Raw genomic sequence first — 288,358 nt, 5'->3', positions numbered from 1 at the left:
AAAAAGCACAAGCAGGGGGAGCAGCAGGCAGAGGGAGAGGGAGAAGCAGGCTCCCCGCTGAGCAGGGAGCCCCATGCAGGGCTCGAACCCAGGACCCCGGGATCATGATCCGAGCTGGAGGCAGACTAAGCCCCCTAGGCAACCCTAATCTTCTTTTTTTTTTTTTTAAATTAATTTTTATTGGTGTTCAATTTACCAACATACAGAAAAACACCCAGTGCTCATCCCGTCAAGTGTCCACCTCAGTGCCCGTCACCCATTCCCCTCCAACACCCGCCCTCCTCCCCTTCCACCACCCCTAGTTCGTTTCCCCGAGTTAGGAGTCTTTATGTTCTGTCTCCCTTCCTGATATTTCCCAACATTTCTTTTCCCTTCCTTTATATTCCCTTTCACTATTATTTATATTCCCCAAATGAATGAGAACATACACTGTTTGTCCTTCTCTGATTGACTTATTTCACTCAGCATAATACCCTCCAGTTCCATCCACGTTGAAGCACATGGTGGGTATTTGTCGTTTCTAATTGCTGAGTAATATTCCATTGTATACATAGACCACATCTTCTTTATCCATTCATCTTTCGATGGACACCGAGGCTCCTTCCACAGTTTGGCTATTGTGGCCATTGCTGATAGAAACATCGGGGTGCAGGTGTCCCGACGTTTCATTGCATCTGAATCTTTGGGGTAAATCCCCAACAGTGCAATTGCTGGGTCGTAGGGCAGGTCTACTTTTGACTCTTTGAGGAACCTCCACACAGTTTTCCAGAGTGGCTGCACCAGTTCACATTCCCACCAACAGTGCAGAAGGGTTCCCTTTTCTCCGCATCCTCTCCAACATTTGTTGTGTCCTGCCTTGTTAATTTTCCCCATTCTCACTGCTGTGAGGTGGTATCTCATTGTGGTTTTGATTTGTATTTCCCTGATGGCAAGTGATGCAGAGCATTTTCTCATATGCATGTTGGCCATGTCTATGTCTTCCTCTGTGAGATTTCTCTTCACGTCTTTTGCCCATTTCATGATTGGATTGTTTGTTTCTTTGGTGTTGAGTTTAATAAGTTCTTTATAGATTTTGGAAACTAGCCCTTTATCTGATATGTCGTTTGCAAATATCTTCTCCCATTCTGTAGGTTGTCTTTTAGTTTTGTTGACTGTATCCTTTGCTGTGCAAAAGCTTCTTATCTTGGTGAAGTCCCAATAGTTCATTTTTGCTTTTGTTTCTTTTGCCTTCGTGGATGTATCTTGCAAGAAGTTACTGTGGCCGAGCTCAAAAAGGGTGTTGCCTGTGTTCTCTTCTATGATTTTGATGGACTCTTGTCTCACATTTAGATCTCTCATCCATTTTGAGTTTATCTTTGTGTATGATGAAAGAGAGTGGTCCAGTTTCATTCTTCTGCATGTGGATGTCCAATTTTCCCAGCACCATTTATTGAAGAGACTGTCTTTCTTCCAATGGATACTCTTTCCTCCTTTATCGAATATTAGATGACCATACATTTCAGGGTCCACTTCTGGGTTCTCTATTCTGTTCCATTGATCTATGTGTCTGTTTTTGTGCCAGTACCACACTGTCTTGATGACCACAGCTTTGTAGTACAGCCTGAAATCTGGCATTGTGATGCCCCCAGCTATGGTTTTCTTTTTTAAAATTCCCCTGGCTATTTGGGGTCTTTTCTGATTCCACACAAATCTTAAAATAATTGTTCTAACTCTCTGAAGAAAGTCCCTGGTATTTTGATAGGGATTGCATTAAACGTGTAAATTGCCCTGGGTAACATTGACATTTTTACAATATTAATTCTGCCAATCCATGAGCATGGACTATTTTTCCATCTCTTTGTGTCTTCCTCAATTTCTTTCAGAAGTGTTCTATAGTTTTTAGGGTATAGATCTTTTGCCTCTTTGGTTAGGTTTATTCCTAGGTATCTTATGCTTTTGGGTGCAATTGTAAATGGGATTGACTCCTTAATTTCTCTTTTTTCAGTCTCATTGTTAGTGTATAGAAATGCCATTGATTTCTGGGCATTGATTTTGTATCCTGCCACGCTACCAAATTGCTGTATGAGTTCTAGCAATCTTGGGGTGGAGGCTTTTGGGTTTTCTATGTAGAGTATCATGTCATCGGCGAAGAGGGAGAGTTTGACTTCTTCTTTGCCAATTTGAATGCCTTTAATGTCTTTTTGTTGTCTGATTGCTGAGGCGAGGACTTCCAGTACTATGTTGAACAGCAGTGGTGAGAGTGGACATCCCTGTCTTGTTCCTGATCTTAGGGGAAAGGCTCCCAGTGCTTCCCCATTGAGAATGATATTTGCTGTGGGCTTTTCGTAAATGGCTTTTAAGATGTCGAGGAAAGTTCCCTCTATCCCAACACTCTGAAGGGTTTTGATCAGGAATGGATGCTGTATTTTGTCAAATGCTTTCTCTGCATCTAATGAGAGTATCATATGGTTCTTGGTTTTTCTCTTGCTGATATGATGAATCACATTGATGGTTTTACGAGTGTTGAACCAGCCTTGTGTCCCGGGGATAAATCCTACTTGGACATGGTGAATAATTTTCTTAATGTGTTGTTGGATCCTATTGGCTAGTATCTTGTTGAGAATTTTTGCATCCATGTTCATCAGGGATATTGGTCTGTAATTCTCCTTTTTGGTGGGGTCTTTGTCTGGTTTCGGAATTAAGGTGATGCTGGCCTCATAGAACGAATTTGGAAGTACTCCATCTCTTTCTATCTTTCCAAACAGCTTTAGCAGAATAGGTATGATTTCTTCTTTAAACGTTTGATAGAATTCTCCTGGGAAGCCATCTGGCCCTGGACTCTTGTGTTTTGGGAGGTTTTTGATGACTGCTTCAATTTCCTCCCTGGTTATTGGCCTGTTCAGGTTTTCTATTTCTTCCTGCTCCAGTTTTGGTAGTTTGTGGCTTTCCAGGAATGCGTCCATTTCTTCTAGATTTCCTAATTTATTGGTGTAGAGCTGTTCATAATATGTTTTTAAAATCGTTTGTATTTCCTTGGTGTTGGTAGTGATCTCTCCTTTCTCATTCATGATTTTATTAATTTGAGTCTTCTCTCTCTTCTTTTTAATAAGGTTGGCTAATGGTTTATCTATCTTATTAATTCTTTCAAAGAACCAACTCCTGGTTCTGTTGATCTGTTCCACAGTTCTTTTGGTCTCGATATCATTGAGTTCTGCTCGAATTTTAATTAACTGTCTTCTTCTGCTGCGGGTGGGGTCTATTTGTTGCTTTTTCTCTAGTTCCTTTATGTGTAAGGTGAGCTTTTGAATTTGAGATCTTTCCAGTTTTTGAATGGATGCTTGTATTGCGATGTATTTCCCCCTCAGGACTGCTTTTGGTGCATCCCAAAGATTTTGAACGGTTGTATCTTCATTCTCATTAGTTTCCATGAATCTTTTAAATTCTTCCTTAATTTCCTGGTTGACCTTTTCATCTTTTAGCAGGATGGTCCTTAACCTCCACGTGTTTGTGGTCCTTCCAAACTTCTTGTTGTGATTAAGTTCTAATTCTCATGGTCTGAGAATATACAGGGGACTATCCCGATCTTTTGGTATCAGTTCAGACCCGATTTGTGACCCAGTATGTGGTCTATTCTGGAGAAAGTTCCATGTGCACTTGAGAAGAATGTGTATTCAGTTGCGTTTGGATGTAAAGTTCTGTAGATATCTGTGAAATCCATCTGGTCCAGTGTATCATTTAAAGCTCTCGTTTCTTTGGAGATGTTGTGCTTAGAAGACCTATCTAATATAGAGAGAGCTAGATTGAAGTCACCAAGTATAAGTGTATTATTATCAAAGTATTTCTTCAGTTTGGTTATTAATTGGTTTAAATATTTGGCAGCTCCCACATTCGGGGCATATATATTGAGGATTGTTAAGTCCTCTTGTTGGATAGATCCTTTGAGTATGAGATAGTGTCCCTCTTCATCTCTCACTATAGTCTTCGGGGTAAATTTTAATTTATCTGATATAAGGATGGCAACCCCTGCTTTCTTTTGAGGACCATTTGAATGGTAAATGGTTCTCCAACCTTTTATTTTCAGGTTGTAGGTGTCCTTCTGTCTAAAATGAGTCTCTTGTAGACAGCAAATAGATGGGTCCTGCTTTTTTATCCAGTCTGAAACCCTGCGCCTTTTGATGGGGTCATTAAGCCCGTTTACGTTCAGAGTTACTATTGACAGATATGAGTTTAGTGTCATCATATCTATTCAGTCCTTGTTTTTGTGGATTGTTCCACTAAACTTCTTATTAAAGGGGAATTTTAAGAGTCCCCCTTAAAATTTCTTGCAGAGCTGGTTTGGAGGTTACATATTCTTTCAGTTCCTGCCTGTCCTGGAAGCTCTTTTTCTCTCCTTCCATTTTGAATGAAAGCCTTGCTGGATAAAGTATTCTTGGTTGCATGTTCTTCTCATTTAGGACCCTGAATATATCCTGCCAGCCCTTTCTGGCCTGCCAGGTCTCTGTGGAGAGGTCTGCTGTTACCCTAATATTCCTCCCCATAAAAGTCAGGGACTTTTTCCTCTTGCTGTTAAGGATCTTCTCCTTATCTTTGGCATTTGCAAGCTTCACTATTAAATGTCGAGGTGTTTAACGGTTTTTGTTGATTTTAGGGGGGGATCTCTCTATTTCCTGGATCTGAATGCCTGTTTCCCTTCCCAGATTCAGAAAGTTTTCAGCTAGGATTTGTTCAAATACATATTCTGGCCCTCTGTCCCTTTCGGCGCCCTCGGGAACCCCAATTAAACGTAGGTTTTTCTTCCTCAGGCTGTCATTTATTTCCCTTAATCTATCCTCATGGTCTTTTAATTGCCTGTCTCTTTTTTCCTCAGTTTCCCTCTTTGCCATCAACTTGTCTTCTATGTCACTCACTCGTTCTTCCACCTCGTTAAGCCTCGTCGTTAGGACTTCTAGCTTGGATTGCATCTCATTTAATTGATTTTTAATTTCTGCCTGATTGGATCTAAATTCTGCAGTCATGAAGTCTCTTGAGTCCTTTATGGTTTTTTCTAGAGCCACCAGTAGCTGTATAATAGTGCTTCTGAATTGGCTTTCTGACATTGAATTGTAATCGAGATTTTGTAACTCTGTGTGAGAGAGGGCTGTTCCTGATTCTTTTTTTTGAGGTGAGGTTTTCCTTCTAGTCATTTTGCTCAGTGCAGAGTGGCCAAAAACAAGTTGTATTGGGAAAAGGAGAAAAAGAGAGAGAAGGAAAGAAAAGAGATAAAGAAAAAAGAGAAAGAAGAAAAAAAAGGAGAAAAAGAGAAGAAAAAGAAAGAAAGGAGAAAAAAGAGAAAAAAAGGGGGGTGGGGTGGGGGAAGCAATCAGAAATCAAGAAGGCAGAGAGAAAAAAAAAGCACAAAACAAAACAAAACAAAAACAAAAAAACAAAAACAAAAACAAAAAAAAAACCACGGGGGAGTATCTTCCGATTCTGTGTACTTTAAGTCCCTTGACTTCCCTTGGAACTGGTCCGTGTCGCTGGTCTTCTGGGGGAGGGGCCTGCTGTACTGGTTCTCAGGTGTTAGCACTTGGGGGAGCTGCTCTGCCCCTGCCTGGTGCAGGGCTCAGTGGGGGGTGTTTACCTCGTGAGGCCCCGGGAGGAAGCCACAGTGGCGGGGGCAGCTCTGGGACCCTGGAGTCAGCTCCTGCAGTAGCTCCGGGGCTCTCCGTCTGCAGGGCCTGGGGGCTCCGGGGCGGGGCCGCTGATCTGCTCAGCTCCAGGCAGGAGCGTCCTCGCTGTCCTGGGCCCTCCCGGCCTCTGCCTGTCCCGGGGGAGGCCGGATCCTGGGCTGTGTCCCGGCGCCCTGTGCTCCGGAGCCTGCGCTGTTGGATTCGCGCTCCCGCCCCGCAGCCCCCTCCGCGGAGCCGCCGCCCGAGCCCCTCCGAGCTGTTCCCGGAGCCGCGCCGCCCCCTCCGCGCGGAGCTTCTTCCTCCCCCCGAGCCGCCGCCGCTGAGCTGCTCCCGGAGCCGCGCAGCCCCCTCCGCGGAGCCGCCGCCCGAGCCCCTCCGAGCTGCTCCGGGTCCCGCCGAGCGCTGCAGCCCTTAGGGAGCTCGGGGCATCTCCCGGGGCGCAGGTGCCTGTTAGTGTCCCAGGGAGCCCGAGGGCATCCCCGCCTTTCTGGGGATCCTGCTCCAATTCCCCGGGAGGCCTTTCTGCCCGGGAAGGTTGGTGCAGCTCCTGCTTCTCCGGGACGGATCTCTCCTGCCCTGGGGACACTCGCCCCGGCCTCAGCCCGGCTCCTCGCGGGGCCCCTCCCCCTTGGAGGCCTTTTGTGTCTTTATTTCTTTTTCCCCGTCTTCCTACCTTGAGAGAAGCACGAACTCTTCTCACTGTAGCGTTCCAGCTGGTCTCTCTTTAAATCTCAGGCCGAATTCGTAGATTTTCAGGATGATTGGATGGTTTTCTAGGTAATTTGTTGAGGACAGGTGACTTGGGGACCCTGCTCTGCCGCCATCTTGCCCCTCCCCTCTGATCTTCTGTTTTGTTTCTTATATTTCACATATGAGTAAGATCATATGATAATTGTCTTTCTCGATTGACTTATTTCACTCAGCAGAATACCCTCCAATAGCCAAACTACGGAAAAAGTCCAGATGTTCATGGACAGATGAATGGATGAAGATGTGTGTGTGTGTGCGCGTATACACTCTCCCTAAAGTCAGCAATTAGTGACCTTAATTCCATCTGCATGGAAATCGCTTTGCCATGTATGCTAACACGCTAGCAGATTCCAGGGTTAAGGTGTGGGCATCCCTGGAGGGCTGTGACGTGCACGCTCCAACAGGTATTTTCGCTTGGTGCCAGCACTTGGGTCTGACAATTGTTTGAGGGATTGAGCAAGAGGCAGGCATGGAGTGGTTCTGGTGTTCCAGCTTCTATAAAACTTGAGGTGATGGACCCCCTTGCTTCTAACGGAGCAGGCGATAATGGCCACACCTCCATCAGTCCTACAGGAGGCCCGGACATCCTGTTCATTCCCCAGGCACAGAGGTTCTTTCTCTAAGTATCATCAGGGATCCCTGAGGAGCTCAACTTGTTCCAGGGGGTCCTTGGAACATGTTCAAACTCATTCTAAGATATCTTGTATGTGGAGTTGCTTTCCAGTGGCTCTGTGACATGTGGCAGTGTTGTTGCTCTGATGGCTGTTGGAACATGTGCTGGAAATTTTGTTTTCAACACGTTTCAATTTTGATTTTGAATGAAGGAAATATCAATAGACATGAAGCACATGTACACAGGCTTGGGGTTCTTGATAATTTTTAAGTGTAAGGGGTTCCCGGGACATAGAACTTTGGGAACCATGGCCCCAGCCATGGTTACAACTTCAGCCTTCAAGTCTGGAAGGGAAGCAGCAGTTGGAGTGTCACTACTCATAAGCTCTGTTGATGAGGAATCCACTCACGGAAGGTGTCTTGGCCGTCTTTGGGAATGGGGGGCTAGGTCTGCACCCTCAGCCCTGACGTGGGACTGTGCTGGGGGGCTGCAGCAGCCGTAACTGGGAGTCAGCGTCCTGGGCCCTTGTAGAGCGGTGCTGACTCATGGCTTTGCAGCAGGCTTGAGAATCTGTATTTATTTCAAGTGCCCGCCAGGTTTGGGAATGATTTCCTAACTTGCCAGATGTGCCCTTTGTGGAAAATGAGGAGATGGAGGTGGTTTACTGACACCTAAACTCTGAGCAGGTTGGGGTGGGACAAGGTGGAGAGAGAGAAGCTAGAGGGGACCAATTTGGGAGGGAGGGGCTGACAAAGAATTGCCCCGATGGTCTCCTTCACCCAGAAGTCTTGGAAGATCAGACGCTGTCAGGCTGATGAAGGGGAAAATATTCACTTGTGGTTTCCGAAGGAGGGATGGGCAATGGGCTCTGGGTCCGCTGGGTAAGGGAAGCCTCCTTTTGGTAGGGAGGCGGCGGGGGTGCCCCTTGGGGGGGGTTGGCAGGGGGTAGGCCCCTTCTGGGGGGAGGCAGGGGCCCCTTGGGTGGGAGGCCCCTTGGGGAGGGTTGGCAGGGGGAGGCCCCTTCTCGGGGGAGGCAGCGGGGAGGCCCCTTGGGGGGGAGGCCCCTTCTGGGCGGAGGCCCCTTTGGGGGTGGGGGACAAGGCCGGGGGGGGGAGGCCCCTTGGGGGGTGGGGAGGCGGCAGCCTCGTGGAGGAGGGGCCGTGGGAGAGGGCGCCGAGCCCAGGCGTGTCCGCGTCGTGGGGCGGGCCCCGCGGTCCTTGCTGATGGCTCCGGCCCGCTCGCCCAGCCTCGGTTGTGGGGACGCGGGCGCTGTTAGCTGCTCCTGGCACTGCCGACAAGGCCAGTGGAGCTGGGGCTGGGGCCGGGGGCCCGTGTGGGGGGCGTGCGGGGGCCTGTTACTTGATGTAGGGGTCAGGAGTGGCCTCACTGGTAAGGGGCGCTTGAGCAGAGTCCTGAAGGATACCTGGCAAGGTATCCTGGTATGCGCCCCTGGAATAGGAACATCCGTGCAAAGGTCCTGTGGCCTGGGTGTCCCTGTCCTGTTAATGGACCAGCGGCGGGAGGTCGTGTGCCTGGAGAGCAGCTCGCCAAGAGGAGGGGCAGGAGGTGGAGTGAGACGTATGGAGAGGCCACGGGGGCCCTGGTAGGACGAGCACGTCCCGACCTCCACTTGGAGGGGCAGCTGCGGTCGGTGAGGCCACGTTGCGGCGTGTGGCGGCTACTGTCACGCGGTGGGGGGCAGGCAACGCCGGGCGCGGGGCTCGTGCCTGGGGGCCTGCAGGTGGGGGACGCCGCGGCTGGAGCGGAGCTGCTGGGTTCGCCGGCCGGAGGCCCCGCGGGCGGGCACGGGCTGCGCTTGACACCGGCAGGCGGAGGGCAGCGCTGTGGCGGGCGTGAGCGGCGGCGGGAGAGGGCCGCCCCGGGCTCCGGAGCCCGGGGCCGCGAGGGCCTAGGTGAGCAGGCCGACAGCCGCCGCTGCCGACCGAGCCACGGCGCAGAGCGGGAAGGCGCGGCGGGACTTCGGCTGGCCTCGGTGCGGCGGCGGCCACGGAGAGCGGCGGTGGCCACGGGAGAGCGGGGCAGCGTGGTGCGCATGCGCAAGGGGGCGGTGGCGGCGTGGTGCGGTGAGAGCAGGAAGAGGGGGAAGGAGCTCGGGGGTGCCGCACCCCCGCAGCTTGGTGCAGGGGCCGGGATGGCGGGGGCACGGCCGGCGGAGGGCTTCCGGGAGGGAAGCTGCTGGCCGCGCGGGGGCGGCGCCTGCTGCGGGGCGGGCGGGCGGGGCCGCGGGGAGGACGGAGGTGCGGCGCGACGACGTAGGAGGCGGCGGCGGCGGCGGCGGCGGCGGCCGGGGCGGTGACTGCGCTGGGGCGCTGGGACCCTGTGCGGGTCAGGAGGCGCTCCCCTCGGCGCCGTCCGCGGGCCAGCGGCAGGTGCAGCCCGGCCTGAGCCGTCCCGGGATGCCCGGCCACGGGGCTGGCGCGCCTTGCTCGGGAGCTGCTGCTTAATCGTCGACCTTACGTAAGAAACACCTTCGCGGCAACACGCAGATTCGTGTCAGAGCAAACACCTGGCTTCTGTGCCTCGCGAGTCGGCATCCAAAATGCAGTGTCCTCGCGCCGCCAGGAGCCGTGGGTTCCCGGTGCCCAGCACCCCGCGTGTCTGTGCGGGGGTGGGGGGCGCCCTGGGCTCCTAGGGCCGAGCCGCGGCCCCCGGGGAGCCGGTGTCCGGCCTCGGGCCTCGGGCCTCGGCCCAGGCTGCAGCGTGAGGCCTGAACGTTACCTGGGCTCTTGGCCGTGCGGTCATCCCTCCCTGGCTCCCCTGGGGGGTTCTGTGCAGGCTTCTCCATAGGCTGAAATAATGGAAAGAGAAGAAATCCCCCCAAAACCCGTATGTGATTCGGCTCTTTATGAATCACCCTCCTTGAGAAATTGCCCATCTTATCTCAAACGTCCAAATGCCATGTGTGTTTGAGCCCCATTTGGGTTGAGCTGAGCTGGGGACATCCAGGTGGGAGCTGAGGAGACTGTGCAGTTGCCAGTGAGCCCGGGGGCAGGACTCGGGGAGGGATCTAGCCCGAGCTAGGAAAGCGGAACGTGGGCCAGGACAGGGGGAGCTGCGGGAGTCTGCGCGTGAGACACCTGGAGCAGCACTGCAGGGGGAGGGGGGCAGCCGAAGGAAGGCGCTTTGAGAAACGTTCCTATGGGCCATGAGTCGGATGGATCCCCTTTAATGTTCTTGCACATATGCAGGCAGTCAGTAGATTTTTTTCTACTATTGAAATGTAATGGCTTACAATGTTATATTACTGTTAGGTGTACAATCAATAGATTTTTTTTTGAGGCCGCTTTTGCATTGCCCTGATACTTTGTATGTAGGACTCCATAGGGAGACTGAGGCATGTGGATTCTAGCCTCTTTTTTTTTTTTTTTTTAAAGATTTATTTGGGAGACGCAGAGAGAGAGAGAATGAGTGAGGGGAGGGACAGAGGGAGCAAATCTTTCAAGCAGTCTTTGCCAAGTGTAGAGCCCACGGTGGGGCTCGATCCCATGACCCATGAGATTATGACCTGGGATGAAACCAGGAGTTGGACACTCAACAGACTGAGCCACCCAGGCACCCCTGGGTTCCTACTTTTTCAATACATTTAGAAGTATCTACATGACCATGTGTGGTAGAAAAGTAAGAAGGCCTTGCAGTCAGACAAACCATCACATTCTAGCTAGGTGACCAAAGTGAGATGCCTTGTCTTCATTGTCATCATTGTCGCCTCCTTCTCCTAATTCCCCTTTTCCTTCTCCTTCTCCTTCTTCTTCTCCCTCCCCTCCTCCTTCTTCTCTTTTTACAATTTTTAAAAAAGTAATCTGTATACCCAACATGGGGCTCAAACTCAATCCTGAGATCAAGAGTCTCATGCTGTACTGACTGAGCCAGCCAGGTGCCCCCAGCAAGATGCTTTTCAGAGCTGTGGTTTGTATCTTCTCTTAGGGTGGGTCAATCAAGGCCCCCTGTAGGGTCGTTCCTGGGATTCAATCAGATGAGGCAGGCAGAGGCTTTCATGGCACCCAGGGCTTACCCAGCAGTGGTTACCAAACCCTTCCCTCAGTCTTCCCATTTTTTTCTGCTTTGCCCACCGTCTAAACGGACCTGTATAGACTTTCTGCTTCTTCCAAGCTAATGGAAATGTAAAAACCTCTGATTCTTGGCATGGCATTTGCTTCTTTTTTTTTTTTTAATATTTTTTTTCTTTATTTATTTATGATAGTCACACACAGAGAGAGAGAGGCAGAGACACAGGCAGAGGGAGAAGCAGGCTCCACGCACCAGGAGCCCGGCGTGGGACTCGATCCCGGGTCTCCAGGACCACGCCCTGGGCCAAAGGCAGGCGCCAAACCACTGCGCCACCCAGGAATCCCATGGCATTTGCTTCTGAGGGAATCAGGGGGCTCTGGAGGTGCCAGTTACTGGGAACAAGTATGGTAGAGCAGCATGTTTCCCATGCCCTTCAGAGTGGTGTTCCCAGCGAAGTCAGGAGCCGGGGAGATGTGGAAAGCAAACCTGGGCTGGAAGACCATTTCCTGAATGAGCAGAGCCTGAGAAGTTATAGCTCCTCATATACTGCTGGAAATATTTATCCTTTATCTTAATGATTTCTAGAGTTGCTGTTAATGGGCCAGCCTGTCAAGAATGGGAGTGACATGGAGTCACTCATGGACTCATGGGAGTGACACCTCTTAGACATTTCCAAATGCCAACATGTCTCCCTCCTCAGCAACAAAATTGCTTAGAGGTTAGCCCCACCTTGTGGAGAAGCCTAAAAATAATGAAGTGACATATTGCTCCAAGGTAAGGAATTGAGGCAAAATAAATTTGAATTTTAATATTATTTTTCTCAGAAAATACCTTGAAGTTTTATATAATCAGATCATACATTTTTGTGTGAAACTTAAAGTATATATTTTTAAAACATTTATTTTTTAGGGGCTCCTGGGTAGCTCAGTTTGGTCAGTGTCGAACTCTTTTTTTTTTTTTTTTAAGATTTTTATTTATTTATTCATGAGAGACACAGAGAGAGAGAGGCAGAGACACAGGCAGGGGAGAAACAGGCTCCATGCAGGGAGCCCGATGTGGGACTTGATCCTGGGACTCTAGGATCACAACCTGAGCCAAAGGCAGATGCTCAACCACTGAGCTGTCCAGATGTCCCAAGCATCCAACTCTTGATCTCAGCTCAGGTCTTGATCTCCGTGTTGTGAGTTCAAGCCCATGTTGGGTTCCGTCCTGGGTGTGGAGACCACTTTAAAAAAAAAAACAACTTTGTTTTTTAGTAATGTCTACACCCAGTGCAAGGCTCGTACTTGCGATCCTGAGATCAAGACTTGCGTGCTCTTTACCTCTCCACAGAAACCTGGCAGGCCAGAAAGGGCTGGCCTGCTGGATATATTCAGGGTCCTAAATGAGAAGAACATGCAGCCAAGAATACTTTATCCAGCAAGGCTTTCATTCAAAATGGAAGGAGAGAAAAAGAGCTTCCAAGATAGGTAGAAACTGAAAGAATATGTGACCTCCAAACCAGCTCTGCAAGAAATCTTAAAGGGGACCCCGTAAAAGAAGGAGGAAGTCCAAGGAAACAATCCACAAAAACATGGACTGAATAGGTATCATGATGACACTAAACTCATATCTTTCAATAGTAACCTTGAACGTGAGCTGGCTTAATGACCCCATCAAAAGGCGCAGGGTTTCAGACTGGATAAAAAAGCAGGACCCATCTATTTGCTGTCTACAAGAGACTCATTTTCGACCTAAGGACACCTACAGCCTGAAAATAAAAGGTTGGAGAACCATTTACCATTCAAATGGTCCTCAAAAGAAAGCAGGGGTAGCCATCCTTATATCAGATAAACTAAAGTTTATCCCGAAGACTGTAGTGAGAGATGAAGAGGGACACTATATCATACTTAAAGGATCTATCCGACAAGAGGACTTAACAATCTTCAATATATATGCCACAAATGTGGGAGCTGCCAAATATATCAATCAATTAATAACCAAAGTTAAGACGTACTTAGATAATAATACACTCCTACTTGGTGACTTCAATCTAGCGCTTTCTACAATTGATAGGTCTTCTAAGCACAACATCTCCAAAGAAACAAGAGCTCTAAATGATACACTGGACCAGTTGGATTTCACAGATATCTACAGAACTTTACATCCAAACGCAACTGAATACACATTCTTCTCAAGTGCACATGGAACTTTCTCCAGAATAGACCACATACTGGGTCACAAATCAGGTCTTAACCGATACCAAAAGCTTGGGATCATCCCCTGCGTATTTTCTGACCATAATGCTTTGAAACTAGAACTAAATCACAAGAAGAAGTTTGGAAGGACCTCAAACACGTGGAGGTTAAGGACCATCCTGCTAAAAGATGAAAGGGTCAACCAGGAAATTAGAGAAGAATTAAAAAGATTCATGGAAACTAATGAGAATGAAGATACAACCATTCAGAATCTGTGGGATACAGCAAAAGCAGTCCTGAGGGGAAAATACACCGCAATACAAGCAGCCCTCCAAAAACTGGAAAGAACTCAAATACAAAAGCTAACCCTGCACCTAAAGGAGCTAGAGAAAAAGCAGCAAATAGATCCTACACCCAGCAGAAGAGAGTTAATAAAGATTCGAGCAGAACCCAGTGAAATCGAGACCAGAAGAACTGTGGAACAGATCAACAAAACCAGGAGTTGGTTCTTTGAAAGAATTAATAAGATAGATAAACCATTAGCCAACTTTATTAAAAAGAAGAGAGAAAAGACTCAAATTAATAAAATCATGAATGAGAAAGGAGAGATCACTACCAATACCAAGGAAATACAAACGATTTTTAAAAACATTATGAGCAGCTATACACCAATAAATTAGGCAATCTAGAAGAAATGACGCATTTCTGGAAAACCCCAAACTACCAAAACTGGAACAGGAAGGAATAGAAAACTTGAACAGGCCAATAACCAGGGAGGAAATTGAAGCAGCCATCAACAACCTCCCAAGACACAAAAGTCCAGGGCCAGATGGCTTCCCTGGGGAATTCTATCAAATGTTTAAAGAAGAAACCATACCTATTCTACTAAAGCTGTTCGGAAAGATAGAAAGAGATGGAGTACTTCCAAATTCGTTCTATGAGGCCAGCATCACCTTATTTCCAAAACCAGACAAAGACCCCACCAAAAAGGAGATTTATAGAGCAATATCCCTGATGAACATGGATGCAAAAATTCTCAACAAGATACTAGCCAATAGGATCCAATAGTACATTTAGAAAATTATTCATCATGACCAAGTAGGATTTATTCCCCGGACACAAAGCTGGTTCAACACTTGTAAAACAATCAATGTGATTCATCATATCAGCAAGAGAAAGACCAAGAACCATATGATCCTCTCATTAGATGCAGAGAAAGCATTTGACAAAATACAGCATCCATTCCTGATCAAAACTCTTCAACATGTAGGGATAAAGGGAACATTTCCATCTTAAAAGCCATTTATGGAAAGTCCACAGCAAACATCATCTAAATGGGGAAGCACTGGGAGCCTTTCCCCTAAGATCAGGAACAAGACAGGGATGTCCACTCTCACCACTGCTATTCAACATAGTACTGGAGTCCTAGCCTCAGCAATCAGACAACAAAAAGACATTAAAGGCATTCAAATTGGCAAAGAAGAAGTCAAAATCTCCCTCTTTGCAGATGACATGATACTCTACATAGTAAATCCAAGAGACTCCACCTCAAGATTGCTAGAACTCATACAGCAATTTGACAGTGTGGCAGGATACAAAATCAGTGCCCAGAAGTCAGTGGTAGGTGTTTCTATACACTAACAATGAGACTGAAGAAAGAGAAATTAAGGAGTCAATCCCATTTACAATTGCACCCAAAACCATAAGATACTTAGGAATAAACCTCACCAAAGAGGTAAAGGATCTATACCCTAAAAACTATAGAACACTTCTGAAAGAAATTGAGGAAGACACAAAGAGATGGAAAAATAGTCCATGCTCATGGATTGGCAGAATTAATATTGTGAAAATGTCAATGTTACCCAGGGCAATTTACACGTTTAATGCAATCCCTAGCAAAATACCATGGACTTTCTTCAGAGAGTTAGAACAAATTAGTTTAAGCTTTGTGTGGAATCAGAAAAGACCCCGAATAGCCAGGGGGAATTTTAAAAAAGAAAACCATAGCTGGGGGCATCACAAGCCAGATTTCAGGCTGTACTACAAAGCTGTGGTCATCAAGACAGTGTGGTACTGGCACAAAAACAGACACATAGATCAATGGAACAGAATAGAGAATCCAGAAGTGGATCCTCAACTTTATGGTCAACTAATATTCGACAAAGGAGGAAAGGAGGAAAGACTATCCACTGGAAGAAAGACATTCTATTCAGTAAATGGTGCTGGGAAAATTGGACATCCACATGCAGAAGAATGAAACTAGACCACTCTCTTACACCATACACAAAGATAAACTCAAAATGGATGAAAGATCTAAATGCGAGACAAGAGTCCATCAAAATCCTAGAGGAGAACCCAGGCAACACCCTTTTTGAATTCGGCCACAGTAACTTCTTGCAAGATTAGTCCACGAAGGCAAAAGAAACAAAAGCAAAAATGAACTATTGGGACTTCATCAAGATAAGAAGCTTTTGCACAGCAAAGGATACAGTCAACAAAACTAAAAGACAACCTACAGAATGGGAGAAGATATTTGCAAATGACGTATCAGATAAAGGGTTAGTATCCAAGATCTATAAAGAACTTATTAAACTCAACAGCAAAGAAACAGGAATCCAATCATGAAATGGGCAAAAGACATGAACAGAAATCTCACAGAGGAAGACATAGACATGGCCAACAAGCACATGAGAAAATGCTCTGCATCACTTGCCATCAGGGAAATACAAATCAAAACCACAATGAGATACCACCTCACACCAGTGAGAATGGGGAAAATTAACAAGGCAGGAAACCACAAATGTTGGAGAGGATGTGGAGAAAGGGGAACCCTCCTGCACTGTTGGTGGGAATGTGAACTGGTGCAGCCACTCTGGAAAACTGTGTGGAGGTTCCTCAAAGAGCTAAAAATAGACCTGCCCTACACCCAGCAATTGTACTGCTGGGGATTTACCCCAAAGATACAGATGGAGTGAAATGCCGGGACACCTGCACCCCGATGTTGATAGCAACAATGTCCACAATAGCCAAACTGTGGAAAGAGCCTCGGTGTCCATCAAAAGATGAATGGATAAAGAAGATGTGGTTTATGTATACAATGGAATATTCCTCAGCCATTAGAAACGACAAATACCCACCATTTGCTTCGATGTGGATGGAACTGGAGGGTATTATGCTGAGTGAAGTAAGTCAATTGGAGAAAGACAAACATTATATGGTCTCGTTCATTTGGGGAATATAAAAAATAGTGACAGGGAATAAAGGGGAAAGGAGAAAAAATGAGTGGGAAATATCAGAAAGGGAGACAGAACATGAGAGATTCCTAACTGGGAAATGAACTAGGGGTGGTGGAAGGGGAGGGGGGCAGGAGGTGGGGGTGACTGGGTGACGGGCACTGAGTGGGGGCACTTGATGGGATGAGCACTGGGTGTTATTCTATATGTTGGCAAATTGAACACCAATAAAAAATAAATTTACAAAAAAAAAAAAAGTTGCGTGCTCTTTCAACTGAGCCAGGTGGACACCCCTTCTAATTATTTTTATAGGTGATGAAGTCACTTCACTAGCTGATACTGACTCTGTAATTGCAATACTATCTAAAAACACAAAACAAGACACCTTCATTTGGTTTAGCCTTAATTTCTTAAATTTTTTTTTCTATTTTTTCTATTGTTTTATTTTTTCATATAAATGTAATCTTTAATCCCCATCACCTGTTTCTCCACCCTCCTCCTTTCTGGTAATCCTCTGTGTTCTCTATAGTTAATAATCTCTTTCTTGGTTTCTCTTTCTCTCTCTCTTTTTATTATGCTCATTTATTTTGTTTCTTCAGTTCCACATATAAATGAGATTATATGGTACGTGTTTTTCTCTGACTTATTTTGCTTAGCATTATATTCTCTAGCTCTATCCATGCTGTTGCAAATGGGTACTTTTCATACTTCTTTATTAATGTTCATATATATACACACACACACACATCTTTTTTAAAAAAATGATATTTATTTGTTCATGAGTCATAGAGAGGCAGAGACACAGGCAGAGGGAGAAGCAGGCTCCCCCAGGGAGCCTGATGAGGTACTTGATCCCAGGACCCTGAGTTCACACCCTGAGCTGAAGGCAGACGCTCAACCACTGGGCCACCCAGGTGCCCCCACACCACATTTTCATCCCTTCGTCTATTGATGGACACTTGGGCTGCTTCCATATCTTGGCTATTGTAAGTAATGCTGCAATAAACATAGGGATATATGTATCCCTTTGAATTAGTGTTTTTGTATTTTGAGGGTAAATGCCTAGCAGTGCAATTAATTACTGGATTGTAGGGTAGTTCTATTTTCAGTTTTTTGGGGAATGTCCATACTGTCTTCCACAGTGGCTGCACCAGGTGCATTCCCAAAAACAGTGCAAGAGGGCCCCTTTTTCTCTACATCTTCACCAGCACTTGTTTCTTGTGTTTTTGATTTTAGCCATTCTGTCAGGTGTGAGGTGATATCTCATTGTATTTTGATTTGCATTTCCCTGACGATGAGTGATGTTGAGCATCTTTTCATGTATCTGTTGACTATCTCTATGTCTTGTTTGGAAAAATGTCTGTGTCTTCTGCCCATTTTTTTAATTGGATTATTTGGTTTTTTGGTATTGAATTGTATCAGTTCTTTATATATTATGGATACTAACCGTTTATTGGATATGTCATTCACAAATATTCTTCTCCCAATCTGTTGCCTTTTAGTTTTGTTGATTGTTTCCTTCACTGTGCAGAAACTTTTTAATTTAGTTCTAATAATTTATTTTTGCTTTTATTTCCCTTGCCTCAGGAGACATATCTAGAAAAATGTTGCTGTGGCCAATGTCAGAGAAATTACTTCTTGTGTTCTCTTCAGGGATTTTTATGGTTTTCGGCCTCACATTTAGGTCTTTATTTCATTCTGAGTTGTCCAGTTTCATTCTTCTGTATATAGCTGTCTAGTTTTCCCAACCCAATACTATTTGTTGAAGAGATCATCTTTTCCACATTGTATATTCATTCCTCCTTTGTTGAAGGTTAATTGACCATATGATTAATGGTTTATTTCTGGATCTTCTGTTCTATTCTGTTGATCTATATGTCTATTTTTATGCCAGGACTATATTATACTATTTTAATTACTACTGTTTTTAATATAACTTAAAGTCTGGAATTGTGATACCTCCAATTTTGTTTTTCTTTTTCAAGATTGCCTTGGCTCTTTGAGGTATTTTGTGGTTCCATACAAATTTTAGGATTGTGTGTTCTAGTTGTGTGAAAAATGCTGTTGGTATTTGGATAGGGAGTGCATTAAATGTGTAGATTGCTTTGGTAGTAGAGACGTTTTAACAATATTTGTTTTTCCAGGGGCAGCCCGGGTGGCTCAGCAGTTTAGCACTGCCTTCGGCCCAGGGCATGATCCTAGAGACCCCAGATTGAGTCCCATGTTAGGCTCCCTGCATGGAGCCTGCTTCTCCCTCTGCCTGTGTCTCTGCCTCTCTCTCTCTCTCTCTCTCTCTCTCTCTCTGTGTTTCTCATGAATAAATAAAATCTTAAAAAAAAAAAAAAACAAAAATATTTGTTTTTCCAATCCATGAGCATGGAATGTCTTTCCATTTCTTTGTGTTGTCCTGAATTTTTTTTTAATCTGTATCTGCTTTTGTTAGGGTAATGCTGGCCTCATAGAGTGAATTTGAAAGTTTTTGTTCTTCTTCTATTTTTTGGAATAGTTTGAGAAAAATAGGTATTAACACTTTCAATGTTTGGTAGAATTTGCCTGGGAAGCTGTCTGGTCCTGGATTTTCGTTTTTTGGGAGTGTTTTGATTACTGATTCAATTTCATTGCTGGTAATCAGTCTGTCAAATTTTCTATTTCTTCCTGCTTTATTTTTGGTAGGTTATATGTTTCTAGGAATTTATCTTTCTGCTAAGCTATCCAATTTATTGGCATACAGGTTTTCGTAATATTTTGTTGCAGTTGTTTGTATTTCTGTTGGTTGTTATTTCTTCCCTTTCATTAGTGATTTTGTTTATTTGGATCCTCTTTCTTTTTGGGGGGAGTGGTGAGTCTGGCTAGAGGTTTATTAATTTTATTAATTTTTTCAAAGAAGCAGCATCTCCTGGTTTCATTGATCTATTATTATTTTTTTATTTTCTATATCATTTGTTTCTGCTCTTTATTATTTTTTTCCTTTTGCTGGGTTTAAGTTTTGTTTGTTCTTTTTCTAGCCTCTTTATGTGTAAGGTTAGGTTACTTGACATTTTTTTTTTTGCTTTTTGAGGTAGGCCTGTATTGCTCTAAACCTCCCTCTTAGAACTAGTTTTGTTGCATCCCAAGGGTTTTGGAGCAGTGTGTTTTCATTTTTGTTTGTTTCAATGTAATTTTTAATTTTTTTCTTTGATTTCTTTGTTGACCCATTTATTGCTTAGTAGCATATTATTTAACCTCCATGTATTTGTGGTCTTTCCAGATTTTTTTTTTCCAGTTGACTTCTAATTTTATAGTGTTGTGGTCAGAAAAGATGTATGGTATGACTGAATTTTAAAAAATTTTCAGACTTGTTTTGTGACTTAATATGTGATCTGTTCTGGAGAATATTCTATATGGACTTGAAAAGAAGATGTATTCTGTGTTAGGATGGAATGTTCTAAGTATGTCTGTTAAATCCATTTGGTCCAGTGTGTCATTCAAAACCACTGTTTCCTTGTTGATTTTTTGCTTGGGTGAACTCTTCATCTATGTAAATGGGGTGTTAAAGTTTCCTACTATTATTGTATTATTATTGATTATTTCATTTATGTTTGTTATTAATTGTTTTATGTATTTGGGTGCTCCTTTTTTTAAATTTATTTTTTATTGGTGTTCAATTTGCCAACATATAGAATAACACCCAGTGCTCATCCCATCAAGTGCCCCCCTCAGTGCCTGTCACCCAGTCACCCCCACCCCCTGCCAACCTCTTTCTAACACCCCTTGTTTGTTTTCCAGAGTTAGGAGTCTCTCATGTTCTGTCTCCCTTTCTGATATTTCTATTTGGGTGCTCCTATGTTGGGTGCATAAATATTTGCAATTGTTATATCCTCTTGTTGGATTGTCTCCTTTATTATTATATAGTATCCTTCTTTGTCTCTTGTTATAGTCTTTCTTTTATTATTATTATTTTTTATTTTTAAAGATTTATTTATTTATTTAGTCTTTCTTTTAAAGTCTATTTTGTTGGTTGTAAGTATTGCTACCCTGGTTTTCTTTTGACATCTGTTTGCATGATAAATTTTCTCCATTCTCTCACTTTCAATCTGCAGTTGTCTTTTGATCTGAAATGAGTCTCTTATAGATGGGTATTGTTTTTTTCTTCACTCTGTCACCCTGTGTCTTTGGATTGGAGCATTTAGTTCATTTACATTCAAAGTAATTATTGAGAGATGTGTATTTATTACCATTTTCTTACTTGTTTCATGGTTGTTTTTTATAGATTTTCTCTGATCCTTTCTTCTGTTGCTCTCTTTCATGGTTTGTTGACTTTCTGTAGTGCTGTATGTGGATTCTGTTCTTTTTACTCTTTGCATATCTACTACTGGTTTTTGATTTGTGGTTACCATTAGGTTTGTATAGAACATCTTCTGCATATAGCGGTCTAATTGAAGTTGATGGTTGCTTAAGTTTGAACCCATTCTTTCCTTTCCTTCATCAGTTTTAGGTACATGGTGTCATATTTTACATCTCTTTATTTTGTGAATCTCTTGACTGATTTTTACAGGTATACTTGTTTTTCCTGCTTTTGTGTTTTCTACTTTTCTTACTCTTACCTCTAGTCTTTTGTTTACAGTCAAAGAGTATCCTTTAAAGGAGCCTTTCGTGTAGGGCTGGTTTAGTAAACTCCTTTAGATTTTGTTTGTCTGAGAAACTTTTTATCTCTCCTTGAACTCTGAATGATAACCTTTCTGGATAGAGTATTCTCAACTACACAGTCTTCCCTTTCAGCACTTTGAATGTATCATACCATTCCCTTTTGACCTGTAAAGTTTCTGCTGAAAAATCTGCTGATAGCCTTATGGGGTTTCCTTTGTGTGTAATTGTCTTCTTTTCTCTTGCTGCTTTGAAAATTTTTTTATTTATCACTACTTTTTTTGCCATTTTAATTACTATGTGTCTTGATGTGGACTTCTTTGGGTTGAATTTTGGGGAGGATCACTGTGCCTCCTGGGTCTGGATATCTGTTTCCTTTTCCATATTAGGGAGTTTTTCAGCTATTGTTTCTTCAAATAAATTTTCTACCCTCTTTTCTCTCTTTTCTTGTTCTGGAATCTCTGTAATATGGATGTTATTATGTTTCATGAATTATGGACTTACCTTTAATTTCTTGCACAAAGATTTTTTTTTTTTACGATTCTAATGTATTTCCTTTCGCCAGTTTTAAGCAAGTCTAGGACAAAATGTGCTTATGATTACATTGGACTTGAGGAAAAATTTCTATAAGCTCTGAAAGGCTAGGTAAACCATCTAGGGATAGAGACAAGAAGCAGAGCTGAACTGATGGGAGGGTTTTGGGGTTACATAGGTGAAGCTTCCTCTGTCTTTGTAGAAGTTTAACAATGTGAAATGCAACAGATTGAAAAGTTTTCTCTCTCTGGGTATGACAAATGTCAGGGAAGGGGTGAAAGAGGATGCCGTATCACTTCTTACTCAAGAATCTTAGACCAACCAAATATGCGTAAAGACCACTAGTAGGAGCCCCAAATTCTTGTCCTAGCCAGTTACCTACCACTTGTCTTTATCATTTGGGGGAAAGGACTAAACTTCTCTTGGAATGAGTTTCTTAATTTGTCCTGTAAGGAATTTGGAAAAGATGATCTTGTAAGATTCCATTTCTTAAGTTCTAGGAGTTGGGTCAAATCAAAAGCATTGAATGATGCACAGGTGGAGAGGCAAAAGTGACCTGCCCCCCAAGAGGTGCCAGGTGTGACTTGAGAGAGAAGTAATTGTGCACAGGTGTAGGTTCACTGGGAATGTGAGCTTCTTGCTCACAGAATTTACCTGTGCATTCAGGATCTGGTGGATATTCATTATGTTAAGTCTGAATTTATGACCTGAAGGATCAGAAAATACTGGATTCACAATGGGAATTTCAGGTCGTGGATACCCCAGTAGCAAGCCAGGAGCTATTTCAAAAAAGAATTATTTCCAAAGTGGGCCAGAGGCCTCTGTTATGATTTTGTTTTCTGAGCTCCATGCAGCATCCTATCTTCCCCAGAAACTTCAAGCTGGGTCAGAAGATCAGAGAGGCTTACATCAGATGGAGCTGTGTTTTCCTCTGGGCCACTCAAAGGTGGAAATCGTATACATTACTGTATATGTGGCAGGTGGCAGGAACAATATATCCAAATATGGGATAAATTGCCTCCATATCCAAAGAGGATCAACAAGAATTGTGGTTCTTTCTAGTTCAAGAAATACCATTTAGAACAGCAGCTGTAATTAGAATCAATCCCTGATTAAGCTTATTTTACATCATTTCAGTACTTCTGAACTGATGGGCAGTTTTGTTCCTCAGAGGACATTTGGCAATGTTTGGAGACATTGTCACAGTGGGGAGGCTATGCTACTGGCATCTGGTTGCTAGGGGCCAGGGATGCTGCTTAGCTTTCCACAATGTAAGAATTATCTAGCCCAAGTATTGACAGTACTAAGACTAGTACCCGGAGATCTTCAGTCTTGAGATAGGTCCTAGTAGAACAGACAATTTTAAAAGATTTGTGGTCCGGATTGCTGCCTGCATCTGTCATATTTTTGATGGTGGTTTTGCTTTCTGTTTTCATAGAGATTGTTCTGGAAGAATCTGTACCTGAAGAATGGGGATTCTGCCATTAGCCAAGGGTATCCTTGTGACTGTACACTTGGGCGTGTGGACATGACCACGGGAAGGGTTCACCTGTCCACTAAATCACAGAATGAATGTGTGTGCCCCCTGGGTACCAGACATCATTTATCACTAACTCCATGCTCCTGCATTTAACTGGTGGCCCACATTGCATGCTCTCCTGGCCCAGAGCTAGATTCAGTAATTCCCAAAGGTCTGGGGCTCTCTTTACCCTATGCATAGTTACACTGCTTGGTGGCTGCCACCTGCAGACCTGCATTCTTCATGTTCCCCATAATTGGCAATTGCAGGTGACCTTGGAGTTTCTAAGTCCGTGGGGCTTCAATGTCAGCTTCATTTCAGACAATCGAAAATGACAGCTTAAGCAACTGACTTGCCCCCATGGGCCATGACTGTCAGTGTCCCGGTGTCTGAAGGCATTTGGATACAAGCCAAGCTCAAATTCCACGTTCCTTTGGGGAGCTGTTCTCTGAATTTACTTCTGGTACCATTTACTTGGTTGTTGCTCTCAGTTACAGGCATTAGTATCTACTTTAGTTGTTTATTTATTTTTTAAGATTTTATTTATTTATTCATGAGAGACATACAGAGAGAGAGGCAGAGACACAGGCAGAGGGAGAAGCAGGCTCCATGCAAGGAGCCCGACGTGGGACTCGATCCTGGGACTCCAGGACCACGCCCTGAGCTGAAGGCAGGCACCAAACTGCTGAGCCACCCAGGGATCCCTACTTTAGTTTTTTAAAGTGCAAAGGACTCTATTAGGGGTACAGCTATTATACTGAATCATTGGAAGTTTTTTTTTTTTTTTTGGAAGTTTTGAATAAACCCTAGGCTGATCTTCCAAAACCATACTACAGAACTGGGCCACGGTGGGAAATGTGGCTTCTCCTTGACAAGTGAGCTGCTATCCTGGTTGGGCTCCAGGATCTGTCACCTTTGTCATAGTTGGGCTCCAGGATCTGTCACCTTTGTCATAGTTGATGTGGCCACTAGTGAAATGGATGCCACATACCCTACCTTGCCCCAAAGCCTAGTTTAAGTTCTCACACAAGTATGTCTAAATGGAAAACCTATGTTACATATGGGACTCTAGCTACAAGAGAGCTTCAGAGAGGTCTGAGAAATGTAATTTTTAGCATTCAGTTTACTACAATGCAGAAAAGCAAGAAAATGTGGTATATATGCAATGGAATATTATTCAACTTGAGAAAGAAACAAATCCTGCTACTTGCCAAAACATGGATGGACCTTGAGGACATTATATTAAGTCAGAGAAAAATACCATATGATATCACTCATATGTGGGATCTAAAAAAAAAAATTTCAAACTCCTAGAAACAGAGAGAAAATGGTTACTAGGGGATGGAGGCTGGGGGATAGGACAGATGTTATTTAAGAGTACAAACTTAGAACAAGTAGTAAATAAGCCCTAGAGATCTAATGCACACTTATAGCATTATATTAGTGAATATAGACAACAATATTGTACTATAATCATAAAACTAGCTAAAAGACTGAAGTTTTTCCAAACATTAAAAGGAATTGATCATTATTTAATGTGATAGAGGGGCATTTTTTGCTATAACAGCAATCACTACCATAGATACATGAAATGAACATGTTGTATACCTTCAACTAACTCAATGTTATGTGTCAAGTACATTCAATAAAAAGTAAATATAAACGAATAAAAATTCTACATGCAAATACTAGAAGTGGATTGACATGGCTCTTGAATGAGCCAGTCTTTGATATCTGCTACAGTATGCAAAATAGAATTTTATGTAAGGCCGAAATGAGCAAGCACGAGCTGGTACAGCCAAAATAATTATTAGAAGGTTGAGTACCTTCATTTCATATGTAAATAAACCCTGCCTCAGGATCCCCATGGGCCCCATTGTTGCCTTGGCCACTATGTCCCCTTTCTTGGAATCCTTGAACTTTCTCAGTTTGTCAGCAACTTAAGGACAAATGCCTGGCACAGAGCTGTGGGCTACCATCTGCTCTTTGTGTGTGTGTGTGTGTGTGTGTGTGTGTAAGACCCTCAGTGTCCCTACAGTTCTGCTTCTTGGATGCCTGCTATCTACCCCCTCCTGTGGACTCCAGAGGGTTGGTCTACTCCACTCATACTCCCCAGCCCTGGGAAGTCTCCTTACAGCCTGCCATAGGGATCCCCTAGTCCCTACACACCTCCTGCCTGCCTAAACCAGCTTACTGTGGCTTCTTGGGGCATCCATGTGTCTCCTCCTGGCCAAGTGGGCTCAGAAGCAGTCAGTAAACAGTGATGGTGGCACTGGTACCCCAATGGGCAAATGCCCCAATGGGCAAATGCAAATGGGCCCATGAAGTGGTTGTGTGCTCTTGCAGAAACTGTGTTCTCCTGTGGACTTTGGCTATAAGAAAGCGGGGGTAATACATATAGCATTGCTCTGGGTCCACCATGTTCTGAAAGAAGATTTGTTTGGGTACTATAATTAGTGTGCTCCCCTCTCCCACTTGTTCTACAAAGGAGGAAGCTGAAGCATGGGGAGGATGCTTTTTTTTTTTTTTAATTTTTTATTTATTTATTTATGATAGTCACAGAGAGAGAGAGAGAGAGAGAGGCAGAGACACAGGCAGAGGGAGAAGCAGGCTCCATGCACCGGGAGCCCGATGTGGGATTCGATCCCGGCTCTCCAGGATCGCGCCCTGGGCCAAAGGCAGGCACCAAACTGCTGCGCCACCCAGGGATCCCGGGGAGGATGCTTTACACCAAAGCCCCTGCGCTGAATTTTTTTTCTATTACAAATCCACACCAGATCTTTATTAATCCACAAAGTAGGGTAGATGGGAGTATTGTCCACTGCTTGCTCAGGCTCCTGGCCCTCAAGGGCACATCTGCAGAAGCAGATCCCTGCACTGGTCTTAACCGCATGAGTGAAACATCACTCATGGAACCTGAATGGCTGTGTTTGATTTTAAATATGACATGCCAACAAACACCCTTGATGACTTACTTGTGTATTTTCTATTGCTGCTATAATAAATGCACAAACTTGGTGACTTAAAACAACTTTATTTTTACACAGTCTTGCAAGTCAGAAGTCCAAAGTCAGTTTCACTGGGCTAAAATCAGGGTTTTGACAGGCATTCCTTCTGGAGCCTCTACAGGTCAATCCATTTCTTTTCCTGAGGTCACTGGCATTCTTGGCTCATGGTATCTCTTTGCACCACACTAACATTCCTTCTTCCACCACATTTGCTTCTTTCTCACTGACCACCCTGCCCTTTCTGTTTCTGTGTTTAAAAATATTATTTTATTTTTTAAAAGACTTATTTGTTTATTTGAGAGGGCAGAGGAGGGAGAGAGAACCCCAAGCAGACTCTGTGCCTAGCACGGAGCTGGACATGAGGCTTGATCCCACCACCCGGAGACCATGACTGAGCTGAGACCAAGAGTCAGATGCTCAACTGACTGAGCCATGTGGGTACCCCAAGATTTTATTTATTAGAGAGAGAGCTCATGAGTGTATGAATGGGAGAGGGAGGGAGATAATCTCCAGCAGCCTGCACTTTGAGCACAGAGCCTTATTGTAGGACTCAATCCCATGATGCTGAGATCACCACCTGAGCTGAAGCCAAGAATTGGACGCTTAATTGACTGCCACCCAGGTGCAGTTTATATGGGGCCCACTTCATATTCAGAATAATCTCCCCCTCTCCAAGTCCCTAATTTATTCATATTTGCAAAGTTCCCTTTTCTATGTAAGTTAATATATATATATAGGTTTATGGGATTAGGATGTGGTCATTTTTGGGGGCTGAATGATAATGTTGTCACTGGGGATTTTGAATATGTAAAAAATCTCAATATTGTAAGGACCAGAAAAATTTTGAATGAATTTGCTCTTAATTTAGTAGGAACTGGGTGAATGTCCAGCCCCATGACAAATATAGCTGATATTAAAGAGAAATTCTCCAAGACTATGCCATACTATGACTGTGAAATTAACAGAGGAGATTTCTTGGAAGAGCTCTATGTAGTTCTCCATGTCACACAATATCTTAGACCAGCCATGTATTTCAAGCTGACATGTGCTAGAACATAAGATTTTGTTAGTTGTTTTATAATATATGTAGCTTAGCTTATTTAGAGGATAAATGGGATGTAAGAACTGATTTTTACATTCATATATTTTTATTAGTGTATGGGTTATTAAATATTATTAATATCCCCAACAATAAATACTTGAAGGGCTCATTCTAGGAGAGGAGATGAATCATGGGAACATAGTGATTACACTGCATTGTGCCCTATGCGAGGATGGTAGAGGGTAGTGATGGAGAGTTGGGAATGACATTCTGGAAAGCTTTGCTGTGGACATGGGGGAGTCCTAAGAAAGCTGGAAGCAAAGATTAGGAACTTAACAAGTCAACAAGGCGCAGGACATTTTTCACAAAATAGCAAAATTGGAACCCCACAGTGTGTTTTGGACATTGTGGCACTACTAGAGCAGATGGTGTGAAAGGATGTAAAGGGAGGAGGTTTGGGGTTAGGAGTGAGAAGAAAGCCCGGAGCCCCAGAGCAACAAAACAATGTGGTGTCTGTTCAATTCACAGTATTCACACCATGCTGTCACTCCTCTTAGGCCTTATCCTGCTTGTACTGTGTGGAGCTTTAAATGCTATAAACCATTGAAAAATTTTTAGTTTTTTATTATGGAAAATTTCAAGAATATACGAAAGTAGACAATCCTCTAAGGGAACCTCCGTGTTTACCCATCACCTACCTCAACAGTTAAGCACATTCTCTGACAGTTTTGGAGAATTGTTTCATTTATTCATTTCCGTTGATGTTGTAGCTGGAGGGGGAGGGGCAGAGAGAGAGGGGGAGAGAGAATCCCAGACTCTGAGCTGAGTGCAGAATCCACATGGGGCTCAATCTCATGACCCTGAGACCATGACCTGAGCTGAAATCGAGAGCCAGACACCCAACAGACTGAACCACCCAGTGCCCTGTGGCTGGAGAATTTTAAAGCAAATACCAAACATCAGATTGTTTAACCTACAGATACATCAGCACATAGCTCTCTATCTATCATCTATCTATCTATCTACCTATCATCTATCTATCTATCTATCTATCTATCTATCTATCTATCTATCTATCAATCATCTATCTATCTATCTATCTATCTATTTAATTTTTGGTTTCATAATTTCTCAGTTCATTTCAGTAAGAGCATAACATACAAGGCATTGCCATCCCCTTCCCCTCCTGGGGGTGATCCATCGGTCTGGGCTGCTCCAGTGGTTCATAGCTCATTGAGTGATAGATACATGGTCACACAGATTTGTTTGCCTACTACGAAGATTATCTTTCACATTGTCAGCCTCTTGGGAAAAGAATTCAATGAGTTCATCCTCTTCTTCCTCCACAGTGTTCTCACGTGCAAACTTGTGAGTGCACCCAATGTCTGAATCAATTCAGATGGCCTGTAGGTCCAGTTCTTTGGGTTCTCCATTCTGGCCCACTACATACACATAGTCTTGCAGTGGGTGGAAGTGTTAGTCTGTTCTCCATACTCCTTTATTCAGTCATGCACCTCCTCTAGCAGCTCTGTGAGATGAGCCTCTGAGCAAGCCTAGGGACCTTCACTACTGATTGGCTTTCATTTTGGTTGATTTGGAAAGAGCCCATCTAAATGGTCTTCTTGGGATCCACCTGGGTGGTTTCCCACTGTAGGTCATCCACTAGGGCCCTGCAGCCTCCTCAGTGTAGATGCTGGTTCCTCTGAGACTAGGCAGCTCCCAGCAGGGCCCCTAGAAGCAGGGCCAGCCAACCCCAGCCTTTCATCTGTAGCCTAATGGGGTTGTTCCACCACTGCTCCTAGGGTGGCCACCATGGCCCAGAGCTTGAAGATGGCCAGACTCTCGCTTTAGCTCCCAACCCTAGCACCTGGCTGCTGGGCAGTGGAGTATGTAGCTTTAGTAAATAAAGACTTAAAAAACATTTACAGTATTATATCCATCCAATAATAACTTCTCAATATCTTTAGTACTTATTTCTGTCCCCCCCCCATTTTTTTAGAGAGAAAGAGAGGGAGTACAGGCAGATCAGCTGGGGTGGGGGGTGGTGAGGGAGGGGCAGAGGGAGAGGGAGAGAGAGAATCCCAAGTAGACTCCACTCCCAGTGCAACTTGGTGCTCCATCTCACAACCCTGAGATCATGACCTGAGAGAAATCAGTCACTCAATCTACTGAGCCCCCCAGGTGCCCCTCCATGCTGTTCTTGTTTGAACATTAAAAAAAGTAATGTCAAAAAAATTTTAAAAGGTTTTATTTCTTTGAGAAATAGAGCACAAGTGGGGGGAGAGGGACAGAGGAAGGGGGAGAAGCAGGCACCTCACTGAGCAGGGAGCCTGATGTGGGGCTTCATCCCAGGATCCTAGGATCATGGTCTGAGCTGAAGGCAGATGCTTAACTGACTGAGCCACCCTAGGTGTCCCAGTATGAATTTTCTTAAAAACTAATTCCTAAAATGGGAAATACATTGAAAAAGAAGTGGCTCTATCTATGTCTCGAATTAGTCGCTTAACCATATACAGAAGAATTAAGCAATTCAAAATGCAGTAAAGGTTTTGTGCAAATCTAAGATCCATCCTAAACACAAAAAATGAAAGCATATGATTATTGTCCTCTGATTGGCTTACTTCACTCAGCATAATACCCTCCAATTCCATCCACATCGAAGGGAATGGTGGGTATCCGTCCTTTCTGATGGCTGAGGAATATTCCAGTGTATGTATAGACCACATCTTCTTTATCCATCATCTGTCGAAGGACATCAAGGCTCCTTGCACAGTTGGACTATTGTGGACATTGCTGCTGTGAACATTGGGGTGCAGGTGTCCCAGCGTTTCACTGCATCTGTATCTTTGGGGGTAAATCCCCAGCAGTGCAATAGTGAAAGGGATTATAGGGGAAAGGAGAGAAAATGAGTGAGTGGGAAATATCAGAGAGGGTGACAAACCATGAGAGACTCCTAACTCTGGGAAACGAACAAGGGGTAGTGGAAGGGGAGGAGGGTGGGGGGATGGGGTGACTGGGTGATGGGCACTGAGGAGTACTTCATGGGGTGAACACTGGATGTTATGCTATATGTTGGTATGTATGGTATATGTTGGTATATCGAACTCCAATAAAAAATATACAAAAATAATAAAAATAAAGAGTGCTTGGAGGAAAAAAATGGCAAAAAAGTACTAACTTGTTTTCCATAATAATTTGCCATAAGAATTAAACAAGATCTCTCCAGGGGTGCTGGGTGGCTACTCAGTTAAGCATCATGTTAACTCTTGATCTTGGTTTAGGTCTTGATCTCAGGGATGTGACTTCAGGCCCCATGTTGGTCTTAAAAAACATAAAAATAAAACTAGAATTGTTTTCTAAAAACAACTCTTTTATAAACTGATTGTTGTGGAATGCAGTCTGTTCTGGAAAAGCAGGAACAATGATTTTTTTTTTCCTTTATCACTTTTCAAAGTAAGTTGGTGCCATTGCAACCTCCAGAAGTGACCAAAATGTTTTTTTGTTTTTCTTTGAAATCATGAATCTTATATATTTTCAGTTAAAATCTCTTGCAGTCATTTTGTCTTTTATTGCTTACATTTCATTTCCTCTTTGGTCCATGGGAGTCCCTTCAGGTTGGCTCCCGTATACTTTGGTATGACACCCGTTGTCTTTTATAGCAGCTTCTTTGCCTTCTAGTGTGAAGATGTTTCAGGCCATTCTTGTACATTTCCTGCTGTACTTTAAGGAATTAGTTACTTCTTTAAGGAGCACTGGTTCTATTTCATGGGGGATGTATGTATGTATGTATGTATTTATTTTTACATATATTTTTAAAAATTGGAGTTCAGTTTGCCAACATATTGCATAACACCCAGTGCTCATCCCATCAAGTGCCCCCCTCAGTGCCCATCACCCAGTCACCCCCACCCCCCCGCCCACCTCCTTTTCCACCACCCGTTGTTTGTTTCCCAGAGTTAGGAGTCTCTCATGTTCTGTCTCCCTTTCTGATATTTCCCACACATTTCTTCTCCCTTCCCTTATATTCCCTTTCACTATTATTTATATTCCCCAAATGAATGAGAACAAATAATGTTTGTCCTTCTCCGATTGACTTACTTCACTCAGCATAATACCCTCCAGTTCCATCCATGTCGAAGCAAATGGTGGGTATTTGTCGTTTCTAATGGCTGAGGAATATTCCATTGTATACATAGACCACATCTTCTTTATCCATTCATCTTTCGATGGACACCGAGGCTCCTTCCACAGTTTGGCTATTGTGGACATTGTTGCTAGAAACATCGGGGTGCAGGTGTCCCGGCGTTTCATTGCATCTGAATCTTTGGGGTAAATCCCCAACAGTGCAATTGCTGGGTAGTAGGGCAGGTCTATTTTTAGCTCTTTGAGGAACCTCCACACAGTTTTCCAGAGTGGCTGCACCAGTTCACATTCTCACCAACAGTGCAGGAGGGTTCCCCTTTCTCCACATCCTCTCCAACATTTGTGGTTTTCTGCCTTGTTAATTTTCCCCATCCTCACTGGTGTGAGGTGGTATCTCATTGTGGTTTTGATTTGTATTTCCCTGATGGCAACTGATGAGCATTTTCTCATGTTCTTGTTGACCATGTGTACGTCTTCTTTGGTGCAATTTCTGTTCATGTCTTTGGCCCATTTCATGATTGGATTGTTTGTTTCTTTGGTGTTGAGTTTAATAAGTTCTTTATAGACCTTGGATACTAACCCTTTACCTGATATGTCATTTGCAAATATCTTCTCCCATTCTGTAGGTTTTCTTTTAGTTTTGTTGACTGTTTCTTTTGCTGTGCAGAAGCTTTTTATCCTGATTAAGTCCCAATAGTTTTTTTTTTTTTTTTGCTTTTGTTTCCCATGCCTTCCTAGATGTATCTTGCAAGAAGTTGCCATGGCCAAGTTCAAAAAGGGTGTTGCAAAAAAAAAAAAAAAAAAAAAAAAAAGGGTGTTGCCTGGGTTCTCCTCTAGGATTTTGATGGATTCTTTCCTCACATTTAGATCTTCCATCCATTTTGAGTTTATCTTTGTGTCTGGTGTAAGAGAATGGTCTAGTTTCCTTCTTCTGCACGTGGCTGTTCAATTTTCTCAGCACCATTTATTGAAGAGACTGTCCTTTTTCCAGTGGAGAGTCTGTCCGGCTTTGTCAAATATTAGTTGACCATAGAGTTGAGCGCCCATTTCTCTATTCTGTTCCATTGATCGATGTGTCTGTTTTTGTGCCAGTACCACACTGTCTTGATGATCACAGCTTTGTAGTACAACTTGAAATCCGGCATTGTGATGTCCCTGGCTCTGGTTTTCTTTTTCAATATTCCCCTGGCTATTCGGGGTCTTTTCTGATTCCACACAAATCTTAAGATGATTTGTTCCAACTCTCTGAAGAAAGTCCATGGTATTTTGATAGCGATTGCACTGAACATGTAAATTGCCCTGGGTAGCATAGACATTTTCACAATATTAATTCTTCTAATCCATGAGGCATGGGTTGTTTTTCCATCTCTCTGTGTCTTACTCAGTTTCCTTCAGAAGTGCTGTGTAGTTTTTAGGGTATAGATCCTTGACCTCTTTGGTGAGGTTTATTCCTAGGTATCTTATGCTTTTGGGTGCCATTGTAAATGGGATTGACTCCTTAATTTCTCTTTCTTCAGTTTTATCGTTAGTGTATAGAAATACCACTGATTTCTGGGCATTGATTTTGTATCTTGCCACACTGTCGAATTGCTGTATGAGTTCTAGCAATCTTGGGGTGGAGTCTTTTGGGCTTTCCAGGTACACTACCATGTCATCTGTGAAGAGGGAGAGTTTGACTTTTTCTTGGCCAATTTGAATGCCTTTTATTTCTTTTTGTTTTCTGATATCTGAGGCTAGGACTTCTAGTACTATGTTGAATAGCAGTGGTGAGAGTGGACATCCCTGTCTTGTTCCTGATCTTAGGGGAAAGGCTCCCAGTGTTTCCCCTTGAGAATGATGTTTGCTGTGGACTTTTCATAAATGCCTTTTAAGATGGAAATGTTCCCTTTATCCCTACATGTTGAAGAGTTTTGATCAGGAATGGATGCTGTATTTTGTCAAATGCATAGGATTCTTGTTTTTTTCTCTTGTTGATATGATCTATCATGTTGATTGTTTTATGAGTGTTGAACCAACCTTGCATCCTGGGGGTAAATCCTATTTGGTCGTGGTGAATAATTCTCTTAATGTATTGTTGGGTTGTATTGGTAATAGTTTTTTCATCTGTGTTCATCAAAGATATTGGTCTATATTTGTCCTTTTTGGTGAGCTCTTTGGTTTTGGAATTAAGGTGATGCTGGCCTCATAAAATGATTTTGGAAGTATTTCCTCCCTTTCTATCTTTTGAAACAACTTTAATAGAATAGGCATTATTTCTTCTTTAAATGTTTGATAGAGTTCCCCTGAGAAGCGATCGGTCCCTGAACTTTTGTGTCTTAGAGGCTTTTGATGACTGCTTCAATTTCCTCGCTGTTATTGGCCTGTTGAGGTTTTCTATTTCTTCCTGTTCCAGTTTTGGTAGTTTGTGGTTTTCCAGAAATGCAACCATTTCTTCTAGATTGCCTAATTTGTTGGCTTATCTTTTCTGTTTTCTTTTTGATAAGGCTGGCTAATGGTTTACCTATCTTGTTAATTCTTTCAAAGAACCAGCTCCTGGTTTTGTTAATCTGTTCTATAGTTCTTCTGGTCTGTATTTCATGGAGTTCTCCTTGAATCTTTATTATCATCTCTCTTCTTCTGCTTGGTGTAGGCTTTACTTGTTGTTCTTTCTCCAGTTCCTTTAGGTGTGAGGTTAGCTTGTGTCTTTGAGTTTTTTCCAATTTTTTTTGAGGGAGGCTTGTATTGTGATATAGTTTCCTATTAAGATCAATTCTGCTGTATCCAAAAATTTTGAATGGTTGTATCTTCATTTTCATTAGTTTCCATGAATCTTTTTAATTCTTCTCTAATTTCCTGGTTGACCTATTCATCTTTTAGTAGGATGCTCTTTAACCTCTATGTGTTTGAGTTTCTTCCCAATTTCTTCTTGTGATCGAATTCTAGTTTCAAAGCATTGTGGTCTGAAAATATGAAGGGGACAATCACAATCTTTTGGTAGCGATTGGGACCTGATTTGTGACCCAGTAAGTGGTCTACTCTGGAGACAGTTTCATGTGCACTTGAGAAGAATGTAGTCAGTTGTGATCGGATGGAAAGTTCTGTACATATCTGTGAAATCTATTTGGTCCAGTGTGTCATTTAAGGCCCTTATTCCGTTGGTGATGTTGTGCTTAGAAGATCTGTAATTTGCAGAAAGTGCCATGTTGAAGTCTCCTTCTATTAGTGTATTATTATCTAAGTATCTCTTTACTTTGGTTATTATTAGTTTGATATACTTGGTGCCTTCCACATTAGCGGTATAAATATTCATGATTGTTAGTTCTTCTTGTTGTGTAGATCCTTTAAGTATGCTATAGTATCCTTCTTCATCTCTTACTACAGTTGATGGGATAAACTGTAATTTATCTGATATGAGGATTGTTACCCCAGCTTTCTTCTGAGGACCATATGAATGGTAAATGGTTCTCCAACCTTTCATTTTCAGGCTGTAGATGTCCTTAGGTCTAAAATGAGTCTGTCTTGTAGACAGCAGCAAGTAGATGGGTCTCGCTTTTTTATCCAGTCTGAAACCCTGTGTCTTTTGATAGGATCATTTATCCCATTCACGTTCAGAGTTACTACTCAAAGATATGAATTTAGCATCATCATAATACCTATTCAGTTCCTGTTTTTGTGGATTATTTCTTTGGGCTTCCCCTTTTTTTACAGGGTCCCCCTGAATATTTCTTGCAGAGCTGGTTTGGTGGTCACATATTCTTTCAGTTTCTGCCTATCTTGGAAACTCTTTATCTCTCCTTCTATTCTGATGAGAGCCTTGCTGGATAGAGTATTCTTGGCTGCATGTCCTTCTCATTTAGGACCCTGAATATATCCTGCCAGCTCTTTCTGGCTTGCCAGGTCTCTGTGGAGAGGTCTGCTGTTAATCTGATATTTCTCCCCATATAAGTTAGGCATCTCTTGTCTATTGCTGCTTTAAGGATTTTTTCTTTATCTTTGGAATTTGCAAGTTTCACTATTAAATGTCCAGGTGTTGAACAGGTTTTATTGATTTTGGGAGGGTCCTCTCTATCTCCTGGATCTGAATGCCTGTTTCCCTCTCCAAATTAGGGAACTTCTCAGCTATGATTTAAATTTATATCTTCAAATATACTTTGTGGTCCCCTCTCAGCCTCTTCTGGAACCCCAATTATGCGTAGATTTTTCCTTCTGAGGCTATCATTTATTTCCCTTAACCTTTCCTCATGGTCTCTTAATTGTGTTTCTCTCTTTCCTCAGCTTCCTTCCTTACCATCAACTTGTCTTCTATGTCACTCACTCTCTCTTCCACCTCATTAGCTCTAGCTGTTAGGACATTCAGTTTGGATTGTATCTCAGTTAATCTATTTTTAATTTTGACCTGATTGGATCTCAATTCTGTAGTAATGAAGTCTCTAGAGTCCATTATACATTTTTCCAGAGCAACCAGTAGTAGCTTTATAATTGTACTTCTGGATTGAATTTCTGACATCATATTTAAATCCAAATTCTTTAACTCCGTGTCAAAGAGCATTGTTTCTCATTCTTTCTTTTGTGGTGAATTCTTCCTTCTAGTTGCTTTGCTCAGTGCAAAGTGGCTGTATGAATGGGTGGAGTAAAAAATATGAACCATGACCTAGGTAATATACACCCTAGATAATTCCAAAGAGGTCAGAGACCAGAAAACAAACAAACGAAAAGAATAGAACAAAATAAAACAAAAGGACCACTAAAGTGGAAAACAAATTTCAATACAAAGTTGTAAAAATAAAAAGCCAAAAACCAAAAACAAAGAATAAGTTACAGAAAAAAAAAAAAAAAAAGAAAGAAAAGGAAAGAGAGAAAAAAAAATTGGGGGATGGTGGTGGTGAGGAAATGATAGTGGAGGGAGAATGTACTCTACCTGAGGGTCCTAGAGGGTGATCGTCTTGGTTCTGAGTGTATTAAGTTCTGTATGTTAGAAGATTCTCAGTCCCAAATTTATATACACCAGCAATACTTATAGAGAGCCCCAACCCTGACCACCAAAACATAAACGAGATAAAGAGGGGGGCCAGAATGGGAATGAAGGGAGAATATAACCTCATAGAATGAACTAGCACGATGTGCCACTTGGTTCTGGGTGCATGCTGGTCATGTGTTAGAAGGTACTAACTTCCAACATTGTAAAACCAAATGAGGCAGAAAAAAACAAAAAACAAAAACCCATATCTTGTATATCTACCACAATTAAATTGAATACATCGAAGGGAATCCAGAAGTGGAAAATATATTTAAGACATGCATTTGTAGAAATATGAAAGTCAAAAAGGAAGAAACTTAAACATGAAGAGCTGGTAAAGTATTGTAGGTAAGGTGGGAAAAGAGAAAAAATATTGGAAAATTTTAGTCTGATATAAGAATGAGTTGTAATGGAAAAAGGACCAAAAAAAAAAAAATGGGTACCCCCTAGTTCTCTATACTGTAAATCTCTCGACCTGCGCTGGAGCTTTCCAGCACTGCTCGGTCCAGAACTTGCTCTTCCTGTGTCCTTCCAGCTGGTCTCTGGGGGAGGGGTTACTGTGCTGATTTTCAGGTGTGTGCACCTGGGGGAGCTGCTGACCCCGTGAGGCCTCTGCTGTAGGGTAGGATGGATGTGGCACTTCTCTCAGTGAGGCTGGCTGAGCCACCACCAAGACAGTTTTTCATTTGCTTATTCATTTATTTTTTAAAAATTTTATTTATTTATTCATGAGAGACACAGAGAGAGAGGCAGAGACACAGGCACACGTAGAAGCAGGCTCCCTGCAGTCCCCCAGTGTGGGACTTGATCCCAGGACACCAGGATTATGACCTGAGCCAAAGGCAGAAGGTCAATCACTGAGCCACCCAGGTCTGCCTGCTTATTTATCCTTAAGCTCCCATTGCCTGTGACAGGGACTCCCTCCTCGACCAGATGTTGATCAGGCTCCGGAGCCCTCTTGTTGACTTGCCTTGTCCTTGGCCATCAAGCCCAGTTTTTACAAGAATCCTGCTAAGGCACTGTACCTACCCTTGATTTCTCATAAAGTCCTCTTAGTAATTTTCTATCCATTGAGTCCTGCCTATTGGCTGTAATCACCCTTCACCCCCCACGCTTGTCTTATATTTGGAGTTAGGCCCAATTCTATACGGAATTCTCTCTTGAATAGCTTGAATAACATCTGCCTCACCCTTTCCAACAAGTGTCCATTGCAGTTTCTCTTTAACACCTGTGTTTATAAGTGTTTTTCTGTTCTTGGGGTGCGTGTTCTTGGGGAGACACTCTGTCTTCAGGCTCAGTCAGTTGAGCGTCTGACTTTTGGTTTTGGTTCAGGTTGTGAACTTAGGGGCCATGGGGTTGAGCCCTGCATCAGGCTCTGTGCTCAGTGGGGAGTCTGGTTGAAGGTTTTCTCCCTCTACCCCGCTTGTGCATGCTCGCTGTCTCTCGAATAAATAAATAAAAGGTTAAAAAAAAAATAAAGGTTTTCCGTTCTTTGCAATCCAAAAAATAAAAAACCACCTTAAAAAAGTTAAAAAATATTAAAATTTAAACACATTGAATGTTTTATTAGATACATTGTTTTCCAGGAGATTAAAACATGATTTTTCATTATTTCTTCTAGTCACTTTTTTCTGCATAAAACTAAAATTATGACATATAAATGTGAAAATTTGATTTCTGAAACTGAGTTTACACACAATAATTCAGATGCTTATCTTTTACATAAAAGTATCTACACATTGGCACCTACTTTGAATTCAAAACAAATATGTGAACAGATAACAAAATCATATGAACAAATAATAAGAGTTCTGAGGATTAACTTTTATTTACAATACTCAGGGTCAGGAGATAGTGTCAATCAGGGCATCCTTCTTGGAGGAGTTAAGTTGTGAGTCAAGGATTAATAGAATGAGAGAAGCAACTTTAAGAGAGGACTTAAAATGCTGTGTTATGAACGTGGACACTCTATCTTCAGGCTTTGGACAAGTCATTTTACCTTTCTATGATTCTTCACCTGGGCACTTATTTGCTACTCTGAGCCTCAAACTCAAGTGTAGCATGGATTGAGTCCAGATTGGGATTCCTTTCCTGGGAGAGGGCCTTGAAGAATCTTGATGGGACATACCTAGAATTCCAGACAGAGGCCCTAGGAACCAGGTAAGGAATTAAGAAGGGGATCTTCAGTAGCAGTACCACCTTTAGTTCCCATCTGTTTTCTCTGCCCTGGACCCACCTTTGTGCCCCATCCCTTCTCTTAAGCACTTGGGGTGCTACAGGTGCCTTTTTTTTTTTTTTTTTTTTTACAAATACAGGCTGTATTGGAGGAAGGGTGGGGGTGCACAAGGGCCATCAGGGGTCACGTCATTCCTCTTTCAGACTCCCGAACACGGCGGCTGGCACACTCTGCTGCTCCAGCCGCACCTCGTTGGGCTCCAGGGCCATCTCGTCCTCATCCTCATCCTCATCCTCGCCCAGCTCAATCTCCTCGGGGTTGGCCTGTTATGCCAGCTCAGCCAGCTCCTCCTGGGATGCATCGCTCCTCACAAACAGGATCTTGCTCTGGGCCCGTAAGGGCTGATCCCGCTCAGCTTTAGCCGCCAGCTGCCCTGCTCGTTGTTCCAAAAGCTTCATGTCATCCATGCCACTCTGCCCGGGGGCCAGGTCCGACACGGTGTCCGTGGGCTGCCTGACACCTTGAGCATCTGGGAGGCCATGAAATTGACCTGAGTGTTGTCATCTTGGGTGCTGGGCTATTCCTGAAATACTTGCACTCAAAGCCTCCAGGGCCAGAGCCCCTCAAGGGTGATTTGGCTAACTCAGCCTGATTTGGGACACCCCTCTTCCAGCCCTTTCTGCTTGCTGTTCTCAGGACCCTGGGAGTGAATCCACATGTGTCCCTCTCTTTTTCTCTATCAGTCCTCTTGAGTCTTTAGCAGGATTTATTATTATATTGTAGATGGCTTGTATTTGCAATTTGGAGTTCTGCGAGGATCCAGTAGTAATTTTTTTTAAAGATTTTATTTGAGAGAGAGAAAGAGAGCATAAGCAAGGGGAAGGGCAGAGGCAGTGGGAGAAGCAGGCTCCCTCCTCATCGGGGAGCCCAACCTGGAGCTCGATCCCAGGACACTGGGATCATGACCTGAGTTGAAGGCAGATTTTTAACTGACTGAGCCACCCAGGCACCTCTCCAGTAGTAATTTATTTTATTATTTTTAAAAAAGATTTCATTTATTTATTCATTCATTCATTCATGAGAGACACACAGAGAGAGGCAGAGATACAAGCAGAGGGAGAAGCAGGCTCCATGCAGGGATCCCAATGCAGGACTGGATCCCGGGACTCCGGGATCACACCCTGAGCCAAAGGCAAGCGCTCAACTGCTGAGCCACTCAGGCTTCCCTCCAGTAGTAATTTAAAAGAAATTGTTCTAAACTGTGTTTTTAAAAGATTTTTTAATTTTTAAGTAATAGCTACACCCACTGTGGGTCTCAGACTTATAACCCTGAGATTAAGACTTGCATGCTCTACTCACTGAACCAGCCAGGTGCTCCAAAATTCTTTTAAACTTTAAAGCAGTTGAGGCTCATACAGTTCCTTCATGATTAATTTCCAGTATATGACATTATTATAAGAGATTGTGACTTGTTTGATTTTTGTTCTTTGCAGTGTATTAAGGTTTCTTTGGTCCAGTTAGTTTTGTTAGCCATCTGTGGCACTATAAAAGAATAGTATTATTTGGGGACTATAAGTATATATATATATATATATATATATATATATATATATATATATGTATAAGAGTATATAAGTATAAGAGTATATAAGTATAAAGAGTATATAAGTATAAATTTAAAAAAAAATATTGATTTTTCAGAGAGAAAGAGAGCGTGCACAAACGGGGAGTGGCAGGCAGAGGGAGAAGCAGGCTCCCCACTGAGCAAGGACCAACCCACCAATGCAGGACTGGATCCCAGGGCCTTGGGATCATGACCTGAGCCGAAGGCAGCAACCTAACAGCTACCCAGGCATCCCTTGCGGGAGTAGAAGGTTTAATATATGCATTGTTTAGAACATCCTTTTATTTATTAATTATTAATTTTTTTTTTTAAATTTATGAGAGACACAGAGGGAGAGAGAGAGGCAGAGACACAGTCAGAGGGAGAAGCAGGCTCCATGCAGGGAGCCTGAATTGGGACTCGATCCTAGATCTCCATGATCACACCCTAGGCTGAAGGCAGTGCTAAACCCCTGAGTGTTGCCTGTATTTCTAACAGGGTGTCTTTTTATTTATTTTTATTTTTTATTTATTTTATTTTATTTTTTAATTTTTATTTATTTATGATAATCACAGAGAGAGAGAGAGAGAGAGAGAGAGAGGCAGAGACACAGGCAGAGGGAGAAGCAGGCTCCATGCACCGGGAGCCCAACGTGGGATTCGATACCGGGTCTCCAGGATCGCGCCCTGGGCCAAAAGCAGGCGCTAAACCGCTGTGCCACCCAGGGATCCCCAGGGTGTCTTTTTTTAAAAAAAATTTTATTTATTCCTGAGCAACAGAGAGAGAGAGAGAGAGAGAGAGAGGCAGAGACATAGCAGAGGAAGCAGCAGGCTCCATGCAAGGAGCCCAATGCGGGACTCAATCTCGGGACTCCTGGATCACACCCTGAGCTGAAGGCAGACAGACACTTAACCGCTGAGCCACCCAGGCATCCCTCTAATTGGCTTTCTTTATTTTATGTTAGTATTTTTTTTTTTTTTTTTAGCACATAGCTACTATATACTTGTAGTGGATTATAGCTTTTATAAAAATGAAGTGTCTGTCTTGGTCCAAATCTTTAAGGCTTTAGTCTTTAATTCTACTCTGTATAATAGTAAAATTGAAGCAGCTATTCATTTTCTGTATATGGGCTGTATCTTTATCCAGTCTTAGAGCAATTATAAATCAACAGAAAGAAAATCACCAGGAGAAAAATAGGAAATTCACAAACACATACCCTGTCCCCACACCAAATGTCCAATAAATATTTAAAAAATGTTCAGCCTCGTTATTGCTAAATATTTGCAAGTTATATTAGCAGTAGGGTTACAGTGAGTTATCATTTTCCATCTATCACGTAGGCAAAGATGAAATAAATACATTTCTCATGGGAACTAAAGAGTATAATTTTTAGTGAATATTTTTTCTAATAGTTTATTGAAATAAATAAGCAGAGATCTATACCAGGATTTGTATACAGAGATATTCTTTATAGTGCTTATAATAGTGAAAAATGGGGATCCCTGGGTGGCGCAGCGGTTTGGCGCCTGCCTTTGGCCCAGGGCGCGATCCTGAGGACCCGGGATCGAGTCCCACGTCGGGCTCCCGGTGCATGGAGCCTGCTTCTCCCTCTGCCTGTGTCTCTGCCTCTCTCTCTCTCTCTCTCTGTGACTATCATAAATAAATAAAAATTAAAAAAAAATAATAGTGAAAAATGAACCCATCTAAAAGTTAAGAAAGAATTGGCTAAATAAGTCAAGATCTATCTAATTAATATGATATATAACCATTAAATCATATTTTGGGGGATATTGAATAATATGAACATTTTTTATGTTATAAAGAGAGGTATATGTATGTGTGAATACATATGTATATATACATATTTTTTAAATTTATTTTTTTAAGATAATGGGAGATGGGAGAGCCAGGACATTTCTCTTAGAAAGCAGACTTCCAGAATATATGTTAATAGTGCTCAGATTTTGTTGATACTTATTTTTACTTTTTTATATTTTCCACAATAAATGTGCACTATTTTTAAGATAAAGCAGCAAGAACCATTTAATTTTAGTTCATATTAGAATAGGTTAAGGAGTTTAAGTGAGAGAGTGGTGTTACATTTTATATAACAGAAAATTATTAAAATCATTCAAGGTGAATTCACTATGTAACTTTCAATATTGGGATCACTATATGGATATATTACATGCTTTTCTTCTTTAGAGATTGATATAAAAGTTTTTTTTTTTACCTTTCCAATGTGCCATCTTCACACAGCTCTATTTTGTCCTTTATAATTATTTCATTTAGTTTCATTCATATGATATAGGTGGGCAAAGTTTCTGAATTGGAGATTTTTGAAAGGGTAAGAAGTGAAGATAAGTTTCTTATGGCTTAGAGTTACAAAAGAGGAGATTTTGGCTTCTCTGCCATTAAAGAATTCTACAATTTCCCTATCATTCTGGTTTTTTTTTTAAATTGGAGACAGTAAATGTAAATTATTGGTGGCCCTTGTAATCATGAAATATGGGTCCACAGTACATTTTCTTAGCTCTTCTGGCAAGTGAGTTATATTTCCAGCCACTGGATGGCAGCTAACCTCCACTAGTAGTAAGCTGTTTCCAGAATCCTTCTGTAGTGTAGACTGTGCATCATTTAACATACTGTGTTTGAGATGAAAAAAGAAAAGAAGTCAACATGTAGTAAATCTGGATTAATCTCATTTTATTAACCTCCAAACTTAAGATTTTATAGGGCATAAAATTGAAATGCTCTAAGTCTTGTAACTGGAATTCTAAGGATTTCTTTCTAAAAAGAAAAGTAAAAAGCCAGATAAACCTAAGACTGTTGATTGCAGGCACTGTGCTCCTTTCATAAGTCCACAGATCCATTATTAATAGTAGAGTTTACCATTTTGACATTCCACACTACAAATAATATGGCAACAACAGTCCCCTGTAAGGAAATGTTTGTAAACCTTAGCTGATCGCTCAGAGCAATGGTCATAAGTAAGTTTATGCTTGGTATACTGAAATTCATTCACATAAATGATTCAGTTCACAAAATTCCAGTTTGCAATTCTATTCCATTTGATAATCGCTCAGTAAAATGATAACGAAGAGCACCGGCTTATATTCTGATGCAAGAAAAAATGTGAAAGTTGATCATAGTGTATCTCTCATGCTTTAGTGTAGGCTAATAGAGGAGAATGGAAATGCAGAATAAGCCAGTGGACATCCTCTATTCAACTAATGGCACAGACTAGACAAAGTGACACAGGAGTGGCGGGAATTTGCTTTTTATACTCAATGATTCCTTGTACTGCACACCCTAGACACCATGATCACTACCTATATCAACAAATTAAAAATGAGAACAGAAATGGCATGAAAAAGGATATCTTCAAGAGGATTAAAAAATAGAGATAGCAAAATAAATATCATTTTGGTTATTAAAGTAGAAGTGGGGATCCCTGGGTGGCGCAGCGGTTTGGCGCCTGCCTTTGGCCCAGGGCGCGATCCTGGAGACCCGGGATCGAATCCCACGTCAGGCTCCCGGTGCATGGAGCCTGCTTCTCCCTCTGCCTGTATCTCTCCCTCTCTCTCTCTCTCTCTCTCTCTCTCTCTCTGTGACTATCCTAAATAAATAAAAATTAAAAAAAAAATAAAGTAGAAGTGATTTAAAAAATGATCCCTTCCTATATATTTTGTAAATACCTATTATGTGTCAGATACTGTGCTAATTGTCTTATTCAAAAAAGTCCTAGTACAAATTGTATTTCTAAAATGTCATTATTATTCAAGACGAAAATGCTTAGATTCAAGGAATGAGCAATAGAATTTCAGAGAAGGGACTCCTAAGATTCTGGAAGAACATAGCGGAAGGAACATAGGAACAGATTCTTGACATATGCATGGGACTTCAGCCTGCACAGGCGGAGGGGGAGTGTGTTTCAGACAGATTCTGAAGGAAGTCTGGAGTCACACTAATACCCCCATTGGCACCAGTGGATGACCAGTCGAGTCCTCGCTCCATGGGGTGTTTGTAGGGAAGAGGAAGAGGTGGCTTGAGGCTCTTTATTCAATGTTGCACACTATTGGCAAGTTTCTCTCTTCCCCTATATATTAGAATATATATTAGAATGAAATTTTAATATTTAAATAAGAGTTTTGAACTGAGGTTAACAAGATTTAATCTGCACAAGAGTTGGATAGAACTAATTAAGGGAAAAATGAACTCTAAATGCTTACCATTTGGAAGACTTTCTATAGAATAAACTGCTGTGATTTAAAAATGTTTTCCTTTTTTTTCTTTTCCTTTTTTTAAAAAAAATTTATTTATTTATGATAGTCACACATGGGGAGAGAGAGAGAGAGAGAGAGAGAGGCAGAGACACAGGCAGAGGGAGAAGCAGGCTCTATGCAGGGAGCCCGACGTGGGATTCAATCCCGGGTCTCCAGGATCGCGCCCTGGGCCAAAGGCAGGCGCCAAACCGCTGCGCCACCCAGGGATCCCTAAAAATGTTTTCCATTTCGTTAATTTTCTTTAGAGAGAGAGAGAGAGAGAGAGAGAGAAATGCAATTCCCGAATGGGGATAACAGTTTGGAGAAAAATTGCCTTCAACTGTCCTCCTTTAGGTGGTAATTGCCTTAACATTTTCTCTTAGGAGAGTGCTGTTTTCATCTCTGTGTATTTCCTGGAGTAGAAAAGCAATAGATTTTCTTCTATTGCTCTAGATCTCTCAATGAATTAACACCTTAAACTTTGGTTTTTCTCCCACTTTGTTATTATAATGTGATGAGCAATTGGGCACATTGTGTTTCTTCCTTCCCTTCTTTGACAGGGAAACCCACTCACCACGCTGGGCCCCCTCAGTCTGCATTGCCCTCAGGGTTGATGGTTTGGGTCCTAATTTGTTTCAGAATAATGTTATAAATGGTGAGGACACTGGTAATGATGTGGAGGAGAATGTGTGAGATTATTTGGTTGGGAGATGATTTTTCCCTTAAAGGCTTTCCCATAAGGAAGGAGGTAGTCTGAAGCCCATGGGGAGGTTTTGGGAGAATGAGGGAGACCAGGATATAGAAGGTGGAGTGGCCCCCCCCACCCCAGGAAGTAACAGTGATATAGTGCTGTAGGGTGGTGTGCAGGGAGCAGGGAGACACTGTTCTAGAATTTTCCATTGGAGCAGATTCAGATGTTCACCCTTTGCTTTGGGAAAGGGGAAGGAAAAGAGTGAAAAAGCAGAAAAGAAGCATTTTTTCCCCCTGGCCTGCTGTAGCTCACTTTTAGGACCCTTCCTTCAGAAACCTATTTTTCCTTATTTTCTTAAGTTATGGAAGGAAAATAGTACAGTCTTTATTTAGCTTTTTAATTTTTCCCTTCTTTTTGTGTGTGCTATTGCTCCAACCTATTTATTTGAAAGCACCCTTAAAATAAGTTTATTAGATTTGTAAATAGCAAATTGATTCATTTAGTTTAAAAATTTAAGAAAGATTTCTTAATTTAAAAAATTAAGAAAGTTAAAAATTTAAGAAAGATTCATTTAGTTTAAAAATTTAAGAAAGAAAGAATTGCATTTTATGTTAGAAACTAAAGAAAAGCTCTGAGTAGAATTTTCTGTACTCAAAAACTACTCTTGAGGACACCAAAAACCATATATTTAGCTGTGAGAAACTTTCTGGTATTTTCAGCAATTGGCATTCAGATTTTTGTTTTTAATTTGTTTTTATTGAAGTTCAACTTGCCAACATATAGCATAACACCCAGTGCTCATCCCATCAAGTGCCCCCCTCAGTGCCTTGTCACCCAGTCACCCCCACCTCCCTGCCCATCTCCCTTTCCACCACCCGTTGTTCATTTCGCAGAGTTAGGAGTCTCTCATGGTTTGTCTCCCTCTTTAATTTTTCCCACTCAGTTCCCCTCCTTTCCCTTATAATCCCTTTCACTATTTCTTATATTCCCTGTATGAGTGACATCATATGATGATTGTCCTTCTCTGATTCACTTACTTCACCTAGCATAATACTCTCCAGTTCCATCCACTGACCTTTTTAAAAAGTGATTTAAACTAGTTTCAAAACTGAGTTTTATTAAAAGTGTTTTCCTAAGTTTTAAATCTAATTGCAAATTAAAGGTATTTTATATACATTGGCTCATGAGCTTTATAGAGCCACCTGGATTCTACGTACTTTGATAGGTTCTTACAATTTAGTACTTTTATTGTTGACTACTTATAGTTTTATCTCTTTTGCTAGATTGTAAACTTCATATATTTGAATAACATTGTCCTAGGCATATCAGAGAAGCTCAATAAATATAATGGTTGTTGACTTTGGTGAGATTAATGAGCTATACTAAAACATTTCCTTAAAATATATAACACTTCTTAAATCACACATACAATAGGGAATTAACTAACTTCCTTACCACCTAGAAAAGGAATTATACCACCAGATTTGATCCCTAGGGTCTTTCTTTGTTACCTTTGGTTCTTATTGAAATAGGAACCTTCCCACATTTTTGATGGCATAATATTTGAAAGTTAAAACAATCCCAGGGAAGTAATGGTTCAGATTAATTTCATGTCAAGTACTAAATCACCAGGTAAGGGCTACATTTTCAAAAATCTTGCCTTATCCTGGCCCTTGTGTTTTCATACTTAGTATATTTATATCCCCATGATAATGGGATTCACTTCAGTCAATGGAAGTTGATTTATATAATTAACTGTACCAGCTCATTTGGATATTTGAAAGTACCTGAGGGCTATCTTTGAATACAAGTTCCAGTGTTGATAGTTTTTAGTGGAAGAGTTAATAATAGAAAATCAGGAAGCTGGCATTTTCTTACAAAGCAAAAACTAGCTGTTGCATTATGAAGTGTTGTTAAATGTGCTTATGATAGGAACTATTTGTATATGTTAATATTAATTTGGCCCTTTTATCTCTGCTGTCAGGAAAGTTGTGGTGCTGGTTTTGGTAAGAAGTAAGCACTGAAACATCCTTAAAGAAGCTTTGAAAGAACATTTGGTTTGCAGAATGTTTATATAATTTAGTTTTGTTAGCAATAAAAATGATCTTATTCTTTACATACGCAGTAATAGACTTGATGTTTGCTCTCTGAACCAGCATTTTAGCATTTTTACTGTGGAGAGAAACACTGGTATTTGAAATTTTCCTTCTGAAATCTATAGGTAGTAATGGTGTTTATTATAAATTATGTCATGGTCTTTAAGAAAGGCAAAATGTAGAATACAGCAACAGGTGAATACTTTGGGTTATTTTTGTTTTCCATGGCAGTATAAATTTTGCTTTGTTGGTCGCAGAGTAATTCATTTGTAACAGTGGATAGTTTGGGGTTTAAAGACCTACTTAGCTCATGGATGAGGTTAGAAATCAGACTGTTCTTCTTTCACCTGATGAGCAGTGTGAAGACCTGAAATATAGTTATACAAGACAGATCCATCCCTGGTCTTTAGGAGTTTGTAGTGGTGGTCAGGGGTCACCCGAAGCAAAGCATCTGAGGTTCCCCTGGAACTCTTATCTGCCAACTGCTCTCTTTCTGAGGTGGTCAATTCATTCTTAGCTCTGGCAGGACAATTTTTCTTTGATGTCTTCCCAAATTTATCCTTAAGCTTTTCAAAGTGGGGCAAAACATTCTTTCCGGAAGTGACTGCTTGGTTTCAGATGCATGGATTTTCTGCATCTGATCACATTCTTGGAGTCAAAACATTTTGGCCATACCAGCTAGTACATCTCATTTTGCCACTAGGCTCCTTGGTATGGTCATGAGTGCACCACTGGTTAGCATGTTTATGAATATATTGTGGTTATTTTCATGGGTTTATATTTATGATAAAAATCATAGTAAGCAGAGCTTTGCAAAGTCAAACTATCATAAGTTGGGAAATTGCTCTAGCACAGCAGTTAAATTAAAATGCTTTTGATGGGAGGATGTTTGAAGCCTGGGCTGGAGTTATTCTTTGTTGCCTTTAGAAGATGATGCCTCTTGAGTGAATCAACTAATAATTTCTAATATCAGGACTTGATTTTTATACTGAATGATATCTGATTCACTTTTCTCTTTAAATGTTTCTATAGGAAAGGAACAAGATTTTGAGGTTACCACGTTACAATATTTTGACAACAGAGAAGAGCAAAACAGGAACTGAGTGCAGTATTAAGTGAGGAGCTTTTTTTTTTTTTTAATGTTTGTTGATGAACCTAACTCTACTTTCTCTTTCTCTGTTAAACAAAAGTAAGCACAACTATGATAACAGCAGATACCCTCAAAATGATCCCCCAGTGAGATCTGGGCCCCTTAGCCTCATTTCTGCAGCTATAGTCATGAGCTCCTGCAGAACCCTATGTGTCTGCTGGTGGGAGTCAGCAGGAGCAGGTGGATGTGAGGTGAAGAATTTCTCAGTATTATTTATTGCTCCCAGACATCTTTGATGCCAGAGACCAGCTCTTGGTATGGGCAGTGACTTATGTAATGAAATATAGTTTTCTGCTAAATAGATACCTGGTAAACTAAATCAGAACCAAAAAAGAGGGACCATGGGTTGGAGTTTCTGTTGTTTTATATTTGGAAAACTGCCCATGCCTTGGCACCTTAGGATGCCCAGGTGGAACAGTAGCAACTAAAAGGTAACATAACAGCAAATAGCACCCCTACTGCTTTCACAACACAAGAATTATCACATTAGTAAGGGTTCTCTTCCTATCTCTGTAATTAATACTGGTCTTATATTTGCTTGGTCCTTGAATTTCTGAAAGAACAAGTAATTAAGGTATAGGACCATTCCCAAGCTGTTGATTATCATTTAGATTATAACTATAAACAGAGTCTGATTAGAGAAATGTTATTTTTCTCAGTTGTATGTGATGTGATGCTGAAATTTTGGTCCTAAACAAAAACTGACTGGTGTAACTAATCTGGACAATATAGTCTGGAAAGTCTCAATATGAAAAATTATAACATGCTGAGCAGCCAACCCAAAAGCCCAAAGCTAGAAGGACTACCATAAGGAACTCTATGGATATGCACCTAAAGCTTGATTTCCATATATTGACTTAGAGTTCCTGAACCTTGGTGTAGGTTTGGGAGAAGAATCTTGTAAAACACTGCAGCATTTATATACAAGGAACAAGTATCATACTCCAGTGAGCCTCATTTGTTCAAACTTTCGCATCTAGAATGGAAAAAAATTCCTATGGGGAAAACCAATTATTATCAAAGATGTTTTAGCATGGCAGTGTTCAAGTGATCAAACTCATTTCAGAGGACTCCAGCGATATCAGAATTTTTCCAGTGTTTTATATGAGATTATTATAAGATTGTACATGAAGAATTCATAGTAAGATAACATTCTGGTAACTTTACCCATGCTGTATGCATGGGGTCCAAGTGGCAGAGATCACTTACTTAGGCCATGCATTTTCTTTGGAGCTGGATGGTGCCTACAAGATATTCTGGCTACCTGCCTCATGTGGTTTATGGGGAAAAGGTAGCCAGTGTGGCTGGTGGTTTATTAATGTCATCCAACCAACTGATATGTGGGAGTCAGGTCAGAAGTGTGGCTTCCCAATGCCAGGACAACACTACTTCTATGGACCTAAGTGGAAGTGTCACCAAGGAAGAGGCAAAAAATGGCAGAAGGAAGTTCCTGAGATTCTCTTTCCTTTGGCATACCCCTCTTCTGGTGCCAAAAGTTCCTAATTCTTACACTTTCCACTTGAGAGGCACTGTACAGAACAACATCTGGCAGGTGCATTTAGCGCAGAGCATCCCTCCTCTTCCAGGCTCTGCCTGCAGAACTTGGATGCTCTGTATAGTGTATGCTTGACTCTAAATGTATCAGCTTTTTGTATCTTCTGCTCTTTTAGACTCAAAAATCTCCTCTGGGATTTTTCCTGCCTTTCCTCACTTCCTCTTTTTTGAGCTTTGGCAGATGATGAGGCTTTCGGTAAACATCTGCATCTTAGCTTTTGCTGCACAATTTCAACTCAGGGAAGTGGGGACAAAACCACCAGCCCACTTGCAGGGCTTTAACTTCATTTGAAACTTTTAAACTCATTTCTCTCTGAGGGGAGGCAGCTCAAGTGATTATTGAATGAATATATTTTTAGTCCCTTTTTATTACGAGTTTTTTCCTCTGTTATGATTTTTTAAATTATGATAGAATCAAGAAAAAAGTATTGGATGTTTTGGTTTTGCAGATACAGATTTCATGTTTTCAAGATGAAAATATCTGCAGGAAAAGCAAGAATTAGTGCTTTGTTTACATTTCTTTAGTCATGTAGTCTCCAAAATGTCTCTCTAGATTCCTCCATTCCTGTTTGAGTTATTATGATTCTTCACTTTACCTGACTGAGCTTGACAAAATGGAACCCATCTTTGACACCTGAGTCTTCTTTCCTCCATCACCAACTGTCAAGTTCCATCTGTCTGTGTTTTCTCTTCTTCAACAAGGATTTCTATACAGAAATAGGTTAGGGGTAGCAAAGTGAAGCCGGGACAAGAGGACTTGTCTCTTTTTATTTAGCTTGTATGTTTGCTTTTTGAGTAGCTTGGGTGACCCCCTGCTTCTATCCCTCTATCAAATCCTTTATTTCCTCATGCCCCGGATATTAACTTCAATCTTTCTCCATCCTAACCCTTCCTGCATGCAACTCTAGCATAGCTTTCTTAAATAGGACTCTAAACAATATACTTTTCAGTGACTCCTGAATGCCTGCTAGGGTCAGCTACGTTAGACTGACACCTATGGTTCAGCCTACACATACTTTTCAGAGAGAAATCAGTCATACTTCCTCACAACTGTAGCACAAGACAGGCTCTCTTTTGAATTCCAACCTACCTTTTCCAATTTGGATACAAGACATATCACTGTTTCATTCACCAGTAAGATAGGAAAACAGCTGTCAATTCAACTAGGATGTATTGCTTTTCTGGAATTTTATTTTAATTGAAAAAGCTCTTTTAGACTTACTTAAACATAGATTAAACAAATCATATATCACTTTTCTGCATCCATACAAAAATAAGTGCAATGCTAAGAAATTTCTAAAACTTTTTCATATTCAGGGTGTGACTCTTCTGGATTCTTTCCACCCACTGTCACTCATTCTGTGTTGTGATGCTGGTGTTTTCTTGATCTTCCCAGAAGGTGTCAGTGGAAGATTTTCAGAAAACAGCCAGGACATACATTCCTTCCTCAAATGTGTCTCTAGCAGTTTATTAACACCAAAGTGCTGCCGTGGCCCTGTCAAGCTAACTCAGAGTGACAACTGAGTCTGCACAAACTCCTAATGACCACTATGTCGTGATGGTTGCCGGCCAATGGCAATTATAAGACTGCCCGTCAGACGCACCCAATTTCAATAGGGTAAAAAGTGCAATAAAGGTGCAACTCAGGATGGATAAAAATATGGTACTTTCTCATCCCACTGAACTCATTTGCCATTTTTATATGCTGCCTGCTGTATCATTGTTTACAAGGCCGTTAAACTGATTAATGCGATTGATTCTGCTGGCCTCAGTAACACATTCTTAGAGATGGAAATCTGTAAAAAATGTGTAGATGGTAACTGATAAAACTTGGATCCATTCTTTCTTGGGACACATTCAGAAATCAAGACCAAAATTTCCAAGCAGTGATAGACTGGAATTTGTGGACTAAATTCCTTGGGAATTTGTCCCCTACTTGGATATTATCATTAATTGTCACTCTAACATTTTTGCAAAGAAAAAATATAGCTATAGTTTTCATTTATTAAGTGCCTGTGAGGATCCAGGAATTTTATATATAATTAAATCATCACAAGTTTCTTGGGCAAGTGGGTTTATTTCCTGTGTACAACTTAGGAAACGTTTTGATGTTCTCTTGCTTGAAGAGGACAGAGCTGGGATTTAAGTCCTGGCATGTCTAGCCTCAGTGCTTGCACTCTTGTGTATCATCACATGTCATAGGTTGTACACGCCAGGCGCAAGGCCCAAAGTAGGTGACTCTTCATAATTCAGGGATGGAGAGTTCAGGAATGTAAGCATAACATGGTAATAATTCAGAATACAGATCCAGAGGCGGGGCCAGATGGCGTAAGAGTGGGCCCACAACTCACCTGGATAACTTGCAAACCATCCTGACCACCTGTGAACTCGACCTGAGACTTAAAGGGAGGACAGCTGGATGCTACAGAGAGAAGGGTTTTCGCTTCTAACAAGGTGGGAAAAAATAAAAAAGAAATAAATGGGAGAGGGGCCCCGCCAGGAGCCGCGCTAATTTGGGGCGGGGGAGCCTCGGGACAGGGAAGCCTGCCCTGGAGACTCGGGAACTTTAAAAATCCGCACTGAAAAAAAAAAAAAAATCCGCACTGATTCTTCCTGGAAGGAAAAACCTCAGCAGGGAACTTGGGCAGGATCCCAGAAGGGGCAGGGACGCCTCCATTCCCGAGGTCACTAGGACAGGAGGGCCCTCTGGGGTAAGTGCACCCACACTGCGGCCGGTCTCGGTAAAGGGCTGGAGCGTGCTGGAGGGACCTTGGGGAGAAGCTGGTGGGTCAGGAGGGGGCTCCGGGAGGGGGGTGGGGGCGCTGAGCCCTGTTCCTGAGAGTGCAGGTCCAGCGGCACAGGCCTGGGATCCCAGGGCGCCGGGGACACAGCCCCCCATTCTGCGCTCCCCCCGGGACGGGTGGGGCCCAGGACGGTAAGGACGCTCCTGCCGCCGGGCGCCCCGAGCTGTGCACGTCAGCGCCCCCCGCCCTGGGAGCACCTAGGTCAGTGCAGACTGGGAGCTGCGGTGGTTACTGGGGAGCTGACTCCAGGGCTGGGGAGCTGGCCGCAGTCAGTGGTGGTGTGGCCAGCTGGTGGTGGTGGTGTTCCTCTAGGTGTCTCCCTGCGCTTGGGGGGGTTAGGACCCCAGGGGACAGAGGCCTCATGGGGTCAGCAGCTGCCACTGAGCCCGGCACTGGCGGGGTGGGGGGGCTCCCTCAGGTGCATACACCTGGGAGCACAGCAGGCCCCTCCCCCAGAGACCAGCTGGAAGGACAGGGGAAGAGCAAGTTCTGGACCGAGCAGCGCTGGAAAGCTCCAGGGGAATTCGAGGGATTTACACTATAGAGTACCAGAGAGGGACGTGGCGGGGCTCAGCAGTTGAGCCTCTGCCTTTGGCTCAGAGCCTGATCCTGGAGTCCCGGGATTGAGTCCTGCATGAGGCTCCCTGCAGGGAGCCTGTTCTCCCTCTGCCAGTGTCTCTGCCTCTCTGTGTGTCTCTGTGTCTCTTATGAATAAATAAAATCTTAAAAAAAAAAAAACCCTACAGGGTCACCCCCCCCCTTTTTAAATTATTTTTTTTTCCTTTTTCTATTACAACTTGTTTTTATATCAGTCTAAAATTTTCCAATATATTTTCTCTTTTCCCACCTTACTACAATATTTTACCAGCTCTTCATGTTTAAGTTTCTTCCTTTTTGACTTTCATATTTCTACAAATGCATGTCTTAGATATATTTTTCACTTCTGGATTCCCTTCAACACATTCAATTTAATTTTGGTAGATATACAAGATATGGGTTTTTGTTTTTTGTTTTTTTTCTGCCTCATTTGGTTTTACAATGTTGGAAGTTAGTACCTTCTAACACATGACCAGCATGCACCCAGAACCAAGTGGCACATCGTGCTAGTTCATTCTATGAGGTTATATTCTCTCTTCATTCCCATTGTGGCCCCCCTCTTTATCTCGTTTATGTTTTGGTGGTCAGGGTTGGGGCTCTCTACAAGTATTGCTGGTGTATATAAATTTGGGACTGAGCATCTTCTAACATATAGGACTTAATACACTCAGAACCAAGACGATCACCTTCTAGGACCCTCAGGTAGACTACATTCTCCCTACACTACCATTTCCTTACCACCACCATCTCCCAGTCCCCCACCCTTTTTTTCTTCTCTCTCTTTTTCTTTTTTCCTCTTCTTTTTTTTCTTCTTTTTCCTTCTTTTTTGGAATTCTTGGCCTTTTATTTTTTACTACTTTGCTTTAAAGTTTTTCACTTTAGTGGTCCTTTTATTTTGTTCTGATCTTTGTTTTCATTTTCTGGTCTCTGACATTGTCAGAGTCATCTAGGTGAAATTTACTTAGGTTGTGGTTGATATTCTTGACACAGCCTGTTCATACAGCCACTCTGCACTGAGCAAAATGACTAGAAAGAAGAACTTACCACAAAAGAAAGAATCAAAAACAGTACTCTTTGCTACAGAGTTACAGAATTTGGATTAAAATTTGATGTCAGAAAGTGAATTCAGAAGCACAATTATAAAGCTACTGGTGGCTCTGGAAAAAAGCATAAAGGATTCAAGAGACTTCATGACTGCAGAATTTAGATCTAATCAGGTCAAAATTAAAAATGAATTAAATGAGATGTAGTCGAAACTGGAGGTCCTAACAATGAGGGTTAATGAGGTAGAAGAAAGAGTGAGTGACATAGAAGACAAGTTGATGGCAAGGAAGGAAGCTGAGGAAAAAAGAGCAAAACAAAAGACCATGAGGAAAGGTTAAGGGAAATAAATGACAGCCTCAGAAGGAAAAAATTACGTGTAATTGGGGTTCCAGAGGGCGCCAAAAGAGACAGAGGACCAGAAAGCATATTTGAACAAATCATAGCTGTGAGCATCCCTAATTTGGGGAGGGAAACAGGCATTTAGATCCAGGAGATAGAGAGGTCCCCCCTCCAAATCAGTAAAAACCATTCAACACCTTGATTTAATAGTGAAACTTGCAAATTCCAAAGATAAAGAAAAAATCCTTAAAGCAGTGAGAGACAAGAGATTCTTAATTTATATGGGGAGGAATATCAGATTAACAGCAGACCTCTCCACAGAGACCTGGCAGGCCAGAAAGGGCTGGCAGGATATATTCAGGGTCCCAAATGAGAAGAATATGCAGCCAAGCATACTCTATCCAGCAAGGCTCTCATCAGAATAGGAGAGATAAAAAGCTTCCAAGATAGGCAGAAACTGAAAGAATATGTGACCACCAAACCAGCTCTGCAAGAAATATTCAGGGGGACCCTGTAAAAGAAAGAGGAAGCCCAAAGAAATAATCCACAAAAACAGGTACTGAATAGGTATTATGATGACACTAAATTCATATCTTTGAGTAGTAACTCTGAACGTGAATGGGATAAATGATCCCATTAAAAGACACAGGGTTTCAGACTGGATAAAAAAGTGAGACCCATCTACTTGCTGTCTACAAGAGAGACTCATTTTAGACCTAAGGACACCTCCAGACTGAAAATGAAGGGGTGGAGAGCCATTTACCATTCAGATGGTCCTCAAAAGAAAGCTGGGGTAGCAATTCTTATATCAGAGAAATTAAAGTTTATCCCAAAGGCTGTAGTAAGAGATGAAGAGGGACACTATATCATACTTAAAGGATCTACCCAATGAGAAGAACTAACAATCGTGAATATTTATGCCCCTGATGTGGGAGCCGCCAAGTATATCAAACAAATAATAACCAAAGTAAAGAGATACTTAGATATTAATACATTAATAGTAGGAGACATCAACATGGGTATTCTAAGCACAACAAAACCAAAGAAACAAGGGCCTTGGGATGCCTGGGTAGCTCAGCGGTTGGGAATCTGCCTTTGGCCCAGTGCATTATTCTGGGATCCAGGATCAAGTCCCACATCGAGTTCCTTGCAGGGAGCCTCCTTCTCCCTCTCTGCCTCTCTCTCTCTCTGTGTCTCTCATGAGTAAATAAATAAAATATTAAAAAAAAAAAACAAGGGCCTTAAATGACACACTGGACCAGATGGATTTCACAGATATATACAGAACTTTGCATCCAAACACAACTGACTACACATTCTCACATTGAATTTCTCCATAATCGACCACTTAACTGGGTCACAAATCAGATCTCAACTGATACTAAAAGATTGGGTTTGTCCCCTGCATATTTTCAGACTACAGTGCTTTGAAACTAGTACTCTATCACAAGAAGAAATTGGGAAGAAACTCAAACACGTGGAGGTTAAAGAGCACCCTGCTAAAAGATGAAAGGGTCAACCAGGAAAATTGAGAAAAATTAAAAAAGATTTATGGAAACTAATGAAAATGAAGATACAACCGTTCAAAATCTTTGGGATACAGCAAAACTGATCCTAATAGGGAAATAATCGCAATACAAGCCTCCCTAAAAAAATTGGAAAAAACTCACCAATAACCAGTGAGGAAATTGAAGCAATCATCAAAACCACCCCAGGACACAAAAGTCCAGGGCCAGAGGGCTTCCCAGAGGATGACCACCCCAGAGGTATTCTATCAAACATTTAAATAAGAAATAATACCTATTCTTCTAATGCTGTTCCAAAGGATAGAAAGGGATGGAATACTTCTAAACTCATTTTATGAGGCCAGCATTGCCCTGATTCCAAAACTAGACAAAGACCCCACCAAAAAGGAGAATTATTGACTAATATCCCTGAAGAACACAGATGTAAAAATTCTCAACAAGATACTAGCCAATAGGATCCAATAGTACATTAAGAGAATTATTCACCATGACCAAGTGGGATTTACACCCAGGATGCAAGGTTGGTTCAACACTTCTAAGGCAATCAATGTGATAGAGCACATCAACAGGAGAAAAACAAGAATCATATGATCCTCTCAATAGATGCAGAGAAAGCATTTGACAAAACGCAGCATCCATTACTGATCAAAACTCTTCATCATGTAGGGATAGAGGGAACATTACTTAGCATCTTAAAAACCATCTACAAAAAGCCCACAGTGAATATCATTCTCAATGGGGAAGCACTGGGAGCCTTGCCCCTAAGATCACGAACATGACAGGGATGTCCACTCTCACCACTGTTATTCAACATAGTATTGGAAGTCCTAGCCTCAGCAATTAGGCAACAAAAAGAAATAAAAGGCATTCAAATTGGCCAAGAAAAAGTCAAACTCTTCCTCTTCACAGATGACATGATAGTGTACCTGGAAAGCCCAAAAGCCTCCACCCCAAGATTGCTAGAACTCATACAGCAATTTGGTAGCGTGGCAGGATACAAAATCAATGCCCAGAAATCAGTGGTATTTCTATACACTAACAATAAAACTGAAGAAAGAGGAATTAAGGAGTCAATCCCATTTACAATGGCACCCAAAAGCATAAGATACCTAGGAATAAACCTCACCAAAGAGGTCAAGGATCTATACCCTAAAAACTATAGAACACTTCTGAAGGAAACTGATTAAGACACAGAGAGGTGGAAAAACATCCCATGCCTCATGGATTAGAAGAATTAATATTGTGAAAATGTCTATGCTACCCAGGGCAATTTACATGTTCAGTGCAATCGCTATCAAAATACCATGGACTTTCTTCAGAGAGTTGGAACAAATCATCTTAAGATTTGTGTGGAATCAGAAAAGACCCCGAATAGCCAGGGGAATATTGAAAAAGAAAACCAGAGCCGGGGACATCACAATGCCGGATTTCAAGTTGTACTACAAAGCTGTGATCATCAAGACAGTGTGGTACTGGCACAAAAACAGACACATCGATCAATGGAACAGAATAGAGAAATGGGCGCTCAACTCTATGGTCAACTAATATTTGACAAAGCCGGACAGACTCTCCACTGGAAAAAGGACAGTCTCTTCAATAAATGGTGCTGGGAAAATTGGACAGCCACGTGCAGAAGAAGGAAACTAGACCATTCTCTTACACCAGACACAAAGATAAACTCAAAATGGATGGAAGATCTAAATGTGAGGAAAGAATCCATCAAAATCCTAGAGGAGAACCCAGGCAACACCCTTTTTGAACTTGGCCATGGCAACTTCTTGCAAGATACATCTAGGAGGGCAAGGGAAACAAAAGCAAAAAAAAGAAAAAAAAAAACAAAAAACTATTGGGACTTCATCAAGATAGAAGCTTTTGCACAGCCAAAGAAACAGTCAACAAAACTAAAAGACAACCTACAGAATGGGAGAAGATATTTGCAAATGATATATCAGATAAAGGGCTAGTTTCCAAGGTCTATAAAGAACTTATTAAACTCAACTGCAAAGAAACAATCCAATCATGAAATGGGCAAAAGACATGAACAGAAATTGCACCAAAGAAGACGTACACATTGTCAACAAGAACATGAGAAAATGCTCCTCATCACTTGCCATCAGGGAAATACAAATCAAATCCACAATGAGATACCACTTCTCAACAGTTGAAAATGGTGAAAATTAACAAGACAGGAAACCACAAATGTTGGAGAGGATGTGGAGAAAGAGGAACCCTTTTGCACAGTTGGTGGGAATGTGAACTGGGCAGCCACTCTGGAAAACTGTGTGGAGGTTCCTCAATGGGTTAAAAATAGAGCTACCCTACAACCCAGCAATTGCACTGCTGAGGATTTACCCCAAAGATACAGATGCAGTGAATGGCGGGACACCTGCACCCCAATGTTCACAGCAGCAATGTTCACAATAGCCAAACTGTTGAAGGGGCCTCGGTGTCCATCCAGTGATGAATGGAAAATGAAGATGTGGTCTATATATACAGTGGAATATTACTCAGGCATCAGAAAGGAGGAATGCTCACCACATGGATGGAACTGGAGGGTATTATGCTGAGCGAAGTAAGTCAGTCGGAGAAGGACAATCATTATATGGTGTCACTCATATGGGGAATATAAGAAATAGTGAAAGGGATTCTAGGAGAAAGGAGGGGAACCGAGTGGGAAAAATCAGAGGGGGAGGCAAACCATGAGCGACTCCTAACTCCGGGAAATGAAAAAGGGGTGGTGGAAGGGGAGGTGGGTGGGAAGATTGGGTGACTGGGTGATGGGCACTGAGGGGGTCTATTGTTTGGATGAGCACTGGGTGTTATACTATATTTTGGGAAAGCGAACTCCAACAACAACAACAACAACAACAACAACAACAACAACAAACAAGCTAGGGCAGCCCTGGTGGCCCAGCGGTTTAGCGCCACCTTCTGCGGGAGGTGTGATCCTGGAGACCCAGGATCGAGTCCCGCGTCAGGCTCCCTGCATGCAGCCTGCTACTCCCTCTGCCTGTGTCTCTGCCCCACTCTCTCTCTCTCTGTGAGTCTGCCATGAGCAAATGAATAAAAAATCTTTAAAAAAAAATGCACACAAAAAAACCCAACAAGCTAACAACCCCCTCCCCAAAAGAAAAAACAGAATACAGATCCACCTGAAGCTTGTACCTTCTTTGCTTTTTAAGGCATGTTTCACCATTTGTAATTATATATTATTTATAATTATATATTTGTTGTTATGTTATTTAATATCATCCCTCAAGGCAAGAATGATGGTTGTTCACTGATTCTGAGATGTACATTTTCACATCTTAATATCTGTGGATTCAGAATGCATCTTAAAATTGAGGTTGCATTTAAGTTTAATTAGCAGCATTTTATGTTTGAATGTTCCATAAAATAATTACGCATGTCACAATTAATTTTTTTACTGTTTGATTAAGTGTGTTTTAATTAGCTGCTCTATGTTTCACATGTTGTATAGTTGCCTCACCCCATGTAAGGCACTCACAGGTGTTTGTTGAATGAATGAATAAATGAATGAATGAAAGTGGAAATTAATTTATTTTTAAAAGATTTATTTATTTATTCATGAGAGACAGAGAGCAAGAGACAGAGACATAGGCAGAGGGAGAAGCAGGCTCCATTCAAGGAGCCAATGTGGGACTTGATCCCAGGACCCCAGGACCATGACCTGAGCCAAAGGCAGACGCTCAACCAATGAGTTACCCAGGTTTCAAGAAAGTAGAACTTTAAACCTTGCCTTGAAGGTACTTGGATTTCTGGATGAAATCTCCTGCCTCTGTGAGACCAATTGTCCACTCTTCTTTTCTCATTATGTGTGATTTAAGATTTGTTTATGGCCAGTATTCTCAGTCTAGAAGAGTGTGTTGTCTGCCCAGATAGGGCTGGAGAGACCCAGGCCTAAGAGTTCCTGTAGGAAGAGTCTTGTCCACTGTTGCCTGGCAGTAACCACTCCTACAGAAACCCTCTTGAATCTCTCTCCAAGTCATGTTCAATAACTCTCCTCCAGCAACCAGAAATCAATTTTATTTCAGGCCAACAGTGAGGGGGCAGATGGTCAGAAGTAGATTCAGGCTTGTGCTTTGCCTCCTTCATTTGAGGGGATCCCTTAAGATACCTGCCTCTGCCTTGCCCAAAGGGGGTTGAAATTCAGCCATAGAGGTTGGAAGACTTTGCAGTTTACCATGAAACCTCGAGAGAGCCATGGTTAGGCCTGTGAAACACAAAATGAATGCCATCAGCCGTCTGTGGAAATTTTTCTATAAAGGAACTCTCCCCAAAGAGATAATGTAAATGGTTGCTGGAATGAGGACAGTGCCTGACACATCATTAGGGAAGCCCCATGTAATGTAACTAATGAAAGATAAGCAGACTTAGAATGAAGTATAACCTCTGTCCAGAGGTCATGTGTTAGCTGAGGATTCTTGAGACTAATACTAAGATGCTGAACACAGGGGATGAGAAAATACTGCTATTTGTTGGTGACCTTTTAACATCCCACAGAAGAGAATGGCTTGTAGTCTAGATACCATCTTCATTCACAATTAGACCAGGAAATGGCCGCTCACCAATACCCAGAGGTTGATTGAAAATGTCCCATAAACAAACTTTTAACTTGCTATCCTCTAGTTTTTGGCTTACTAAATAATATTCAGGTCGGAGTGTTGTCTTTTGTATTAACCATACACATGGAGGACTCATGCTAGTGTTGGTGTTGACTCGGTGAATCTCCTAAATTCAGATACCAGATTAGCCTCCAGATTAGCAGTAGGTGTTTTAAAAAGCGAATTGGCATCTTTGCTTTCCAGTCAGTCTTCTTTTTTAAAAAAAAGATTTTGTTTATTTATTCATGGGAGACACAGAGGCAGAGACACAGGCAGAGGGAGAAGCAGGGTCCCTGTGGGGAGCCCGATGTGGGACTCCATCCCAGGACCTGGGATCACGATCTGAGCCAAAGGCAGATGCTCAACCACTGAGCCACGCAGGTGCCCCTCTAGTCAGTCTTATGAGATTAATTAGCAGGATGAGTCCCCTATGTCCTGCTTATCTGTGGGATTTGAGTTCCGAAGACTAGATTTAACATCCCCAACCTTAAGTGTCCTGCTTTTTATTCATCTCGCTGAGAAATTTCATACATATTAGATCCCTCAGATCATGCTGGCCATGGTTTCCGATTCATGTCTTCCCAGTAAGGATGATCAAGATGTTTAGTCACATAGAATAAATTACCTCGGTTTATTTGTATGTGCAACTGGGTGAGCAAAAGTAATTTATGGACATCATTTGCTATTTGCATATGAAATAGGCTTCTGTTTTTTATGGGGAGAAAGCAGCTCCTTTGGGTTACAATTAGCCTATCTGACAATTAGTCACGATTAGTCACAATGCTGGCAGTTAATCGTGCACACACAGTTGTTGAGGCAAAGTAATCCTGAATTTCTTGACTTGAGCAATTCACTCAGAGTGGCTTTCTCTGCTTTCTATTTTGATATGGTTTAAAGTTTTTCACTGTTCAAAGAAATTATTCAAATATCTCTATTAACTCCAGGCTTACTGTTGGTCAGCATCTAGAATTAAATGAACATCAGGAGTGTTGTAACCGAGCAGTTCTGATGCTTTGATTGGTTGATAAACATGCCTGAGAGGCCCGATTAAACTCTAAGGATGTAAACAGTATTGCCCTAACAACACAGCCTTTGGAACAGAGCAGAGGCCCAGGGGGAGAGACTCTAGACAGAACTCCTGAATAGTATAGGTTCCCTTGTAATTTTAATTCTGTGCATATGGTGACTAAAACATGCCAAGTAGAAAGTGAGGGTGAACTTCTGGTCCTTCAGAGCAGTTTTTGCTTGAAAGCCTGTTGGATGAGGAGTAGGGAGTTCAGGGAGTCCTCCCTGAGTCAGAGGATCATTCAGGAAGAGCTCTGCATCCACTCAATAGACCTCAGTGATGTTTCGGATCGGTAGGAGACAGCTCTGGAAGCAGAGCATCACCCGCATTTTAACGGTAAGGGGCTGTTGTCTGGAAACTTGCACATGGGTCTTGGATTATGTTTCATGCCTGTGTGGAAAAATACCTACAAACAATTCAAAGTTGTATTCTGATGACTTTGTGAGAAACGTGTTTGATACCAATTTTTGGAGAATTCATAATGCTACATGTTGATATTTCAAATCCAAAAAAAGGGACCGTTATCTTTCAGCTTTTGTGCACACTGTTGCCCCAAAAGTAACTAGTTGTGGGGATACTCGGAGGGGGAGAAAAGCCTTCAGGGTGTTTTAGTGACTTTGCATTCTTTCAGACCTGGAAGCTTTCACTGGTGTTGGGAATTAGTCAAGGCAGACTCTGGGCCACAAGTTTTCTAGGCTCTCTGGAATCCTTCCTCCTATTCTATGGCCTGGAAATGAGGTCACAGATCTGGAGATGCATGAATGTGCCTTTGGAGTCACATTGATGAATAAGCTTCCCCAGCATCTCGGTCAGCTCAGCAGTTTTTCTCATGCAAATGCAGAGAGGGATTTGGAACCTCTTCCCCTACCAGTTGATGTCAGAAGAAAGTAGAGTTTGCTCTGGGACTCTGTTCTCAACATTAACCTGTGCTTCCTCAGGGCTGGGTCTCTGGATCTGCTGTGTATCCCCAACAGCCCAGATGATTCTGTCTGGCCCTGCAACCTGCTGTTTCACCCCAAAACAGCAGGGCTGCTGTCTCTGCAGTGCTCAGCACTCGGCCATCAGCTACCCTCCACTTCCCCAGCACCACAATTCGGATACATCCTGTCCAGCGTCACATTTTCCAGCTGAGCTGTGGAACTTGTTTGCCTGCAAACACTCATTCTTTAAGATCACGTGCCAACAGCACCTCCTCTGAGAAGCCTTCCCAGCACTTTGCTTCTGCATTTGCTAGCATCCTTGTCAGACCACTGCAGGGAAGTGACATTTGTGTACATATCCCCTTCCCTCACTAGGTTGTGAGTTCCCAAAAGACAGGGATGATGGGCTTCCCAGTTCAGCACAGAGCCAGTACGGATAGGCCTGAATTTTATGCTTAGTTAATAAAGTGAACAAATTAAGCTTTTCACATGTCTCAATATTTTTCCTGTACCTTACTACCAAGTCTAAAACATAAGATCAATGATTTTGTGTCTTGGCCATGTATGGTTTAATGAATTATTTCTTCTTTGCCACGAGCTACCATTTGGGAGTAAGGTTTTTGGGGGTTTTGTTTATATATTTTGGGTGCTGGCTCTATTCACTGGAGGAGGAGATTAACAGAATTCAATAAGATTGCAGTGTATCGTGTACATAATTACACATTTTCTGTATAGTATACTGGTATGGGAGTTTATTAAATTATAACTTTGTGACCTAAGATAATGACAAAGATTCCAAAGCTATTTAACATAAAAACTATAAATCTCATGTCTAGAACCTTGGTCTGGAACTATTACCGCAATGATGCTATCTTATAACTAGGTTATTGTGATAAAATAATTGACTTTATCCAGATTATACATATAAATGATAACCAAAAGTACCATAAGCTCCTGGGTTTAGAAAAGTGAAGCCATACATCCTTTCTGTTGTATAATAAACAGAAATGTTTTCCATGAAAAAACCTGAAATAATTCTGTATACATACACTCACTTATTTACAAAAATATGGCTTGGATATGTCTGCCTTTCTGCTCTTTTCTCATGGATGAACCGTGTTTAGTATGAACTTACAAGTGTATAATGGACGAGTTCCAGACTTACGGATTCTGTTTTCTTTTCCTTCTCGAAAATTAAACTGAAATATGTGATTTTGCTGATTGACTTTGTTGACTTTTAGAAGAAAATTTAAAGATGTACGACAGTCCTCTTGACTTGAATTCACCTAATTGCAAAGCTGATTTTAAAATGGAGAATAGTTCTTTCCTAGCTGCAGGATATGCATTGTTCATGTTTTGCCCTGTATACGTTGTTGCTAGGGAATATTGTTCATCGAATTTCAGATTGCTAGGCTTCCCTAAACAGTGATTCTCGGGGGCATAAAGACTGAGGGGGAAGAGAGAGGGCATGCCCTTTGGGGGAGGCACAGTGCCTTCCCCTGCTGAGAAACTCTGCAGGGAGGCCACTGTTGTTCCCTTGGGAGTGCATGGGTAGAAACCAAGACAGAAAAGAACCTTTGCTCTCAAATATCTTTTGAAAGCATAAAGGGTGTGGGTTTTGTTCTCCTCTGACAAAACAGCCAAACAAGTCTCAGTGTCCACTGTTCATCAGGTCCAGGCATGTTTGGTGGGTGAACACATTTCACATACACAATACAATATACAATGTGGAAGTAATTCTCTTGTGGCCTGGGAGAGGCCAATGGCTCTAGGATTTAGCTGGGGAGTCATGAAGTTTAAAGCTGAAACTAGTTCTGTTTGTTTTTGCATAATGCTGGAAGGAAAAGGAAAAGGAGATCTAGAATTGGAGGGATCCCAAATTTATGCCCCTCGACTTTCTCTGTTAAGTTCCCCATGACCAGGTGAGTGCCTGGTCATGCTCATCAATCATGATCAATTCACAGAATAATTTCCTTTGGAGCAGTGTTCTCAGGCCGGGCTGCGTGTTAGAATCGCCAGGGGAGCTCTTGAAAAACACCAGTGCTCAGGCCCCCCTTGGGACAAGAGAAACACCAGCGCTCAGGCCCCCCTTGGGACAAGATAAGGTAGAGTTTTGAGGGAGGGGCATCGGTATTTTAAATTCTTAAAAAAAATATTTTATTTATTTATTTGAGAAAGAGAACACACAAGCAGGGGAGGGGGCAGAGGCAGAGGGAGAAGCAGACTCCCTGCTGAGCAAGAGCCTGATGCGGGGCTCCATCCCAGGATCCTTGGACCACGACCTGAGCTGAAAGGCAGACACTTAACCGACTGAGCCTCCCAGGTATTGGATTTTAAAATTCCCCATGATTCTAATAGCAGCCAGCTATAAGCACTCTGGTCTATTGTGACGAGTACGGGGATTCTTGAATTTCATTCCTATGCCATACGTAGAATGAATGGTGGCATCATATGTATTTTAGCTTGTGGGTGAAATTATATGGCTCCCTGATTTATATGGCCCTGTGGAATTCCACAAGAGAGGCATTCCTGATTTGGGGTAAATCCACTGTGGGGTGGGAGGGAAGACAGAATTTGTGGCCATGTGCAGGTCCACTCAAAGCTTCACTCAGAGCCCAGACTTTGGTGTGCAGAAAACAGACCGGAGGTTAGAAGGTGGATGATGGAATGTTGGGTGCACAGGAGGTTGTGGTGATTGGGAACCTCCATCCAGCAGGTTTGGATTGATTTGGGCGAAAAATCCACATGCAGTAAAAGGTTAAGAGGGGATCTTTTACTAGCTTGGAAAGAATGACACATAGCGGGGTGACTAATGGGGAGATTTGGGAGCCCTGAGAACTTCAGAGAAAATAGACAAATTCCAGAATTTACTTACAGGACAAGAAGATTGATGGGACCTTCTCAGGTCTTAAGTGCTATCTCTTTGCAATGGAGGGGAGCGTAGTTCTTGTTGAATAAAGGAGGGCTTCACCATAGCACCGGCTGTAAGTGGGAATAGCCATCGTGAAGTGTCTTTCCTTTCTAGAAACCACTTTGCTGAAGGGCTCTTCATGTGAGAAGGAGGTGTCGTGCATCCTCTGTGTGGGTGGCCCTTCACCAGGAAGGGGTAAGAAAAGGCATGTGAAAAGTATAGTCAGGAGTGGAGAGTTACTAGGCTTTGGGTCTCCCCCCCACCACAGAGCAGGTTTGGATGCTCTGGGAAGCTCCACAGAGGTCTCTCCCAGAGGATAGGGGGCCCTGTGGGTTAGAGTGAAAATGCTGGAAGACAAAGAGGAAGGCTTTTCTTTTTTGGAAGATATGGAAAGTGGATTGACTGGTATGGAGAGGTCTCTACGTGGAAGTGAGCAGGAGAAGCACTTCCCTCAGTTTTCACAATTCAATTTAAGTAGGATGTATGCTAAGTGAGCTTAGTTATATTTGCTATAAATTGAGGGAGAGTTATCATCCATAGCCAGAAATCCATAGGTAGAATTTTGTGCAGTGGTTTATGCCTAGACACAGCAGCATTGATGGAATTCTGAGCCTTTAATCATGGGCTCAGGCTGCACTAGAATAATGTGTTCCAGCCCTTAATTACTTGAGAGTGACTTGTAAATGATTAATTTGGTTAATTTTTCTACTCATTAGACCATTAAGGCTCTACTATGTGCAAGGTACTGTTCTAGGCACTGGGGATATTGCAAATATTAAAATAGGAAACATCTCTCTCTGTGGAGCTGATACTCTTGAGGGAATGATGAGAGTCAGTTGATATTTATTTTATTTGAACCCTCAAAAAATAAGAATGACCAGGTTATACATGTGGCAGATTACCAATAATGAGGCATTTCAGTTGGGCATATGCTTTGAGTAATTTCTTCTTCCGCTCATGGATTTGCCTTGATTCATCCACAGTTGGGGAAAATGATATAATGTGAGGCTAACTGGCCTGATCAAACCCTGCCTTTGGCCTCTTTGGTACTGTGGTACAAGTGATGAATTATCTGTGGACTTGAGATTGATATTGAGAGCCAAGCAGAATTAGTCTCAGAGTTATTTACTTTGGTGATTCAAGATAAAGAGTTTCACCTGTAATTCATAGACTCACATTATTTACGGTTATCTCCAGTGAGGATTTTAATCTAGATTATACTGTCCTCTACCATGTTTGTTTCATTGCTGTATGCATCTGTATACATAAAAGAACAATACACCCAAATCAAGAAAATAGAAATGCATTCATTCAAAGATATACAACTGCCTCTCATTAAGATAAGATCTCTTTCTCACATTCAGACCTGCAACGAGGCTTATCATGTCACCTGGAAAAACTTTTTTTTTTATTGGAGTTCGATTTGCCAACATATAGCATATGACCCAGTGCTCATCCCATCAAGTGCCCCCCTCAGTGCCCATTACCCAGTCACCCCAACCCCCCGCCCACTTCCCTTTCCACCACCCCTTGTTCGTTTCTCAGAGTTAGGAGTCTCTCATGTTCTGTCATCCTCACTGATATATATATTTTTTTAAACAAAGAAATACTTTTTGGCTGCAGAACCATCCCACACCCATATACTTTGCTGTGGGTGGGATTAGCCATCGTGGAGTGTCTTTCCCTTCTAGAAACCACTTTGCTGAAGTGCTCTTTGCTGTGCAAAGGCATCCTATGAAGACCTGGTGTATACAGTATGACCTAGAGAAAAGTGAGGTTGTTCAGGCAAATGCAGCAACAGTGGGGAAGGCATGGATTCCAGCCTAGTGGGTGCCCAAGCAGGGAGCCCACCTTCTAGGCACTTTTAGGAGTTGAGAATGGGTGGTTACCATTTGCTGAAACACAGGAGTGTGATGAGAGAACTGGACACAGGGCATGTCAGCTGAAAGCCGACTGGACACCAGTCCATACTTGGCACTAAGATGTCTCTGATGTAACTCAGAAAACGGTGCTAATTAACCCTAGTTTCTACCCCCTGTACAGCTCTTTTTATAACCCATGCAGTGTACATGGGGACCCCCACATCAAGAGTGCCCTAGGTAATCCTTTTTTTTTTTTTTAAGATTTTATCCATTTATCGATGAGAGAGAGAGAGAGATAGAGAGAGAAAGAGAGAGAAAGAGGCAGAAACACAGGCAGAGGGAGAAGCAGGCTCCATACAGGAAGCCTGATGTGGAACTCGATCCTGGAACCCCAGGATCACGCCCTGAACCAAAGGCAGATGCTCAACTGCTGAGCTACCCAAGTGCCCCCCGCTTTTCAAAAGATTTTATTTATTTATTCTTGGGAGACACACACACACACAGAGGCAGAGACACAGGTAGAGAGAGTAGCAGGCTCCCTGTTGAAAGGAGCCTGATGTGGGACTTGATCCCGGGACTCTAGGATAATGCCCTGGGCTGAAGGCAGGCGCTCAACCACTGAGCCACCCAGGTATCCCCCTAGGTAATCCTTGAGTGAAAATTTAAAGAAAAAGTGTTTATGGAATATCAGTTTGAATGGCTACAAAGCTCTTAGTTGCCTGGGACAACCATGTCTTGGCCTGAGCCTACAAACACAACAGGGCTTGATTCCCAGCCCTGCCACTTGACTGTGTGCTCTTGGGAAATTGTTAATGGTCCATAGTCTCAGTCTCCTTGTGTGGAGATAGTAATGTCTGCTTTATAGGGCTTTTGAGACAATGAAACCTAGGCATAGTAAGTGAATGATGGCTAGCAGAGCCATAGCTAGCAATGCCATCAGGATAAATAGCAAAATGTTCTCTGACACATTTGAGAGGGTTGGGGAAAAGGATGTTCCTGTTCAGCCACAAAGGGGCTCCTAGACCTGACATTTACTTCTGGCTGTCAGTGTTATCAGTGGGGTAGACCTGGGTCTGAGATAAACCTGCCGACAGGGCTGGGCTTTCTAAGGAGTTTAAACATTTATACAATTAAAAAATTATTATTGAAAAGTTTTATTCCTCCTGAATTTTGATGTCCAGGGTCAATGCTTTGGTCATGCCATTTTAATTTAAGTGCTGGTTGACTTAGTGTTATCTTAAGACTCCTCCAATTTAAGCTTCACAAATACCTTTTAAGTTTGGACTTGTTATCTTCATTTTACAGAGGAGAGTAAGGTCTCATAGAGGTGGGGAATGTCAACCTGCATCCAAAATGGAATGTGTGTGGTCTCATGTATACAAGTATGCAGACTTGTGCTTAACTATAGAGTTAAAGGCAAAAGTTACTATGTTAAAAAAAAATTGGATGGGTAGGTTTGCCATGAGACACTGTCATAGAGCTTTATTAAGAAAGCATATGCATTGGGTCTTTGTTGGGATTCGTAGTTTAAAACCTCAAATCTCTTGTTTGTGTTAACTTTTGAACCAACGAGGAGGAGCTCTGATGATAGAGAAGGAATGGTGCTTGGCGGTCTGTGAGGCTAATGCTTTGAGTCTGGAGTTACAGAAACTGAAGTTGGAGAGACTGGCTGACATGTGCAAGTGGCAGAGCCAAGACTGGAACCTAGGACTCTGACAACCAAGGCTCATTTGTCCACATGAAATTGGTGGCCTTGAAAGCAGCACTTGTTTCTTGTGAGCTAGCATATTAATTACCCTTTTCTTCCATGGTGGCAGCAACATGCCTTGTCAGCAAATTGCAGAAGTGTTTCACTACTTTCTAGAATTCTTTGAACCTTCTTGAATGGTGCCTTCTTTCCTGGTGCCTCCCCATGCCTATCTGTTGGTGCTTGCTCACGCAACACAAAACAATTTTAATATGATTCTTAAAAAAATGTTTCATTGTCCACCTCTCGCTGTTACCATCCGCTACCACCTTCCTTTTCCAAGTGTCCTCCATGTTTCAAAGGCTACCAGGACAGTCACCTCCAGACAGCCAGTCATCTGCCTTGCTGGTTGCTGCCATTCCCTAGCAGCCACAAAGCTGTAGGTTTAAGTTTATGGGCTGACAGTGCTCTAGTCTGGTCACTAAATATTTGTTTGGTGCTATTGACTTCTTGTGGTAGTGAAAAAACCAATTCCCTCATTGTAGCAGGATACCTTAGGGTAAGGCGGTGAGAGTTGAGATTGACAAACATGTGGTCTTTCCTCTATGTGACTACGGCTGTTTGCTTCATATTACTGGTCTTTAGGAGATAGAACAATCAGTTTATGCAAGAACATATTTGTTGCTTAGCATGCTTTTTAGTGTAGCTCTGAAAACATTTACTTTAAAAACACTTTGATAATTCGCTTTGTACACATGACACTAGTTTGAAATTTTTCTTCCTATGTGATACTTAAGTAAAAATAGAATAATTAGCATTCTGTTTTAGAGACCAATCTTTTCTTTCCTTTACTAGAATATATATTTTTCCTTTGGAGTCTTACAAAATCAGGTCATAGAGAATGTGTTGCCATGGTAGAGTCTTATTTCAGTCTCTCTATTCTTTGGAAGCCTTCAGTGGTTTCACATGCAGACTCTTCTGGTTCTCTAGTTCTTTTCTTTCTTTGTCGCCACCCAGCATTGGCCATCTTGTTTTGATGCCTGATTCCTGGCTCCCCTGGTTGCCTACCATGTTCTCAAGCTGCTAAAGCCATTTAGTACAGACCCTGAGAGTTCCCTTTGAAAAACATTTTATTCCTCCCTGCCAAGAAGGAAGAAAACAGTTGAAACAACAGGACATCATCCTTGTTTTAGCCACATTTGAAAAGAGATTTAAATTTACTTCCATATGATGTTTATGGAACATATACTTTGTATCTGGACTCTGTATCTCTTTAGAGAGAAATGGCAAGAAAATAGGTATATTTATTTTTTTTTAACCTTAATTTCTCCCTCCACCCCTAATTCTTTTAAACAGTCCCTTCAAGTCTGGAAAACAAATGTTAATTGAATGGGTCCAGGGATGGCCTTTCAATCCCTCTGAATCCCCAACTTTTTCCTCTTCACTGTTTTTTAAGTTCTTTTTGTGTCTTTAAAAATTCTTTTTCTTTTTTTAGAGAGAGAGCACATGTGAGGAGTGTGGAGGGGGGAGGAGGAACAGAGGCAGAAGGAGGGAAAGAGTCTCCACACCCAGCATGAAGCCCAATGTGGGGCTCCATCTCATGATCCTAAGATTATGATCAGAGCTGAAATCAAGAGTTGAATTCTTAGCCAACTGAGACACCCAGGCACCCCCCAAAATTCTTTCTTGATTGTAAATTTCCCTCTGTCTACTAGTACCATACTTCTTTCCTTTATAGTCAAGTTTCTGGAAAGAATAGTTTATATTCAGTATCTTTGTATTTCTCTTTTCTCGATCATCTTTTTTTCAAGCCTACATCCATTTGCTTTCTGTCCAATCAGTGAAATTATCCTACAAGGATTACTCTGTTATGTATTGCTGCATAACAAACCACACCAGAACATAATGACTCACACCAGCAACCATGATCTATTATTATCTCTCTTGAGTATATAGGTGATTGGGCCTAACTGGTGGTTGTTCTGCTTCATGTGGCATAGGGGTGAGTTTCAGTCATCTGTAGGCTTGACTAGGTTGGAATGTCCAAGATAGCTGACTCACATGGAGGAAAGTTGGTTCTGGGGTTTGACTAGGTTGTCTGGGGCTGTTGACCAGAATGTCTTGGTTTTTCTTCAATGTGGTCTCCCAGTGTGGTTTGAACTTCTCACAGCATGGTGGTTGGGTTCCCAGGGGGCATTCCTAAGTACAAAGGCAGAAACTGAAGATCTCCTAAGGATTAGTCTAGACAGGTTTGTAGTCTTACTTTTCTGCACATTGTTTTGGTGAAAACTGGTCATAGGGCCAGCCATATTCAAGGGGAGGGGAGATCATGGCATGGTTATATACAAAAGAGCTGTGGGATGATGCAGCCCATCTTGCAAACACACAATTAGTTACTAAGGATATCCTAACCTACCAACCACTCCTTTACAGCATTAGTGCTGCTTGGCCCCATGGTTTACTGGTTGTGCTCTGTCCCTTTTTGTCTGTCTGTCCCTTATCCTCCGTTATTTGCTCTTCTTTCCCTCTTTGCTCTTGGCATATTGGTACTCCCCGAGTTTCTTCCCTTTTTGCTTTTCATCCTCCATTTCTTTCTTAGAAGATCACATCTGTACTCATGATTTAAAGTTTCATTTATTCACTTGATAAGTATTTATTGAATAAGTAGAATACACATACCACCTGCTGGATGGAAGGGCTGATAGCATAACTGTGCAGGTTCTGCACTGCACAACCCCCAAAGATACCATTACATTGTAGTTTTTGTCTTGATTGTCTCTGTCAGTGTCATATCAGTGATTCTCAGCAGGAAGTGATTTTGTTGCACTTTGCATTTGGCAATGCCTGGAGACATTTGTCATTCTTATAACTCAGTACAAGGGAGTTACTGACATCTAGAAGGAAGAGACCAATGGTGCTGCTAAATGCTTGACAGTATGCTAACCCTCACAATGAGAAAGATCTGTCCCATAAAATAAATTGTGCTGCATTGAGAACCTGTATCTACATCTGTATCTACAATGCAATTTCCCCTTGAGTTTCAGAGATGCATTCCCAACAATCTGTTCGTCCTGGGCTCTGGGAATGCTGCCATAATCCACTTGACTGGCTTTCCTGCCTCTAGGCTTGCATCACTTTAATCCACATTCTGCACTGCTGACAGAGAGACTAATTTAAAAAAAAAATTTTTTTATTGGAGTGCAATTTGCTAACATTTAGCATACACCCAGTGCTCATCCCGCCAAGTGCCCCCCTCAATGCCCATCACCCCAGTCACCCCAACCCCCCGCCCACCTCCCTTTCCACTACCCTTTGTTCATTTCCCAGAGTTAGGTGGAAAGATTGATTTTTTGATGCAGCATGGACAACTAACATCTCTCCTGATTTGAAACTCATCAGTGATCCTCCATGGACTTCAGATAACATTTAAATTTCCTAATGTGGCCCACAAGGTGTTTTGTAATCAGATTGCTTTCTCATTTCTCATTATGTCTTTCTAGTTCTTTTTAGTTCAGCCATCCTGGCTACCTTGTTTCCACAATGTGCTATTCTTTCCTATGCCTCTTGGCCTTTGCATGTGCAGAAATGGCTCTCTTCAGGGAGTGTGGCCAACTGTCCTTCAACTCTAGGGTCAAGCCACCTCTTCCTGGAACTTTTCCTGTCATTGCTACCTCTACCTCTCCTCAGCCCCAGGCTGGAGTAGGGAATCTCCTTTTTGCAACTACTCTGAAGACCCATAAATGCCCCTGCATTTATCTGATGTTCCTGTGGCAACTGTCGTTACCATCCTGTCATATTTACATTTTCTGTTCATATCCTGCCAAGTAGCTATGAGATTTTTTGAGGTCACTGGGTAGCATTTGCCTCTACAGTCCTGGTACCTATTTGGGGTTTAATAACTCCTCTTCCTGGTGCTGATGGTTGACATTAAAGGTAATGTACTTAATTCAAGAAATGAATTGGAGGCTGAATGTCTACCAATGGCAAATGGTTGAATAAATTATGGTATATCCATATTGTTGAATATTTTATAGCTATCACACAGCTAGGAATCGCTTGGATTAAAGTAGAAAAAGGTCTGTGGTGTATTATTAAGGAAAAATGCATGAAAAATTTTACAGTATAATATAGAGATATGTGTATATGTTTGCATATATTTGTATGAGCATAGTATATATGGAAGGATGTGCTTCATACTGCCCACATTGTTTATATTGAACATATCTTAGTATTATAATTAATAATCAGTTTAAAAGTAAGCAGTGGTATTCAGAAATCAATTTCAAGACCAGATATGAATCTGTAGGCATACAATAAAGGTAGGAGGTAAGGTAGGAGAATGTTACTTTAAAGGTTTAGGGAATGTTTACAAAAGAATGGGGATCTCTTTGTGTGTGTGTCTGTTGAATAGTTTATATATGCATAGAAATAAATCTGTAAAGATATAGAACAAAATAATTGCAGTAATAATTTCTGGATGGCAGATAATTTTTCTTTTTTTCTTTTAGCTTCTCTGTGTTATACAATTTTAAAAACAACGAGCACATCTTATTTTCATGATAGAACAACATTATTTCTAAAAATGGAAGATAGTACAAAAAAACTGGTACCATTAAAATGTCTGTTATTCGAATACTCAAGACTTGATAAAGCAACCATCACATGAAATTATTATAAAATGAATCCATTTGAGAACAGCGGCTGCCACTAACATTTTTATTCCTTTCTTATAGCAAAGACTGAAAGAAGAGAAGGAAGCCAAACGGGCATGTTTGGATGGTAGGCATGACTACTTATTTGCGATTGTAGCTTCCTGCATAGACCTGGACAAAACTGAAGTGGAAGATGCCATTCTTGAGGGGAATCAGGTGAGATACATTTGAGTTCTCACTGACTTATGGAAAGCACAGAGAGTCTATTGACTTTGTTCTATAGCAAGATGTGTGCTGGGCTGTAGAGGAGGATGTATGTTTTAACATGGGCAAGACTCCATTCCAACTGTATAGGTGGTGACAGATTGACTTTAAGGCTCTCCAGATGTTCATGTTGAACATTCAATATCTGCATGTTTCTGAATCCAGTGAAGCTGGGTTCAGGCGCCATCTTAAAACCTGAGTTAGGAGAATAGAATCTTCTCTCAGCTTCTGATTTATCATGTTTTGCATTTATTTTGTCCTAACCTGAGTGATTGAATGGTGCCATAGCTTCCTGGCTTTGACTTTGGTTTGGCAACTGAATATGGTTTCTTTTGTTCTTGAGCTTGACTTCCATTTTCTGTCACGATTTCCCTCCAAAATCTGGGGTATGATTTGAATTTGGAGGGGCAAGATCAAAATATGGGAGGATAGGAGATCCCTGGGTGGCTAAGCGGTTTAGCGCCTGCCTTTGGCCCAGGGCGCGATCCTAGAGTCCCGAGATCGAGTCCCACATCGGGCTCCCGGCATGGAGCCTGCTTCTCCCTCTGCCTGTGACACATTCTGCCTCTCCCTCTCTCTCATTCTTTGTCTATCATAAATAAATAAATAATTCTTAAAAAACAAAAGCAAAAACAAAATATGGGAGGATAGAATTCCTGAGTACCGAGGAAGCATCCTATGATGGTTGCTGAAGGGTTTTGTTTTTGCTGTGTTGTTTTCGTTTGCTTGTTTGTCTTTTTAGGCATAAAAATAGAAAGAGAGGGAGAGGATGAGTCCTTTCTGTTGAGAGGAGTGCACACTATTGGTAATGTTTTTTAGTGGTATAGTGACTATACCATTTTTACATTCTCACCAACAGGGCACAAGGGTTCCAATTTCACCATATTTATTTTTGTTTTGTTTTGTTTTGTTTTGTTTTTGGACATTAGCCATCCTAATGGGCATGTAGATTTTATCCTTTTTCTTCCAATTTGAATTTAAAACTATGTCAATGATTTTAGAAAAAGTGCTTCCATAGTAGGCCAGTTGGCAGACCTCTTGTATAGTGAGGTTTATGGACTAAGTTCTAGACTGCTGTTGGATGGAGTGTGCCGGGAGGAGGGAGGGGCAAGACGGTGGAAGAGTAGGGTCCCCAAATCACCTGTCCCCACCAAATTAGCTAGATAACCTTAAAATCATCCGAAAATCTACGAATTTGGCCTGAGATTTAAAGAGAGACCAGCTGGAATGCTACAGTGAGAAGAGTTCGTGCTTCTATCAGGTAGGAAGACGGGGAAAAAGAAATAAAGAAACAAAAGTCCTCCAAGGGGGAGGGGCCCTGCGAGGAGCCGGGCTGAGGCCGGGGCGAGTGTCCCCAGGACAGGAGAGATCCGTCCCGGAGGAGCAGGAGCTGCACCGACCTTCCCGGGCGGGCGGAAAGGGGCCCGCAGGGAGGTGGAGCAGGACCCAGGAGGGCGGGGATGCCCTCGGGCTCCCGGGGACACTAACAGGCACCTGCGCCCCGGGGACAGGCAGAGGCCGGGAGGGCCCAGGACAGCAAGGACGCTCCCGCCCCGAGCTGAGCAGATCAGCGGCCCCGCCGCGGAGCCTCCAGGCCCTGCAGACGGAGAGCCCCGGAGCTACTGCGGGAGCTGACTCCAGGGCTGCAGAGCTGCCCCCGCCACTGTGGTTGTTCCTCCTGGGGCCTCACGGGGGTGAACAACCCCCACTGAGCCCTGCACCAGGCAGGGGCAGAGCAGCTCCCCCAAGTGCTAACACCTGAGAATCAGCACAGCAGGCCCCTCCCCCAGAAGACCAGCGACACGGACCAGTTCCAGGGGAAGTCAAGGGACTTAAAGTACACAGAATCGGAAGATACTCCCCCGTGGTTTTTTTTTTTTTTTATTTGTTTGCTTCCCCCACCGTTTTTTTTTTTCCTTTCTTTCTTTTTCTTTCTCTTTTTCTCCTCTTTTTTCTCTCTTTTTCTTCCTTTTTTCTTTTTCTCTTTTCTTTCCTTCTTTCTCTCCTCTCTTTTTCTCCTTTTCCCAATACAACTTGTTTTTGGCCACTCTGCACTGAGCAAAATGACTAGAAGGAAAACCTCACCTCAAAAGAAAGAATCAGAAACAGCCCTCTCTCCCACAGTTACAAAATCTGGATTACAATTCAATGTCAGAAAGCCAATTCAGAAGCACTATTATACAGCTACTGGTGGCTCTAGAAAAAACCATAAAGGACTCAAGAGACTTCATGACTGCACAATTTAGATCCAATCAGGCAGAAATTAAAAATCAATCGAATGAGATGCAATCCAAACTAGAAGTCCTAACGACGACGGTTAACGAGGTGGAAGAACAAGTGAGTGACATAGAAGACAAGTTGATGGCAAAGAGGGAAACTGAGGAAAAAAGAGACAGACAATTAAGAGACCAAGAAGACAGATTAAGGGAAATAAACGACAGCCTGAGGAAGAAAAACCTACGTTTAATTGGGGTTCCCGAGGGCGCCAAAAGGGACATAGGGCCAGAATATGTATTTGAACAAATTCTAGCTGAAAACTTTACTAATCTGGGAAGGGAAACAGGCATTCAGATCCAGGAAATAGAGAGATCCCCCCCTAAAATCAATAAAAACCGTTCAACACCTCGACATTTAATAGTGAAGCTTGCAAATTCCAAACGTAAAGAGAAGATCCTTTGTGAGACCCAGGAAATTGAACAAAATCCCCTACCCCTGGACAAGCAGAGCAGGACTGGCTCTATTTTGGGCTGCACCCGCCTTGTGCTGACCTGCTTATTACTTAGGGCACTGCCCCGCCCTAATCAAAGACCAGGACACACCCTAATCAGAAATCTGGCTCAGCGGACCAGCATGACTGTGCAACTTTCTGCATATCCCATGGGCCACTGGCCCCTATAAAGCTGCTACACCTCTTAGTGTCGGGGTCCAAGTCCTTGCTCCGCTGCGTCGGGTGTACTTGGACCCAGGCTCGAGCTTGTAAATAAACCCTCGTGTTGCCTCTTTCTGTGTGTCTCTCATGAATCAATAAATAAAATCCTTAAAAAAAAAAAAACCCTCGTGTGATTGCATTGGTGTTGGCTCCTTGGCGGTTTCTCGGATTCGCCATCTTCGGCACAACACCTCAAAGCAGCAAGAGACAAGAAATCCCTGACCTTTATGGGGAGGAGCATTAGGGTAACAGCAGACCTCTCCACAGAGACCTGGGTCCCAGAGACCTGGAACCTCTGCCAGGCCAGTAAGGGCTGGCAGGATATATTCAGGGTCCTAAATGAGAAGAACATGCAACCAAGAATACTTTATCCAGCAAGGCTCTCATTCAGAATGGAAGAAGAGATAAAGAGCTCCCAAGACAGGCAGGAACTGAAAGAATATGTGGCCTCCAAACCAGCTCTGCAAGAAATTTTAAGGGGGACTCTTAAAATTCCCCTTTAAGAAGAAGTTCAGTGGAACAATCCACAAAAACAAGGACTGAATAGATATGATGACACTAAACTCATATCTGTCAATAGTAACTCTGAACGTGAACGGGCTTAATGACCCCATCAAAAGGCGCAGGGTTTCAGACTGGATAAAAAAGCAGGACCCATCTGTTTGCTGTCTACAAGAGACTCATTTTAGACAGAAGGACACCTACAACCTGAAAATAAAAGGTTGGAGAACCATTTAGCATTCAACTGGTCCTCAAAAGAAAGCAGGGGTAGCCATCCTTATATCAGATAAACTAAAATTTACCCCGAAGACTGTAGTGAGAGATGAAGAGGGACACTATCTCATACTCAAAGGATCTATCCAACAAGAGGACTTAACAATCCTCAATATATATGCCCCGAATGTGGGAGCTGCCAAATATTTATACCAATTAATAACCAAAGTGAAGAAATACTTAGATAATAATACACTTATTCTTGGTGACTTCAATCTAGCTCTTTCTACCCTCGATAGGTCTTCTAAGCACAACATCTCCAAAGAAACGAGAGCTTTAAATGATACACTGGACCAGATGGATTTCACAGATATCTACAGAACTTTACATCCAAACACAACTGAATACACATTCTTCTCAAGTGCACATGGAACCTTTTCCAGAATAGACCACATACTGGGTCACAAATCAAAAAAGATTGGGATCGTCCCCTGCATATTCTCAGACCATAATGCTTTGAAATTAGAACTAAATCACAACAAGAAGTTTGGAAGGACCTCAAACACGTGGAGGTTAAGGACCATCCTGCTAAAAGATGAAAGGGTCAACCAGGAAATTAAGGAAGAATTAAAAAGATTCATGGAAACTAATGAGAATGAAGATACAACAGTTCAAAATCTTTGGGATGCAGCAAAAGCAGTCCTGAGGGGGAAATACATCGTAATACAAGCATCTATTCAAAAACTGGAAAGAACTGGATGGAGTGTGCCATAAATGTGTGTTTTTCTGGCATTTTTCAGTGATGATTACAATTTAATATTATCTCTAGTGCATTAGACTGGGTCTTGAAAGGTATGTTCTCTTTCTGATTGAGTGGAAACAAAACACTCTTCTCTCTTTATCTGCTTTCAACAGCTCAGCACTTTAGGAAATTAGCAAAAATGGAGGGACAGTCTCTTTTCAGATGTGTATAGGTAGCAAATATTTTCATGATTAATTGAATTCCTTCATTGAATTACATTTTTATTATGGTGAAGCATTTACTTTCTCATTGTTTTTTATGTTGAAAAAATAATTATGCCTTTTCTATGGTTTCTATTAGATGAAAAAGAAAGATCAGAGTAAATGCTGATTTAAGTATGGTTTCTAATTCAGCATGAAGTTGCGACCTTACCTTTTCTTTTTCACAGATTGAAAGAATTGATCAGCTTTTTGCTGCTGGAGGTTTCCGACACCTTATATTTTATTATCAGGACGTGGAGGTAGCAGAAACAGGTATCCAATCTTGGTGTGATGTAACCCACAAATGTGTTGCTAGATTCATCTGAGGATGGCATGAAGCATAAGGTCAGTCTTGGAGCTGACGGGGTCTCTTATACTTCCACCTTGGCAGATGGGACAAATGGGCCGAGGTGAGGTGTAGTAGGTGAGGTAGTAGGTGAGGCCCAGGTTCCATTTTCCTCTCAAGGAAAGGGGACAGATAATGATGGGTGTCTAGCCTGGTGATTCTAGCTTTATTTAAGATATTTTGGTTTCTATTTAAGTCTGTGCTGGTAATTGAGGAATAATGAAGTACTTTACATTTTGAGATTTCTTTTTCTTCCATGTAGTTCATTCTATGCAGTTATGTTCTAGAATTTTCTATGGGCATCTGCTTCTTTTCTATATAGACACCATTTATTTTTAACATAGGAATTGTTGCCAATGAGCATAATGAGTTTTCTAGCTAAATACCACATTATGTTTACCTTCTACTGACTATGATTCAAATGAATAATATGGAATGACAAGTTTAGTTATTTTCACTTAAGAAAAACTTGTGAATCTTTGTGTGTATTCAACTGGCATATCCCATTCTACGTTATGTGGATTCATATAATTTTAAAGCCAAACTAGGGGCATAAACAAAAATATTATGATTATATTAAAATATTATGCTCAAAAATATTATGCTCATCCTTTTATGACCTTTTTGAAGAAAGGGAAAATAGTTATTGCTATTGGCATATAGTATGGCTATGCTTTTTCGTTTAAAAGCTGGGAAAAGTATGCATGCGTACTCTAAGTGATTGGCATTTTCCTAGAATTATTCATTTGATATTATGTGGTCAGAAAGTTCATTATACTTTGAGTAAAAAATCGAAATAAAACAGAAGTTTCTAATTCTATCCCAGTTAGCAAAACATAAAGTCAGATGAAATGTTGAGTTCATCTATGAAATGTGCACCAGGTGAAGTATACCTTCGTGTGTAGATCTGACATTGAACAAGAATGGTTCGTGGGATGTAAACATAATGCAAGTTTATTTTTGTTTCACACTCTCCCTCTAAACCTTTTCAGTGGGACTGGCTTTAATCTTTTGACCTTGGGTTAAATTCAGACCATTCCATGACTTTTCTGGATATTCTTAGGTAAGAAAAATTCCTACAGTTTTTTAACATTACAAGTACTATCTCAATTCAGAAAAAAAATCCAGTTGATCAAAATTAATTGATCTAAAGTGAAATCTTCTTCACTCCTCTGACTTCCTTCCACCCAGCAGGGACCTCTGAAGGTCAATATTTGCAGTAGGAGAGAAGCATATGGTCCTCTTCTGCTTCTTTAACTTATCCTTCTGCTTCTGTCTACATTGTGTTAACTACAGTTTCTGGCCGTGTCAGGTTTGAAGTAGGGCAGGGACAAGAGGGAAGAGATGACAGGAAAGCTTTTACTTGACTGACACTGTCTCAAGTTGGCTGACCTTGATCCTCTGGGTCTTTGCTCTAGGTGGATTCTCCAGAGTTGGCCATTCATCTGGTGGCTGCACATCCCATGGTGATGTGTTGACCTCCCGATGAGAGATATCTGCTGGTTATCTTTATTGCACGCATTCACTGTTAAAGCTCCAGTCCAAGTCTCTAGCCCAGCACCATGGGGGGAGAGCCTAGGAGAGGGTTCCTTCAAGAAGTTTTAATCCTAGGATTTTAGGATTCAACTTCCAGTCCACATCCTTCTTCAGGTCCCTCTCTTATCCTCCAATAATCTTGCTTGAGCTACCGATTCATTTGGAGAGTTAAAACTTTTGTGGGAAGAGAAGAGTACAATGGACTAGCTCTGTATATTTAAATGATCCACTCAATGAGTTGTGTGCTTAGATGACCAAAAATTAATTTTCAAATAATAATAACGAGAATGCTTAGTGAGTGACTATTTGTATGTGCTTTTCTAAAGTCTTCACGTGTATTTTTTAAAAGATTTTATTTATTTATTCACAAGAGACACAGAGAGAGGCAGAGACATAGGCAGAGGGAGAAGCAGGCTCCCTTTGGGGAACCCGATGCGGGACTCGATCCCAGGACCCTGGAATCACACCCTGAGCCAAAGGCAGATGCTCAACTACTGAACCATCCAGGTGCTCCAGGTCTTCACGGGTATTAACTCCCTTAATCCTCACAGTAAGTCCAGATGCCAGGATCTAGTATTATTATTATTTGCATTTTTCAGATGAGAAAACTGAGGCATAGAAAGATTAAATAACTTGACCAAGGTCACATGGCCAGGAAGGGCAGCATGAGACTCAAGCCCTGGGAGTCTGGCTCTAGAGCTTACACCATTCATCATGATGCTCTCCTGGTTCTACAGTGTCCTGATTCTAGCACCATACTGAGAACTTTTATAGTCTGACCTGGTTTCTGATCTTGGCTCTGCCACCTGTTAGCTGTGACCCGGGCAAGTCACAGCTGTCTTTAGGGTTGTAGCGACCTTAAAGTCGTGAACAAGTTACCAAACAGGGAACTGACACAGAGCATGTGCAATAGGTATTGTCTCCTCCCTCACCCCTTCTCATTGGCTCTATTGTGGTCTATTGTGAATGGAAATGACTTTTGTGCCCTCAGCAAGAATCTATTTTCGACCAAACTCTTATTCCTGTGCCTCTCATTCCTGTTTTTTTTTTTTTTTTTTTTTCTGGAGCAACAATTTTGAAATGAACCTGTGATCTGGAATGAGTCAGCTCCTTTTAGATCCCTTCAGGGCATCTGCTAGAGATTGTCCAGGCAGTGGACCTTCCAGGGCACATGGATGAGTCAACATGACATATTTTAATAAGGCAACTTCATTCCAAGAGGCAACCATGTGGTCTATAAGGAGTATTTCTGAAACTAAAATTCTTTTGTATTTGTAGGACAGCTTGGCTCTCCAGGGGGAGTAAACCCTCTTTCTGAGAAGATTAAAAAACCTAAAGTGTTCGTGACTGAGGGAAAAGATGTTGCTCTTACTGGAGTATGTGTGTTCTTCATCAGGACTGACCCTTCCAGAGCCATCACCCCTGAGAACATCCATCGGGTAAGAGGCTAGAGCAGTCCTTTACCCCAAATTACCAAAAATCACATAGATTCTACAAAAAAATCCTTCCTTGTAGAGGTAACCACTGTGTTTCTTAGCTATCTAAAACTACTTTCAAAGAAGTATTTCTAAAAGCATTCACAGCAAACAAGAAGATATTTCCTTTAAACTTGCTGGATAAGAGGACTTAATATTCAGTTTATTAACAAAAGTTGGTATCATATGTGTACGTGTGCATGCATGTATGTATGTGTGTGTAAAACAGTGAAGTATTTCCTTTTAAAAATAATTCCTCATACATTATTTATTTGATGGCAAATTGCATGTATTTAAAGTAAGATTTATAATAATTAATGGATATATAATTTTATTTTTGGTACAAAGTAAGGTGTAAATCTCCTCTGTCCTCAGTGAGCGCATTATCTGCTTGGAGCAAATCAACCAGTAATATCTTGTGTTCTGTTTATTTCATGCTTTTAGTTTGATGATTGCGATTTAGAATGGTATAAAGCTTATGTCTTAACAAGGGTACCAAAAAAGTAATTTACTGGACTGAGAGACTGAATATACAAACAGATAAAGGCCAGACCATATATGAAACAGAATTTTGACCTACAGCTGGCAGCAACCTCCCAGAAAACCAATCCCCTTATCTACGAGACAACCCAGGTAGCTGGCCTGCAATGTCAGACTTGCAGGAAGCCAGCAAGGAAGCTAAGCAAGAATTGCTCTAATGATTGGCCAGCATGGCCAGGACTTGGTTTATGACTATTGTCCTCTTTAACTTTGTCTGTACCCCCTGCATACTTCCCTGGGACCAATCAGAGAAAGCCAAGTATACACCCCTTAACCAATCACACAGGATGCCTGCTTCTAATAGCCACCTCCAGCTTCCACTCACCTGAAGCTGTTCCTTTTCTCCACTGGAAAGCTTTCCCACTCCCCTGCCTGCTTTTGAGTGTCTGCAGAAATGCTGGCGATGGTGACCGACTCGCTATAGCAAGCTCAGAGCTTTTGCTTTTCTCATTTGGTTTGTCTTCATTTATTTCTACAGGATATTTGATTGATGAACAACATTCAGAAATGACTTAGTAGCTATGCTGCAATTGTAGATAATTTTTACAGTAGAGGATCTACTCCTGTTTTCCAGGAGGTGAGCTTTAATATGTTAGATACCACAGATGGGGGCCTGCTCAATAGCATGAGGCGTTTGCTGTCAGACATCTTCATTCCTGCTCTCAGGGCCACCAGTCATGGCTGGAGCGAGCTCGAGGGTCTTCAGGAAGCATCCAGTATTCAACAGGAGTTCTTGAGCTCTCTGGAAGGCTTTGTGAGCATCCTGTCCGGTGCACAGGAGAGTTTGAAGGAGAAGGTAAGGGCAGCCCAGGTGGCTCAGCGGTTTCGTGCCGCCTTCAGCCCAGGGCCTGATCCTGGGGTCCTGGGATTGAGTCCCACATCGGACTCCCTGCATAGGGCCTGCTTCTCCCTCTGCCTGTGTCTCTGCCTATGTCTCTCTTTCTGTGTGTCTCATGAATAGATAAATAAAAATTTAAAAAAATGAAGGAGAGGGTAAGAACAGATAAGTTATTCCTTCAAAAATTATCGGATGGTGAACAAATCAACATACAAGTATATTAGTAATGCTTCTCTTAGATGGTCTTAATTCTGCTGCCTGGAAAATCTTGAAAAAATTTTGTGGGCACTTTTATTGCTTCTTCAAGAGGTAGTGGTGACAAGATTTAAATTCTTACAGTTTGGAGTGATTAATGCATTAGGGGTTCCTTGATCATGGGTTGGCCGTGATAGTAGGTTTTATTCAGTCATATCAAATGTTTGACTGCAAACAGAAGTGTATTAAATGATTGTAGCATTGCTCTGCATCCCAGAAGGAAAGGAATTTGGAACCAGAGTGGTGTGTGTGTGTGTGTGTGTGTGTGTGCACATGCGTGTGTGGAGTGGGTGGTGGGTAGGGATGGAGGAAATCCTGAAGACCAGAGAGAAAGGAGAGAGGAGGTGACATATCTGGAGTAGATTGACTGGGTCCTGTGGTTCAGCCTGTGACCAAGGGCCTTTAAGAATAAGTTTGGCAAATGTGCAATTGTGTATGTGATTTAGCTTCCATAAAATTTGTGCGATCTCTAGTAAGCTTGTGTTACTACTGATTCCTTGGGGCAGAGGGTGCTGGATGCAAAACCGTGATGGACGACAGCCCAGATCAGGCATGTATGGGAGACAGAGAGATGTAGCCTATGATACCAGTGACAGTGTATTTTTTAAAAAAGATTTTATTTATTTCTTTGAGAGGGAGAGAATGAGCAGGGGGAAGCACAGAGGGAGAATGTAATGGCTTAGAAATTACCTTCCCTCCAATAAATTTCCCTCAGTCTTCCCCATATTCTTTGGTTTTTGTGAGTTGACTCTTTAATTTCTAAGTTCCTTATTAATTCCCAAATTTTATGATGTTATGATGATTCTCTCCTTTTTTTTTTTTAACCCAAAATCTGCCTCTATCATCTCCATTGGTGTGCTCAATCGTAGGGAGGATTGAGCGTTAGGTTTCGCACTATACCTCTAGGGATCTTTCTTCAGAGAACCAGGTAGTCTAGAGAAAACCTTAAGGTCCTTTTTTGGTAAAGATTTTATTTATTTATTTATTTGAGAGAGAGTGAGAAAGAGCAAGACAGCAGCAGAAGGAGAGGAGGAAGGAGGCTCCCCACTGAGCAGGGAGCCTGATGAGGGACTCCATCCTGGGACTCGGGAATCATGACCTGAGCTGAAGGCAGATGCTTAATGGACTGACCACCGAGGCGTCCCAGAAAACCTTAAGATCCATCTAAGCCTGGGGGTCAACCAGAACTCGTGTGTGTGTGTGTGTGTGTGTGTGTTAAAATTAGCATCATCTTATTATTTTAACTTTCATTTTAATTAGGTGAACCTTCAAAAGTGTGACATATTTGATCTGAAAACCCTGAAGGAACCAATAGACTACTTGACTCTAGCTAATAACCCTGAGACTTTGGAGAAAATAGAAGGTTGTATGAGAATATGGATCAGACAGACAGAACAGGTAATCTCTAGAAATCAGTTTCAGATGCCATGCTACTGAAGTAATCAATGGAAGACAGTATATTGTATGCCATTCCCATTTGCCTGAGTATTTAGCCATAAGCCCCTAAAAATGTGAGAAGTTCAATATGATTTAATTTATAGTCATTAGTTAAGAAGAGAGAGGAAGAATCGGAAGAGATGAGAGGAAATGACAGTAAATACTTACGTAACAAGACTACTTTGCCAGTTTTCTCAAGGTGTATTTTACTTGAGAGAGGACCTCTGTAGAAGCACAAGCAGTTTTCTAATCAGTGTGCCTTCCAGAAAGGAGCTTGAGACTTCACTTAAAAAAATATTCTCAAGAAAAATCCTAAAGTGACCATGTAATCCAAAAGTAAGCACATTGAGAATGAACCAACTTACGGCATGAGGGCTCTCCAAGTTTATATTGCTCCAAGATTATACAGTAAGTGGATAGTCAAGGGAACTTTCTGAGATCAGGTCCTCCAAAAGTTCATTAAAGCTTTTTAAATAAGGAGTTTTTAGTTGGAGCAAGTCAACTAAGTTTTTGTTAAAACTTCAAAAATGGATATAAGTAAAAGGCTGTCATTCAAAGTGTTCAAATGAATAAAAATGCATCATGTTTAAGATAGCATAATTGGTTTCTATTATTATTATTATTATTATTATTATTATTATTATTATTAGCCTATGTTTACCTTTCATACTGCCAGCCTGAGTCAGTGGTTCATGGCTCTGTTGTGCGTTTTCAGGTCCTTGCTGAGAACAACCAGCTGCGTAGGGAAGCAGATGATCTTGGGCCACGAGCAGAGCTGGAGCACTGGAAAAAAAGACTGTCCAAATTTAATTACCTTTTGGATCAATTGAAAAGCCCAGATGTGAAGGCTGTGTTGGCAGTGCTGGCTGCAGCGAGGTCGAAGCTTCTCAAGGTCATCAGCCATTTCTTTTTGCCTAGAGACATGGGAATGCAGATTCTCTGTGTGCATTGTCATGTCATAGAGTAACTGGGCACAGAAAAGTGTTATTATACCTTTATGAACAAACTTTAAGATCGGATAATATGGCCCTTTAATAATCCTGAATACTGTGGAAATAACCTTTGAATCAATAGTATTTGTTGGCTGGTGTACATGCAAGTATATATATTAATAGAGAGCATTGCATGTAATTAAGATGTAACATAAAATCGTGGTTATATATATATTTTGAATTTGGACCAAGTAGGGGTAGTAAAACAAGAAATTACTTTGAATATGCCTTTTTTCAAGCCCTAGAATATTTATATCCCTGCGTAATAAGTTACCCTATAACTTAGCAACTTAAAACTGCAAGCATGTATTATGTCACAGCCTGTGGGTCAGGGGTTTGGGTACAGCTCAGCTGATGGGACTCTGACTCAGCATCTCTCCTGGGGTTGTGGTCAGAGTGTAGGCTCCTCTGAGGCTCACCCCGAGGAGGACATGCCTCCAAGTTACTCGTGGGGTTCAGCTGCTAGCTGGCTATTGGCTGGAGGCTTCCTTCAGTTCTTTACCATAAAAAATATGGGAATGAGGTGCAAAATGGATCTAGGAGCTGGTGGAGGAGAGAAGGTGTGGATTCAAATAGAACTGCTGCCCTCTTGATGCTCTGTTTTAGATACTGAGTAGATTTTATAGGAGAAGGTCTTGAAGAGAGCCTTTTAAAACTTCAGCCAAAAAATTTACATTGCTCTTCAATGTGGCCCTACCCCTCACTCCTGTGGATTCATTTTTATGCCAGATGCATAGAATAAACTAAAAGTCTGACACAAGGGTCTTGTGGCGACTTTTAGCAGCTGTTATATTGGAAATTCTTCTATAATCAGTGCATTAACATTGCATTCCTGTCTTGTGCTTAGACTTGGCGGGAGGTGGATATTCGAGTTACTGATGCGGCTAATGAAGCCAAGGACAATGTCAAATATTTGTACACACTTGAAAAATGCTGTGTCCGCTTGTACAGTACTGACCCTGTGAGTTAAAGATCTCTACTTGCTTCGTCTATGGGTGACCCTTTGGCACTGGCTGACTTGAGTGTGGAGCTTGGTTAATTAATCTTACAGTTTGTTGGAAAAGTCTTTGAAACTTCCTTCTACTCTCAAGAAAATTATATATGTATACAGTTTACCCTTGAGCAACATGGGTTTGGACTGCATAGGTCTGCTTACACGTGGATTTTTTCAATAAGTATAGTACAACGCTGTAAATGTATTTTATCTTTCTTAATCATTTTCTTTTCTCTGGCTTACTTTATTGTAAGAATATAGTATATAATACACATAACATGCAAAATATGTGTTGATCAACTTTTTATCTTATTGGTAAGGTTTCTGGTTGAGACTAGGCTATTAATAGTTAAGTTTTTGGGGAATCAGAAGTTATGCCTGAGTTTTCAACTACATGGGGGTTGGTGCCCCTAACCTCTGCATTGCTCGAGGGTCTACACATGTCTATCTATCTAGATTTGTCTATATCTATCTATCTATCCATCTATCTTTATATCTATTAACTATCTGGATTTGTCTATATCTATCTACATCTGTCTCTATTATCTATCTAGATCTGTCTCTATCCATCTATCATCTATATCTATCTATCTATCTATCTATCTATCTATCTATCTATCTATCCATCCTATTTCAGATGGATATGCGGTATTATATTTTAAAAACCTTTATTGCATATTTCAGTTTCCATTAAGTATTTTAGTTGACATTCTGGATGATACTCAAAGAAGTGTGGGAAGAGTTATCAGCTGGTGTTTTATCTTTTAACTTTAGAAAGTGCCTGCTTTTATTAATTACAAAATTAACCGTTAACCTTATCATTAACAGAAAGTTAATGTTTCTTGCATTGAAACAAAATTTGATTAAGTGCAAATAAATAAATATTACAAATAAAATGGCCTTTAATTACATTTATGTGAAGTGTTAATATTTCAGTAGTAAGTGTTCGTTAGTAGTTCATTAGTAAGTAGTGTTAGTTAATATTTTAAGAATTTAAATAAAAATCTCCTAGCTAATTTTATTCTAATGAAGATTGAATGATAGACTATTAGAATTTTGCTGAATTTGATATTTGTTTCTTTGAAAACTTCATGGTGTCTTCCAGATATCCATGATTGATGCTATTCCTACACTTATAAATGCAATTACAATGATCTATAGTATCTCTCATTACTACAACACCTCTGAGAAGATCACATCTCTGTTTGTAAAGGTAAGTGCATAGTATAGAATCCATGGTTACTTATATATATAGTTTTGGTCACTTATATATTTTTTGCAGTGGTTAATTTTTTAATAAGTTAGAAATTACCCATTGGCATAATTCAGTGTCTGTGTATCCTACTTTTGAAGAAAAAATTTTAATCTCTCAACAGAGATAGAATTAACTGTATTTGTGAGACTGATTCTCACAAATCATAAAACATTATTTTCCGAAGTAATTAAAGTAATAAATATTGTATTATTTATATAATAAAAATTAAAAAAGATTTTCTTTGGAATTTCTTCCCTATGTTATTTAGCACAGTATTTATTACTATTGGATAAATTTCAATTAAGAAAAATTATATTTAACTGACTTTCACCTGTTTTATGTGCCACTTTTCCAAATTTATTCGATGCCACAGTTGTTTACTTGGTGTTATTAGAACAGTAATCATGATAATAAAAGCCACTTGCAATGTTTCAGTAATCCATAAAGCAATTATAATGACTCTGCCAAAGAAACAGTGATATATAAACCTTATGTCCTAACTTGTAACTGTTTATGGTGAGCTCTGTTGCCTTTCCCATTTTGAACAATCTCTAAGAAGTAAATGACTTTCATTGCCAAGGTGAAAATTTTAAGTGTTGTATTACAATAGAGTCATTTTTTGCCTCATCAGGACTTGTGTTGTGGATGCTAACATAGTACGAGGTGTGGCTCTTCCTGGGGGGAGGGCTTCACCCTAGGAGCTGGACTGGAGACCTCCTTTCCTCCACTCTCAGGCGCTTCACGTAGAAAAAGGAGGGGAGTCCACTAGACTTTTGCTCCAATTCTTCCCACGTTATAAGGACATGTTAGGGTCACGAGGGCTATTCCCTGAGTAGGAGACTCAAAAACCAATTTGTGTTATCACTCCAGGCTTCGTGCATATTATCTGCAAAGTTTGTTTTTGAACAAAATTGTGAAACCATCATTTATCTAATTTTGAAAAACCTTTCATTATGGAAATTTTGAGGCAAGTACAAAAGAAAAGAGACTTGTACACCAAACTCCCATGTACCTGCCAGCCAGGTTCTGTCCGTACACCGTCCATCTTGATTCACATCTGCTCCTGAGCTTTGCACTACACGTCCCAGACACCATGTCATTCCATGCATATTGTATAGTCACTGATTTTCCTTTTCATTTATACAAAAATCACAAGAAGATTCTGAAGAGGTGTTTTGTTTCTGTTTTCTTTTCTTTTTCTTTTTTTTTTTTTTTTTTACAGTTTGGAGGGATGGATAAAACATTAGTGGTTACAGATGTCAGCTTGACTCTCTGTTGCTTCTCTTTTTGACATTTTTTTTCTTTTTTTTAAAAAAGATTTCATTTTTATTTATTAGAGTGAGAGAGAGGGTAGGAGCAGGACAAGGGGCAAAGGGAAAAGAGAAGCAGACTCCCTGCTGAGTTGGGAGCCTGATGTGAGGCTTAATCCCAGGACCCTGGGATCATGACCTGACCTGAAAGGCAGACACTTAACCAACTGAGCCCCCAAGTGCCCCTTCAGTAGCTTTTAGATAGGGAGTGAATCCTTTCCTGGTTGGTTAAGTTCATCCTGCATACACAAGGCGGCCTGAACTGTTGATTTGTTGTAGTGCTTCCAACTCTGAATTTATAAATGATTTTGACAGAGATTGGAATCTAAAAAATGTCAAACAAATGGAAGTAGAGAATAGAAGTGTGATTGCCAGGGGTTAGAGAGTATGAGAAATGGGGAAATACTGTCAAAAGCTACAACTTTCTGTTTTAAGATGAATAAATTCTGGGGATCTAATGCACAACATAATGAGTATAGTTAATAATACTGTATTGTGTACTCAAAAGTTGCTAAGAGAACAGATCTAAGTCTTCTCAACACACACGCACAATGGTAACTGTGCAGTAGTAGATGTGTTAACATGTTTGTGGTAATCATTTCACTCTGTATGTGAATATCAAGCATTATGTTGTACATCTTAAGTATATACAATTTTTGTTTGTCAGGCTGAGGCAGAGCAAGGTTAGTGCTTGGTCACAGTTATGATGGGAAAAAAGAAACCTAGTGTCAAGTACGCAGATTGTACACTCTGAGAGGGAGAGGAGTCTAGGGCCCTCTAGTCCAGTTTATGACTGATGGCTGTTTTATGTACCTGAAACCATTTTATTGGGAAACTCCAGGTGACCAATCAGATGATATCTGCGTGTAAAGCCTATATTACCAACAATGGAACTGCTTCCATCTGGAGCCAGCCGCAGGATGTTGTGATGGAGAAAATATTATCTGCAATTAAGCTGAAGCAGGTAATGATCAGCTTAATAACATATTTAGATAACGTTTTATTATTTTTACATTGCTTATGCTGATGCATCTTAAGTCACTTGGCGATGACCACATTATTAGTTGCTCAAAAGTAATTCTTTTCATAAAACAGTAATTCTTTATTGTTAAGAAAATTGAATGTTAATAAATCTGCTCTCAAAATTTATTCACTTATTCTACCATTTGGGAGGCCTGTTATGTTCCGATGCCATCCTCAGTACCAGAGATACAAAGATGCTGTAGTCTCTTTAGGTTCTTATGGGCGAATGGAGAGCTAGACACAGAGTGAGGCTACTGCTGACACAGGGGGACCAAGTGGAAAGGCTGTGCCTTTGAGTTAGAACATGAATAATTGAGAATTTGCTAAATTGGGAGTTGGGAAATGATGACATTCCCAGCTGAAGAATAGGTATGTACTAAAGGGTTTGCCATTCCATCCTGAATTTGTGGCTGCCTCCACTTAAAAGGATAAGGTTGGTACCTGTGTTACATTCCTTTTCTAATATTTTGGTTTTTAATTTTAAGGAATATCAACATTGCTTTCATAAGATGAAACAAAAACTTAAACAAGATCCAAGTGAAAAGCAATTTGAATTTAGTGAGATGTATATTTTTGGAAAATTTGAAACTTTCCACCGACGTCTTGCCAAGATAATAGACATCTTTACAACCTTCAGGACATACTCAGTCCTGCAAGATTCTAAAATTGAAGGACTGGAAGACATGGTCACTAGATACCAGGTTCTGTTCTTTATTTTATATTTATTTATTTAAGAGAGAGAGAAAGAGAATGAAAGAGAGAGAGCATGAGTGGGGGCAGAGCAGAAGGAGAGGGAGAAGTAGACTGCCTGCTGAGCAGGGAGCCAGACATGGGGCTCAACCCCAGGACCCTGAGATCATGACCTGAGTCAAAGACAGATGCTTAACTGACTGAGCCACCCAGGCATCCCTAAAGATTTTAATTTTTTAAAAATAATCTCTACACCTAGTGGGAGACTGATCAAGAGTCGCGTGTTCCACTGACCAGCCACCCAGGTGTCCCGAGGTTCTGTACTTTAAAACTAAATTTGCTACCCTTCTCCATAACTAAAACTGTAATATTTTGCATAAATAATCTATATTTAGAATGATTCAAATAAAAGGTCGGTAATGTTAGATGGAAACTCCATGGTCCTTGAACAATAAAGAAATTAAATCTATTTGAGAATTGTGTAATGGTGCTAATATGTTCTTTTCAGGTATGTGATTATGAGAATGACTTCTCAATAGTCTAAAGTTAATCATCATTAGTAAGAGTATTTTCAATAGTAGCACAAGAAAAATGTTTAAATATAACTTACTACTTCATTTATTCATGCAAGAAATATTTAATGAAGCATATACTATGTGTCAGGCACTAGCTGACACAAAGTTCTAAGCGCATCTGATTGTGGCTGCATTTAAGCATTTTATTTGGATCTATGTTAACAAAATAAAAGGGACGAGATTTTAATTTAGCCCAACCATTCCTCATTATTTTGATTTTTAACTGCTTTATCTTATAAGGGCATATGTATAACTCACCTTAGTTTTTATGTGGGCACAATGATCTAATAATGTTTTAAAGTTTTAAAAAAATTTACAAACAGAATGGGTTTTAGATTCTTCATCTAGATATAGTCAAGTTTCTCTTGTTTGGGGACAGTAATATTAAAAGCTAATTTTTTTTTTGTACTTGAATTTGAGAAGGATCATATAACTTATTGCCTCATGTTGGTTTTTGTACTCTAACAGTTTAGGCTAATATCAGGAATCTTTTTCATTTCCTGAGTAGACCAGATTTTAGGAAAAGAAGAAATATATTTGTTATATAGCAGGAAACATTTTAGGTGGGCTGGGTATTACCTACTGGGTGGATAATCTATATATGAAACCAACAGTTTTTGCAAGACAAAGACATAATATGTTAATTTACTTTTAGTTTGGAATTTATTTATTTTCTATTCTTAATGAAAAAATAACTTTCGACCATATTTCAGAGTTTATTTTTGAAGGAGAAGTTGAACTATACATCTAAATGCAGATAAAGACTGTTTTAACCTGATTGAAATACTGAAAAGAGAAATTGCTTTGAAAATCTAAAGTGAAATAAGGAATAAAACAGATTTATTAGAGGGTAGTGAAATAAAATGTGGATGGTGCATGAAAGCGTCAAGTGAGATTTTTGTGTTAGTACCAATGTTAGAAATTCAAAATGGTGACCGTGGAGATGAAACTCAGGCTCCTGGCTTAGCTATCAAGGTCCTGTCCACCCCTCCCACCTCCTTGCCTGCCTCTCCTGTCTGTCCTTTGATATTCTTCAGGCACAGGTCAGTTCAGTTCAGTCCACCTTAGGGCTTATAGAGCTTTTTTTCCTAGAAAGTTCTGTTTCTGTGTTATCACATGGTTATTCCTTCTTGGCTTCCAGAACTTCATTTAAATGACCCTTTCAGTTAGGTTTTCCTTGACCTCTGTTCCTCTCAACCATTGTATGTCACATTGCTCATTTTATCACAGTGTGAAATTATCCTGTTCATTTATTTGTGCTCTACATAGGTTCTGACCCCTCTCCCCTATTGAGCATGGAAGTTCTCTGAGGGCAGGGACATCTGCTCCATTTCTTTCTGTGTCTTCAGGGTTCACTAGCATATAATGGGTGTGCAATAAATATCTGTCAAGTAAATGATTTACTAGATCAAGTTTGATTAGTTGATTTAATGTCATTATTAATTAGTTTATTAACTTAATATTCTTAAGTGACCTTTGAATCCAATCATAGAGTTGAATTTTCCAAAGGCCCCAAATCTTTTTTTTGCCACATGAAGATGTAGGAATGCAGCTTTTCTGTGCCTCTTTTATAAATTGCACATAACATGATGGGTGGCATTATATGGATACAGTATCTACATAGAACGAATTTTGTAGTTATACAGCACTAAATGTAATTAGTAAACTTGATTCCGGAAGTTATGCAGTTTACACAATTTTGTCTATTGAGAGATTTGAAATGATGTTTAAATGGAAATGACTTTGAAGAAGAGATGATGGAAGGAGGCTCAACTTTCTTCATAAAAATTATATGCCTGTGTCAACAATGTGGGCACCTGAGTTTGAGAATGGCTTAGTACTGGTTAAGAATGATCATAGAGCATGATAACTCATTATTCTGAGCAAACAAAACGTAGGATAATAGTATTCTCAAGGAGACGAATTGCCTGATTTGTACTTTTTAGTTATAAATTGTGGCTTTGCAGGGTGGGAGGAAGCAGTTAATTCTGGAGATTCTTGAAATGGCAGATTGTGGTTTGATGTTTTATTTAAGACATGCAAGGCCTGGAAGATAGTTTTTTATCTCCAGATATTACAACTATTTTCTTCCCAGGCTGTTTGGGTTCTGTTAGTGTTATTTATTTTCTGAGAAGACTCAAACTTTTCAATGAAAAATGTTCTAGTAAATTCTACTCTAGGCTTTTATATATATATATATATATATATATATATATATATACACACACATATATATACATATATATATCTGATGTCATTAGTAAAAAATTCTAGAGAAAATATTCTACTTTTCAGATTTGGTTTTATTTTACATTTTTCTTTAGGAATATGTAAAACCTCATGAAAATGCTTTCTAAATGATTTGTCTGAATGCAGTAGGCAACATTATATTGCCTCTGATAAACATTAAGCAATGTGAATAATTAAATAGGGCTCCTTTTAAGTTGATTTTTGGGGAATGATTATACAGGTTTTACTTTTAAAGATCATATTTAATAAAGTAATGCAAGAATATTTAAATATTGTCTTACATCTTTCATAACATTTTAGAGTATGGTTGCCACCATAAAGAAAAAGGAATATAATTTCTTAGACCAGCGGAAAATGGATTTTGACCAGGATTATGAAGAGTTTTGCAAGCAGACTTGTGACCTTCATGTAAGTCATATAATAAAATGCCTGTTGACAGTTTTGTGTTTATTTTTTCCATTCTGTATAATGCTGCTAATCATTAACCATTCAGAAGGGAGAGGCATCTTCATCACAGAGGTGACCGATCATAACTGCAGCCTGCATTTTGTGATTTCACATAAATAATTGAAGGCTCTTTTTTATGGATTAAAGGGTCATAAATATAGCTTTGGATAATGATCTGTAATCACAGACTTCTGCATGTCTTCCATCTTAGTTCTTAGAAAATTAACTTTCATTTTCTTTTGAAATGTGGGGTTATTAGAATATAGAAATTTGCTCCCATTTGTTTGTTACTTTATTTATTAAAAGATTTTATTTATTTATTCATGAGAGACACAGAGAGAGAGGCAGAGACACAGGCAGAGACATAAGCAGGCTCCACGCAGGGAGCCCAATGTGGGACTCAATCCTAGGATGGACCCTGGGATCATGCCTTGAGCGGAAGGCAGACAGACACTCAACCACTGAGCCACCCAGGTGGCCCATTGTTACTTTATACCAACTGTCTGGCAGATTGCAAAGGCAGGGTTGCAGCTCACCTTAGAAACAGTGGTATCAGGACCCATTCAGCACTCGGGCCCTTCTTGGTCTGTAGGCTCTCTTATCTTTCTGCCCTAGTCCCCCACCCCCACTCACTACAGACCAGACATCTTGACTTCCAGTCCATTGGGCAATGAGTGGCCATTAGCAACTTCTGAGAACGTATATTAGGACTAATTTCAGCTTCAAATCCATAAGGAAAGGGTTGGGTTGGCTAGTTAGTGGAGTGTCTAGCCCTGGGCCTGTGACATGTGGGTTATGTGGTGGGGTTGGGACCTCTGTTGTGGGGATGTTGGGGATGTTTGTCATTAAGAGGAGGAGAATCAGGGAGAGTAAGGGAGAGAATGACCTCATAAGTGTGTACCGTAGTTCATATGCAGACTTTTTCATCCTATGCCCTTCTGATTATAAAAGGAAAATGACCATTTTGTTACTTCTTTTCCAAAATATTTGATTTGAAGTCAATTTCTATACTTTAAGGATAAAGAGCTCTGAGGGAGTGAGTTCAGTGATAAAAGAAATCACAATAAAATTAGCTCATTCTGTATGTTACTATCCTAAGCACTTTATGGGTATTAACCACTTAATAATCACAATCATTTTGTAAAGTGGGTGCTGTTATTGCCCTCTTTTGCAGAGGAAGAAAAAGGCACAGAGAGGTTACATGACTTGCCCAAAGTCACAGGGATAACAATTGGTAGAGTCAGGATTAAATACAGGCAGACTGGCCCTAGGATTCAAGTTTTTAACTATTATGCTAGGAGACATGTTTCAGTTGATGGGAAAGTGTAGTGCCTATGATAATTTATGCAGTGACTTTTTTGGGGGGTGATTCAGACATAAGGATGGTGGATCTTGATCTCTTTTTGGAAACTGATGGGCAGTGGTAGTCCTGATTCTCTGCTCCCTCTGTGTTTCCCAGAAGCTCCAGGTCACATGGTACTTTAGTAGCTTGTGTGTGGGATAGAGGTAGATGGGGAACACCTTTATGCTGAGTGTTATAAATACAGAAATAAATCATCTAGATTTGCCCTCAGAGCTCACAGTCAGAGATAGACATGTGATATGATTAAAATACAAATACATACATGTTAGAATAATGAGTACATCATTTAAAAAAAAGGAAAAGTAGTGGCTAAAATGACCAACTATAACAGTATAATATTCTGATCTTATGCCTGGAAGTGAGGATTCAAAGATAAAGGGACATATTCCAAAGAAGTCCTAAGGAAACTTACAGGGAGGACAGGCCTGTAATACAGGGCATAATTGCAGGAGCCCATGAGGGTACGATGTGAGCCTAGGAGAACAACCCTACCTTCTGCTTGGCTGGGGTTAGCAAAGGCTTCAGAGAGGAGGCTACACCTGTTGCTATAACAACATGTTGTCGAAGTACATGGATGGGGGATGTAAGAGGAATGGGGAGACCTTGTCAAGACTGTGCCCACTTTGGAGGGTGACAGAACATGAGAGACTCCTAACTCTGAGAAACGAACAAGGGATGGTGGAAAGGGAAGTGTGTGGGGGGTTGGGGTGACTGGGTGATGGGCACTGAGGGGGGCACTTGACGGGATGAGCACTGGGTGTTATGTTATATGTTGACAAATTGAACTCCAATAAAAAAAAACTGTGCCCACTTTGTATAATACCAAGAATATAATTTTATAAATGCCCTTCAGTCTGATTTTAAAGCATTAGTTGTAGATACTTACCCTATTTGCACTAATCTTTTTTTTTTTTTCTAATTCAACAGTATTGTTTATCTCGTCTTACACCTCAAACATGGTCTACTTGTCTCTGGTTGGAAGATTGCTTTTTCTTTGACTTCTTTGTCCCTTTCAACATTCTCTCTCTCTCTCTTTAGATTTTATTTATTTATTTATTTATTTATTTATTTATTTATTTATTGAGAGAGAGAGAGAGAGAGAATGTGAAGTGGGGTAGAGGGAGAGGGAGAGAGAGAAGCAGACTGAGCAGGAAGCCAGATGTGCAGCTTAATCCCCAGATCTGGAAATCACGACTTGAGCTGAAGGCAGACACTTACCTGATTGAGCCACCCAGACGCCCCCTCCCTTTTTAAAAAAAGGATTTATTCATTTATTTTAGAGAGAAAGAGTGCACACACAAGTGTTAAGGAGGGGCAGAGGGAAAGGAAGAGAGAGAAGCATACTCCCCATTGAACATGGAGTCCAATGCAGGGCTCAATCTCACGACCCTGAGATCATGCCCTGTGCTGAAATCAAGGGTTGGCTGCTTAACTGACTGAGCCACCTAGGCGCCTTTCTTTTTAAAAATTCTTATTTTTAAGTAATCTCTACATCCAGTGCAGGGCTTGAACTCACAACTCTGAGATCAAAAATCACATACTCTACCGATTGAGCCAGCCAAGCGCCCATCCATTCTCTTTCTTTATCCAGCCCCTTTCTCCTTTAAATTACTTACCTACTCTCATGAATTCAGTCCTTGTTTCTATAAAATCAGGGGGGAAATACTGACCTCTCCACACCTCTTGTTGGAGTTGGGAGTTGGAGTGATGAACCTTGGAGAGAAGGGAGGGCGGGGACCAGTAACTGTGGTGTCTTCAAGATAAGGACTGGAGGGCATGGAGAGATGGTGGTACATGAGTGCCTTGGATCAAGGTTGTGTCCAGTGCTCAGAGCCTGGATCCTATCCAGGGTGAGTTTGTGCTAGTGCTCACTGGTCCAAGAGAGGGAATGCCTTGGAACCAGGGGAGCAGTGGAAGTCTAGAAGCATACTGATTCCAGCATGCAGAGTGAGGCAGTATTTAGTAAAGGACAAGTTGTTGAGATGCCAAGCTGAGATAAGAAAAAATTGAGTAGAACTTGAGAGCCCAGGACTAATAAGAGGACTAGTATGAAGATTCCATGGCCAGACTCTACAAGACTATAACAATGGCCCAAGGAAGGGAAAAGAAGATGAATATAAGTTCTTAGATGTTCATACAGCGTTTAGCACAGGCCTTTGTGCTAAAGGGTAGAAAAGCCACAGGGTAGAAAAGCAAGGAAAACCTCGTACAGGTATTAGGGCTTAGTAAAGTTGCTACTGTTTGAAGTTTGAGGAAGGGAATATAAGCATTGCAAAGCATTGTTGTCTAGTTGTGCATGGTTTATACAAGTTTCTTCTTGTTGTTGTTCACATACTGACAACATTTGAGTGTTTATTTAGGTAGGCCAGCCATACTGTTCTTCAGTGCGGGACAGTTTTTCAATCCTAGCATGTGGTCTTTGCAGAAGAAGTAACATCTGTCTATCTATCTATCTATCTATCTATCTATCTATCTATCTATCTATCGGTCTATGTGACCCATAACAGGGTCTCTGTTTTTAATCTATCTTATAAATTATATATATAGTATATAAAGAGTATTCATATATAGTTGTAGTGGGAATAATGACAAGTATTGAGAACAAGAATACGTTGCCGTAAGTGTAGTGATCCTTCAACTTTGAGGTTTTGCTGAATGGGGCAGAGAGCATTCCTATTTGCCCCCAGGTAGCAGTGTCTCTTCAAGTATTGAGTGTTTCCAGTGTGTCCTGGATATTTCCAACTGGTTGTCTTGTCAAACTACTTGTGTACAATCAAGCTGATCTTGGTATTATTCTTACTGCATGTGCAACTGGCTTCCCAGTTCTATCACAATGTAAGCTAATGACCCCTTTAATTGTAGAGGCTCAAAACTTTGGTCTGGTAAAATTGAGAAAAAAAGGACTGATTGGAACTTTATCTTGAATATAAGACAGAAAATAATGAAACAATTTTTATGTCTTTGATTAACTCAATTTAGATTTTAGTGACAACTGTACCAAATCTCACAGTGAACAAAGAATAAATCACATGCTTTATTTTTTGGTGTAATTTTTTTTGAGGGGGCAGATTTGTACAATAGTGTAAGATATGTAAGGTTTGCAGGAACCATAATGAAGATCATTTTGGAAAGTAGATTTGACAGCTTTATGAAAGATATTTCTTAAAATTTTGATATTTAAGTTATTCCTTTTGAAATTCTCAGGAGTTATTTACTAATTTATTTTTCTGTAGTGGTCTTACAGCCATGGGCTCTGGACATGTTTCTGTAGAGTGGCTTTGCATTCCTCCTGCTGGGACCCCAGTGGTTTTGCCATTCCAGACTAGCTGTTATCTTAATTTCTTAGGTTAGACCCTCTCATCTCATGTGTAGTCTAAACTCAGACCGCTCATGTAGGTGTGGCACAGACATAGGATTTCATTTGCTTTAGGGCAGGGGTCAGCAAACTATGCCCAAAGGCCAAATCCTGCCCTGCCTCTTTGTTTATAGCTTATCTATGGCTGCCTCTGCACATAGTGGTGAATGAGTAGTTGTGAAAGATAGCTGCTCCACAAAGCTGAAAATAGTTGCTGCATGGACCTTTACAGGGGAAGTGTGGGATCACAATTGAGGCAGCCTGTTTCATCCCTTCATGTCTCTAGGCAGGTGGCAAGCCCGACTGCTGCTTTCCCCATCTTGTGGACACAATCACTGCTTGGACTGGGCTGTATTTCAAGGGCAATGGCTCTCTGCAAATACTCTGTTGAGAGTATTAGGACCTCACAGCTTCTCTGCCCACATTGTGATAAAACCCCAGTGCTAACCCCCTGGCCCTTTATCTGACCCAAACCCATGGAGCCTGCTAAGGTGCCAACTCCCGTGACTACTCTGGCTTTCAAGTCCCTCTTTCTTCTGGCTTCTGGGCATTTATATTTCAAGCTTGGGTGAATATTAAATTTTCTGTTATATTTTCTGTTATATTGTATGTGTTCATAGAGAATGGGGGGCTCTTTTGTCTTGCTGCTCAATAGGACTTCTTCCTCAATAATATTATAATAGTTTATGGTGACAGCTGTTGTGACTACACTTATGTGCTGAGCACTGAGTAATGTGTAGTATTGTCAAATCAATGTGTTGTACCTGAAACTAAGTGACATTGTATGTCAATTATACTTTGATAAAAAAAAATGTATACCCTAAAAATTTTTTAAGAATGGGACTTTTCTCAATCTGAATTCATTGTTTACAATTAGACTTCATTCTATTTTAGAATGAGTTGCAGAAGTTCATGGATGTTACATTTGAAAGGATTCAAAACACAAATCAAGCTCTAAGGATGTTAAAGAAATTTGAAAGGTAAAAATTTGAAACAAATTCTGTTCTAGCTTCTAAAACTGGGGTCATATGAACATAGTTTAGCTTATTTTATTATTGTTAATTATTTTTTCATATTCTAATGGAAAGAAAATCCTTTCTTGTAATTCTGCATAACAGGGTCTCTGTTTTTAAGTTTTTCAGATGATTAGGCGTTTGTTTCATTGCCTGTTAGCTTTGAAATACCTTGTGACTACCTATCATAATATTACTTAATGTTTAAGTAATTTGAAAAAATTCATACCAGGTTAATGATTTTGCCTAGATTTTAAGGATTGATACTATTTTTTTTAAAAAATAAGTTCAATGGCCAACATGGGGCTTGAACTCATGACCCTGATATCAAGAGTTGCATACTCTACTGACTGAGCCAGCCAGGCACCACGATACTATTTTTTAAAACCACTTTATTGAGGTACAGTGGATGGATTGATACTATTTTGTTTTTTTAAAAATGCCAAATATCTCATTCTTTCCATTACCATATTTTTAAAAAAGATTTTATTTATTTAAGAGAGAGAGAGAGAGAGAGAGATTGAGAGGTAGGGGAGGAACAGAGGGAGAGGGACAAGCAGACTCCATGCTGAGCATGGAGCCTGATCATGACCTGAGCCAAAACCAAGAGTCAGTCAGATACTTAACCAACCAACTGAGCCACCCAGGCTCCCCTCCATTACTCTATGTTTTAAAATAAATCTTAATAAAGGAGCTTGCTAGGTATCTTCTCATTAATTCAAACCATTCACTTTTTTTAAAAAATCAGATTGAATATACCTAATCTTGGTATCGATGACAAATATCGGCATATTCTTGCAAACTATGGGGCTGACATTGATATGATCTCCAAGCTGTATACAAAGCAGAAATGCGATCCTCCTTTGGCTCGAGATCAGCCTCCCATTGCCGGGAAGATTCTGTGGGCTCGTCAGCTCTTCCACAGGATTCAGCAACCAATGCAGCTTTTCCAGCAGCACCCAACTGTGCTACAGACGGCTGAAGCCAAGCCTGTGATTCGCAGTTACAACAGGGTGGCCAAAGTCCTCCTGGAGTTTGAGGTTCTCTACCACAGGGCGTGGCTTGAACGAGTGAGTCTCTCCATATGTGCTCTTCAAAAATGTCTTCATTGTCAACTCAGTGGGAAACCCTCTGCTAGCATTAGACAGTTTTATTCCTGTAGAAAGTTGGATTTGTGGGTATTTCATAGGACAGGTTTGGTTGAATATAGGTAACCAGTCAAAGAATATAATATATCCATGAAGAAAAATGATTAATTAAAAAAAAATTATAAGCCAGTTAACAGAAACTCATTTTTGTTTAATTTACAGACTCCCAAGGGAGAAAGAAGATCCAGTTTATTGATTCTTTTACCTCATTGATTAGGATTTCTGTCTTTTTTCTATCCATTAAGTTCTGTAATGTGTCAGTAAATACTAGTATGTCTCTGTTAAACAAATTTTCTTTGGTTATACTATGTTCATCAAATTGTACTTCATACCCTACCAATGCTTGTATCTTTTTATAGATTGGCAGGAAGTATTTTGGAGGATAAAATTCAGCCATACAGGGCCTCTAAAATGAAATCTCATTTTCCTGGTTCAGCTTTTGGTGCCTGAGCCAATAACAGAGATGTCTCCATACTGGTATTCATTGTTTTTCTAAATAACTGAAAACTGAGTTTAATAGATTTTATGAAACTTTTATTAGGAAAAATAATGGAGTAGGCATGAAGGTTTTGGAGAGCTAAATGGCTTTTGAGAAGCCACCACTATTGCAGTGTCCCCGTATCTGTCAGGTGTGAGTCACAACTGCATTGCATCACTGCTGAGACCCCGAAGGCCGTTTTCTGAAAATGATCTTAGAAGAAGAGTGTTGTCTTTAATTTGAAAAGCTCAAATCCTCAAATACTTCCTGATTGTCATTCCCAGAAATGACTGAACTAGATACCCTACGGAGGCATTGAATTTTCTACTAGTAAAAATGTTGATCTCTTCACACAGATTGAAGAAATTCACGTAGGACTTGAGGCATCTTTATTGGTGAAGTCTCCATGCATGGGGGAATTGTTTGTAAACTTTGATCCTCAGATATTAACCTTATTTAGAGAAACAGAGTGCATGTCACAGATGGGGCTAGAAGTTTCACCATTTGCAGCTGCCCTGTTCCAGAAACGGGATGTATACAAAAAGAACTTCAGTAATGTGAAGGTATGGTCCTTTAATTTTCCCCTTTTCTGGCTAGCCCCAGTTTGTATTAAAAAAATCTGGTGATATGTCACTGTTGAGGGGTAGCAAGTACCCAGAATGACTGGAGTGGAGATTGAGAAGGAATGAGACTGGAGGGTTGGCAAAGGCTAGGTCATCACTGATCTCGTAAACCTAGGAACAGGTTTGAATGCACCAGGAAGCCACTGTAGGAATTGGAGCAGGAGAAAAAGGCATGATTTTTTAAAAAAGATTTTATTTATTTATTCATGAGAGTCACAAAGAGAAGCAGAGACCTAGGCAGAAGGAGAAGCAAGCCCCTGGCGGGGAACCTAATCTAAGATTTGATCTCAGTACCTTGGGGTCACGACCTGAGCTGAAGGCAGACACTCAGTCATTGAGCTACCCCAGGTGCCCTGGCATGATTTTTTTTTTAATAATAAAAATTGTTCTTGCTGCTGGGTAGAGAATAGATTTTAGGGAGATCAGAGTGTCCGTGTGAAGGCTACGTGCAAGGTGTACTGGTTGAGGTTGGAGATAATGGTGGCTTGAAGTAGGATGGCAGCTAAGTAGTAGATCAGTGGATTAGAGGAGAATGTTAACAGGCAGGTTCTGAGGGAACTCAAGGATGATTTCTTTGTGTTTGATGTGAGTGACTCAAACTGAATTTTGGATTTACTAAAGTAGCACAATTGTGTATCACTCCATAGGTCATTTTCTGTCCACTTGCTCAGTAATATGCAGTGGCCCAGAATGAAAGTTCCATTTACAGACTGGATCTAGTATATTTTGGAGGACAGGATTGAATCAATAATTTCCATCTGAAGTGTAAGGTGACTTTTAGATATCTAAATGAAGGTGTTATCCATGAAAGAGTTAAGTGGAAAAGTCAAAGTGGAAGGCATAGATTTGAGAGTTCTAAAAATATAGTTGGTATTGAGGGGCACTTGGCTGGCTCAGTCAGAAGAATATGCAACTAGTTATTTATTTATTTATTTATTTACAACTATTTTTTAAAAAAATTATTTATTTCTTTGAGAGAGAGAGAGAGAGAGAGAGAGAGAGAGAGAGATCATAAGAAGAGGAAGCTGCTGATGTTGAGAGAAAATCCCATTAAGCACAGGGCTGGATGCAGGACCAGAACCAGGACTCATGAGATCAGCACCTGACTCAAACCAGAAATTGGATGCTCAACTGACTAAGCCACTTAGGTGCCCCATGGTCATGCAATTCTTGATATTGGGATCATGAGTTTGAGCCCCACATTGGGTGTAGAGATTACTAAAACAAACAAAACTGAAACATAGTTGGTATTTAAAGTAATTGTCCTTGGTGAGATCTCCAAGGAAGAGAATAAAGATAGAGTAGAGGGCCTAGGCTAAGCTCTGGGTTGCCCCAATATTAACAGGTCTGATAAAGGGGGACATGTATGCAAGTAAAATTAATGATTGGTCATTGAGGTGGGAGGAAAGCGTAAGGAAATTGTTGTGTGGGAGAGAGTGATCACCAGTGACAAATGCAACTCGAAGGATGTGCAAGATGAGTGCAGAGATGCAGCCATGATATTTGACAACATGGAAACCATTGTTAACAATTTTATAGTGGCTAACTTCACAGGATAAGGCCAATAAAGCCATGCCTTTGCGTAATGCCTTACATTTTAACCATTTTCTTGTTCATTATTCCATGTGATTTTTTTCACAACCGTGTTACGTAATGGGGATAGAATACTATTATATTATCTTATGACAAAACCATTGTTCAGAAAAGTTAAATGACTTAGCCAAGGTTTTATATCTAGTAAGTATCCGAAGTAGGACCTGAGCCCAGACTTGTAGTCTACTGTTTTCCACTCTTTTATGTTATATTAAAAAGCTAATGTTGCCAGTGGATTGACATTCCTCAAATGTAGACCCATCAAATACTGGTCAGCATGTTAGGATTTCTTTTTAGACTTTCTTGCCTATTAGGGAAACCATGTAGTCAATTTACATATTTGCAAAGAAAATAGTATTTTTACTAAGAAATAATATTTATCAGAATATAATTTTGTCCACAGATTTATTATTTATTTATTATTTCAGTTATCTGTTGCATGGTAACAACCAGCCTCAAAATGTAGTGGCTTAGAACAACTATTTCTTATATCTCATGATTTTGTGGGTGTAGAGTTTAAGCAAGCCTTGGCTAGGTGATTCTTCTGTTCCTTGTGGTATTGACTAAAGTCATTTAGATTAGCTTGCAGATGTTGGTTCTGGAAGGTCCAAAGTGATTTCATTCTCTTGTCTGGGTCTTTGATAGGTATAGCCAGAAGTTTCACTCAGGTGGGATTAAAGACTAGAGCATCTATGTGTGGTCTTTCAGTATGGAGGCCTCAGGGTAGTAGAATTTATTATATGGGAATTCAGAGTCTAAGAGGGTACATTACAGTGAACACATAGGAAGTTGCATGACTTTTAGGATAGCTTCATATGTCTTAGCATCACTTCTGTTGTAATCAATTGGTTTCCATAAGTCCACCCAGATTCAAGGAGAGAGGACATAGATCCTACACCATGGAGGAAGGCGGGTCAAAAAATGTTTTAAAACCACTGCAGTTATAAATGACAATTCAAGCAAGTAATTGTCATCTGGTTGACATTTATTATATCTTGGAGGTTGAAAGAGTGAAAAAGGTCCCTACCCAACACGAGTAGCTGGTAACAGCAGATCTTTTGGCAGGTTTGGGGGACCATCTCCGATGTTCCAGAGTTACTGTGCTGAATATTTTTTAAAAAGATTTTATTTATTTATTCATGAGAGACACAGAGAAAGGCAGAGGAAGAAGCAGACTCCTACAGGGAGCCCAATGCAGGACTCGTTCCCAGGACCCTGGAATCACGACCTGAGTGAAAGGCAGATGCTCAACCACTGAGTCACCCAGAAATCCCATGGTGCTGAATATTTAACAGAGCTCTTAGGCTTCCACAGACACACTAAAGTAGCTGAGAGACTGGTTTCTTCATCTTTTCCTTGGAATATAGTTCAAAAAGAAATGAGCCCGCATAGACTAATAGGAGTATAGATTCTATGTCCAATTTTATCTGGATATAAACCATTATCATTGTGCAAATTACTTTACCCTTCTGAGCCTCAGTTTCTTATCTATAAAATGAACAATATCTCATGGGGTTAATGGATTAAGGGGAGAAATAGAAGGCCTGCTGATTTGCTTCCCAGATAGAATAAGTGATGGACATTGAAAAAAGATAAGCTGTGGACAAATGCGTCAGCAAATGTGTAGGTAGCCGCTAATAGAACCACCCCAACATAAGCTTTCCTGAAGTGGCTTTCATGGAAATTGAAAGAATATAGAGAAATTATGGGAAAGTTTTTGTTATATGAAGAAAGGATTATGTGGTCCATTTGGGAAGTGTTGGGTTTAACAAAATTCACAGAAGTCTGTTGGGCTTCTTACTTCCTTCTTGCAGTTTTCTCAGAATCATTAATATTGATTGTGATTGTACAAGAGGGAAGATAGTGTATACAGTGTTTTCCAAACTTATCCGTCCAGGGATCATTTTTCCTATAGAATCTTTTAGGGCAGGGATCCCTTGGTGGCTCAGTGGTTTGGTGCTTGCCTTCGGCCCAGGGTGTGGTCCTGGAGTCCCGGGATCGAGTACCGCGTTGGGCTCCCTGCGTGGAGCCTGCTTCTCCCTCTGCCTGTGTCCCTGCCTCTCTCCCTTTCTGTGTTTCTCATGAATAAATGAACAAAATCTTTAAAAAAAATCTTTTAGGGCTAGTATTTCAGGGAACATTTGGGTAAACATTGATTTAATGACAAAGTAATATCAACATGCACATTACAAATACGGACCTAAAAACAATGGTCTTTGAGAAGCGTGTTAAAGTTACTTTCTTATAATTAATTATTGTTAATACTAACATTACCAAAAAAGGCTGGAAGTGCTTTTAGTCTTATTTAAAATGGTAACATATGAACAAAATACTGACACAGTTCAATATTACACAACAAGTGAATTTCCATATAGGAGCAGAATCTATGAATTTCTAATCACAAATGCTCCTGATAACAACTAATTAATATATTAGGGAAATATTGATTGATCATCTCCTACATACCAGGCACTGTTTCAGATGCATTGAACAAAGCAGACAAAATTCTTGTTTTTATAGAAACTCTTGTCCTTTTATTCTAGTTGGGTAAGACAGCAAATAATGAACATAGTTACATAGTCTATTAGAAAGTGATAGGCATGTGGAAAAAATAGAGCAGAACAAAGAGGATAGAGTGTGTTGGTGGTTTTGGTGACGGTTTATAAATTTAAATAGGCATTCAGAATAGGCCTAATTGAGAAGATGGCATTTGAGTAATTATTTGAAGGGGATGCAAGGGCCCTGAGGCTGGGGGCCAGTAAGGAAGGTAGTAGGGCAGGAGTAGGTAAAAGATGAGAAGAATGATTACAGATAAGATCAGAGAAGTAATGGGGACCAGCCTGGGTAGATCTTTGCGGACACACATAAGAAATTATAGCCCTACATGAGATGGTAATGCATGTGGTCATGTAAGCAGAAGAGTTAAATAATCTGATTTACATTTTGAAATGATCTCCTTTGCTGCTAAATGAACATAGACTGTAGGAGGCACTAGTGGTAGCAGGGAGACAATGGTAGACCATTACAATAATTTAGAGGAAAGTCAGCAATGGTGGGAGCAGTGCATATGGTAAGTAGGTGAGATACAGATCTTTTGAATATGGAGCAAACAAGATATCCTGATGGATTACCTGTGGGTGCGCAAGACAGGAGCCACCACTGGATGGGATAGAGAATGCTGTGCGCAGGGAAGATTTTGGGGAAAAACAAACTTTCAGTTTTGGATATGCTGAATTTGAAATGTCTTTTATATATTCAGTTGGCAATAACTAAATAGACTTTCATCATATATGAATCTAGACTTTAGGAGTGGGATCTGGGCTGAGACGTGAATTTGGTTGTCTTTGGCATATGGGTGGTACCTAAAGCCATGACACTTAACATCAACGCTGGTTCCTGACTCCTTGTATGCTTTGGGTCTTACATCAAAGCTCAGCCTATGATTTCAGCAATAGGTTGAGGCAGACTTCTGGTGACCCCAGTACTTTGGGTGATGAGTATGTTCCACAGAAGGTGCCTGGAGGAGCAGGCTGTGTGCATGGTGCCAGTGTACAAAGTGGAATGAGTGAGCCTCAGGATGTATTGGCTAATGCATTGGTAACTTGGTTTAGAAAAGTCACTTGACCTTAGGATACTTCTCCCCTTTCAAACTGGGTAAAGGGTGAGAAACTCCTACTCTAAGTTTTTTCTTTTCTTTAGCTGTTTTATATTGGATTAGGAATTTATACTTATGGAGATATTTCTCATCTGCTCTATTCTGGTTTTGTTTTGGCCACTTTACCTGCCAGGCTGCTATTGGAGCCCTACAGCTGGACTCTAAATAGAAGTCAAGCTTTTGGATAAAAAAAAGATATTAAAAGTACAATATTAATTGATCATTTAACCTCCATTTCATTGTAGATGATGCTGGCTGAGTATCAGAGAGTGAAGTCAAAAATGCCTCCCACCATTGAGCAGCTGATGGTTCCTCATTTGGCGAAAGTGGATGAAGCTCTCCAACCTGGCCTGGCTGCAATCACTTGGGCTTCACTGAACATTGAAACATACTTAAAAAATGCTTTTGCAAAGATCAGTAAGTCTGTCTGAATGGTTATTATTTCTCATTTTGAAAGGCTGAGTTCTTAATGTCTATTGTATAATTTCTTCTAGATACTGTGATATAAATAATGAAATGGGAGTGTTTTTCATAAGCTGTTCCCTAGGAAATTTTACCAAACTACATGAACTCATTCATTTCCTGGAAACTATACATACTCACTTTTTAATTTTATCCCCAGAGATAACCTACATTTAAAAATTATACTTATTTTTGGACACTAGACTTTATATAAGATGGTCAGGGTAAAGTTGGAAAACTGATCCCAAAATTCTGAGTGAATTCTAATGTGGTAGAGATGCAAGCAGAAAGAGTGAGTTTAGAACCCAGTTCCCTTGCCTCTAAACCAATAGTCTTTCCAAAATACATCTCCCTGGGAACCAGAACAGGAGGAAAGAGGCTAACATTCTAGAAGGAGGTATTTATAAAAGGTATCAAAACTTCATAGTACGAGTTTTCACAACCAAATGAGGTGGCTACTAAGGTAGATTTTAGTACTCTTCTCCCTAGAGAATATTAGGATTGGAATGTTTACATTTGGAAGTTTTATTACTATGCTAGTTGGAGACAGGACCTAATTTCTAAAAAAGCTCTCTTTAGTTCTTTGATTCTCTTTTCTTTTTGTGATTTAAGTGACAGATTTGAGATTGATGTCAAACAATTGATGTCAGATTGAGAAGAGTCCCAAAATGACTCTTAGGGAGTTAAAAATTAAATTATCAGCTGAGATAGTTCCTTGTGGAGGCCTTGGGGGAGAATTCTTTCCGGCAACCAGAGTCCCCATACAATCTTTGGCTCATGGTCACTCTGTCCTCAAAGCCAGCAGCATAGTATTCTTAAATCTCTTTCTCTCTGTTTCTCTGCTTCCATGGGCACATTGTCTTCTGACTTTCCTGCCTCCCTCTTATAAAGACTCCTATGGCTACACTGGCCCCACCTAGTGTAGATAATTCCCACCTAGATAATTTAGGACAGTTACTACAACTCAAGATCCTTAACTTGATCATGCAAAGTCCCCTTTGCCATATCATGTAGCATTCACAGGGGAGTAAGACATGGACATCTTGGGGGGGGGGGTAGATCACAGATGTCCTTCAGAAACTCTAAAGAATTATATTCAGCACGTATACACACTAATGTATTGGCTCTCTTTTAGTAGGAAATAAGGTTACCAGGCAGAACTTTTAGGTATTTTGGTTTTAGCTCAGAAATGATTGAAAACCTTTAGGGCCTTATTCTTTAGAAAGCAAAGGTATGTATTTAAGGGAGTGTATAACATCTTTGATACATCATGAGTATATAGCATGGACTTCTCTGCATTCAATTTTAATTTCATTCCCCAGACAAAAGCAATAGCAGGAAAAAAAAAGAATTCACTTTATCTGTTGAAGCTGTATTATAGCTTAATATAGCTCCTTAGATGGAGCTTTATTAACCGTCATTCCTACTTTTGATGTAAAAGTGTTAATTTCCTCTAGAATTGACCTTTCTGTCTATGGAACTTAGTGTTCAATATTACTTTAGCACAACTTTAAAAAATGTACCTTATGATAGTAACTGTAAAAGAAAACTCGAGGGAATTTCACATCAATAATATCTGTTGGGGTGCCTGGCTGGCTCAGTTGGCAGAGCATGTGACTCTTTATCTCGAGGTTGTTGAGTTTGAGCCCCACATTGGGTATGGAGATTACTTAAAAATAAAATCTTAAAAAAGAATATCTGTTGAAGGGGCACCTGGGTAGCTCCGCTGGTTAGGCGTCTGCCTTCGGCTCAGGTCATGATCTTGGGGTTCTGGGATCGAGCTCTGCATCGGGCTCCCTGCTCAGCTGGAGTCTGCCTCTCCCTCTCCATCTGCCTCTCCCCCAGCTCATGCTCTCTCTTGCACTCTCTCTCTCTCATTCTCAAATAAATGAAAAAAAATCTTAAAAAAAGAATATCTGTTGAATACCTCCTGTGGAATAGGCACAGAGCTGTGTTGAAGAAGCAAGGATGACAAAGAGGAATTCCAGAAGGAGAAAAGACACATGACAAGTAGGCAGTATGGTACATGTGGTGTTGGAAGGGTGCTCGGGGGTCAGTGCCAGTGAAGGAGGAGGAGGCCCCTGGAAATACGTGCAGATTCCCAGTAAGCCTCCTGCAGGAGCTGCATTCAAGCCAGCTCTTTAAGTCTGAGTCAGAGTGAGGCAGGTGGAGAGAGTCAGAGCTGGAAGTCAGTTAGAGGAAGGACAGTGTGTGCAAAAACCTAGTGAGAAATAGCAGTCTGGAGCGACTTTAATCCTGGTTTCACTACTGTAGTTTAGTTGTGTGCATTTTTAAAAAGAGATTTAGTTGAGAGAGAGAGAGAGAGAGAGAGAGAGCATGCATGAGAGCAGGGGGTGGGGAGGGGCAGTGGGGGAGGGAGAGAGAGAATCTCAAGCAGAGCCTGGAGGAGGCTTCAGCTCATGACCCTGAGATCACCACCTGAGCCAAAACCAAGAGTCGGAGGCTTAACCAACTGCCACCCAGGTGCTCCAGTCATGTGCATTAAAAAAAAAAAAACAAAATGCTTAATCTCTTTCATTCACTTTTATTTTTTCCAAAGAGGACTTGGAATTGCTGCTTGACAGAGTCAATGATCTGATGGAGTTCCGCATTGATGCTGTTCTGGAAGAAATGAGCAGCACGCCACTTTGCCAGCTGCCCCAGGAGGAGCCACTTACCTGCGCAGAGTTCCTTCAAATGACAAAGGTTATTAGGAAATGGATGCTTTTATTAATTTTTTTTGAGAGAGAGTGTAAGAGGTGGGGAGGAGCAGAGGGAGAGGGAGGCACCCTCTGCCTAAAATGACCCAAATTCCAGATACCCAGAAGGAAGACAGATATGCAGCTTTAACCGCACTGTTTGTGCAGGCGGTATAGACACAGTGAGCCAGTCTGACCAGCTGGGGAGCCTTGGGAACCTTCCCGACATCCAGGCCCCCAGACACCAGCCAGAGACCAACCTGGCAAGCAGAATAGCAGTCAGCCTGTCATTGTAACTCTTTCCTGCATATGGGGTAATCTTCAGTTTACATTAAATTACTATTAGGTAAACAAAATTAAATGTCTACATTTTAGAAATTCCAGTTTCTTCCTTTTCTCAGATTCATGAACTGTGTCTAGACCCCAATCTCCCCTAGTGCCCCTGCTCATTGGTCATGAGTTTTTTTTCTGGGGGGAGGACATTGGGTCAGGGAGTTGGGTGATTCCATGTGTCATTTGCTTTGTGCTATAGGAATCAAGGTCATTAGCTGAGTATGTGGGAGAGGATGGTGTAAAGATTTGAGGACACAGGATTTGAGGATACAGCTGTTATGGGGCCTGGTAGAGGAACGTGACTATAGTCATGTAGAATAATTCCTGGGTAGCATTAGGGGCCTGACTGAATTTGGGGACCACGGATTCCCAGTACAAGGCACCTGCATTGCCTTGACCTGTGCATGCAAGTGGAGAGGGTTGGTTACCTGGTTCATGTGGGTTGGGCTTCTCCTGGGTGGGGCAGTGGAAGGCTGAGAGAGTGATGGAAGTGAAGATTTTGACAAAAGAATGGTTGAAGTGAGAAGCCATGTTGTTAGGCAATGGTGTGTAGAGTGAGGGGATTTAAGATCCAGACTTTAAAAAATATTAGCGATCTCTTAGAGAACAAAGAGCTGGTTTCTATGGAATGAGATGAGCAAGCTTGGCAAATGTAGATCTTATGATTCTGTGTGATTTGCTGACCAATAATAAAAACAAATACTTTCTGAGTATTTACCAGTCACTATTCTAGTATTTTACATATGTTACCTTATGAAATACTCCCACAACATAGGTAGGTTTTACCATAATCACCACTTTTTAGATTGGGAACCAGAGATTTTCCAGAATCATGCAAAGCTAGGATTTGAACCCAGGGATTTTGGTGTCAGAATCTATACTTGTTACTGGATGGTGCTAACCCTATCCCATCCCTTACCCAGTCTCTGACCTGCCTTTTTTTCATAATTGTCTCAAGGCTAGGGATGGAGGTTGATAGTTAGGTGAAATTCTGAGTTGGGAGTGAAGTTCTTATTTTGTACTTTATTTGATGATAAAGGAGTTTAATAGTTTATTTCAGGACACATCAGAATGTTCCTATGTTAATATTTATCAAAATGCCATGTGCCCTGGAGCAGTGGAGTAGAGGTCAAAATTATTGGTGATGAGGAAGTAAATGAGCCATGAAGCTGATGTTTGGAGTAGATGGTCCATGAGGACATTAGAAGAGTCTAAAAATGAGTAATGGTAGGACTTGGAAAGGAACTGGAGACTGTGACCAACTAACAGAGTCTATTATTGCATGGGCTTATTGTCCAACTAAGTGGTAAATCACTGACTGTCTACATCATCTGTCTCTATCTAAACCTGTCTATCCATTCATCCATCCATCCATCCATCCATCCATCCATCCATCCATCCATTCATCCATTATCTATCTGTCTCTCTGTCTCTACAGAATCAATCACAGTGGCCCAATCATATTAGTTCATGTTTGTTAAATCTCATTCTTGAGAAACATAGAATCTCATGGGAGGGGAGAGGAATCTCTGAAATTAATTAGAGGCTGGATGTGGCTTGTTGCCAAAGGTGAGGAGAGAAGGAAGCCTAGCTAGGGCAGATTGATGTGAAATAAAGGACACTTCATGCAAAGAGAGGCTGCTAATAAACTTTTGGAGGTATTTCCACCACTGTTTGAGAAGTTAAGTGTAATTTTGGTCTACCTGTGGGGTTCCAGTTGGTTTCCTATGTTTGATGCATTCTTTTATGGGATTCCTGCTCTGGGTTTGTGTGACTTGTGGGGCCAAACATCGTTGGAGGCTAAAATCCCATCTAGACACTGAATCTATGGCCTTATTACTGTTACTGATATGGTCTCAAGAGCTAGACATATGACACCCTGGTAATTTTTTTTTTTTTTGGTAGGACCTTTGTGTAAAGGGTGCTCAGATATTAAATTTTAAAAGCTCATTAGTGGAGGAAGCAGTGAATGAGCTAATAAATATGTTGCTGGATGGGGAAGTTCTATCCAAAGAAGAAAGTGACAAAGTATCTGATGCGAATAGGGCTGATTCAAAAACTGAAAGTTCAGGTAAGAGATGGGGTCATGGAAGGGTCTTATTTTTTTTAGGACATTACTGAAAACTAAAATTTCATTTTCTACATAGTGATTAATTTCACACTTCTGTAAACACTCTCCTAGGTTTATAAGGACATTTATAAATTCAAAATTATAATTCTGAGCATATTGCCATTCATCCTATTATTTTTAAAATTTTATTTAAATTCAATTTGCCAACATAGAATATAACACTGAGTGCTCATCACATTACATGCCCTCCTTAGTGCCCATTGCCCAGTCACCCCATTCCCCCACCCACCTTCTCTCCAGCAACCCTTTGTTTCTTTCCCAGAGTCAGGAGTCTCTCATGATTTGTCTTCCTCTCTAATTTTTCCCCACTCAGTTACCCCCCTTCCCTTATGGTCCCTTTTATTAGTTCTTATATACCACATGTGAGTGAAACCAGATGATAATTGTCTTTCTCTAATTGACTTATTTCACTCAGCATAATACCCTCCAGTACTATCCACGTCAAAGCAAATGGTGGGTATTCGTCCTTTCTGATAGCTGAGTGATATTCCATTGTATATATAGACCACATCTTCTTTATCCATTCATCTGTTGAAGGACACCTCAACCCTTTTCACAGTTTGGCCATTGTACATTGCTGCTATGAACATTGGGGTGCAGGTGTCCTGTCATTTCACTACTTCTGTATCTTTGGGGTAAATCCCCAGCAGTGCAATTGCTGGGTTGTAGGGTAGCTCTATTTTTTAACTTCTTCAGGAACCTCCACACAGTTTTCCAGAGTGGCTGCACCAGCTTGTATTCCCACCAGTAGTGCAAGATGGCTCCCCTTTCTTCACATCCTCTCCAACATTTGTTATTTCCTGTCTTGTTAATTTTCACCATTCTCACTGGTGTGAGGTGGTATCTCATTGTATTTCCCTGATGGCAAGTGATGCGGAGCATTTTCTCATGTGCTTGTTGGGCACGTGTATGTCTTCTCTGGTGAAATTTCTTTTCATGTCCTCTGCCCATTTCTTGACTGGATTGTTTGTTTTTTTGGATGTTTAGTTTGATAAGTTCTTTATAGATCTTGGATACTAGTCCTTTATCTGATATTTTATTTGCAAATGTCTTCTCCCATTTTGTATGTTGTCTTTTAGTGTTGTTGACTGTTTCCTTTGCTGCACAGAAGCCTTTTATTTTGATGAAGTCCCAGTAGTTCATTATTGCTTTTGTTTCCCTTGCCTTTATAGATGTGTCTTGCAAGAAGTTGCTGTGGCTGACATCAAAAAGGGTGCTGCCTGTATTTTTCTCTTGGATTTCAATAGATTCCTGTTTCACATTTAGATATTTCATCCATTTTGAGTTTAGCTTTGTGTTTGGTGTAAGACAGTGGTCCAGTTTCATTCTTCTGCATGTGACTGTTCAATTTTCCCAACACCATTTATTGAAGAGAGTTTTTTCCCATTGGATATTCTTTCCTGCTTTGTTAAAGATGAGTTGACCATAGAGTTGAGGGCCCATTTCTGGGTTCTCTATACTGTTCTGATCTATGTGTTTGTTTTTGTGACAGTACCACATTGTCTTGATGATCATAGCTTTGTAATACAGCTTGAAGTCAGGCATTGTGATGACCACAGCTTTGGTTTTTTTTTTTTAACATTCCTTTGGCTACTCAGGGTCTTTTCTTGGGATTATTTGTTCCAACTCTGTGAAGAAAGTCCATGCTATTTTGACAAGGATTGCACTGAATGTATAAATTGCTCTGGGTAACATTGATATTTTCACAATATTTATTCTTCCAATCCTCAAGCATGGAATGTTTTCTCATCCCTTTGTGTCTTCCTTAATTTCTTTCCTAAGTGTTTTGTATTTATTAGAGTACAGATCCTTTACCTCTTTGGTTAGGTATTCCTTCCTAGGTATCTTAATGGTTTTTGGTGTGGCTATAAATGGAATTGACTCCTTAATTTCTTTTTCTTCTGTCTCATTGTTAGTGTGTAGAAATGCAACTGATTTCTGTGCAAATTTTGTATCCTGCCACATTGCTGAATTGCTGTATGAGTTCTAGCAATTTTGGGGACAAGTCTTTTGGGTTCTCTATATACTGTATTATGTCATCTGCAAAGAGGGAAAGTTTGACTTCTTTTTTGCCAATTTGAATACCTTTTATTTCTTTTTGTTGTCTGATTGCTGAGGCTAGGACTTCTAGTACTATGTTGAACAACAGTCATCCCATTATTTTCCTTATCAGTAGAGTAGGATGGATGATGGGTTGGAATTACCATTGGAGTACATCTGTCTATACTAAAGCAAAGCTTTTGTGGGACAGATGAAGACTTAAGAGGCAGAGAAGGAAAGTACTTCTCCCAAGACTTTATGGCTATTGATGGAAGAGAGAACATCAGAACCCAGGTCCCTGAGGTCTGATCTTGCTTTTACAGCCCTAGCTCCTGCCTCTCCTCCTGTTTCCTCACATTGAGGAGGAGAGGCCTCTTTTGGCCCATCTGGTACCCTAGTTTCCTCTTCCTATTCTTTGATGGGCTTGCTTTCTAGGAAATCTGATGTCTGAGTATTATTAAACTTGCATGTAATTATCTTAGTTTTTTTTCTCTTTAATTGCAGTAGATGGTTCTGTTTTTTCCCATCTCTCTCAATTTTCTCATCTCCTAACAGCAAAGAGAGAAGGAGGAAAGTCTGACACCTTGACATCACCCCTGAGAGCCCCAGCAGGCCTCCTGCCTTTGCCGACAATCCTGAGAAAGAAGAAGGAGATGGAAATGTTAGAGGAGGAAGCCTGTGGGTTGCTCTCCCATTTCAACCACCAAAATGTGGATGCACTTCTGAAAGTTACAAGGAATGCACTAGAGGCCATCCGCAGGCGTATTCATTCCTCTAATACAATGAACTTCCTGGGTAATAATTCAATACAGTTTTCCTACTGGCAGGCCAGGCATGGTTGCTGCTTGTATGTGTGTGTGTGTGTATTCCTGTTATTTTAAAATATTTTTAAAAACCACCATTTATTGAGAGCCTCCTTCTAAGATTATACGTTATGAACCTTGATTATTCCAGCAATTCTATGAAGTATATCTGATTAATCCATATTCTCCAAAGCAGAACATTTCTTTACTATTTTTTGTGTCAATTTAGTACTTTCCAGCCAGTTTTTTCATTCCTAATACAATCATCTTCTCCTCTGCACAATTCAGAAATAGGTGTTGTGTTTCCCAGATGAGCCCCTCAAATTCATCAAATCTAGAGACATTCTGAAATTAAATTTTATTTTTTTCAAAGATTTTATTTATTTATTCATGAGACAGACAGAGAGAGAGAAGGGCAGAAACATAGGAGACACAGGAAGAGGGAGAAGCAGGCTCCATGTAGGGAGCCCAATGTGGGACTCGATCCTGAGACTCCAGGATCACGCCCTGAGGCTAAGGCAGACACTTACCCGCTGAGCCACCTAGGTGTCCCTGAAATTAAATTTTAAATTAAAAATTAAAATACATTATTAATCAAAATAGAAAAATAATAGAGTGATAAATCCTTTTTATTTATTTTGAATATTGGTATTCAAAGGAAGCATCTCTATTACTTAATTAAAAGTAGATGAGTAAAAGTGGATACACCGAAGGAATTTTTTGATTGGTAGCATGGCTTACTATCTTTTGTTTCTCTTTGGAATAGAAGAATGTTCTTTTATTTAACATAGGGATGTTATTAGAACTTACCAAGCATTGGTTGATATGCTGAATATTAAATCACATGTCTTTCCCAGCTTTATATATTATAGGTATTTCCAACTGTATAGAGTTATACACACACACACACACACACACACACACACACACACACAATCTACACGTATATCTATGCCTCTACCAATACTTATATGTATATGCAACTTTAAAAGCCACTTGGATATAAATGGTGAGTTGAGTTACACTTTATTTCTTCTCCACTCTAACTGCTCCCAGTTTGGATTAAACACACTGTGGTAGAAAAGGCATATGTTTTATTTGAAATTCCAAACTGGTTATTTGTTCTGACTTTGGCTTTTTCTGACAGCTTTCTTATTCTTCATGCCTCGCTTCCTTACTCTACATTTAACTAATTTGTTGGCATGCTGGTATATGGACAGCATCATTTTCAGTTTTTTAGATAACAGTTTACATAATTAAGCCAGATTCTACATAGTGGGTGGCCTTTTAAGGAGGGTGTATCAGTAGATTGGATCAGCAGAAAATGTGTTGGGTCCCGCTGAACTGCTGTTGTATTGAGCAAAACATATTTCTCCATTACTTTTCATCCATTCCTCAAATATTTGTCTGATTATATACCTATTATGTATTATTCTAAGTACCTTAATTTTTTCCCAGCTTAAAATGAAATAAACTCCATTTTAAGTAAAAAGACAAAAAATAGTAAGGCTTCCCTCTGTTATGTTAATTCAGACAGTAAGAGTACATCCAGAATCAAGCAGAACAGCCTGCCCATTTTCCGGGCGAGCATCACTCTGGCCATTCCCAACATTGCCATGGCCCCTGCCCTGGAAGACATACAGCAGACGCTGAACAAAGCTGTGGAGTGCATAGTCCATGTCACTAAGGGGGTCAGACAATGGAGCAGTGAGCTGTTGTCCAAGGTGGGTATGGATGAAGGAATCATTTCACATGGAAGCTACTTCTTTTATGGATGGATCCGAGCTGAAAAATATCTTTTCACTTTGTAGAAAAAGATGGAGGAAAGGAAAATGACTGCTTTGCAGGATAATGACAGTGATTCTGAGATTGAAATGGAAGAAAATGAACCTCATGGTGAGTGTTCCTTTGGTTCTTTTTAACCAGTCGTTGAAAACCAACACTGAGGGAGTTAAAATGTGTTTTCCCTCCATGCAATTCTTACATCAGTGTTGATTAGAATATTAATCTGCGAGCCAGTTTTAAATGAATATAAATTAAAAATCCATGTATTTTATTATCACTATTATAAATTGTGTATCTATAGTGTATACATCACAGATGTGGCTGCCTCACTGATTTCTGGTCCAGTGTGACGATAGGAATGGGGGTATAATAAGGACTTCAGTCTCACAGTTTAAAGAAAAACTTATCACAATGAATATTTTCTGACATTTAAGAGATATTTTGTATTTTAACCCATACTGTGTCCTGTTATGCTAACATGTTGTGATGTTTGCTGTATATCCTATGGTTTTCACTTATACTCTGTAAAATTAGAGAACATATGCTAAGTTGCTAATGACATTAAATGTTAACCTTGAGTCCTTCAAACTCATTCTAAGGAAAACCTGCAAAAGGCAGATCTCATTCACTTATTGTTCATTACCCCTGTGTGATAAATCAGCTAACCCTGAGGAGAACTGAAGAGGTTCTGCTTTAAAACAGTCTGTTATGGGGCAGCCCCGGTGGCGCAGCAGTTAGTGCTGCCTGCAGCCCATGGTGTGATCCTGGAGACCTAGGATCGAGTCCCACGTCAGGCTCCCTGCATGGAGCCTGCTTCTCCCTCTGCCTGTGTCTCTGCCTCTCTCTCTCACTCTGTATCTCTCATGAGTAAATAAAACAAAATCTTAAAAAAAACCAACAGTCTGTTATGGAGGAGGATAAAGATAGCTCAAAACACTTGGTCCACAACTTACAATATTATTTATTTAAGCCACAAAGGCATATGTTATTATGTTAATTCCAATTTTTTATGTTATTTGGAAACACTGCTTTACATCCTAGACTAGTTTATAATTCAGAATTTTCTAAGCTCAAAATATGTTCAATCATGAATTATATCTGAAATTGAGAAGAAAAAATGTTTGATGAAAAGTTGTATATATAATTTTGTTATGACAAAGTTTTAACAAATTGCCAAAATTTATGAAATGCAGTTAAAACAGCACTTAGAGGGAAATTTGTAACCTTAAACACGGATATTTAAAAAGAGGACATACCTCATAATAATAATTTTGTTTTTCTATCTGAAGAAAATTATCTTCAAGGTTACTGATTTTTTTTCTAGAGACTGAAGTCTGTTGAGCTCCTCTCGTGAATTCTCATTCCATTTATGTTCTCAACCTTAGAATTTGCATTTGACTCTTTTGTATTTCTGTTTCTTTACTAGTATTCTCTATTTTGTGACATGACCCTCACACTTTCCCTTAATTCTTTAGATCCGGTTTTCAGCAGTTCTCTGAACATATTTATAACAGCTGATATAAATTTGGTCTAGTAATTCCAATAGTTGGGTTTTCTCATGTACAGTTTCTATTGACTGCTGTTGGTGTTGTGTGTGGGCACTGGTTTCCTCCTGTACCTTTGCATAACTCATCATTTTAATTTTTGTTGAAAACTTGATATTTATTTATAAAGATTTATAAAGATTTATTTATTTTATTTATTTATGAGAAAGAGAGAGAGAGAGAGAGCGAGAGAGCATGAGCCAGGGGGAGGGGCAGTGGGAGAGGAAGAAGCAATGGGGCTCGATCCCAGGACTCTGAGATCATGACCTGAGCCCAAGTCAGATGCTTCATGTATCAAGCCACCCAGGTGCTCTGAAAACTTGATATTTTAAAGAATATAATGTGGCAACTGAAAATCTGCTTGTCTTCTCCCCAGAGTCTGTTGTTTCTGTTTCATTATTGACTTTATTGACTTTCCTGGACTAATTCCGGAAAATTTGCCTTTCTTGTGGTGTGCACCACTGTAGTTTCTGGTTGGATAGTTTGAAGGTCAGCTAATGATTGCATAGAGATTTCCTTAATCCTTTGAACGGATAAGTCTTACACCCTTTGCCTAGGGATGGTATGTGTGCTGGAGCACTCTGAGAACTCAGGAAATTTTCAGTCCTGCCATAGCTTTTATTCACTTGATTGTTCAAGGCTCAAGTCAAAGATTGGGGCATTTTAGGTCTTTCCTGGGCATATGGATAGCTCTGTACAGATGCATGACTTTCTAGAACTCCAGGGGATAGAATGCCCTCTGTGGATATCTCATTCCCCAGATCTTTAATTTTTTGATCAACCTCTTGTTTGCCTCAAGTAATATCATTGTCTCAGTCATCTGTGAAGTTAATTGTAGTTGATGTTTTTTTTTTTTACAAATGCCTTGGTGATAGGGATTTTATTTTTCTCAGTGAGTTCTGAGTCAGGTGAAGTAACAATAAACTCTGGGGCTTTTCCAGAGAACTTCCTGATGCATCAAGTAGTGACAATTTTCTGAGCCTTCTTGAGGAGCTCTGAATGCACTCTGGCCTCTCTGGTGATGGCTAGGCTGTGGCTGTGTTTCTGAAAGCCACCATGTTGTCAGTGAGGGGGCAGTGGGCCTTTGGAAGTTAAAAACACCTCAAAACTCACTATTGTTACTAAGATTTTAGCATTTTTTTCTTTTAAAGGTTTTTATTTATTTATTCATGAGAGACACACACACACACACAGAGAGAGACAGAGAAAGGCAGAGACCCAGGCTGAGGGAGAAGCAGGCTCCATGCAGGGAGCCCCATGTGGGATGGATCCCGGGACTCCAGGATCAGGCCCTGGGCTGAAGGTGGTGCTAAACTGCTGAGCCACCCAGGCTGCCCTTAGCATTTTTTTCTTGAATAAAGGAGTACTGCTTGGCTTGTTGCAAGCTTTGGTTCATGTCCAGAGTCCTGAAAAAATTGATAGTGACAAATTTTCCCTATTTTCAATTGCTTTTACAAAGAAGCAGACTGTCGGAGGTCCTTACTTTACAGACATGTCTTCCTTACAGAAATCCCCTCATCTTTTTAAAGCATGTTCCCTATGCTGTTGATATAAACTTTTCTCTTTCTCCTTTGTTTTTACTTTTAGATACCTTTGAGATAGCATCTGTAAACTTACCTATTCCTGTACAGATCAGGAACTATTATAAGAATGTGTCTGACAACAAAGAGATTGTAAAATTAGTCTCCGTGCTTAGCACAGTCATCAACTCCACTAAAAAGGTATGCCAAGAGGATTTGTCACGAGGTTTGCCATATTTGCTCCACAATATGTACCTGTGTGAGGATGAATGTCACAAGTTTGTCCTACTCATAGCCTGGGTCTTTCTGTGCCTTCACTGAGGAGCTGTGGATTCTGGAATGTGCTCAGCAAATGTCTAACTAAAGACTTTTCTTCCTAGATTACAAGGTGACAAATAACTGTTATTCCTATGTTTTATATTTTGTTCTAATGCTTTAAACCTATGTATTTACCGATTTAATACAAATAAACCCAATCACTAAAAAAATTGATATGTTTCTTTTTTTAAAAAAGATTTTATTTATTTATTTGACAGAGAGAGAGACAGAAAGAGAGTGAGCACAAGCAGAGGGACCAGCAGAAAAAGAGGGAGGAGCAATCTCCCCACTGAGCAGGAAGCCCAATGCAGGGCTCCATCCCAGGACCTGGGGATCATGACCTGAGCTGAAGGCAGATGCTTAACCGACTGAGCCATCCAGGTGCCCCAGAATTTGATATGTTTCAAAGCACAAGTCAGACTGCTACCAGTGCTGGCTAGTATCATTTCAAAGAGAATAAGATTTATACTCAGTTTTTCATATTTGTATAGTCAGGTAAATCTCATAAAGTATCAGATAAAATTTCTGTGTATTGCCACAAGGAAATAAGGTAATACAAAGGACAGAGCAAATAGTGTAAATTCCAGTTAACTTTTCTTCCAGCCTGTTCTCTCAGCTCTTTTTATTGTTCAGGCAAATCGGTTCTTGTCAGAAGGATTCAAAACCCTGACATTAATTTCTACTTAAAAACAATCTATATTCACATTGTCCCTAAGACCTGTTGACTCTTTAAAAATGTCTCCAAGTGTTGAGGGAATAGTTGTCACTCAGCAAATACATCTTTTCTGTTAGTCAGTTCTGATAGAGTGAGCTTCATTTGTCTGAAAACATTTTGGAAAGCTGCCATTGCTCTAACCATGTGAAGAAATATTAATAAGTTTAATTTTAACGTGTTCCTAAGGGAACTGGAAGCTTTTGCATTTATGCATTTTCAATTTTCCTTTCTTAATATATTGAAGGTCCTATATTTAATTTTATCGTAGGGACAGTGTTCACATAATTCAATATAACAAATATTTATCTAATGCTTAATTTATCAAGCTCCATGTAAATGATAAATGTAAGTATTCAATGAGGATAATAAACATTCAGATATATTTTCAAATGTTGCAGTAATCATGGAAAATACAATAAAATAAATCAATAATGAAGCTCATTACTTTCTCTGAATATAAGTAGCCATAATCATGAAAATCGAAGGGTAAGACATAGTAGTTGAAATTAGCATACTGCTGGCAACACAGTGCTTATCTGTGTTATTTTGTTGCATTTGCTTTTATATCATATGAAGGAAATGTGCAAATCTTAGGCACTTAGAATAACTTGAAGTACTTTTCCTGGATTGACGAGATGGACAGATTGTTTCTGGAAGAATAAATACACACTTAGTCATCATATTAGACATGGCCAGCCCTCCACAGCCCAGGACCCTTCTGAGTGATTCTGCCTCAACCACGGAAAATCCTATGATCCCGTCCTTTCCTTCTTGCCATAGCTGATTGGATCAGAATGTAAGCCTGACCTGCATTTGGCAGATCCACAGGCTAGCCATCAATTTACAACAGTGCCTGCTTGGAAAGATGAGCTGGACTGAACCATCTAAATAACCTTGGCAGTAAAAATGACTTAAGCAGAAGAGTTCTACACATGCAGTTCAGGCAATTCTTCCTTGAAGCTCTAGGCTACCTTCACTTAAAAAATACCCAATTTAATAAAGAGTGACACTGTCAGAAAAGATAAATGAGAGTCTAAAACTTAGTCACCTCGGTGTTTTCTTGATATTATAAAGTCTGGGATGTCGAAAGAGCTCAGAATTCTGGGATTTCTACCAGATTCAGACGTCATTGATAATCTGTGATTCATCCTCCAAGACATTGTACGCTTGTGAATGTCTACATGCTGTTGCAATTCATTCTGCGTATGCATGTCAACATCTCAGCCCATGCCAGGGGATCAGTTTGGTTGGGATAAGTAGTGGCAGGCTTAGCTTTGCACATTTTAATGAGTGGGAAGTCTCAATAGCTATTAAACCTGAAGCTGGGGGGTACATTTTTAGCTGTGTGTGGCGTATTGGGGTAAAGCTGCTTGATTTGGCGCGAGTTGGTATAATTAAGTGATTGAGCCATTTAGAATGTTGTTTGTATTGCTCTATTTTTCCAAATAATGGCATTTTAAATGCTATCTCACTTTAAAATTTTTTTTCTCATGTAGGTGTAACTCTGAAATTTAAGCCAATAGAAAAAGTTGATTCTCAACAGATATAAACATTAGAAGTGAGGAGCCAAATCTTTAATTATTTGTAGATGATAATGATTTTCTGTCATGTAAAACTGAGAGGCTAATCTGAAAAAAATATGACCCAACAAGAGTTCAATTAGTTGTTAGTTGAAAGATAATTATAGGCATTTTTACTGTAATGCAAAAAACATATTCCTGAAAGTCTTGCTTTGCAAAGTTGCATATTTAACATAACATGGATTATGAGAAAAGCAGGTTTGAGGCAGACCGTCAAAACCTAGGAAATTGGGACACCGGGGTGGCTCAGTGGTTAAGTGTCTGCCTTTAGCCCAGGGCATGATCCTGGAGTCCTGGGATCGAGTCCCATATCGGGCTCCCTGCATGGAGCCTGCTTCTCTCTCTGCCTATGTCTCTGTTTCCCTCTTTCTCTCTGTGTCTCTCATGAATAAATAAATAAAATTAAAAAAAAACCTAGAAAAATTTGTTAACCAGAGTAGTTACAAAAACAATGACAATCATGGTAAAATACTAACCCATTTAATAATGGTATAGTAAGTAAAGAGCTTTATTATCAAAAGGTGAAAGAAACTTGGTAAAAGATGAGTGTCAGAAACAGTTTAAACTGCTGAGTAATGGAAACAAGGATAAAATATAGAAAGATCAGGTTGGACTGTGCAAAGAACATTCTTAAAACAAAGTGGTGACTAAATAGGCCCCCAAGGAAAAAGTGGAAGGGCTGTGGCACATGAGATTGTGCCCCTCCATGGCTGGCTGTTTTAGCTGGTACAGAACAAAGTGCTGGGAAAAATAGCATTTGATGTCTCCTCATCATTTTGACATTAGTTACCAAATGTGAGTGAGCCAGTTCATCTCACAGAAGCACACTTCATAGTAAACAGGACTATTTATTAAAAAATAATTTTAAAAACTTATATGCCATCCATAGCCAGTTATAAAAATAGATAAAGATCTCGTTTACAATGATCATATTATTGAAAAATACTGAGGAACGTATGTGATAAAGAGTGTGTGAGGTCTCTATGAAGATTCCTGTACTACTTAACAGGTAATTAAAAAAATTAGAAGATTTGGAAATGTTTACTGTGTTCTAGGATAGGAAGACTTAATATTGTATAGGTGTCAATCCTAATCCAATGGATTTATACATTTTATGTGATTTCATGTAATCTTCAATGGAATTTGATGCTGGATATTTTCTGTTTGCCCCTCCAGATCTTATCTCCACCCTCTGACCTTAGGAAACAAATTAATAGATTACCATTGAGGCTTCCAATAGATTTGAGAAGTCATGGGGAGACAGTGAGAGAGTCATGGGGGAGGTCTGATGCTGGATGGCAGGGAAGAGAATGACCTCAGAGTGATTTTTCCACAGCAAGCTGTGATTTTGAGCTGTGATTTCTGAATGAAAGGCCAGCTACAATCAAGAGGCTCTTGTCCAAAAGAGTCTTTCTGGACTCGTCATGGTCTCTCTTTTTCTGGTTTTCCTAGTTTCTAGAAACTATCCCTCTCTCCTTTTGGCTACGGTTTTGTTGTTACTGTGTTTGACTTACATGTCCATAATGAATCTAGTTCTAGTTCTGTGGCATTTCTAACTATTTATACAGCTCACTAATTAAAGATTTTGATAAATCCGTGGGAACCACCAGCAATTGAGCAATATTCGCTTATACCATGATGCCATTTCCACATCTTTCCTCTCAATACAAATCTGTTATTTGTATTCTAGGAAGTTATTACATCTATGGATTGCTTCAAACGCTACAATCATATTTGGCAAAAAGAGAAAGAAGAAATGGTTATGATGTTTATTACAAAAACCCCCTTGCTTTCTGAATTTGAATCTCAGATTCTCTATTTCCAAAAGCTAGAGCAGGAAATTAATGCCGAAGCAGAATGCATCTGTGTGGGTGCCATTGCTCTATACACAGGTTGGTTCATTTTCTCTCAGGCAATCATAAAAATTCAATAGTATTGTTCTGTCTCCTTACCTATATTAGTATTCCAGAGAGTTCTAGCTATCTTTAAGATTGACTTTCTTTTGGGCTTCAAGTTTTAAGACCAATTTGTATATTTGTTTTTAATTCCCTTCTGCATGATTATATATTCTGGACTATTTTGAACCCTTTGCTGCTAAACATTGCAAATAAATGCTAATTCAGAGAAAGAGGATGAGCATGTTGTATTTGGAATTAAAATTTACTTTTCCTTTAATAAATAATTATAAGCATTTGAGGCTTATCACTAATGATTTTGATAATGTCCTTTTTTTAGCATTTCAAAATATGTTCCAAATTGTTGTACAACAAGCTTTATAAAATGAACGAATATATAATGAGTAGGAAAATCTAATTTTTTTCCAGTTTGATTTTCTTATGCACTACAGGGCTGTAAGTTGCAAAGTATTTATAATTGGTGAACAATAGCATTCTATCTTTTCTTACATGCAAGTTTTTTTTTAAGATTTTATTTATTTATTCATAGAGACAGAGAGAGAGAGAGAGAGGCAGAGACAGAGGCAGAGGGAGAAGCAGGCATCATACAGAGAGCCTGACGTGGGACTCGATCCAGGGTCTCCAGGATCACGCCCTGGGCTGCAGGCGGCGCTAAATTAAACCGCTGCACCACCAGGGCTGCCCCGTGCAAGTTTTTCAAACTGATCTGTGGACAATTGGGTTTTACAGCTGACTTGAAGTTCACTCTGACTGCTGAGACAAAGGCCTGGATGGTTGTCATTGGCCGTCACTGTAACAAAAAATATAGGAGTGAGATGGAAAAAATTTTTACACTCGTTGAAGAATTCAATAAGAAACTGAATCGTCAGATTAAAGACTTAGATGATATTCGGATTGCTATGGCAGCACTGAAAGAAATCAGGGAGCAACAAATCTCCATTGACTTTCAAGTAGGACCTATTGAGGTAACAGATAATCATTTATTCATTATGGAAATATCTCCACATGTTGAGTGATATTAGCTAAAATATTGACTAGGTCTGGACTATAGTTACAAATGGATGCTTAACCTAAGAACAATTTCAGTAATGATGATACAGAACCTTATAGGGTACTTTCAGTGGGCCTCTTCTGGTCCTTTACATGGCATCTAAGATTCCTAACTGCAGAACCTGGGGTGAGGGTTTCTGCACAAGTGATCTATTGATGAGTTCCCATAGGAGAAGGAGGTGAGGGAAGCAGAAATGATGAGGTTGATTCAGGTGTTGGGTAGCTAAGTGAGAATGTGATCTTGGCTGTAGATTGATTTCTATTTGATTCCATGGGGTGATGTGGAGCATGAGCTATACTGCACAGTTGGTCCTACCTTGAGGTAAGGAGGACTGCCCTTTATACCCCCAAGTCAGTTGGTCATTGGCTATAATCTCCCCATGAGGAAGCTCCCATTTAGCTGAGGACAGTTTTTGCAGGGAAAGAGGCAGCTATGATCCCCATAGACAGCACTTGTAGCAGTTGGAATGGGAATACCAGCTGGTAAACAGAACCTGGATGGAGCTGTAGGGGAGGAAAAATTCTTCCTCTACTCTTCAATGTCTTCTAGTTGGCTTAAGAATTAAATTGATATGTGACAGATCAATAGGAGAAAAACCAAAGTTTTATTATATATGCACAGAGCCCAATAATGAAATTGATACCTAAAGAAATGTGGTTTATGTATACAATGGAATATTACTCAGCCATTAGAAATGACAAATACCCACCATTTGCTTCAACGTGGATGGAACTGGAGGGTATTATGCTGAGTGAAGTAAGTCAATCAGAGAAGGACAAACATTATTTGTTCTCATTCATTTGGGGAATATAAATAATAGTGAAAGGGAATATAAGGGAAGGGAGAAGAAATGTGTGGGAAATATCAGAAAGGGAGACAGAACATAAAGACTCCTAACTCTGGGAAATGAACTGGGGGTGGTGAAAGGGGAGGAGGGGGTGGGGGTGGGGGTGAGTGGGTGACGGGCACTGAGGGGGGCACTTGACAGGATGAGCACTGGGTGTTATTCTGTATGTTGGTAAAGTGAACACCAATAAAAAATAAATTTATTATAAAAAAAGGAAAAAAAAAGAAATGAGCAAGGAATTGACAGTTCAAAGAAAACTTAACTTTGGGAGCTTCAATTAATTAGTAAGGGATTCTAAAGGGAATTTGGGCTTTGGTAGTTGAAAAAGTAGCAAGGGTTGTTTATACAGCCTTCTCAGCTCTAAAGGTCCTATCTCTGGTATTAGGCTGTCTCTCGACCTCCTGGTTCAGAGAGGATACCTTTCACATGGAAGGTTTATTTTCTGCTCTCTAGAGAAAAAGTAGGGGAGGGGTCAGAGTGTTCTTTTTGCATTAGCAAAAAGTTTCTTAAGCGACTCTTATTTAGAATAATCAATGTGGCAAAGTGGCGCATTTTAGGGTGGCTTGGTCCCTGGAGGCACTAATAGTGTTCATTCATGTATTAATGTTGTATTGGCTAATCTGTAATCTTTATCAGACACCTACTTTATTTTTTTAAAAGATTTTATTTATTCATGAGAGACACAGAGAGAGAGGCAGAGACACAGGCGGGGAGAGAAGCAAGCTCCATGCAGGGATCCCGGGACTCCAGGATCATGCCCTGAGCCAAAGGCAGACACCCAACCACTGAGCAACCCAGGCATCCCCAAACACCTACTTTAACATAGGAAATTGAGGGGCAAGGAAGTGATGCAGTTTGATTAGCATTACACATTACTTTTTTTTAAAGATTTTATTTATTCATGAGACACACACACACACACACACACACACACACACACACACACAAAGGCAGAGACCCAGGCAGAGGGAGAAGCAGGCTCCATGCAGGGAGCCCGACACGGGACTCGATACCGGATGCCCAGGATCACACTCTAGCCTGAGTGCGGAGCTAAACTGCTGAGCCACCTGGGCTGCCCCACATTACTTTTTTAATTGTACTGTTTCATATTTTCTCTTCTATATGAATATGTTTACTCAGGAATGGTTTACTGTGCTATTCTTTTAAATGAGATCAGTATAATTGTAGCATTAAAATAATTCCAGAAGAAATATCTTTTTATTACACTGTAACTTAAATGTATGGACTTAAATTTCTGATGGTGAGGATTGTACACTAATCTCACATTTTCTGCATCCCTCTTTGAATTTTAGAAAATTTTAAATTACCATGATAATGAGGCAGATGACCATGTGTTTGCACTGTTGCTATATTGAATCAAGAAAATCATATGGTACTCTGTGCCCTTCTTGGGAATTGAAACATAAGGTGAAGAGTCCCTGCTTTATGTAGAACCAGGAGCATTGCTGGGAGTTTGAAGAGGAGGCCCAGTAACTGACACCCCTGTTTGCCCCTGTCTGTGAATTCAGACCAAACTATAGTCTGGTAGTCAAGATCAAACAAACACCCAACTGTCGTCAACATCAAAATACAACCTCATTCCTGGTAGAACTTACTTGGAAGACATGGCTTGGTATATATACAACTCCCGTATTCCCATTATCACCCAAATTTGTACAGACACACCATGAGCTTGTGAATACTATATAGCAGAATTGTTGAACCTACTCACAAATCAGAGGCAGCATTGGAAAGCTGCAGGACCCTCTGTTTCCCCACTTTGCTTGATTGGTACTGGGATGCAGACCAGAAGAATGCATTCAGGAGAAAGAAGAAAGATGGAGAAAGGCACTGGGTTAGGTGTACCCAAATCAATGGCCTCTTCCCCGAATTAATGATTAGGTATTCAACTACCTGTATAGGCAGAACTAATGGTGGGAGATCAGGGTAGGGATATTTAGGGAAAATCCTTTTTCATGAAAGCCAATTTTAATCTATTAGCCAAGAGAGTCATCTAGGATTTTTCATCTTGAAGGTAGTGACTTGGCTCAGGCTTCAATGCATGAGTTCCCTCTTGTGTCTTAGTATTGGAACCTCTTACCAACAAAATGAGATGGAATAGAGTTAAAACCCTGATTTATTTTGTTATCCTAATATTAGCAGTTAGACTACTTTATTTTCATTTACTTGATATAATTTCAGTCTTAAAATACAATTAAGGAGCCTAAGTAAAAATACCTTTTATTTGTATAATGATTTATAATTTTTATAGTTTTTGAAATTCACTTAAAATGCTATTTTTTGATATTCGCAAAAATCCTGTGAAGCAGTCAGGGAATTCTCCCATTTTACAGATGAGGAAACCAAAGCTTAGGGGCTTAGTTGGTCATTTAAGTTTTCAGAGTTTGCAAGAAGAATAGTAGAACTCTCCGGGCCGTTTCCCTAACATGTGGATATTTTCCATTCCAACACTTCAATAAATGCTTTAATAAATAAATGTATAGATTTATGCATTTGACTGCCAGAAATTAAATTTTCCTTCTTTTGTGTAGGAATCCTATGCCCTGCTTAACAAATATGGGCTTCTGATAGCGAAGGAAGAGATGGACAAAGTTGATACTCTGCGTTATTCTTGGGAGAAGCTTCTGGCACGTGCCAGTGAAGTTCAGAATGAATTAGTCTCCCTGCAGCCCAGTTTCAGGAAGGAACTTATTAGCACCGTGGAGATCTTCCTCCAGGACTGTCACCAGTTCTACTTGGACTATGATTTGGTACAACTCTAGCTTTTTTTGTTTGTATTTTTTGGGAAGTCTGGGAATGGAACATGCAAAGTGTTTAAAGATTGTACATCAAGTTTAATGAAATTCTCTAGGAATGGGCATTTTATTTTTATGAGGGCAGTCTAAGAAATGAGGAATTTAAAAGCACTGTCCATATTATATGACTGTTCTGTTCCTGAAGTTGTTTGATAGCTTTCTAAATTTGTGCAGACAAATACTATTCGCATATGGTTAGTATAGCCCTCCCTCGACAGCTCTCCTTAGTTCCACAAACACCACAGGGTACCTGTCGTGAGCCAGGCGCTGCCCTTGGTGCTGAAGGCACAAAGGTGGATGAGACAGATGGAGTTCATGTTTTTGTCACTCATTTACGAGTTTTAGTGCCAACTCTTCTACTGGGAATGTTGTATAATAAGACCCATTTCTAGCCAATTATAATATACTACAGAGTGGAAATATGTAGAATAAAGGGTATGGTTTGTACCTATTGTGTAGGAAAAACACACCAAACCACAAAGTTAATAAACTTATGAGATTGGATTCCTGCACTAACTTCATGGAAGAAAAAGCACAGAAATCCACTTATTGAAGGTGTTCTAATGTAGGAAAACCTGTTGGGAATGTCAAGATTATAGGTCACTTCACAAGTTGATATGAGAATGGTAAAATCTGAGTTTCATGGCATTAGTGTTGAATTCAAAGCCAGATGTTATATGTGCTTCATATAGAGTGCTTAGTGACTTTTCTTTGCCTGTGTCACCTAAGAGATGAATAGTACTTATTTTTAATTTTAAAAATTTCTTGAAATTGAGAGGTTGTGGTATTATTTAGAAGTTGTGGTATTTTTTAGACTTGAAAAATATTTCCAAACGAGTCACTTTCCTGAGTCCTTTTCTACAGTTAAAAAATGAAGTTTTCTATCATTTATGTGACATGCCTGAGAGCTAACTTTGACATGCAAATACTTTGAGCTCATAAAATCCATAAGCAACATTTCATTCTATTGTATATTTAACTTTTTGTTTCAGAATGGTCCAATGGCTAGTTGCTTGAAACCCCAGGAAGCCAGTGATAGGCTTATCATGTTTCAGGTAATCTTTTTAATTTCTATGACCTTCTAAATGACCAAAATGTATTTTAGGCCCATACATTTATTTCCTTAATATGGAAAGGCCTATTGTGGAATGTTTAAAAAAATGTGAGTTGGGATGATTATAATTAGAGTTAGTTTCTATGTAACTAGCTATAGTTATTTACTATTCTTACTTGCATGTGCTCAGAGATCATACATGCTTGCTTATTTGCCAGTTTTTAAAAATTTACATGTTTATTCATGTGTAAATCATCTTGATGAGTTTTCACTTATGTTTTCTTTAGAATCAGTTTGATAATATCTATCGGAAATACATCACCTATACTGGAGGAGAGGAGCTTTTTGGTCTGCCAGTTACTCAGTATCCTCAGCTTCTTGAAATAAAGAAGCAATTAAATCTTTTGCAGAAAATATACACTCTGTACAACAGCGTCATAGAAACTGTAAATAGCTATCATGATATCCTTTGGTCAGAAGTGAATATTGAAAAAATCAACAATGAACTTTTAGAATTCCAGAACAGGTGAGAAATTAAATGTTTAGCATGCCCAGAGCTATTATTGAATCTCAAATGCTTTCTTTTTTTTGATAGGCTGTCAAATTCTCTTCTCACCCTTTGATATTTTGAAAGCACATTGTGCTGCATTGCCATTGTCTATTGACATCACCCTTGTCAGACACTATTTATTAATTACCCCTGTGTGTGCGAGGTGAGACAAGCACATCCTTTAAACCTGGATGAATATGGTCAGGGGCTTTTCTGCATCTTGGAGGGAGCTGATCTGTATTTATATTACACTTACCAACATTTGAAGTTTATGTGAGATGACTTCCTGTAATAAAAACAAGAGTCCTCTGATTTTTCTATATCCTTTAAGTAGTGAACCCAAAGAAAATAGAGGGTCATTTGTTATTTTTTTTTTTGTTTGACAGCCTGGTATGCTCTGTTGTGCTTTGTACTTAGAAGCCTCTTAATACATGTTTGTAGACTTGAATTTAACTGGGAGGCATCTCTATCTTTTAAAATAATGCCGTTTTTTCTAGTTAATTTTTATGAGGTAATTGAAAAAAAATTCCTGATTGAGAGGAGCAATTTTCTATAATGTAGAATACTGTGTTATATTAACGTTATGTTAATAGTATGTTAAATTAATATAACATAACAGATATCCTGTGAGTCATGAGATTTGAAAATGTGGTAGGTATTTAAAATGACCATTTTTTAAAAATAATAAATTTATTTTTTATTGGTGTTCAATTTGCCAACATACAGAATAACACCCAGTGCTCATCCCGTCAAGTGCCCCCCTCAGTGCCCATCACCCATTCACCCCCACCCACCGCCCTCCTCCCCTTCCACCACCCCTAGTTCGTTTCCCAGAGTCAGGAGTCTTTATGTTCTGTCTCCCTTTCTGATATTTCCTACCCACTTCTCCCTTCCCTTCTATTCCCTTTCACTATTATTTATATTCCCCAAATGAATGAGAACATATAATGTTTGTCCTTCTCCGATTGACTTATTTCACTCAGCATAATACCCTCCAGTTCCATCCACGTTGAAGCAAATGGTGGGTATTTGCAAAATGACCATTTCTGATGGAAATGCTAGCAGACAGTCTTGGATGGGATATGTCCAGGCTCATCTTTGAATCACCACTCATGGTGGCTTTACTTTACAGGTGTCGGAAACTGCCCCGGGCCTTGAAAGACTGGCAGGCTTTCTTGGATCTGAAGAAGACCATTGATGATTTCAGTGAATGTTGTCCGCTCCTGGAGCACATGGCCAGTAAGGCCATGATGGAGAGGCACTGGAAAGCTATAGCTGCTCTCACTGGGCATACTATGGATGTGGGGAAAGAAACCTTTAAGTTAAGAAATATCATGGAGGCCCCTCTTCTAAAATACAAAGATGAAATAGAGGTACAGTTGATGTGGTGGGGCACTGGAAGATCTCATGGGATTTCTTTTGATAGTATTCCTACATTACGGATTATGGGATCAGTAAACCATTCTAAAGACATTAAAACTTTTCTAGATATTCAGCTCTTCATTCCTTCATCAAATTTTTATATGACAGGTTTTGTGTTAAATGCTGGGGACATAAAGATGCATTTCTGCATTCATAGGTCATTACATAATTTGTGTAGTGAAATAATTATACGTATAAAGGTATAGTTATAAAATATGGTAAATACCATTGAAGCAAAAGTATCTGCTCTATGACGGCCTACAGTAATAGGCTTAAGCTGTTTAGGGGTTGGGAGTTGATAAAGTCATGGGGGTACATGCTTATGACTGCCAGGGGTCATTCATGTGCTTGTGTGGTGAGGCAGGGAGGAGCTTGGAAAGTGCAAAGAAGATAGTATCAGGCAGGTGGAGCAGCAGGTGTGAAGGGTCTGAGGTGTGTTTGGGAAACCAGAGGAATGTCAGCATGGCAAGTGTGTGTTACCAGTTTTGGTCTTTGGACCAGTGGGGAGGTGTCTGAGAGATCTCTTTTGAGCAGAGATGACATGGTTGGATTTGAATTTTGTAAGGATCACTGTGGTAACTGTGTGGAGAAAGGATTAGGGGATGGGCCAATGAGAATGATGAGAAAGTCAACGAGGGGGTTATAAGAATATCTCAGACAAAAATTAATTTATTAAAAAAAAATAAAATCTTAAAAATAAAAAGCAGAATCAGACCTAAAAATACAGAAAACAAACTGGTGGTTTCCAGAGGGGTGGAGGTCCCAGGGTGGGCAAAATGGGTGAAGGGGAATGGGAGATACAGGCTTCCAGTTATGGAATGAAAAAGCCATAGGAATGGAAGGCCTACAGATATAAATAAATGGAATATAGTCAATAAAAAGATTATTAAATTCTAAAAAAAAAAAGAATATCTCAGACAAGAGATAATGGTGTGTTGGATGAGGGGGCAGGTAGTGAAGCTGAAGAGAGGGGGAAAGATTGAGGAGATTTTTAGAAGGCAAAGCTAGGTAGAATTTGGTGAGGGAGGGAACATAGTAGGAGGAAAAAAGGGCGGGGCTAAGGAGGAGCCCTAGATTTCCTGCTGAGAGATCTTGGTGAATGATGGTGCTTATCACTGAGATAGGAAATTATTGGAAGGGACTTAGATGAAAGACAAGATACAAAGAACTTGATTTGGGGCATGGGTCTGATATTTCACAGAATGTGTTTGGGATTCCCTGTAGATCCAAGCATAGAAGCCCAGTAGGCAAATGGATGTGGGTTTTACCTGGAGACATGAAAGGGTACAGACTTTGTGGGTGTAGATGAGCTTACCCAGAGAGCAGGCACACTATGAGATGGAAAGAGGGCAAGGACAGGGCTTGACTAATGGCCCAGGAATAAATGGCTGCAGAGGAGCCTGGGAAAATCAGGTGCAGAAATCATACTGCACTGATTTAGCTCTAGAATTAAATCAGAGACATATTAAATTTTGAGTCTTTGATTAGAGTTTCAAAATTTAAAAGGTTATTACATTACCTGTTTTTTATCCAAATGGAGATAAAAATTGACATATAGCATTGTGTAAGTTTAAGGTGTATATATTGTGTATATGTGTGTAAATATGTGTGTATATTGTGTAAGTTTAAGGTGTATATATATTGACACGATACACTTATATTGCCACATGATTGTCATCGTGGTGTTAGCTAATACCTCTGTCGCGCCACATAATTATCATTTCTTCTAGTGGTGGTAACAGTTAAGTTCTAGTCTGTTAGAAAGTTTAATATATATAATATAGTTTTGTTGTGTATAGTCCATCTCCAGGATTTATTCATCTATTGGTTGCAAGTATGTACCGTTAAACGTCTGTCTCCGTCCCCCTCTGCCAGCCTCTGGTCACCACCATTCCACTCTTGTTTTCTGAGTTAGGTTTTTCAGATTCCACATATAAGGGATATCCTAGAGTATTTGTTTCTGTCAGACTTATCTCACTTATCCTAATGCCCTAAAGGTCCATCCATGTTGTCGCTAATGCAGGATGTCCTTCTTTCTCATGGCTGAACAGCATTCCATTGTTGCATGTCTTTTCTGTCATCTTTCTTTCTCGAAGAGTGTGGTAGGAAATTTTACAAATGAAAGTTCCGTTGTTTAGTAATATCTCTATCTTCATCTCTTTCCCTAATTGTATATCTATATACACATATACCATTTATTATATTGCATTTACAGCTGGAAAAAAAGTGTTTATAGATACAGATGAAGCAAATAGTGAGGCTAGGATCTTTGCTGAATCTAGACTGTTCAAGAAGGATGTGTGGCTTTCAAGTGATAAAACTAGAGCTTACAATTTTCATAGGACATCTGTATCAGTGCAATGAAAGAGAGGGACATTGAACAGAAGCTGAAGCAGGTGACCAATGAGTGGGACAGCAAAGCATTCACCTTTGGCAGCTTTAAGACCCGTGGAGAACTCCTCTTGCGGGGAGACAGCACTTCAGAAATCATTGCCAGCATGGAGGACAGCTTGATGTTGCTGGGTTCCCTATTGAGCAACAGGTAGGAAGTCCATCTTTCCCCGGAGATTCGGGAACCCTTGTAACAAACATTTTAAGGGCAATTCATTTTTAAAATGCAGCAATAGCCCCCATATGATTTACTTAATGTTAAACATCCTTGTTTTAATTTTAGCCTTTGGCATGTCATGTATAATCCTGTTTTTATTTCATTATCCTCTATTTGTGGGATGTGTCTGAGACCATCAACTGGACAAAGTAATGTAACATGTAATTAGCCGCTTAGATCTTGCAGAACGTTTCAACTTCGCTGCTGACAAGCCTCACTGCACAGCTGACAGCTCGACAGGCTCTGGAGTCCAGGGCAAATTAGGCTGAGTTTCAGAATAATCGTTCTGTTTGGGAAATCGTTGTGCCAACATCTGTGGACTAGAAACTCTTAGTTGTGTACATACTTTAATGAGATGACAGATTAAGATGGAGAATGAACTTAATTCATAAAGAGAAGTAAAACAGCACATAATGGTTCTAGTCCCACATTTCTGTTTGACAGTTAACAGCAAAGCCATCACACTTTGGACACGTGAGTCTTAGACTCATGAACTTAACATTTCCTTGGTTCATTGCTTCCCTTTGCTCTTTCTGAAATAATTTTTTGTTTTCCAGCATCTTTTCAAATATATGGTAATAGGTAGCATGTGAGTATCGTTGAGATATGAGTTTATTGCATTCTTTCAAATGTCACTCCTTTTTTCGTGTATATGTGTATTGATAATTTTAATGAAAGGATTAATAACCCCTTAATACTATTTAGATAAAAATTTCTCCTCTTCACATTTACTTGGTTACTTGGTTTTATATGTAATATAAAATTAGATCTTAGATATTTAGACCATTGATAACCTTTACTCTGAGCTGCTTAGGATTTGACAGTTTTAATGAATTTGGTTGTGATTCATATCCAAGTAGAATGAAGGACAGATAGAAAATAAGAGAGGTAGAAAATGTACACATATAAATTAAGTAGAAGTGATCTATGTTAGCGATTGGTCAACTATCCTTACTAATGGCGTTGAATCCACAGACAAGAATTGTGTGAGGAACACAATGTTCAATACAAATTTATTGAACACCTACTATGTGCCTTGTGCTCTTCTAGGTGTTATGGATAGAAGAGTGAATAAAACACAAACCTCCATTGCTGTGGAACTGCATCCTAGTGAAAAGCATAAATAAAAAAACACACCCAGAAATATGTGGAATATTAAAACAGTCTGTTTAACAATTAAGAGTATGGAAATGAAAATTTTATTCACTAATATGACTAATATTTGAGAAGATTTCAATTCCATAGTCTGTTGAAATGCATCAATAGGGAGAAGAAAAAGAGGGAGAACAATGATAAGTAGTGTAATCAGTTAGGATTTTGTCTGCAAATAACAGAAGCACCACATACAACATTGCTTGCATCAGACTGAAGTTTGTGTGTCTCTCACATAAAAGAAGCACCAGGTTGATGACAAGCTCCACCCATCATCTGGGACCCAAGCTTTGTCTGGCTCACTCTTCTGTCTTTCCCAGCTGTGGCTCTTCTCTTCCATACTCCCTCTTCCATCCAGTGTTGCCACTTACTTCTCATCCAGGAGAGTGGTTCTCAGACATGGCTAGATACCAGACACACCAAGGGACCTTACATCCCAGTGTCTGGACCACATCTCAGACTGGTTGAGTCAGAGTGTCTTGGAGGTGTGACCCAGGCAGGCCTGAGTTGTTTTTAATGCTTGCTGGATGATCCCAGAGTACAGCCAAGGTTGAGAACTACTGATGTGGAACTTAGTCCTGGGACAGCACACTGCTGCACAAAGGAGGCTGGGAAATTCAGTGTTGTAACTGGGCAGCCATGTGTCCAGGGAGAAATGAGGTTCTCATTCTAAAGAGAAGGAGAAAAGACATTGCAAGACCACTCTTGGTTTCTGTCTTAAGAAAAAGGGAAGATAGATTAACTATGGGAGAGACTGCAAAGTGGCTGTGAGAAATTTAGTATAAGCCCTAATGACACACACAAACATGAGTAGGTGGACATGAGTGAACGGGAAGTTGGAAAGAGACCCAGAAAAGGGGAGGCTGGAGAGATGGCAGGGATTGTCATATCTGAAGATGGAACTGGTTGTTTGGTCTCCACCAGGGTCTCTGTAATTGCCCATATTATATGAAAAACCAGAGAGAGTCCCTGGAGTAGGCACTGAAGATCAGCAGAAAGAATATTATTCTCTTGGCTGTAGCAACAATGACTGGAATTTTATTACTTTAGAAGTTGGGTGGAGTCAAATCTAATGCCTGTCTATTCCTCAGATGACATGTCTCCCACCTCTCTGTGCTCTGGATCAAAAAAGAAAAAGTTGAGCAGTGCCCAGTAAATAGCGATGGATTAGTCACTTGGTAGTAGCATTTTAAAAGTGAGCAACAGGATGCACCTGGCTGGCTCAATCAGAGAGCATGCAACGCTTGATCTCAGGGTTGTGAGTTCAAGCACCATGGTGGGTATAGAGATTACTTAAATAAATAAAACTTAAAAGAAACAAACCCAGCAACATAATCAGATTTGTAAAGAAATAGGTAAAAATTTAGATAAAAAAATCTTCTAGTTTGAAAACAACAACAATGAAAAGAAAACATCAAAGATCCCCCAAAATGCTGAACCTATTTTTCATTTTAGGTACAATGTGCCATTCAAAGCCCAAATTCAAAAGTGGGTACAGTGCCTATCCAACTCCACAGACATCATTGAGAACTGGATGATGGTGCAGAACTTGTGGATTTACCTAGAAGCTGTCTTTGTGGGAGGAGATATTGCCAAGCAGCTTCCCAAGGTTTGAGAATTTCCTTCTGGTATTATCAGGGTTTTAACTTATAGAATTATCTAATAACTAATAATTCCTTTAAAAATGTGATAATATCTCAACTTTTATTGAGCCACACCCTCCCCAAACTTTTTGTTGTTGCTGTTGAACTGTTTTTCAAGAGAGCAATTGAGGAGAAGAAGGGGTGTGAATGCTATAGAACTCTGAAGTTTTTTAGGAAACAGAGGGTTAAAAAAACAAAGAATGAATGCCTGCATAATTGATATACTTCTTCAGGTAATTTGAAGGTAGAGTTTGGAACAGCGTAGAATTATGGAGTTGTTATCTCGACAATGGTAGGATAATTTGTTCTTCTACTACCGACAGTTTAAAACAACCCATGCTGTACAGTAGACCAATTATATCTGTACTGGAAAACTGAGGGCTGGAAACAGGCAGGAAAAATCTCCAGAACAAAAAGGCCCTCTTCTCAAGATTGTGGAGTAAATTTCTCTCATCAAGTTTAATCATCTCATGGGAATATGGAGTGTCATATTTTGAAATTTTTGTAAAAGACCTTTTTTACCAAATCTCAAGGATTCTTATTTAATTACCTTAAGTCATTTGCAAAATTATAATGTTTTAATGATATCCTTGAGTTTTAGAAGCACGATTATGTTGAGTGTTCTCTTTGCTTAGGTTTCCTACTTTTTGCCATGATGAGTTTTCAGTTTCATTATAGAGGACAGATCTGTTAGCCAATGTTCCACCTACTGGTGAAATGTATCCACATACTGAAATTTTAAGTACTTATTTTTGCTTTTATATTTGGGCATGTGTTTCTTTTTTCTGGGTGGAAGAGAATCCCAAATTGGACTTAATAATGGAAAGTTTTCACATATGATATTGAAGGAACTGGGTGGGGTGTCTTGCTCTCATATTCGAGAGTACATGCTTATTGGTAAACTATAGAAAATCTTAGGAAAGAAAACAAAAATTATTTCTACTCTCTCAAAGTAATCCATGCATTTTACACTTTTCTTTTCTGAAAAAAAAAAATCTATGTTTAAAAATTTCATTTGGGATGCCTGGGTGGCTCAGTGGTTGAGCATCTGCCTTTGGCTTAGGTCATGATCCCAGGGTCCTGGGATTGAGTCCCACATCAGGCTCCTCACAGGGAGCCTGCTTCTCCCTCTGCCTATGTCTCTGCCTCTCCCTCTGTGTCTCTCATGAATAAATAAATAAAATCTTTTTTTTTTGAAAAGAATTTTAGACTTTTTTAAAAAAAGATTTACTTATTTATTTATTCATAATAGACAGAGAGAGAGAGAGAGAGAGAGAGAGAGGCAGAGACACAGGCAGAGGGAGAAGCAGGCTCCATGCAGGGAGCCCGACATGGGACTTGATCCCGGGTCAGGATCACGCCCTGGACCAAAGGCAGGTGCCAAACCGCTGAGCCACCTAGGGATCCCCAAATAAATAAAATCTTTAAAAATCACAATAATAGGGTTATATTGTAATTTTGTATTGTGTATTTATTTATTTGAGAGAGAGAGAGTGAGTGCAGGTGGGGAGGGGCAGAGGGAGAGGGAGTCTTAAGCAGACTATGCTGAATGCAGAGCCTAACATGAGGCTTGTTCTGACAAGCCTGAGATCCTGACCTGAGCCAGAACCAAGAAGCAGTTGCTTAACTGACTGCACTGCCCAGGTACCACACATTTTGTATCTTATTTTTAATTGTTTATTTTGTTTTCTAGATATGCAAAGAGTTCAATGCTCAGAGTAGAAAACTTGAAAAAACATAAAATTCACTTTATTTAGCGATGACTGTCAAAAAAGCTTGGGAGTGCTCTTCTCTCTCAAGCTGTCTCATATTGTAATTCCATTTCTGTATCTGTCTCTTTTTAGTTAACAAAATGGGCATATCTCATTTAAGAAAGGAGGTGGGATGGTACAGAAGAGGAATTGAAAGAGAACATGTCTGACAATTCATGCATGTATAATTGGGGTATCCAGACTGGTCAGAAATCTGGCCTCAGTGGAAGGTATGTGAGATGCTCTGTCTTTGAGATCACAAATGCGTACAAGTGTGCTCTGTTATCTTGTTCTTATAGGAAGCCAAGCGCTTTTCCAATATCGATAAATCTTGGGTGAAGATTATGACCCGGGCTCATGAAATGCCAAATGTGGTTCAGTGTTGTGTTGGAGATGAGACCATGGGGCAGCTGTTACCACACTTGCTGGACCAGTTGGAAATGTGCCAGAAATCTCTCACTGGGTAAGTTAACTGGCCCTATGGAGGCTCTCTTAGCATCCTAGAGATGAAAGGACCAGAGGGACTAAATAGCATTAACCACATTGATTTTCTTTTGCTAAAACTTAGTTCATGTGTGATGTTGTTGTACAGATAAGACTGGTAGTTCGGCGACTCATAGACTCATATTTTCTGCAAGCCCTTGCTGGGTTTGTTCTGATGTTGGAATAGGACTTAGGGCTTCTTCCATCACTGGGACCAGATCTTGCAAACATTCTCATACAACCCTTGCTTTTTTTTTTTAATTAAAAAAAATTTTTTTTGTTTATGATAGTCACACACACACACACAGAGAGAGAGAGAGAGAGAGAGAGAGAGAGGCAGAGACATAGGCAGAGGGAGAAGCAGGCTCCATGCCCCGGGAGCCCGACGTGGGATTCGATCCTGGGTCTCCAGGATCGCGCCCTGGGCCAAAGGCAGGCGCTAAACTGCTGCGCCACCCAGGGATCCCCAGCCCTTGCTTTTTGAAATTAGTACACCTACTTTTCTGATTTCCTTCTTGGACAAACATCTGAAGAGGCAAAATATTTCATCATATGAGTCAGAATGATATGAACAATGTAATAATGTACACATGTAGTCAAGATTATATAGAAATGGAAGCTTCATATATCTCTCAGTGTATACACACACACACACACACACACACACACGTATGTGGAGGCTGGGTGAATTCCAAGAGTAAGAGATATTTTTCTTTTCTTTTGGCTAGTCAGGATTAAATCATGTGAGCAGAAATATGTTAAATAGTAATATTGTAAAAACAGTTAACTACACATGCTTCCATTTATAATTTATTTTTATTGAAGTATAATTGACATACAACATTATATTAGTTTCCAGTGTACAACAAAACCACTAGCAAGCAAATCCTCCAAAATAATTTTTAGAAAAAAACTATGAATGATTTAATATGCTTTATAAAATTGTTGAATGAAGTCAAGTGACTATTGAAGGACATTTGACAAAAGGATTTTTGTTCTCGAATGGTTGATGAGGTGCCATCCTTTTTAACTTTAATGATTATTTAGCACAACCAGTTGTGTTGCAGCACTTCTAAAGTTCTTGAATGGAGACCTGACTTGATGGCCATCCAGTCTCCCACCAGCCTCAGGCCAGAGGGAAAGAGGAAAAGGATAGAAATATTCCATGCTCTCAGGGCTCTTCACATTGAAAAGGCTGAGGGGCACGAATCACGGGGACATCACACAGGACTCAGTTGCCCCTGAGAAACTTGCTAAAGAGTCGTATTGCTGGTCTACCTGCAGCTGGATTTGTTATGTTTCTTCACTTCCTCCTCTCCCACCTGTCACTATAGATCTTGCTCATGCACACAAACATGCTCCTTCCTCTCTTCTTTTTCATTTTTTCCCATGCTTTATCACTTGGCATTTCAACATTATTTTATAACTCCTTGGAGGAAAAAGTTGCTCTGAAATTATCCACAGTTTTTACTGAGCTTTTCTTGGCTTCTGATTCTGCTTCTGAGAGGTTATGGGACCAACTGTGTAGTCCTGATATCAACACTTGAGTATTAATGTTTATGGAAGATAACTCTCTTCCCAGCTGATGAGGATCTGCATCAATAGGAAGGGACTTGAGAAGAAAAAAAAGGAAGGGACTTCAGACAGGTCAGAAATAAACTTTTGTCTACTCTATCACAGAGGTTTGGTTGTCACATTCCATACGCCTCCTTTCATCTTTGTCTAACCGGGTGGACAACCTTACCTGGTTCCTCATAAGAATCAGACTGTGACAGGGCAACAGGTAAGGGGGGGGGGGCTGGTGAGAATTTTTTATTCTTAATAAGAATAAGGAATAAGAAATTCTCTATTTTCAATAAAGAGTAAAGATCAAGCTTCTACGAATAAGATGGATTGGGATATTTAAAATGAAATTGGCCTGTGTAGAATAAGGAAAGTAGAAAGCTAAAACAAACAACATAAAACACTGTGAGCATAAAAGTAAGACTGTAGAAACTCTACCTTCCTATGAAGAGAATCTGCCTCTATGCAGTGAGACTATTTCCGCCATAATTTTACATAGGAAACAAACAGTAATATACATGACAAGGAAGGAATAGAAATTTAAAAAGAAGAGAAAGTTTTAAAAGGATTTCTGATACGATTTAAAAAAGAAAATGCAATGAAAACTGCAATATTTGTATTGAAGTATGCAAGAAAATGAAGTTACAGAGGAATTGATCTGAAAATAACAGAAAAAATATATCCATAACATAAGGAATCACAAAATAAACAAATTTAGATGCAAAAGCACAGTTGAAAGCAGGGCAGTGATGGGAACATTGCTGGGTTTCAGTAATTCTTGGAGCAGAGAGCAGTACGAGAGCCCCTCCACACAGGTTATTCAGAGCTGGATTTTGCTTCGGCTTCAATGATGGATTCGCTGCATTCTTCAGGATACAATTCCAAGAATGATATGTAGCCTTTCGCTGTCACGGTGCCAAGCTTGCAAGCAAAACCAGAACACCCAAAACTCTCTGTGTGTAATTGTTTCTGTCCTTCACAAAGAAAGTACCAGATTTTGCAGATGAAGTCAGATGTATACATTACACTTATGAAAAATGAAGAAATTCTCCTACCAATCCTGGGAAAAAATTTTGGTTTTCATCAGAATATGGAATGCTCCTTGGCAAGATCAGTAAGAAAACAAAACAAAAGCTCAACAGTATGTGGGGAAATTAGGTTGTTTCAAGATCTTTTCCCCCTTTCCCCATCCAGATAAATTTATTTATAGAAAGGCCTGCTTTGTGTGTTTGTAAAGTTTGTCTTTTTTTTTTTTTAAGATTTTATTTATTCATTCATTCATGAGACACACAGAGGGAGAGGCAGAGACACAGGCAGAGGGAGAAACAGGTTCCCTGCGGGGAGCCCGATGTGGGACTCGATCCCAGGACCCCCTGCCCGGGAGCAGACGCTGAAAGCAGACGCTCAACCGCTGAACCACCCAGGTGCCCCAGTAAAGGTTGTCTTTTCTTCTCCCCACTTAGATACTTGGAGAAAAAACGACTTTGCTTTCCCCGGTTTTTCTTTGTGTCAGACCCGGCACTCCTGGAGATTCTGGGGCAGGCATCAGACACACACACGATACAAGCCCATCTGGTGAATGTGTTTGACAACATCAAAACTGTCAAGTTCCACGAAAAGGTTTGCCTGATTCTAACTGCTGGCCAGCAGTTGCCATCTCTTAATCCTGCATTGTCTTTATGAAGTAGTTCTCAGGTGTTTACAAAGGGTTACTTTCCCTGTCTGTTCACTGGCAGCCAGTGATTAAAAAAATGCTTCTGAGCCCATTTTGCCTTCAGGATTGTGTGATTTCTTAATATCCAAAGTGTAAACTTGAATAACAAATAGTTTAAAGATGATTAGGAATGCATCATCAGTGGCATTCATGGCTTTGCGTGCCAAGTTAGCTGTTTAGAAATTTGACAAACCAAAGAAACCAGTTGTTCAGGAAAGAGTGCCTTCACTCATCAGAATTGCCTCTATGACTTGATTGTTGGAGTCAAGTGTCAGAAGTTTCTGGCATGATCGTCTTCCCTGTTTCTCATCATGCTTGATCAAAACCTTTTTTTAAAAATGCCTCCAACAAGTTTCTAGACTTGTGGACTTGTGGGGGACCCAAGAGAAGCCCATTCTATGCGGGGATGGCTCCATTTGCACAGCTGCCAGGAGCTGCTGCCCAATTCAACCCTTGAGCCAGTTCCCTGAGAGTGACCCTTCTATTTGAATGTGTTCAGTCGTCCCCCAGGGCTTCCTGTAGACCCTGAGTGCTGTTCATGTATTCATCCGAGCATGCGGTCTGCACTTGTTGAGCAACTGCCATGTGCCCCATGGCGTGCATGACACAAGAACACCACCCCTCAGGGGACCATGCTCTGGTGGGGTCTGTCTAGAGTGCAGTTGGTGCAGTAGTGGGCCTCTGCATCACAAGCAGTCAAAAGCCAGGGATTTATAAGTTCCCGCCCCTGGGTATGTGCCAGGTGTGGTGCTAGTCCTGGTTCCAAGGAAGACTTTATCATGATCCATTCTGAAGTCATTTTTTAATGCAGCACAGCACTCATCTGAAATTTGACAATTAAAGTTGATAATTACTGATTTGCTGTGCTTGTATTATGCATGAAGTGCATGGAGATGCTGTCAGGGAAGGCTTCAGGCACAGAACATGGTCCTTGAACTGATGTTTTGAAGCTAGGTGGAACACAGCCAGGCAGGTGGAGAAGTGGGGCACGCTCAGAAGGAAGAGAGGCACCAGGGTCTCAAGATGTGGGCAGCCAGTTGTCAGAAGTGTGGGTGGGGGATATTGATTTGCTAGGGTTGCTCTGGATTGACAGCAGAAATTCATTCTCTCACGGTTCTGGAGGCTGGAAGTCTGAACTAAGATGTTGGCAAGGTTGGGTCCTACTGAAGGAGAATTTATTTCATACTTCTCTCTGAGGTTCTGGGGCAGTTGGCAACTGGGGATATTGCTTGGCTTATACACGTGTGACTTTGATATCTGCTTTTGTCTTCATATGTTCTTCCTGTGTGTCTAAATTGCCTTCTTATAAAAACACCAGTTTCTGGATTAGGGTCCAGCTTCATCTTAATGACATCTACAAAGACCCTGTTTCCAAGTAAGGTCCCATTCACAGGTCCTGGGGCTTAAGACTGCAAAATGTATTTTGGGGCTATGCATTTAATAGGCAGTGGTGAGCATAGGGAAAAGGGGGAGAAGGAGACATGTGCCAAAAGGCCAAGTACATCACGCTACAGAATTCTACTTGTGACAGAAGGTATGGGAGGTTTTTACACAGGGAAGTGACCTGATTTGTGTCTCAGAAAGATTCTCTGGCTCAGTATTGGAGGAAGACTAGAAGGAGGGGGCATGGAAACCAGTGTCAGAAGTGATTGCACAGTCAGGATGGAAAAGGCTGAGCTGCTACAACAAAGCTCTGACAAAGGAGGGCAGATAGAGGTGAAGGGAGGACAGTACAGACTTAGTGGTTTAAAATCACCGTTTCTTTTCTTTTTTTTCTTTTTTTTAAAGATTTTACTTATTCATGAGAGAGACACAGAGGCAGAGACACAGGCAGAGGGAGAAACAGGCTCATTTTGGGGAGCTTAATGTGGGACTTGATACCTGGACCCCAGGAACATGACCTGAGTCAAAGACTCAATCACTGAGCCACCCAGGCATCCCTAAAATCATTGTTTCTTGTAGATACCCTGGATGTGTGCATTATAAGAGTGACTGAATTACAGGAATTTCTCACTGATGTTTTTGCTCAAATCCTTCTGCACTAGGACTTCATGTTCTAGAGTGAAGCATCTCACTGTCTCTTTGTGCAGTGAGGATAAATTAAACCTCATTTTTAGCCACTGTTCATAGCAATTACTTAAAATAAATAGCATTGCTTTTTTGGCCATTTGTTCTTACCATAATGTTTCTGCAACCAGGGGCAGGTCCTGTTTTTGTGGGTCCTAACTCTTGTAAAATTGTAAATATAAATTTATATTCAGGACTTGGAAAGGGACCATGTAAGTGACAGGCTGTGGAACTTCAGTCTTAGCAGAAGATAGACCGTGTCTATCTATAACTAAGGGGGGTTCATTAATACAGTCCTACATTGGAGCCCAAGGGACCAATATTCCACTTACAAAAGAACAATAGTGGCAACAAGCATTTGTATTTAGTCGATAGTTTGCTTTATTTTATTTACTTGTCATGAACAGCCTGTGAAGTGGGTAGGGAAGCAGGACAGGCATGGTGTTTAACTGATTAGTTAGAAGCAGGAAATTTAGTCTCAGATGTGTCCTCCACCATTGTGTGGTTAATGAATGGCAAAGCACCATTTGAACCTGTATTTAGTAGGTAGTGTGCTATTCTCATGAGGCCATGCTGCATGGAAACTGAGGTGAGAGGACCAGATGAGGAGCTGGGCTTGAGTTAGAAAATGTTATGTGCCACCAGGAGCTCCTGTAAGGAGCACAGCATTTACTACAGAATTGGACTTGCCTGGTAAGGTGTTTGCATTGATCATAGTGACCTGGTCATTACTCGTGTCATCTTGGTAAGCTTGTGATGTGGATGACAGGCTCTTATAGTATCCCATTTCATTTGGGGAAACAAGACTTTTTCTTGATCATCACCTTTGTATTGAGTACTTGTCTTAGAAAACAAGCTTTCCCCCCTCAAGTATAGACTATTTGGAATTGATTTAGTATTTTAGTATTCCCTTTTAGATTTCATGGGCAACTTCTTTATGTCAGTTTGAAATTGATTTTATATCATATTTTGCTTTATATTTTATAATCTATAGCTCAACTTCCTTTGGGATGGATAACATTGACAAGAGGGCAGTGGAGGAATTCATTCTTTATGTGAATATGCCTGTTTTTTTTTGGCTTCTGCCATAGATCTATGATCGCATTCTGTCAGTCTCCTCTCGAGAGGGTGAGACTATTGAATTGGATAAACCTGTGATGGCAGAGGGTAATGTGGAAATTTGGCTTAATTCTCTCTTGGAGGAGTCTCAGTCCTCATTACATCTTGTGATTCGCCAGGCAGCTGCAAATATTCAAGAAACAGGTTTCCAGCTGATTGAATTTCTTTCTTCCTTCCCTGCTCAGGTCAGTGTATTGAAATTGGAAAGTATTTTCTACAAAATAGTCATTTTAGATCTCATACATTGTCTGTTGTAAGCTACACAACTAGCTATAATTTAAGTCTGGACCAGAATTAAGATTTTCATAAGGATTTACTATAGACACGCTTAAAGGTTTCAGCTACAGATAATTTGATTATTTACATACACATATATACATATATATGTAACCAAATAGTGTGTGTGTGTGTGTGTGTATGTGTGTGTGTGTGTGTTTTATATATAAATATATATGTTTTCTTTATATTTTCTTTAACTTAAAAGGTTCTTTTCCTGCTGAATCCCTTTACTAAATAAATCATAAAGAAGTACTGAGTGTATGCTTTGCCAGAGGATGAGAAATATATTTTAGCATTAGGATACAGAAAGTGATGTTTTCTTAGCCATTATGATCAATAAAAGATTTTGTGAGTATCTACCAGGTGTAAATCTTGTGTTTGTTTGAGGAAAACAGGTTGAAGACATATTCTTTCCCTTCCAGTAACTTAAAGTCTATCTAACACAGAAACATGTCTTTAAGAGTAAATGATTTAATATTACAAGGGAAAAATTGTGGACACATGTTGTATGTAGGTACAGTATGAGTAGAATTTCTATAGGTTTCCAAATAATGAACCAAGTTGATGTAATCAAGGATGGCCTTAAATTTGCATAATAATCACAATTATTTACTGTATTGTAATTTCTATTTAAATAAATTAATATGCCATACACATTATAAAGCCTTTTTTGTTTCCATAAGGTTGGATTATTGGGAATTCAAATGATATGGACACGGGATTCAGAAGAAGCCCTCAGAAATGCCAAATATGATAAAAAAATCATGCAGAAAACCAATCAGTCTTTTCTGGAGCTATTGAACACATTGATAGGCATCACAACAAAAGATCTGAGTTCCATGGAACGGGTCAAATATGAGACTTTGATTACTATTCATGTGCACCAAAGGGATATCTTCGATAACCTGGTAAATGCTTTATAAATGCTATGGCATATATAGAAGAGCAGATACTAGGTACTATCTGTGTTTACCCACTGGAATTGGTTTGAGTGAATTCAAAGAAAAGATTAGATTGAGGCAGAGTCATCTTCATGATGAGACATTGTCAGATTTTCTTTTTCAGTTTTTAACTGAGATTTCAGTCACTTTTTGATGATTTCTGCTAAGATGTTATTGAGCAATTAGACCTTATCTTTAAAATTCTTTATGTGACCATTTTTAACACCAAGCTGCCATGTAGTATCTTGAAAAAGCTTTCATTTGTCCTGTGCACCTGTTAGTTAGTAGTTAAGGATTACCAGTTTCTTGTTAGAGAAAAATAAATAACACTGCTAGTGGAGTGGCTTTGTGCTTTTCCAAAGGCTTTTGATAAATCCTATCTTTAACTTGTTTTGCTAGATTTTATATCATTGATTGCAAATGGCCTTTCCTAATGTGGGTTGGTGACATTCAGGTGTCATGCGGATTTTTGCCTGTAAAGAGGGAACAGAGTTTAGAGGCTATAGAAAACAGAAAGTATGAAAAGAAATGAAATTTGTCCTCTACTCTAAAATAGAACATTAGATAAGAGGCAAGAAGCTCTTATTTTCATAATAATTTGCTGGATCGTGTCTTACCCCATTACGTAAAAAAGATCATAAAAGATTGGTTCTGATGTGCTGAGAAGAAGAGCAGCTCTTTCAGGCTGCTGAGGTCTAATCTCCTCTCTTAACAGGTAAGCACACTGTTTGCCTCTCTAAGAAATAAAGGGCTCCAGATAATTTTAGATTTATTATTTGTCAAAGAAAAATGATGAAAAGAGCTTAAAATTTTGGTTAAAAATTTCAGGCAAAAAGCATTGCTGGGCAATAACCTGCCATTTAGAAGTTAGACATTTTGGCCTGCTGCAAATCTTAAGGAAAAATAATGAATGGATTAAAAAAACCCCAAAGTGTATTTTGTCATAATCATAAGAGATGCCTTTTTCCTAATGAGAGTGTTTCATCTGTCTTTGTATGCCAAAATATGTTTTTCGTAGATTGTACTTTTTATGATTAGGGCTGGGGCATTTAAGGGTGCAACTTGAGAAGTGAATTATCTTACTATTAAAATATGTGCTGCTCTTTAAATTGGTGGGCTCAATTAGGAATTTCTCTTGAATTTTTCTATTCCTGTATCTTCTAAAGTGTCCCTTCTGTGATCAGTAGATGAATGGATCGGATGGTGATGTAGTTGGCATCACCGAACCAGTTGGGTAGTCTCTGAGTTCCATTTGCATCCCATTATAATCTACATAAATGCTAATGTGCATATTTAATGAGTGGTTCTCATCTCAGCTTTAACATATATCTTTTGCATTTCAGTGTCACATGTATATCAAGAGCCCTACAGACTTTGAGTGGCTGAAACAGTGCAGATTTTATTTTAACGAAGATTCTGACAAGATGATGATCCACATAACAGATGTAGCTTTCATATACCAGAATGAATTTCTAGGCTGCACTGACAGGCTTGTCATAACTCCACTTACAGACAGGTGATGGAGGGGTTCTGTGATTCCACAACCTCTCTCCCTCTGGCCCCTCCCAAAATTTTTATTCTCTTGAGTTACTCAGGGGATTTCTGCATAATGTCTCTTTAGGGTTTAGAGGCTCTTTTATGCCAAAGTCTTTGAAATTCAGTATTTTTAGCTTTACACATGGGTCTCTGCTTGGAATTTGGGATTGTGACTAAAATGCTTTGCTTCCTCTGTTTTCAGTCATAGAGAGGTGAAGTTTCAGTGACCTCAATGGACATCAAATGGGCAAGAAAAGGAATTGATTGCCACGTGTCAATAGGTGCAAATCACCGTTGGCCTTTGAGGGCTGCTTTGGGGACCATGGCACCTGCTTTTATTAGAGACACTTAAGATGATTTTTTAGCAGGAAAGAAATTGAATATCAATACAGGTGAAAAGTGATGGGGAGCACATTGGCCTGGACATCTGGTGCTCTTAATTTTCCTGTCTGTTATACAGTAACTGTGCTAGCCAGAAGCGCCTTGCACCTTCCCGAGACTCAGTTTCCTCATCTGTAAGATGAACGAGGCTGTCTCCAATAGCCCTCCCACGGCTCATAGTCTGTAATTCTCTTAGTCCCTTGTGAACTTTTTGGCATCAGCTAATTGTGTATATGCTCTGTTCAGGGAGGCACTGAATACTTATTTTGACAAAATGGCTGAGTGTAAAAATCAGTATTTGGCTTAAGTAGAAGCTGAAGCTGAATATCATCCATTTTCTTGAAATGAAACTCTGGGCTATTGGATTAAAAGTGTTATCAGACAAAACATAAAAATTTGACACAATAACCCCATTAATCCTGTGCTGCTTGATTGCTCCTTCTACTCACTCATGATGCTAAATGAAATGCTTTCACTGGAGAGACTTTATTGTCACTTTCCTCTTCTTCATCATCTTTCTAGTCCTTATGCCTGGATTGAAGATGATTTATGTTGGGTGCCTTGGACCTCCTTTTGAAAGTGTTTCTCTTTGTTTTGACATGGAGAGGTGGATAATCATAAAATGTGACAAATTCCTTGAAATACTTGTGGCTCAGGCAGTCCATTTACACCTTCTGTCCTCTCAGACCCCCAGCACTCCCCTCCCTCCTTTGCTAGTGAAGACCACATTTCCTGTTTGGTGGGGAAGGTGTGCTCTCAGTCTCCACTCATGGGTCTGCTAAAGTGCCTGCCCTGGTTTAGTCGGCTCTCCGGATGGATGGTCTGTGCTGCCCTCCTCCAAAGCCACATCTCCACCCACAGTGGTTTCCTCTCTGGGAACATCATCAGTTTCTACTTCTGGCTGGATCATTCTCATCAACTTACAAAGCTACTGTAATTGCTACCAGAAAGAAAATCCTATGGCGAACCCTCCGGTTTTTTTTTTTCTTTCCATTTCTGCGATCCCATTAGAACTCCTCAAAAGCACCTATTCTTCTTCACCCATTTTATTTTTAATTCACTCTAGTTAGGCTCTGTATTAGTTTTCTATTGACCCCATAACAGATCACCACAAGTTTGGAAGGTCAAAGAACACGATTGGTTTTACAGTCTGTGTGTTAGAAGTCTGACACCCGTCTTCTTGGGCCAACATCAGGTGTCAACAGGGTTCTCCTGGAGTCCCTGAGGCAGAAACCCCTCCTGTTGTTGGCAGAATTGCTTTCTTGGCAGTGCAGGGCCTGCAGCTAGTTTTCTTGCTGACTGTCAGCCCAGGGCTGTTCCCTGTCCTCCATCTTCACAGCAGCAGCAGTGGGTTGCAACACCCCCCTCTGTCTTAGGTCCTGTGTCTGACCAAGTTTTCTGCCTCCCTCTTCCCCTCTGAAGAACTTGTGAGATTACATTGGGCTCAACAGGTAATCCAAGACATTTGACATTATAGCTGCAAAGTCCCATTAGTCATTTGAGGAAACCTATTTGGAGGTTTCCGGGATGAGAACGTGGATCTCTTGGGGCGCTGTTATGCTGCCTCTCACACTGTCTCCCCTCTCTGGGACAGTGCCACGCAGGTTTTCATGCTGCTCGGTGCACTAGTCATTTCTCATTCTCATCTCTCCTGGCCCACCAGAGAGCCCAGGTTTGCACAGGTGAGCATACTCTTCTTTTTGATCCACTTTCTTTATAAAGCTTCAGGACACCACACTCTCTGACCTTTTGTACTCTTCCTGTTGTCCTTTTGCACTCCTTCTTCTGGTTCCTCTTTATCTTCCTGGTCTAAACAGAGGACCACTAGGACTCTTGTCCATCTATACTCACTGCTCAGGTGATCTCATGTGGCTTTAGGTGTCATCTATATGTAGACCCCCCCAGTCTGCACCCGACCAGGGCTTTCCCCCAGAACTCCAGACACAAACACCTGCGCAAGGTGTTTTCTTGGACACATACAGGGAATTTGCACTTACTGTGTTTGATCATCCCCCACCAACCTGCCTTCCTGTAGTCTTCCCCATCTTAACGAGTGGTGATTCCATCCTTCAATTGCTCAAGCCAAAATCCTTGGAACATCCTTGATGCCTTCCTGTTTTTCTCTTGCTTTATCATCCCATCTACTGTCAAGTTTGCTCAGCACCATCTTCAAAATTCATCTAGGATGTGACCACTTTTCACCTCTTTGCTGTTGTCATACTGGTCTGAGCCACCATAATCTCTAGCCTGGATTTTTGCAATGGTCTTTTAACCAGCCTCCCTACACTTGTCATTGCCCCCTATAGTCTATCTTCAGTAACAGTTATGTTCTGTCATCATAAAAAGATGGACAAAGAGGTTGTCTCTCTCCCCCCACTATCTTTGCATCTCACCCAAAATAAGCACCAGTATCCTCAACAGTGACCTGCACGATCTGACTACAGCTATTTTTCTGTTTCTTTTTCCTCATTTTACTCTAGCCACTTGCTCCTTGGCTGTTCCTTGGACAGCACACTCTTGCTTCAGGGCCCTTGCATTTGCTGTCCCCTTGACCTGAACTCTTTTTCCCTTCAGCACAGGCATAGTTAGCTTGCTTCCTCACCTCCTTCCAGGCTCTGCTTAAATGTCACCTCAGAGGGTCTTCATACCTGCCACATGAAGCAGTGATCCCCACTTCCGTAGCCCTCCCAACCAGCTTTATTATTTCTGTGCCCTATTTTTAAATAACTTGTTTCCTTCCTTTAAGATGTCAGCTAAAGCACTGCCGTGGACTTCCCATGATGTGATATATTTACTGCTCCTTGAATAGTGCTGTCACATTATAGGTGCTAAATAAGAATTTTCGGAATGAATGAAAGAAATGTTTATTTTCAGAGTCACATCTTTGTGGTGAAAAATTTAAATAGTACGAAAGGACATACAGTTGAAAGTATAAGAGTCAATTTTTCCCCCAGTTTTTAAAAAACAACAGCAACTTATTCCCTTTCCTTCTAGAAATTTCTATTGCTTGTACATCAAAATTCTTTTTAATTTTTACATACGGGTATCAGGTTCTACAAACTTCTCTGCAGCTAAATTCTTTCACTATGTTCATCGTCTTGTCCATCTTTCTGTATCAAAAAAACTTGAGAACATTAAAAGCAAAGTAGGTGTAAGTATATAAATAGAAGTGATTCCAAAGTTTGTCTTGGCCTGTCTCCCCCTAAACGTTCATTTGCTTATTTTTCTTTATCTTGATCATGGGAGAATTGATTCACTATTTTTTTTCTGTCAGTCACTGGGATTCTACTGCAAGATTTGTTGCCCTTTTACAGAAGAATTCCTCACTAAAATTAATACTTACAAACATCAAAGACCAGAGGCATTGACATCTTGTCAGTCTTTTGCTGATTGCCCTGTGGAAATTCAACAACATTGGTAGCTTTAGGCTCTGGGAAGCTTGGCATCAGGTGAATGGAGCTGCCGATATTCCGGATGATAAAATAGTTGTCCTAATTAACTAAAAACAAATGGCATCATTCTCTGAAAGCTCATGGTGTTTTTCATGACCAGTCCTTCCTCTCTGCAAAAGCGGACAAGACAGGAGTCATTCTTACTACACTGTCACTCAGGCAGAGGGCAGCAGATGTCAAAGGCTGGTAGAAGCTTCTCATCAGCTTATTAAGAAATGTAGATGGGTCTAAACAATATGCACATTTCTCTTCCATGAGTCACACTTGAATATTGATCGCTGGATGCTGCCCTCAACAGCTGGATAGTCTTGGCCAAGATACCTAATCTCTCTGATTCTCTCCTTTTGGAATACCCAGGGCCTGGCACCCAGTAAATGTTAGTCATTATTATCGTTGCTATGATTGTGGTTTTTCTTACTCATCAATAACACATTCTTAATCAATGTTTCCTTTTGTTTCTCCTTAAGCATGTTCATAATCAGAGTCTATAACTAAACCAAAGAAAAGAAACAAAAGAAAAATAAGTTCATGATGTGTGTACCATCATTGCCTTAGGAGGTTTTTTGTTTGTTTTTGTTTTTGCTTTAGTTTTAACATTTTAGAATTAATACTGTTTAGGAATAGCAGTGCTGAAAGCACTGCTGGTTTACATGTGATGAAGTACATGTAGGGTGCTGGGAATGTTGGTGATGGATTTGGTTATATTGAGTGCGATAATAAGACCTGCGTCATGGGGCTGGTCATTGTTGGTTTAGCAGGATGGTCACATTGTACATTTCTCTCTCTCTTTTTTCTTGAATCTCTTGATATGATAGACAAGAAGGAATACATTTTTATTTTATTTCATTTATTTTTTAAGTAGGCTGCATGTCCAATTTTGGGCTTGAACTCACAATCCTGAGATCAGGAGTGGCATGCTCTACCTACTGAGCCAGCCAGGCACCCCCCACATTGTGCATGTCTTACTCCAGTAGCTGTTGGGATGCGAGAAGACTGTATGGCTGGACTGGCACAAGACATTTATTTAATAAGCATTCATAGGGTATAAGTGGCTAGGGTTTAGGCAGGAAGTTGGATGATCGTGGAACCCAATGTGTGATCTTACAATCCTGAGATCATGACACAGTTCCTAAGAACAGAGACCTTATGGCAGTCTGGTGCAGAAATAAAGCTGCACAACAGCCACCAAATCACATGGCTGATTTAGTCCAAACCCTATTCCCGAATGGTGACATTTTTAAAATTGGCAAAGATTTCTCTGAAAAGCAAGTCCGAGAGGAGTCTGGGTGCCAGCAAAGCAGCTGGGCTGAAGCCACACCCAGTGGAGAAAGGATAAAGCACCTGGCTTGCCCACTTAGTTTTCATGTAAATAGGATGATTTCTTTAAGGCAACTTAAAAACTTGCTCCTGCTTCAGTTGAAATATAAACCCAGTTGTAAGGAGGGTTTGCAAGACAGAATAGCTGGGTGGCAGGGTTCCCAGAGATGTTTTCCTTACCCTGGCAGGGTGGACATGTTCTAGAGCCGAGCAGCATGAGGGCTTGCAGTTGGATGGGAAAGCTCAATCGATTCTCGGCTCTTCCACCACAATCCCAAGAAAAGTAATTCCATCTCTGTGAGCCTTTCCCCTTGTCTGTAAAATGGGAAAAACACCAGTAGCTTCCCTGCAAGGTTCCCTGAGCTTACGTGAGATACTGTAGGTGGAGCACATCACACTAACTGTTATTACAGAGACTGCTCTGCCAGGGATAACAGAAGTACAAGGTGAGAAATAAAACCTTGAATTAAAAAGCAAAAATCAAAGTGAGCTTAGGTGTCCTCCTGAGTACACCTACATTATTTTCTCCATATCCAGGCTCTGTATACATTCAGGGCCAAGTCATTTATTGGCCTGTATTTTAAGGAACCCACTTCCAATAAAATACAGATTCTAGAGGACCTCCAGTAGGTGTACTTGCTGTTTATTTCCACCCTTCACGATGGACAATCGCTTTATATCCTCTGAAATTTTTTCATGCCCAGATGAATGCTTTATATAGTTTAGCCATAGGAAATCCCTAAACTGCATCACTTATAGATTACCTCCTTTGACAACTCAAGTGACGCTGGGGAATCGAGTAATTTATTAGCGAGTTATCAGGTTAGTTTTTCCTTCCCAGGCACTTTTGTATTTTCTTACCAAAGTCTTTTATTCACTAATATCATGCAGTAAGGACAGTAGAAGGTATGTGTAGGTATAGTATTTGCTCCTAGAAATAGATTGAAGACATGATTATTTAGCAATGTGTGATTCAAATCTCATGTGATCATCAAATTATTGACTCTTAGATTCAAAAGAGGATTAGTATTTTTTAAAAAGATTATTTGAGGCAGGGAGGGGCAGAGGGAGAGGGTGAGAGAAAATCCCAAGCAGACTCTGTGATGATCATGGAGCCTGATGTGTGATCTTACAACCCTAAGATCATGCCCTGAGCCGAAACCAAGAGTCAGATGCTTAACTGACTGTGCCACTGAGACACTCCAAAAGTGGATTATTCTAATGGTTCCAAATCTTTCCATAGTATACTATTCTTTAAAGATTGGTAGGTTTTTATGAAAAGGTTGCCAAATAGGTTTTGGAAATGCTGTGTACTATTTTTTCATACGTGGAGAATCTCATTGTACATTCTCCTGAGAAAGCTCACTGAACCTTTTTAACAATTTTCAAACTTACTTGGCCACAGACCATCTCCTCTTTTTCCTTTACACATGTTAATATCCATAAGGGAAGCATAGCTTAAGGGTGCAGTTTGGAAAATGTTTTGTAGGGACAATGGCTTGAACTTCCTATTTAAAAATCTTGTGCAGGTTTCATTTTACTGTGATGTCTCAGAAGTGTCTTCTGGGTGCTGGTGGTATGGTTCTAGTGATGTCTTTATTTCTCAAGGTGTTACATCACACTGGCTCAAGCTCTGGGAATGAGCATGGGAGGAGCTCCCGCTGGACCCGCAGGGACAGGGAAAACAGAAACTACTAAAGATATGGGACGATGCCTTGGAAAATATGTCGTGGTTTTCAATTGTTCTGACCAGATGGATTTCCGAGGACTTGGACGGATTTTTAAAGGTGAGGGTTATAGTTTTTATTTGATGAAAAATTTAAGCTAAGGTGGAATGTCTAAAGATTTATTTTTCAACAATTGGCTACATTTTAGTGTCATATCTCAACTTCAGACAACTTTTTGGAAAACCTGCATCTTACCAATGTTTGGGGGGATCAAATGTCACCATCACCTGCTTTGTAATGTTCCTTTATCCCTGCAGGTTGGCTATTTACAGATGAAGTACCACATTGTGAATAATTTTGGGGGCATTTTGTGCATCATCTATTTGTTCAATTTTTGAACTGACTTATCTCTGGCTTGTCTTGGCAGCTGCAAAATGCCCTTTTCCTTGGCTTTTTGAAATGATATACTAAATGGATTTTCTATTAAATTTCCCTTCGAAGGACTGGCACAGTCTGGATCCTGGGGTTGTTTTGATGAATTTAACCGTATTGATTTGCCAGTTCTGTCAGTGGCAGCCCAGCAAATTTCCATTATTCTGACATGTAAAAAGGAGCGGAAAAAGTCTTTTATTTTTACCGATGGAGATAATGTGACTATGAACCCTGAATTTGGACTTTTCCTGACCATGGTAAGGAACCAGAAGAAGAGCTGCTGAATTTCAGCCTTCTTATTGCAGCTTTCATGCATTTCCCTTGTCTTAGGGTGCTTCTTTTTCATGAATGGAAATTGGGATGGTAATTTTAACTACTGTGTGAAAGCCTTTGGTGTTAAACAAAGCTCATATTAATAACTTGTGATGTACTCTCTCCAGTTAAAAGGAGAGTAAGGTATGTAAATGAATTCTCTGGTTGTCAGCCTGGATTTGTTGCGTGTACATAATGAATCCTTCTTTTACTGTCACACTGATGTGAGTAAGTCACCCCATGACCATGTCATTCATCTGTGGGTTTTGTTTGCTGTATAGAATCCTGGCTATGCTGGGCGGCAGGAGCTCCCCGAAAACCTGAAGATTAATTTCCGCTCTGTGGCCATGATGGTGCCTGACCGACAGATTATCATAAGGGTGAAGTTGGCCAGTTGTGGCTTCATTGACAATGTTGTTTTGGCCAGGAAGTTTTTCACCCTCTACAAGCTGTGTGAGGAGCAGCTTTCGAAGCAGGTGTGATGTTCTGAAAGTCTTTCTGAACTTACATATATACTTAGTTTTTCTATTTGGTGAAATGTGCTCTTTTTAAAACATTGTAGACTGGGGCTGCTGGCAGATTACCTTATTGATACAAAGTAGAAAGTTATATCATTACAAAATTAATTTTATGTGGATAGTTTTTTAAGTGTATTTAAATAAATTAATTTTTGCCACATAGAAATGAAATAAGTACTTCCTGAACTGACTTAAGAGCCAAAGAATTATAAATATTAATATTTGTTCTTTCTCCCACTTGTATGTTAATCATAGTATGTGTTGTGTGTCCTCAGAGTTTTCAGGAACCTCTCAATCATTGCTCTTCTCACTTCTAAGCTTCCTCATATATTGGGCCATGCCTTGCTAATAGTCTGTTATATCTATTGTAAGTTTTTAAAATTTTATTTATTTTATTTTTATAATTTAAATTCAATTAACATATAGTGTATTACTAGCTTCAGAGATAGAGTTTAGTGATTCATCTATCATAACTTTTATTGTAACTTCTATGCTAGTTTCCTGTACTATTTAGAGTAGCAGATTCTGAAATCATGCAGTTTTGCAATTAAGAGGTATGAAATTCATCATATATTACTTTTGCATTAGTTATCTGTTGCTATATGACATGGTACCACAAATTTAAAATAATACACAGTTTATTATTTCGTGGTTTCTGTTGGTCAAGAGTCCTGGTACATCGTGGCTGGGTCCTCTGCTCAGAGTGTAACAAGGCTTCAATGAAGTGTTGGCTACGTGCTTGACCAGGGGAGGATTTACTTCTAAGCTCACTCAGGTTTTTGGCAGAATTCTGTTCTTGAGGTTGTAAGACTGAGGGATTTAGTTTCTTGCCGGCTGTCAGCTGGAGAAGGCCATGGTCAGTTCCTGCAGGCTGCATGCTGTTCTTTGCTACATGGGATTCCCCAACATGGCCACTTGCCTTCTCAACGTCAGCAAGCGAAAGAGATTCCAGCAGGATGAATGCAACAGTCTCATATTAGGATTCTCCAGAGAAATAGGGCCAATAGGATATATGCATATATATATATGCTATAAAGAAATTTATTTTTTTAATTTTTTTTTTGTGCATATTTTTTTTCTAATTTTTTTTTAATCTTATTTATTTATGATAGTCATACAGAGAGAAAGAGAGAGAGGCAGAGACACAGGCAGAGGGAGAAGCAGGCTCCATGCACCGGGAGCCTGATGTGGGATTCGATCCCGGGTCTCCAGGATCGCGCCCTGGGCCAAAGGCAAGCGCCAAACCGCTGCGCCACCCAGGGATCCCCAAGAAATTTATTATAAGGGATTGGCTCACACAGTTATGTAGGTAGAGAAGTCCCATGATCTGTTGTCTGTGAGCTGAAAACCAGGAAAGATGGTGGTGTAGTTTGAAGGAATGACAGTATAGATTCTAGTCCAAGTCTGAAGGCCAGACAACTGGGAACATTGAGGACAGGAGAAGGTTGATATCCCAGTCCAGGAGTAGGGCAGAGTGAATGAATCCAACCTTCCTCTTCCTTTTTGTTTTATTCAGGTCCTCGCTGATTGGATGGTGCCCACCCACACTGGGGAGGGCCATCTTCTTGATTCTGTCCACCAGTTCAAATGCTAATCTCTTCCAGAAACTTCCTTTAGAGACACATTCAAAATCATGTTTAATGAGGACCAAGGCATCCTGTGGCCCAAACTGACACATAAATTTACTATCACAAACCTTAAGTGATGTGACCACAGAATTACGTACATACAATCACATGCGACCTGTTACCTTTGCTGTATTAGATTGATTAAATCATAGGTCCTACCACACTCAAGGGAAAACTATCATACAAAGACACAAACACCATGAGTTGGGATCATGTCACAGATCACTGGGACATAGAAATAAAAATTACTAAAAGCATATGCTAAATAATAATACATGCAATAAGCATAAAACTATAACACAAATAAAACCTCCTAACATATATAGAACATTTTGATCTGTCTTTCACTCTGGCCTCCATTCCAAACTTCTTTGACTCTAGATTATTTTTTATACCCCCAGCCTCAATTAAATTACATTCTCATCAAAAATATTCTTTGTTTCTTCTACTTATTGCAGCCTTTACTCACCCATTCTTCTTTTTCCCTCTATCAAAGAAGTATTTTTCCATGCTGTTTCTTGCATGCAGAAAATTGCCACATCACTGAGTCCTGCCTTCTTCTTCTCTACTATTTCATTTCAATTTCCTTCACACCCACAGCCCTGCTCATGGGGTCATTGTCAGATGAAATGAGTCAATGTGTGCAAAACAGTTGGCCCGTGGTGATCTCTGGGTGAACATTCTGTGAATCTTACTTCATGCCCACAGATTTAACTGAGTCCAGTTCTGAGAAGTTTTCCTTAATTAATTTCACACACCACTACTTTCACATCGTTGTTACTTTTTGGTGAGTTAGCTCACATTTTTATCATGTTACCTCTGTTAGAATTTAAACTCCTTGAAGACAGGAACTCAATCTGAATCTTTTTATGTGCTCCATCCTCCAAATGATGAGTATGAAGTTATGCATACTGCTTCAGTTACCTTAGCAGATAATTGTTTTTTTTTTAAATCTGGTAAAACATATCTAACATTAAATTTACCGTCTTAGCCATTTCCAAGTGTACAATTCAGTAGTGTTAAGTATATTCACAGTGCTATGAAACAGATTTACATAACATTTTCCTCTTGCAAAACTGAACCTCTATACCCATTAAACAGCAATTCCTCTCTTACTATTCCCCTCAGTCTCTGGTAACTACCATTCTATTTCTTGTTTCTATGCATTTTACTACTTTAGATACCTCATATAAGTGGGATCATATAGCATTTGTCTATTTTGATTGGCTTATTTTGCTTAGCATGAACCTCAAAGTTCATCCATGGTGTAGGATGTGACAGGGTTTGGTTCCTTTTTATGACTGAATGACATTCCACTGTATGTATATACCACATTTTGTTTTTCCATTCATCCATCCATGGGCATTTGAGATGCTTCCACTTCTTGGCTATTGTGAATACTGTTGCTGTGAACATGGGTGTGCAAATATGTCTTTGAGATCCTGCTTTCAGTTTGGCTATATACCCAGAAGTATGATTTCTGGATCATATAATAGTTCTATTTTCAATTTTTTGAGCAACTGCCATACTATTTTCTATAGTGGTTGGTTAATTTGGAGCACTAGGGTGGCTCAGTTTATTGACAGTCTGACTCTTGATTTCAGCTCAGGTCATGATCTCAGGGTTGTGGGATCAAGCCCTGTGTCAGGCTCTGCGCTCAACGTGGAGTCAGCTGGAGATCTCTCTCTCCCTCTCCCTCTACCCGTCTCTCTGCTTGCAAGGTCTCTCTGTAAATAAATAAAATCTTTAAAAAATTTATAGCAGTTAGATAATTCGTTTTTAATTATTCACTTTATATGTGATTGAGGTTTTAAATATATATCTAGGGAATAACAAAGCTAAGGACTTGGCTTTCTAATATGTCCTTATTCTTCCCAGATCTATGTAATTCTAGAATATGGCTACTGTCTTCCTCCTTAATACGTTTGTCTTTTTACCTATCAGTATATAAATGTATATACACCTGGTTCAGAAATTTAGCTTTAGAAATATGAGGAAATTTTTCTTAGGATGACTGATTAAGAAGAGGCTCAAGGGGTGCGTATACTCCAAGAGGAAATTTATTCCTTTCTCCCTGTCAAGATATATTTATTAGTTCTGATCTAAGGGCTGAAATTAATGATCATACATGAGAGAACTCTTTTGGATATTCTCTATTTTCTCCAAAATATATTGATAAAAATTTATTGCTTCACTAGCTGTGCAGTTTTTTTCTAAAGGAAAATTAGCATTTATTCATTATTGTGAATAGTTCTTTTGTCAACTTTGTAGTTTTCATGGGTAAGTTAATATTGAAAATAAGCCTGGTGTACCTCACATGCTTCAGGTGCATTATGATTTTGGTCTGCGGAACATTCTGTCAGTTTTGCGAACCCTAGGAGCGGCAAAAAGAGCCAACCCCACAGATACAGAATCAGTGATCGTCATGCGTGTTCTACGAGACATGAATCTTTCTAAACTGGTAAGATTCACAGATGGAAATGTTGCACCCACTTAATATCAGTTCAGCTAAGTAAGTGCAAATGAGATTTAGAAATATTTATTTAAAATACTCATTTAAAATGAATAATTATCAGCTAAAGTGTAGGAGAGCATAACTTTAAATGAGACTTATTCAGAAGCTATTTTTGTGGTAATTCATATCTAGTCTAACATATGCCTATTTCCATAGGATTGAAATGGATTTTTAAAAATCCACATGCTAAGTTTCTGAATAACTTGAAATATTTTTGGGTTTTAGAGCTGAAATCTCACCTTCTTTAACGTCTGTAGAGTCTGGCAGGAAATTATATGTAAATTGAACAGTGTGTAATAATGTCACACTCATCCATTTCACAGTTGTTTGGGATCAGTGAATCTATGTACAGGGTGACAGAATGATATATATTTTTTATTTTAAAATAAAAACACAAAGCAAATTCCAATTTATGACTTTGTTACTATCTCTTATTTAAATTATTATTTTTTTAAATTTAAATTATAAATTTTAGGTTAATGGTAACTCCCCAAACTGGTTATTTTACTGGAAGATTGTTATATAGGCAGTATTTTCCTTTCATCTGCTTCCTTCCTCACTTTCCTCTTCTTCCTCCCTTTTCTACCCCCCCCTTTTCTAAAAAGAATTTTTAACTTATGGGCAACACAAGGAAAATATTCCTCAACTTCAGTGAAGGTGGTATTTTATATATTAACAGTTATGGTAAAATAATTTGGTATGTTTAGCATTTTCAGTTTATCTGTACATTGCTCTGATTGTGCCAGAATAGTTAGTCTGATTTCCCTTTCTTTCTTCTTTTAGATTGATGAGGATGAACCCTTATTTTTGAGTTTGATTGAAGATCTCTTCCCAAATATTCTTCTGGACAAAGCAGATTACCCTGAACTGGAAATGGCAATTAGTAGACAGGTAATGTAATTCTCAGGGCATCCAATACTATGTAGTCTCTTCATCTGAATTTCATGAGAATCAAGTGGAGCTGATGTGTTCCAAATATGTGAGTTCTAAGAACAACACCCAACGCTGTGGCTATTGTGTTAGGAGAGGCCATTACACACCACTGACAGAGCTGTGTCAGGCAGTCTTGAGCCAGGCAGTCTCCCACCATCGAACAACAACATGTCTAGTTGGCCACATGCTAGGGGTCCCCTTGTTGATGGAAACCATTTCACATGAGATTCTGAAATGAAATATGACAAGGAGGCCTCAGCTGGCTGCCTTGCCTTGCTCGGCTTGGCTTTGCCTGTGGCCCTGGTGTTTCCACATTGCTTTGGTCTCTGCCCCTGATTGTCATTCACAATGATCTCATATGAATCCTCAACTGTCATTCTTCTTCCCCAGGCCCAGGATCACTTGTGGTTTCTTCCTTAGGCCCTAGGGGATTCACCACATTATATAAAAATGGTGATTAGCTCATATTTATAAAATACATTTCAATTCTTTGAAGATATTTGTTGACAAAAATCAAATATGGTAGTATTTAATGGATATTTTCCTTTAAAAAAACCAATACATAAAACTCTTAATCTCCATGGCACTTGGGTCACTCAGTTGGTTAAGCATCTGCCTCTTGATTTTGGCTCAGGTCATGGTTTTGGAGTCATGCTATCAAGCCGTCCATGCTAGACAGGAGTCTGCTTGAGATTCTCTCTCTCCCTCTCCCTCTGCCCCTCTGCCCTCTGAAATAAATACATAAAATGTTTAAAAAAATCTTAATCTCCTAATCAGGTAAGAGTGATAATTCATTTTGCAAGTGGTTTCTTCATCATATGGCTGAATTAATTGTAGCATTATCTAAAAAGCTTAGCATAAAGTAATTTATAGGACAATTAACGGCATAATTTGTAGCATGTGAAAAATCTGAAGAGCATATATACAGAGCCTAAAATGATCCATGATTATTATCCAACAATTATTTAAGTAAAAATAAAGGCATCATTTATAGTGTGTTTAAGCATTGCATGATGGTTAAGAGCATGGACCATGTTGCTGAGTTTCTTGGGCTCAAATTCCCATGTAACTTTACAAGTAATAATCTAATTTAAGCAAACTCCATGCCATATATGGGACTCGAACTGACAACCTTGAGACCAAAAGTTGCATAATCCACCAACTGAGCCTACCAAATGTATTGCCCCAGCAATATATTTTTTATCATGGTAAAATACATAACATAAAATTTACCATTTTAGCCATTTTTACATGTACCGTTCAGTGGCATTTAGTGCATTCACATTATTGTACAAGACATCATCACCATCCATCTTCAGAATTTTTTTCACCTTCCTAAACTGAAACTCCATACCCAACAAACAATAACTCCCATTCCTCTACCCCGGACTCGACATCCGTGCATATTTTGATTACAACAGTAAATTCAGATTGTTGTTGATGTGGCCCAATGTGGGGCTTGCATGTTTTCAGGTTGAAGAAGCTGGTCTCATCAACCATCCTCCTTGGAAACTCAAAGTCATCCAGCTGTTTGAGACACAGAGAGTGCGGCATGGGATGATGACCCTGGGGCCTAGTGGTGCAGGAAAAACCACCTGCATCCACACCTTGATGAAAGCCATGGCAGGTAAGAGGGCAGCCAAGCTATGTTGCTCTGGAAAACACATTTAAATAGTTGCGACACCTCTGCATACTCCAAGAGGGACACAAACATTAGCTACGTTAGTATATTTGCAGGAGGGAATGCTGCTTTACTGATTATTAGGTACATTTTAGAGATAATGTATTATTATAATGAACTAGAGGGGAAAAAACCACATAAGTCCAGCAGGTGTAAGCTCTCAGTTTTGGCAAGGTAAGTGATAGCTGAGAGCACAGTTCTTTCTCAGTGTGAAGACCTCCTGGTGGAGTCTTGATGTAGAGAATTCACTTTGCTCCATAGCTAAAGACACCAAGACTAAATCCAACATGTGCAGGACCCTAGGGCAAATACAGAGCAATTTTCACAACCACCAACTCAGTCAATATCAATGCACTGGGTTTCATGAGCTGACTGAGCTACATGTTAAAACCAAGAACAGGTTCATCAACAGCAAATAGTCTTATGATGAATTCATCTTTGCACAGAACTTCTCCAAAACCTGTGATGGCATTGGGTTACATAATTTAGACATGTTATACATAATGTATCACTATTGTTTAATATTTAGTACTCATTTTGCTCAAGTCATTTTACCAGGTGCATTTGTAGTTTATTGTTAACAGAAGGCAGCCACATAACAACAAAAGTATTATTAAGCATAATTTGAGAAAACATATCATTTTAAAGCTATATAAACATCCCCAAACACAAGAACATATCTCAGCAAATTGAAGCCAGTGAGGGGAGAATGAGGCATCTTCTGGGTGATATTTCAGAGACCAGACTTAATCCAGTACACCATAAATCAAAAGACTTTCGAGCTGTGAAATTTTAAGAACTTCCAGGATATATTAATTTGTTCATATCTTTTTCCCCATTATATTTCATGTAATTTTCTTTTACAGAAGGATAAAAGCGAAAGTATGTGAGTCTGTAAAATATAACAGTATTAACTATGATAACTCGGAATGAAGAAATACATATATTCTCAGTGTAACTTTGCATTTTTCATATCTTGAACACTTGCTAGTGGTACATTGCAAATTAGTTCAGTGTTACTTAACATGGGCCACTCTATATCGGAGTTGTTTAAAATTTGCATTTATTTGGTACAGATTGTGGAAAACCACATCGGGAACTGAGGATGAATCCCAAAGCGATTACGGCCCCACAGATGTTTGGTCGGCTTGATGTGGCCACAAATGACTGGACTGATGGGATATTTTCAACCCTATGGAGGAAAACATTAAAGGCTAAAAAAGGTAGAGGATAGAGGATTATTTTTGATACATCATTCTAAGTAAAATCCTTGGTGCCCATTTAGAATTGGTAGAACATATTCTCCCTATAACATCTTAGCCAAGAATAAGAAGCCCTTAATCAGTATATTTGTCAGTGCTGACATATTGAAAATATTGATTAGACATTTAAAATACCCCTCTTCCACCTTTTGTTGTTGTTGTCACAACAGAAATTATTTTCCTTTTGAGTAAATATTTCTGTATGCCTGTGATATCTTAGAAAAAAATAGAAAGAAAAAGCTGTTAAGGAAAATTGATACTGTTGAATAAATGGATTTTACTATAACTATTTCACTGAATCTTTTAAAAATGTTACTTTTATTTAAGTGCAGCCTATTTTTAGAAAACTGATTTGCCTATAAAAATCACAGGAGGAAATAGGCTTCTTTGGGGAGAAAATCACATATATCAAAAATGAAGTCTTTATTGAACTAACAAGTTATTCTGTGTAGATGTACACTGGTGTTTGGTCGTCCTATGAACAAACGTGTTAATGGCTAGCAGTTCACTCTGAATACTCTCTTACTTACGGAGTCTGGAAATTGAACCCAATGTTCTTAGAATATAAGCTCAGATGGAAAAGGTGATATTAACTTTCTTCCCATATTTTCTCACTCCTGAATGAGTGAGTGAATGCACTTGCAGAGAGAAAGTAGGATATGGGAGGACAAGATATTGGGGTATTTCTTTAGGAGTCTCTGCTTTGGAACACTTTCTACCGAAAAATGTTTAAGGCGTTGCCACCCAAGTTCTCATTTAGGGAATGGAGCTCATCAACCTAACATCGGTTGTCAAAAGAGACACGAAAACATAGAATTTCTAAAGTGTGCTCATGTTAGAAATTGTTGTTTTAGTGGAAATAAATAAAATTTGTGTCTGACTTGTTTCAGTAATCCCGTGTCAGCACAAATCCAGTGTCCAATGCTCCCAAGAATAGGAGCTCAGAGAGGTGGTTTATTTCCCCTCCTTAAAGAAGGCAATAGGCCTTTTCTAAGTGACTCTGGCATCATTTTACTTAAATTCAAGTCAAATGAGCATAATTAAGATTTTCAAAGCAGTTTATTTGACATAGAATATATTACAGGCATTGCACAATAAATAAAAATTAGAGTTACAAACTTGGTCATAGTGTCAATAAAGAGAAACTAGAGGTTAAGAAGTTAAAAGGAACTATTAAACCAAATACCTAAATTGATGATGGCATTCCCGTTGATGGTATTCTGTTGATGTTTGTCACTTTCTTTACTTCCATATCTCTGAAGCAACCTCCGTCAGCTTTTGTCCCCAATTGTCCTCCCAAAACTGCTCTTTTAAAGGACAGTCATGACCTCTGGCACATCAGATATAAATGGTCAGTTCTCAGGCTAGTTGGGCTCTGGTAGTATCTGGCACCATTGATCACTCTCCTTGATACTCTTCCATCACTTGACTTCTGGGAAACTTTACCTGCTGGCTCTCCTTCTACTTCTGCCTCCTGATGAGGGGTCTCCCAGAGGAAGGAGCCAGCAAAGACAACTACCAGAAGTCTGAGCATTAAGTGGCTCTGTCCTCAGACCTCCTGTTTCTGCCTACTTTTCCTATCTAGAAGAAACATCTCCAGTCCATAGTTTTAAATGCCATCTCTAAGCTGATGGCTTCTACATTTTAATGTTCAACCCTGACCTCTCCCTTAAATCTCTAGCTCAACAACACTGTGGGATGTCTGTGAGACATCTCAAATGTAACATGTGCAAGCCAGTCCATTCTATGGTTCTGCTTGTCTTTCTGACTGTACTCACATTTCTCTTCTTCTTCTCCTCTTCTTGCTTTCTAGGTTCAACTTCTTACTCTTTCTGAAGCACCCTGTGCTTATACTCACTTTGAGAACTTTGCACTTGCTATTCTTACTGCCTGGAAGATTCTACCTCTAGATCTTTACATCATTCTCCTGAAATTTGATTACTTCACCTAAAACAATGCACCATCCTCTTATCCTACTTAATTTTTCTTATCTAACATATTTCTTTGCTTATTGGTTTATCATTTCTACCACTTAGAAGGTAAGCTCTGTGAAGGCAGGACATTGTCTTATTTACCTCAATATCCCCAGACCCTAGAACAGTGCTTATACTTAGAAGGTGCTCAAAGAATATTTGTTCAATGAGCAAATGACTTATTGCTTTGATTATGTGCTTTAAAAAACTGGTATATGAAGAACTAGAAAAGTTCTATATGATAATATAAGATAATAATTTCTATCAGAGTTTTATTTAAAATTAATGAAAATTACATCATTATAATACTTCTTCAAGTATAGTAGTTATGTGTATATGTATATACGTATATGTATGTTTTCCCCCCACCTTTGGTGGGATATTCTAGGGGAGCATATCTGGATAGTTCTTGATGGTCCAGTAGACGCCATCTGGATTGAAAATCTGAATTCTGTTTTGGATGATAATAAAACTCTAACCCTTGCCAATGGTGATCGGATTCCCATGGCTCCGAACTGCAAGATCATTTTTGAACCCCATAACATTGACAATGCTTCACCCGCTACTGTCTCAAGAAATGGAATGGTTTTCATGAGTTCTTCTATCCTAGATTGGAGTCCTATTCTAGAGGTATGAGTGGGGTCTTTGTTTTGTACACTGAAAGAGGAAAACAGATCTTTAGCATTCCTGTAGAGCACATGCTGATTTTTCTGCAGACCTGTGATATAATTGCATTTCATTGCTAATGTTTATGGCTGTTTCTTGCTTGTTCTTTGATGTTAAAGCCCTGATTGTCCCTTACAGCCTTCTTTAGCTTTCTTTCAGATTTCTTCAGGGCTCTTCTCATCTCTTTAGAACTGTGATTTCCACCGTGTGTTGCGGAGTAATTGCCAGTCCTAGCTGAATCAATAATTCCATCAGACTGTGAATAAGTAAAATTTAATTTTATCACTTTGGGAATTCATGACATTTTTAAAAGATACTCATTCACATAAAGTTTGGGAACAATCATCGTAGAATATTAGCTTGAAGGGAACAATTTATTAAAATTGCATATAGGCGAAAAATTACATATAAGGAATTTTTATGAGATTCAGTAGTCATAGTATTTGTCTTACATTTGTTCTTAGAAATAATATTTCAGATAATATTTCCAATTCATGAAAAGGTATATTATTTTCTTACCACCAGTACATTCCAGGGTGTATTGATTATAATCAGATTATAGTTAATTTGTATACTTAGATATTTTACTAAATAAATGCTATAATATAAGGCAAAATGCTTATTAGATAAGCCATCTGTGAAATCTTTTTTTACATAGTTGAACAAATTTACTATTTTATTTACATAATTTTTTTGGAGATGATTTTGATTGAAAACTTATAAAATCATAATTTAAATTAAGTAGATGTTTATATTGTCATTAAGTTTTTGTGCTTCTTTTTGTCTATGAAAATATATCCTAACTTTTAATAATATCTTCTCAGAACTTACAGAAATCTGGGTTGCAAAAGGGTTTAAGTTTGGTAAAGTGTGAACATATGAAAAAAGAGGGGATTATATAGCAAAATTATACTTATATATAAATGGGTATGTCACTAAACATGCTTCTAAAGATTTCAGATTTCATAATCAAATTATCCATCCATTAAGGAGAATACAGAGCAAGGGGTCTGAACTCTGGCTGTGTAATAATCATCAATGATAGTTCTTTAAAATACAGATGATTGGGTCATACCCCAATCCTACCAAAGTAGAATCTCTGGGTAGGGTGTGGTTCAGGAGTTGGTTTTTGTTTTTAAAAGCATCACAATAGATTCAGATTTGGTAATCACAGAATCAGTGACAAGCTCCAAGTAAAAGAGTATTTATGTGATTTTCCTCAAATACTTCACATTCACAAAGGCTTTTTAAAAATACTTTTACATGACTAGCTAATGATTATTTAAACTTTACTATTTGTGAAAGAAGCTTCTATTATGTTCTCTGTTGAGACTGAATAAGGTTCTTACATTAATGCTGTATTACTACTAAGGTTTTTATTTTATTTTTTTATTTTTATTTTATTTTATTTTATTTATTTTATTTTTAAGTAGGCTCCATACCCAGCATGGAGCCCAATACAGGGCTTGAATTCATGTCCCTGAGATCAAGACCTGAGCTAACGGTCAGACACTCCACTGACTAAGCCACCCAGGCACCTCCTACCTAATTTTTAAATATGCTTTTAAATAATGCAGTTTCTTCTTATGAATGGTTAGCAAGAAGCAGGACTCACAAAGAATCAGACTGGAAGTATTTAGAGCAGTGCAAGGAAGCTCTCTGGAGTTATTAGAACAGATGGGTGGAAAAGCTGGGTTCATGGGAAATTATCAGCTCCTAGGAGCCAAGCTGATGACTTGGCCCTGTGTATGACGTTCTTTTTGGTTCCATCAACTTGGAAGTGCTATGTTATGTTTTTATTGCTATGGCAGCCTGATAAATTCAGGAATTGATGAATAATTTGGAATCAACATTTTATTGCTTCTGTTCAGTCTAAGAATGAGCTGACCTCTTGAGGCCAAGGGAACTTGCTTCAGCTTTGGAGTATATTGTGCGTTACGTGGTATTTTGTTAGAGATCACATGCCTTTTTCTAATAGTGAGTTCCCCAAATGACTAAATTTTCCATTTTCTGGAACATTCTTTGATATTTTTATTCACTGGTTGTTAATTAAATTAGAAGAAGTAAAAGGAAACAACTAACTTGAAAATCTTTGTTTCCCATTTAAAACAATGTGGGTATGGGTTTCCTTTGTTCATCTTTTATTTTGCTTTCTTGAGTTATTTCTCTATATATGCCTCCTCATTTTCTTCTAGTATGTTTTATTTATTTATTTACTTAGGTGTTTTAATTAATTTTTATTTTATTTAAACTCAATTAACATATAACGTATTATTGGTTTCAGAAGTAGAGTTCAGTGATTCATCAGTCTTATATAACACCTGGTGCTCATTACATCATGTGCCCTCCTTAATGCTCGTCACCCCGTTACCCCATCCCCCCACCCACATCCCCTCCCGTGACTCTCAGTTTGTTTCCTATGATTAAGAATCTTTTATAGGGATGCCTGGGTGGCTCAGATGTTGAGCGTCTGCCTTTGGCTCAGGGCATGATCTCGGGGTCTGGAATTGAGTCCCGCTTCAGGCTCCCTGCATGGAGCCTGCCTCTGCCTCTGCCTTTCTCTCTGTCTCTCATGAACCAATAAATAAATCTTTTTTTTTTTTTTTAAAAAAGAGCCTTTTATGGTTTTTTTCCCTCTCGATTTTGTTTTGTTTTATTTTTTTCCTGCTTCCTCTATGATCCTGTTTCGTTTCTTAAACTCCACATATGAATGAGATCATGATAGTTGTCTTTCTCTGATTGAGTTATTTTGCTTAGCATAATATCCTCTAATTCTATCCACAACGTTGCAAATGGCAAGATACCTTTTTTTTTTGATGGCTGAGTAGAACCCTGTTGTTTATATACCACATCTTCTTTATCCATTCATCTGTTGGTAGACATCTGGGCTCTTTCCATAGTTTGGCTGTTGTGGATGTTGCTGCCATAAACATTGCGGGGCCAGTGCCCCTTCAGATCACTACATTTGTATCTTTGGGGTAAATACCTAGTAGTGCAATTGCTTGATTGTAGGGTAGCTATAGTATATTTTAATTAACAGCCAAAGACTTTTTCTTTATATTAACTTCAAGACCTGAGCACATGTGTAGGGTGGTAACAGAATGTGTGGGTTTGAATTCTGGCCTTGGCACCCACCAGCTGTAGGATCCTGGATATATTACTTCAACGATTTGGACCTTAGTTTTCCATCTATAAAGGTGGATAATAATAACTTCTACTTCACAGTGTTATTTTGAGCATTATATGAATTAATGCATGAAAGCATTAGCTTTCATTGGCAAGGCCTGGCAATCCTATGTGCAGTATTATCATTAAAAATATTTAAAAAAATTGTTCAAAAATGGCCATTCTCCTGGTGTGCCAATAAATTTATTAATGGATTAATCTGTAAATGAACAGGGTTTCCTTAAGAAACGCTCGCCTCAAGAAGCTGAAATTCTTCGTCAGCTCTACAGCAAGTCTTTTCCCGATCTGTATCGCTTCAGTATCCAGAACTTAGAATACAAGATGGAGATGCTTGAGGCTTTTGTAATCATGCAGAGCATTAACATGCTTCAAGGGCTGATCCCTCCAAAGGTAAATTGCTCAAAAACTTTCTAGAAGTTTCTCTCTTAACAGAGCTATGTTGGGCAGAAAGTACAATATTTGAAATTGGTTTTGTTAGACCTGTAGGTGGAGGGAGGATTTTTCAAATGTGCACCTGCATCTTTTGCATTTTTTTTTCATTCCTTTTTCACCAGGTAAGCCTTGGGTTTGTAATTTAGTGGCAAGTTCACAGTCATCCAATAAGCATCCAGATTTATTTTGGAGACCTGCCTGATATTTCTTGAGATCAATACTGTATTTGTTCCCAGTTTCTTTCATTTTTCCCTTGTTCTTGTCCTGGGGAAAAGTATTGTGCCTTTTACATCTTTGTTATTTTCATTGAAACCTCAAAGTAAAATGTCAGTTCGAGAATCCAGTATTAAGACAAAAAGTTTCTTTTGTGCTAGGAGCAAGGTGTGGAGGTCACAGCAGAGCACCTGGAGAGACTGTATATCTTCTCCCTGATGTGGAGCATTGGTGCCCTGCTGGAACTGGAGGGCCGGCGTTGGGTGGACCAGTGGCTACGTGCTCAGCAAGCACTGACCTTGGATTTGCCGCCTCTAGAGGGGCCCGAGGACACCATGTTTGACTATTATGTCACATCCACTGGTGAGGAGCCTTGCTGCCATCCATACACAACAGATGGGAACAGTTTTTTTCACTGGCTAATATTTAAATAAATTTTATTTTTCTGAATGGTAGTTAAAACACTTGGCTCTAAAATTAAAATGGATATTTTCATGTGTGAAGAAACCTAATTGTTTCTGTTTTGAAATTTTATTTCATTTGTGATATGAATGCATATCTTCCCCTTGTTAGGTATATTGTTTACTGAACTTTTAATGAATTAAAAACAAACTGGAGGGTGCCCTGGGCGGCTCAGTTGGTTTAGTGTCTGACTCTTGATTTTAGCTCAAGTCATGATCTCAGGGTCCTGTGACAGAGCCCTGAATTGGCCTCCACGCTTAGTGGAAAGTCTATTTGAGGATTCTCTCTCCCTCTCTCTCTTCCTGGACCACCCCCCCACTCATGCTCTCTTTCTAAAATAGATAAATCAATCTTAAAAAGATTAGAGAAAAATCTCCAAAAGGATCTGTTTCAGTCATTTATATAATATAATCAGCAATTTACATAAAAATTACAAAGTGTGAAGTATATTTTTTACCAAATATTTTATCTATACACTTATATCTAGCTATATATACCTCAATTTATTTAGTTGTACATACATAAAGTACATACATACAAGGCATATATATACATATATGTATATACACAATATTTATATATCTTTTATTTTTGGTTTATAATCAAGGAAGTGTGTAATGAAAAGCTGTGAGATTAGATATTTTAAATGGTTTTAGTTAGATACTACTATCACTGTATTCTTAATTTTTACACAGACGTTGTTGAAAACTGACATATTTAAAAAGAAAATTTCAAGATACTTCTTAATATTCACTAGTAATATCACTTTGCAATTGTTCCTTGGGAAATTTTGACTCAGCTAACACATAATTAAATACTACTTGCATCTATCGGTCTACTGGTCTGCATTTTATGGGGAGTTTTTGAAGGAGGCCTTCATGAGATGTCAAGAGCGTCTGCTTGTTCTAGTTAGGAATTAGATTATTCATAGGCATATGAAGATGTAAATGTTTTCTGTTCACCTCAGGTAAATGGACACACTGGAACACATGTATTGAGGAATATATGTATCCATCTGACGTCACCCCAGAATACAGCTCCATCCTGGTGCCAAATGTTGAGAACGTGAGGACTGACTTTCTAATTAAAACCATCGCTAAACAGAGCAAGGTGTGGCTCTTTGACTTGTATTAACAGTAACATATTTTAAAATGTCACTTGAACACAAGGTACCTTGTGTTTATCCTAGAATGTCTTAGGTTGCTGTTTAGAACAAATGAAAGTATCACCCACATTAGTATACTTCTTTTTATTATTACAGTAACAGTGTCAGAGTTGAATATTCCAGATTCATAATCAAGTAATTATTTCTTTCCCATTAGTGGAGAGAAAGTGAATTTTGACTTGTTTTTTCAAAGAGAATCCTTCTCTTCTTATGATTGTGTTAGTTTGCTGGGGCTGCCATAATAAATCACCACAGAGTGACTGGCTTAGATAACAGACATTTCTTTCCCACCAGTTCTGGAGGCTTAGAGTCCAAGATTAAAGTGCTGGCTTAGTTCCTTCTGTGGCCTCTATCATTGGCTTGCAGGTGGCCCACCCAAATGGCCTCATTTTAACCTCATCATCTCTTTAAAGATCCTGTCTGCAAATACAATCACTTTCTGAGGTACTAGGGGTTGGGGCTTCAACATGTGAATTTTTGTTGGCGTTGGCGGGGAGAGGCACACAATTTAGCTGATAATCATATTATTGCATTCCTTGGATTTGTTTCTCAACTTCTATTTTAGGCTGTGCTGTTAATTGGAGAACAAGGAACAGCCAAGACAGTCATTATCAAAGGGTTTATGTCAAAGTACAATTCTGAAAGTCACATGATCAAGAGTCTGAATTTTTCTTCTGCCACCACCCCACTGATGTTTCAGGTACTGGCTCTTTGGTATCGCTCATTAAGTCAAGTTTGTGATCAACGTTGGCGGCTCAGCTCTCTTTACTTTTCTGTGCGTGCCCATAGACTTCATCTGTACCTTCCCAGCCATGATAAATCCCTACATACACCTTCCATTATTCACCTGTAGTAGAATCTCTCCCTAGTTAAATTATACTGTATAATCTTAAATTGTGGAGAAATAAAAAGCTTATATAGGGTGTTAAAAGCCTCAGTACTGTTTAAAATATCTGGCAAAGCTTGTGAACATGTAAAATCCCAAACTTAAAGGAGTATTATTTATTCCTCTATCCAAACCGCCTTTCTCTCCCTACTACCTGTTTTCCTGTGGGCATTTCACTATTCTAAGCTTTAGAATAGACACGCTGGTCATCTTTAATGGGTTTCTCTTGAATCAAGGGCTGTTAACGTTGCTAAAGAAATACTTTTCACATCCCCTTCTTCGTTTTTGTTCTCCCTGTCCACCTCTACATAATTCTTGTCCTCATGATCCACACCAGGGAATTATCCTGGAAAGAGCCCCAACTGGTCCGAGTCTAATTCTCTTCCGACCTTGCCTTCATTCCTCTTCCAATCTCCATTTTGGATATTGCCAGTTTATCTTGTTGTTCCTTGACTTAACATTCCACAATGGCTCCCATTAGCAATTGCAGGAATAAATCTTAGGGTTAGGTTAGCCCGTTGAAGATTTTATCCTATTATCTCATTGAGGTATATTTAAAAAAATCCCTCAAATTTGCTTTGCATTTGTCAGTGGAAATACTAGGAATGACCTGGGTTTGCAGTGGTAGACTGGTTGGTTGCTTTTGTTTTTAAATTTCTTAAAACCCTATTGACACTGGGCAGGGAATCCTGTGTGTTAATTCATGTTCAGTTGTTTTCAAATGACCTCTCTTGTCTGCTAGAACATTAACACATTAATAAAAAGGACACATTTCATAAATTTAAAATGGAAGGAGGATTTTTTTTTAGCAGAATTCCAACCCAAAGAACTTTGTTCTTGATTAACTTTGTTGTTCTTTAGCTATTGAAATTAAAATATCAAAGAGCAATGAAAATTGTTGACAGCTTGGCTAAATCATGACTTTTTATCACTTAATATAATTGGTGACTGCAGAGTGCCAATAAACTAAGACCATTGATAAAGTTTCTAAATAAGACTGTCAACTATATAAGGCTCCTCTATTAGAGATGGAATTTCCAATACTGGCTAGCTATCAAATGAATGGCGTTTACAGTGTGGTGATGGGAGGGAGGGTCTGAATGGAAGGTCAGCCTCAAATTGCAGAGACTCAGCTGTGGTATTTTTGTGTTTGGGGAATAGCACACTAAATTATCTTAGGCTGGAAAGATGCTAACATTATACACATTCTTTTGTTACTAACATTAGGTACATTCCCTTGATATTGTTTCACTTTAAAGAACTCTTGTTAGTTTTACTTTAGGAGAACATCTTAAAAGTTATAATTTTAACTTTGTTAAAAAATAATAAATAAAATAAAAATGCAGGTTTTAAAACCTCAAATTAAAGTATGATTTTTCCCCCCATTATGTTGGGTGATTATCTAGCTATTCACATTTCTTGAGACTAGATTAAATCTTTAGGGTTGTAATGCAGTTCTGGTAGTTCTACCCAGATGTACTAAAGACTTCATAGGTAAAGGGCTTGGTCCCCCCACAAGACTTCCTTCACTTCAGATATCAGCCATGTGCCTGAGTTTCTAGGCTACCAGCACTTCTGAAGAACTGGCTAGAAATTGAGCAGTTTCTGTGACTCTCTCTGTTTCCATAATTCACCAGAATGACTCTCAGAATTTAGGAAAGTGCTATGCTAATGATTATGGTTTCATTATAAAAGATAGGAATCTGGGTCACTCAAAAAAAGAGTTGCATTAAGGCAATGGTTGGGAGGGTCCCAACTATAAATATTCTGTCCTCAGAATGCATTATCCTCCAGGCACGTCAGTGTATATCCTCAACCAGGAAGCTCATCTGAACTATAATATCCAAAGTTTTCACTGGGTTTCATTACAGAGGCATGCTTTTTTTTTTTTCTAAATTTTTATTTATTTATAATAGTCACAGAGAGAGAGAGAGGCAGAGACACAGGCAGAGGGAGAAGCAGGCTCCATGCACCGGGAGCCTGATGTGGGATTCGATCCCGGGTCTCCAGGATTGCGCCCTGGGCCAAAGGCAGGGGCCAAACCGCTGCACCACCCAGGGATCCCTACAGAGGCATGCTTGATTGAATTGTTGGCCATGTGATTGAACTCAATCCCCGACCACCCTCCCCTCCTAAAAAGTCAGTTGATACCAAGTGGTTTAAATCTCCTGACCCTCAGATCACATACTTGGTCTTTCTGGCAAGGTAGTCTGAGGGACCCACAATGAATAACAAAGAAAATTCAATAACTCAGGAAATTCCCGTGTTTAAAGGCTCCCTCCTGGGAACCAGGGACAAAGGCTAGCCAAATTATTTAGTATCTAACAACACCTTGTCACTGTATTTTTATTAGTAATTTGTTGTGTTGTTTAGTCCTTTAAGGTAGTAAAGATCTGTAGGCTATGTCTTTTTAACATGAGGCAGTTATTAATTTCCTGGAAAAAGGTGTATTTTATATAGAAAGCAACTTATTTGTTGAAATAAAAATTTATAAGCTATATAGTAAATTTCTAGAAGTCATACCACATTGAAATATAATAATTAGGATAATAAAGCAGACTTTCAAAACACAAATATCTGTATTCTTTAGGATCCCATTGTCTGATTCACAACTACATTAACCCAGTTCCCTCCTATGCTGGTGTCATGGTAGCACCACCACCTCACTGTTTTTTCTGCTCAGAAGCATCATAGGATCATGTACTCTGTTTAGTGCCTGTTTGGACTGCCGAGTACCCAAGCTTTCTATTAAGCTAGACTCTCTCACTGTAATTCTCAGCCATTCATGCTGAAGTAAGTTCTGATGGAGATGAATGTTTGTCTTGAGATTTCCCACTTATCTGGATCCAAATGAAACTGAAATTGTAGATGAAAAGACTGATACTGTGCATCCCTTCTGTGGTACCATGATGGCACATAGTCTGGTTGAGGGTACACGTCTGTTTTTTGACAGTTGTTTTCATTTGGATTTCTTTTGTTTTCCCCATGGGGCCACATTCACTTTTTTTTTTTTTTTGGTCAATAGGACGACTGACTGTAGTATGTCCCTCTTTGTCTGGGACAGTCTAGCTTACTTCCATTGTCTTGGACTAATAAATAATGGCATCCCTGTCACTATCAAAAGTGTGTAGTTTGGGCAAAAATTGTATGGTCATCTTATTTTCTTGGCTAAGGGAATTCAGTTGGTCTTTTAAGAAAGAGATCTCAATTTTTTTCCATAACAAATATTATTTTAAGGTTTTTTCCCCTAGTTTTGAAAGTAATCTGTACATGTCTTTAAAAATATAAACAATATTGAAAGGTAAGAAGAAAGTTTCTTTACTTCTGTAAAGATTTATCTAAAAATAATTGTAAAGTGTTTTGAATATAACCATCTTACAAATGGTTGCATAGCAATAGATTTTTTTTTTAAATGAGAATCATAGAGCCTAGAAAGAAATTCTACATTTTTTGTTAGACTCAGAACCACTTTTCCAAATGAAATCTTAGGCAGAAGACTAAACTATCAGAGAGGTAACTATAGATTTGCTTTCGTGGGATTGGAGCTGGGCTCCTGAAATCCTTCCCAACTTTATCCTTGCTTCCTTTAGGGGGCCCTATGATTGAACAAAATTGTTTTTACTCCTCAGAGCATAGTATGAAGACTAGTTTCCAGAGAAGAATCATAAGAGATTATATGTGAAAGTATTTTTCCATGGTAAAGTTCTCTAAAAGTGTCAGATTTTACTGTTATTATTAATGTACTTAGGTGGAGGGAGATTGAAATCCTTATTTGTGTTCACACAATTAGTTGGTACCAGAACCTAATGAGAAACCAGATTCCCATATGTTCTACGCTTTTCCAGTTCACCCATGTGCTTCCTTCCAATAGATTTTCTTTATCACTTAGAGCACTTGTTTTATTTTTAGCTTCTAGTTACATGTTATTGTATTTTTATGCTGTTTTAGATATTCTACTTTTTAAACAACATGCTGTTGAGCATTTTAAACTTTACTAATGATGTAAGACTTTTCATTTGGTTTTAGTGGCTTATAATATAAGGGGAAGATCTTACTTAGGCAGTAGATGTCTTAATAAAGAACATAGGCTCTCCATTTTTATCTTTTAGCTGCATAGTGGATATATAGAAGCCTAAAATTAAGCATATTTTATATTTCAATGTAATTGGATGTAATATGTGTGAAAATGACTTAAATGCTGATATATAGAGATAATATTTTTTATTTTTATTATACATTAACCTCATCAAGTGCTTTCAAATCTATTATTTATGGATAACACTATCTTCTGTATATGCACACATACATATGTATAATATATATCTTATCCCTATCTTTGTATATATTCCCACTCCACTTGTGACCATCAGGTTATGGAGATTTTTGATACGTCCTATTCACAGAGACAGTTGTGTGAATGGTAAACCCCAAAGTTGGGCAGTGCACAACATCCTCAACTGTACATGACCTTGTCAATGTCCCTTCAATAGCAGTGTTCCTTCTTCTGGTTGGGGAAAAAGACATGTACATAACCAAGTATAACTGATATGATAAATGCTAGTTATGGTGTAATTTAAGTGTTGTAGGGTCCAGAGGAAGAAGGGAGTAGTTCCTTTAGGGGGTACAGAAATCAATGTAATGAAAGAGTTGACATTACTTGAGGAAATTCCATATGTATATTATGTTAATATTATATTTTTTAGGAATTACAGAGATTAAATTATGTATTAACTCAGAAAATAGGTTATCTCTAATTTTGGGGCTCCTACCTTAGAATGTATGAGGGCAGCTTTCCATAATTTCATTCCCACATCTGCCTGGATTTCTACATTTATAGTTTTTATTTCTTAAAATTCCACTGTCACAAGTGGGGTTGATATGTGAAGTGGGTGTGAGATAGGTAGACAAGAAGGTTAGAATCTTTTCTAGAGCCTATAGTATGCTTAAAATGATGTCATGCCGACTACCATTCTCCAATTTCAGAGTAAAGTTATTTTTTGGTATTTTTTTTTTTTTGTTGGAGTTCAATTTGCCAACATATAGCATAACACCCAGTGCTCATCCCACCAAGTGCCCCCCTCAGTGCCTGTCACCCAGTCACGCCATCCCCCCACCCACCTCCCTTTACACCACCCCTAGTTCATTTCCCAAAGTCAGGAGTCTCTCATGTTCTGTCACCCTCTCTCATATTTCCCACTCATTTTCTCTCCTTTCCCCTTTATTTCTTTTCACTATTTTTTATATTCCCCAAATGAATGAGACCATATAATGTTTGTCCTTCTCCGATTAACTTACTTCACTCAGCATAATACCCTCCAGTTCCACCCACGTCAAAGCAAATGGTGGGTATTTGTCGTTTCTAATGGCTGAGGAATATTCCATTGTATACATAAACCACAGCTTCTTTATCCATTCATCTTTCGATGGACACTGGAGGCTCCTTCCACAGTTTGACCACCGTGGACATTCCTGCTGTGAACATTGGAGTGTAGGTGTCCCAGCATTTCACTGCATCTGTATCTTTGGGATAAATCCCCAGCAGTGCAATTGCTGGGTCATAGGGCAGATCTATTTTTTACTCTTTGAGGAACCTCCACACAGTTTTCCAGAGTGGCCACACCAGTTCACATTCCCACCAACAATGCAAGAGGGTTCCCCTTTCTCCACATCCTCTCCAGCATTTGTGGTTTCCTGCTTTGTTAATGTTCCCCATTCTCACTGGTGGGAGGTGGTATCTCATTGTGGTTTTGATTTGTATTTCCCTGATGGCAAGTGATGCAGAGCATTTTCTCATGTGCTTGTTGGCCATGTCTATGTCTTCCCCTGTGAGATTTCTGTTCATGTTTTTTGCCCATTTCATGATTGGATTGTTTGTTTCTTTGCTGTTGAGTTTAGTAAGTTCTTTATAGATCTTGGAAACTAGTCCTTTATCTGATATGTCATTTGCAAATACCTTCTCCCATTCTGTAGGTTGTCTTTTAGTTTTGTTGACTGTATCCTTTGCTGTGCAAAAGCTTTTTATCTTGATGAAATCCCAATAGTTCATTTTTGCTTTTGTTTCCCTTGCCTTCATTGATGTATTTTGCAAGAAGTTACTGTGGCCAAGTTCAAAAAGGGTGTTGCCTGTGTTCTCCTCTAGGATTTTGATGAATTCTTGTCTCACATTTAGATCTTCCATCCATTTTGAGTTTATCTTTGTGTAAGAGACTGGTCTAGTTTTGTTCTTCTGCATGTGGATGTCCAATTTTCCCAGCACCATTTATTGAAGAGACTGTCTTTTTTCCAGTGGATAGTCCTCCTTTATCGAATATTAGTTGACCATACAGTTCAGGGTCCACTTCTGGGTTCTGTATTCTGTTCCATTGATCTATGTGTCTGTTTTTGTGCCAGTACCACACTGTCTTGATGACCACAGCTTTGTAGTACAACCTGAAGTCTGGCATTGTGATGCCCACCGCTCTGGTTTTCTTTTTTAATATTCCCTGGCTATTTAGGGTCTTTTCTGATTCCACAGAAACCTTAAGCTAATTTGTTCCAACTCTCTGAAGAAAGTCCATGGTATTTTGATAGGGATTGCATTAAATGTGTAAATTGCCCTGAGTAGCATTGACGTTTTCACAATATTAATTCTTCCAATCCATGAGTATGGAATATTTTTCCATCTCTTTGTGTCTTCCTCAATTTCTTTCAGAAGTGTTCTATAGTTTTTAGGGTAAAGATCCTTTACCTCTTTGGTGAGGTTTATTCCTAGGTATCTTATGCTTTTGGATGCAATTATAAATGGGATTGACTCCTTAATTTCTTTTTCTTCAGTCTCATTGTTAGTGTATAGAAATGCCACTGATTTCTGTGCATTGATTTTGTATCCTGCCACGCTGCCAAATTGCTGTATGAGATCTAGCAATCTTGGGGTGGAGTCTTTTGAATTTTCTACGTACGGTATCATGTCATCAGCAAAGAGGGAGAGTTTGACTTCTTCTTTACCAATTTGAATGCCTTTTATTTCTTTTCGTTGTCTGATTGCTGAGGCTAGGACTTCTAGTACTATGTTGAATAGCAGTGGTGAGAGTGGACATCCCTGTTGTGTTCCTGATCTTAGGGGAAAGGCTCCCAGTGTTTGATATTTGCTGTGGGCTTTTCATAGATGGCTTTTAAGGTGCTGAGGAATGTTCTCTCTCTCTCTACACTCTGAAGAGTTGTGATCAGGAATGGATGCTGTATTTTGTCAAATGCTTTCTCTGCATCTATTGAGAGGATCATATGGTTCTTGCTTTTTCGCTTGTTGATGTGATCTATCACGTTGATTGTTTTATGAGTGTTGAACCAGCCTTGCATCCCAGGGATAAATCCCACTTGATCATGGTGAATAATCTTCTTAATGTATTATTGGATCCTATTGGCTAGTATCTTATTGAGAATTTTTGCATCTGTGTTCGTCAGGATGTTGGTCTATAATTCTCCTATATGGTGGCATCTTTGTCTGTCTTTGGAATTAAGGTGATGCTGTCCTCATAGAACAAGTTTGGAAGTACTCCATATCTTTCTAGCTTTCAGAAGAGCTTTGGTAGAATAGGTATTGTTCTTCTTTTAACGTTTGATAGAATTCCCCCGGGAAGCCATTGGCCCTGGACTTTGTGTCTTGGGAGGTTTTTGATGACTGCTTCAATTTCCTCCCTGGTTATTGACCTGTTCAGGTTTTTTATTTCTTCCTGTTCCAGTTTCGATAGTTTGTGGTTTTCCAGAAATGCGTCCATTTTTTCTAGATTGCCTAATTTATTGGCATATAGCTGCTCATAATATGTTTTTAAAATCGTTTGCATTTTCTGGTGTTGGTGGTGATCTCTCCGTTTTCATTCATGATTTTATAAATTTGAGTCTTTTCTCTTTTGTTTTTAATAAGGCTGGCTAATGGTTTATCTATCTTTTAATTCTTTTAAAGAACCAACTCCTGGCTTTGTTGATCTGTTCTACAGTTCTTCTGGTCTCTATTTCATTGAGTTCTGCTCGAATCTTTACTAACTGTCATCTGCTTGGTGTAGGTTTTATTTGCTGTTCTTTCTACAGTTCCTTTAGGTGTGAGGTTATTGTGTATATGAGTTTTTTCCAAATTTTGAGGGATGCTTGTATTGCTATGTATTTCCCCCTCAGGACTGCTTTTGCTGTATCCCAAAGATTTTGAAGGGTTGTCTTCATTCTCATTAGTTTGCACGAATCTTTTTAATTCTTCTCTAATTTCCTGGTTGACCCTTTCATTTTTAAGCAGGATGCTCTTTAACCTCCACATGCTTGAGTTCCTTCAAAATTCTTCTTGTGATTTAGTTCTAGTTTCAAAGCATTATGGTCTGAAAATATGCAAGGGACAATCCCAACCTTTTGGTATCGGTTGAGACCCTATTTGTGACCCAGTATGTGGTCTATTCTGTGGAAAGTTCTATGTGCACTTGAGAAGAATGTATTCAGTTGTGTTTGGATGTAAAGTTCTGTAAATATCTGTGAAATCCATCTGGTCCAGTGTATCATTTAAAACTGTTGTTTCTTTGGAGATGTTGTGCTTAGAATATCTGTCATTTGCAGAAGCGCCGTGTTGAAGTCTCCTACTACTAGTGTATTATTATCTGGTATCTCTTTACTTTGGTTACTAATTGATTGATATACTTGGCAGCTCCCACATTAGGAGCATAAATATTCATGATTGTTAGGTCCTCTTGTTGGATAGATCCTTTAAGTATTATATAGTGTCCCTCTTCATCTCTTACTACAGTCTTTGGGATAAACTTTAATTTATCTGATATAAAGATTGCTACCCCTGCTTTCTTTTGAGGACCATATGAATGGTAAATGGCTCTCCCCCCTTTCATTTTCAGGCTGTAGGTGTCCTTAGATCTAAAATGAGTCTCTTGTAGACAGCAAATAGGTGGGTCTTGCTTTTTATCCAATCTGAAACCCTGCGTCTTTTGATGAGATCATTAAGCTCCTTCACGTTTAGAGTTACTATTGAAAGATATGAATTTAGTGTCATCATAATACCTATTCAGTCCTTTTTTTTGTGGATTATTTCTTTGGTCGTCCTCTTTCATTTACATGGTCCTCCTGAATATTTCTTGCAGAGCTGGTTTGGTGGTCATATATTCTTTCAGTTTCTGCCTATCTTGGAAGCTCTTTATCTCTCCTTCTATTCTGAATGAGAGCCTTGCTAGATAAAGTATTCTTGGCTGCATGTTATTCTCATTTAGGACCCTGAATATATCCTGCCAGCCCTTTCTGGCTTGCCCTGTCTCTGTGGGAGAGGTCTGCTGTTAATCTGATATTTCTCCCCATATAAGTTAGGGATCTCTCGTCTATTGCTGCTTTAAGGATTTTCTTTTTATCTTTGGAATTTGCAAGTTTCACTATTAAGTGTCAGGTTGTTGAACGGTTTTTATTGATTTTAGTGGGGGACCTATCTATCTCCTGGATCTGAATGCCTGTTTCCCTCCCTATGTTAGGGAAGTTCTCAGCTATGATTTGTTCAAATATGCTTTCTGGTCCTCTGTCCCTTTCGGCACCCTCTGGAACCCCAATTGCATGTAGATTTTTCCTTCTGAGGTTGTCATTTATTTCCTTAACCTTTCCTCATGGTCTTTTAATTGTTTTTCTCTTTTTTACTCAGCTTCCTTCCTTGCCATCATCTTGTCTTCTATGTTGCTCATTCTTTTTTCTACCTCATTAACCCTCGTCGTTAGGACCTCCAGTTTGGATTCCATCTCATTTAATTGATTTTTGATTTCAGCCTGATTAGATCTAAATTATGCAGTCATGAAGTCTCTTGAATCCTTTATGCTTTTTTTTCCAGAGCCACCAGTAGCTTTATAATTGTGCTTCTGAATTGGCTTTCTGACATTGAATTGTAATCCAAATTCTGTAACTCTGTGGCAGAGTACTGTGTCTGATTCTTTTGTGGTGAGTTCCTCTTTCTAGTCATTTTGCTCTGTGCATAGTGGCTACAAAGGAGTTTTACTGGAAACAAGAAGAAAAAAATAAAAGGAGGGGTACCATTTGGTTATATACACTGTAAATCTGTCAACTTCCCCTGGAGCTTTCCAACGTTGCTTGGTCCAGAACTTGCTCTTCCCCTGACCTCCAGCCGGTCTCTGGGGGAGGGCCTGCTGTGCTGATCCTCAGGTGTGTGCACCTGGGGAGCTCTCCCCGCTGCCCCCCCCCCCGGGTGCCGGCTCAGTGGGAGCTGCTGACCCCGTGAGGCCTCTGTCCCCTGGGGCCCAGCCCCCCCAGGGCAGGGTGACACCAGGAGGAACACCACCACTAGCAGTGGCCAGCTCTCTCACCCTGGAGTCAGCTCCCCCAGTAACCACCGCAGCTCCCAGTCCACGCTGGCCTAGGTGCTAACAGAGCGGGGGGCGCTGACCTGCACAGTCCCCCGCGTATCAAGTATTTACAAATAAGTACACTGTGCCAGATACCTTTCTAGATACTGACAATGCAGTGATGAGCAAGATAAAGAAGGCACCTTCTCTCTTTACCTTCTAATGGGGAGACAGGCAATACTCAGATAAACAAATATACCTATTTTTGTTAACTGGACTGTGATTATGTCACCCAAATAATGGGTGGTTGGTGGTCTCCCCCAGATGAAGGAGATCAGAGAGAGTGTGGGTGGTGGAACATGACAAAGATGATTGTTAGTTCACTAGACCATTTTTTTTAGGGGGGAGACAAAAAATCGTAGATAAAATTGTAACACACAGTATAGACTAGACAGTGTATATGATTTTTTAACAAGTTTACCAGGACTGCCTGGAGGAAGCAGAGGCGGGGGGTAGTGGCACACAGTTTAAGAGGTTGTGACATTAATCCCCATGAGAAAGACAAATAACTATCCTCGGGCGTAAAATTGATTTTTCAGGGAGGAGGAGATATATTCAATAGCAATATTGAAATTATAAAAGAAAGGATGTATCGATGTTGGATGGGGGAATTTTGGATGGGGCAGTTGGGCCATGGGTGCCATTCCCTGAAATGTGGAGAGGGTGCAGACTTTGGGGCAAGAGGTATTTATGTCTGGATATGTTGATTTGTGATGCTATGGACTTCACGTGGGGAAGTCCTGCTGGAGAGACCAGTCATGTATATGGTTTTCCCGAACATTTCCCAATAGCTCTATGATGGAGTAGAACCTGCAGTTATTGTGTTTCAGGGCTTTAGGAGGTTTCTCCAAATTATGCATTAGATAATGATTTAATGGGCGGCAATTCTAAAAACAGAAAGGTCTCCACTCCAGGATCACAAGCTATTTCATTTTACTCCCTCCCTTGTTTTTGTTTTTGTCAACTTAGTTCTTTTATGAGATATATAGCTTACTGGTAATTTCCTGTTATTTTGAAAAAAATAGGGTCACAATGACAGGGATGCAAGTGCAGGTATGGGGCTATTATTTTATATTATCCCATCTTTTCCACCTATGACCTTTTAGCTCTTAGATGGCCCCTAAGACAGAAAATCTTCATGTGCCTCATTAATAGACAAGGGAATCTCTGGAAGGCTCTAGCTTGCCATAGGGAGGTGTCAGATTATTAATTTCCTTATGCATTTAAATTTATTCAAAAGCAGAGCTAAATGTAGCCTTGTGCATTAAACAGTTTGCTTTTATGTCAGGGGAATAGGAAATTCTTTTTGACATTGTACTGTTGTCATGAGAGATTTATTTTGTAATTGAATGAGTGAGGATATATTTATATATCTTTATATTTGGAAATAATGAAAAAATTTCATGTATCTTGCCATTATTCATTAGAATGGTGATGGAAAATTACAACTTGAAATTATCAACTGTGAGATTTCCAAAGACAAATATATATATTTTTGTTTATATGTTGGCCTTATTTTGTGGTTGTATCTTGGATTACTAAAGTCATTTTAAACTGATTGCTCTTTATCATGAAATAACTAAGCTTCTTTGGATAGGAGAATCCATTTTATTGCAATATACCTCTGCTTTCTTCTACATTTCATCTTTAACATGACTTAAAATCATGAATCAGTAGATTGCTATAGTGGTAGGAATGGAATGAAGTCTGTAAGACTGAGTTTCCAGGACGTGAGAACAGTGAAGCCTTTTCTCTCTCTTGCTCTCTCTCTCTCTCTCTCTCTCTCTCTCTTTTTTTTTTTTTTTTTTTTTTTGTGGCACTAGCTTCGGTGACTCAGTTCATGCGTTTTGAATGCATGGGTACTCTAATACCATGATCAATAGTCTGGGTCCCTCCTCATGTTCCCCTTACCTCTTCCAACACTCTTTCCATCAGTGAAAAGCTGATGGAAATTTAAATTTAAATTTAAAGAAAATTTAAATTGAGGAATAGTTGACATATAATGTTACATTAGTTTAATCAATTTTAAAATTCTTTTTCATATTCCTAGGAAAGTTTTTTGTTTGTTTGTTTGTCTTAATAGAGCACCGTGTAGTCTTCTTTACCACCTAAGCTGGGCATGGAGAGATGAGAGAGACACACACATTGACATAGTTTGCAGTTTTGTCTCAGGGGATGAGAGGTGATTCACTGGGATTGCATGTACCCCAAAGCACTGGATCTGGATTGTGTTTGGCTACAAAAGCCCATTGATAGCCTTCTCAATGGAGAACACACAGTCTTCAGGTGGTGGTAGTCTGTGTGGCTCAGAGCACAGACCTAAGAAGCTTCTTAGATAGTAGCCCTTTTTAATTTTGTCCCTGATTTACAGGGAAACTTTCAGAAGGGTTAAATTGTTCTTTAAATAGTGGGACTAGGGGATATAGTGCCATCAATGTAGAAATAATGAGACAAAAATCTGTAGAAATGGAACAAAGAGTTTCATCCCGCTCAAAATGTACAGTAATTAGAATTCCATTTACTCCTAAATTAAAGCAGATTTTCAAAGGTTAACATTATGCAAGATAATATAGGTACTTCATGCCCCAGTTTCCAGAATTAAAAAGAGATTTGGGGTGTTTGTGAGTAATTTCTATCAATTCCAGTATTCCCAGATTTAAAAAATCATTTATTGTGTCTTAGAGGATGTTTTCACAGATCTTTCTGTTGGCTTTCTTGTTTCACAGAGAACAATAGAGAGCTATGTGGATAAACGCATGGGTACAACATATGGCCCTCCTGCAGGAAAGAAGATGACTATTTTTATTGATGATATAAATATGCCAATAGTCAATGAGTGGGGAGATCAGGTATATTGATCCTATTGTGCACTTCATTTCAATTCAACATTGATTTACTCTCTGATGAGTGAATATTTTTTCACATTTTTAATATGTAGTTTCTCAATTCCAACGAAGTCCATTATTGAGAACACTCAAGGATTAATTTCTGGGATGTAATGGAGTGACCTTTTAATTCTGAAGGTTGTCTTTCTTAGGTTACTAATGAGATAGTACGACAGCTGATGGAACAGAATGGATTTTATAACCTAGAGAAGCCTGGGGAATTTACCAGCATCGTAGACGTCCAGTTTTTGGCAGCCATGATCCATCCTGGGGGTGGACGCAATGATATACCACAAAGACTCAAGAGGAAGTTCTCTATATTTAACTGTTCATTGCCTTCTGATGCTTCCATGGACAAGATCTTTGGTAAAATGGTGTCAGTGGGGCTTGGGTAGGAAAGAATACCTGCTTGCATTCCAATGAGAAAATATCCACCTGGAAATCAAATAGAAGGGGCACTGGGTGGCTCCTTAGTCTTTTACCCTCATCACTCTCAAGTTGTGTTTATATCAGGAATTTGCTTCTATAAGGATTTATTATATATAAAAATATATAATATTTTATATTGGCACCTGAATTTATATTGACAGATCTTTTAGTACCTTTATTTTTCTTAAAGTAACTGTTGCTAGCTTCTTAAGGAGGTTAAACATTAAATGAACAGGGAGATGATGAGAGTGTTTCCTTATGGATATACCTATAGAGGTCTAGATTGATAGAATACCATGCCAAAAGTTTATGTAGCTGATACTTTAATCAAGCCACATAATGATTTTGGCCAAAGAAATAATTTTGCCTATAGCAGCGATTTAGCCAGAGTCTGATCTTCAGGGCAATTTACAGGATTGTAATAAATTATTGATTGATTAAATATGTAGCATTTCAGAAATAATATCATTTAGGAAACACTAGCCCAGCAGATAACTATGATCACTTGAGTAATGAAAGAGTTTAGAGTTGATTTTGTAGTACTCTTTGCAGAAAAAGAGTGTAAAGTTATGTACGCATTGTGTTAAGTATTCATTTACCATTTCTGAAACTTCTGAGAGAAAACTCATTAGAGGATTATCTTAATTAATTTCTGGCAGACTAAAATGTCATCTCACCACCCTGGGCTAGTGGAATATGACAGGATTTGCCTTTGATGGTGGCAGTGGGCAGAAGTTTTGAAGCCAAATGATATGTGAATGATCTAAACCTGCGAAAAGTACAATGGACCAGAAAAAATGACTATTATCAATTTTAATTATTCTTTTTTTGCCTGGAAAGTTTTACATATAAAGTAAATTAAAGTATTTTATAATGCATGGAGAGGCAACAACAGAATGAAGAAATCTTAAGTGTTTGTGACACCTCCCTTTTGGTTATATCTTTATAAGGCAACTTCATATATTTCACGTTCACCCACTTAATATTATTGGATTTGTTCAGCTAGAGCTTTGAGCAGTATTTCTTGATCAACTTTTTAGTATTCAAATACTAACTTATTTGAACCTGTACCTATTTTTTAGATTTAAAAAAATAAGGGAACATTAATATAAATTTCTTTGGTATGTGGCCATCTAATAAATGTGTATAATATTTGTGCAAACTATGTTATAATAGTTTTCATTTAATTTCACTGACTTGAACCATCACTCAAAACCTTATGACTTTTTTCCTCTTTCAGGTGTTATTGGGAGAGGCTACTACTGTTCTCAGAGGGGTTTCTCAGAAGAAGTGAGAGATTCAGTGATGAAACTCGTCCCTCTGACACGCCGACTGTGGCAGATGACCAAGATTAAAATGCTTCCTACACCTGCAAAATTCCATTACGTATTTAACCTTCGAGATCTTTCCAGGATCTGGCAGGGCATGCTGAACGCCACCTCAGAGGTTATCAAAGATTCAGATGTAAGTGATGTGTGAAGGGAAACAAATGGCTTTGCTATTTATTCTATGCCCTAAATATTATTCATAATGTAATTCTTAGTGGAATGGTGAAATATTTTGGGATGTTTTAGCATGGATATTCTTTTTTTTGCTGCTTTTCAACTAACATAAGTAAGGGAAAAGTATGAAGTATGTCAGAAAATTTCTTTTAAAAATTCCAAATAAATTCATGTTTAAGGAAATAGTATACATAGTTATTTTCTAATGAATGGAATAAAAGAAACAATTGATCTTATGTTCCTATTATAAGATATTTTCCTCATACTAAGTAATGGGAAGAATCACTATCGATTTTATTATCTAATAGTTTTCATATTTTAAACTTGAGATTTTAACTTTAAAAAAGTAATATCTTTATAAACATTCAAAATTGGAGAGACCATTTTATTGTTAATCATCCTCAACTTTCTAAGTAACTGGATGCACTAAAAGAATTACATATATTGGTATAATTGAAGAGAGGCAGAAAAGTGAAAAGTTTATTTGGCTGAAAAATGAGCATCTGTACCCACACTTGAATATAACAGTTCCTAGTGTTAAAAGAATTCCCTTCAAACTGGATTATGGAAAAATCCAGTATGTTTTTTCTCCCAAAGCATGGCCCCTGTGCTCTGGCTTCGGTAACATTGGCTTCTCTTGTAGGTTTTTATGGAAGTGAGGAGGTAAGTAAGTGAGTTTTAGGGATGTGTCCACATAACCAGAGAGGGACAGTTGAGGTATCCACCAGACTATCATGAGGCATATCAAATAGTGACTATAAAAAAACCCCCAACTTTGCCCCAAAAGTAGGTAACCACACTGGCTGACTCCAAGACAAGACATTTTGGGGAAAACTCACTCTCCTTGTGACAGAGAACAGAGAGCCATTTTAGCAGCAAGGAACATTTTATCTTGATTTTTTCCCCCACAAATTTGCTGACAAATTAATGTCAAGGCAGAATGCATGTCTCCAATATTATTTTTTTGAGTGGCCACTTTTTGATGCTTTCTTTAAATCACCATGAATAGTTCTAGCAATTGGTGTTATAATGAAGTCTGTCTTAATTAACTGAATCATTGGATATGTTTTTACTAAATTCCTTTTATGTTTTGGTAACCAACTAGCATTTTATCATTAGCAATCAAATGGCTTAAAAAGCTCCTAACATGCAAAATGATAGCAAGTGAAGAAATTTCCACCAGTCTTTCAAATCAAGTGAGCTTGCTATACAAACAGGTGTATTGAGCAATTAATTTCTTCAACTTCCAGTTAACTTTGCACCTTGGATTATGTAGACTAGATGATTGCTTTGTTCAGATAATGCAGATTTTTGCCACAAATTTCTTTCACATTGTGCAAAGTAAATATACCTTTGTAATATCTCAGTTGTATACATGAGAATTATTTATATACTACATTGTATATTATGCTCTGGCCACGTGAATGTAGATGTCTTATCCAAGCAGATTAATTTTTCACAGACTTAAGGTGTTTATGTAGACTATTACCTTGTTGGTTCATCAGAGTGGTTTTAGTCATTCGTCTATGGACATTTTCGTTTTAAAGACTGAAGATGAATAGACACTACTCTCTATCTGATATACTTGCATGAGACCAATCTGAAATGAAGTTAAGTATGTTTTTACCTCAAGTTTTTAAAATGTAGCATCTTAGATCAGGAAGGATGGTACCCTCTAATTTTGTCAACTTGATTCTCAACTGTGGCAAATAGAAACGAATAACACATTTTAATTATGTTTTTGACAGGAACTGTTAAGGCTATGGAAGCATGAGTGTAAACGTGTGATAGCTGATCGTTTCACAGTGCCCAACGATGTGATCTGGTTTGATAAGGCTTTAGTAAGTTTGGTGGAGGAGGAGTTTGGTGAAGAGAGGAAACTCTTGGTGGATTGTGGAACTGATGCTTATTTTGTGGATTTCTTAAGGGATGTGCCTGAAGCTACAGGTAAACTGTTGAGCAGAATTTGAAATTCCCCAAAAGGAAACCTGAAGACAGAAGGCTCAGTTTAGGGAGGTTGAATTTCTGTCTAGTAAACTTCACAGAAACAAGCTGGGGACATAGTAGGTGCTCAGTGAATATAGACTGAGTGGCTACGCATGGAGTTCAGAGATTAACGATTTTTTATGCATATTATTCTTGCATATTAAGATAGATTTGGGATGCAGGACACGATAGAAGAAAGAGTCCAGGACTTCTAGCTGTCACACAGTGGTAGGTTTGAGGAGAGAATCTACCACACAAAAGCTGGGCAACTCTGAACTTTCTTGAACCTCATTCTCATTTATGAAAATGGAAATATTAATATGTGCGTTATGGGGCAGTGTAGGGAATAAATGAAATAATAATGAAATATTAATTAAAATAAATGAAATATCTAGAGTTGTCTACTCTTGGCAGTCTGCCAAACGAAAGGTAGCAAAAATAATGGTGATGATGATTATTTGAGTCATCCTGAGTGTTAAAAATAGGAAAACCTTAGATCTCTGAGAAGGCCATTGAATATAATTGGAAAGAGATGGGTGATGTGGATGCAAGCTTTCGTGGTTATGGTTCTATGAAAAATGGAGACATATATTGCTTTTCTTCTTATGAAAAGAAGTAGTACTCCAATTACTTTTTTTCCCTCAGAAATAACTGAGCTTAAGAAGAATATTTTCTTTTATTTAATTATATCTAAATTTAATTCTGAGGGTGAATTTTAAGTTAATTTCCATATTTAAAAAAGCATATTTAAATACATGCAATTTATATCTACTAAATGGTTGAAAATGACCACACGACTTCTTTTTCAATTTGATAAGGATGTATATGATCTATCAAAAATTTCTGAGCAGTAGTTGCAAAAGGAGGTTTACTGCTGGCTATGCAGTTGGAGGGATCCTTCAACAGAAAGAAGCTGACACATTTTATTTTAAATGAGGTCACATGCATACAAAAATCCTGTAAGCGTAAGAACATTTAAAATTAGAATTTATGTATCTCATTTCCTCTAATTCAGAAGGATAAGTAATTAGAATTTATGTGTTTTATTTCCTCTAACTCAGAAGGCTAATAATTAGATTATGGTTTTCAAGGAGCAAGACATAACTGCTGTGTTTTTGCAGGGTGGTTGCATTGGAGGTGAACACATAACCTTGTTTTGTTTTTTTTTTTAAAACTTCAAAGCACTTTGTTTCCCAAAGCTTGAGTTGAACATTTATGAAACGGCGAAGTGACTATTGAAATTCAATTAGTGAGAACTTTGCAAATAAGCCAATCTTCACGATTATGTTAAATCAGTTTTATTGCTTTGTCATAAAGAGGTTAATATGCTATTATAGTAGGATAGAGTCAATTGAAAATAATTAGATACTGTTAGATTTGGAAGATCCGCTCACTCATCTAGTATTTAGTGAATTTCTAAGTTGTTATTGGCATATTCGACTCACATGTCATTTTTTTTTCCAGTTACTAATGTTAACTGATAGTAAACTTCTACATGCCCAGTTTGGCATTATGCTTTATAGTCAAAGATGGGAAAGTGTTGGGGCAGCCTGGGTGGCTCAGTGGTTTAGCACTGCCTTCAGCCCAGGGTGTGGCCCTGGAGACCCAGGATCAAGTCCCATGTCGGGCTCCCTGCATGTGTCTCTGCCTGTCTCTCTCTGTGTCTCTGATGAATAAATAAATAAAATCTTAAAAAAAAAGATGGGAAAGTGTTAAGTTGGTATAATATGTGTTTCTAATTTTTTAAAAAAGTATATTGATTTTAATATATATTTTTCCAGTAACATAATTCAGTATGTTTATTTAGGAAATCATAAATAAGTTTTTAAAATGTAGCGTCTTAGATCAGGAAGGATGGTACTCTCTAATTTTGTCAACTTAATTCTCAACTACCTCCATTCTCTAAAATTCACTTCTGTCTTCACCATTAACCTGAAATTCCTGATTCATAAGTATTTCCTGAGCAAGTGCAATGACTTTTTCCTTTTTTTCTTATTGAAAAATCTTAAGTCTTGACTTCTCTAGATGATTTTGACATTAAATCCCTCTTTTGACCTTCATTTTGACCATTAAGAAGTTTCCTAGAAATGCCAATATTCAATTATGGATTTGGATTAAATTTAATTTATATGGCATTATTTAGAATTGGCTCTTTCTAGACAGGAAATAACTAGGACTGGGTAGGATAACAAAAATTCCAATGTTTTTATTATTGTTTGCTTTCTTTTTTTATGATTTATTTATTTATTTTGAGAGAGACAGAGTGCATGTGAGTGGGGCAAGGGGCAGAGGGTGAAGGAGAGAATCTCAAGCAGACTCCCTGTTAAGCCTAGAGCCCACCTGGGTCTCGATCCCATGACCCTAAGATCATGGCCCAAGCTGAAATTAAGAGTCAGATGCTCAACCAGTTGAGCCACCAGGGGCGGCCTCCGCTTTTCTTTTCTTTTCTTTTCTTTTCTTTTCTTTTCTTTTCTTTTCTTTTCTTTTCTTTTCTTTCCTTTCCTTTCCTTTCCTTTTCTTTTCTTTTCTTAAAATATGTAATATGGCATTTGGATGAACAGTGGTGTTATTAAGTGTTAAATTGTCAAGCTATGAGTATATTAATTTAGGTTGAATGAACTACTAAAGCCCAGCAATTTGAAGAAACTTTATTGATTCTTTTCCCCCCCATCCCAGGTGAAACATCCGAGGAGGCTGATGCTGAAATGCCTAAAATTTATGAGGCAGTTGAATCTTTTGATCACCTAAGGGAGCGTTTGAATATGTTCCTGCAGCTATATAATGAGAGCATCCGTGGCACTGGCATGGATTTGGTATTCTTTGAGGATGCCATGGTTCACTTAGTCAAGGTCAGTGGCCATACCCAGTGACACTACCCCAAAGTGACAGAAACTTGGCTTCACACCAGAATTTTTTTCCCTTCTCTTTCATTTTTATCTCCTGGAAGAGTATTCGGTTTGAAAATAAACTCAGTGCTATATTCCAATTTAATTTCTAAACTGAATGCAACATGTCACACCTATAGGTTGAAAATCAGCCTGAATATCAGAGCATGGGTACTTGAAATGTGTGGTATAATTTTATTCAGTGTTGCTGTACAGCTTCCAGCTCAGTGTTTTCACCACATAGAATGATTGTAGTTGACATCTGAGTTCAAAGCACAGGGAAAAAGTCTGCTTATTTTTTGTATTATGTGAAAAAATAGCACATAAACTTTGAAGACATTATGCTCAGTGAAAGAAGCCAGTGACAAAAGGATAGATACTGTTATGATTCCAAATACCTGAGGTACCTAGTATAGTCAAATTCATAGGTGGAAAGTAGGATGGTGATTGTCAGGGGCTTGAAAGTAGGGAGAATGAGGAGTGTTTAATGGTACAGAGTTTCATTTTTGCAAGATGAAGAGTTTTGGAGATGGTTATTGTTGGTGGTTGCACAACAATGTGAAAATCCTGAATGCCATTGAAATATATACACTTAAGGGTTAAGATGGTAAATTTTATGTTCTATATATTTTACCACACTTAGAAATGATAATTTAAAAAGAATGCATAAACCATTGACTTTGAGCTGGGTGAAAATTCTGTTAGCATGAAATCCACCAGCAAAGTACATTTTCCTTTCTACTTTGTCACAGGAGGCATTCCAGTATCTATTCATAGGATAATTGACTCTCAAAGGCTAGAAGTCAGTTACTTGATAACTTATGTGACGTAATTTATCTGTGGAGGAAGATAATGCCATTTTAAAATCTGTTGTTGATGTTCTCACTCCGTTGATGTCAATTACTTTTCCAGACTACTTACTTTTAGTTAGAAAGAGGACAGCTTGAGGCTGTCTTCCATTACTTAGGTTTAACCTTGAGAAAAAATCTCCTAATTACAAATTGTCACCTCTCATACTTACTGAATTTAGAGGTCATCTATTCGACCCTCCCTCTGAAAGTGGAAAAGGCTGGGGAAGGCTGGAATATGTCAGGGAGAGGGAGGAAGACAGAGAGGCTGTTGTGGTCATGAATCTCCCCTGCAGGAGGCCATAGAGCTTGGGCATTCTGGATTCCCAGAGACATCTGTACTGAATTGTGAGCACAAATGTTCTTCCAAATAGAAATAATGATAGGAATTCTCTCATATTTCATGATTAAAAAGAAGAAGAAAGAGAAGAAAATAATACCAAAGGCAACTTTATAAGTAATGTCTTTTGGAGACAGAATTTGATTGGCCTAGGATTTCATAATGGCTCAGATTGACGGTGAGACTATTTATATTAGTCTTATGTTTGAGGAAGTTCTCTAGAACTCTCTTGCTTCCATGTTCATGTACAGAGGAGTGATGACCATTTCTTCACCATGTGGGGACTTGACATTTGAGGCATGACTCAGCATAGGGTCTTTGACTGTTTTTCCTCAATTTCCATCTCAGCCTCTTGTGTCTGCTCCAAAATTGGCTGAGGAATTCATGACTGGAGTTTTTGAGCTAACATACTGCTGCATTCCTCATGGCCTCTTATGCGGACTGTCTCTTCTACTCTCCTGTTTCCTGTGGACGGTATGTCCAAACTGTGTGACGGGGATACTATCCTTGAAATATGTAATCTAGTTATAAGACATGACAGAAGCCAAGAGACAGAATTAAGATGAAAACTGCAGCAAAATGGGATGTGATGTGAGACCAGGCATATTTCTTGGTTTCTTTCTTCATTAAAATGATGATTGTCTTTCAAAACAGAGGGTATCTCTGGGATAGCTCTTTTGCCTCCTTGGTAAAGATTCAAACCATGGTGTGTGGTTTTTGGTGGTCTAGCCCCTGCTAGCACTCTAGCCTGTGGCTTGTGCTCTGTTTAGCATATAATCCAGAAAAATCAGCTACCCATAATGAAACCCACCCTGCTTCCAGAGCACTTCACCAATATGCCTTCCCAGCGGTGCTATGTTGTGTGGAAGTTATCGTTGTGTGCGTTTGTCTTCCCTACTGGGCAATAAGCTCTGTGAGTGTGGGCACCCAAATTATTCACCTCAGTATTCATGGATAAAGAATAGGCACACTTGAGATACTTGATAAATAGGTTTGGAATTTAACCAAGTCCCTAGTGTGGCCCTAAACAACCCTTTGCTGCCTCATCACCTGATATTTCTGTACATAGCACTGAAGTTCCTACGTCTATAGGGATACCTCAAGCCTTTTGTTGATTCTTGGATGTTGTTCATCCCATTTCTTCCTAAAATGTAGCTCAGTGCTTCCTGGTATGCCCCCTTCTTTGTTTGAGAGACTTCTAGTTATCTTTCAAGATCCAGATCACACTCCAGCTCCACAGCTAAGACTTGCCTCTACCCAGCAACACTGTTTCCTTTGCAACTGTTCTTACCTGTTTCCATATTGACCATGGAATGTGCATCACCACATTTCTGTTAATAGGTGTCTCTCCTCTACTGGCATGCTCACCTGGCATGTGAGCATAATTAATAGCATTATTAATTTTTAAAATATTTGCTAAAGGAATTGAAAAATGAATGTTTCCATCTCATAATCTGTATAGAATAGTCCCGTTTGAAAGTCTCTTGACTGTGTTTTCTCATTTCATTTGTTTGTGATTACTTAGGAGTTTTTGAGCCCCCTTTAGAGCTGCCTACTTGTTTTGTTCATGCTCATTTGTTGTATATGGTTTAAGCATTTACCATGTGCTAGAAACTGGGAATGGAAAATTTTAATAATTTAAATAAAATTTAAATTTTAATTTAATATTTTAATTTTAATTAAAATTTTAATTTTAATAATAGAAATGGAAAATTTCTAGTTTAAGAAAAAGATGTAGGGTGAAGGTACCAATACCTAATTAATTAACAACAATTATTTAAATCCTTAATATATTCATCAATACCAATGAAAGGAAGTGGTTATGACAAAAGCTATATATTTTGAAAAACATTATCCAAGGAAAGATAAAGAAGATTCTAGTGTGGCTTTTGGTAGCTTCTTACCTGTCTTATCTGTGCCTCTTGAAGGAATACAAGGGAAATAATATGAATAGACATTGGCAAAAAAATTCTTGCCAGGACTGTTCCTTCCCTGCCTACAACAACATTGGAGATCACATAGGCAGGATGAGCAGGTGCTTGGAAATATGGGTGCATCACCCACCTATTCCACAGGTTCTCAGATCCACAACAGAGACAAGAAAATGGTCTCCATTTCCCAGGCTCACACTAAATTGGGGAGAATAATCTAGAAGCTAAGAGTAGTCCTAACACTTTGTTATATCTTGATAAGAAGAAATAAAAGAATAGTCCCAACAGGGGAATAGCCCCTGCCAGAGGAGGTAATCCTGAGAAAGGATGTTTACTGACATGCTGGCAGACTACAGAGCCTGGGTTACCCCAGGAAGCTTCCACCAGCCACAGAGAAGTGACCCTTCTCAGCCCTGTCTCACTCTCTGTCATTAGTCTACAGAAAAGTGAGTATCACAGCAATTCCCCAGGCTCAAACTGCAGTTAGGAGGGAAAGAGAAATCATTATCATGTACGGAGGAGAAAGCATCAAGGAGAATTCTACACTGAATCCCCTCTAGGTGGGGGTTGGAAGTTGGGTGGTATAAGCAGTTCTCAGTAACAATAAAGCTAAAGAAACATGGACTTCTACCACAAGGGGGACTTGAAATAGTCTGGGGCTACTGACTGGCCCACCCATAATCGCTTCTTGGTAGATTCCTTAGGTCTCACTCTCTGTGCCAAATAAGAGGAGGGCATTTATGCTTGTTTTGTTCCTCCTCCTCCTTTTCTTCTTTTTAAAAATTCCATCATCTGTGCCACATTTTGGGAAGTGTCTTCTCTTTGATTTCAGCTCTCTGTCATAAAAAGAAAAAAACAACAACCAAAAAACTCTGTCATTTTTCAAATGGGGAGAGGATATTCTAATCAACTGTGTGTTCTGTCTTGAAATTGTGGTCTCTTTCCTGTCCCACTGCATTAGGTTGGGAACCTAAAAGAAAACCTTCAAATCCCCTTTATTTTTAAAAATATTTTATTAATTTATTCATAAGAAATGGAGAGATAGAGAGGCAGAGACATAGACAGAGGGAGACGCAGGCTCCCTGCAGGGAACCTGATGTGAGACTCGATCCCAGGACTGGGATCACACCCTGAGCCAAAGGCAGAGGCTTCACCATTGAGCCACCCAGGTATCCCTATTTCTCTCTTTTAAAACCCAGAGCAGGCCACAGAGGTGGCTTGGTCTGGCTTCTTGGTACTGGTCTCTAATTTCCCAAAGGCATCTCCCAACAACAAACACCAGTCTTTCAGAAATGCCCTCCTTCATCCAGCCAGTATATCTGTCCATTTTGATCCTGAGACACTTACATCTTCCCAAATGCTTATGGCGCATAAACAGGAAAAAATGGAATATTTACACATTGAACACCAATATGTGCCTTTTCCATTCCACATTCTAGATCTCACGTGTCATTGGCACGCCCCGGGGAAATGCCCTCCTGGTTGGAGTGGGTGGATCAGGAAAGCAGAGCCTGACAAGGTTAGCTTCGTTCATTGCTGGCTATACCTCCTTCCAGATCACTCTGACAAGGTAATAAGCTTTTGCTTTAATTAACCTAAAGTGGATTTTGATAGCGGGTTTTCAGAGGCCACTTGAACTTATGAATGCATTTTTCTTATACATAAAGAATCAATCATTTTCCTTCCCAAATGTTGACTTATCATCGTCCCCTTTCAACCTTTATTATAGATCATGAAATTTTCACATTAATAATTTGCTTTTGAAGCACTTCAGCCTCTTATTGTAGTGAATGGCTGCCTCCCTGTTTTTATGTTATACACTATACATTATTATAAAAAATGTATTATGTGTATTCCTCTTGGTATATTTCAGAAGAAATTTATCCCTAATAAATGTTAATTCAGATTTCAAGAATGTTAATAAACTAGAAAGTAGATGGAAAATTTATATTGATTTGCTCATTCGTTCACTTAGAAATATTTATTGAACACCAACTATATTCAGGCACTGGCTAGGTACTGGAAAGTACATGATGAGCAAAGGGAACTTGGCTCGTGTCATCAAAGAGCTTCCCATAGTCGGGGGCGGGGTCAGACAGCTGAGCAATTCATTCAGGAAGGGGTCACACATATGTGCTGTCTCCTGGAAAAGAAATAAATGAAGACCAGCTCCTGTTGTAACATGAGGGCAGAACTCCCGACCTAGTCTGGGAGATGGTCCAAAAAGACTTCCTGGAGGAAAAGATTTTTAAACTGAGACCTGAGTACAAATAGGAATTGTCTCAGAGAAGAGGCGAGGTGAAGGATGTTCCAGGCAAAAGTGTCAGCACATATGAAGTCACATTGAGGCCCTAGAAGAAGTTAAATATGGCTGGATGTGCAGCGTAAGATAGCAAGTGGGAAAGGAATAGAACGAATAGGAATGGAGGCCTTTGAAGGTGTGATATGGAATTTGGACTTTATCCTAGAGCAGGACACCATTGTTGAGTTACTGCTAGGGAAGGCCTGTGGGTTTGTATGTACAGAAAACGAATGGAGAAAAAAGGACAGACTCAGGATCACTGGCAAGTTGAACGTTTGGACGTGGTCTATCCTAGCTCTGGCTTGGGACGCTAGCCAACTGATGTATACACTCACCAAGGTAGGGAACCCCGGGACAGTTGTCCTTGGTCATATGTGTGTAGTGAGGGTGGAACAAGAAAGCAAAGAGTCAGTGCGAAGAGATAAGAAGGGGTGATTCAGAGAGGCTGAACTGAATTTCAGGATTAACCAAATTGAGAGGCAAGAGGCCAGTTTAGGAAGTTTAGTCAGGCTGAAAAATTGTAAAGGTTAACTTGTAGGTGTGGGAGCAGGAAGCCTTGCCTGTTCGGCTTTGCTCTAGAGCTTTGCCTTGGTTCAGTAGGGCAAAGCATCCCTCCCTCTGTTCCTGATGCAGGTCCATAGATACCTGGTAGGAGAAGAATTGAAAATTATTCATGCTGGGTTTAAGATCCAGGTATTCAAGTTGTTGTCATACTTTGTTTGGTCTGAATTTTAGGCTTCTGCTTGAAGAGTAAATCCAAAAGGTTGCTGTTTGTTTTTCGAGTACTAGGACAGGAAGAAACAATTCTAATGACTTGTCTATGGTTCTTCTAGTTTGTGGAGGGAAGCAAAGTTAGGCAAAAGATAATGTATATGGGAAAGAGACTGGACTCTCATATTTTTGTTCCTAATATTTCTAAGAAGCCTTACGGTTTCCAAAGTGCTTTTCCATGTGTAGGCTAGTTTGGTCTTCAAAGGGGCCTTATGGGTTAGCAAGGCATCTTATAGCTAAGACTCAGAAGCTATCACTTGCCTGATGTCTCAGATCTACCAGGGAATTGACCGCAGTGTTTCTGGTGTCTGGTGTGGCTTGACTTTCACTGTAGTACACCGCCTCAGGAGAAATAACTTGCAGCCCCTGTCTCTGGGATAGATTAGTTTGTCTGCATGTCATAGTGGGAATGCTCCATTACTGATGCATATGAGGGCCAAGGCCTTAGCCTTCTCACACCTTCAAAGGCCATCTTACTTTGTGGCCAAGAATCAAGAAGCAAGAGCTGCACATTTGGGAGGCATGGCCATTTGTTAAAGGGGCTCAGGCCATTATTTGAGGCAATGGGCCCTTGATCCAGGGGACTGGGCTGAAAGTTTTCCCAAGCCAGGAGTAGATGAGGTGAGGTCACTTCCTTTCTCTGTCTCTCTGTCTCTGTCTCTGTCCCTCTCTCTCTAATGGGAGACAGCATCCTTGAAATTCTTTTCTAATCTCTCAGATCATACTTCTCTAGGCATTTTCTTAAAATATTGATACATGGTGGTAGGATTTCTGGTTCTAGGATTAGGTTTTAGATGATCAAAAAGCACAGGGTATAGAAGTTAAATATTTAGTAGCTTAAAAAAAATTAGAAGGCCTATGGCTCTTGTGCTCTGAACTCTGAGTTTATTTAATGACATAAAATTCAAATAATAATTTAGTAAGTCTGAATCTCCAGGATTGGAATATCTTTATTTTTACTTTTGGTGGTGATAGGCTACTGTACTGGGGCCTAATATTTCATGACTGTAGACTGACTTCCACTAAAGATTGCTTTTGATAGTGAAAGAAGATTTAAAGTGGGATATTTCATGTTTCCAACTGTTCTATAGCATACCAATTGCTCAGAAAACTCCTACTTGTAATGCAAGGATGCAATGAAAATAATTGTGTTGGGGGATGAGAGGGCATCATTTGTGTTTTTTTTTAAGATTTATTTTATTTTATGTTTTAGAAGATTTTATTTTTAAATAACCCCTACACTCAACATGGGGCTTCTACTTTACAACTTGGAGATCTAGTGTCATATGCTCTTCTGACCAAGCCAGCCAGGTGCTCTTGGAAGAGGGCACCATTTGCAATAGGGCATCTTCCTCACTGTATATAATTAGGGCTTGAAGTGTTTTAAGTTAGATTAACCTATGAGGTATCTTCTAAAATACCAATTGCAGATGGGTGCATAGTAAACATTCCAATTTGACTTTTGTATTAGCATTACCAACAAATATTTTCAAAATGAAACCTATGCATTCAGATGACATTTAGTTGTGGTAAAAATGGTATTTTGGTTCCAGGTTGACTTTTCCCTCCAGATTTTTGGTTTGTGTGTCAAAAAATTAGTTATAATAGTTAATAAAATGTGGAGCTTAAAAATCAGTTTCATATTTGCTGGTAAATGTAATGTCACTTGACTAGATGTTAACTAGACTTATTTTGGTGATCATTTTGCAATATATACAAGTATAGGAATATTATGTTGTGCACCTGAAATTAAGATAAAGTTATATGTCAGTTATACCTCAATAAAGAAAACATTTCTTAACTTTCGTGAGTAGTGGAGTACCGAAAATTTTATCAAGAAGTACCTCTATTACTCTCAAAGGAATAGCTATAAGAAAGTGAAAGAAATTTTTAAAAAATAAATTTCATTTTTGTAAAGAAATATAATGAAATAGTAACATTACATACAATAAAATTCTAATCTGATGAAACAGCATCAGTATTTCTTTTAATTAACCAAATGGCATAAAGCACTGTTACAAGGATCTTTCCTCCCCATCAAAATAGTTTAGCTAATGACACAATGATAATATTTCTTTAGATCCTACAACACATCAAATCTGGTGGAAGACTTGAAGATTTTGTATAGAACAGCAGGGCAGCAAGGCAAAGGAATCACTTTCATCTTTACAGACAATGAGATTAAGGATGAGTCATTTTTGGAATATATGAACAATGTTTTATCATCGGGTGAGGTAGGAGCTCATTTATCTTCATGCATTTTGACTCTTCAGATTCCCTCCAACTTTAGAGCTATTTCCTTACATTAGATTTTTTGAGCTAGTGCTATTATAGGGGGTTAGGAAATTAGCAGGAAGAATTGCTAGATAAAGCAATAGAAAAATTGGGTTTTAGAGAATCAAACTGAGCTGATTGGATTTTCAGTATGTCCATTTACCCCTTAGAAGGCTATGACTTTGCAGTTAATAATAGGATCATGTGTATATTATTTGTGTATTTAAAATACGGGGTATTTTATCTTGAGGACTTTGGTTAATTTTTTTCAAAAGGATGTGCAAAAACTTTTTTTTTTTTTTGTAGTCCCAATAGTATTTTGGCTTTTGTTTCCCTTGCCTGAGAAGAGACATCTAGAAAAATACCTTGCCTGAGAAGACACATCTAGAAAAAAATGTTTCTATGGCCGATGTTAGAGAAATTACTGCCTATGTTTTCTTCTAGGAGTTTTATGGCTTCAAGTCTTACATTTAGATATTAATCCACTTTTAGTTTATTTTTGTGTATGGTATGAGATAGCAGTTCACTTTCATTCTTTTGTATGTAGCTGTCCAGTTTTTTCAGCACCATTTACTGAAGAAATGGTCTTTTCCCCATTTATATATTCTTGATTCCTTTGTCATAGATTAATTGAACATGTGAGTGTGGGTTTATTTCTGTGCTTTCTATTCTGTTCCATTGATCTGTAGGTCTGTTTTTGTGTCAGTACCATACTGTTTTGATTGTTATACTCTGTAGTATATCTTAAAATTTAAAAAAAAAATTTTTTTTTATTATTTATTTATGATAGTCGTATATATAGAGAGAGGCAGAGACAAGGCAGAGATAAAGGCAGAGGGAGAAGCAGGCTCCATGCACCGGGAGCCCGACATGGGATTCGATCCCGGGTCTCCAGGATCGCGCCCTGGGCCAAAGGCAGGCGCCAAACCGCTGCGCCACCCAGGGATCCCTGTAGTATATCTTGAAATGTGAGATTGTGATGTGTCCAGCTTTGTTCTTCTTTTTCAAGGTTGCTTTGGTTATTCTGGATCTTTTATGGTTCCATACAAATTTTAGGATTATTTGTTCTAGTTCTGTGAAAAATACTGTGGTATTTTGATAGGGATTGCATTGAATCCAAACGTAGCTTTAGGAATGTTAAAATGGACATTTTAACAATATTGGTTCTCTCAGTCTATAAGCATGGAATATCTTTCCATTTGTTTGTGTCATGAAGACTGGTTAATTTTCTAAAGGTGAGTTTGAGAACACAAACGAAGGAAAAATATCATGTATTGAGTTATATATTTTGATCTGTTTTCATATGCCTGTACTGAATTTGAATATCTGCACTTTTTTTGAAGGTCTCCAACCTATTTGCTCGTGATGAAATTGATGAAATTAATAGTGACCTCATATCAGTCATGAAAAAAGAATACCCCAGGCACCCTCCTACCAATGAGAACCTGCATGACTACTTCATGAATCGAGTCCGACAGAACCTTCACATTGTACTCTGCTTTTCACCTGTGGGGGAGAAATTTCGAAATCAAGCTTTGAAGTTTCCTGCCCTTCTTTCAGGATGCACTATTGACTGGTTCAGCCGATGGCCTAAGGATGCCTTGGTTGCTGGTTAGTGTGGTGGAAATTTTTGTCAGAGTTTTTGGCTAACAGTGTGTGTGTATGGATGTCTGTGTGTTATTTACATTCTGTACTATTTACTATCTCTGTACTGGATTGAGCCAAAAGACTTTGTCCAGTATTTGAGGATTTTTTGCAAGATGATGGTGTTCTTTCACATTAGGTAGCTAATTTTTCCCAGAGTTTGGTTATTAGACAATTGTCTTCAATCTTGTACTCCCTTGGATTAATTTCCAGTGATTCTAGTCTTTTCTGGGATGTTTGAAGGCTTTGTCTCAGTTGGATATCCAGACATGTTCCAAGATGTCCCAGGAAGCCAGTGAGGTTTTAATTGCTTTGATAGCATTTGTGTTCTTTTCAAAGTGGCTTGGTTAACCTCAGAGTAGTTAAAGCCAGATGTCTCTTGGACATTTTGTTATTGTGGCTGCAGTGCTGGAAATTTCTCAGTAAAACCTTGCAGGTGGCCCTAATAGATAAAACAGCGACAAGTGAAGGTGAGGAAGCCTTCTGGAGCTGCCCTCTCAGCCCACATCTGTGCCATGCCCACCTCTGGGTCTCCAGTCTTGCAATATCCACTGTGAAAAACAACTGATTAGCCTAGAGCAACCTATAAACCCTTTATAGATGGAGACACTGGGGACAATGAAGCTAAGGGAATAGTCAGAGGTGTAAGAAGCCATTAGGATCAATACCGGGGCTAGAACCCAGGTTTATTATGTATATGTATATATTCTTAGCCACTGTTCTCTCCATACTGCTGTTGACAATAATGGTTTTCCAATCTGTGGCTTTTCAACACAGACTATTTTTACAGACTTGAAGTACACATGTACAGTTTTCTCTTTTGTCTTTTAAGGTTTGAGAAAAGACCAGTGATTTAAAATTTTAAGTCCTATCAAAATGTAAATACAACTAAGGTAAAACCTTAAAATTCCTTAAAGTAGGGTATAAATGAGAACGCAAATGACAGAATTTAAGAGGTATATTAAAGTTAACTATGAAATATGATAATTAACGTGGAAGTATTTTGTGGAGTATCATCTAAGGTATTATTATGAACAGTAAAATAACAATTTCAGGCGACAAACATTGTAATATACTGTAATTAAGATGATTTAATTTAAATACAGAGCCCTTGCTGCTAGGTGTCTATTTCAATCATCTCTTCTATTACAGGACAAAGGCTGTATTGATCTTTTCTTAGTTAATTTCTCACAGGGCCTCCCTTTTCTTTTAAGTCTCATTGTCCATATCTTGGCTACTATAAATGATGCTGCAGTGAACATGGGAGCACAGATTATGTCTTTGAGATAGTGATATTTCTTTCCAGGTATATGTGCTTGGAAGTGAAATTGTTGGATCATATGATAATTCTATTTTTATTTTTATTTTATTATTTTATTAAGATTTTATTTATTTATTTTTAGAGAGAGAGGAAGAGAGAGAATGTGTGAGCAGGGGGAGGGGCAGAGACAGAGGGAAAGAGAATCTTGAGCAGACTCCATGCTGAGCATGGAGCCCTACATGGAGCTTGATCCCACAACCCTGAGATCATGACTTGAGCTGAAACCAAGAGTCAGATGCTGAACCAACTGTGCCACCCAGGTGCCCCTGTATTTTAATTTTTTAAGGAACCCTCACACTGTTTCCCACGTGGCTGCACCAGTTTGTATTCCCACTAATAGTGCACATGGGTTCCCTTTTCCCCATACCCTTGATGACACTTGTTATTGGGGGTGGGGGTCTTTTTTTAAATTTTTTTATAACAGTCATTTTAACTGGTGTGAAGTGAAATCTCACTGCAATTTTGATTTGCATTTTCCTGATGATTAGTGATGTTTTTTTTATATACCTGTTGTCCATTTGTATATCTTCTCTGGAGATTGCTCTTTTCAATTCCTTTGCCCATTTTAATCAGATTACTTTTTTTTTTGTTTTGTTTTTTGCTATTGAGTTGTAGGAGTTCTTTATTTTGTATATTAATCCTTTATCAGAGGTATGGTTTGCAAATATTTTCTCCCATTCCATAAGCTACTTGTTCATTTGTTAGTTGCTTCCCTTGCCACATAGAAGATTTTTTTTAGTTTGATGTAGTCCCACTTTGTTTTTGCTTTTGTTGCCTGTGCTTTTGGTGATTGCCAAGATCAAAGTCAGGAGCTTACCTATTATGTTTTTTTTTCTAGGAGTTTTATGGTTTCAGGTCTTACGTTTAGGTCTTTATTTTGGTTTGATTTTTTTGTGTATGGTGTAAGACAAGGCTCCAGTTTCATTCTTTGGCACATAGATATCCTGTTTTCCCAGCACCATTTAGTAAAAGAGACTATCCTTTCCCCATTATATGTGTTATTGGCAGCCTCAGTTGACTGTATATGTTTGTGTTTATTTCTGGACTTTCTTCTGTTTCTTTGGTCTATATGCCTACTAGTAATGCCAGTACCATACTGTTTTGATTAGTGTGACCTTGTAATACATTTTGAAATCAGGAAGTGGGATGCCTCCAGCTTTGTTCTTTCTCAAAATTGCTTTGGCCATTTGAGGTTTTCTGGGCTTTTAAAAAATAATAATTCTTCCAAATTATAAATACATGATGTCTTTCAATATATTTGTGTTTAATTTCTTTCATTTGTATTTTATAGTTTTAGTGTTGCAAGTCTTTCATATCCTTTGGTAGAGTTTATTCCTATGCATTTTATTCTTTTTGATGCTATTATAAATTAGATTATTTTCTTAGTTTATTTTTTGGATTGTTGTTACTGTTATTATTTTCTGGCTTAAAGATGCTCAGAAGGCTAATCCTAGATTTTGTAGTATTTTAATAACTAAAGTGCTTTTGGAAAAAATGTGAGTTTTTTATATATGTGAATTAAAATTGACTAAGTCTTTTGATGAAACATTTAAAGAAAAAAGAGAAAACCAGAGAAGTAGTTGCTCAAACAGCTTCTGAGTGAGCTGTTGCTCACCTTTCTGCGGCTACCAAGAAAATGTAGAGCTGTGCAGTCCAGGATGATGCCATTGTGGGATCTTATTCCTTCTGTCTTGCTGTCATCTCAGGATGTGGCTCTTACTCTTACAGGCACTGGGTAGCTGCTGCATCCCTAGGCATCATGTTTGTTGATGCACCATGAAGTTTGCCTTTTATTTCAGGACAACATTCTTCCCTAAGAACTTTTGTCTACATGTCATTGGCTTGAACCAGGTCACCCCTACTTATAAGAGAGTCTGGGGAATCAAAGGATTTTAGTTGGACAGATTGTTACCCTGAGCAAAATAGAGATTCTTTTAGTAGCAGAGAAGAGATGGCTGGAAAGGCAACTAATACACCTTTTTCACTTTGTGACTTCAGTTCTTTAAATGAAGTAGAAATTCAAGGAACCAAAATTCAGGGACTGAGGCCAGCATTCTCTCTCTCCCACACATACCTCATCTCATTTCCATCAGGTGACATGAACACACATTATCAAAATATACTCCACACCAACCCCAGGCATCATTCTGAAGGTGGGTCCCAAAACTGGCATTACTGCTTTGGTGATTAGATAATGAAGATGACCTTGGAAGAGTTTTCCATGGCCTCTTCCTTGAGTCTTAGCAGGTGTGGGCCCCCCCCTAGGTGAAAGCAAACTGACTTTTCATAAACTTTCTTGCACCAGAGATTGGAGTCTTTGGGAAAATATGTTTGAATCCACCCTGTTTTTATTCTCTGACTTTTTTGGAAAGAGAAAAAGAACACTTGCTACATTAAGAAAGTCACCGTTTTTTATACTCTCTGATCATATAAGAAGAAAAAAATCGTTATATAGTAAATACAAGGGAATTTTCAGAAAGTGGGAACTTCCTGAGGATACACCATAATGCCAGGTAAAGCACTTAGTATCAAGCCTGCACATGGTGAATATTGCAGCTGTTGGAGTTAATACCTACAAAAACTTTTTCATAGGCAAGGATTATTCTTATGTTTCCAGTGCCTTGACTTAAACTCCCTGGAATTTAAAATGTTCTTTGTAGAGGTTGCTTAACTCATGAGAAAATATGACTTCTGAGTCTTTATTGCCTTTCAGTGTATGTGGTAAACTATGTTCATAACCAAGCTGATGAATGGTACCTATTATTTACATAGATATAAATAAATACTTCCCCACAATTACTGCTTTAAGAACTTAATTCAATGATCAGTTACTGATCATTTTTTCTTTCCCAACTGTCACCTGATAGGTTTGATTCCTTCATTTTCCTTCCGTTTTTATTGGCTGTATTTCTGTTTGCAACCCTTATGTACATTATTCAGTACTTTCAGTACTTTTCAAGGAAATCCTTAGCTGGTTATGATCATTTTATTTATTTATTTATTTATTTATTTATTTATTTATTTATTTTAAAAAAATATTTTATTTATTTATTCATGAGAGACACACAGAAAGAGAGACAGAGACACAGGCAGAGGGAGAAACGGGCTCCATGCAGGGAGCCTGATGTGGGACTCAGTCCTGGATCCCAGAATCACACCCTGAGCTGAAGGCAGACCCTCAACCACTGAGCCACCCAGGCTTCCCTGGTTATGATAATTTTTAACTGTATCATTTACAACCTTTGTAAATTCTTTAGAGTTGAGACCAAGTTTCACAGCAGTCTCACTCCATGGCCCCATCACAGGGGCAGACATGCAGCAGATGCGTGATGTGTATGTGGTGATTGATTAGCTCTGACTTTATGACCTATTCCTATAATAGGAAATGCTGCCTTAGAATTGGTCCCATGATTGGCACCAGATAAAGGGTGGGAAGATAAAGGTCTCCAACAGGAGGTTTTTACCCAAACATTTTTAAAGGACACTGTAAATTAGAACTGACTGCCAATGGCCAGCTGCCACTTTTGAGAACAAGATGGCCCAGGCATACAAAAATGTAGTGACAAACATTCCCATACCAAATGTAATCAGAACCTGGGGGGATAAAGGGTATGACAGGTTCTGCGTTTAAAAATAAATGGGCTTGTTAAATACGAGTACCAGGTGGGCACTGATTTCTAAGTTATTTGTACCACTTTGGTCCTTATGTAAAGCATAGAACAGGCTGGCTGCTTACCAGAACCTGCAGCCGTGCAGAAGAGACTTCCTTGCATAAATACCAGAAAACAAAGACTGATGGTAGTTTTGAGCTCTGTTCTAGTTTTAAACATGAAAGGGAAAATAAAATTGTTGAAGTCATAGGCTTGGGGCCAAAAATGCTGACAGATATGTACCTCAATGGGGCTATAAAAATGGTGTGTACTCCCAAGAAATGTCTAAATCCTTCAATAATAGCCAGTTAACTTTTCAAATGGTAATTCATGTTCATATTTCACCCATTGCCATCTTTATTCTTTCTAGTGTCTGAACACTTCCTGTCTTCCTATGATATTGACTGCAGTTTGGAAACCAAGAAGGAAGTGGTCCAGTGCATGGGCTCCTTCCAGGATGGGGTAGCTGAGAAGTGTGTTGATTATTTCCAGAGATTCCGACGCTCTACTCATGTGACTCCCAAGTCATACCTCTCTTTTATTCAGGGCTATAAGTGCACATACAGAGAAAAGCATGTGGAAGTGCACACTCTGGCCAACAGGTGAGTGTGAAGTTCAGATATAAAATTATTTTAAAGCAGTGGCTGTTAACTGGGGGAAAATTTGCTCCTAGGAAGCATTTTGCAGTGACTAGGAGCATTTTTGTTTGTTACAACTTAGGTGGTAGGGGCTGGGAAGGGGTGCTACTGGCATCAGATGAACAGAGATCAGGGATGCTGTTAAATATCCTCCAGTATAGGAGGTAGCCCCCCACAGCAAAGAATCATCCAGTCCCAAATGCCAACAGTGCTGAGTCTAAGACACCCTCCTCTCAAGTCTATTCAAAGGATTATTCCATGATTGCTAGAAGCTTTATTCTTGCCCAGTAGAATTAAATGTTGCCCAGTGTTTTATGTGGGCAATATGTTATAATACTGTTATAATACTGAATGACATAATGGTAGAAATACTTCCCGCCTCCCTCTTCTCTCCCACTTTTCTGGGGTCTAGAGTAGGAGAATCTGGCCGATGCTAAATTTCACTGCATGTTGAATACCCTACTACCCTGGAGGCTGTTCTAGGTTTCGCTGCTCTGCCCTGCTCTTTTATGAACACTTAGAGCTCCTGCCTGCATATGGCCAGAACCAGCCAGAGCTGCTCCCTAAGGGTCCCTGGGTGGGAGATTGTGCTGACTGACTCTGTGAGCTCCAGTCTTTGAGGTCACATCATCTCAGGTCCAGATAGTCAGTGGTCTCTTCATACGTTGTTCTAATGACTTCAAATTTGTTTCTTTCCTTGATCCCAAATCTTTCTTCTTTTAACTTAATTGTCTTTTTTTTTTTTTAAACAGTAGTTATTTATTTTCCTTCTTCTATGATAGGGCTTCAAGCATTGAAGTCTATTGTCATTTAATTAAACTTCATTAAGCGTGAATCCTGCATGATACAGATTCTAGACCCACCATCGTTCTTCATGCTATGCAGTGTCATAACGGGGTCACGCTCCCACGTGTGGTCTATGAAAAACTTTCAAATGTGTTCCGTCTGGCATCAACTCTGGGTGTATATTTCTTTTTGTCAAGCCCTCTTGGATTGCTATTTGCACATATGCTAATTCTTCAAATAGAACTATTACTATCTTTATTAATGAATCAGTGCTTGGAAAATGTGGCTGAATACAACAAATTTTAATATGGCTTACTTGGATTTTCAATCCTAGAATGAATACTGGATTGGAAAAGCTAAAAGAGGCCTCAGAGTCTGTTGCAGCCCTGAGCAAAGAACTGGAAGTGAAAGAAAAGGAGCTTCAAGTGGCCAATGATAAAGCTGACACGGTGTGTGGGCACTTGTGCATGTGCCGTATTTGTTTTAAATTCCTAGTAATAAGTGTTAATGACGTATGCATATTGACTACATTGTAACCATGAAAATATAAATTATTTCCAAGAGAATGCAGTACTCTTAATTTTATTGTGAAATATTTTATAAGTGGGCAAAATCAATAAATCAAGGAAAAACGTTTATCTTTCAGATTGACAAGGTATGTTTTTTTTGTTTTATATTGAATTAGGTCTTAAAAGAAGTGACAATGAAGGCACAGGCTGCTGAAAAGGTCAAGGCTGAGGTACAGAAGGTGAAGGACAAAGCCCAAGCCATTGTGGACAGCATCTCTAAAGATAAAGCCATTGCTGAAGAAAAACTGGAAGCAGCAAAACCAGCATTAGAAGAAGCAGAAGCAGCCCTGCAGGTAAATCTATGTGATAGGAGAGATGTCAAGTTCAGTGTCTAGGATGAGGACAAAGACGAGATGAGTAACAGCAAGGAAATGTTCTACTGCTTCAGACCAAAGGTCTCTTCACTGGAACAATTGCAAGTAATATTTCCTGCAGGGAGATGTTAGTAGGTCTTTATAGATTTTGCACTTGCTACTTCACATCTCATTTTCTTCACTCATGAATGATGGGCAATGTCATATATTGATGGTCAGGAGTTCTGGGTTCTCTTTTCCCCTCTGTCACTAGTGACATTGGGAATGTCACATAGAATTTCTAAGATAACATTTCCCTATTTGTTCATTGAGGATGCTGGAGTAGGTCTGGAAAGTATGGTGTTCTCTGAGTGTATCTATGAATTAGTATCCAAATACTAATGTGGCTTGTTAATGGAGGGTTTCGAGCAGGCTCTGACAGTTGTTCAACGCAATCATGTGACAAGAACAGGAAGAGGGAAATTAGAAAGAAGGTTGGATTCTGAGAAAATATGAGTTTAATGAAATGGGCCAGAACTTATAGGGCTAGTCAAATGCTGAAGACTCAATGTAAGATTCTTTGGACTCAGTTTTAGATTACTTATTCTTCAGTCTTGCTTATCTATTGTTGTATGTTATTCATTCCTGGCTGGAGAAATGAAGCCTTGGTGCTCTGTCCATGGCTAATTCAGGTTCTAGAACCTCAACTGAGCATGCCTCATTACTTGATAATGTAATTTTTTAAACTTTATTGTAAGCTCAGCGCCTAAAACACTTCTCAATCTTTTTGATCCAAGTTGAGTCTTTAAGCTTCCTGAGAAATATACAGATATGAATGTCTACTCTTTTGAGACAATAAAGATATTGCCATTGTCTCCTATATCTCTCCAACTTTCCACACTACTCTTACTGGGATATATCTTTACTTTCTGTTCCTCTGTTTCTTCTTTCTCTGGCTACACTGTGCTTCTTTATCCCCGAATGGGTCTTCAGTCTCTCTTGAGTTTGTGGGCTCCTCATCTGCCCCTTTAAAAAAAACTAATTTATCAATGTATGACTGTCATGTAAAAAGCTGTACATGTGTAATGTATACAACCTGAGAGTTTGGGAATTAAGTTTATACCCGTGAAACCATCCCCACCTTCAAATCCATTGACATGTCCATCACCTCCCAAAGATCCCCCCTCCCCACACTGCTCCCTTTAATATTATTGTTGCTGTTTTATGTGGTAAAAACATTTAACATCATATCTAAAATCTGCCCTCTTGGCAAATTTGAATATATAATACAGTATTAACTATAGGCACTGTGCCATGTAGTAGCTGTTCAGAATTTATTTATTCTGTATAACTGAAAATCTGTACCTCTTGACCATCAGCTCCCCACTTCCTCCTCCTGCCAGACCTGACAACCACTGTTCTATTCTCTGCTTCTATGAATCTTGACTATTTTAGGTTCCATATAAATGGAATCATATAGTATTTGTTTTCCTGTATTTGGTTTATTTTACTTGGCAAAATGGCCCCTAGGTCTGTCCATGTTGTTTCAAATGGCATGATTTCCTTTTTTTTTTTCTTTTAAAGACTGAATAATATTCCATTGTACATAGGCACTCACACACACACAGAAAGACACACACACTTGCACATGCATACACTCTATCTATCTATCTATCTATCTATCATCTATCTATCATCTATCTCTTGCATTTCTTTATCCACTCATCCATTGGTGGATATTTAGATTGTGTCTATATCTTGGCTATTATAAATAATGCTACAGTGAACATGGGAGTGCAGATCTCTTCAAGATCCTGAACCCCACCCACTCCCTTTCTTTTTGGGGGGCATCTTGGCTTTAGACTAAGAGTCTCTGATCAACAGAGATAATATATTGATAGTGTAAAGACACTTCTAAACCTTTACTGAGCTCATGATACCTAATGGCATCATGGAAACTGAGCATATGGCATCTTAGATCATGTTTGCACTCTCTCTCTGTCTCTCTCTCTCAAATAAATAAATAAATAAATAAAATCTTAAAAAAAAAGATCTGGAAGAGATGAGTGTACATGATTTGTCCTAGAAATAGGACTGTATCAGATTATTATACTTAGTATTTTTCTAAAAATTATTCCACAGTGTAAGAGATAGAGCAGTTATCAGCAACCACAATCATTCTATGTGACTATTAAGTAATTTACTGTCTCAGAATCTCCATACTCCAATCTCTCAGAATGGGACAGGACTTATCTGAGTTCTTGAAATTTGTATTGCTTAAGTTCCATCAATTTAAAGGTAATTTCCCAGCTCAGAAACTTCTAATTATTCAATCTGTCAGCCCTGGGGCTACCTGCCGGTGTCAGCCCATTGTAACAAATCTAGGGGGATGCTAAAGAGGCAGATTCTTGACCCATATAACTAATGAGTAGAAAGCACTGCACATACTAGAGTTGAGAATTCCTTGTAGCTCCCTGAGTGCTGAGTATTCTTTTTCTTTCAGATCACACTTTCTTTTTTTTTCTGACACAGAGTGGTCTGTATGTTTTTAAAGAAGTCACAGCTCCTTAGCTACTCACCAGCATTTCCCTCACTGTCTCCTCTTGCTGTCAGTTTGAATTGTAAAAGTTTGAACTTTTTAGGACATGTGTTTCTTTGGGATTAACTATGCATCTAAACATTATGACTCTGAATCTAACTCAAAAATGCTTGCTTTCCTCTGTCAAAATAGCACTTAGAGATTATAGGTTTGTTCACACTTTCTTTTCTGAGATTGGATAATGACCTCCTCTCATCTCACAGACCATCAAGCCTTCAGACATCGCCACTGTCCGCACGTTGGGCCGACCCCCTCACCTCATCATGAGGATCATGGATTGTGTGCTGCTCCTGTTTCAAAGGAAAGTTAATGCAGTGAAAATTGACCTGGAAAAAAGCTGTACAATCCCTTCCTGGCAGGAATCTTTAAAACTCATGACTGCAGGAAACTTTTTACAGAATTTACAGGTTGGTAGCTCAATAATGATGGACTGAGAGGGGACTCAGACTTCATTAGAGTGTCTGAACCCTTTAGTAGAATAAATTTCAGAAAAGAATTTATTGCACAAATATACAAAATTTTTTTACCATCTTTATTGAGGTATAATCACATATAAAAATTCTCTGTATTGGGAGATTTATAGTGTTTGCCAATTTCCACGGTGTAAATATCCCCACAATGGCCAATTTCAAGCTACCAAAATGATCTTACTGAATGTAGGGCTGGGGAGAGGTACATAGTCGAATATAAGGTATGTACCACCTTGTAGATACAATAGATATAGATGACCTCAAAACATAGATGGTAAAGTGTAGTAAAATAATAGAAAGTGTTTACTTTTACTATGCATTATTTTTATTTTAAGGGAAATTTATTTAACTAAGTTTATATAAATTCTTAATAACAGTTCTATTTAACAAGCAGTGTACAGAATTCCTGAAAATTTAGCAATGTTTCCTCATGAGCTTGTATGAACAAGCACAGTGTGAAATCCTGAAATACATTTCAATTTATTTGTCCATTGGACTGTTGATGGATTTTTGGGTTGTTACCAGTTTTTGGCTATTGTAAATAAAGCTACTATGATAGTTGGTCTATAGGTCATTTGGTGGGTGTATTTGCATTTCAGTTGGCTCTGTACTCTGGAATGGGATTTCTGGGTCTTTGATTTTACATTTTTTTAATAGCTGTAAGTTTTCTTTGATTGGAGTATAGTTGACACATGTTACATGTTTTTCAGGTGTGCAATAGTGATTAGACAATTCTGTACATTGTGCTATGCTCATCACAAGTGTAGCTACCATCTCTATACATTTAAACAGCTTTATATAGAGTGCCAAAGAGTTTTCAAAAAATAGCTGTGTCAGTTTACACATCTGCCAGCAGTAAGTTGTTCTACATCTTTTTTAAAAAATATTTTTATTTAAATTCAATTTAGTTAACTTAGAGTGTATTATTAGTTTCAGGGGTAAAATTTAGTGATTCATCAGTTGCATATAATAGCCAGTGCTCATCATGTCACATGCCCTCCTTAATGCCCATCACCCAGTTACCCCATCCCCCCATGCACCTCTCTTACAGCAACTCTCAGTTTGTTTCCTATGATGAAGAGTCTCTTATGGTTTGTCTCCCTCTCTGTTTTCCCCTTATTTTATTTTTCCTTCCTTTCCCTATGTTCATCTGTTTTGTCTCTTAAATTCTACATATGAGTAAAATCATATGGTATTTGTCTTTCTTTGATTTACTTGTTTCACTTAGGGTAATACCCTCTAGTTCTATCCATGTCCTTGCAAATGGCCAGATTTCATTCTTTCTTGATGGCTGAGTAATAATAGATTGTGTATATATACCACAGCTTCTTTATCCATTCATCAGCCGATGAATGGAGGGGAGGTGACACTCTGAGTGTGTGTGGCACTGATTGAGTGCATGTGGAATGGCAGTGGTGATAGAGGAGACTGAAGAGGTTTTCTCAGAAAAACATGACAGTGGAATCAGATTTCACATAGGATCCTGATGGGTTACTCTAGGTTCCCATCCTATGTACCTGGTGGCACAACCATTGCTCTCGGAAGCTCTCTTGCCATTTGTCTTTTGTCACCACTGTCTTTCCATTGTTCCCAAATATTCTTCTGGCTTCACTATTTCTCTAGTGTCATAAAAGAAACTGGTACTGGAAGATTTCTCAATGATAGTGTGTATTCCACCCTACCTTATGTATGTTCTGTGAAAGCTTTTATTTAGGTGCTGCATTCCTTTCCACTTGGAGAACATCTGATTATCTTTAAGATGAGCGAACATTGCTTGAGGGGGTCCAGTTTCGTTGTTTGGCCAGTCTTCTGTTGATGTAAAAAAGTGTTCTTAATCCACTTCTGCTACTATTTCTAAGTTTTATCCCTTCAGAAGATAACAGTTCTCTCATATTCTGGGTAATTTTATGATTAAATTTAATTTATTATTGCCCTCAGAGCCTAATGTCTAGGTTGTAACCTTTATATTTCAGATGAGTTTAATAGAACCTCTGTTTAAATGTATTAAGCATTTAGTTGCTGCTAAATGCTAAATATATTTTGTCCTTAGGCTGAATATACCTGAGTATATTTGTTTTCCATTATTGATTTTATGGGCTTATACAATTCACCTATTTAGGATTAATGACATGAAAATGTAACCATCTTAGTATTCATCACCTAAATAATTTACTCTTTCCCTGGGTCCCAGAACATTTATTTAGGGTTGGTATCTCTTATTCACAGAAGCTAAAGTAAGCTCTGACTTCTTTGCTATCACTGCTTGCCCTGTTTTCACTTTCATGACTTTAGCCCAATATCCTGAAATATCAGCAAAATGTGATATCATGCATCCCTTCCTCGTTGTTCAGTAATTTCAATGACATAATGTGAGTATGACTTTGTGGAAAAAAGTATTTTGACTTAATTATACTCTTTTCTTTCATAGCAATTCCCAAAAGACACAATAAATGAAGAAGTGATAGAATTTTTGAATCCATACTTTGAAATGACAGACTACAACATTGAAACAGCTAAACGTGTATGTGGGAACGTAGCTGGTCTTTGCTCCTGGACCAAAGCCATGGCTGCCTTCTTTTCTATAAACAGAGAAGTGTTGCCTCTGAAGGTGAGTCTCCTAGGTAGAACTGTGCAATACATGCCTATAAAGCCCCTTAGGTCAATTAGTTTTGCCTTTTCATATAGCATAGGAGCCTTTAGCCTCTGGTGGTGTATTCAAGTCCATGGGAGAGCAAGTGACAGAAAGGCTGAGCACAGGATGTTTCTCTTCTCTGTAATACCTCTCTAATCAGAGTTGTATGAACCTTTAAGCATGGACTCTTTACAAGGATGCCAAGTCCATTGTGGGATCCTGGATATTTTTCTTCCACAGTGTCAACTTAGAAGAAAGAAACACTGAAAACTATAGCATAGAATCTCCTGGCAATGTCCAAGATCTCCTGCCAGGGAATCTTATGTCTGCACACAATTGGTGGCTAGTCTGGGCTATAAGTTATGACATGGTATTCTTACTTTTTTCCTTTGTTTCTCAGGAAAGAAACTGAATGTCATCTGTTCTTCAATGTGATTTGATAATATGCCTGTTTCCCTTTGAGTAATTGCATTTCTAAGCTTCATAGGCACATATTCCTCCACCATCAGAGACTGTCTGCAGCAGATGGAGAGGCAAATACATGTTTTAGAAATGGCATACCAATGTCTCAAAAATCACACATGTGGCCTGGTTGATTATTTTGCTCTTGTATGAGTCTAATCTTTCTCAACCATCAACTGAAACCCACTTATGCTTGTAAGCTGTCCAAGGAGTTTAATAATCATGATAAAAATAATCATAAGTGGAAAGAAGATATGGATAGGGTTGCAAATCCCATTTTATTTTCTAACTGTTACCATACCCGGGTCATTTATTCAGGGGCTGAAGCCCCTTGGGGTCCTAAGCGAACTTAAAGGAACAATGACTCATTTAGTTTAGAGAATTTGAGAGCAAATAATTGATGTCATGCTGTCGATATGATGAATTCTGGGACCATTGAAGACTCCAGCATAGCTCAAAATGGGCATTCTGATATTGCCTGAATTATAACTACCCTATCAAATGAAAAATACAGGACATCTTTTGCAAATGTTTCTAGTGAGTAAGCATATAGTGTTTTTAAGGGAATTACTGTTGAATTTATGATGGGTAGCTTTTATTTTGTTGTAATTATTTTAAATAAAATGAGCTGAAATCAGTACCAAATGATGGCCATTCTGATCAAGGTTTACATAAGAACAAGAAAATCCCTTCCTCTGGGATTTTCCAGGACATTTTAGCACCCCCCCCCCCCCCACCACGGTCATATGACAACATGATCCTGCAGTTGGAAGTGAAGAGAGAACACTGTCAGAAGGGGGAACCTTTTACTTACTCCTAGAACCTCCACCTTTCTTTCTGAGAAGTTGGTCCTGGAAGTGATCAGGACCCAGCCTCTCAGCTCCCAGCCTCTGGGAGCCTAGAATGTGTCAGGTCTCTCTGAATGTTCAGGCATGAAAATGAGTGCAATTAGAGAGAGTCTGCATACTCCCTGCTTAAGGAGAAGGTGAAATAGAGAGAGTGCAGATTATCACTGGGCACCTCTGCGTACATTAGTATGAAGCATCACTGACCAAGGCCCCTCATTTCATATATTCCTGGAGGGACTTCTCTGGCCAGCTCCTGCTTCTGAATGAGGACAGTTTAAGGACACTTCTTACACTCCAGGTGGAACCTCCTCAACACTAAGCAGTGATGGGGACACCAAGGAGCTGTGCTTCTTCCGGCAATCCCGGTCAATGGACCCAGTGACATCTAGTAGTGAATAAACTTAAATATCGGCTAATAACAATTCAGACTCCATTCAAGTTAATGATAATGATATTTCTCCTTGAAAACTGTGAAAACCAGTAAATATCAGTCCCTATAAACAGAACATTCGTAACAGTAGAAACTTAAATATTATACTCGGACAAAAACAGCTATTATTTATGTAATTCTTGTTGTAGGCCAGGCACCAGCTGTGGGTATGTTATCTTATTTAATCCTCTCTCACGCACACACTGTAGGAGGTAGATTTTCAATATCTTCATGGATAAACGGAAGCTCACAGAGTGTAAGTGATCTGCATGGAGCTGCAGACTGGAAGGGATTCTGTACTTTTTGGTTAGCAACTTTTTAGAGCTTCATTAAATTTTCTTTTAATTTATTTTTTCTGAGTAAAATTCTAGAAAATATTCAAAATCTCTGGGGCTGTGATCATTTGACATTAGTTTACTGCTTCAGTGAGTTGTTTGGCATAATTACCTTGCTTTTCTTTTATGTTTAAGCCATGGCAACAGGTGCAGTATAGAGCAGACCTGACAAGAATATGTCCCAAGAGTTAGATCTTTTTTAAACTGTAGTTTTGCCTATCAGTGGTTCTAGTAAGTTATGGAACTTTGACTTTCCTTTAAAGGATTATTCTGCCCAAATTTGGGAGCCTGAGGTTTTCAGACGGGAAAATAATTTATTTCAAAAATTTTTTTCAAGATAATCTTTTCTTCTGAAACACTCCAGAAAGAATGTGGCCCTAATAGTGGATTATCCCCATTAAAACAATTTTAACAATTTAGAGATTTAAAAAGGAAAATTTTGACTCCAAAAAATTGTTTAAAGCATCTAAATTCCTTTTTTTAAAATTTTTTTATTTATTTATGATAGTTCACACAGAGAGAGAGAGAGAGAGAGAGGCAGAGACACAGGCAGAGGGAGAAGCAGGCTCCATGCATTGGGAGCCCGACGTGGGATTCGATCCCGGGTCTCCAGGATCGTGCCCTGGGCCAAAGGCAGGCGCCAAACCACTGTGCCACCCAGGGATCCCCTTAAAGCATCTAAATTCTTATAAGCATGGACTGTTTTCTACATCTTGTCTTTTGCTAATACTGCTTTTGAATACATCTCTTGAGTCAAATTTAGTAACTTCCTGAAAACAAATATTTTTAATTAATCACAGTTCAATGGCAGCCCAGGTGGCTTAGCAGTTTAGCGCCTGCCTTCAGCCCAGAGCATGATCCAGGAGACCTGGGATCGAGTCCCACATCAGGCTCCCTGCATGGAGCCTGCTTCTCCCTCTGCCTGTGTCTCTGCCTCTCTCTCTGTGTCTCTTATGAATAAATAAATAAAATATTTTTTTTAAAAAATCACAGTTCAAGGCATCAGTTCGTTTATGGAAGGCAAACAATATATGAAGACTACAAGAACAACATCAAGATCACCACAACTCACAAAATCTGCATTTTACATGCAGTATATACTATTTCTATTCTTTATCTTGTTTTAATATCCTTATCAATAGTGATGAGTTTTACTAGGCAGAGAGTTCTCAATATCCAGTTTTTTCTTTTTCTACAATAATATTACAGTGTTCCATAATTTACCCATGGGCATTTAATACTGCAGTGCTCTGATCTAAGGACCAGCAAACTCTGGCCCACAGGCCAAATCTAGCTCACAACCTCTATGTGTATGTTTTGTAAAATAAGAGTTTTTTCATTTATTTTAAATGGTTTTTAGATAAGTACCTGAACAAAATAGCCTTGATTTTGCCCCTTGACTCAAAATGTCTAAAATATTTACTATCTGGTGCTTTTTGGAAAAAATGTGCTGACTTTGAATGTATTATAATTTTCTGCTTATAAACATTTATATCAAGTCCACGTTAAGATTTGACCTTGACTTAATGCAACTTGAAGAGACTCTAGAGGTAGAACAGAAAACAGGTATAAATATTGCTGAGGTCTCAGACTCTGAAATGCTGGCTGTTTGGTTTGCACACACGCATTATTCACCGTGCGTATGTCCTATGCAGGCCAACTTGGTGGTACAGGAGAATCGCTACATCTTGGCCATGCAGGATCTGCAGAAGGCCCAGGCTGAGCTGGATGACAAGCAAGCAGAGCTTGATGTGGTGCAGGCTGAATATGAACAGGCCATGACCGAAAAGCAGGTAACTGTTCTCTGGCATGGAATGGACTATCATACACCAACATACCTATAGTAGACCCTTCCTTCCTTTGCTGCTTTCTTTTTCCAAGAGGTTGGTTCTCAGCAGGGATTGATTTAATGTATACATAGTACATAAACAGCACATAATCCTTCACTAAACCCTAGAGTTTGTTTCTAACACACACTAAGGACCTTGGTGAGAGGTTGGGATGGTCAGCTAAGGTAGGAGGCATTCTGGAACATATCTGAGTCCTCTTATTGATGGTGGCAAAAACAGCCTGCCATGTAGCACATTTTGTTATGTTTTTCAAATCATGTCTCCTACTTTATCTTATTAAATCTTTGAAATAATCTTGCAAGGTAAGCAAGGTGAATATTTTTATATATAAAAATATACTATATTTTATATATTTTATAGTCCTTTTGGAGAAAGAAGAAATTTATATATTTTATAGTCCTTTTGGAGAAAGAAGAAGTCCAGAGGGTGGCTCCTCATCGTAGGGCTGAACAGTCTGAACTAGACCTTGGCCTTCTGGTGTTCACTTCAGGCCTCTCTGCTGGACTAATGTGATTGGCCACATGGTTGCATCTGATGACAATAACCATCTACAGTCTTCTCAACTTAGTCTACAAAATAGCAGCTGTAGAATCTTTCAGAATCTGGGTTCATACATTTCTGATCTACTGGGCTATAGGTTATTTATCTTATTTATACCAATTACTCCAGCTCCACTGGGACTTCTTTCCTTTTGGATATCCAGGAAGCTTTAAAACAGGCCAGTGTAGCTTAGGCTTCAGAGCTCCTCATGTGCACAGGCTCCTAGGTGCTAGGGTTCCTGGGGCTTGTAGGGTGTTTTAGGGGGAGGGAAACCAGGTTATGATTGGCATGCATTTGTGTATAAGCATTCAGATAAAATACCTAGAAATTTCAGAGGAAAGGTACCTGAGTTTTTAAGTCACCAGGACTTTGTCATGATTTTTTCCCTTTCGATCTATATACTCATTTACTTGGGAGTTTTGTATTTGTAAATCTCTAATGATTTTCTTGAAGTGGATGGACCCCACACATTATATAAGCTTCTGGCGCTACAAAATATGTATTTGCCTCTGGTAAATCCTGTGTTTGGTAAATAAGAGATAGATTCACTCTGTTCTTTCCTTGATTTTGTGGACTTTCCTCCTGCCCATTTTGTCTTCATTGGTCATGATTGAGATTCCTGCTGTGATAGCCCAGTTTCTTATGGGAGTCCCAACAAGAGAACCTAGATGAACACTTCAGTTTTACTCTGTGCAAAATGTGTGATACTTCAGCTCCTGAAGGCAAAATAAGAGCCTTTTAGAAATTTTAGGGAAGTAATTGTATAACACCTATTTGGGTTTATTTCTTTTTTTTTTTTTTTTTTTTTTAAATATATTTTTTTTAATTTTTATTTATTTATGATAGGAACACAGTGAGAGAGAGAGAGGCAGAGACACAGGCAGAGGGAGAAGCAGGCTCCATGCACCAGAAGCCTGATGTGGGATTCGATCCCGGATCTCCAGGATCGCGCCCTGGGCCAAAGGCAGGCGCCAAACCGCTGCGCCACCCAGGGATCCCCCTATTTGGGTTTATTAATTATACTCTTTGAGATTCAGTTATCATCATATAAAGAGAAAATCAGCATTGCAATTTGAAAGTCTACTTTAGAAACTACGAGGAAGGTGTGATAATTATTTACTGTGGTGGACACTCACTTATATTTGGAGGCGCTACTGAATATACTGAAAATATTTTAAGCCTCATGTTACCATGTTTGAATTGTAACATTTTTGCATTAGTTCATACAATATGCTTTTTTGGTTTTGAGCATCTACTGCTTGTTAGGACCATACAAGAGGTGCTACTGTAAAGGTATGGCTCTGACTTCAACACTTGTTTCCACAAATGTCAAGTTTTTTTAAAATTAACACGAAATCTACCTGTGAGTCCATCTGCTTCTAACGTGCTGGCATTGAACCTGACCTTTAGTCACTTTGTGGCTCCTTTCCCCTAATGAACTCCATGGGAGTCCAGGGGGCTTACAGAGGACTTACAGAGGATGGGTAGGGGAAGGGCCTTGAATCCAGTTCATCACAGTCGGACGCCTAATCTCATGAACCAGGTCTGTGCTGTCCCCTGAAGGAGTGTGTGCCCTGTTCTTCTACAGGGCAGTGCCTTCATGGGGGTCAACTTCCCTCATCCTTCTGGACATCTAGTTACACTCTTGGGAACACTACAGAGAGTGGGCCGGGGCACTGCCCCAGGAACCCAGGGAAGTCTGCTCACTGCCCCAGCCAGGCTTAGAGGGTAGAGCTGCTCCTGGCTCCTGCACTCTCAGAAATCTCCTCTCCCTTCCTGCTACTTACATCCCCTAAAGAAGTGTGAGCTACCCCCGCCCCCCCAAAAAAAAGCCAGAGAGGAGGGCCCCGGCCATTTTCTTATTTGGCCAATTGAGAGTGGAGATGGGGAATTTTGGGAAGAAAACTTAATCTTAAAAATGTCTTTTACATGAAAAGTTTGTTTCAAAGGTAGGCAGAAATAAATTATTTATAATATTCTTCCCAGCTGGCATTTTTCTCCTTGGGGAGAAACAAACAAATAAATAAATATGGGCAATATAGATGTAGGAGTATACCTCTGCTGGGCTTTTAGGTTTCCTTCACTAAGTCTAGGGGGAAAGGAAAATAGAATCCCAGAGAACAAACTATAATAAATATCTTGCTTTTGAAAAACACGGTATTGTGTTATAATTACAAAAGCAGTTCGTGTTCCTTAGGGAATCCTGGAAATGAACACTAAAAATATTTGCTCTTTATCATTTCCTATCTGAACATTTTCCTTGATTTATGTATATTTGAAAATATGTGTAAAGTATAACACTCGAATATATAATATAATTTAATACATACTGTTTTAAATTGAATTTTCAGCTTAGTAATATATTATGAATATCTTTCTTGGTTATAAAAATTTTTACAAGACAATTTTTAATGGCTACAGAGTATTCTTATTCACTGGTATGCCATAATTTATTTAAATATTTCTCTAGTATTAGACATTTAGCAGATATAACATAATTATGCATTATGTGTAACATATACGTATGTTATAAAAGAACCTCCTGTGACTGGTCCTGTAGCTAAATCTTTATCTGTCCCCACTATTATTTCATACATATAAGTTTCTACAAGTAGCATTGGCAGTTGTCTTAAAGAGAAAGAAGATTATGAGTTTTTAAGAATGGAACATTGAGTGGTAACAGTGTATGGAAGCCTGGTTCAAGGTATTTTACTGACACACAGAGCACCAGAGAGGGATCAGCTGAGTCAGGTGTCACTGGTATTTGTGAGAAAGCCTCAGAACAGAACAAACTGAAGATAATCTAAAGCTTCACCTAAAGTAAAAGGAGATGTGGACTTAGATAAAGCATTAATGATGCTAGAACTTTAACATGAGAGAGAATCCTGATTTTCTTTTTTTATATAACAAATTTATTTTTTATGGTGTTCAATTTGCCAACATACAGAATAACACCCAGTGCTCATCCCGTCAAGTGCCCCCCTCAGTGCCCGTCACCCATTCACTCCCACCCCCTGCCCTCCTCCCCTTCCACCACCCCTAGTTCCTTTCCCAGAGTTCTTTATGTTCTGTCTCCCTTTCTGATATTTCCCACACATTTCTTCACCCTTCCCTTATATTCCCTTTCACTATTATTCATATTCCCCAAATGAATGAGACCATATAATGTTTGTCCTTCTCCGATTGACTTACTTTACTCAGCATAATACCCTCCAGTTCCATCCACGTTGAAGCAAATGGTGGATATTTGTCGTTTCTAATTGCTGAGTAATATTCCATTGTATACATAGACCACATCTTCTTTATCCATTCATCTTTCGATGGACACCGAGGCTCCTTCCACAGTTTGGCTATTGTGGACATTGCTGCTAGAAACATCGGGGTGCAGGTGTCCCGGCATTTCATTGCATCTGTATCTTTGGGGTAAATCCCCAACAGTGCGATTGCTGGGTCGTAGGGCAGGTCTATTTTTAACTCTTTGAGGGACCTCCACACAGTTTTCCAGAGTGGCTGCACCAGTTCACATTCCCACCAACAGTGTAAGAGGGTTCCCCTTTCTCCACATCCTCTCCAACATTTGTGGTTTCCTGCCTTGTTAATTTTCCCCATTCTCACTGGTGTGAGGTGGTATCTCATTGTGGTTTTGATTTGTATTTCCCTGATGGCAAGTGATGCAGAGCATTTTCTCATGTGCATGTTGGCCATGTCCATGTCTTCCTCTTGTGAGATTTCTCTTCATGTCTTTTGCCCATTTCATGATTGGATTGTTTGTTTCTTTGGTGTTGAGTTTAATAAGTTCTTTATAGATCTTGGATACTAGCCCTTTATCTGATATGTCGTTTGCAAATATCTTCTCCCATTCTGTAGGTTGCCTTTGAGTTTTGTTGACTGTATCCTTTGCTGTGCAAAAGCTTCTTATCTTGATGAGTCCCAATAGTTCATTTTTGCTTTTGTTTCTTTTGCCTTCGTGGATGTATCTTGCAAGAAGTTACTGTGGCCAAGTTCAAAAAGGGTGTTGCCTGTGTTCTCCTCTAGGATTTTGATGGACTCTTGTCTCACATTTAGATCTCTCATCCATTTTGAGTTTATCTTTGTGTATGGTGAAAGATAGTGGTCTAGTTTCATTCTTCTGCATGTGGATGTCCAATTTTCCCAGCACCATTTATTGAAGAGACTGTATTTTTCCAGTGGATAGTCTTTCCTCCTTATCGAATATTAGTTGACCATAAAGATCAGGGTCCACTTCTGGGTTCTCTGTTCTATTGCATTGATCTATGTGTCTGTTTTTGTGCCAGTACCACACAGTCTTGATGACCACAGCTTTGTAGTACAACCTGAAATCTGGCTTGTGATGCCCCCAGATAAGGTTTTCTTTTTTAAAATTCCCCTGGCTATTCGGGTTCTTTTCTGATTCCACACAAACCTTAAAATAATTTGTTCTGACTCTCTGAAGAAAGTCCATGGTATTTTGATAGGGATTGCATTAAACGTGTAAACTGCCCTGGGTAACATTGACATTTTCACAATATTAATTCTGCCAATCCGTAAGCATAGAATATTTTTCCATCTCTTTGTGTTTTCCTCAATTTCTTTCAGAAGTGTTCTGTAGTTTTTAGGGTATAGATCCTTTACCTCTTTGGTTAGGTTTATTCCTAGGTATCTTATGCTTTTTGGTGCAATTGTAAATGGGATTGACTCCTTAATTTCTCTTTCTTCAGTCTCATTGTTAGTGTATAGAAATGCCACTGACTTCTGGGCATTGATTTTGTATCCTACCACACTGCCAAATTGCTGTGTGAGTTCTAACAATCTTGGGGTGGAGGCTTTTGAGTTTTCTATGTAGAGTATCATGTCATTGGCGAAGAGGGAGTTTGGCTTCTTCTTTGCCAATTTGAATGCCTTTAATGTCTTTTTGTTGTCTGATTGCTGAGGCAAGGACTTCCAGAACTATGTTGAATAGCAGTGGTGAGAGTGACATCCCTGTCTTGTTCTTGATCTTAGGGGAAAGGCTCCCAGTGCTTTCCCACTGAGAATTATATTTGCTGTGGGCTTTTCGTAAATGGCTTTTAAGATGTCGAGGAATGTTCCCTCTCTCCCTACACTCTGAAGAGTTTTGATCGGGAATGGATGCTGTATTTTGTCAAATGCTTTCTCTGCATCTAATGAGAGGATCATATGGCTCTTGGTATTTCTCTTGCTGATATGATGAATCACATTGATTGTTTTGCAAGTGTTGAACCAGCCTTGTGTCCCGGGGATAAATCCTACTTGGTCATGGTGAATAATTTTCTTAATGTGTTGTTGGATCCTATTGGCTAGTATCTTGTTGAGAATTTTTGCATCCATGTTCATCAGGGATATTGGTCTATAATTCTCCTTTTTGGTGGGGTCTTTGTCTGGTTTTGGAATTAAGGTGATGCTGGCCTCATAGAACGAGTTTGGAAGTACTCCATCTCTTTCTATCTTTCCAAACAGCTTTAGTAGAATAGGTATGGTTTCTTCTTTAAACGTTTGATAGAATTCCCCTGGGAAGCCATCTGGCCCTGGACTTTTGTGTCTTGGGAGGTTTTTGATGACTGCTTCTATTAACTCCCTGGTTATTGGCCTGTTCAGGTTTTCCACTTCTTCCTGTTCCAGTTTTGGTAGTTTGTGGCTTTCCAGGAATTGTCCATTTCTTCTAGATTGCCTAATTTATTGGCGTACAGCTGTTCATAATATGTTTTTAAAATCGTTTGTATTTCCTTGGTGTTGGTAGTGATCTCTCCTTTCTCATTCATGATTTTATTTTTTTTAATTTCTTTTTTCATTAATTTTTATTGGTGTTCAATTTACCAACATACAGAAAAACACCCAGTGCTCATCCCGTCAAGTGTCCACCTCAGTGCCCGTCACCCATTCCCCTCCAACACCCGCCCTCCTCCCCCCTTCCACCACCCCTAGTTCGTTTCCCCGAGTTAGGAGTCTTTATGTTCTGTCTCCCTTCCTGATATTTCCAACATTTCTTCTCCCTTCCTTTATATTCGCTTTCACTATTATTCATATTCCCCAAATGAATGAGAACATACACTGTTTGTCCTTCTCCGATTGACTTATTTCACTCAGCATAATACCCTCCAGTTCCATCCACGTCGAAGCAAATGGTGGGTATTTGACGTTTCTAATGGCTGAGTAGTATCCCATTGTATACATAAACCACATCTTCTTTATCCATTCATCTTTCGATGGACACCGAGGCTCCTTCCACAGTTTGGCTATTGTGGCCATTGCTGCTAGAAACATCGGGGTGCAGGTGTCCCGACGTTTCATTGCATCTGAATCTTTGGGGTAAATCCCCAACAGTGCAATTGCTGGGTCGTAGGGCAGGTCTATTTTTAACTCTTTGAGGAACCTCCACACAGTTTTCCAGAGTGGCTGCACCAGTTCACATTCCCACCAACAGTGTAAGAGGGTTCCCTTTTCTCCGCATCCTCTCCAACATTTGTGGTTTCCTGCCTTGTTAATTTTCCCCATTCTCACTGGTGTGAGGTGGTATCTCGTTGTGGTTTTGATTTGTATTTCCCTGATGGCAAGTGATGCAGAGCATTTTCTCATGTGCATGTTGGCCATGTCCATGTCTTCCTCTGTGAGATTTCTCTTCATGTCTTTTGCCCATTTCATGATTGGATTGTTTGTTTCTTTGGTGTTGAGTTTAATAAGTTCTTTATAGATTTTGGAAACTAGCCCTTTATCTGATATGTCGTTTGCAAATATCTTCTCCCATTCTGTAGGTTGTCTTTTAGTTTTGTTGACTGTGTCCTTTGCTGTGCAAAAGCTTCTTATCTTGATGAAGTCCCAATAGTTCATTTTTGCTTTTGTTTCTTTTGCCTTTGTGGATGTATCTTGCAAGAAGTTACTGTGGCCGAGTTCAAAGAGGGTGTTGCCTGTGTTCTCTTCTATGATTTTGATGGACTCTTGTCTCACATTTAGATCTCTCATCCATTTTGAGTTTATCTTTGTGTATGGTGAAAGATAGTGGTCCAGTTTCATTCTTCTGCATGTTGATGTCCAATTTTCCCAACACCATTTATTGAAGAGACTATCTTTCTTCCAATGGATAGTCTTTCCTTCTTTATCGAATATTAGATGACCATACATTTCAGGGTCCACTTCTGGGTTCTCTATTCTGTTCCATTGATCTGTGTGTCTGTTTTTGTGCCAGTACCACACTGTCTTGATGACCACAGCTTTGTAGTACAATTTGAAATCTGGCATTGTGATGCCCCCAGATATGGTTTTCTTTTTTAAAATTCCCCTGGCTATTCGGGTTCTTTTCTGATTCCACACAAATCTTAAAATAATTTGTTCTAACTCTCTGAAGAAAGTCCATGGTATTTTGATAGGGATTGCATTAAACGTGTAAATTGCCCTGGGTAACATTGACATTTTCACAATATTAATTCTGCTGATCCATGAGCATGGACTATTTTTCCATCTCTTTGTGTCTTCCTCAATTTCTTCAGAAGTGTTCTATAGTTTTTAGGGTATAGATCCTTCACCTCTTTGGTTAGGTTTATTCCTAGGTATCTTATGCTTTTGGGTGCAATTGTAAATGGGATTGACTCCTTAATTTCTCTTTCTTCAGTCTCATTGTTAGTGTATAGAAATGCCATTGATTTCTGGGCATTGATTTTGTATCCTGCCATGCTACCAAATTGCTGTATGAGTTCTAGCAATCTTGGGGTGGAGGCTTTTGGGTTTTCTATGTAGAGTATCATGTCATCAGCAAAGAGGGAGAGTTTGACTTCTTCTTTGCCAATTTGAATGCCTTTAATGTCTTTTTGTTGTCTGATTGCTGAGGCGAGGACTTCCAGTACTATGTTGAACAGCAGTGGTGAGAGTGGACATCCCTGTCTTGTTCCTGATCTTAGGGGAAAGGCTCCCAGTGCTTCCCCATTGAGAATGATATTTGCTGTGGGCTTTTCATAAATGGCTTTTAAGATGTCGAGGAAAGTTCCCTCTATCCCTACACTCTGAAGTGTTTTGATCAGGAATGGATGCTGTATTTTGTCAAATGCTTTCTCTGCATCTAATGAGAGGATCATATGGCTCTTGGTATTTCTCTTGCTGATATGATGAATCACATTGATGGTTTTACGAGTGTTGAACCAGCCTTGTGTCCCGGAGATAAATCCTACTTGGTCATGGTGAATAATTTTCTTAATGTGTTGTTGGATCCTATTGGCTAGTATCTTGTTGAGAATTTTTGCATCCATGTTCATCAGGGATATTGGTCTGTAATTCTCCTTTTTGGTGGGGTCTTTGGTTTTGGAATTAAGGTGATGCTGGCCTCATAGAACGAGTTTGGAAGTACTCCATCTCTTTCTATCTTTCCAAACAGCTTTAGTAGAATAGGTATGATTTCTTCTTTAAACGTTTGATAGAATTCCCCTGGGAAGCCATCTGGCCCTGGACTCTTGTGTCTCGGGAGGTTTTTGATGACTGCTTCAATTTCCTCCCTGGTTATTGGCCTGTTCAGGTTTTCTATTTCTTCCTGCTCCAGTTTTGGTAGTTTGTGGCTTTCCAGGAATGCATCCATTTCTTCTCGATTTCCTAATTTATTGGCGTACGGCTGTTCATAATATGTTTTTAGAATCGTTTGTATTTCCTTGGTGTTGGTAGTGATCTCTCCTTTCTCATTCATGATTTTATTAATTTGAGTCTTCTCTCTCTTCTTTTTAATAAGGTTGGCTAATGGTTTATCTATCTTATTAATTCTTTCAAAGAACCAACTCCTGGTTCTGTTGATCTGTTCCACAGTTCTTTTGGTCTCGATATCATTTAGTTCTGCTCGAATTTTAATTAACTGTCTTCTTCTGCTGGGGGTGGGGTCTATTTGTTGCTTTTCCTCTAGTTCCTTTATGTGTAAGGTGAGCTTTTGAATTTGAGTTCTTTCCAGTTTTTGAATGGATGCTTGTATTGCGATGTATTTCCCCCTTAGGACTGCTTTTGCTGCGTCCCAAAGATTTTGAACAGTTGTATCTTCATTCTCATTAGTTTCCATGAATCTTCTCAATTCTTCCTTAATTTCCTGGTTGACCCTTTCATCTTTTAGCAGGATGGTCCTTAACCTCCACGTGTTTGTGGTCCTTCCAAACTTCTTGTTGTGATTAAGTTCTAATTTCAAGGCATTATGGTCTGAGAATATACAGGAGACTATCCCGATCTTTTGGTATCGGTTCAGACCCGATTTGTGACCCAATATGTGGTCTATTCTGGAGAAAGTTCCATGTGCACTTGAGAAGAATGTGTATTCAGTTGAGTTTGGATGTAAAGTTCTGTAGATATCTGTGAAATCCATCTGGTCCAGTGTATCATTTAAAACTCTTGTGTCTTTGGAGATGTTGTGTTAAGAAGACCTATCAAGTGTAGAAAGCACTAGATTGTAGTCACCAATATAAGTGTATTATTATCTAAATATATCTTAACTTTGGTTATTAATTGATATATTTGGCAGCTCCCACATTCAGAGCATATATATTGAGGATTGTTAAGTATTCTTGTTGGATAGATCCTTTAAGTATGATATAGTGTCCCTCTTCATCTCTCACTACAGTCTTCGGGGTAAATTTTAGTTTATCTGATATAAGGATAGCTACCCCTGCTTTTGAGGGCCATTTGAATGGTAAATGGTTCTCCAACCTTTTATTTTCAGGCTGTAGGCGTCCTTCTGTCTAAAATGAGTCTCTTGCAGACAGCAAATAGATGGGTCCTGCTTTTTTATCCAGTCTGAAACCCTGCGCCTTTTGATGGGGTCATTAAGCCCGTTCTCGTTCAGAGTTACTATTGACAGATATGAGTTTAGGGTCATCATGATATCTATTCAGTCCTGTTTTTGTGAATTGTTCCACTGAACTTCTTCTTAAAGGGGAATTTTAAGCGTCCCTCTTAAAATTTCTTGCAGAGTTGGTTTGGAGGTCACATATTCTTTCAGTTCCTGCCTGTCTTGGAAGCTCTTTATCTCTCCTTCCATTCTGAATGAGAGCCTTGCTGGATAAAGTATTCTTGGTTGCATGTTCTTCTCATTTAGGACCCTGAATATACCCTGACAGCCCTTTCTGGCCTGCCAGGTCTCTGTGGAGAGGTCTGCTGTTACCCTAATACTCCTCCCCATAAAAGTCAGGGATTTCTTGTCTCTTGCTGCTTTCAGGATCTCTCTTTATCTTTGGAATTTGCAAGCTTCACTATTAAATGTCGAGGTGTTGAACGGTTTTTATTGATTTTAGGAGGGGATCTCTCTATTTCCTGGATCTGAATGCCTGTTTCCCTTCCCAGATTAGGAAAGTTTTCAGGTATGATTTGTTCAAATAGTTATTCTGGCCGTCTGTCCCTTTCGGCACCTTGGGAACCCCAATTAAACGTAGGTTTTTCTTCCTCAGGCGGTCGTTTATTTCCCTTAATCTATCTTCATGGTCTTTTAATTGTTTGTCTCTTTTTTCTTCAGTTTCCCTCTTTGCCATCACCTTGTCTTCTTTTTTTTTTAATTTTTTTTTTTAAGATTTTATTTATTTATTCTTGAGAGATAGAAGGAGAGACAGAGTCAGAGACACAGGCAGAGGGAGAAGCAGGCTCCTTGCACCGGGAGCCCGACGTGGGATTCGGTCCCGGGTCTCCAGGATCGCGCCCTGGGCCAAAGGCAGGCGCCAAACCGCTGCGCCACCCAGGGATCCCCCATCACCTTGCTTCTATGTCACTCACTTGTTCTTCCACCTCGTTAACCGTCGTGGTTAGGATTTCTAGGTTGGATTGCATCTCATTCAATTGATTTTTAATTTCTGCCTGATTGGATCTAAATTCTGCAGTCATGAAGTCTCTTGAGTCCTTTATGCTTTTTTCTAGAGCCACCAGTAGCTTTATAATAGTGCTTCTGAATTGGCTTTCTGACATTGAATTGTAATCCAGATTTTGTAACTCTGTGGGAGAGAGGACTGTCTCTGATTCTTTCTTTTGAGGTGAGGTTTTCCTTCTAGTCATTTTGCTCAGTGCAGAGTGGCCAAAAACAAGTTGTGTTGGGAAAAGGAGAAAAGGAGAGAGAGAGAAGGAAAGAAAAGAGAAAAAGAAAAAAGAAAAAAGGAAATAAAAAAGAAAAAAAAAGAAAGGAAAAAAGAAGTTGTGGAAAGCAAACAAATCAAAAAGCAAAACAAAAACAAAAACAAGAACAACAACAAAAAACAACCAAAAAAAAAACAACATGTGAAGCATCTTCTGATTCTGTGTAATGTAAATCCCTTGACTTCCCCTGGAACTGGTCCGTCTCGCTGGTCTTCTGGGGGAGGGGCCTGCTGTGCTGATTCTCAGGTGTCAGCACTTGGGGGGAGCTGCTCTGCCCCTGCCTGGTGCAGGGCTCAGTGGGGGTTCACCCCGTGAGGCCCCAGGAGGAACAACCGCAGTGGCGGGGCCAGCTCTGCAGCCCTGGAGTCAGCTCCCGCAGTAACTCCGGGGCTCTCCGTCTGCAGGGCCTGGAGGCTCCAGGCGGGGCCGCTGATCTGCTCAGCTCGGGGCAGGAGCGTCCTTGCTGTCCTGGGCCCTCCCGGCCTCTGCCTGTCCCGGGGGGAGGCCGGATCCTGGGCTGTGTCCCGGCGCCCTGTGCTCTGGGGCCTGCGCTGTTGGATTCGCTCCCGCCCCGCAGCCCCCTCCGCGGAGCCGCCGCCCGAGCCCCTCCGAGCTGCTCCGGGTCCCGCCTTGCGCGCTGCAGTCCTTAGGGAGCTCGGGGCGCTCTCCCGGGCGCAGGTGCCTGTTAGTGTCCCCGGGAGCCCGAGGGCATCCCCGCCCTCCTGGGTCCTGCTCCACCTCCCTGCGGGCCCCTTTCCGCCCTCTCCTGTACTGGGGACACTCGCCCGGGCCTCAGCCCGGCTCCTCGCGGGGCCCCTCCCCCTTGGAGGCCTTTTGTTTCTTTATTTCTTCTTCCCCGTCTTCCTGCCTTGATAGAAGCGCGAACTCTTCTCACTGTAGCGTACTAGCTGGTCTCTCTTTAAATCTCAGGCCGAATTCGTAGATTTTCAGGATGATTTGAAGGTTATCTAGGTAATGTGGTGGGGACAGGTGACTTGGGGACCCTACTCTTCCCCCATCTTGCCCCTCCTGAATCCTGATTTTCAAGTAAGGGTATTTATTGTATTACTTTTTTGTGTGTATATTAGTAATATGTTTGTATTTTATTTCTATTTTTCATTATAGGAAAGTCATAAATGCAGATTTCTATTATCTCTTAATTATTAACACCTGGGGAGATTGTGACCTGTTGGCTCAGGACCCCACATGAAGATTTAAGAGATGGGCTTTGACACAGGCACACAGAAATTAAATCTTAGGCTTCCTGTGAGATAAATGGCTCCTAGGTCTCAGAAGGGCAGATAATATATAACGGTTTAAAATTATATTCTTCAGCTGGAGGCTGTATTTTTCTGAACAGAAGTTTTCTTTTGATTCTGGCCCTTTTTTAGACCTTGCTTGAAGATGCGGAGCGGTGCAGACGGAAGATGCAGACTGCCTCCACACTGATCGGTGGCTTGGCAGGAGAGAAAGAAAGATGGACAGAACAAAGTAAAGAGTTTGCTGCACAAACAAAAAGACTTGTAGGTGTGTAGGTGCCTTTATTAGTCAGATTGTGTGTTGACAATGTTAGGGAATTTAGCAAACTGAAACTTTTATTAGAATACAAACCAACTCTCTAGTCCTTCAAATTCCTTTGTGTTTGTGTGTGTGTCAAGATATTTCAGAAGGATAAATATTGGTCTGGCATCTATGTAGCCCTTATTAGATATATTAATGACCTATCAGGTCACCTTTGAATTCTCCTCTTAGAGAATGGTTATGTTGATCAACATCACTGGAAATGGAAGCTCTGTCTTCTTAGGTTTTGTATCTCTTACGTTCAAAGTTATACTCTCACATCCGACCAGAGTCAAAATAACCTAGTGGTTGACTACTAGCAGGTATTACTTGGTGGACCATTTGGACCCTATTTAACAATGGACTGCTATTTTTTCACCAAGACACAGCAACATGTAGTTGCAGTTTGGTTTTTGGAAATTAGTTTAAAAGAGTGGTTGCCTTTAAAAAATGCTTAATATTCTGCACAATTAGAAGGCTGATTATAAAGTATTTCAGTGGTGTTTGTTTTCTGTTTTAGGGGATGTATTGTTGGCTACAGCTTTTCTATCTTATTCTGGTCCATTTAACCAAGAGTTTCGCAACCTGATGCTATATGACTGGCAGAAGGAAATGAAAGTCAGGGAAATCCCATTTGGAAACAATCTAAATCTCAATGAGATGTTGATTGATGCTCCCACTATTAGTGAATGGAACCTCCAAGGTCTGCCAAATGATGACCTATCCATTCAGAATGGAATTATTGTTACAAAGGCATCTCGCTATCCTTTGTTAATTGATCCACAGACTCAAGGGAAGATCTGGATTAAAAATAAAGAAAGCCAGAATGAACTGCAGGTAATTTGTGTTTGAATATATTTATGCTACTGGTCAAGTTTTATGGCCCCAGATGAACAAGAATCCAAGAATAAACAAACATTTGAAAATTATAGAGATTGTAATCTTAGAGCAGTAATAGATGAAATCCTAAATTCTAATATTAAAATCTTTTCTAAAAATTGCATTTACATTCATATGGATCTCTACTAATGCTGTCTTTTGAAGGTTTCAGATTTTCCTCTGTTAGAGCCTAAATCCCTTCTTGATGAACAGAGCAGGGTCAAGTTGTATGACAGTAAGTGTATAGCCCTTTACAAGGATACTTCATGGTTATTCCATTATTATTTATCACAAAAGTGGTGGCGGTGAGAAGATAAGTTGCACTGCGGAATAATAGTCAGCTAAGGAAAAGGATGGAAACAGTTTAAGCTTTCTGCACAATCTCACCAAGTATGGGTTTTAAATAAAGATCTCTAAAGATCTCTGTATTTGTGTCCTGTGACAGAATGCTCAGGCACCATTTAATGTTGTCATCTCTGTGCATTGCATCATGATATTGTCAACAGCAATCTTTGGATCTTGTTTCTAGATCACATCTCTAAATCACAAGTACTTCAGAAGCCACCTGGAGGACAGTCTTTCTCTTGGAAGGCCCTTACTTATTGAAGATGTTGGGGAGGAACTAGATCCAGCACTGGATAATGTTTTGGAGAGGAACTTCATTAAGACTGGGTCTACCTTTAAGGTAGGTTAAACCTATTGATAATAATGTGCAGAACCACCAGGCCAGATAAATGTCACATAGATGAGATTTTCTCACTAGGCAGCAACTGAAATTCGAGTCAGTGGCAAGAGGCATTTGTTTTTCTCTTCTCTACTTCCTGAGTTGGGATTAAAGTTTTCAAGAGCAGTCCTTTTAGAAATATCTACTTCTCGTGTGTGATGGAGTCTGACTCCATTTTGATGATTTACTGTGGACATCTTTCAAAATCCATCATGATCCTCCCCTCTTCTGTCCCAAATCTGGGCAAGCTGATAAGAAAACCTGGGTCTCTCTCTTTTGGCATTGGTGGGATATTCAAACCATGCAATCCTCTGTTCATGCCCTGTGTGGAAATCTTTATCTTAGCCCTCATCACTATAAAACCCTAAAATAGCTGCTTTTCCCTATTGTCTCAATCAATTTTTGGGACCTGGTCAGGGGCCTACTTTAATCTCACAAGAAATCTCATTATGTGAATAATAAACCTTTTCATACCCTTTTGGTGCATGTGTGATGCCATCAGTCTTGACCTTTGCACCAAATTTTGGTTGGGTAATCCATCTCACTTCTGTGGTATGATTGCACCAATTTTGGTGCTAAATTCTACATTTGTGGTATATAGTGGCATACATTGAACTTTCTCCCTCTCTTCCTTCCTACCCATCTCCCTTCCTTTCATCCTAGTGGTTTTGAAGCCATTTGAACACCTGATGACCACTTCTTTTTCAGTATACAAAGATCTCCAGTTATATAATTACTTAAAGCAATGCTTGATCCTGTGCAAAGGACACAGTAGGGTGTATATTGTTTTATTACTTTTATTTTTTTTGGGTTTTTTTTGTTGTTTTTTTGTTTGTTTTTTGTTTTATTACTTTTAACATTATTTTCATAATAAAGGTGAAAGTCGGTGATAAGGAAGTAGATGTGATGGATGGCTTCAGACTCTACATCACCACGAAGCTGCCCAATCCAGTTTACACGCCTGAAATAAGTGCTCGGACCTCTATCATTGACTTCACTGTCACCATGAAAGGTCTGGAAGATCAGTTACTGGGGAGAGTCATCCTCACAGAGAAACATGTAAGTGCAGTGTGACTACCTCCTTTTCTGCATTGTGTTGCAATTCTTTCATTGATGAAAATAATATGATAAAAGTTGTAATAGAATTGAAGTCCCTCTTTAAACAGAAGTGTAAGATGAAGTGAGGAGTACTTTAAGCCCCTTTGAAAAGACTGAACAGCCTTGAAAAGCCAATATGGATCCCAGGTAGGGCTTCTTCTTACTCTCTGGAAAAGTACCTTGTGTGTCTTGAGAAAATTATTGCTTAACTGTTGCCTCATAATCAGAATCCATTCCAGGCTCATGGTAGATAATTCTTAGAAAAAGTATGTTCCTATGGAACATGACCCTCACACTCATGATATTAGAGGGTCCTCTTACCCTGAACCACATTATTATACAACATGTAATCTGTATTTTCTTTCCTCTAACGCAAGGTCTCGTGCAAGAAATGAGCTGTTGGCTTTAATTTTGATGGATTTTCATTGTATATTTCCAGTTAGCAGCCTTTTCTCTTGTAATATCTCATCTTTCCACCATAGTCCTGACTTTACTCACATTGCTGAATCATCTTAGCCTGGGTGTGACAAGTGGGTCTAAGTTAATCTCTGATACTTTCTGGAAGTTAAGTAACTCATTTGAAAAGAGCCTATAGATTGAAAAAAAAAAGTGTTCCTTTGACTTCTGGGATAATATAGTCTTTCTGACTCTGATCTCTTCTTAGGTGATTATTATATAGACTACATCAATATAAAATGTTATTGAACCAAGGATGGGTATTGGAAGCAGGAAAGACCCCAACAGTAAGAAGTTAGTATTGGAAAACATCTAATTCCCTTACACATAAGCTGAAACAAAGGGTGAGCCTCTACAGTCAGGATGAATTAAATCTTGACTGGGCTGTCAATTCTCCTTGAGAGATGTGGCTCGGAATAGTAACTTATGATGCCAGGGAAAGGCCATTCTTCTTTGAATCCATAAATTCAGAAGCTGTCCCGTGTCTTGAGATACGGGCAGTGAGGAGCCTTGTTAACACATGGGGTCTGGTCTCACGAGTGCTTGGCTGTACAGCCTGCTGGACTCTCAGGTTTGTTTGCTTTGAAAAATGAATAGAAACCTCAGAGCATAAATGCAGGGAAGGCAGATTTCTAATGGACTTTATACTTTTCTGTGTGCTCCAAAGCAGTCATTTTATTTATTTATTTATTTATTTATTTATTTATTTATTTATTTATTGTTTATTTATTTATTTTTAAATTTCTTTTTATTGGAGTTCAGTTTGCCAACATATAGCATATCACCCCGTGCTCATCCTGTCAAGTGCCCCCCTCAGTGCCCGTCACCCAGTCACCCCAACCCCCCACCCACCTCCCGCTAACCCTTGTTCATTTCCCAGAGTTAGGAGTCTTTCATGTTTTGTCTCCCTTTCTGTTATTTCCCACTCATTTTCTCTCCTTTCCCCTTTATTCCCTTTCACTATTTTTTATATTCCCCAAATGCATGAGACCATATATGTTTGTCCTTCTCTGATTGACTTATTTCACTCAGCATAATACCCTCCAGTTCCATCCAAGTCGAAGCAAATGGTGGGTATTTGTCATTTCTAGTGGCTGAGTAATATTCCATTGTGTACATAGACCACATCTTCTTTATCCATTCATCTTTTGATGGACACCGAGGCTCCTTCCACAATTGGCTATTGTGGACATTGCTGCTAAAACACTGGGGTGCAGGTGTCCCAGCGTTTCTTTGCATCTGTATCTTTGGGGTAAATCCCCAGCAGTGCAATTGCTGGGTCGTAGGGCAGATCTGTTTTTAATTCTTTGAGGAACCTCCACACAGTTTTCCAGAGTGGTTGTACCAGTTCACATTCCCACCAACAGTGCAAGAGGGTTCCCCTTTCTCCACATCCTCTCCAACATTTGTGGTTTCCTGTCTTGTTAATTTTCATCATTCTCACTGGTGTGAGGTGGTATCTCATTGTGGTTTTGATTTGTATTTCCCTGATGGCCAATGATGCATAGCATTTTCTCATGTGCTTGTTGGCCATGTCTCTGTCTTCCTCTGTGAGATTTCTGTTCATGTCTTTTGCCCATTTCATGATTGGATTGGTTGTGTCTTTGCTGTTGAGTTTAATAAGTTCTTTATTGATCTTGGATACTAGCCCTTTATCTGATATGTCATTTGCAAATATCTTCTCCCATTCTGTAGGTTGTCTTTTAGTTTTGTTGACTGTATCCTTTGCTGTGCAGAAGCTTCTTATCTTGATGAAGTCCCAATAGTTCATTTTTGCTATTGTTTCTCTTGCCTTCATTGATATATGTTGCAAGAAGTTGCTGTGGCCAAGTCCAAGATTGCTAGAACTCATACAGCAATTCGGCTGTGTGGTAGGATACAAAATCAATGCCCGGAAGCCAGCGGCATTTCTATACACTAATAATGAGACTGAAGAAAGAGAAATCAAGGAGTCAATCCCATTTACAATTGCACCCAAAAACATAAGATACCTAGGAATAAACCTAACCAAAGAGGTAAAGGATCTATACCCTAATAACTACAGAACACTTCTGAAAGAAATTGAGGAAGACGCAAAGAGATGAAAAAATATTCCACGCTCATGGATTGGAAGAATTAATATTGTGAAAATGTCAATGTTACCCAGGGCAGTTTACATGTTTAATGCAATCCCTATCAAAATACCATGGACTTTCTTCAAAGAGTCAGAACAAATTATTTTAAGATTTGTGTGGAATCAGAAAAGACCCCGAATAGCCAGGGGAATTTTAAAAAAGAAAACCATATCTGGGGGCATCACAATGCCAGATTTCAGGTTGTACTACAAAGCTGTGGTCATCAAGACAGTGTGGTACTGGCATAAAAACAGACGCATAGATCAACAGAACAGAATAGAGAATCCAGAAGTGGATCCTCAACTTTAGTCAACTAATATTCGACAAAGCAGGAAAGACTATCCACTGGAAGAAAGACAGTCTCTTCAATAAATGGTGCTGGGAAAATTGGACAGCCACGTGCAGAAGAATGAAACTAGACCATACACCTCTTTCACCATACACAAAGATAAACTCAAAATGGATGAAAGATCTAAGTGTGAGACAAGAGTACATCAAAGCAGTCATTTTAAATGTGTGAGCTGTTCAAGGTGATATGAAGGCCCTATTCAATTGTTAACCTGATGTTCCTGTGAGTAGCTGTAGGCAGCCTGCTGTTGTCACAGAAGTTGAGGTATCAAGACTGGTTTGACAGCAAACCAGTAGATCGGTAACTATCCTTTTAAAAAAACAAATTTCTTAGGTTCACTCTTACCTTGATCCCAGAGAACAAGACAGAAACTCAAGTGAGTTATATACTATTAGGAAAAAAATACTAATAGAGGTTAGCAGATTCTACTGGCCACACAATACAAGACCTTAGGGGTCACCTTGTTCAAAATCCCAGACGAGGGCGCCACCTGGGTGGCTAAGTGGTTGAGTGTCTGCCTTTGGCTCAGGTAGTGATCCTAGGATCCTGGGATAGAGTCCTGCATCAGGCTCCCTGCAGGGGGCCTGCTTCTCTCTCTGTCTGTGTCTCTGCCTCTCTCTGTGTGTCTTTCATGAGTAAATAAATAAATAAAATCTTGAAAAAAACAAAAAACAAAATCCCAGATAAGCCAACAGGTATGTGATTTCCTTTGGAAGTGGAAGCACCCAAACTCAGTGGAACTGACAGGAGAAATAGTTTAATGAAGACCCTTAAATAGATGTCATTGTCACCAGCTCACTAGTACAGGGAAACAATAAATCTGAATTCTCTTGTTTAATCTTTCTATTTTAATTACCAATGTAAGGTACAGAAGAGAAGGAACATTTGGGAAGGAAAGCCTGGGTGATCCTTTAGAAATGAGAACTCTGAAAGGCTGTCTGTCATCTGTTCCCTCTTACTGATTTCAAAACCATGGTGACAGATGCAGTTTAATTTTACAGATAATTTTAGTTGTCTTTCGCGTCTTTGTGGAATCACTTAATTTTTGATCATTTAATTAATAAATACTATGTTCCCTAAAATTGTCCTGAATCACTATTGTACTTTCTTACTCACTTTGGTGATACTCTTCATATTATTGCAGTTCATGTAAAACATTTACATGGCAGCCTTAGTAAATTGAGTACATGGGACAAATGTTTACCTGTGTGTGTGTGGTGTATGTGTGTTGAGTTAATCCCTTTGATGGGAAAAATGCTTATAGACAAAATGATTTTGATTAATTTTGCTCCTTATTATTTCAAAAGGTACTATCTTCTTATATATTGGGGGACCTAAATCCATAGTTCAACAGAACCACATTTAAATCAGCCATACAAATGAACATACACCTAAAATTATTCCAAAATATGTTTTCCATTTAAAAATCCTGAATGAAAAGCAAGTAGCGGGGGTACTTGAGTGGCTTAGTTGGTTAAGTGTCTGCCTTTGGCTCAGGTAATGGTACTGGGGTCTTGGGATTGAACCCCATGTCTGGCTCCCTGCTCAGCGGGGAGTCTGCTTCTCCCTCTCCCTCTGCCACTCCCCCTCCTCATGTCCTCTCTCTCAAGTAAATAAATAAATTCTTTAAAAAAGGATAAAAAAAGAAAAGCAAATGATAGTTGTTCTATTTTCCTTCAGGAATAACTTTTTTCCATAATTTTTTCCATAATTCTTATATCATTGTAGTGTTTGGTCATTTACCTACTATTTAGTATGCAGATTGCTTTCATAATTTCAAATTACTCTGAATTGTACTGTTTATTTTAGGGGATATTATTTCATCAACCTCAAACTTTGGGGAAAATGTGCTTCGTAGCCTCATTTTAATCCTTTAGGAATATAGGCAGTTACTTTAATTGACAAATGTATTAGTGTTAACAATGATATTAAATTGACCAAAACTATCTCAGTGATGTTCAAGCATTTTTTTTTTTTTTGATGTTCAGGCTTTTACTTGCCATTTTAAAAATCAGGACTTGGTTAATTTGCCCCTTTGTCTACATTGTGTTAACTGTTTATTTTGTGAATAATGGTTTTCATAAGCACCATGGGGGCATGATTTAGTACTGATTCTATAGTTCTCAAGTGGATATGGGGTTGGAAATGTAGGTTGTAATAAGTCTTGCAAACTATGTTGAGAATTTCAGACCTTTCAAAACAACTGAGAGAGATCCCTGAATGCCTAAGAGCAGGAAAGGGGGTGATGGCAGCGGGGAGACCACTTATGGTTAGAATAGTCCATGAAGAATAACTAAAGCCTAAATCAGGGCAGTAGCTATAGGTTTGGAAGATATGGATGGAGGAAAAACTTTTGTGCTGGAAGAATCCATAAGACTGGGCGCAGTTTTTGGATTTGACGGCCACAGGATCGTCCCCTCAGGCATGAAAGCATGCATCCTTAGCCTAAGTGCAAGATTAGAAAGTTCTCCTCTTTTATCCCTTTGCAGCCACTTTATTACACTTTTGTAATGATATGTGAAATTCTAAAGTATGATTTATTTTCTGCCAACCTATAATTTTATTTTTCAAACTGCTTATTTTCCAAATAAGCAATGCAGTGCTTCTGAAAAATCCATGCTTGGAATGAATCAAGGGAGGGGACAAGAGGGGACAGGCATGTTTTGAACAGCTATCATGATTCACTTACTGTTGTAGCTGCTTTACTAGTTATGTCCTGACAATCACTCTCCAAGCTGTTTTTATATCCACCTCACAGGTAAGGAAACTGAGGCTCATAGAATCATATATAACATATTCCTGTGGTTTTGTGCTCAAGTCAGCTGCATTTAACCCTAGTTTCCCCATATTGTGTTTATACCAAAGTGTGTATCATTCATTAATGCAGCTATGCATAGGTACCTTGTCAGTGGACACTAGATTTAAAAAGCTTTTCAAGCAAACTCATGAATGCATATCTTTCTTTCCAAATATTTAAATACTGTCTAACTCACTATCCTTTCCAGTTTTGATTCTTTTGCTAGCTTCAAAATTAGAGCTGCTCATGAAATGATTTGACTTTCACATAACAGTTTGAGTTGGAGCCAGAAGCATTGCCTCTGTGGTCTTAGCCTCTGGGTTTCGGGCTGCCTTTGGCTTGTTCTGGGTCATGGCCATTCTTCCTTCCCCACCCTCATCCATCCCATCTTTTTCTCCTTCTGTACCATGGACTCTCCCTCTCCAAACTACTATGAGGAAGAAGTAGCCAGTAACGATAATAATCTTCCAAAACCATTCTTTCCCCAGCTATCTATAAAGATCCTTCAGGAAAGACCTAGAACTTCACTTCTCATGGAGAGAACGGCACCTTTCAGGCCAAGAAGAGTTTCTAATTTAAATGTACCTGCCACAGCTGTGCAGGCTGTTTGCCTAACTTTTCGAACACTTGCTTTTCAGAGAATTAGATACTATTTCAACTAGCAAGTTGAAAATAATCACATTCAAACAAGAACAGAGGTCTTATAAACAAGAAACTAAACAAAAAATGCGTTTAATCTGAAAGATCTATATGTATCTTCAAAAGTATTTTACTATCCTTTCAAATATATTTCTCCTTCAAAACAAGCTTAAATATATCACAAAAGTCACCTAAAATGATTTAACTTTAAGAAAGAAATAGATGCTGGAGGGGATATTGGTAGGGTTTTTAGCAAAATTCATGTTCTTCTTCCATCCATTAATTCTCCTCTTCTTATTTTGATGTATTTCCTGCCACCAAGTATGATAACTATAATGCAGGAGCTTGAGAGCAGCCCTATAGGTTAACTTTTTAAGGAATGGCCAAACAATAGTAGTTAATTAAGGAAGAAAATATATTTATGCAAATTAACAGGAATTGGAGAAAGAGAGAACTCATCTCATGGAAGATGTAACTGCAAACAAAAGAAGGATGAAAGAGCTGGAAGATAATTTGCTTTACAGGCTGACGAGTACCCAGGGGTCCCTGGTGGAAGATGAGAGTCTCATTGTTGTGCTGAGTAACACAAAAAAGACTGCAGAAGAGGTGACACAGAAGCTGGAAATTTCAGCTGAGACAGAAATTCAAATTAACTCAGCCCGGGAGGAATACAGACCTGGTGAGTTTGGTAATGAAAGATAAATGTCACAGGAAAATGAAGTGAGAAAAAAACCCTGAAAATCAGAGAAATTGAAAGAAGGAAGGATGTTAATGCAAATGGTTGTACAAAGTGGGATGGCCATTCACATTTTGTGGCATTGCTTTGAGATGAGGAAATTTTATAAGGGTGTAAGTGTCCTGGGTGCTTATAATTCATGTGAGTTGTAATTTCTTTAATGTTCCTATGAACTTATTTTTAAATTAGAAAGCAGGGAGAATTTTTAAAGAACTTCTGAATGCCACTTTGAAATCTGAGGAATTAACTGTGTTTGTGGGCTGTTCACTAGTTCTTTATCATTTGGTAACAGTAAGCCAGTTGTCCGTTGGCAATCTGTATTAGGAAGGTAGTTCTTTGGTCTCATGGGAGTCCTTTAGTCATACTCACCAATTTGCAAATCAGTGTTGTTCATTGGTTACAAGAGGGACCTGCTGAAAGAATTCAGTTTCCTTTAGAAATGTATCATTCTTTCTGGAAAAATAATCAAAACAGTATGGTTTGCTGGTAGAGAGTCAGGAACATCATCTTTGCCATGCCTTATTTTGCAAACCTGAGGCCGAGCTTAGTTGAAGCTTCTTCATGGAGCTTAAGAATGAGACCCATAGGGACATCTGGGTGGCTCAGTCAGTTAAGCATCTACCTTTGGCTCGGGTCATGATTCCAGGGTCCTGGGATTGAGCCCAACATGCAGCTCCCTGCTTGGTGGGGAGCCTGCTTCTCCCTTTGCTTCCCCCCTCTCCTCTTGCTCTTTCTCTCTCTCTCAAGTAAATAAATAAAATCTTTAAAAAAGAAGAGAATGAGGTCCTTAAAATGCCTACACAATTTGCTAGGTGTAGCTTCTTCTATCCCATTAATTACCTTCCTATCTATGAAAAAATATAGTAAAAAAGTATTTATAAGGATACTGGAAGTTCTCAAATGGAGAATACCACGTGATAAACACAAATAGCAGACTGCTTGTACAAAGCTTATAAATAAGAATTAAGTATATATAATGAGCCTTGTTGTAGACTCCCGGGGCTGGTAGATGGTCATTGGTAAATCAAAAATAAAACTTGTTTTCATTTAGAGTATAGGCAGATCTGTGCATGGGTCATTTATTTTCCACCCTCGTAGCACATGCAGCCTTGCTCTTCCTCTTTCAGTGGCAACACGGGGCAGCATACTCTACTTCCTCATCACCGAGATGCGCTTGGTTAACGAAATGTATCAGACTTCGCTCCGCCAGTTTCTTGGCTTGTTTGACCTTTCCTTAGCCAGGTATGTCTGTGCTCAGGAAGCCAAGTTGAATTTTATATATGTGGGCTAGAATAATAACATTATATTTATAACTTCTTTTCTTTTTTCTACTGGGTCTTTTTTTTTTTAATCTAAGTTTAGTGTAATTACCAGTGTGTTAACAAATCATTCTGATATGTCATTTTATGCTCAGAAACAGCTCTACCAACTATTCATCCATTGATTGATTCCTTTGGTTTCATGTATTTCTGTTAAACAAGAAAATTCCCAAGACATTGTTGTGAGTGATAATACCCTGCAGATAAAATTGATTTAGACAACATTGAGGATTTTGTTATGTTATTTTATGTTGAGACGATGCTTGTTATTTTAGATTTAGGATGCTTATTCTTATGTGTAAGAAAGAACTGACCCTCCAAAGTTACCTGTTCTGCTTTAAAGACAATTTTTATGGACAACGGAAAAAGGTAGTGAGATAAGCCTAATTTAAATGTTCTCTCCTCCAGATCTGTCAAGAGCCCAATTACAAGCAAGAGGATTGCTAATATCATTGAGCATATGACTTATGAGGTTTATAAGTACACAGCCCGAGGGTTGTATGAGGAGCACAAATTCCTGTTCACCTTGCTACTTACCCTGAAGATCGACATCCAGAGGAACCAAGTCAAGCATGAAGAGTTTCTCACTCTCATTAAAGGTCAATATACCAATGGAAAGTGTGATACACAGGTCCAGCTATAGGAATTACTTGAAGGTCCTAGGCAGTATTTTTTCTCTGGCTGTAACAGTTTCCTTGCATTTCATTGAAGATTGCAGACATGTGAAATATTTTATTTGTTCATTTATTGCATGAATATTTATTGAGAGCATACTGTGTGCTAAGGCACAGAGCAGGCACTTGTGGCATATAATAAAACAATAAATAAATTACTTAGTACTTGAGAAGCTAGTGGGTACCCTGGAAAAACAGAGTGGGGTAAGGTGGATGGGGAGTTATAGGGTGTGCAGAGTCAGTAGGAGCAGTTAAAACTTTAAATGGAATATCTAATGGGATATCTAATGAAGGGGGCCTCCCAGAGAGTTGGACAGGTGAACAAAGGCCTGGAGGGGCTGGGACACTGGCCCTGGGCACACATGGGCAGAGGGGGGCTGTCAAAGGAAGAGGAGATGGTATCTAGTAGGATGCAGGCTGGAGCCATGGGCGGGTGATTGTGCAGCTCAGCTCAGCCTGTGGATATTTATTCTGTATCTATTTAAGCATTGCTCATGGGCAGGGCCCTTGTGCCACTGCACAGTACAGCCCAGAGAAGGCTAGGAAACAGTTTTGCTGTCACATTCTTGAATGTCTGGACAAAAAAATATTTAATTGTGAAAATGATGCTGAGGTCTAAATGGCTTTATCTACCATACGTTTCTTTTCTTTTCTTTTTTTTTAAGATTTTATTTATTTATTCATGAGAGACACATACAGAGAGAGGCAGAGACACAGGCAGAGGGAGAAGCAGGCTCCATGCAGGGAGCCTGATATGGGACTCGATCCCGGGACCCCAGGATCATGCCCTGGGCTGAAGACTGACACTCAACCGCTAAGCCACCCAGGGATTCCCTGGACTGGTTTTTGTGGGCTTTTGGCATTCAACAGTTTTATAATGCTGCTTTATGAAACACAGTGTCAGAGGAAGCTTTGCAAGGCAGTTATGTTGTAAGATTGCTCATTGCTGGTGATGTTGCTGAGAGCTACCCAGTGGGTGAGCTCCTTCTGCAAGGACTTTAAAATCACTTGTTTTTTTGTGTCTGGATACCGGCCTTTTAATTTGCTCATTGTTAAGATGGAATGGGATGAGCCCAGATGACTTTCTAAATCTGCTTAAGCTATACCAGTTTAAAATTGTGTTATCACTTGTATAGATTTTTCATTGTAAGAGCATATCATTTTTATGGTAAAAATTCAAACTTACTTTTTCCCAAAGTAAGGCTTTAGAGAATGAAGGGAATAACATAACTCTCAATCACCTCAAGAATTTATTTTGAATTTACCTATTCCAACTGTTCATTCATCAGAAGTACATTTAATCTGGTGCCATACTATCCAAGAATATGTCTGCCCCCAGCCCATTACAATCATTCTCTGTGGGCCATCGTACACTTTGGAGGCAGGCAAGATATTCATAACACATTTACCCTCTACTAAATGATAAATAATGCTTTGGTTGTAAGGAACACCCTTTCCTTCCCATAAATAGCTTCTCCCTAACTCTCTGGTGATTATCTTATTCTTTTGAGTTTGTTGGAAAATGGACAGGTTCCATGGAAATTGGTCTGACATTTTTCAACACAATACCATTGTCCTTAGGTCTTTAGCTTTTCCCTGCCATTAAAGCAATCTGTTTTGATTTGGGGACTTAATAATCTTTTCAAGATTGCTTCAAGGCCATACTTGCCTTGTTGGAAATATACTAAGATGGATTTGGCAAAAGAGTAATTTAGTGAGGTCCATGGTGCCTAGTTAAAGTAGGGATTGGTTCAATAATTATCTTGAGTATTATTATTTGTTCATGACCTGCTCTGTTCAAAAAAGGATTTTAAAGGTAGCCAAATGAATTGGTTACATCCTTTTAAGAATTATGCTTAGAGCATATTTTCCCTGAAATATTTTAATAGATGGTATTTATTAAACAGTATATTTCATCCTATAAAGACTTTCTAACTCTTTTTTTGACTTAAATTATGATTGTTTACGCATTTAGTTTTTCAGAGGTGGGCAACAATAACATGTTAAGGTGTCATTTATTTTATGGTGCCTTGAGAGTTATGTGAGTTATACAAGCTTGAGGTAAATCAGCACCAGCAAGGTAAGAGTCATGACCCAATGGAAATGTTTGCTGTGGTTAGATTGACAAAAAAATAAGTGATACAGTACAAAATCCTTGGGTGTGCTCAAAATGGTTATAAATAATACACTGTTTATAGAAGAGAACCCTTTAAACACGTGTAATGCTGCTGACGTTTCTAGATAAATTCTCTCCTAAAAAGAGCTTGTGCCAACATTGAGCAGTTCTTAATATTGACAGTAGCTGCTCATTTAGTGACCCTTTGCTATTGTCTTGATCTTATTTTGTGTGTTTTATGTATTTTTGTCATTTTATCATCATCACAATACCTAGGCTTCACTATGCCCAGTGTACATATTTGGAAACAGAGACCCAGACAGATGAACTGCATTGTACAAGACCTTGGCCACATAGAGCTAGAACGGAATCCAGCATTCCCTTGGCCCACACCTATGTTTTCTGATTCTTAAATGTGCTTTTCTAAAATCCTCTGTTCCTTTATTCAGTTTTAAAGCTTGTTCATTACTGTAACATGTTTCTGGGCCTAAACAATGATAAGTTGGTGGGATGCCTGGGTGGTTCAGTCAGTTAAGCATCCTCCTTTGGCTCTGGTCATGATCTTAGGATCCTGGGGATCCTTGTTCAGCCAGGAATCTGCTTGTCCCTCTGCCCCTCCCCCTGCCTGTGCGCTATGTTCTCTCTCTCTCTCTCTCTCTCTTTCTCAGAATAATAAATAAAATCTTTAAAAGAATGTCAAAGTAGTAAAATAATTAGAAGTGTGAGAAATAGTTTTTATATATAAATGGGTTGTTTTTGAATTAAAGAAAAATCTAGTAACTTTTTATATGTTTAATTTTAAAGGAGGTGCCTCCTTGGACCTTAAAGCTTGTCCTCCTAAACCATCTAAATGGATCCTGGACATGACGTGGCTCAATTTGGTAGAACTCAGCAAACTTAAACAGTTTTCAGATGTCCTTGATCAGGTAACTTGTGCTTTGAATAAGCTGATGACAGTGTCACAGGGAACAGTTTCCTGATTTATCACCAGCTACAATATTTGTAGGAGAAAAAGAGTACTTAACGTTGTCACTCTTGCCATAGTATTACCTCTGCTTGGATTTCTTCCCGCTCACTCACCCTCTGATAAAGCCTGTTCCACCCACATTTAACTAGTGCTACTCTGTGCCATGTGTTAGTATCACCAATTGGAGATCCCCAAGTGGGAATACTGATAGATTTAATGAAATCACTAGACATATTTAAGATGTTTTGCCTTCTTTCTGGAGATTAAATGAAAAGAAATATGAACAGCCAGCCTCTAAATGCTAGATACCCTTTCCTTGCCACTTGTTCTCATTTTCCTCCTCTCTTGTCCACCTTAGCCAGGTGGCTGGCATAAGTTGAATGCCAATACTTGGCCCCTTATCTATACAAGTTATTGTCCTGACATAACCAGCTAGTTCTTGATGAATTTTGTATGTGCTGGGTTAATGGAAATTGGATCTGGAGAGCTGAATTGAGACAAACCAGGAAACAGATTTTTGAAAATCAGATGACCAGAGAGAAGTCACACTGGGATCAAGGGGGCTTTATTCAGTCACAAGCTATAGACTTTTTATGACCAAAACATGCAGTAAGGATGGTTCTTGACTTTCCCAGTTTATGTTGACTGGAAGCCCAGTGTTCACCTCTACTTGTATGTTTTGGCTTATGCCTGGTAATCTGTATTGTTTCTACCATATAATTTAAACCATTCTTTTGGGTTAAATAACTTTCATTTGAGGGGTTTAATGCACTCTAGTGTGTTCCCCTGTGAGATGACTAATAGTGACCTTTCCCCAGCTGATAACTTGTTACTGAAGTTGCTGTCTTCTGGCCATTCTTAGGCCCCAAACCCCTCCACATCATGGAGTCTTTCATGATTGAGGGAGGTTATTCCTTTTTATTCCTACACAATACTTTCTAAATATAGATCTGGACTGTTTTTTCCCTTTGATTAGGCCTCCAAGAAATAAACTCAGGGTTTTAATCAAAGGGGATATACCAGAGAACATAGGATTATATTATCTGCAGACATTATTTGTTTGTTCTCTGTTTTGCGGATGATTGCCCATGGAATGCGAATGCTTGTCTCTGTTTGATTTTTTTAAGCTCCAAAGGATAATGGACTGTATTCTCTTCCCCTTTATCAATTGCCTAACAGAAGCATGTGTGTCATTACTTATTTGATGATGATGTTAAGTCGTATATTTCAAATTACTCTAGATTAATAGGGTATTGACCAAAAAGCTTTTCGTTCAATAATAAACATATATTAAATGTCTTCTTCTGTGCCAGGAGTGGTCCCAGGAAATGAGAAAACATACGTGAATAAGTGAGTTAATTTGTTCCTGATCATGAAAGGATTTCATAAAGCAAATAAGATTTCCTTAAATAATGAAAATGAGTTTTCATTGATTTCTTTATTTCTTACAAATGTGTTACCACAAAGGCATTCGAAGAAATTAAACAACTCAAGATTCTCCCTGCTTCAAAAGCTAGCTGTAAGCTAGCATTAATACAGACTGACTTTAAAGCAAATCACATTTGATTTTAGACTGTCATACATTTTGGTATGGGAATATAAAATTTAAAAAGAAGTCAAGGGATATGGTTCACACGTGTCTAGAATAGTCAGAAGATTTGATGAAAAATATCCATGAACTATTGCTGAAAGATTTTTCTATGCTGTGATGCAATTCTTATCCCCTGGTATCTGTAGATATCAAGAAATGAGAAGATGTGGAAAATTTGGTTTGATAAGGAAAACCCTGAGGAGGAACCCCTTCCAAATGCCTATGATAAATCTCTTGACTGCTTTAGACGTCTTCTCCTTATTAGATCCTGGTGTCCTGACAGAACCATTGCCCAGGTAAAAAGCTCATATTAGAAAAATAGGAGGATATTTTTAAAAGACTTTTTATTATTTTTAAATAATCTCTACACCTGTTGTGGGGTTTGAAGCTACTACTATTCTGAGATCAAGGGTCCACAGACTGAGCCAGCCAGATGCTCCTAGGAGAATATTTTAAAGGAGAATTTCATTCTAAATTTAAAGAAATATTAAAAAATTTAATCCCAGTGAGAATTTTTTGGAGGCTTCTATGTAATTTTCTGGCAATACCTACGTGAAAAAATGGAAAAGTAAACAAATGTAGTGAGGGGTATATTTGGGCTAAGTGATTTAATAGTCTTCTTTGGTCTAAATGGTACAGGAGTGAATGAGAAAGCCATGTTTTTAAGGTCAGCTTGTAGGTATAGCATAAAGGTAATGTATTACTCTTCCATACCATGTTTTAATAGTAAAATGATATTTCTTTAAATAGAAAGGATGTGAAAACCCTTGAAAGAGAGGGAGGCACAGTATTCCCAAATCTACAGTTACAACCCCAGAAAACCCTTGATGCAAGAGTTGGCCTAAAGCTCTTTGAATTTTGCATATGGTTTAAATGTGAATCCTGCCTCCAGAAGATCCATCTTTTCAAAGACCTTTAATCTCTGGTCTACTGTCATGGAAATGTAACTACTAATAAGACTTGTCCTGCCTTCACAACGAAAAGTTTAGCTTGAATATTCAGGCAGGTTGATTCTTTAGGGGCTTCTCCAGACAAACCAAAGAGTCACAATACCCTGGGTTTATAATAGAATGTAGGAAATTCTCTCTTCAGTCTCCAGAGGGAGTGTTAAAAACATGGAATAACCACCTCCAAGTCCATGTACGTACCAAGGAATCATGAAAACAACTAGATTCAATGATTTATTGAGAAAAGAAAAATGAGTTTTGCAAGGCAGGGCAACTGCAATCACTCTTTTCCTCAGTTTTTCTTCTCAACTTCATTACTTTTATTCTGCCCAAAAGAATTGTCAAATTGTTGCCTTAAGGACAATGTAGAAGATTCAAGTAGTTTTTCCTTTTTCTTTCTTTCTTTTCTTTTCTTCTTTCTTTCTTTCTTTCTTTCTTTCTTTCTTTCTTCTTTCTTTTTTTTCTTTCTTTCTTTCTTTCTTCTTTCTTTTTCTTTCTTTCTTCCTTCCTTCCTTTCTTTCTTTCTTTTTTCTTTTCTTTTTTTCTTTTCTTTTCTTTTCTTTTCTTTTCTTTTTTCTTTCTTTTTTCTTCCTTCCTCCCTCCTTCTCTCTGCCTCCCTCTCTTCCTCCTTCCCTCCGTCCCTCTCTTCTCCCCTTCCTTTCTCCCCTCTATCTCTCTCCATCTACTCCCTTCCTTCCTTTTTCTTCCCCCAATGTAACACTTTATGTGGTTCTGTGCTGAATTTAAGCCTACAAAGCTCTTTTGTAACCTCGTTGTCTTCATGCTGGCTTCTGTCAGCGTAGACTGACTATAGCCATGGCTTCCTGACTAGGATCTCCTTTTGTTCCTCTTGTCTACTCTAGTCAATTCTATATACTCCAGAAGAAATGGAAATATGATTATGTTATTCCTTGCTTTTTATAAAGTCTTTCAATGGCTTCCTGTGGCTATTATGATTACACCCAAGTCTTAAGATCTACAAGGCTCCTTTGGAAAAATATCCTCTCCTGAAATTCTTCTACTTGCATTACATTCCTTTTGTGATTTTCAACCAGGCATCTTCTTGGGAAGCATATTAGAAGGTCTACAGTGTGGTTACATTCAGTCCACGTTCCCCATAAGCAGCATCAGGCTTGTTCTTAGTATTTTGGCTGAGCATCACTGCCAGGAGACATTGAGCTGCCTGGTTGCCAAAACAGTGCCCTCCCAGAAGTTATCTCATGCCTCATACACATTTGTGTCTCAAAAACACTCAGCAAAAAGGGTCAGAACAGGTGCAGAGGTTTGTGTTAGGTTTTTTCCAAATGAACGGCAGAGAAATAAAAAAATGGCAGAGCCAGGCAGTAGGTTCGAGAGTGCTTTAACGGGGAGCGCTCCCGGGCGAGGTTCCGTGACTCGGAGAGGTGGCCCGAGTCAGGGAAGTCGCGGGGGTTGGGGGGTGTGGGGTTTTAAGCCGTATTGGTTAGGGGTCTGGGTCCGGGTGGGTCCCTTTCCAAATCAGGCAAGGGAACACCGTGTCCCTAGGTGATTGGCTGGCGGTGGGATAGTACAGCCGACGGGGGTGGTCCCTGGCTGGAAAGTCCCGGATGGAAAGTCTTGTTTTCCCATCTAGGCTTCGATTCACGGGAGATGAGTGGTGGTCACGGCTGCCTTGGCGGGAAGATCAGCCATTTTGACCCAATTTGAGATGTCCGCCATTTTGGGTGCCCCTGTCTCTCAGCCAGCCCAACAGTTTGTTTATTTTTTACCCAGACTCAGAGATTGAGCCTATTTCATTGGAATCAGATATTGGGACAAAAACACTCTTCAGGGGTATGTGAAAAGTAACCTGTGGCAGTGTGGCGCTCTATTTCCATTCATGCCAATGAAGTATGCAGAAGGCTGAGTGTCCACAACTGAATCTTACATGAGTTCCGCTGGTATCCTTCTGTCCCCTACTGCTAACCTGCTCTTTCTGTTTCAAGGTCTCTGCATATGTGCTCTCTCCATGGAATGCTCACCGCTCTGGCTCTCCGACCTGTCATCTTTGTTTAGATAAATCCCACTTGTCATCCAAAGACCATTTAGATGAGTCTCTTATAGCTACTGCCTTCCCACTCTAGCCTGCAAAGGGGGCAAACGTGAGTGGGAACATCATCCCAGTTTTTAAGCTCAGAGACCTGGGACGTGACAATCACTTTGAGAGTGCATAGCACCTAGCTGGATACTCAAAATGGAGGAAGAGTAATACAGGCTTACTGTATTACTCTGTATTACTGTATGAATTACTGTATTACTGACTGTAATTACTGACTGAAATAAAACTTTGGATGTTTTTAAGTCAAAGTCAAACTGGTTAAAACAGTTTAACCAGCACCACCCTCACTTTGGTCCAGGTTTATCTGAAGCCTCTCTGATTTAAGGGAAACCCTGCCTACACCTGTTTTGTGTTTCTCTGGGAATGGAAGTAGGATTCTTCCAAGGCCAACTTCACCAAGGCTCCCTTGCCTAGCCCCTGGAAGGGTTAGGAGTCATGTGGTACCCACATCTGGGCTCTGCTTATTATGTGAGAGCAGTTCTTCTGGGGATCTCACTGGGGAGAGAAACTTGGGTTTTACCTCCATGGGGTAGGAGAAGAAAACAGAATAGGAAACTATTCTTTGAGGAAACCCAGTTTTTACCAGGGGGAGAATATGGACCACAGGTCATACTCACAACAGGATTTTGTTGAGCATAACTATTTTACTTTGTTTGAAAAAGGACTATGTTGTTACTTGAAATACTTTCATATGGTTGATAATATAGTTGACAATTATTATAATTGTACAATATTACAATACTATATTACATTTGCAATATTACTATATTATACTATAATACTATATTATATAATACTATATATTATACTATACTGTATAATACTATAATTGCTATATTATAATAATACTATATTATACTATATTATATACTATATTATACTTATTATAATTGTATATTATATTATAACTGCAATATTGTGAGCATATATTTTAATGAAAATAAAATTAACAGTAACAAAGATAAGCCAAAAATGGGGAGGGATCATGACATTAATCTTATGATTAATCTCTTAATCTCATGATTAAGAGAACAATTATGGACTAAATCTTTAAAACAATAATTAATTCATTCAGGAAAAATCTAATATATTTCATTCAATAAGAAGTCATTCAATAATTATCTATTAAGTATCCATTAAATCCAGCAGGCATTGTGCTGCTTATTTGATTATTAGAATGCATATACATTTCCCTTAAAGTATCCTAAATAATAGTTTCCTGATATTTTAAATTTTGTACTAAGAAGTAGCCAGTGTATATAAACAGGTTCCAGACTAGGAGTTGGCCAACTTGGGTTCTGGTCTTTGAACTGTGTGATTGTGTGTTGGCAAATAATATAGCCTCTCCATCTATAGAGTGGAGATGTACAAGAAGAATGTCTCTGTCCTATTTCCTTGGCAGAGTTACTAGGGACATCATTGAGATAATCTACAAAAATGAATTTTGGAAGCCACACTGGATCATACACATGACGGAGTTAGAATCGTTTTGGTGACTCCTGTACTGTTTTTGGCAGGCCCGCAAATACATCATGGACTCCATGGGAGAGCGCTACACAGAAGGAGTTATCCTGGACTTGGAAAAGACATGGGAGGAATCTGATCCACGGACACCACTCATCTGTCTTCTCTCTATGGGCTCAGATCCCACAGATTCCATCATTGCTTTGGGGAAGAGATTAAAAATAGAAACCCATTATGTGTCCATGGGCCAGGGCCAGGAGGTCCATGTGCGCAAGCTTTTACAGCAGACTATGACGAATGTGAGGCCAAATGTCAACTTTTATGTTATGTTGCTATTATAGGTTATAGAATAGCAATGCAGAAAAGAATTTATGAATCATTAAGAGTTTTAATTTACATGCTGCATGCTGTTCACTTACCAGGGGAAAGTTTAATATCTACTAGAAAATTTCCATGGAAAAACAGATCTCATTTTTTCTGTTGAACCTTGACCTATAGAAAACCAACCCCATCAGAACATCTTATTTCCCAACTGGTTTGCATAGATCCCAAACACTCAGGGGAGTCTACAGCCCCACCCCCTCTGTCATACATTCTAGCCCCTCTGCATGCTTCCAGCTCTGTCTTGGAATCTCCAACACTCCAGAATCCACCACACTATGTCTTTCTTGAGTTCCAGAATGTATAATCTGTGCCCTGCAGTCCTCTGGCCTGGCCCAAATCCCAGAGGCCAGGAATCTGCCATTACCCTGTGGTGGTACCAGAGATTTTAGGAAACCTGGCTTATTACCTTCCAGGCTGAGGCTCCTAGAGCCCTTTGTGGCTTGCAAATTCTATAGTGTGCAGAGCGTGCCATTCTCAGGCCTCACTTGGGGACCACAAAGTACTGGAAACCACATGATAATCTTGCTAAAGGGATAGTCAAGTCCAGAACTAGGGTACTTTCAGGGACTTAAATTAGCTTAATGCAGAAGTGGTGTTCCATTTCATCTCTAGAATTCCATCTCCTGGACAGGCACTCATGTGTTTACTCTGGTCTAGCTCTCTTAGGAGTGTCCAACTCTGTCTAGAGGATCCCTTCACCCCTTTTTACCTTTTCCCTTGCACTTTGGCCAGGGAGGGAGAACCACTTGGCTTCTCATTGCTGCTGGAGAATATGCAATCTTGGTCTAGATGCTTTTCTGGCCTTTTTTTTTTTTTGAGATCAGACCCTCCTTCCCTACATCTGAACTCTCCGCTCCTACCTCAAGATTCCTTCTGTGCCCTCTGGGGGAATTCCCTCTGCTGAAGATAAATTTGGCTGTCTTCATGCCACCCCCAACCTCCAACTACTAGGCCCACCATGAAACCACTGGGTTCTAGGTCCTGGCTACTGATTCTAGAACCTCACTATTGTGCCATATCATGGTTTCCCCTGGTCTAGAACTGAGCCCATTGGGTCATAGAACCTCCACATTTATCTTGTGGCTCTTTTATTCCAAAATTATGCCCTGCTCCCTGCTTTGGGGATGGTTGTGATAGAGCTCACATGTGTGCCATGTCTAAGCACTTCATAGGCAGCTGGGAGAGCAGCAGGGGTGGACTGAAGTGTGTCCAGAGAAGAAAATATGCATCTCTACTTAAGAATGCCACTCTGAAAGGGACACCTGGGTGGCTCAATTGGTTAAGTGGCCGACTCTTGATTTTGGCTCAGTCAATGTCTCAGGGTCCTGGAATTAAGCCCCAAGTTGGGCTCTGCACTCAGATTGGTATCTGCTTGGGATTCCCTCTACCCCTCTCCATCTGCGCCTCCCCCTGCTCATGCTCTTTTTAACTCTCTCTCTCATACATAAATAAAATCTTAAAAAGAATAGGTCTGGTCTGACATGAGGGCTTGGTGAGCTTCCACCCTGGCTTCTCCCTCCTCTTGGCCGCCTCCCCTCTCTTCCCTCCCTCTTTTCACTTCCTCTTTTCCTCCCTCTGCATATTACTGGGCTTAGAACAAAAACACCAACAATTACAGGACACTCATTTAACTCTAATTTAAAATAAATAACTGTTAAATAATTATAGTTTTAGGCAACTAAATTAGAGTATAAATGGAATGATTTTAGCCCTCAGTTTATGGATAATTTAGTAAACTACTAAATTAGCAGTTTAGTAATTCAAGTAAAAGAAAAAATTCTTGGTATTAACATGCTAATAACTTTTCAGAGATAATAGTTTTTAAAAGTTTTTTAAGTAAGGTTTGAGGTGGGGCACCTAGGTGGCTCAGCCAGTAACAGTCTGCAAGTCTTGATCTTGGGATTGTGGGTTCAAGCCCCACATTGAGTGTAGAGAGTACTTAAAAAATAAAAAAATACATATTTTTAAGATTTTATTTATTTATTCATGAGAGACACAGAGAGAGAGAGGTAGAGACACAGGCAGAGGGAGAAGCAGGGTCTCTGTGGGGAGCTTGATGCAGGACTTGATCACAGGACCTGAGATCATACGCTCAGCCACTGAGCCACTCAGATGCCCCCCAAATAAAATCTTAATAAAAAAAGCAAGATTTGAGGCAATATGACAGAATGAACCAATTACACAAGAATAACAACATGGATGATCTACTCAGTAAGAAGGACACATTCTTAATACAGAATGTGGTAATCCCACAGAAACAACCTCAGCCAATAGTTTCCAGGGGGAGGATTAAAATAGCAAACTTCTCACTTCAGATTCTCTAGCATGCGGGGTGACAGAGGGTGGCTCAATCCTTTATGTGGTGGTTGTTTTATATTTAATTTTTTTGTTTGAATTGTGAAAGGTGCCAATTGAATTTTTCAAGGAACAAAAAATTACTCATTCAGCAGTGCTCTGTACTCAAGAAAATAAAACGGGATATATGAAATTTCGCAGTGATCCGTGTTATACTAAGATTTTAGATTTGGTGCTTGATTTGTTTCTTGGAAAGAGAAATAACTCAGGCTGCGCCAGTCAAATCTAAATGAGCCAAAGTTACAGAGTCAAAAAAACAGCTATAGATTATGATGTGGATATTATCTTTCATTTTAGTAAGAATATTCCGTAGATTAGATATTGAGTAAATTATTACAACATGATCTAAAATATTGCCTCTGTTGCTTTATATAAGGAATATTCTTACGCTCATAAAATGTTTTATACAAAAGATAGGGCTTATTATTTATCTCAACTAAATGTTATTGTATCCAGAGATTCGACCTGGATGAATTTAGTGGTTAGTGTGCATCTCTGTTAAATTTTAATTACTTACTTCCTGAAGAATGTATTAATTTAAATCTCTGGGTGAAACACGATAGTCTCATTTCCATTTACTTGTTGTTGACTTAGGGAGGATGGGCACTTCTGCAGAACTGCCATTTGGGGCTCGATTTCATGGATGAGCTAATGGACATAATTATAGAAACTGAGACTGTACATGATGCTTTTCGCCTCTGGATGACCACCGAAGTTCATAGGCACTTTCCCATTACACTCCTTCAGATGGCCATTAAATTTGCCAATGAGCCTCCACAGGGCCTCCGGGCAGGACTGAAAAGAACATATGGTGGTGAGTTGAGGAATACTTCGAAGTTTACAGGAGTTTTTCATACTTAAATTTGTTGTGTTAAAGAAATTATAAAAACAGCAAGGATAGAGTTATAGCAAATTGTACTGTTATTTAACATGATGGGGATTGGATGCCACTTCATCATGTTCCACATGGAATGTGTTCTGGTGGCCTTAGGGCATCAGAGCTCACCATTATCCACCTTGTGTTTTTCCTATTTTCTCCATATTGCTTTGTTTTGGCCTATGCTGTTCTCCAGCTAGACACCTGCCTTTTTATGTTTAACATAATTTTATCATTTATGATCTTCACACTCCATACCTAAAGTTGGCCAGTAGCCTCTTCCAAGAGGAGAGGCTGAATTAAAGTTATGACCTGCTTCCATTACAAGAAGCCATCTGAACAAACTAATTTTTATTGTGTTGCCAACAAGGCTCAAATTCCTGTCAAGCTACAAGGTAATGTGGGGGTAAAATAAATGTGGAAGGATGAGGGCAGTAAAAAATTTCTAAATAAAAAATATACAATTTTATATATAATATAATCTATACACATATATAGTAATTATAATTATTATTTGGGGAATATACTCAGCTTGTGGTGGGCTTTGATACAGAGTTTTAATTAATATTAAATTGTTAGTAGTATATACAGAAGCCCATTGCAACCTGAGTACATGCTCTAAATAATAATAATAATAAAAAAGTAATTATAATTAGTAGTTTTAGTAATAATATTTATAATAGCATTATATTAAATAATATATTATTAAATTATTAGATATTAAATAATAATACAAATATTAGTATTTAAAATACTAGTATTTTAGTGATTATATTTATTTTACTGCCATCCTTCTTGCACCTGTAGTTTATCCCCACAGTATCTTGTCAGATTGTCAGGAACTTGACCCATGTTAGCCAGCCCCCAACTACCTCCCCCAATCTCTTTGGAGATATTTCAGAGAGAAATACCCTCTGGACACCCAAGTTAAATTATAATTGCCATGTGAATGTGATAAAATGAATTCAAGATAAGTGAATTTTACTCTCAGAAATTTACAAAAATAATCAGTAACATAAATGTAATAAAAAAATAAAGGTGTATGAATGATGATACAGTTTTTCACCCCACTGACCACAACAGGTGTGAGCCAAGACCTGCTGGATGTGAATACTGCCTCCCAGTGGAAGCCCATGCTGTATGCTGTGGCTTTCCTGCACTCCACAGTCCAGGAGAGGAGGAAGTTTGGTCCTCTGGGGTGGAACATCCCCTATGAATTTAATCAAGCCGATTTTAATGCCACTGTGCAGTTCGTCCAAAACCACTTAGATGACATGGATGTCAAAAAGGTACTGTGTGTGTGCCGCCTTGTGCTGCTGGCAACTGTGGGCAGGGGTCGTCAAGCTCATGCAGCTGCCCAGCTTTGGGATTGGTTCTGTGCAAGTGATGATCTGTGTTTGCAAAGTCATGGCAACCTGGTCACACTTGCCTCTCTGCATTTCACATGAAAAAAATAAACTTTTAATTTCTCACAGCCAAGTTGAAATTACATATAAGACAACAGAGTCTATTGGGGGGGGGGGGCGGATAGGTAAGAAAACTTGTTTTTTAAAATCTTAAAAAATGAAAATGAAAGTCTAGAGTACTGTTGAAGCATGTGCATTTTAAAAAGCTGCCACAATATTCTCAAAAACTATCTTTTTTTGATTGAAATTAAAGTATGAAAGCCATGAATGCACCAAAAAGGTCTATTTCAAATCATGAGGAGGAGCTTTGGGTAATTCTCAAGTTTGTCTTTGTCATTTACTTCCTGCACTTTTAACATTACTGATGAAGAATGAATGAATGAATGACATTGGTGACCATGAATATGCAGATGTTGCTTGGTGGGGAAAATCAGGATGAGCCAGTAGTCAGTTCTATGCAACTATTCTGTAAATTTCCACAGGGTGTCTCCTGGACCACCATCCGCTACATGATAGGGGAGATTCAGTATGGGGGCAGAGTCACGGATGACTACGATAAGAGGTTGCTGAACACATTTGCTAAGGTCTGGTTCAGTGAAAATATGTTTGGATCAGATTTCAGCTTTTACCAAGGATATAATATTCCAAAATGCAACACAGTGGATAACTACCTTCAATATATCCAGGTTTGTCAACTTCAGAATTTTATGCATAGAGAAAATATCTACAGCCTATTGATGATTTTGATATTTATTTACACTGCAAATACTGCTTTTAAAATAAATTTTAATGGTGATATGTATTTGCTTTATTCCTATGTTTATATTCACCTAATGATTAAAAGGTTTTTCAGAGTGTGTGTTTTGTTTGACTTCACACCCTGCTTTCTCTTTTATACTTCAGTAAGGAATATTCTTTGGGAATATGAGTATTTTTCTGGAATCCACTTTGCATAGGAGCTTCCTTCCTCAATCTGGGCACCAGTGACATTCTGGGCAGGATTCTTCTTGGTGGTGGGGGGCTGTGTATAGAATGGTTAGCAGCATCCCTGACCCTACTAGATCTAGATGTCAGCAGCATCCCCCCCCCCCTCCAGTTGTGACAACCAAAAATGTTTCCAGACATTGCCAAACATCCCCTGGGGTCAAAATCAGCCCTGGCTGAGAAGTGCTGCTCTAGGAAGGAATAAGATAGATTTTGACAGGAAATTTTGGGGAAAAGATCTGATTTGTGTTTCAAGATAACTACATTTTCTGTCTCTGTACCTTGAACTCATTAGATCATTATTTAGAAATCTCTTTTGCCTCTGAGATTTATCTCACAGTGAACAAACAAAAGCCCAGAGGCCCCATAGGGCTAGTTTTATCAGTATAGAGGTTCTGTGATATATAAATGCAATGAGTTTATCATATATTACCACCTCTACAATTTTATTAATTCAGATCAACAAATATATTTGTCTTAACTGTACTACATATGTCTTTAAATCATTAGCACTGAATAGGAAAGTGCCTCTGAAGATATAAATTTAGATGTGCCTGTACATGTATTTATTTACATATACCTCATTTCACAATGAACCTGAGGTTGTTCATAAGAAGACATTATATTAAAAGGAATAAAATAAGGAAGGAGATATTGCAGGAAAAATGTGAGGCAATAATAAAGTTTAAGATGCAATTCACACATAGAAACAAATGTCAAATTTAGGTGCATTTTTTTCTTTCAAATAGCTGTGTTCTTTGCCTGCTTGTTCTGCTTCCGATTGTCTCTTGATGTCTGCATTTCTCTCGGACTTGGTTGTTTCAATATGCCTCTTTTCCTAGTCTCCATCTTTCTCCTTGGAGAGTACAGTTCCCACTGTACTCTTTGGCTCCCTTCTTTGGGCTTTAATTTTCTGGTACTTTAAAAACATAGTAGTCATTAGTTATACCACATTTATTAATGTTGTGCCCAAGATTGTGAATCCGAGAAACCACCAAGGAGCCGACAACGATGCAAACACACAAGGGTTTATTTACAAGCTCTAGCTTGGGTCCAAGTATACCTGACACAGCGGAGCAGGGACTTGGACCCTCAGGGGGGTTTCAGCTTACTTTTATGGGTTGGTCTAGGGGACCTCCAGAAGGGGTGGAGGAATTTTCAAGTTCTGTTTACATTCTGATATGGGGCTTTCAAGGGCATTGAGCTCTGTTCTCATTCTAATATGGGGCTTTCTAGGACGTTAAGCTGTAAACTGTTTTCTTCCTGTAACTGAAGTAATGTAAATTTCAGCTCTTCTTCTTTTCTTCTTCTCCTCCTCCTCCTCCTCCTCCACCTCCTCCTCCTCCTCCTCCTCCTTCTTCTTCTTCTTCTTTCTTCTTCTTCTTCTTCTTCTTCTTTTCTTCTTTCTTTCTTCTCAGGGGCCTGGAATGACTGGACGTGTGCTAACGTTGAACTTAAAGTGGAATGGCCTTAATTTTCTTGGCCTCCACAATTAAAATGATTGGTTTGAATTAAATCAACTTCAGAAAACAAAATACTAATCCATACCTCCCCTTCTATTTCATGTATTCTAAAATAAGACCATGTCTCTTTGATTAAATTTGCTTGAGGTACAGATGTTAAGGAACCATGAACTTATTATGTTTCTTGGTGTTCATCTTATTTCAAGCCAACCTTTTATTCTTTTCTGGAGGAATCATTGAGATTGCAGCGTGACACAAAAGAGACATACCATGTAAATAGTTATCTTTTTGGTGGAGGGAGGATTATTTTTTGTTATCTATTTATTTTTAAATTTGAGTATAGTTGGCACACAATGCTACATTATTTATCTTAATAAAAATGTTTGTTTCCTAAGACAATAGAATTTAACTGGTGCTAATGTCAGCAATCTGGGCTTACCTGGGGTATTTGTTGTTCAGAGTTTGCCTACCTACGACAGCCCCGAAGTGTTTGGACTGCATCCCAATGCCGATATTACCTACCAGAGTAAGCTGGCCAAGGACGTGCTGGACACCATCCTCAGCATCCAACCCAAGGACAGCTCTAGTGGAGGGGATGAGACCCGGGAGGCTGTGGTGGCCCGGCTGGCTGATGATATGCTGGAAAAGCTGCCCCCAGGCTATGGCCCATTTGAAGTGAGTTGATGACATTCAGACAGGCTGTCAACTGTGGATGTGTCTGTTCACTTGGGGGAGCAAGGAGTAAGGAAATAGGACAAAAACTGATTTTTCTGAAATTAAAAATTATTAAAAAACTAACTTCCTGAAGAACCAGAAAAAGAAGTTTTTAAATCTATAAATGTGATAATTTTTGGAATGTAAACAATAAAGACACCTGACAGGAATGTTCATGTTCATAACAAGGTTATAAGTGTGTACAGATGGCTTAGGATTGTTTTTCTAGAACTTTCCTTTGATGTACTTCACATTGTCATTTGTTCAAAGGAAAGTAATATATTTTTAGAGTAAAGCACCTGATCATTTAAAAAATATTGTGTGATTTAATGCACATCTTAAAATTCAGGCCTACCTAATTTCAAGGGGTCTGTATTTATATCATTAACTCTACAGCTTCATGAGTTTTGAAAATTGATTTGTCTTTTTAATATGTAAATAATTTCTAAGAAAAATTCATGATTAGGAAAGTTAATTTTTTAGACAGTTTAGCAAATGTTAGTGAAAAGATTTACCCTGAAAACATTTTAAAATGTTGGAAAAAGCACCAGGGACTGATTTACTTTCCAAGTAGTCTTAGCAAATGTCCCAGACTAACCGTGTAACACTTTTGTCATAGAACCCCATGTTTCTTTATATATTGCCCTTTTTTAAACCTGGTTTTCAAAAAAGAAAACTGCAGCATTTTGTTTCTTTAGCATCTTATTATTTTCCACAAAGCAGACCATTTTGATTGCTAGTGCTGTAAACTGAACTCAAGGACTTATTACCAAGGGAATAATTTCTCCTTGAAAAAACTGAGCACTTACTTGGAGAAAATCAATCTGCTATCAGCTTTCATAAGCACCTTTCATTATAGTATCAGGAAAGAGGTCATCCATATCTAACAGTGGTTGAAATATTTATGAAGCAATAAGAATATCTAAAAATATAATAGCAGTTACATAAAAAAACATGGTAAGTAAGGGGGTTTAGGAGAGTCCCCTTTCTTTGGCTGACTTTGTCAGTGCTGCCTTAAGCAGGGTTGCTGATCCATAGAAGATTCTCAATAAATACTTGTAGGATGCAAACGGATGGATGGATGGGTGGGTGAGTTGGTTGGTGGTTGAATGGATGGGTGCTTTGATGGAAAAAACAGGAAGCTTTCAAAACAGGAGTCTAGTCTTTTGAAGCAGCCAGCAAGATGGTTGTGTACATATACCTGTCTGCTTTTGTGCATGTCTGTGTGTCTTAGACTGGCAGGTAATGAACATTTCCCTATGAGCACAGTTGCTGTTTGGAAGGCTATGTGGCTGTGGTCATGTGTTCATGTTCCTCTGTGAATGAATGGCTGCCTATTCTCCCACCTGGGATGCAAAATCTGCTGGTCCGCTAACAGATGTTTCCTTTTATATTTCTTCTTTGTTTTCTGGCAGTGAAAAAAAAATAAAAGCTTACCATCAACAGAATTGTAAAAGTGGGGACCTTTTTAGCAGCCCTAGGGTACCAGTTACATAAATATTAGCAGCTGTCACATTTTTAACACGTGCTGAATGTCTCCATGGCAGGTGAAAGAGAGGCTACAGAAGATGGGGCCGTTCCAGCCAATGAACATTTTCCTCAGGCAGGAGATAGACAGAATGCAGAAGCTACTTAGCCTGGTCCGCAGCACCCTGACTGAGCTAAAACTTGCTATTGATGGCACCATCATCATGAATGAAGATCTAGGAGATGCACTGAATTGCATGTTTGATGCCAGAATTCCTGCTCGGTGGAAGAAAGTATGTTTAAGGCAGCTCTTATCCTACCTCATCAGTTTATTATTGTGAACAGTAGTGATTGGTGAGTGGAAAGCAGGCTAGCATGATTTACATAAAAGGGCTCTTTTGTTTAGGGATCAATCCCCTTGTAGGCCTGTATTTTTAGCTTTTAGGTAGGGAAGGAGACTATTTAGCATCTCCCATTTAGCATATCAGGGACTCTACGAAGCCATTTACATGCATTATTTCATTTAAATCTTTGCATTTTATTGCCCTCATTTTGCAGGTGAGAAACATGAGATTGGAAGACACTAAGTCTTTTCCCAGATCACACACCTAAGAAGGCAGAAGACCAGAATTTAAAACCAAGCTTTTGAACTTAAAAGCCTGTGATGTTAGTTTTATAGAAGGAAGTGTTCCTAGACACACACACACACACACACACACACACACACTGCAAAAATCACACCAAAGAGAAGTATTTTTCATTGCTTTGTCTAGATATGAGAGTGTCTATACCTCCAGGTACAAAGATAAGGACTTACCAGTATGCTTCCTGGTCATGTGGTGGTTTTTGTGCTAAATGACAGATATGCCTTTGACAAATACTTGTCTACTTGGAGAAGTAAAAGGAGTACCAAAGTATCTTTGTCCAGCAGTTCATGCATTGTGGGGAATTTTGAAGATCTGGGGTGTAGTGGGAGGACCTCAGAGGACGGACAGCTGGGGCTGGGCCAGGGAAAGCAGCATGTAGAGATGGGATTGGGTCATGTGGTGACTGGAGTCTTGGCCTTTCGAAGGTTATTCAGGTAAATGGGAAGGTGAGACATAACGGTTAGAACTGCCAGCCTCCTGGAAGAGACTCATTTAGCACTGAGACTCTGTTATCTCACCCAGGGCTTTAGAAACCCAAGGTCAGCTTTGACCAGATTCCATCCTCTCCTTATCAATTCATTCCTAAAGCCAGCGAATTTTCTGTCTGGATTGACCTTTCTTGTTGCCAGTGACAGAGGGAGAACTTACCTGGTCACTAGCCATTGCAGGTTCATTCCCCACCCAACCAGCTCACTCAGCTTGGTCAGTACCTGGAAGGCTCTAGAACAGGGATCCTTGCCAGGGGGGACCCTCACATTAATGGTTCCCGTACCCTCAGATTAAATGCAGTATAAATACATCTCTTCTAGTTAACACATCCATAAAGATAGGATCAAATGAGTTACCTAATTTTAAAATTATGATTTTTTTCTACAGGTTTTTATTCTATTCAGCTTATCAGTATTTGGAATCTCACTGTTTCTTGAAAAATAGGCAAATTAATTCTTAAGAATTTGAAATTCAAGCAGCATATCCACACAGGTTGATCACTGCATTTATTCATACATAAAGTATTCCAATTACAGTAAAATGTTACAAAATATGATTTGGAGATACCTACCCAGTACAGTTCCTGCTAACACTAATGACATATCCGTGCCAATTGTATTTTTTTTTTAAGATTTTATTTATTCATTCATGAGAGACACACAGAGGCAGAGACACAGGCAGAGGGAGAAGCAGGCTGCCTGCGGGGAGCCCGATGTGGGACTCGATTCTGGGTCTCCAGGATCACGACCTAGGCCAAAGGCTGACACTCAACTGCTGAGCCCCCCAGGCACCCTGTGCCAATTGTAGTAATAGAAGTACCACGTGTGAAATCAGGCAGACTAATACAGGCAATGAGTGCAACTTATTTGTTTGTGGTAAAAGACCTGTGTTTCAATTTCTGCTCCTTCATCAGAGGAAATAAAAGTTCATTCTAAGAGACAAGAACTTCAGAAAATAATGGTTGTTTGCCTCATTAAAAATGAGAAGTGGAGAAAGGCTTCTATGATTTGTCATCCACAGAATATATTTTAAAGAGACCATAAGCACATTTGTGTAAAGAAAGACCCGGTTTTATAGTGTATCTATTAAAAATGTAACCTAAGGGAAAAAATGTGATCTAAGGAGAAATAGTTGAAACCTATGAAATTTAATTCTAATTAGCTGTTTTATTTTTTTAAATTAGCTGTTTTAATTGCTTTATAGCAGAATTGGTAGTGAGTGTGTGTGTGTATATATATATACATATATATGTATATATATTTATTTTATTTTATTTTTTTTAAAGATTTTACCTATGTATTCATGAGAGACTCAGAGAGAGAGAGAGAGAGAGAGAGAGAGAGAGAGGCAGAGACACAGGCAGAGGGAGAAGCAGGCTCCATGCAGGGAGCCCGATGTGGGACTCAATCCTGGGACTCCAGGATCACACCCTAAGCTGAAGGCAGATACCCAACCACTCAGCAACCCAGGGGTCCCAATAGTGAGTGTATTTGTATGTGGAAGGTGATTCTGTTGACATCAGACATTTTGACCGGCATACTGAGGGCGAGATTGATCTGGAATTCATTGTGATGATTAGACGATTCTATTGTATCTTCATATCAGGAGGAAGAAGAATCATTTGAAAACTGAAATGTCAGAACCCAAGGGAAATTCATATTTTAGGGACTTTTTAAATTTTAAACATGAATATGGGATTTTGTACCTTATTTCTGTGAACATAGCTGGTTACACAACAGAAGTAAGCCTATATTAATTATTTCGATGAATGCATTTCAGGCATCATGGGTTTCAAGTACGTTGGGTTTCTGGTTTACTGAACTTCTAGAAAGAAACTGCCAGTTTACCTCTTGGGTTTTCAATGGCCGACCCCACTGCTTCTGGATGACAGGCTTCTTTAACCCCCAAGGATTTTTAACTGCAATGCGCCAGGTAATAGTTCTGATTTACACCTGTTGTATTATTATGATTTTCTTCTACAAGATTTTCTTCTATCAGTATAGTTTTTAAAGACTATAACAAGACAGAGAATGGCTGTCCTTTTTGACACCAGCAGTTACATCGTCTTGAAAGTAAATCCAACAACTTGTTCTCAGGCTGCTAGCTTGAATTTTAGAGCATTTATTTGTTATTTTTATACTTGGTATAACTTGGTCTTTCTTTGTAGAGAACAGATGGTTAAATTAGGACATGGGTATTGTTTATGAAAGAATCTTTTTACTACTTTTTACTACTTCCTCTGAATTAGGGTAATTTGGGATTACACTTTCATCACTTTCACACTCTTTATGTTAAGATGAGCCTGTAATCGCTCCCCTTGTCCTTTCCTCTTGTTTTTGTCCTGAGCAGGAAATAACTCGTGCCAACAAAGGCTGGGCCTTGGACAATATGATGCTTTGCAACGAAGTCACCAAGTGGATGAAGGATGACATTTCTGCCCCTCCCACAGAAGGTGTCTACGTCTATGGCTTGTATCTTGAAGGAGCTGGTTGGGACAAGAGGAACATGAAACTCATTGAATCCAAACCAAAAGTGCTGTTTGAGCTGATGCCTGTCATAAGGATTTATGCAGAAAACAACAGTAAGTTGTCTTGTGCATTCAGGGATGGCTGGCATTATCAGGTTGGATAATGTTATAAATATAAGATCTCATTATTTTTGTTATCATGTCATGAGGATTTTATTTTATCAGCCTTCACATTCACGCCCATGTTTAATGAGTGCTTGTTGACTGCTAGGCATGTTTTGAGGGTTAGCAGGGAGACAATGGTTCTAGATCATTCTTGCCTATCTACTAAAGCAGGTAAAAAATATATAGATACTCATGAAACATTAGCTGATGAGATAAGAAGCAAGTGTTTGGAATAGTTAATAGATAGTGGGAAAGGATGGTGGGTAGGAGTGGGAAGAAGTGATCAGGGGCTGGGTCTCAGGGGCAGAGCCTGGATGGGGCCCAGAAGGTTGGACAAGTGGTGGCAGGACTGCACAGGGCCTACAGGAGATGCCCACTCTACCATCTTGGAGATTTAAGCCAGGTTATGAAAGCCAGGCTGAATTCAGGGACATTTGGCTTAATCTAGCAACTAATGGTAAAATGCTGGATTCATATTTCAGCCTGTGAGCACAATAGCATGTCTATGAAGCATACATACTATTCCACTTTGACAAAGTTCTATTTTACAAGTCTAAGAATATCTAAATGGGTTACCACTGTTGGCCTGTTCTGAAGGCTTTTGCTATTACATTTCCCCGAGCTAATATCTCCTCTGCAATAACCAACTTTCGGCACATGTGGGACTTCCCTGTCCATCTCATTTAAAAAATTTTTTTAAATAAAAATTACATATACTTAAGGTATACAACATGATGATTTGATGTACATGTACATATATGTGGTGAAATATTTGCTATAAGCCATGCACTCTGGAGGTGGCTGTGATGGTGGATCCCAAGGACTTCCGTGGAAGTACTGACTTGGTGACAGAAACACAATAGATTTTTTCTTTAAATAAGTAAAGAATAGACCATTTCCTCTTTGAAAGACAGCTTCTAGTATCCCTGTCTCTTAGATAAATAGCACATTTGGGAAAATATGGGTCAAGGGAAGAGAGTTTATAAACTATGAATATTTATTTTTTAAGCAAATATTTTCTGGATGCCTGATACATGCAGCCACTATCTTAGGTACAAAGGACACAACGATGATGATGATGATGGGCAGATCATGCCCATAAGGGATTAGGGAGACTGGCAAGTAAACTAATAATTAAAGTAGAATTTGATACATGGCAAGATAGAGATACACTCAGGATGCTCTGGGAGCTGAGAAGGAGTACATAACAATGCCTGCAAGGTTTGTGGAGATCGCTTTTGAAATGTGCTATGATGCTAAGAATGAGTGTGAGAGGACCTGGAGATAGACTTTTTTTTGGCAGAGGGAAGTAGCATGAGCTCACTCGGTCATTTGGTGAGTATGTGTCTGGTATTGACCATCTGCCATGCCACTCTGGTGCTGGGGATGCAGCAGTGAGGAAAGACCAGGCGAGTGCCCATTCTTGAGGATCCCAGTGTAAGGAGGGACGGGCAGCAAAAAAGAAGCAAATAGAGTTAGTCCTTGTTACTCATGGATTCTGTACTTAGGAATTCTAACCTTTGTCTGTAATTCCCGAATCCATGCTATGGCACAGTTCCTTGCAGGCATACACAAAACAGCCAAAGATATGATTTACCCAACAGGCTGGTTCCCACTTGAGGTGCTTGAGGGGATACCCTGCTGTTTGCTTGACTCTTGTACTGTAAACAGGTGTCCTTTCCGTGGTCTTTATAGGATTACATTTTTCACATTTTTGTACTGTTTGCTGTTTAAAGTGGCCTAAGTGCATGTGTTGAAGTGCTGTCTGGGGTTCCTCAGCAGGAGAAGGCTGTGATGTGCCTTATGGAGAAAACATATGTCTAACACAAGTTTCACTGAGGCCTGAGTTAAAGTGCCCTGAGTCCAATGTGAATGAATCAATGATATAGATTAAGAAGGTATTTTTTTTTTAGATGGTATCTTTAAACAAAAACACACCTACAATAATGTTATGTATTGAGGGATGGATGAAAATGTTGGGACCAGAGGCTTGTAGGAAATCTGCCCTGTATTTCAAAACCCTTGGGGCAGTGGTTTGGTAGTTGCTAATTCAGTGTTCATAGAGACTTCGTATACATTAGCCCCGTGAAAATGAGAATTGACAGTAAATGAACATTTGGTTTCAGATCATTCTTTTCTATGGGGAAAACACACATGTGCTATGCTAGAGAGTGGATAGTTTTCAGGGGTTTGGAAAGAGGCTCACTGAGAAGAGAATATTGAGCTGAGATCCAGGTGACAGAAGGCAGCTCTGCTAATATCCAGGAGCAAAGGTGAGGATGCAGAGGCTTGAGTAGCAATGGATATGCTGTGCTTGAAGGAAGAGGAGTCTATGGAGAGATGGGCATCAGGAAAGAAACAGGAAGGTGCCCCACACAGTTCTTAACACATAGTGTTACTCGGCAAACCCCAACTGAATCTGGTGGGATAAATGTGTCTGGCTAAGCCTAGGCAAGCAAGCTGCCTGGGGCTTCAGCTTTACTGGTTCTTAGGGTGCTGTGAAGACCTAGGGTGGTGGTTATTTTACAGCAATAATCATTAAGTGTTCTTTAAACCAAAATAATGTTGTAGAATTTTTGCTTTATCATATCATTGGGTCTAGTCAACATGTTGCAAAAACATTTCCCTTATAAAGTAAAAGAAAAATCTTCCTCCCATTTAGTTTCCATATAAAACCAGTTTGTTTAAAAAAAAAAAAGAAGTCTAGATATTTTATTTATTTATTTATTTATTTATTTATTCATTTATTTTTAAGGATTTTATTTATTTATTCATGAGAGAGACAGAGAGAGGGAGAGGCAGACACACAGGTGGAGGGAGAAGCAGGCTCCCTGCAGGGAGCCTGATGTGGGACTCAATCCCAGGACTCCAGGATCACAACCTGAGCCAAAGGCAGATGCTTTAACCGCTGAGCCACCCAGGCATCCCTAGATATTTATTTTAACTTTAAAAATTGGATAATGTGTCCCTAGATTCTTAGGACATCATAAGAAAGTCACCCAAATAGTATGGAATTCACCCAAAAGGCAAAGCCTCCCACATCAACTTTAGCTTTCCTACTCTCAAAGGCAGTTGAAAAGAGGTGACATAGGAAAGATATGTCTCCTTATTAGATTACTGTATAGGTGGTGCTTCTACATGAACTTCAGTACTATAGCCAATGTGATGGGAAAATGGGGATTGGAACATTTGGAGGAACGAAGCAAGATTTATATGTACCTTTGGGCACTCAGTAGGGTGAGAAGGATCTCAGGCTCTGTGCAGCTAATGAGGAGAAAAGGTGTTTCTAAGAATGCCCTATGACCCACCCTGATGCAACACTGTGCAGATGTGGGTTGGGGGTGAGAATAGCCCTATGCTGTGACGTGCAGCTAATGAGGAGAAAAGGTGTTTCTAAGAATGCCCTATGACCCACCCTGATGCAACACTGTGCAGATGTGGGTTGGGGGTGAGAATAGCCCTATGCTGTGACGAGGAGGTAGAGGCCTCCTGACTTTTGAGCTCCTTGAAATTTAATCCGCCTTCAGTTTATAAACCTGGGACTCATTTAAAGTCATGGGGAATGTGAAACTGAGGGGTTTGTTTCAGTAAAAAGGTAAAGGTGCATATATATTTGTGCACGCGTATGTGTATGCATGTGTGTGTACGGAGAGAGAGAGAAGAAATGTAATACATCTCGGGTGTCTATTGCATTTCAAGGATCATTGCATTCACATATATTAATTTGTTTAATCTTTACAACAACTCTGTAAGATATATCATCCCTATTTTTGGGTGGGGAGATTAAGGTATAGAGATGTATGAAATTTGCCTATGATTTCCAGCTATCAAGACTGTTATCAGAATGTGGGATGAATGCAAACCTCTGGGAATTCCTATGGTTAGTCTTCTACTTAAGACTATGCATTTAGTGAGTCTCTGGGGAGTCTGAGATGAAGCCTCAAAACAAAGCCTAAATTAAAAATGAGGATAGCTTCTTTGCATTTCGAAGTCATGAGTTTATTTTTCTCAGATACTTGGTGAAGGAGACACAGACTCTGCCCTATTTGGATGAGAGTGCTTATTCCCTGTGGCCTCCTCTGCATTCTGCAGGCTTGCTGGCCACCTCTCCTGCCAGATGGTGGGGTGGGGGTGGGTGACCATGTGCTTAGGTAAAAGATCAGGAACCTGGATATTTGAGTTGCACTTCTGGTTTTATCACTACAGTAATTAGTCATGTGGCTTTAGAGGAGTCTCAAATATGCTATAAGTTGAAGTCAGTCATCTGGTTATCTCCACTACATTTTCACATCCTCCTGCAAAGACATAGAGGCACACACACATTTACATTCTGACTATTGATGAGATTAAGGATCATAGGCTCTTGACCCATTCTGGCCAGGTTTGATTCTTATCACCTACATAACAAGCTCACCTTGTTATGTTCCAGTTTTCTCACCTGCAACGTGGATTTAATAATGGTACCCATCCCATAGGATTGTGAAGGGCATTAAGCCGACAGTGTCTAACATATCATACAATAAATCAATTGCTATTATTAATATATTCACTCACATGTTTGTTGAAGGATTAAAAGAAATACATGAGTGCACCATTTAATCACTTAAATGTTTTTTGCAAAGAGGAGTTAAATTAAAAGGATGATTTAAAGGTTATATAGGGAATCTCTATGTAACTAGATTATTTTGGATATTGGAAAGAACATCTGATGTAATGATATACTAGAACTTGGATGAAAAATGTAGGCTAGAGAGGGAAGTGAAAGAGTCAGAAAATGAAACTCCCTTAAGGTGTTTTATTCAAGCTTTTCAGATCCTAAAGTATAGAGTTCACCAATTTAGACAGCTTCTTGTCTCTGCTCCTCCTTCTGGGACCCTAAAGCTTTAAATATGTTTAGCTGATTAGCTTTACCTACCTAGCATGTTTGGTTTTATCTTCAAATTTCTTTGTCTAACTAGGGCTAATGGTTTTGAATCATCTGTTTATGTGGTTATTTAGCGTCTGTCAGCGCTTTGACTATGAAATGGTATGTTCAGTGTCTTCTAATCCTACTGCAGAAGTTTGCTGCGTGCTGTGATTTGGCATGGGCACCTTTGGTTCTACAGCAACTACAAATGAATAAAATTGGATAAGTATATCCGAGAGTTGTTTTTTACCTGCTTATTGAAAAGAATGCTATTTTTACCCCCAATTCATCTTTTCTTTTGGAATTAAAATCTAAGTGGTCAAATGCTTCTCGAGGTGTAATTATTATAATTACATCTATTAATTATTGCATACATCTTATAATTGCATTTGCACCAAATGTGAGACTACAATGGGTGACTTCAAGATTTAGGATGTTAGTCAAACTTGCATCAAGAAGAACAATATTTAACATTTATTATATATTTACAGATCCCAGGATTATTTAATTAGATCAGTCAGAATGTTCATATTAACTACACTCCATGAATGCACTGCCTAATAATTATTACTAATGATATTCCCATGGTAATTTAAAAAATAACACCTAGACTTAAAAATTAGATGTCACAAAAAATTAGGTGTTAATTTAATTTCAATTGGTTCTAATGATTAATTTTGTGGGATTAAGTGAACATATAGTTCTAAAGTACTGTAAGCTATGTATGAGTCTATTTTAGAATAGGGTTCCCTGACCTTGATATTATTGGCATTTTTGGTCCAAATGTCCTCTTTTGGGAGGGGCTGTCCTGTGCATTATAGCATGTTGGCAGCATCTCTGGACTCTACCCACTAGATGCCAGTAGCAGTCTCACTGTTGTGGTAAACCACAAAAGTCTCCAGATAGTCGCAAATGTCCCCCAAGAGTAAAATGATCCTTGGTTAAGAACCACTTCTTTAGAATATTTGCTTTATATTGAAACTTAATGTATAATATCATCATATTCAAGTGTTTAACTTCTTCCAATAAAATGAATCACAGTGGAGATATAAAAACACATGGCAGAGCAGATAGGAGATTTTATTGGGCCAAAAAATGAGATCTTAACTTTCAAAGGTGGCTTGCTTTTGGAATTTGAAGGAAAAAGATGGATTCTTGAGCAAGTTAGTTTTGGGAAATAATTTCAGCACTATGTCAACACTGCATGTAGAGAATTGAGAGTTGCTGTTTCCTGTTTCAGTGTCCACACATGTCACACGAGTTCACCGAAGCAAAGTTCTCCTCTTAGTTAAATGTGTTTTTGTCTGAATGCTTATGTGGCGGTCATTTATAATATTGGTCTTGTAGGGGAGTGCAAGGATGGGTGCAGACCCCATGTTTGTGCTGAGATAATTTACAACTGGGAGAGAAGAGATAATGTACTGCTTCCTGCGCCAGATACTAGGAGATGTGCAGATAAACTGCGCAGGTGGTGTAGATTGAATGAGAAGCTGAGGAAGCTGAACCTCCAAGCTACTCAATGCAGAGGCTTCTTCCAAAGCCTAATTTAGTATGTGTAAATTTTTATTCTTTTTCTTGAAGCCCTTTGCCCCTCTGCCTTGTATAAGGACCCCCAAGACCTGGATTCATCCCTGACACGGGGTTTCCAAAACTGGAGAGAAAGTGAGCCTTTGGTAGGGATGAATGCATTAGAAAGGGTCTTTGATAGATGAACATACAGGGGTTGCCTTTTGTTGCATATATAGTTTTGGGAACTCCATGTATTGATCTACTCCAAAAAGGTTGATTGTGTCTCAGGGAGCTGAACTGTGTCATGGCTCTCTGCTTCCCAGCTACTTCTCTTCCTCTGCACACATGGATAACTTACCACCCCTGATAGGGATAGGCAATGTCCTCTGTCCTGTGATTTCAAATGTGGTTTAGACTATGGTACAGAGGGTTGAAGGCAGGATTTTGAAATCATAATCCTAATATGCTGAAATAATAGTGGTGAGCATTGGTGCTGGACATTACAAGTGACAGATGCCTTGTGCCAAAGGCAAGCGATGAGAGAAAAATGGAGAGGGTGTGCATGCACAAGGTTTGGTGGGAAGTAAAGGAGAAAGGGTGGAGGGGCCATATTGAATTGATGGGTGGAAAGGAAGCAGTGGGAAGTTCATAGTCATTTCACATGGGCAGGGGTTACTCTCAAGGACATGGGACAAGAGGCCAATGGGATGAACCTGAAGATGCCTGGCTGTTTTGTCACTTCCTAGAAACCTGCAGGTGTGTCTGCTTCACATCTAGAGACTGACTTACCTCAGGAAGAATTTCTCTCATTCTAGCCAAACTTTGGAGTGATCTTTAGAATGCACAAATTTGACTCTGCTCTCTGTTTGGGCTGCTTAATTTAGAAATTCACCAAATTTTTTTTTATGATTTTTTTTTGTAGCTTTAAGAGATTCTCGGTTTTATTCCTGCCCCATTTACAAGAAGCCAGTCCGAACGGACTTGAACTACATCGCCGCCGTGGACCTCAGGACGACCCAGCTCCCGGAACACTGGGTGCTCCGTGGGGTTGCCCTTCTCTGTGATATCAAGTAACATGGGATGTGTTCCCTACCCAAAACCTCAGAAAATGCAGGATCCAAATTACCCTAACCTTTATTTGTCTATGAGTGCTGAACAATGAATGTATAATCAGATCATGCAGTGAATGAGCTCTGTAGGTTTTCCCTACTCTTTAGTTGGATGCGTAATTACATATAACCTGCTTTATCCTTAATGACCAATCACTGTGTTTGTTGAAAAGTTATTTGATGATTTAAAAGCAAATTTTACAACTTCCTAATGAAGTGTGGCCCTCAAATCCACAGTAATGCCTTTAGCTCTAAAGACTGAGTAGGTCAAGCAGACATTTCCTTCAAAGGATTATTTTTCTGCTAATGTGGTTCTGGTGACAACCCTGTTCTCTACAGTAACATGGCAGGTTTGTGCTTATTTTGCTTCTATGGCCTTTTGCATTTAGGTCAGATTTGTTTTCATGGCTCAAGCAGCCCTTGGGAAGACCTTTTAAAAAATGGAAAGAAACAGAAGAATGGGCTAAAAATGTGAATAGATAAATAGACAATTCATGTGATCCTGTAGAATAAACACGTAGAATAATGTTCAACCCCACTGATAATTAAGAAAGAGATACTGATATTTTTTATAATAAAAAATTGAAACTTAAAGTGAATTTGATGAGGTCTTTATGAAAGTGATATGCTTTGAGAGTCCTAGAGTGATGGAAATCAACCCATCCTTTTTGTAAAATAGTTAAATATCCAAACACAGAAAGAGCCATAAAAATATTCACATGCTTCGATCCTTATCTTCTCTCCTGGAAATCTATACCAAGAGAACAATTTAAAAAGTTGAAATAATTTATATATCAAAATGTATTTAATAACAGAAACAGTGGGAGTGCTTTACATGTTCAATATTAAGTCTATATATGTAAGGAAGTTAGAGGATGTGAGGCAGCTGTGAAAAACAGGATCGAAGCTTTCTTAACATGGAAACAGTAAACACGTTGTACTATGAAGTGAAAGATATACCTCAGAAAATATCAGCTTTTATCAATGAAGAAAATACTATATGTGGAACTTTTCACATATTTTTATTGTAAATCCTGGTTATAAATTATGAACTGCTTCATCTATAACTTACTGAATGAAAAGCTTGGTCAGCATTAAATTAGAATTGGGGTCTACAAACATTTGCTTAACTTCGTGTCTGCCTAACTTCGTGTTTCTGGTGATAAAGCATTTTCTAGGAAGGGCTGCAAGGAGACAGGTGTGGGTCTTTCTCACTAAACTTTTCTCTATGACAAGAATCATTTTATGTTAATTGTGGTCAGAGCTGGGACTGAGGGCTTCATGTGACACCTATTAGTCTTGGACAAGACTGTTTTCATTTGAACAGCTTCTTTTGGTCTGAATTAACATACATCAGTTGATTGTGTGAATTATGCTAAAACAATCATTTTATTTTGAAGAACAAATAATGAAAATGTAGAAATGATGTGAATTAATAAAAAGTTGTTAATGAATGTCTGAATTGTAACTGCTATTTCTTAGCCAGGGGGCAAGTGCCATTGAGTATCCAGAAATAAGCCTTCAAAACTAGGTTTCTTATAAAGTTATTTGAAAATGTCTAATTTATCTACTTTTGTGAAATATCCTGTTGGTGTATATGTACAAAAGGACACCATGGAAACAACTAGAAATTTTTAGGTACTGATTCAATGAGAAATGTCACTGAAGGAGTGGAGAGCCAGTGAAGCACCTTTCTACCTCACCTCCATCTCTTACCCTGTAGCTCCCACCTATGGAAAGATTCTCAGCTTCTACTGAATCAGGAAGTGGGGCAAGAGAGGACCAACTTATTGACTCTTCCTGGTGATGGGGATAGTTGCCCACTGCTTGGCTGAGGAGGAAACAACACCCAGTGTCCTGGTACCATTGCAGAGTCTTTGTTATCATCTCAACATTGATCTACGTAGAAAATTAGTTAAGTGTGTCTGACTCCTGTGTGTCAGGCACTCTGGCGCAAGCAGTGGTGGAATGATGGTGAGAAAAATGCTCACATTCCCCGATTCACGGACTTTGCTTAAGAGGACTAGACACAGAAAATAAGCGACTATTCAAGTATGTAACTTTATTTGATCTCAGTGTATGAATGTATTATATGACATGAGTGTGAGATACGTAGGAGGTATGAAGATGGGGAGTGTAGTGTTACAAAGGAAACTGCTGGATGCTAGGAGTGAGAAGCATGAAGGAGACCACAGCCATTCAGGTGTCACGGATTAGTAGGCAGAAGCCACACGACAGCGTCCCCATTTATTTTTAACGAAGGACACAAAGCATAACAGCAGCAAGGAGCTCCCCTGAGCCATAGCAGCTGCTGTCTGGCTTTTCCTGGTCCCCCGTGTTAAGCTGCCAGTGGCTCATTCTATGCATGTATAAAATCCTTCCAGAATTGAGACAAAAAAACCCCACTTTGCCACATTAGAACTGTCCTGTTATGCATGGGGCTTTACATCACCTTTCCACTTATCTCCATTTTATTTGAGCTTCTCTTTAAGGGAGTGTTGACAAGCATCGTACCAATTCAGCATCAGTGAGGTCAGGTCCCCATCAGTGGATGGCAAAGCTGTGGCCCAGGTGTTCTTAAGCAACCTCTCAATCATGGATACTCTTTCCCTGCAGAGACCTAATTTGGGCTATAAGGAAGGGCGCTCTGTAGAGGTGACCTCTAAATTTAGATCTGAAGGACAAGGAAAACATCTCAGACCTGCATGGACTGGGGAGCCTTCTCTTGCTCCCTCATAAGAGAAAGTGAGCCCAGTAAGGGTGACAGGAAACCCAGCCTGGAGTGAGAGGCGTGAGAAGGGCTGCTTCCTAATGGAATTTCAAACCTTGCTTGACTGCTGCCAGCTACAGAGTAGTGGCCAATGGAAATCATGTGTTTCTAAGTCACTGGAGTTAGAAGTATTTCCTAATGTTAAATGCTATTTGTGATGGAAAAGTCTTGTAAAGAGTTTGACATTAGGAGACAGGATGAGGCAAACCACAGATGGTAAGTGGCTTGCAGGATTCTCCAATATAGACAAAAGGCACAGCCATATCTTTACCAGTATACATATTTGTTCAAAGGTGTAGAATTATAAAAAAATAGGTATGTTAATGTATACTGATAATGTAGTTTACGCATTTGTAGTTGTAGTTTACACAAACATCATTAGTAATGATGAAAGTAATAAAATATATACATGAGCAGTTTTCTCTTAAAGATATAATTTCCCCTCCCAACCCCGAATCTGCAACATATTTTTTTCCTGTGTCAGGCCTCAGTGAGATGCATAATTATTTTTAAATTTTAAACACTTTTCTCTTGCAAGTACTCAGAGTGATTGTTAAGAATTATATTGTATGACTTAAGACTGTTGATGAGTAGCCCCCAACAATCCATCAAAAGAATTCCTCTTAAGGGTAAACAAATGGTGTACATGTATTTAAAATATGGTCCTCAAGATTGGATAAATGCTTTGGAAGACCAATAAGCAAATCAGTAGATGATGAAAACATGAGGAAATATAGTAGTTTTGGCTTATAATTTTTGTAGCATTTTGTCATAGTAATTTTTTAAAAAAATTTATTTAAATTCAATTTGCCAACATGCACCCAGTTCTCATCACATCATGTGCCCTCCTTAGTGCCCATCGCCCAGTTACCCCATCTCCCCACCCACCTCCCCTTCCACAACCTTTTGTTTGTTTCCCAAAGTCAGGAGTCTCTCATGATTTGTCTTCCTCTCTAATTTTTCCCCACTCAGTTCTCCCCCTTCGCCTATGGTCCCTTTCATTATTTCTTATATTCCACATGTGAGTGAAACCATATGATGATTGTCCTTCTCCAACTGACTTACTTCACCCAGCATAATACCTTCCAGCTCCATCCACGTCGATGTAAATGGTAGGTGTGCATCTTTCTGATGGCTGAGTGATATTACATTGTATTTATAGACCACATCTTCTTTATTCATTCATCTGTCAAAAGACAGCTTGGCTCTTTCCATAGTTTGGCTGTTGTGGACATTGCTGCTATGAGCATTGGGGTGCAGGTGTCCCAGCATTTCCCTACATCTGTATCTTTGGTGTAAATACCCAGTAGTACAATTGCTGGGTTGTAGTTGTACTAATTTTTGAAGTTTATGCATCCTGGGCAATTGACTGACATTTGTACCCAACATATGCGTTTTAAGAGTCCACACATACCTACCTCCACAGTGAAAAATAGGAGAGAACTCAATGGTCAGCTTTAGAATTAGCGATGAGGTTGGCTAAGGCCCTGAATCCATGAACACATTCTCACTTACTGTAAATTGTGAGTGTCATTCTGTGTTGCACTTGAAATACAATGAACCTGACTGATGTAAGAGCAGAATGTGTTGCTGGCTCAATCTGCACCCCAGAGGCTTTCCTGGTTCTGTTCTTCAGCCTGGAAAAACATACAGCAGAGCAGCCCAATAGACAGTATTTATGGGTTGGATCCTACTCTCATTTGGATGAGAAGAAATGAAAATGTAGAGATTTGGTGGGAAGGAAGGGATCTGAGGGTGAGAAGAAGTATCCTGGGTGGGGTGGGGTGATGAATAAGAAGGAGGGTCAGATTTATTTTCAGACACTGTTAGAATGCAATTATTGGTTGTAATTCTGGTGATCAAGACGATGGACGAGTTAAAGAGCCTTTAAAAAATAGCTTTTTTTACCCCCTGGACTTTAAAGTTTTTGTTACAAAATGTTAAAGATCTAACATTATAATTTCGGTGCCTTAAAGGGTAGATCTGAGATTTTATAAAAGTCCTATCAGCTCCTACCTCTTAGCAACACTCATCAAACCACTGTGTGAATTTGGCTAATGAGTCTTCTTCCTATGCCTTCTTTGTTTCTTCTTTGATTTAGGGCTCCATTTAGTTTCCCAAGGCTCTGGATTTATAGGCAAGCTTAATTGTTTCCAGGTTTGAGTTTATATTGGGTGCGTACAGGGCCAAGATTGGGAGCCTTGTTCTGTCTTTAATTTGCATGCCAAATGCCATTTTTCATTGGGCCTCACATTATTGCTCCTTGCTGTGTATCATGCGGGTAGAGCAAAGACATATTGTGCAGCACCATGCTCTGCCCCTGCTCTGGTAAGGTTTTATGATTACTGTTAATACCTTTCTTCATGTATTTCTTCACTCAGGCTAATATGCATAACATTCGTATTAAATGTAATCACAAAGAGAGTTGCCTGGAAAGCCAATTAAGTTTTCCCCATGACTTGTGCAGGAGTCGATTTTAATAAGGCCACATACCATGTTCATGAGTACTTGAGAAGAGAGAAAGATTAAATGTGATGAAGGACGCCCAACCAAGAGTCTACCTGGAAAGTCACAGAATGGAGAGATTTGTAAAGGATTAAGAAGCAAAGCCTGTGCTCTGGCTGATAGTGAGCACTCCCCTTTAGTGTGGACGCAGTTTAAAATTCATTCTGTGGAGCCTCCTCCTTGCTCCACTGAGTCTCCTGTGATGTATCCATTTATAACTTATTTGTGCAAATACTTAAAGCAAATCCCTGGAGACCTCTGGAAAAAGAGCTTATAAAATATTTTAGTGTTTTATCATTTGAAAACTGATCATTTGCATGCCCCACTGAAACTTGTTTTGGTATTCTAGCAAATAGTGAAATATGAGCCACCCTTGGAGGACCCTTACATTTAGATAGAGACCTAGACTTATAGAGACCTTTGCATGTGATACTTCACAGGCCTGGACTGTTCTTTTCTCCTTCAGGAAACACAGCCAAAGTTTTCATGGAAACATCTTTAAAATGTGGGGCATGGTTGAACCCCCAAATAGTACAGGTTGTCTTTCAAATTTAATCCCAAGTTAAAAGGACAACTGCATCTCATGCATGAGACCATGACAGAAACTGGAGGTTCAAACCTATCCTGGCCTAATTCAATAGGATTATTATTACTACTATTTTGTTTTAAAATGAGAACTTCAGGAATGTGAAAAACAAATGGCACCCCGGGATGACAGGTGTAAACCTGGAATCTCCTGGCCTGATCAGTCGCTCCATTTGGTCATATTACTTGGGCTCCAACCAGCTCACTAAAGGCTCTGTTAACTCTGAGCATCTTTATACGTAGTAATAACACTAATCATCGGCACAGAGCCTAGTCTGTGATAAAACATTCATGGGAAGAAGTCAGAGTTCGAAGTGAGGATCCTAATACCCACACCCCCATATCAAGGCCTTACTTCCACCCCTGCTCAGCAGAAGGTTCTAGTTTTCCCACCTTTACCATCTACTTGCCCAGTTCAGATCACCTTGTAGTGGCTGTCATCCTCTGGGGCATAATAGGAATAGGAGTGTGAATAACTAGCTTCTGGAGATCCTGCCTGGAAAATTTCTTCTCTGAGAAATTCCCTGTCCCCAGCTGGCTGCCTGGGCACTTTCTTTCTTTCTTTCTTTCTTTCTTTCTTTCTTTCTTTCTTTCTTTCTTTCTTTCTTTCTTTCTTTTCTTTCTTTTTTTGTTTTCTTTCTTTCTCTCTGTTTCTTTCTTTCTTTCTTTCTTTCTTTCTTTCTTTCTTTCTTTCTTTCTTTCTTTCAAGTTTCAAGGGTAGAATTTAATGATTCATCAGTTGCATATCACACCCAGTGCTCATTCCATCACATGCCCTCCTAAATGCCCTTTCCCTAGTTATCCTCTCCCCCCACCTCCCCTCCAGTAACCCACAGTTTGTTTTCTAGATTTAAGGATCTCTTATGGTTTGTCTCTCTCTCTATTTTTAACTTTTTGAGGGCCCTCCATACTCTTTGCCAGAGTGGCTGCACCCGTTTGCATTCCCACCAACAGTGCATGGGGGTTCTTTTTTCTCCACATCTTCACCAACACTTGTTGTTTCTTGTGTTTTTTATTTTAGTCATTCTGACAGGTGTGGGTGATATCTCATTGTGGTTTTGATTTGCATTTCCCTGATGATGAGTGATGTTGAGCATATTTCCATGTGTCGGCCATCTGTATCTGGGGCAAGGGTTGTTAACCAAGGGTAACTTGGGTCCCCCATGGGGCGTTTGGTGAAGTCTGGAGACATTTTGGTTGTTACCATTGGTGGATGGGTGCTGCTGGCATCTGGGAGGCAGAGGCCAGGGATTCTACTGAACATCCTAAAATGCACAGGACAGGGGCACATTCTTTCTTGACCACCACTCTGATGCCTGGAAGACATCAGGGTGCCCAGAGAAAGAGGAGCATTTGGAGCCCACAGATTGGTTCAGACCCACAGATTGAGTCTACCACTTATTAGCTGGATAAATTTGGTGGAGTTGATTAGCATTTCTGAGGTAGTGTTTCCCCATCTGCAAAATGGGTACACAGTAGCTTCCATGCTGTAGGTCGTAGGGGCTGTTGCAAGGGACAATAGTGACAGACAACCAGAAAGTGCCCAGGACAGGAATGCTCAGCAAAGAGGATTTCCTCTCCCCTACCTGTTTTTTTTTTTTTTAATTTTTTTTTTAATTTTTATTTATTTATGATAGTCACAGAGAGAGAGAGAGGCAGAGACACAGGCAGAGGGAGAAGCAGGCTCCATGCACCCGGAGCCCGATGTGGGATTCGATCCCGGGTCTCCAGGATCGCGCCCTGGGCCAAAGGCAGGCGCCAAACCGCTGCGCCACCCAGGGATCCCTCCCCTACCTGTTATAGGTCAATTTGCATAAGGAGGAGTGGAGCAGGCTGCTGCTTCCTGGCCTGAGTACATTCTAAGGTGGTGATCCTGATGGTCAGTAGGTGCCATCCTTCTACATAAGCCAATAAGCCCAACTTTAACTCCATCAATGCCATTTCCTCCTTGTTTTCAACTTAAAAGGGAACTGATTTCCTTAATCCATATTGTTTTGCTGTGCATGTGTTTGTAAGTAAATCCGAAGCAAAGCTTTGTAATCTCTACAGTTTCTCTCTGCATGGTGTGTCATAAGTACACAAAGTGTGTATACTATTGTGCCATTAAATGCTGATGTCTGATGCTGTTACGCTGTAGTCAACGATACTATTTCTTTGTGCTTGTCTGGACTAGTGCGACAGATTCTTTTTTTTCATTTACCAACCGTGGTGAAATGACAAAACGGAGAAGTAAAATGAACAACAGATACTGGGTTGCAATCAAAGTTATTAGTTTTGTGTATTTTTTAAAAGACCGTAATTTGCAGGGTGCCTGGGAGGCTCAGTCAGTTGAGCATCTGACTCTAGATTTTGGCTCAGGTCATGATCTCAGGGTGGTGATATTGAGCCCCCACATCAGGCTCTGTGCTGGGTGTGGAGCCTGCTTAATGATCCTCTCTCTCCTTCTGCCTCTACCCCCACTCATGCACATTGACGCACATGCATTTTCTCTCAAAAAAACCTCCAAAACTCTTAATTTGTTAAAATAAAGATTTTTTTTTTTTTACCCTGGCTGTACATTAGAGTCATTTGGGGACCTTTAAAAAACTGTAGCTACCAGGGCTTCGCTACAGTCTAATAAAATCAAAATATCTAGGGGAAGGGCCAGGGCCTCCCATTAAAGCAGCATGGAACCAGAATGACTACTTGAAAGTGTAAACAACTACAGACTATTGATGCTCATCAATAAAGCAATGGGGAAACCTGTACTTGTGGTTCGAACAGCTTGGAGCAATTACCTAACTAGAGAGTTGTGATGATTAAAAGTACCTTTAAAACATGATTTTAGAATGTTTCTCATACTTTTAAATGTTTTTCGTATTAATACTTTTAGTCTCCAACTTTCAAATCTTTATTATAAAACATTTTTGCTAAATTCTGTATCCTCTATGAACCCATGAGGCAAAAAAGATTCTTTTCTAAAGAATTTTTAAAAATTGTAATTATTTGGCTAAATTGTTAATAGGTTCATTGAATTGTTTTATCTTATTTGTATTTACATTGAACAGTTTGTGGAATAATATAGATTTTAATTGTTTTTCAGCTTTGCTGAGGAGTAATTGGCGATTAAAAATTATATATATTCAAGGAGTAAAACTTAAAGAGTTATTTGTACACATTGTGACACAGTCACAATCAGGTTAATCAATGTATCCATCACCTCACAGAGTTAGCATTTTTTCATGCCTGTGCTGAGAACTGCTATGAAAATACACTACCTGAGCATTTATTCTCTATTGGAAGCGTGGCCTGATGGCCTGATGCTCTCTATCAGTGTTCTTAGGTTTTAAAATGCACTAAAACCATGTGGGGATCTTGTTATAAATGCAGATTTTAACCAGCAGGGCTGGGGCCTGAGGCTCTGCATCTAGCAAGCTCCCAGATGGTACCAGTGCTGCTGACATGATACCACACATTTCTTGATGGATTCTGAAGCACTTTCCTTACATACATACATGGTTAGGATCACTGTGTCTTCACGGTGAGTTGACGCCTTCATTATTATGTAATATTTTTCTTTACTGTGGGTAATATTCCTTCTTCTAATGTTTCTTTGATATTAATATTCCCATTCCAGATTTCTTTTGATTGTGTTTTTCTATCCTTCTATTTTCTTTCTTTTTGTCCTATCTTGTCTTTATTTTTAAAGTGAGCTTCTTATATAATTCAGTCTTTTTTTTTTTTTTTTGGTTTTGTTCTTTTAGAGGAAGGGAGAGAGTATGTGCAAAAGTGGGCGGGGGAGGGGCAGAAGGAGAGAATGTTCTTTGTAAAGATTTTATTTATTTATTTATTTATTTATTTATTTATTTTAGAAAGAGAGAGAAAGTGAGTGAGGGAAAGTAGCAGAGGGGGAGGGAGAGAGAGGAGGAAAGAATCTCAAGCAGACTCTGTGATAAGTGCAGAGCCTGCTCTGGCTGGATCTCATGACCCTGAGATGACAACCTGAACCAAAAATCAAGAGTTGGAGGCTTAGCCAATTCAGCCACCTGGAAGCCCCTAATTCAATCTTCTTTTTATTTATTTTTATTTTTTAAAACACTTTTATTTACCCATGAGAAAGAGAGAGAGCCAGCATGTGAGAGAGCACAGCAGGGGAAGGGACAGAGGGGCAGGGGGAGGGAGAAACAGACTTCCAGCTGAGGAAGGAGCCCTTTGTGGGATCCCATCCCAGGACCCTGGGATCATGACCTGAGCGAGGCAGACACTTAACTGACTGAGCCACCCAGATGCCCCAATCTTCTTTTTAGTATAATCAGATAACCTCTTTTAATTGGGGTGTACTGACCATTTATATTTCATGTAATTATTGATATGGTTTGATTAAAACCTACCATCTTACTACTTCTTTCTACTTATTCCATTTCTCTTTTTTCTGCCTGCTTTTGTATTGAGTATTGTTTAGGATCCCATTTGATCTCTAATATTGGCTTATTAGTTCAAGGTCATTTGTTTTTTCTCTTGGTTTGGAGGATTTCTGGAGTGACCAATGCCCAGTTGGCCTTACTGTTTCTGGAGTTTGAAGGAAATATTGTGCAGGCTTCTTCCTGACTCTGGGCCTCTGGATCTCCCTTTTCATAGACCGCTTATTTAGAAAACTTGTAATTATAAGTCCTATCTCTGCCCCTTTGAGATATCAGTCTTTCTCAAGGACCTGGGAGCCATCCCTTTGAAACACGACCCTCAAGAAAAGTAGGGTCTCTGTGGGAAGCGGGAGTGTAACTTCAACAGGCAACAATTGGCAAACTCATATGGCCCAAGTACATTGATGAGCCATTCTCAGTGTCCTCTAGGACTTTTCCATTGGCTCACCCCAGTGTTTAAAAATCCTCCTGCCT

The 288,358-nt window shown here is 39.6% G+C and overlaps 1 protein-coding gene across 1 annotated transcript; it reads left to right on the top strand.

Annotated features, from left to right (window-relative positions):
* The first annotated feature begins 61,889 nt into the window (after positions 1–61,889).
* Positions 61,890–279,078, top strand: DNAH5 (dynein axonemal heavy chain 5). The gene is made up of 79 exons (XM_072752730.1): positions 61,890–62,187; positions 73,965–74,099; positions 78,981–79,065; positions 81,953–82,113; positions 83,264–83,485; positions 85,043–85,180; positions 85,935–86,111; positions 87,059–87,172; positions 88,311–88,418; positions 90,612–90,734; positions 91,279–91,494; positions 94,609–94,716; positions 100,368–100,453; positions 101,235–101,556; positions 102,469–102,675; positions 108,229–108,400; positions 111,006–111,151; positions 113,383–113,548; positions 116,204–116,443; positions 117,985–118,175; positions 118,263–118,347; positions 121,368–121,501; positions 125,604–125,805; positions 126,559–126,794; positions 130,280–130,498; positions 131,536–131,598; positions 131,885–132,123; positions 133,280–133,520; positions 135,912–136,111; positions 138,785–138,938; positions 141,023–141,186; positions 144,233–144,389; positions 147,642–147,854; positions 148,632–148,856; positions 150,233–150,405; positions 157,184–157,362; positions 157,744–157,931; positions 158,268–158,462; positions 162,459–162,593; positions 163,431–163,538; positions 165,054–165,207; positions 166,338–166,484; positions 168,885–169,126; positions 172,562–172,738; positions 173,155–173,356; positions 174,423–174,565; positions 175,186–175,320; positions 188,594–188,716; positions 188,905–189,118; positions 190,422–190,645; positions 192,432–192,630; positions 195,346–195,518; positions 200,113–200,243; positions 203,827–203,980; positions 205,364–205,631; positions 211,006–211,237; positions 212,394–212,508; positions 212,745–212,921; positions 215,724–215,927; positions 218,419–218,598; positions 222,353–222,490; positions 235,567–235,702; positions 236,256–236,572; positions 237,144–237,299; positions 238,215–238,397; positions 245,227–245,470; positions 246,655–246,769; positions 247,255–247,445; positions 250,441–250,562; positions 252,341–252,490; positions 256,736–256,981; positions 260,016–260,235; positions 261,382–261,587; positions 262,187–262,390; positions 264,611–264,826; positions 266,413–266,625; positions 269,248–269,400; positions 269,818–270,049; positions 277,438–279,078. Exons 1-79 carry the CDS (start codon positions 62,131–62,133, stop codon positions 277,587–277,589), a joined length of 13,872 nt encoding a protein of 4,623 aa, XP_072608831.1. The 5' UTR covers positions 61,890–62,130; the 3' UTR covers positions 277,590–279,078.
* The last annotated feature ends 9,280 nt before the right edge of the window (positions 279,079–288,358 follow it).

This window comes from Vulpes vulpes, chromosome 3 (genome assembly GCF_048418805.1).
Source record: "Vulpes vulpes isolate BD-2025 chromosome 3, VulVul3, whole genome shotgun sequence".
NCBI classification, from domain to species: Eukaryota; Metazoa; Chordata; class Mammalia; order Carnivora; family Canidae; genus Vulpes; species Vulpes vulpes.
The sequence above is the reverse complement of the archived record's forward strand: the minus strand, read 5'-3'. Positions and strand labels throughout refer to the sequence as shown.

Bases quoted from the DNA above. Each gene is read 5' to 3' on its own strand.
- DNAH5 (XM_072752730.1), top strand. From the start codon at position 62,131: ATGTTTCGGATCGGTAGGAGACAGCTCTGGAAGCAGAGCATCACCCGC. The intron at 88,419-90,611 runs GTAAGTGCATAG...GGGAAACTCCAG, and splicing joins TCACATCTCTGTTTGTAAAG to GTGACCAATCAGATGATATC. The intron at 205,632-211,005 runs GTTAGTGTGGTG...TATTCTTTCTAG, and splicing joins TAAGGATGCCTTGGTTGCTG to TGTCTGAACACTTCCTGTCT.